This window comes from Lissotriton vulgaris, chromosome 2_1, assembly GCF_964263255.1.
Source record: "Lissotriton vulgaris chromosome 2_1, aLisVul1.2, whole genome shotgun sequence".
Classification (NCBI taxonomy): domain Eukaryota; kingdom Metazoa; phylum Chordata; class Amphibia; order Caudata; family Salamandridae; genus Lissotriton; species Lissotriton vulgaris.
In genome coordinates this window covers 1878557926-1878846283 of record NC_141687.1, presented here as the reverse complement: position 1 = coordinate 1878846283, position 288358 = coordinate 1878557926, and the positions used below count along the sequence as shown (strand labels likewise).

At 43.8% G+C, this 288358-nt stretch overlaps 1 protein-coding gene across 3 annotated transcripts; it reads left to right on the top strand.

Annotated features, from left to right (window-relative positions):
- Positions 1-67609: 67609 nt before the first annotated feature.
- On the top strand, positions 67610-268326 carry ARRDC4 (arrestin domain containing 4). 3 transcript variants are annotated; one of them, XM_086958080.1, is made up of 8 exons: positions 67610-68907; positions 123935-124001; positions 124460-124607; positions 166335-166437; positions 172947-173203; positions 236907-237069; positions 263851-264011; positions 264305-268326. In XM_086958080.1, exons 1-8 carry the CDS (start codon positions 68655-68657, stop codon positions 264362-264364), a joined length of 1212 nt encoding a protein of 403 aa, XP_086814206.1. In that variant the 5' UTR covers positions 67610-68654; the 3' UTR covers positions 264365-268326. The 3 variants fall into 3 exon arrangements, with proteins under 3 accessions (XP_086814206.1, XP_086814207.1, XP_086814208.1); XM_086958081.1 differs by having other exon boundaries at positions 67644-67898; XM_086958082.1 differs by lacking the exon at positions 67610-68907 and adding an exon at positions 123680-123728 and having other exon boundaries at positions 264305-265105.
- Positions 268327-288358: the final 20032 nt, after the last annotated feature.

Below are 288358 nucleotides of genomic sequence, written 5' to 3'. Positions count from 1 at the left end.
CCTTTCCTCCCACCAAAGGTGGGGCAGGAAAGGGGAGTTGGAACTGTCCACTAGCTGGAGAAGCTTGGGTTGTGTTTCTAAAGCAGCTTCACAGTTGAGGCTCTGCCTCGGAAGGCCATCCTGTCCTGGTGGAGGCATGTAACACCTACGCCTAGAGCAGACTTTCTTCTTGGCCTCTGAGAGTGCTGGCCCTTACCCCATGAGGTCATAAACATGTGTGGTGGTGGCAGATGGGCTAAGACTAGTCAGCGACCACACCAGTACTTGGTAGGTTTTTTCTAAAGGTCTCTCTTGAGTGCATTTACTAATAAATCCAACGCTGGCATCAGTGAGGATTTATTAAGACAAGATGTTTCGTACCAAACATCTTTGGGTACATTGAAGCCATCAATTAGCTAGGAAACTGGTAATGACAAGTATCCAGCCAATGTACTCTCTATGTCTTCCTTGTGCAGCTACAATATCCAAGAATGGACTTGATATTGTACGGTAATATCTGCTATTACAGATATGTCCATATATGGGGTATAGTGCACCCTGCCTTAGGGTTGTCAGGCTTGCAGTAGGGGTGACTAACCTAAATCTCATACAGAGTACAGGGGCATGCCACATAGGGCTGTGAGCCATGTTGACTCTTTGGTTTTCTCTGCAACAAGACACACAGCCTACAGTGGCAGTGTGCATTTCCTTAGTGAGGGGTCTTTGGGGTGGCACAATTTGTGCTGCAGCCCCAGTGAACTCTCTTCAGTACCTATGCCTAGGTATCAGGGGTATAATTTACTAGGGACTTACAGGGGTGGCTGAAGAGGTGGCAATCGTGGTACAGTTTGGGGAAAGAGATCTGGCACTGGGAACCTTGTTGGCACGGACCCAGTACACCTACAGTTCAAAATCAGATCAGGCATCAGGCAAAAAATGGGGGCAACCCTGTCCAAAAAGGCACTTTCCCACACCTAGTAAGTTGTGGTTGTAGATGTATTGTTTCAGTTGTGATGAGACAAATCTTTTCAGAATGTATGCTAGTAATGGGAGATGAGTCACTGGTCTGATATTTCTTAGGTCTTCTGAGTCTGCTCCGGGCTTTTATAAAAGTGGGGTAACCTGTTTCCAGACAATTCAGAACTTCACTTTGGGCAAGCGAGGAGTAGGCCAGTGGGGCAAAGTACAGTGAGATGCAACTGCTGATATCTGTAATTAAGGTGGCAGAAATCAGGTCTGCCAAGTCTGTCTTCTCGGAACTCACTCAATGAAGCATTTGTCTTGAGGGAAGGAATGAGGGTTTGGCTGCTACTGAATTTCTTGACAGCGAAAATGTTATCTTTTTAATCTTGTCAGCAAAGAAAACAGTTATCTTCTCACATCACTCTTGTGATGTGTTACTGACAGAATTGGTTGTATGAATGGTTTGCTGCTTGATGATATCAAATATGTTTCTAGGTTGGTTACTCGCCCTATTCTAACTGCGATCTGAAAAAAATTCTATATTTATATCTTCTACTTCCAATGCAAAATCTAGTCAGATTCAAGGTTGAGGGATGTTGTTCCCACTCTCATTCCACTGATCTAACTTGTCTCCTCCGTATTGTACAGTTGGAGGGACATTTCGTCTTTTTACCTCTTTTGTTTCATAGGAGACAAGTCTTCCATTATATTGCCCATGGTTTCATTGTATTGATTAGTCAAATTAGCTGCGGGCACGACTGATTCAAGTAAGAGCAGTGGGGAGGTGGGGCTGAGGCGGAGCAGTGGGGCAGAGGGGAAGTCGAAAGAATACGGAATAGGAAAAATTAAAAAATTCAAAAATAAAACCACTTACCTTGAGCTCGCTGCATCACTGAGTTGGCAATGTGGTGAGTCCAAGGTAAGTGGTTTTATTTAGTTTTTAATTTTATTTTCCCCATTCTGTCATCTGTTGACTCCCCACCCGCCCAATCCCACCCCACCGTTCTTACATGACCAACGCACCTGGTTAGTTGTTGTTTGCACCTAGTCTGGCAGAGGACGTGCTTAGGCCAGTCCACTGATATCAAGGATTCAGTTAAACTGACCCCTTTTTGTGCAATCAGGTCAGGAGTTGATCCTTTGATGTGGGTAGGACTCGTACATAATTGAGTAAGATGAGATCATTGTTAATCAGATAAGAGCTCAAATGGGAAACGGCCATTACAACGAAGCCTTTACAACGAAATCGTTAACCACGCAAGCAGTACAACGCATGCGTGGTTAACACGAAAGCCTTTACCTCGCATACCTGTACTACGAGGTTTGTAGTAAAGGTATATGTGGTAAAGGTAAAAAAAAAAGGGGGGGGTTTGGGGGGGTCTCCCCCCCCCCAAAAGAAACTCACCTGGAGTCACGGCGGGTATCAGCGTCGTTTAAGAGAAAACGGAAAATAAACTTCCGCTTTCTCTTAACGACTATGACGTCACCACGCTAGTAATTGTGGAAAATGTTATGCGTGGTGAACGAATTCCGTTGTAACGCATGCGTGGTAAAGGCATTCGTTGCAACGGAATTCGTTGTAACATCATATATTCGCTCAAATAAGCTGCCTGAAAGTTCATGAGGAAGTTCTATTGGTAGTTAATCTCCTAGATTGATGTTATTGGTAGATGTGAGGGATTGTTCAGTATTAAGATCCATCCATTCATTTTTCCATAATGACTTGATTGTCTCTCGATAGAGGATAAATGATGTGTATTTTTGAGGGATGAGTTTTTGTGACATGGAGTTTTACTTCCAAGCATTTAAACATAGAGTATTTCTCGATTCTGAAACATTTGTGTTGAACTGAGCATTTATGTATGACTGAAAGCCCCCTTCCTGATCTACATTCGTAGTCCAGTCGCTTAATCACAAAGTTGGGAAAACCCAGTATGTCAATCAGTGGAGAAGAAGAGTTACTGAAAATGCAAAAATCGTCTTTAAGTGATATATTTTAGCACAGAAAGATTCCTCGCATCAGAAAGATTCCTCGCATCACTTTTTCATGTAAGCATGCTTTTTTGCGCTAAAAGATAGTGCAGAAAAAATGATTGCAAACAGCCGCTCACGTTTCTCTGTTCCCGTGCATTCCCGTAAATTTGTACCACGAATGGTGCAGCATATTTTTGCCACGTAATTTTGTGAAGTGGCGTAATAGCATAATTTCAAGAATTTCTTGTAACAAGTGTCCTTCACTTATGTATATTATGCAAGCATAATTTAAATTTCGCCAAGGCACAAATATTTTAAGTTTGGTTAGACCCAGCAACGCTTTTACCAATGGCCTGCAGCAAGTATTTCAAGTTAGTTTTATCAGATGCGGTTTGAACGGGGGTGAGATTGGAACAGAAATTAGCTTTTTGGGATTATGTCTTTTCTCCTAATAGTGGGACATCGGTTTCCTGTTACCTTATAAGACTTCTATAGCTTACTTGTTCAGGGACAGGTGGGTCATGTTGGTTTTGTTGGACTTTACTAGCAGTGAGTTAAATACCTTTTCTGAGAAATAGTTTTGAGCTCTCTGTGGGCGGTGTTCTTTGTTGTGTCCGGGGAGGGATGGCTAGGGTTGGCTGGGTATTCTCTGTCTGGTAACAGAAGGGATGAAAGAGGTGAGGAGTTTTTTTATCTATACAGTTGTGACGTTCGCATTTTTTCCAGATTTGCAGACACTGGCGGTTCCTCCATTAAGGTGGAGGAGCGTTGCCCCACTGCTCAAAAATAAAAATAAAATAAAAATAACATATCATTATTATCATTTTTATTTTCCTATTGCATGCAGTCAGTGGCCTGTGTGCAGAGTGGGGCGGGGCTTGCCAGAGCAAGGGAGGAGTTGTTTAACACTCCCAAAGTGCGCATGAACTGTTTAGCCGGCCTTCTGGGGCCGACCAAACAGTTCATGCACACTTTGCATGTTCCCCTCCAGGCTGCTTTACACAGCCTGGTGAGGAACTAGCACAGGCTCCCCGTTCCAGTACACAGCTTTCAAACCAATCACAACACTGCATTGCAGCATCGTGATAGGCTCAGGGGAACCTGTGTGCTGGGTGCTTCCTACTGCCAGCCGGATTACAGAAAGGAAGAATGAAGAGGACGCAGGGGAGGCAGCGGCGAGCTGGCCATTCCAAGGTAAGTGTTTTTGTTCATTAACCCCCGTCCTCTCTTCCGTCTCACCACCCCTGTCCGGTAGCAGCTGCTATTGTTTGCTGATAAGGAGGAGCCAGTTTTACTGGCAATGCTGTCTAGTTTGGCCCGGGTGTTACAAATAGAGGAGTGCTTGTTTAAGAGATCCTGAGACTGAAAAATTGGTTGCTTTGTGAATCGGGGGAGGGTTGATGAAAAGTCTGAGTACTTTCCTTTGGCGGCAGCAGAGTTACAGTGGTTAGAGCAGAATGACAGTGTGCTTGTGTGCTAGCTTTTTTTACAGTTCTTAAGGCATGTGTGGAAGTGAGACTGGCCTGGGTGAGTATTCCTCTTCTCACTCTTAGAAGATTGATCCAGGAGAGAGAGACTGCTTGATATAGGCATGTATATGCCAAGGAGTGAGCGATCAATAGAAATTTGGGAACTAGCGATGAGGGTACTCTTCTCTATTTTAGGAGTTATAGTTAGGCTCCTGGTGGAGAATGTCCTTGGGATGGGAGGGGAGTCATTCTCACCTGCCAGGTTGATTGGATGGGTAAAGTGTTTGAGGACAGATTTCCTGGATGTATAACGTTCAGTGTGCAAGGCAAATTCGGACACCATGCAAAGAAGGGAGAGAAGGTCATAGTATTTTGGGGTGGTGCAGCGATAGTGGAAGGAGGAGGTTCACTTGTGGATATGGGACCAGATGATGAGTGCAGGATATGAAATTAGAGGCCTGTCTGAAGGATCCTTTCAGTGGAGAATTATGGGCTGAACGTTGGTATCTGATTCTCAAACAATGATTTGTAGAAGCAGTGCTTATTACCCGTGAGGGTATCCAGGTGCTGGAGGTGGGGCTGCTGCTGGGAGTTGTCAGTCGAATATCCAGGGTTTTTGATTCATGATGTTGCAGGGATTCTGCTCTGGAACATAACTATGCCTGGAACCATAGAACATCAGTATGTAGGGACTAAGTCACCATACGATCTCAGTGTTCATGAGCCCGAATCCGACTAGCTATAGTGCCTCAATTGCCCTCCTGCCCATACCTGAGAAACAAGTTAATTAGCATCCCCAGAACACAACACTCTTGACCCTCTCCTGTGGTCGTGGTAACAGGACACACCCTTTCGCTCTCTCACTTGTACCTGTCCACAATGAGATAGCATGAGACACAAAGAAAGTTTATAATATTTCTTCAAACTATCATGCTCTGAAATGCATTGTGCGTGCCATAATTAGGAAACAAATGCATAATAAAAAATACCGTTAACATGGTTAATAATCCACGTACCATGAAAAACACTGTCATTTTATAGGACAGGGTGCCTTGACCCTCCACTTGCTACTAGAGCAAAATGATTATATGACAAGATCTCTGGTATTACTGACAGACCCTGTGCCTTAGCATGCACAGATAGACGCTCTACATCTCAACGTACACAGTGCTCTTGTCTAAAAATGCTCGTTTCATGTGTCTGTTTGTGGATCATGTACTCATCTATGTAATAGAATGTGTATGCGCATAAACAACAGCTGCATTCTTGTGTTATTTCTAGGTGCTAGTCCCTGGCCAGAAAGAATAACAAGGGACATTGTTGTTTGACCTTGACTGTGGTGCTCAGACTAAATCCCAGGAAAAGAACAGAACACGAAAACATAGGCATGTTCTCTGTGAAAGTACAGTGTGGCACAAGGAAAGCGTGTTTTTTGTAGTAACATGTGCAAAGGAAAACAAGGCCTACAGTTAGGCTAACAGGGAAACTATAATGGGCCATGCAAGAAACACATGACAATCTCATAATTTTTTGGCAAATAATATTGGCTTTACTGTAATGGAGATCGATACTTCAGCTTTGAGGTAGGGGGATGGCGCTACCGAAGGTTTGTTGCCACATGAGATTTTGCTGGAGAAAGTCACACATACATGGTTGATGAAGAGGGTCTTTTCAACAGGTATTGTGAGACACAAAGATCAGATAGTATTCAAGCATTCTTTCCTTTTACAGAAATATTTGTCAGCATAAGTATTTCTGGGAATTATTTGAGCTGTCTGTATTTGTGGTTATTCTAGGAATATTTTGAGAGATTAGGGGGTATTACATTTTGATGGAATTAAGACCAGCTTTTGACTGACTATTTGGGAGGGTTTCATTAAATTTGTCTAGATGCGGGTTTATACATACATATATATATATATATATATATATATATATATATATATATATATATATATATATATATATATATATATATACAGCAACAGCAGCAGTATTTCAGGGCTCCGCATTTCATCGACCCAGAAAGACCACACGAATCCAAAACGTGAATGAAGGCACAGGGTTTATTAAAGTCTAGTCCAACAAAATCTGACGCGTTTCGGGCATCCGCCCTTGATCACAGACCTATATACATATATATATATTCCAAACAAATATCAGTCTATAGTACGCTCTCAGGAACCACACAACAATCCAGGAGTAAACTTAAGTCTGCTAGGTGTTCTATTGACACACCCGATGTGTACTTGCGGTTGCACTATTACCCTCGTGCTTGACTACTTACTGCGCATGAATTCAGGATATATGTGGAATGCGTATGCTAAATAATATGAATTATTTTCTACGATGATTTTATTGACATCGCTACTCTAATAGTGTTCACTGGATTTCATGACGGCTGAATATGTAATAACTGTACGATATTTACTTCATTGATGAATGCAATAATATACCAATTGTATTTATGAGTTTATACGGATCTGATCAGTCATATGTCTGTATGAGGATTTGTGTAACATTATTTTCATGTCGATAACACCGTTATAAGATGGCCAACACTATTCTCAACTTTTTTTTGTAGTCCTTCCTCAGTTTTGATTGTGTAACTTTACTCATAATGGCACACTCACTCACACACTTTTATCACACGTGATCAAGGAAAGTCGCCGAAACGCGTTGTGTGAATAAACTGAAGACTTAAGTTTACTCCTGGATTGTTGTGTGGTTCCTGAGAGCGTACTATAGACTGATATTTGTTTGGAATACGAAATTTCCGGTTGCTTCGCCGGAGTGTACGCCACTTTTCTATGGGTCACAGCGTTGCAGCAGAAGCAGCTTTGTTTGGATATATATATATAAATAGACAAATATATGTGTCATTACTGGTATTCCAACATGGCGCTACAATGCACCGGTCTTTGAATTAAGGCTCTGTTGTTTTAAATGTTTCACCATGTGACTCACGGTTGGAGGTGGGACCCGGATGGGTGTGTCCACACTGCAAAGAATATATAAAAAAGTTTCCACTTGTGCAATGTGGTGTGTGAACAAGACTACGTCAGTAGTCGAAACGTTGCATTTGGAAGGCACAAGAACGAAATAAAACATCTTGCCTGAAAAAAGCGTGGGGTCTGTCTCTTCTCTCGCCGCCGTGCAGTGGAGGTCTGAAGATTTGTGCTGATATATATATATATATGAAGCAGTTGTAGCCCAAATTGGTGTCGGCGCTCAATTTCTCGGCGTGGTGCAGTTTTCTACGGCTGGGCCAGTCGTTTGCATATGGCTGAAGAATACCCACAGAGGGCAATGAAAACGCACTCTCTCGTCTGTATACAGTGATAGCGGTTTAATTAGTGACCAGTACCCAAAGGGTGATGTCATTTGAGATGTCATCAGTGATGTCATCAGTGATGTCACTGACCATGTCATGAATGATGTAATATGTGACATCATCAGCAGTGGATTGCAACTAACTATATATGCGAATGTCAATGGTTTTGTGTGAGTAAAATAAGGTTTTGTAAATGCTAATCCCTAACTATATATGGTCTATAACCTATGGTTTTTTCAGTGAATTTTCAAGGTTTTGTAAATGTTAATTCCTAACTATATATGGTCTATAACCTATGTTTTTTTCAGTGAATTTCAATGTTTTTTTATAGCAAATATCAAAAGCTGTTAAATGTATTATTCTTTTAAATGAAAAATATATTTCATATGTTTTTAATATAATTTTTTTATGCATCTGCCAAACCCTAACCTCTTAATAGTGCACTGTGGTGGAATCGATTTTGGGACTATGACTGGGGTTGGTCTGGAAATGCTTTTAAAGGACACCTTTGATCAATTGATGACACTTTTTCCCCAAACTGCCTTGGTATATTCCAATATATGCCAATGACAGAAATGGAAGTGGTCCAACCAATTTTTTCCACAATTTGAGAAAGCACAGAAACATGTGAATAAATCTGTTTCTGCTTACATGAGAGAATTTACAATGGGTTTAATATACAACAATAACTTGCGTTACAACATGCAAGACATCTACAGAGGAGATGGTGTGCACTTCTCCGATGAGGGGAATAGAATATTCCTCCTGAATTTAAAACTGTGCATTGGAACCTACTTGTACGTACCTAAATTAGCCACAGAACCCAATAGCTCTTTTCATAGCTACCCTACCTCTGATCATTCAAAACGTTTATCTTTTTCTAACTTTTTTTTCTTTTTTTCTCCAAAGTACGCTCCCTGGTTCGCTTACCGGTGCGCGTACCGGGCGCTTCGCACGCGATTTATTTATTTATTTATTTTTTGCCTATATGAGCGTCCTAAGCCCCCCTCAGAAAACCTAGAGGGTCACAAAGTGTCTACCGTGCCCCCTTCTACCCATTCCGAACATTGTTTGTCCTCCATCTTGTGTCTCAATTCTACCGATACACAAAATGGAGGACTCCCGTAACGCTGCCGGTTCGCGTACCGGTGCGCGCACCGGTGAGCGCTCGCTAAAAAAAGGTGGGAAAGTAATTTACAGAAAAACCACTGGAGACACTTTCATCAAATATACAATAGGCCCTACTACATAGCAGTCCCTACCATTTACCCAAATTTGATGGAATTCCATTGAGAAAATTATGCTGTAGGCCTGACTAAATATCCTGAGGTAAATTACATAACAAAAACACTTATGAAGTGTTAGAATTGACAACCAATTAAAATGCTACTTTCATTATCTTCTATTATTTCATGATATTTGATTGGTTATGTACTTGAATATATATAAAGAAAGAGAGAGAAACACCGCCATTTTGACTACTACTTCCTGAAGTACATTTCAAGTGCATTTCCACTGACAACTTAAACTTCTTTTTGAAAGGTAAGATGTTTTTTTTAAAACTGAAGTATATTGTGCACTTTAAGTTAATTTGGAAAACATTTTCTGATAGTTATATACTATCCCTCTGTAATAGTTATAGAATAAGATAGACTTCTCTGTTATAGTTATGGATGGAGTTAGGCTTGTCTTGTATAATTATGAATTTACTTAGGCTTTATCACATACACTTTGTTATATTTTTACTTCCACTCTACACTGCCCAAAGATAAAATCACTGTTAAAAAAACCAAAGTACCTGTCTGAACTTAAACCCAACAGTGCCCTATCTCTACTGATATATTTTTTTTAAATGCAAATTACAGCACAAAAATGGAAGGAGAGCAAAAAAATTCCATTGAAATTGTTCTGGAAAGCAACAATGATAAAGATATTGAACCCAATGACTCAGAATTCATGGATGAATCACGGGACTATGAACTACTTCAATGTGTACAATCAGTAGATTTCCTGATTGAATATGAGAACATTTCTGACAATCAAATATTAGAAGTTCTGTTAAATTTTGAAAAAGAATCTGAAAAATAAATTTATATTTAATAATTCAAAAATTGTTTGAGACATTATTCATTTTTATATGTATTTTTTAAACTAGCACCAAATTGATTATAATGTAAAGTCAGGCTTTAAATATACTGTGCAACTTTTTTGTGTTACATAGTAAGTTTGCTCATAATTACTTCCTTTCTCCCACTATTTTATCTCCAATATGTATTTAACATCTCTTTATCATCTCCTGCCTCCATGTTCTTTCTGCTTTCCTCACAGACTATGCTATGAATTCCATATACCACAATAACTTCTGAAACAACATGCAAGATATCTACAAAGGAAACAGTGTATATTTATTTTTAGACTCTGCATTGGTACCTACATGTTAGTACTTAAATAAAAAAAAAATTTAAAAAAAAGAACAATCAATAAACATACATTATTTGACCATTCCTTCATTCTATTTTCCCTATATTACGCTCCCCGGACCGCTTCCCGGTGCGCATACCGCGCGCTCCCCCCGCAAAAAAAACGATAATACTTTTTTTTTTTCTGCCCCGCGGGGCCCTTTTAAAGCTCCCTCATCAAACCTAGGGAGTCAGGGTGGATGTACTCTGCCCCCTTATGCTCATTTCCCCCTTTGTTTTTGCCACCTCTTGTGTCTCGATCCTACCGAGACACAAGATGGCGGCCGCTCCGAACTGTTTAGAATGTTCACAGTCACCGGGGAGCCAATCCGCTTCTCCTCGCAAAGTTCCGTTACGCGTCAGGTACGCGAACCGGGGCGCTAACCGGGACGCTGTCACAGATATATCTGTTTTTAAAAACATTAATTTCTCAAAATCCACTGGAGCACATATATTAAGACATAGCAAAGGCACGTCGGGCAAACCATATCTACAATTTTGCCAAGTTTCGTGTAAAAGTGATTCCAACCGCCCTATGGAATAATGAATGGGAAAAACGCGTTTTGGGACCCCCCTTTTTTCTCGGCCCCCCTTGACGAAACCCCCACAAATTTTCAGGGGCTGCTCAGAAACAAAATGTGCCATTTTCCTGAAAATTTCAGCCAATTCCGTCCACAAACAGCAAAGTTATTCGACATAGAATTTTCAGAAATCCCATAGGAAAAAAATCCTAACTATAAATACCTACTGGCGATCGCCAGTAGGTAATACATATGTATATATATATATATATATATATACATATTCACTGAAACAACCATAGGTTTTAGAGGTGCTATAGTTAGCTGGACATTTCACTCGTACAAAACCATGGAAATTCCTCCGTTATAGTTAGTTGTACTAACTATAACTTGCACGCCAGCAATCCACCGCTGTTGATGTCACATATTATATCATTCATGACATGGTCAGTGACATCACTGATGACATCACTGATGTGTCTTGTTCTAGGAGTGTTCTGTGAAAACACGCACAGCATCACGTCTTTTCAATGCAAAATGGTATGTATGATGAGGTCGTATTTACATGGAAAAGTAAAGGTACACAGACTGCCCTTTGCTCTCTTTGTAAATATGAAAGAGTGTCTTGCGCTATAACTATGTTACAAAACCTGACATATTGTTGGTAGAGGATGCTTCTAAATTTGTCCCATAAGTGCTTAGGTATTGGCAGACTGCTACAATAAGAACATATTGCTAGTTGATTTCTAGAAAAATTGCATGAGAGTGAGGAGGTAAGCATAGATTTATGTCTCCAAAGATGCTCAAAGAAGAATGACTGAAATGATTGCGGTTTATCAATAGGTACGATGGGAAATATTATGAACCAATCAAATCTTTTTTTTCAGGTCACATGATATCCTATAACAGTGAGATTCAAACCTTCATAGGTATAAACTGGGCGCTTTAAAGACTGTATTAATACTTTGTAGCTTCTTGCAGATCTGCTTGCATAGTATATAAAGACATTAATTTGTACTAGGGTTAATGGCTAGGCCAATACTTAAGTATATGAGTAATAAGTACAGTAATTTCAGTACTGCAAACAGAGAACAAGATAAAAGTATAAGTACTTACGTTTGGCAAACTGATAGGACACGTTTATAGATTAATGAAAGGAAGGGATGGGGCCTGATGTGACATGTGCAAACACACTTTGTGATGTGTTTTAAGTTAAGGAATTTTGTCTCTTTTAATCCTGAAAGTCCTTGGGCCCTACTTGCCCACCATGTCTCTCTATTAAATACCATACAGTTGCGTTGCAGAGAGGTGCTCTGAAGGCATGTCCTATTTTATACCTCTCTGCAGTGCTACTCTCTGGCACTTTCTGCACATATCTAGTGGGTTGGTTGGCCCCTAGTGACACTCAGTATTTATGTTAACTTAATCCTGTAACTTAAACGGTGCACAGACATAATATCGACTCCAAAATATCGTTTGGACAGAATATCGAGTTTTAAATATCGTTTGGACAAAATATCGACTAGACAGAATATCGACAGCCAAAATATCGTTTTTAAGGTAAGTGAAGTAATATCGACTGTAAATAATATAGACAGTGAAAATATCCAAGTATATAATCTAGATAGTAAAAAATATAGTTTTTAAAATATTATTTAATTATTTATAGTGTTTTTATGTAATAATATGTGTGAAAAGTGTCATTTTATTTTATAATTATTTTTAATTAATGATTTTTTTAATTATTGTGTAATTTTATTATGTAGCGGGTTGTGGGTTTATAGGGGAATAGGGTGGGAAGTAATTTAATTATAATTAATTAAATATGTAAATTCATTAATTGGTAGTAATAATTAATTAATTGGTAATTAAATAATATATGTTAATTATTTAAAATTTAATTGGTAATTAATTTAATTTAATTGATTAATTTCTAAATATGTAAATTAAAATAATGTATTTTCTGTAGCGGGTTGTGGGTTTATAGGGGAATAGGGTGGGAAGTAATTTAATTATAAATAATTAAATATGTAAATTTATTAATTGGTAGTAATAATTAATTAATTGGTAATTAAATAATATATGGTATTTAATTAAAATGTAATTGGTAATTAATTTAATTTAATTGATTAATTGCTAATTATGTTAAATTAAAGGGGTATTTTTAGGGTTCAGGGTCAGTTTTTAGTTTTTGGGTAAAGGGGTATTTTTAGGGTTCAGGGTCAGTTTTCAGTTTTTGGGTAAAGGGGTATTTTTAGGGTTCAGGGTCAGTTTTTAGTTTTTGGGTAAAGGGGTATTTTTAGGGTTCAGGGTCAGTTTTTAGTTTTTGGGTAAAGGGGTATTTTTAGGGTTCAGGGTCAGTTTTTAGTTTTTGGGTAAAGGGGTATTTTTAGGGTTCAGGGTCAGTTTTTAGTTTTTGGGTAAAGGGGTATTTTTAGGGTTCAGGGTCAGTTTTTAGTTTTTGGGTAAAGGGGTATTTTTAGGGTTCAGGGTCAGTTTTTAGTTTTTGGGTAAAGGGGTATTTTTAGGGTTCAGGGTCAGTTTTTAGTTTTTGGGTAAAGGGGTATTTTTAGGGTTCAGGATCAGTTTTCAGTTTTTGGGTAAAGGGGTATTTTTAGGGTTCAGGGTCAGTTTTTAGTTTTTGGGTAAAGGGGTATTTTTAGGGTTCAGGGTCATTTTTGGGTTTTTGGGGTACATATACAATATTGCCTATTATTTAATTAAATTTTGTTACTATATATATATATATATGTTTTAAGAAATATGATTAAAAAAATATTATTTTTTTACTTTCATTAATTATTTAATTATTAAAAGTTATTTTAAGTATTGTTAATTATATTTTAGTAATTAATGTTTTATATTAATGTAATTAAACATTGTTTTTAGTAAAGTCGATATTTTTTACAACGATATTTTTGTAAACGATATTTTGTACTCGATATTTTTGTACTTACCTGTTTGTACATACAAACTCGATATTTTGGTTGTAGATATTTTTTCCTCGATATTTTGGGTAGTCGATATTTTGGTAGTCGATATTATTTCAGTGATCCAACTTAAACGCCCACAAAATACCTTTCCACACATATCTACTCCGTTCATCTCCCCTTTTTTCAACTGTGTGCAAACACAGGCCATTGTGCATTTTAATACTTAGTTAAACTTACCTTCACAGTAATAGAAATAAAAAATGCTACACATTTTTTTTCAGTTGTTTTTTATAATCTAAATTGCTGAAAATTTCAAACTTTAGAATTAGGATCTGTGAAAGAGAAGGAAAAAATACAGTTATAATATATAATATTATATTTTTTACAATACAGCATAATTGTAACATTTTACAAATTATTTTCTTTGCCTCGTTTGCTGTTCTTAGAATATATTGAATTTCACTTGAAACAGTGATTTCAATCATACTCGTCACATAACAGCGGGCAAAAAAAAAACAATCAATAAGATTGTTTAAAAAAAACACAAAACTACATCCTCAATAACATACCATATAATGCAAATCACACAAATATAAAATGCTTACTCCTTGGAAAATGTTCTAATGTAAATTTATATACACTGTAAATGTTGTTGTTTAAAAATATACGCTGAGAGAATGTGCAAGAAAAAGTCCGTAATTCCAACATACACCTTTCCTCTTGGCCAAATGGTATTCTTGAAATCCTTTATATTGAAATTGTCCAATAGTAATCGCATTATTACATGTTAATAAATTCCTCAGAGGCCGAATTATGTTCCTAAAAGTTTGGCTTTAAAAATATTAGGTAGGAATTTGGCAATTCTTTAGGCAAACGTTGTTTAAAAACCAACTGAGCATCATTACAATATGTCCAGACTTTGTCACATTTTAGATAGGCAGTATAATGTCCAGATGTTGTGGAAGGAATGGTAAATTATTGCTACTGCTACAAAAGTCCTTCCTGATATTTATAGTTGACTTGCTACAAAATGTTTTATTAAAGTGTCCAATTTTCTTCCATCAGCTGTTTTATCATTAAAATTATATATTGTCCATATCTTTGTATTAATAATGTTGATAACATTTCTGATTTGCATTGGCTTCACTCCATGTTTTGATTTGCTGCAATAAGTAGTTTATTGAAAGATACAGTCTGGTAATGTCAAATATATAAATCTTTCAGTGTCTTTATTAGCGCTATATGTATACATACAGTTTTCACAATAATGTTCCCATTTATAACAAAGGCCAAAAAGATTTTCAATTTCTATTCCTTCATTTTCCAATATGGTAAGCATATACATTAGAAATTCCCGAGCATCTTGTTGGATATTCTGCGTAAATTGTGTTGAACCAGAACATACATCCAAAAGATTACGAATATCACAAACGCTTTGTATTTTAGTTTTATCAGTTCTCAATTTTTCATGAATACAATGCAACAAGGAACAACATCTTTTTTCCTGATTCTCCATATTTTGCTGTTGCAAACTTTCAAGAAAAAAAACATTGACCACTACATTAGCGCAGCAGTTGACACCTGAACTTTTTTGAAAATGATAACCAACAATCTCTTCAACAGTGTCCTTTTTCTTTTTGCTTGCAATTACAACATTATCTTATTTTTTTCCTTCTCTATACCTTCATTACAGATATTCTCATATTTTCTTTTTCTACCTACCACACGCTTTTCAAATACAGGATATTTACCTAAATTGGGAGCACACTCTCTTCTTAACCTATTATACTCTTTTACACAGTTTGCATCTGCAGTAACCTTTGTGTCATCAAAATCAATCAAAAACAAACCAGATAAAGTTCTGACTCCCGACAAAGCAACATATGCCATACCCTCTTTAAACACGATACTACCAATGTTCACCAAAGCACAGTCTACATTTAAACCTTGAGATTTATAAATAGTCACTGCATATGCCAGAAAAAGTGGAAACTGTTTTCTACGGACATATAAATCTTTAACAAGCAAAAAAGAAACTGAACAAAGACCAATTTGTTTTAGTTCTTTAATCGGATCAAATTTAATTTAAAAAAATTTAATTCCATCTTTATTCTGATAATTAACAAAATCCACAACTCTACCCATTGCTCTATTAACTAAACCTTTTTCTACATCCAAATTTCACCTTAAAATTACCCGACAGTTTATATATGCATATACATTCTTTTCTAAACCAGCAGTTTTAGATATCGATTTTTCTAAAGAATCCAATTTTGTTTTCAGTTTTTCTGTCAAAATAATAGTGATTCCTTCATGCTGTATTTTATCAACGGCTTCCATTTTTATTATTTCTTCATTGTCCAGCTTCAAAAGTTGTTAATTGAATATAGAACAACTCGTGCAGTGTTGGCATTAAAGCAGATGATAGATTTATTTTCTGAAATTTTCATATATATTTTTTCTGGAACTATATTTTTATTTGGTAGCAAATTGGAAAGTAATCGACTCTGCAAAGCTTCTTTGCCATGTTCTGTCAGTATTCCAATTCTTATATCTTGAAGAATAGTTCCATAATCAACATCGTTTGCCTGTGGCATATTTGTACTGAGTTCCTTGTATTCAAAATATGACCAAATGTTAACGTTCCCAACGCTACCCAAAGACTTTTTGGTGTCTTCATGAGCAAGTGTTTTAAATACTGGTTGTCCTTTTACGGGAGTAAGTTGCAGTAGATCTCCAAAAACGATGACATCTTTTCCTCCAAATAACACGCCATTCTCTGTTTTAAGAATTTGCTGCATTCTTAAATGCACAAAAGCAAGCATTACGTTTGAGACCATGCTTACCTCATCAATAATCAGAAGTTTAATTTTCTTTAGCACTCTTGAAACTTCACAAGCTTCTCCAGATATCTTGTAATATTCAAATTTGTTTTCATGCTCCACAGGTAGCATAAGTAAACATTGCAATGTAATTCCTTTAATGTTGTGTGCTGCCAACCCATTGGAGCCGTTACAACACAAGACAAATGTGACTCAGTTGCTTTCTGTAGATAACTGGTGATTACTTTAATTAAGAAACTTTTTCCTGTTCCAGCTTGTCCACACACATACATTTGGATAGGTTGAAATGATGTGTATGTGCATTCTTTCTTTTCATGAAGAAATCCATGGTCAATCTGTTGTCTCACTTGCTGATATATTTCTTTCTGTTCAACATTTAGTTGTTCTTCCAAGTTTGCTAAGTTCATTATATCTTCTTGAGCTTGATGCATTGCTGTTTCCACCTCATTCATGGCGACTGCTGCTTCATTTTCAACAATTGTTTGTCCTAGTGGATCTTGACTAAGTGGAGCAGAACCTTGACTGTCTTGAGAACTGTCTCTAGAAATCTCAGCTGCAATAGTAGCTTCTTGATCAATTTCATCATTCAACATTTTCACATAATTTGGAAAAACAGTGCATTCTATGGTATCTTTACAAGCATTGAAGTAATCTTCATTGCTCTGAAAATCTCCAAGTAATTCCAATTCAGAATGCCAAGGTTTGAACAGTTGCAAAAGGGCTAAATAGTAAAATGTCCTTTTATCAGGAGTATCACAACTTAGTTTCCTGTGATTAATTAAATTTCCTTTCGTTTGTTTCACCAAACATCCTTCAGAACCAATCACTCCATATTTTCCATCATTGATGTTCTCTGTAGTATTCAGTTTAAAAGTGTAGTTTTGCAGCACTTCATAAAGACACATGTTCTCAAGATGATGACTTCTGTTTGGATAATATGTGTCCCACATATTTGTTTTCAAAATATCTGTACTTTCTGGATAATTTTCTGCTAAATATTCAATTTCTTTTACAGATTTAAGTACTCGATTGCGCATTGCAGCAAGACTTAGACTCACCCAAATGATTCTTTTAGATTTGGAGTATAGACTTGCAGATGATAACCGATCTGAGTATTCATATGCTCCGATTTCTCGGTGGGATAACATCTTCATACTAAAACTGTATAATTTCTCACTTAGACTCTTCTTGTGATTTTGTAATGTAGGACGTTACATATCGAGCAACAGCAATGGACTTGTCTGCAATGTACTGAATATCCATGTTAGCATTCCACATGGACAGAATAACCGGATTGTAATTATTTATGTATTTTGACTCATCGCTTCATCTTAAATTGTAGGTATTCTTTGGACACTTTCTTGTGATGGTATGTCGTATAGCAGACATAAAACTGTTTACTCTTCCTTTAGATATTACAGGACGTGGAAAACCAAAACGACATTTGGTATAAAACATTTCCTTAGACTTGTACTTTCGTCGACCGTATTTTCCACAACGATGGCTTTGGAATCATAAGACTTGTTGTCTTAAGTTGTTTTCTCCTGTGCTTTTAGGTATAGCACATGTGGCATATTCTTCAATAAAAGACAAAACAGTATCATTCGAATCTGTTCCGAATTTAGGGGCATCCTTGTTACATATCAGCATATGCATATGAGGAGCACCTCTTACTTGATACTCCTTTCTCCAAAAGAAATCCACAACTTTTCCAAGAGGAGGATTTTTTTTATTGCAGATAAAAGACATCATAGCTTCAAATCTATAATTGAAATACCTGCATACATTAACAGGATCTGAAGAGTACATATTTCCTGGTGTCTTGTATTCAATATTTTTTATATTGCAATTTGCCTCTCGAAGAAATTCAAGTAAATCATCCCAAGCGTACTCAGCACAGCTTAGGGTAAGGAACCATGTAGGAGTTCCTAAGTTCCTTAGCATACATGGGGGCGTGGCCAACCGGGCAGCGAGATGGCCGCTCTGTGAGCGAGCTCCGCCGGCTGCACAACAATAATCCTACAAAATCCTGAATCGCGACCTCGGAGGGACCTGCTTTGCGGATGACTGGGCTGCGGACATCCTGGGGCATACTCGACCAAATCCTCGCACGACACGGACATCTGGGGAGTGAGATCCGGCCTTCGATGTCTGGGCCGACCCGAACGCCTGCAGCCGCCAGTAGCTGTGGAGCCCAGAGCGGGGGAGGCCTCCCACCCAAGCCCGGGGATTGTCGGGCCTGAGCTGTCCAGGTGGAGTAGAGGGCGTCGAACTCCTCAACCCTTGTCGCGCAGGGCTGCGGTGCTAAAAGCAGCTGCAACACCGACGAGGGAGTTTTGGCACCAACGGAAGATGACAGAATAAGTGGCGAGGCGCGGAGATCACACATGTGGTGTTCGGAGACAGGCCCGGTGCGAGGCCGCCATTTTGTCTGGGCGGAGAGGTGCTGTGTGAGTCGCTAGCCTTCCCGGGGCTCACTGCTGGGTTCTACTGCTGCATATTCGGCTCGACGGTTCCCTGTGCCTCAACAACCCCTTCGACACGAGCTACCTCCCGCCGCTGCCTCGGAAGCTGGAGAACTTAGATGACAAATTACGTGGGTAGCTGCAGTGGCGGGCGGCGTGGGTGGATGCCGCGAGCCAGTACACCCTGACGCTAGCAGTGCCCTGCCACGAGCTGAGGACAGGTCGAGTCCCCGGTATACCCCTACGCTCGCCAAGGTCGGCCAGGACTGTTGTAATTGTTACGCCATGTTAAGTGGGTTGAACCGACACCTTGCTGCCATCTGACTCTCCTGATCACTTCGAACACGTGGCTACCTTGCGCCTGCCTGGTGTGTGGGGACTGCTCTATCGAGAAGTGCGGAGGGTGCCGCGACACGACCAACAGTGCTGCGCTTCCCCACATCCACGATGGGGGGAAAGAATGATGCGAGGCAGCCCAGGCTAACCTTTGAGCAGAAACAGAAGACCAAGCAGACCACGCCTGATCTGGAGACCGAGGCGCCCCCTTCGCAGGGCCCTGCTGCAGACATTGATTTCGGGGCGTTGATCATGGAGGTCAGATCAAGCCTTAAAAGTATAGACTCTAAGCTGGATGTCATGTCCTCGCAACTAGACGCTGTTAAGACCAAAGTGGATGCGCATGAAACAAGACTGGACTGCCTGGAGAATAGAAACACGGAATGCTGCAAGTTCCAGCAACAAACCAAACAGCATATTACTAACATTGAGCGGGACCTGGAATCTCTGCGCGCCAAGGCGGACGACTTGGAAGCACGTTCCCGGAGATCGAACTTTCAAATTACAGGCATTCCGGAAACGGACAATACTGGGAAAATGGAGGTGTTTGTGACGGATCTCTTGCACGAGCTCTTTGACCCAGAACTTTCCCAAGTCTTCACTGTCGAAAGGGCACACATAGCGCTTGGTAAGAAACCACCACCGGGCGCTACTCCTCGCCCTATACTTGTCAAACTGCTGAATTTTCAGGATAGAGACCACATCCTACGACTTGCCCGGGAGAAGGGTAAGATCACCCATAAAGGCAATCACATCTCCTTCTACCCTGACTTTACTCCCCTTGTTCAAGCGGCCAGGAAGGAAACTGCTGATGCAAGCCGGGGTCCAGTACTCCTTACTATATCCGGCAAAACTGAAAGTGCTGCATGAGCATACCGCACACTTTTTCACGGATGCACAATCGGCTATGAAATTTGCCAAGCACATCCGTGGCCCTGGAGCACGACGCAAGTCGCCGAGGCTGGAGGAAGACACTGGACAACTGAGTGACAATGATTGAGAGGCCTGTGACTGGCCGGGGCGTGCTTTTCCCTGGTCGAACCTGTTTCATTTGGACTAAGCGGTCTACCTCCGTTGTGTTTACAGGTGATCTGTTTATTATGACCTGAGCTACTTGAACACATTTGGATGGGTACCCTATTGTGAGTTATACCCCGGGTTTGTGATATTCTTTCTATGTACTGGACTAAAGGTGGTCATTCCATGGGGCGGGTCCCCCTTCGGGCTGCAACACTCTCCTTCCATGTGCAAGCACCCTGAGCAATCAGGGGTGTAAGCTTTGAGCACCACGCCCCCATGGGGTATCTCCCACTGTTACTATTTCTAGTTAGCCTGAGCGCTACTTAGAGCTCTCGCGGGGATCTATCACAACCTGATTGGGGGGTTGGTGAGGGTGGGGGGTGGAGGGGGTTGTTGGGTGATCTGTTTATGGTTATGGAATGGTGCACTACCGGGTGTCACATGTCTTATCTACTACATAGGGTTTCGATGTGCGTACTTCGAGCGGGGCTGATGTGGACTGCGGGGGTGGGCGCGGTGGGAGCCTTGATGTCTCAGCAAGTTTTCCGACATGGGGGGGTTAAACTATGGACCTGGAACATTCGGGGCCTCGGGGACTATAAAAAAGCTAGGTTAATGCATGGTATGCTTGCCAGACATAATGTAGACATATGTTTTTTGCAAGAGACACACATTAACACAACCCCTCGCCCAGATTGAAACACTCTAGATGGTCACATATATACTCCGCCATCTATTCTAACTACGCCAGGGGTGTGGCTATACTTGTACGTAGAGGGTTGGATTGGCGGGAGCACACTTGTGTGCTCGATAAGGAAGGGAGGTTTGTTATAGTACACGGCTTGTTGCAGGGGAGACCACTGATACTAGCTGCTATCTATGGCCCGAATGTGGATGATTCGGACTTCTTTCGGAGCGTCTGGGCACAGATTATGCTGCTGGATTGCCCACAGGTTGTTCTGGGGGGAGACTTTAATGTGGTGCTGGACGGTGAACTAGACCGGAGGGGCGTAGGGAGCCCGACGCATGCTAAAGCGCGTCAAGCAATTCTGGATGTGATGGATGAGGGCTTGCTGTCTGATGTGTGGAGAACTAGACACCCCGGAGAATGAATAGGGACTTGTATTGCATGCCATCATGCTGCTTGGTCCCGCCTGGACTTCTGGCTGGTGTCTCCTGTTGTAGCGACTTGGGTAGGGGAGGTTGACATTCAGGCTAGGTCACTCTCGGACCACGCCCCCTGCATGCTGGAACTGAGCATTCCCAACGCCACCACTAAGGCTTTTTCATGGCGCCTGCTCCCTCACGCTCCCACAGACTTAGTTTTTACTGATGAAATCAGGGCAGATATTGTTAAATATTTTGAAGAAAACAAGGGATCAGCTTCATCGGAAGCTATTGTGTGGGACGCTTTTAAAGCGGTGATTCGGGGCCAATGTATCGCGAGACAGGCAGGGGTACTGCGAACCATTCGTCACACTCTAGCCCAGTTGGAGCGTGAACTGAAAGACCTGGACCTGGCCTTCTGTCGGGACCCAACTTTGGAACTTGCTGGTCAAATTAAGTCCAAACTGCTTATATTTAATGAGGAAGCGCAGAGGGAGGTGAAGTTCCTGGGAAAACAGGCCGAAGCCCGCAGATATGGGGAAGGGGACAGACCAAGTAGAACTCTGGCTCGAATGATAGCCCCTCGTGCGCAAACACACTACATACATGCTATTCACAATAGTGAGGGATCTCTGGTTGTTGGCCAAGAAGCTGTGTTTGATGCATTCACCGAGTTTTACACATCCCTATACACAACTAGACAACCCACAACCCCAGCTTCCCTAGACAGCTTCCTGGATTCCATTGCCCTTGTCTGGTTCAACGACCTCCATCGTCAATACATGGATATCCCCGTGACCGTTCAGGACATAACTCAGGTAATCAAAAGCATGCCCGCAAACAAAGCCCCCGGTCCTGACGGTCTGACGACAGCCTTTTATAAGACGTATGCAGAGGAGTTGGCACTAAAACTACACTCTGTATTCGCTGAGGCTCTGGAACTGAACCCCCGTCCCAGATTTGATGCGTGAAGCCTTAATTATAACCCTGTTAAAGCCAGACAAAGACTGCCAGTTTCTTGACTCATATCGTCCCCTTTCTCTCATTAATGTAGATGTCAAAATTTATGCTAAGATCATTGCAGACAAACTGCAACCTTTATTGCCGAATGTCGCACTCCCTGACCAATCAGGATTTATTCCTGGCCGAGCCACCTCACACAACCTCAGAACTATCTTTTCTATTCTGCATTATCTACATCCCTCCATTCAAGCCGCGATGGTGTTCCTAGACGCCACTAAAGCATTCGATTCCTTGGAATGGCCGTACGTGTTCAGGATTCTAGGTAGGATGGGGTTTAGCCGCAACTTCATAACTCTCATTAAACTACTCTACGATACACCCAGGGCTCGAGTGAGTGTGAACGGGCTCATATCCAAACCCTTTGCCATCTCTAGGGGGACTAGACAGGGCTGCCCATTGTCCCCTCTACTTTTTGCCATTGCTATGGAGCCTCTAGCGGCCAGGGTTCGTCAGCACCACACGGCGAGGGGGATAGGATTCAGTTCTCGTAGCCTGCTCATTTCCCTGTATGGAGATGACGTCACTCTGTACGTCATTAATCCCGCTGAAAACATGAACCCATTACTCCGCGAATTCGTACGTTTTGAGGGCTTAGCCGGTGTGTCTATAAACTGGTCCAAATCTGTTGCATTTCCCCTAACTGACGCCACCACCGAGTCACCTTTGGACTATCCACTGCGTTGGGAAACTGACGCTGTCAAATACCTGGGAATTTGGGTCAGTCGTGACATACAGGAGCTGTGGTCCCTAAATTTTGGCAGGGCACTTGACTGGCTGGAGGGGAAGGTGGAAATCTGGAACAAGCTTCCTTTGTCCCTGGTTGCAAGGATAGCGCTGGCAAAGATGGTAGTTCTCCCCAAATTTTTATATTTGTTTGTAAATGTTCCATTGCCCATGACAGCGCACTTTCACGCGCGTGTTAGGTCACTACTGCTAAGTCTTGTGTGGGCTGGAGGCCAGGCGAGAACATCTTGGGCTCTGCTCACGCTCCCACTGCGACAAGGAGGCCTAGGAGCACCCGACCTGAAATTGTACTCGCTGTGTGCGCAGGTGCAATTTTTGCACTTCTGGGTCTTTCCCACCCCCTACCAACCACATATGGTGGTGGAGTTGGCAGCTGGGGCCCCATCGCCACTACGCTTAGCGTTGTATGGTAAAGTTTCACGCCCTTCGAGAGATGTGGACACAGTTGAAATGATTCGCTGGTCTTGGCGCGAACTGCGAAATAGAGCAAAGCTACCCCTGCTCTATGCGCCGGCAATCCCACTGAGGGGTAACCCAATGTTGCCCTGCTTGTGTGCTAGGGGCGAAATTCTCACACTCCGAGGGCAAAATATGACCCCCTTTGCGGACTTGTATCCCAACGGCACCTTCAGAGATTTGGGTGCTTGCGCAGAAGGCCAATCTGAATCCTTTTCCGACTTGCTTCTGTATCACTCCCTCAGGGAATCTTGTAGGGCGCTCTGGCCCCAGTTCCCCGAGGAACCGCCACAACTCGCTGCCCTCCAGAACTTACTCTCGAGGCCCTCCCCCAAAAAACTGGTGTCTCGGTTATACAACTGCATGCAAGAGCAATCTCCGATAACTGTGCCCTCCGCTATGCAGGCTTGGAGTGCTGACCTGGAGACGCCCCTGACAGATGACGTATGGGAATACTGCTGTAAACAACTCACAGCGTTATCACCAAATTACAGATTACGGTTGGTACATTTTAAGTTCATGCACCGATACTACCGCACGCCGATATTGTTACACCGCATGGGCATCCGAGACGATGCCACATGCTGGAAATGTAGTGGAGCTGATGCATCCTTCCTCCATGTGGCGTGGAGCTGCCCTAAACTAGAAGAGTATTGGTCAGACATTTTCACTGCCATTAACCAAATCCTGCACAGGACTGATGCTCCATCCCCACTTCTGGGCCTATTGGGCTATGTTCAGGACACAGAACCCGGAGATAGGAAGCTACATGCACTGCTGCTCCTCTACGCCAAAAGACAAGTGGCGATACATTGGGGTTGCAAGGCCTTGCCTACATTCACCGCGTGGGTGAGAGATGTAACGTATGATCATACACAACTTACACACTACTGGGAATCGATGCCCACCGCTTCCAGGCCTAAAGACATTTGGGAGCCATTTATGCAGTGGACAAGGGAGCGGGAGGATTCCACCGTTTCTGGGAACTCACCTGCTGTGGGAATTTCTGATGATATGGGGTAACGTTTTAGAAATTACACGGGGACCTCATGTCCGGGTGGTTCCTAAGTGGGTTGGCGCTCCATAGCTGTGGGGCGGGCCTACAAATGCCCTGCTCGAGAGTTTGTGTGGCCGACCTCCTTCGCACTGCAACCCCCCTCCCTGGCTGGGCGACCCACTGTGCAAGTCTGCTCCTCCCCCCCTCTCCCCCCGTGTAGTGATCGGCTGTCTTCCCGCCATAACCCCTGATGACGCTGGACATAATTGCAATGATGCCTTGCTTAAGTGCGTACGACCCTGCATACAAATGACAATATGTGAGTTTGATACTTCCTCTTTGCACCTAAGTTAGTTGTTTCTTTTTGAGGTTGTTGTTGGGTGGAGGGAGAAAATGGAGCCTGTAGACGTGTTTTATCCACACTGTTGTTTAATTGTACTACGTACTGTTACACGTATGCGGATGATGAATCAACACAGACCATTCGAAGATGCTCTACACGTCTACTGAGCCCTAAAAAATGTGAGACCAAGTACTTGGCTATTGTTACACACATTTACTAAATGCCTCCCACTGTATTACATGCTAATCTTAAATGGCACATCAAATGGTGGGCCGAATGTTTCTCCTTTTTTTATTTTTATCTTTATGGCATTTACCTATATAGCGGCCTGCCTCCGGGTTGTTGGCGCGACGCTGTGTAACTTACATTCTATACAATAAACGTCTTACACCAAAAAAAAAAAGTTCCTTAGCATACATTTAAGTTCTCCATGACAACAGTACCAATACTCATTAGTCCCACGCTGACATTCCATCAGATTAATCAGCAGAGATTCTAAATGATCATCGCTCTGGTGCACTTTATCCATAAAATCCTTTGCAGAAACATTTTGCAGATGTACTCCTGTCTTCAATATGTGATTGACTGTATATGAAAGTCCAGACAAGCCACTTTCAAACAAAATATGAAATATATATGGGATACATTGTCGAAATCTTGGATCTTCTGCATACAATCTTGTCCGATATTCAGATGCAGGAATCTGCACAGGTCGTTCATCATATCGTCCTCTTTTTCCTGTTGGGAACAACTGCGGAAAACAACGAGCTTCCAAGCTTTCTTCCCATACACTCATGAGACTTCCCTTCGCTTTTTTCATTTGGAATAACTCAATAGTATTCCCCATCACTTCTTTTGAATGAAGTGGATGTACACTGTAATGTTCATAGATTTCTTCTCTTCTGGACATGTTCACTTTTTCAATTTGTCCACTTGACATTTCAGTATCTTCTGCTAAAAGTATTTCTTCTTCTCCCATATACACATTTTTATAGTACTCATTGTTTTTTATCACTTTCCTAACATCCACTAACTCCTGCCAGATTTTCTTACTCTTAGGGGTCGATTCCGATTCAGGAAAATCCGCTCCGAATAGCCGTTCAGAGCGTTTTTCCCATACGTTTCGTATCCTGTCACGTCCCCCGCATGTACGACGAAGTACGATTCGTACCGGGAGCAGGACTCCGTATGAATCGTACAAAGACCGCACGATTCAAATCTCCACACGGTTCTCCCTCGGAACCCGCTATACGCGATATCCATACGGTTCGCCGCTGGTTTTTCCAACCCAGCAAGTACGATTCATGTTGGGTACGCACCGTACGACCCTTTTCCTACGACAGCCGAAAACAGCCATAAAAGCAGAGTTTGCCTCGAAAAAGGTACGGAACGGTCCCCCCCGGGTACGGTGCCTACCCCCCATGATCGCAGGGGTACAGTCCGTACCCCTGCGATCATGGGGGGTACACACCGTACCCCACGATCATGGGGAGTACACCCCATGATCTCAGGGGTACACACCGTACCCCACAATCATGGGGCGTACGGACCGTACAGTGTGTATGTGATTGTGTGCTTTTCCGTACGAATCGCCCTTACCTGACGTGGACTGTACGAATCGCGTCCTCATACCCCGTTCCAGATCGTACTCGTCGGGTCGTACGGCATGTGTACGAGTCGTACGGTTCACGGTTTCAGTCTTGCAATACGTACGGATCGCGATGATTCGGATGGATTCACGAAATACGGATCGTACTACGCGACTCGAACGGACGGGTACGATTCGTACGGAGAGGGCTCCGGATGTGAATCGTACGGACGTTTTTTCTCCCGAATCGGAATCGACCCCTTAGTAGGCACGCCATTAACTAGAATGACTAGTGGTTAATTTTCTACACACTCTACACCAATAGTTTCAACATTTTTCTTTAAATCTAGAGGTAAATATACAACTCTTCCTTTTAATCCTCTCAGCAAATCTGAAGGAGGCAATTTACCTGTTTTAGGCTCCATACGAACAATAACGTAATAGCGTACACCCATTTCATTACCTGAAATGGGTGTACACATTAATTGAGAATAGAGTCATAGGTATTTAAATCTATCAATTCTGGAGGAATAGTTACCAACTCTGGATTATTATGGACAGCATTCTATTCTCATCTAATTTATTGTAACAATATTTACAAATACGCTGATCAGAACCCAAATCAAAACAATTCTCTACCAACAAATAAGTTGCAAATTCCTTCCACATATCATTATTTTCTCTTTCACTTTTTCAATACAGATCAACACTCCTAGTCTGATTTTTATAGTGAGTTCGCCGGTAACAAATACAAGAATAATTTGGCCTTTCACCTGAAATCACCTTAAACTTTGTAATTTTACCTTCAAAATTATTTGTACTACTATGTTCAACATTCTCTTCAATATTTTCTTCTATTAATGTATCAATATCTGCACTCTCTTGTTCAGGACCAAAGTAACAAAACTCAATTTCATCACAAACCTTCTTCACATGTAATACTGATCCACGCAAAAGAGCACTGTTCAACTCATCTAACATTAGTGCTGGACTTTTTGCATAATACAATCTTCTAACTAATTTCCGCATTTGAGTATGATGTACTGCTAATCTCCTGAAATGGTGAAAAAACTTTTACATGCTTTTCTAGAAAGACAAGCCAGAGAATGTCCTTGCAAACCAGTATTTTTTCGCGCTCTGCAAGGGTCTAGTCCTTGCAACATATTAATCTTTTTTTAACACTTTTTTTACTGTATTCTCGTAAGAAATTGCGTAAAATATCAATAGATTCTTGTCGTACACTACAAATACTACTGCAATCCCAAGTGTACACTGGGGCTATAGGGCGTCTGCCTAGAACTTCATCAGCTATCACTTCTTCTGCATTTCGGGGCACCATTTTTTCTTTGTCAATTGGAAAACCATTTCTAACCCCATAAGCTCGACCACTGGTGTCAACTGCATGCAACAAATCATTGGTCTGAAAATAACTCTCTTCATTAAAGAAAGGCTCTAAACTTGAACTGTGTTTCCATTCCCCCCCAAAAAATCACAAAAATTAGTTCTGTTAATTACTCTTTTCCTCTTACTTATGGCCTTCATTAAATGGATTGGTTTATCTAGTGATCAAATTCTGTTTAAAACTAAAATAAATAGTTTCTTTTTTTCTTCAAAAGCCTGTTCAACAATGGATTCAATATGCTTCTTTTTTTATAAAATAGTGCTCTTTTCCTATATTTCTCCATATCGTTGAGCAAATTATGTACTACTCTATCATAAAAAATATTTGCTTATTTCTTTATACTGATTTTGTCTTCTTTTACCATATGTTTTGATTGCAAATTTACTTTTTTTACTTGCCTGTTATTTTGATTATTTTTTTGGGCTGAATCATTGTCAGTAGTTTCCACATTCTGAACATTCTTTTTCGGCCTAGAAAGATTTTTAATAAATTCTTTAAGTGTCTTACCAGAAGTTTTTTCTTGTTACCCACATGATGTTGGTCATCCAATACTAGTTGTTGAGTTTTCTTCAAGTAACTGTCCTCTCTTTTTCTCTTTCTTGATTTTTCAGGCATGATAACTTTATTTTAATGAAGATAAACAATATCTGTAAATAATAAACATATATAAATGTATAATAATAACTTTATAAATTATACTTTTCTATTACTATACGAACACATTCTATATAAAAATGATTTAACCACTTTCTTTTCTCATCACTAATTGAAATTGTAATTCAAGGTGTATACATAACTGTATAGGAATGCAAGGAGAGTCGGAGTTTCACCATTTGAATTGTTAAAAGGCAGGAAACCATGGTCTAAATTCAGACCAGCATGGATGTCCAAATGGTTTAAGCAAAGAGTTTCTGTACAGGAATTAGATGTAATAGTAAAAAACAAGGTCGAATCTACTCAAGCCAAACAAAAATGTTAATTTGACAAAAGGAAAAATCTTTTGACAAAAATCTTTCAACAAAAATCTTTCAACAAAAATCTTTGCTGTGGGTGATTTTGTCAAGATAAAAAAGTCTGTCTTGTTAAAGAAAGGTGAATGCAAGTTCAGTGAACCTGTCTGCATTGATAAAATCTGTGGCAGTGCTGTTCGCATCAATGGATTCAACTGGTGGGATATGAACAAAATTCTAAAAGTTGATTCTCATTTGCAGGACAACTATCCACATTGTACAGGTACTGATATAATTGAGGCTGCAAGCGGAAATCATAGCAACTCCGGTCTAGACAACATTCCTCATGTTCCTTCCAGGAGAAGTGGAAGGGAAGTTAGACTGCCTGCTAGATTCAGGTAGCCCCCTTGCTTTCTTTCTGCGAACTCTGTTTTGGAATTTGTCTCTTCTGGTTTCCGTCTGCCTTTGGCCTATCATGTTGTATGTAATTTTCCATGTATATAGTTCCCTTTTGCTCTTTACTTTTTCTTGCCCTTTTCTCCTCTTTGTCCCCTCCCCTATCGCTTATGGTTTTTCTTTATAAGGAAAAGAAATATGTAGTATTTTGTCCATGCTGTCGTTTGCATATGGACACTCTGTGATATCACAGCTCGCGTTGATCCTTGGCTCACGCTGTGAAACACACGTAGAAAAGACGGTTGAGGTTGATGGAGCAGAAAAGAGACAAACAATTTTGTTTACCCCTTGTAAAGTCATTCTCTCATAAACTGTAACATTTATTATTTGTGTGAAGCATGAAAACTAATCAACCAAGTGCACATCGAATAGGCACCAGACATGGAAAAACTAATTGCTGATATGCTAAAATTAACTTGCTAATAAATCGAAGAGTGATATTAATATAGAGCTGTGGTATTGTAAATATCATCAAATAAAACATGTGTATTTGTGCTTATGTTAGAAGTTTTGTGGCAAAACAAGAATACAAATGGTAAGTAAATGGCACATATGTATGTGCGTATGGCTAGGTATCTACTAATAGGGAAAATTAGAATGGTGGGAGGTAAACAGAAGGGCTAAAATTCTATATCTAACGTCTGTTGTGTTTGTTTTCATATTAGTTCCCATTGAGGCCCGTGAGGCCTAGTCTGAAAATGGCTGTTGAAACTAAACAATGACAGCGACTCTGGGAAAGATGGCCCGTAAGCATGCGCGAATATGCTGGAGATGGTTGAATGGCCTGTGCTCGGAGCGAGAGATGTCAAGGTCAGCTTGGCCTATGACTGGGACATATGCCAAAGGATGATTGCATTTAAAAGCCTGGGACACGTGAATGCTGTAACTTTATTATGAATAAAAGATACAAAGACTGAATGACAATTGCAACGTGGACAATTTGGTCCTGAGAAAGCGTTTGGAAAATTACTTTGCAAATTATGAACTGGTTTGGACAAGGAGGACATGAGGTGATCATCACCACCCCTCTAATGGACCAATGAGAAATGAGTGCGATCCCTAAAAGTTTCAATTTTGAGTTAGATAGTTAGGGAAAAAGGGTATAAAAGATCTTGTGCGAAAGAAGAAAGAGGTTGTGGGTTCCGTGGATTTTTCACACCACGACATTCTGCAAAGACTTTGAAATATTTTGGAATTTAACTTTGATGGGGCAAAGAAATTGGATGCAAAAATTCTATGTCGGGAGGATGACATTGAGGAGGCTAGAAAGACAGTCATCTTGGGAACCTGTTCTATGCAGTTCTGTCATCTCCCTATGGCAGATTGGTAATATGCTTTCTAATTTTTCATTTATGAATGTATTGAATAAATGCTTAAAATGTTGGTACTCTATAGAAAATGCTATTTTCTTTTCCTAATGAATTTATATAAACTTTTAAAATCTAATTTTGATTCTGTTTTATTTTAGATTAAAAGTCATGACAATTTAAATAATAAAGATATGGGAATATTTTGATTGAGCTGGTCTTAATCACCATCAACAGACTTCTACTAGTTGGTCCATCGACCAAATAGCGGAGTACCTTGATGCTTAGTTCCTTATGTTTGAGGGGAAAAATTGAAATGTACATAGATGTATATAATGTATAAAATTTGGATCACTGACATAATATCGATGTCATAAATATCGATGTAGCAAAATATCGATTAAAAAATATAGAATACCAAAATATCGACTTCCTATCTCCAAACAGGTAAGTACAAAAATATCGAATCAAAAATATCGATGTAAGAAATATAGTTAGTCAAAATATCAAATTTTTAAAGTATCTTAAAAGTAATGTAAAAGTAATGAAATAATAAATATAATTAACTTAAACATACTTAAAATACTTAAATAACCTTAAAATTAATAAATAATTAATTTAAGTAAAAAATAAATAAACATACAATTACATTTTTTAAAACATATATACATATATAAACATACCATTAATAAAAAAATATATAATATTTTTACCATAGGATAGTAGGAGGGTAACATTTACTATTACCACTCCAGTTAATGCAACAGTAGAGAAAGCGTTGGATAGCGGGAGGGTAAAAATTACTATTCCCACTCCAGAGAGTGCAACAGTAGGGAAAGTGTTGGATAGCGTAGGGGTAAAAATTACTATTCCCACTCCAGTGAGTGCAACAGTAGGGAAAGCGTTGGATAGCGTAGGGGTAAAAATTACTATTCCCACTCCAAAGAGTTCAACAGTAGGGAAAGTGTTGGAAAGCGTAGGGGTAAGAATTACTATTCCCACTCCCAAAGAGTGCAAAAGTAGGGAAATCATTGGATAGCGTAGGGGTAAAAATACCTATTCCCACTCCAGAAAGTGCAACAGTAGGGAAAGCATTTGATAGCGGGAGGGTTAAAATTGCTAATCCCACTCCAGAGAGTGCAACAGTAAGGAAAGTGTTGATAGCGTAGGAGTAGAAATTACTATTCTCAATTCAGTGAGTGCAACAGTAAGGAAAGCGTTAGATAGCGTAGGGGTAAAAATTACTAATCACACTCCAGTGAGTGCAACAGTAGGGAAAGCGTTGGATAGCGTAGGGGTAAAAATTACTATTTCCACTCCAGAGAGTGCAACAGTAGGTTAAGCGGTGGATAGCGTAGGCATAAAATGTACTATTCCCACTCAGGTGAGTGCAACAGTAGGGAAAGCATTGGATAGCGGGAGGGTAAAAATTACTATTCCCACTCCAGAGAGTGCAACAGTAGGGAAAGCATTGGATAGCGGGAGGGCTAAATTACTATTCCCGCTCCAGTGAGTGCAACAGTAGGGAAAGCGTTAGATAGCGTAGGGGTAAAAATTACTATTCCCACTCCAAAGAGTGGAACAGTAGGGAAAGTGTTGGATAGCATAGGAGTAAAAATGACTAGTCCCACTCCAGTGAGTGCAACAGTAGAGAAAGCGTTGGATAGCGTAGGGGTAAAAATTACTATTCCCACTCCAGTGAGTGCAACAGTAGAGAAAGCGTTGGATAGCGTAGGGGTAAAAATTACTATTCCCACTCCAGAGAGTGCAACAGTAGGGAAAGCGTTGGATAGCGTAGGGGTAAAAATTACTAAAACCACTCCAGTGAGTGCAACAGTAGGGAAAGCGTTGGATAGCGTAGGGGTAAAAATTACTATTTAAATCCCAGAGAGTGCAACAGTAGGGAAAGCGGTGGATAGCGTAGGTATAAAATGTACTATTCCCACTCCAGTGAGTGCAACAGTAGGGAAAGCATTGGCTAGCGGGAGGGTAAAAATTACTATTACCACTCCAGAGAGTGCAACAGTAGGGAAAGCATTGGATAGCGGGAGGGCTAAATTACTATTCCCGCTCCAGTGAGTGCAACAGTAGGGAAAGCGTTAAATAGCGTAGGGGTAAAAATTACTATTCCCACTCCAAAGAGTGGAACAGTAGGGAAAGTGTTGGATAGCATAGGAGTAAAAATGACTAGTCCCACTCCAGTGAGTGCAACAGTAGAGAAAGCGTTGGATAGCGTAGGGGTAAAAATTACTATTCCCACTCCAGAGAGTGCAACAGTAGGGAAAGCGTTGGATAGCGTAGGGGTAAAAATTACTATTCCCACTCCAAAGAGTGCAACAGTAGGGAAAGTGTTGGATAGCATAGGGGTAAAAATTACCATTCCCACTCCAAAGAGTGCAACAGTAAGAAAAGCATTGTATAGCGTAGGGGTAAAAATTGCTATTCCCACTCCAGCGAGTGCAACAGTAGGGAAAGCATTGGATAGCGGGAGAGTTAAAATTACTATTCCTACTCCAAAGAGTGCAACAGTAGGGAAAGCGTTGGATAGCATAGGGGTAAAAATTACTATTCCCAATACAGAAAGTGCAACAGTAGGGAAAGCATTGGCTAGCGGGAGGGTTAAAATTACTATTCCCACTCGAGAGAGTGCAACAGTAGGGAAAGTGTTTGATAGCGTAGGGGTAAAAATTACTATTCCCACTCCAGTGAGTGCAACAGTAGGGAAAGCGTTGGATAGCGTAGGGGGGAAATTACTATTCCCCCTCCAAAGAGTTTAACAGTATGGAAAGTGTTAGAAAGCGTAGGGGTAAAAATTACTATTCCCACTCCAGAGAGTGCAACAGTAGGGAAAGCATTGGATAGCGGGAGAGTTAAAATTAATATTCCTACTCCAAAGAGTGCAACAGTAGGGAAAGCGTTGGATAGCGTAGGGGTAAAAATTACTATTCCCAATCCAGAAAGTGCAACAGTAGGGAAAGCATTGGATAGCGGGAGGGTTAAAATTACTATTCCCACTCGAGAGAGTGCAACAGTAGGGAAAGTGTTGGATAGCGTCGGGGTAAAAATTACTATTCCCACTCCAGTGAGTGCAACAGTAGGGAAAGCATTGGATAGCGGGAGAGTTAAAATTAATATTCCTACTCCAAAGAGTGCAACAGTAGGGAAAGCGTTGGATAGCGTAGGGGTAAAAATTACTATTCCCAATCAAGAAAGTGCAACAGTAGGGAAAGCATTGGATAGCGGGAGGGTTAAAATTACTATTCCCACTCGAGAGAGTGCAACAGTAGGGAAAGTGTTGGATAGCGTTGGGGTAAAAATTACTATTCCCACTCCAGTGAGTGCAACAGTAGGGAAAGCGTTGGATAGCGTAGGGGAAAAATTACTATTCCCCCTCCAAAGAGTTCAACAGTATGAAAAGTGTTGGAAAGCGTAGGGGTAAGAATTACTATTTCCACTCCCAAAGAGTGCAAACGTCGGGAAATCATTGGATAGCATAGGGGTAAAAATAACCATTCCCACTCCAGAATGTGCAACAGTAGGGAAAGCGTTGGATAGCGGGAGGGTTAAAATTGCTATTCCCACTCCAGAGAGTGCAGCAGTAAGGAAAGTGTTGATAGCGTAGGAGTAGAAATTACTATTCTCAATTCAGTGAGTGCAACAGTAAGGAAAGCGTTAAATAGCGTAGGGGTAAAAATTACTAAAACCACTCCAGTGAGTGCAACAGTAGGGAAAGCGTTGGATAGCGTAGGGGTAAAAATTACTATTTAAATCCCAGAGAGTGCAACAGTAGGGAAAGCGGTGGATAGCGTAGGTATAAAATGTACTATTCCCACTCCAGTGAGTGCAACAGTAGGGAAAGCATTGGCTAGCGGGAGGGTAAAAATTTCTATTACCACTCCAGAGAGTGCAACAGTAGGGAAAGCATTGGATAGCGGGAGGGCTAAATTACTATTCCCACTCCAGTGAGTGCAACAGTAGGGAAAGCGTTAGATAGCGTAGGGGTAAAAATTACTATTCCCACTCCAAAGAGTGGAACAGTAGGGAAAGTGTTGGATAGCATAGGAGTAAAGATTACTAGTCCCACTCCAGTGAGTGCAACAGCAGAGAAAGCGTTGGATAGCGTAGGAGTAAAAATTACTATTCCCACTCCAGAGAGTGCAACAGTAGGGAAAGCGTTGGATAACGTAGGGGTAAAAATTACTATTCCCACTCCAGTGAGTGCAACAGTAGGGAAAGCGTTGGATAGCGTAGGGGTAAAAATTACTATTCACACTCCAGAGAGTGCAACAGTAGGGAAAGTAAATACTTCATATATGAATACAAATAAATTAAATATTAATACTAAATACAAATTAATTAAAAGTAATTAACAATTTTATATAATATAATAATTATTCAATTAAAAATACAAAATAAAATATTACAAATAATTACCTAATAATACAAATTATTTACCAATTAACAATTAATTAACAATTAAAAAATAATTAAAAATTACAACAAAACAAAACCAATAAATAAATTAAAATATTTCATTAATTACAATTAAATTACTTCCCACCCTATTTCCCTATAAATCCACAACCCGCTACAGAAAATAAATTAATAACATTAACATAATTATCATTTAAACTATGAATTAAAATTAATTACCAATTATATTTTAATTAATTACCAATTAAAAATGTAAATATCAAAAAATTCAAAATAAATACCAATAAATAAATTAAAAAAATTAACTAATTATAATTCAATTACTTCCCACCTTATTCCCCTATAAACCCACAATCCGCTACAGAAAATGCATTAATAACATTTACATGATTATCAATTAATCAATTAATTTAAATTAATTACCAATTATATTTTAATTAATTACCAATTAAAAATGTAAATATCAATTAATTCAAAATAAATACCAATAAATAAATTAGAAAATGTAATTAATTATAATTAAATTACTTCCCACCCTATTCCCCTATAAACCCACAACCTACTACAGAAAATATTAATATAATTATCATAATTTTCAATTATTCAAATATTAAAATAATTACCAATTATATTGTAATTGATTACCAATCAATTATTAATTAACAATTAATCCAAAATAAATACCAATAAATAAATAAACATATTTAATTAATTATAATTAAATTACTTCCCACCCTATTCCCCTATAAACCCACAACCCGCTACAGAATTATATTACACAAAAATTAAATACCATAAAATTAATTAATTAAAATAAATTATAAAATAAATATACACTTTTCGCACATACTAACATAAATAATACTTTAAAAAATTGAATAATATTAAAAAATTAATATTAACTTACTTACCTCAAATTCGATATTTTTGTTGGCTATATTCTGTCCATTCTATATTTTTGTTGTCTATATTCTGTCCATTCGATATTTTGTCCATTCTATATTTTTGATTCGATATCAATGCTATTCTATTCGATATTTTTGTAGTCTATATTCTGCCCATTCGATATTGTGTCCATTCTATATTTTTAACTCAATATTAATGTAACTCGATATTAAAAACTCGATATTTTGAGTGTATACCATAACATTTTGAAACTAGGTTGATGAGGTATCCCGCTATCCAGCAGCTCGCCTTCTTTTCCACTGATTCAGGAGTAGTGTTATGTGTGAATGTGTGACGCGTGGTGCTATGAGTAGAGTAAGTAGCTCCTGGGTTGAGTGGGATGAGATTTGAGGGTTGTTTGGGAGCCGCGCTGGATCAGATTTCTTGGTAGCAGAGGTCTGGTTACTGTAGGTTAGTTTGGCGATTAGTAATGTTTTTTTTTTACTAAGTTGAGTAGATATAAAACCCCTATATTCAAGGGTTTATGTCTAAAACTTTATGTTGAGTTTGTATTACGTTATATGTAGTCAGAATTTTGAAGCATCCGGAAAGTAGGAAGTTGGTTGGTCTGTATGCAGGCAGGGAAAACATGTAACACGGCAGTTACATGGAATGGTACATTGTCTAATTTCAAAGTTGATAACACAGGAGGTGTTATGGTAGGGAATTCTTGTGTGAGTCATGATTAATAGATTGCATTAGGTATTCTTGTGAAACTCTCGCCTTAATTCTCAGGATCTGTAGTCTCTACATGTGTTTTATCCCCAGAGAAAAGGGTTTGCCTTCTGCATGATAGAAGGGTAAGGTAGAGGGAAGTTCTACTTTATTGACAAAACGAAATTCTGTAGTAGGAAAGAGGTAAGTGCTGCCTACTGGAAATACAGAACAATTGTGAATTTGGACAAACTGTCACTTTGGTTTTAGTGAAATAGACAATGGAAATGTTTTTGTGGGGCCACTAACAAATTTAAGTTGTATAAAATATATAGATAACGTGCCAATAAATGTTGTAAAGGAGGGGTAAGCAGAAGCAGGAATAGAGCTGACATCAGCAAGAGTCGCGCTGGAATAGGTCCACGTGAATATGACGTTTTCAATTCTGATTGGTGCATTAGCAAGAACTGCACTGGAATAGGTTAGTGTGATTGTGACGTGTACTGTTCTGATTAGTGCATTAGTGTGAAATGCTCTGGGATAGGACAGGATAACAGAACAGGCTGGAAAGGAGCGTACGATTGTTTGAAAGAAAATTCTGTGGAAAATGGGTTATTATTATGAGCGAGATAGGGAAAATTAAGAACTTATTCAAAAAGGACAAGGAAATAGTTAGCAGAGAGAGAAAAGTACTTCCTCCACCGAAAACGCCAGCATCATACATGATGACGAAATATGGCTATTATACTTGCATTTGGCTAGAAAATTGGGCAAAGTATACTAAAAATGATGGTGTATTAGCATTTCCGTAAATAGGTTAATTTAACGTAGCAGTGTTACGAAACTTCAGAGAAAAACGGTAAGACTTGAACCGAGACCAAGGCCAACACAATTTGGAGCATTGATGGAATGGGAAGATGAGATGCATGAAAGAGAAAGAAAGAGATTCAGAGAAGTAAAAGAAAGCTGATGTAATATAGGAGGATTATGGGGAACGACTCATGAGAGTAGAATGAGAAGGTGGAGAAATGCTGAGATGTGGGATAGAATGTATCCAATGCGAACAGTTGATGAGACTGTAGGGAGAAAATTTACAGAGAAAAAGAAAAATATATTTCCAGAAAAGGGTGGTTGTGAAATTAGTGCCACGGAAGACGAAGTGCTGGAGGATATTCTAAATAGAAGACCCCTCCATACCAACCAACTTCTGCAGTGGTGACACCAGATGCATCGACAATGGAGACTGGATTGACAGAAACCCCATAACGATATTCTGTAGTAAGAAGTACCACTGAAAAACAAGAGATAATACAAATTGAAAATCCTAGTACTTCTGAATTAGCGAGAACAACAAATGAATTAGCCAAGAAAATCCAAGAATTAACCAGGCATATAGAAGCTGTAACCGTACCTGTAATACCAGTTTTTGAAAATCAGAGAATAAATGAGCCTTCGTTAACCATTCCAAATCCAAGTTTGCAAAAAGCAAAGGAGAAGATTTATCCTGATTTAAATTAAACAAAGAACACGGTTAGAACTTCTCTACCTGATTTAACTATGAATCAAAGTCCAATATATAGAATTCCCATGGGAGCAGAATCAGCAACTGAAATCCCAGAGAAAAGTATGGAAAGAGTAGATTTGACAAAAACTCTGATAGGACAAACAGCAGAAGAATTAAATGATTGGGTTAAAACCTTACAAAAAAATATTTGGAACCTAAACTTTTCGATATGGTTAGATTAAAAATAGATATGGAAGAACTAATTATTGGAACTATTGGAACTGAAAGGCTAAAAACGTATCAGAATGATGAACTGATGTTCATGTGTGAAAGTATAACTTAGAGAGCTAAAAATCTACATGATAAACTAGAGGAAACAGCGAACGAATTAGAAGTAGAATTTGCAAAAATAAAATTATTACGGAAACCCTACAGAGTAGATTTCACTGAAAAGGATACAGATAATTTGAATACATCAGGAAGATTGACCCAAATAAAAGAATTGATTGTATTATTGAAAAAATGGGTAGAAGTAGACCGATGGAGAAGCACATGGTTAAAGAAAGAGGAAGAGGCCAATGATAAAACATCCTTAGCATTCCCTGTTAAAGAAAAGGAAACAGTAGTGACCGAATTTCCCATGAGAGAAATACCAGGAGGAGGTTATGTACATGTACCATGGACAATACAGGATATATTGTCATTTACAAATGATTTCCCAAGATTATTAGAAAAACCTGTAGAATGGTATTGACAAGTGGATAGGTTTGTAAAAGTTTTGATGGTGTTGTGAGAAGATCTAGATGGATTAATTGATATAGTTGTACCTGCAGATTTATGGACAGAATGTAAAATTATGATTGATTGGCCAAAAGAAGAATATCCAAAAGATGCTAAAACAGGTACTCTAGGTCCGGAGGTAATGAGGAAAAATGATCAAGTTATAACATTTTTGAAAAATAAAATTCCTCCTAAAGAAACAGATTGGGTGAAAATTGATAGAACTCTTAAAGAACCTAAAGAATCTGTATATGCTTATTATAAAAGATTGCTTCTAGTTTTTAAACAATATAATGGATAGGAAACCTTGAGTGAGAAGGATATGAGTCATTTTGTATATAGGTTTGTGTTTGTTTTGAGACCTGAAATAGGTGATATGATAAAGCATCACATGATGTGTTGGCAGTCCAGTTCAGTGGACGATGTGTTGAGATATGCAAAGTATTGTAGTGAAAACGTAAAGAAAAGGCTATGTGGGTACAAGTGAAAGTTGCAGAACAACATGAACCGCAGTTAAATAATCAAAATAATGAAGTGAGTCAATCAAAAATGAAGGGTAATATGAATAACGGAAAAGGACAAATGAATATGGATGAAGCTACAAAGAAATGGCCATGTCATAATTGTGGCAAGATAGGGCATTGATAGGAATGAGTGTAAGTTACCCCCAAAGGTTAACACTGAAAATAAATCATTGAATCCACAGGTGCAGAATGAGGTAAATCAACAATCACCGCCACAGCACCAGGTAGTTACTCAACAGAGTCAGGTGCCATTACCACCTCTCCCACAGGGTGTTGATCTTCAGAAATACAGTGCAGAGACAGGATTCAACGGAGGAGAGCAGTTGAAAAGATCGCCACGTGCAGCTGCTGTTCTGTAGTTTTGGCTGAGATCAGATGGAAATGAGCCTGATAAGAGTTATTGACGGTGCCTAGGAGAGGAAGTGGAGTGCGTGCTTGGCGCAACTCTGGAGGTAAATCAGTCTGGTCCTTTTGTGAATGGAAAAGTCAATGGTATAAATATTAGTTTCCTAGTGGACACAGGTGCTACCCTTTCTACAGTTAGATCAGTAGAAATTCAAAACCTTCCTCTCTCAGGTGAGCATATCCGAGCTATAGGTGTGACGAACAGGCAGATCAAAACCCCTCTCACGAAACCAGTGGAGGTGGAAATTGGAAATTTTAAAGAAATGCATCGCTTTGTCGTATGCGACAGCAGTCCTGTTAATTTGCTTGGATGCAACATACTTTGCAAAATGAACTGTGCCATTTATTATTCATCAGATGGCATTGCTTTTCGAACAGCAGGTGATGATATTCTGTATAAAAAGACAATGTCAATAATCAATTCAGAAAGGAGTGAAACATTTTCAGTGTTTGACAAGGAGAAGATTCCAATTGAATTAAAAGAAACAGTCAAAGAAGAAGTGTGAGATTTTACAGGAGAAGAGATAGGTCTAATGAAAGGAGTAAGCCCTGTAAAAATTACTGTAAAAGAAGGAGCTATTTACCCGAATACCCCACAGTATAAATTAACGCCAGAAATAATTGAAGGAGTAACACCAGTAATTAATAAGATGATTGAGCAAGGAATCCTGAAAGAAATAATGAGTAGTCTGTGTCATTCAATATTAATGGGACTGAAAAAACCCAAATGGAACTTTTAGGATAGTACAGGATTTAGGAAAGGTAACTATAATTGGTGTCCCATGTTGTCCAATTGTACCAAATCCGGCTGTGATATTGTATCAAATTCCACATGATGCCAAATGGTACACAGTCATTGATTTGTGTAATTCATTCTTCAGGGTTCCATTACATCTTGAAAGTCAGCCAATTTTTGTGTTCAGGTTTGGCAAGCTTAATTTGGCATGGTGCCGAATTCCTCAAGGGTATACTGAAAGTCCTTCCATTTTTAATCAGATATTGAAGAAATCATTGGAAAGTCTAAAAATGCCTGAAAAATCTGTTTTGGTTCAGTAAATTGATGATCTACTAGTGGCATCAAGGACCAAAGAAGCTTGCATTTCTGATACTGTAGCATTGTTGAATCGTTTGGCAGAAGGAGGACATAAAGTGTCTCCAGCAAAATTACAGTTCTGTCACCATGAAGTACAATTTCTAGGCCATGAGAATCGAAAACGGACAAGAAAAGGGACATCAGAAATAATCAAAATGATCAGAGGAATGAACCCCCCGAGGCACAGAAGCAAGTGAGAATGTTTCTGGGAATGGTTGGTTATTGCCGACAGTGGATTAGTGGATTTTCATTGATTGCAAAACCCTTACAGTGCTTAACAAAAGGAGATGGGAAAAATCCAATAGTACTGAACGAAGAGATGGAATCATTTGAGCAATTGAAAACTAGCTTGTGTGAAGCACCAGCGTTAGGCATGCCTGATTATGTAAAATAATTTGAATTGTATTGCAGCAAAAGAGATGGATGTTCATTATCAGTTTTGATTCAGAGGCATGGAAGAATGAGGAGACCAATTGCATATTTCTCAGCTGTTTTGGATCCAGTAGCCAGAGCGTTGCCTCGATGCCTGAAAGCTGTTGCTGCAACGAGTGTGAGTCTGGAACAGAGTGAAGGTATAGTGATGGGGTAACAGGTTAAGGTGTATGTGCCACATTCAGTTGAAATACTCCTCACTAGAACCAAGACACAGTACATGACAAACAGTCGTTTGACCAGATATGAGAAAGTGATTCTGGGTGCAAACAATGTGACGGTTGAAGATGTGTAAATGTGAATGCATCAACTTTGCTACCTGATACATTGGATGTGGAAGTCAAAAATGACATTGATCATAAATGTCTAGATGTGCTTGAGTATTGTACCAAACCAAGACCTGACATTAAGGATGAACCGTTGTAAGAATCAGACTATGTGCTGTTTGTGGATGGTTCATGTCTGAGAACAAATTAAGGTGTTTTGAGTGCTGCATATGCTGTATGTACAACGGCAGATGTCATGGAAGCATCTTGTTTGAAAGGAATACGTTCGGCCCAAGTGGCTGAGCTGATTGCATTGATTAGAGCATGCAAATTGGAAAGAGATGTCGAATTACCATAGTGACTGATAGTCAACATGGATTCGGGGTTGTCCATGATTATGGGCAACTGTAGTCTCAAAGAGGATATATGACTTCTGCGGGATCACCCATCAGAAATGGTGAATTTGTGAGAATGTTGCTTGAGGTGATACAGCTGCCAAAGAAAATTGCTGTTGTGAAGTGTGCTGCTCACAAAAATGGAGATGACTATGTCACCGAAGGAAACAAATATGCAGATGCAATAGTTCAATATTGTGCAAAGAACTCAGCATCTATCAATTGGGAAAGAGAAAAAGAACATGTTTAAAGTTCTTTGATGCTTCCTAACATAGTTGAAACTTGGCAGGAAGTGAGACAATTGCAAGAAGAGGCAAGTGAAGAAGAAAAAGATAAGTGGATAAAAGCAGGTTGTAGACAAAGAGAGGAGGATGAAATTTGGGTATATAAGGATGAAAGACCAGTTATGCCTGAAAGCATGATCTCTAACATGGCCCGAATGTACCATGGTCAAGCACACATTAGTAGGGATGCAATGATAAGACTTTTTAGACAGACTTGATATAATCCGAAATTTCAGGTGATCAGCGAAAGCTTGTGTCAAAGATGTTTGGTATGTCTACAATTGAATCAAGGACGAAAAACTGTTGTAAGTCTGAGAACCATAGGACGGGAGGGAGGTCCTTTCACCAGAATACAGTTAGACTTTATAGAGATGCCACCATGCAATCGTTTGAGATATGTGCTTGTGATCATTTGCTTGTTTTCACGATGGGTAGAGGCCTATCCAACCAGGAGGAACAATTGAGTTACTGTAGCAAAGCTCCTATTAAGGGAAGCGATTCCTAGATTTGGTTTTCCAGTGACGATTGAAACAGACAGAGGAAGTCACTTTCAGAATGAACTCATACAATTGATATGTAAAGCACTAGACATTCATAAAAAATTGCATTGTGCTTACAGACCAGAGGCTTCTGGGTTAGTCAAACAAGTAAATGAAACAATCAAAGCCAGACTGGAAAAAATGTGTTTGGCCACAGGACTGAAATGGCCTGATGCTTTCCCACTTGTTCTAATGACATTAAGAAGCATACCAGACAAAAACACAGGTTTGAGTCCTCATGAGATACTGATGGGACGAGTAATGAGACAAGCATATGTACCGGTCGACAAACTGCTAACTATAAATGATGATATCATACTGGATTACTACAAGAGTTTGTCTGACATGGTGACTTCTGTGTTTCACCAGGTTGGGATTGATGCGAGTACTAAGGAAAAGCATCCAGCTCACGACCTGAGTCCTGGAGACTGGGTTCGAATAAAGGTGCACAAAAAGGAAAACTGTCTAGTTCCACGCTGAGATAAACCACAGCAGGTAATTCTGGTCCGCAACACTGCAGTGAAGTGTGCAGGTGTGAAAAGGTGGCTTCATGCGAGCCACACTATTCGAGTACTAGAACCTGAAAATCAACATCTGGAAGAGGCAAATACTAGTTCAGACTCTGACACTGAATGGCAAACAGACCAAACTCCAGATCCGGAACCTCGACCTGTAAGTCGACATCTGGAGGTATCAGATACAAGTTCAGCATCTGAAGCAGAGAATAAGATAATTGAAATCCCAGATCTTGAAGATCGACCTGTAAGTCGACATCTGGAGGTACCGAATACCAGTTTGGACACAGAAAAAGAGCAAAATAAAACTGGCAAAAGTGAGAACTCTGAAGATCAAACAGAGAATTCTGAGAACAAGAACGTAAATCTTGAAACTGGTGAAATGGAAAAAACTCACAATGAGAATGAGATTGCAAGTACCAGCCATGGAGAAGTTCCTTGTAAATGAACTGAATTAACAAAAGAAACATCAGATTCAGTTGATGAACCGGAAATCATAAAGTTTAAAATAAGACAGTGAAGGAGAGACAACTCAACGAAAAAGTTCCAGAGAAAGAGCTTGCAGAATTGAACATGGAATTATAGAGCATGAAATAAAACAGCCCAGAAAAGGAGATAATTGTCCTATAGAAATTAAAGGACTGAAGTTCAAATTGATAACCATAAATTGAAATCAAGAGGAACAAGTGCATGAAATAACGAGTCAAAAGGATTAAATAAATAAAGAAATTGTGCAAAGGCCAAAACGAGTGAGGAGACCAAACCTGAAATACAAATCACCTGAATGGACCTACATCGCTTTGCCTGATATAGAGGAAGTTGAAAATACTCAAGAGAACCAAGACAATTTTGGTGAGTGAAAAAGGTGACTGGAGACAAATTGTGTTTAAACTGGCAGTTGAAGGATGACAAATCAAAGAAAGTTGGAAAAATAGAAAGAAAAGTGACAATACCGAAAATAATTTTTATTTTTTTGAGGACACATATTTTTCATGTGTAAGAGCTAAGGAGACATTAGAAATTAAAGGATTAAAGGACATTTGTTATAGTGTGGAAAGTGCTTTGAAAAAAAAAGTCCAAAAATTATATTAGAAGATCAAAATGTGCTATTTCTTGCAAATGGTGTAGAATGTGGTTGATCTGTACAGGTTTATGAATGCTTACGAGGCTTATTTTAGCAATAGTGATTCCCTTTAGTCTGAGTTTTGAACATGGAGAATAAAATAGCAGTAAAAGTGAAAAGATACATGATTTAAAGAATGATGCAAAACTTGTGGATAACACTGATTTACATAGAGATAGATCAATTAATGAATTTTCAAAGAAAGCTTTTACTAGATTGTTATATGAGTATAGATGCGCCACAACAAGGTAAACTGTGTATTCGTAGAGACAATACTATGTATGACAACTATTTTGTAGGTGCAAGTGAATGTAAAGAGACACATACATAATCACAGGGGGATGGGGATTTAAAGGTGGAAATGATTCTGCTTTTCCTGGAATTTACTTTATATTTTGTAACAAAGCTTATTATAGGTTACCGGACCACTGGTTTGGGACATGTTATGTAAGGTCTGGTCTTTCCAAAAATATTTCATGTAGATAGAGGAACTAACGGAATTCATGAAATAGGTAAGCCATTAACACGTAAAAGAAGAGAACGTTTTTCAGAAATAATAGGTGACATTTTTGGAGCATTGATACCAGCAGTGGGTATATCATTTAATCTAAATAAAATTCAAAAATTATCAACAAAAGCACTTGTATTTGTATTTGTATAGCGCTAATCACTGGCAGGTCTCTAAGCGCTTTTGGCGACGAAGTCAGAGGTCGTGGGCAGATCAAAAAGTGGCTCCACAGTAATGAAGCGGATAGGCGTAATCAGTGCTTCTCTGAACAGGAGCGTTTTGAGTTGTTTCCTGAATAAGAGAAACACCGGTTCTTTGCGCAGATGGTCTGGTAGCTGATTCCAGAGTTGTGGGAGTACTACGGAGGAGGCTCCACCCCCTTTAGATGCAGTGTTCCATCTAGGGGTGGCCAGGTTACAGGCCTCCAATGACTGCAGTGTGTGCCCTGAAACGTAGATCTTCAGGCGTTCCTTAATGTAGGCCGGAGTTTTGCCATAGATCGCTTTAGGTGCAATACAAAGGCCTTTGAACGTCACTCTTTGCCTGATGGGAAGCCAGTGGAGTTTGCGGAGCAAGGGGGAGGTAGGGGCTCGTCTGGGCAGCCTAAAGATCAACCTAGCTGCATCGTTAAGCACTACTTGGAGTTTGTTGATGAGTTTTTGATGAAGGCTTAGATATAGCACGTTTCCATAAGCCAGTCTAGAAACAATTGTGGCTTGCACAATCATTTGTAGGGTAGTAGTGGAGAGAAGGGGGGCAAGTTTCCGTAGTTGTTTTAGATGCCCTATACAGGTGCCTACCACCGTGGTGATTTGGTTAGTCATGGAGAGCTCTTGGTCCAGTTTAATGCCTAGACTTTTTACGGCGGCGGGCGGAGTGGGGGTAGCGCCTTGCTCCTGAGGCCAAAAACAGTCACTCCATGGGTTGCTTTTTTTGGGGATCACAAGAACTTCAGTTTTCTCAGGGTTCATTTTTAATGAATTTGCGGTCATCCAATTTATGGTGAATCTGAGAATATTTTGTTCGTCTTCCTAAGCGGGGGCGGTGTTGTCAATCAGGAAAATGAGCTGGGTGTCATCTGCATAGTTAAAGACACGGCAGTCCATGTGGGCCAGGGCTGTTACCAGGGGTTGTAGGTAGATGTTAAAGAGGAGCGGGGATAGGGCAGAGCCCTGTGGGATGCCACAAGTGAGGGCACCCCTGTTCGATACCCGTTCCCCCAGCTGAATCCTCTGGGATCGCCCTGTGAGAAAGGATTCCAGCCACCGATATGCCAATCCTTGAAGACCTAAGGGTGTTACGCTGTCCAGGAGCTGGGTGTGATTGACAGTATTGAACGCCGCTGATAGATCTAATAAGATCAGGGCGCTCGGTTGTTTTTAGCAGCCATAGCTCTTAGGTCATCGAGAACAAAGAGCATCGCCAGTTCGGTACTGTGGTGTGCTCTAAGGCCCACTTGTTGCAATTGGAGTAGTTGGTGTTCCTCCAGGAAAAGTGAAAGAGTTTTTAGGATGTGTTGTTTTATCACTTTAGCTAGGAAGGGAATCTGGGAAAATGGTCTATAGTTCTTGAGGCTGGCGGCGTCAGCTCCCGGTTTCTTTTGGAGGGGAGTTAGGGAGTTACTCTTGCTTCCTTTAGGTTGGAAGGCAGGTAGCCAGTCCCCAAAGAGCTGTTTAGTAGTGCAAGAAACTGGTTTTCTAAGCCAGGAGCAGCCATACGGTAGATCCTCGGGGGGCAGGGGTCTGCAGGGGAACCTGATTTAGTACTATTCATTAATTGTGTTAGTGATGTGTGGTCCAATGGAGGGAAAGCAGTAAGTTGATGGCCAGAAGGTCGAGGTGCCTGAAAGTGGACTGTCACGTTTTGATTGATTGGGATACTATCGATTTCGATGATGATGTCCTTAACTTTTTGCAGGAATTAGGACTGGAAGGTATTACAGTCTAAAGAGACATCAGCAGTTTTCACCTCCGCTCTTTCAGTATTTTGAAAGTCTCTTTCTGCCTATTAGAAGTAGCTGTAATCCTTGCCTCATAATATTCAGCCTTCCTGTCAGTGATAGATTTTTTGTATAGGGTGACTTGGGTTTTAAACATTGCCAGCTGATCTGATTCATAGGCTTTCCGCCATTGCCTCTCGGCATGGCGGAAGCTTTGCTTTTGAACTCTTACGGATTTGTTATACCAGGGCGCTCCCTTCCCTTTATTTCTAGCCCTAATTGTTCTCTCTGGGGATGCCTTATCTATGGCTTGGTGCAAGGTGTTAGTCAGGATTTTGCTCTCTTGATCTAGATTTCCTGATTTAAGTGTTGGTACCTGGGAGGAGCTGAGTAGAGCTTCTACCAGGTTGTCAGCATCAATTTTCTTCCAGTTGCGCACCCTGTTCCATTCTGGGGGTGGTTGTGGTATTAAGCTGTCCATTGGGGCCCAGCACCATGGGAGTGCATGATCCGACCAGGCACAGGGGCTAATCTCCGTAAGCCTGGCGCGGGCTGTGAAGTCCAGATGAGGTTGAAGGTTTGCCCTTTCTGGTGGGTGGGGGCATCTACAATTTGATGGAGCCCCATTGCGCACATTCCTGTTTCAAACTGACTAGCGTGTGACTCTTTCGGGACAGCGTCCCAGTGATAATTAAAGTCCCCTGTGATAAAGAGCCATTTGAACCGGGAGCAGAGGCCGGTGACAATTTCCAGGAATAATTTGTTAAAGCTAGGGGTTAACCTTGGAGGGCGGTAAGCGACTAACATTAAGAAGCAGGATGATTTAAGTGAGATTTTAACCCTAGAATGTCTGCCAGGTCAATACTTTCTGCTACTATTTTGGTGGCCTGTAGCCCTATTGTTACAGAAAATGGCTACTCCCCCTCCCCGAGTAGTTCCTTGTCTATCTAGCCAGAGAACATCGTAGTTCCCCGGGAGTGAGGCGATAACATCTGGGACTGAAGAGTCCTCAAGACAGGTTTCAGTGAGGGCTAAAATGTCTACCTCATCATCTTGGAGGAGTGAAAATATTTCTAGGTGGTGTTTCTGTAAGGATCGGGTATTTAGGACTGCTAATTTCAGGCCCCGAGGTTTACTGGGAGTGAGGTTAACATTGGGGGGTGGGTCCGGAGTTTTAGTGTGGGTGACCCTCAACAGGTTCTCAGCGCACAGTTTGTCTGCCACTCTTTTATTTTCAATGCAAGAGCATTCAGGTCTGCTTTGGAATAAGTCCGAGTTTGATCAGGGGATCTGGCCCCCGGCCCCGATCGCCCGCTGACGGGCGTGGACGGGTGCGGACGGGCTTGCTTTTGGCGCATAAGCGGTGCGCCCGCTGCACGCGTCCACTGCGCCTTAATCCAGGCATCATCTTTTTATGGGGGAGGCATCCCCTTAGAACACTGACCTCTGCTGTGTTCTTGCCGGAAGTTACCCCCAGGTACTTCCTGTATGCGCAACATTCCCTCCACACAAACGGTAGCAACCGCGGTGGACCGGGGAAAAACGCATGCAAGTCCCAGGTAAGATGTATGCAGTTTAGAAACAGTGATTTAAAAAGGACAACCGCCCAAGTGAAAGAAAGCTATTTTAAAGAATCAAATTCGTGATTTTAAAAGAACAACAGCTGAAATCCAAAAGCTCGGAAGCCCTTGACCAGGCGCTTCTGAGGCTCGCAGCACTAACCGCACTGAATGTCTCTGGTTAAACGGCTCTATCGCATGCGCTGCGCGTTAAGGCAGGCATCATCTTTTTATGGGAGAGGCGTCCTGCTAGAGCGCTGACCTTTGCCATATTCTTGCCGGAAGTTACCCCCAGGTACTTCCTGTGTGTGCAACGTTCCCTCCACACAAACGGTAGCAACCGCGGTGGACCAGGGAAACACGCATGCAATTCCCAGGTAAGATTTATGCAGTTTAGAGACAGTGATTTAAAAACGACAACCGTCCAAGTGAAAGAAAGTTATTTTAAAGAATGAAATTTGTGATTTTAAAAGCACAACAGCTGAAATCCAAAAGCTCGGAAGCCCTTCACCAGGCGCTTTTGAGGTTCGCAGCACTAACCGCACTGGATGTCTCTGGTTAAATTCCTGTAGCATGTGGGCTACGCGTTAAGGCAGGCATCATCTTTTTATGGGAGAGGAGTCCTGCTAGAACGCTGACCTCTGCTGTGTTCTTGCCGGACGTTACCCCCAGGTACTTCCTGTAAGCGCAACGTTTTTTCCACACAAACGGTGGCAACCGCGGTGGACCGGGGAAACACGCATGCACGTCCCAGGTAAGATTTATGCAGTTTAGAGACAGTGATTTAAAAATGACAACCGTCCAAGTGAAAGAAAGTTATTTTAAAGAACTGACATTCACCACCTCTTACATTCCATTCATGCAACATTCCACATCACATGCATTCTAACTGAGCAGCAGCAAGACGTAAGATACAACATATCTCCCTTTGTTATGGGAACAATTGCATTGTGAAATATAATAGATGAATCAATTAAGATAATGGCCACATGTGAAGTGCCCTCACCCAACTGACATTCACCAACCTCTAACATTCCATTCATGCAACATTCCACATCACATGCATTCTAACTGAGCAGCAGGAAGACCTGAGATACAACATATCTCCCTTCGTTATGGGAACAATTGCATTGTGAAATATAATAGATGAATCAATTAAGATAATGACCACATGTAAAGTACACATAGTCACAAAATTAAAACAATGCACTCAATAGATTTTGAACAATGCACAAATAATAAATACTCAAAATAATGAATAAGTGATGAATAAATGCATCCTATCACACACCATACCACAAATCACCAAACTAACAAAGAAGATACACCCTGAAGTGCTATACCACAACTCACCCAACTAACAATAAGGGAAAATCCCAAGACGCTATATAAGATCTCATCTCGCACACTACAGTCTGAGCAGAACGCCACATATCTTCCTGAAATAAAGCACTATCCTTCATCATACACCATCAAACCCAAATGCCACAAATCATACCAATTGGCGAGACCAGAACAATAAGCAGCACCCATAGGAACAAACCATAACACTAAATATATCAGGAAACAAAGTGTACACCTCAGACAAATGAACAAGCCCTTACATAACTCATTCATACACCAGAATAAGCCCTTACATAACTCATTCATGCGCCAGAACAAGCCCTTACATAACTCATTCATACACCAGAACAAGCCCTTACATAACTCATTAATGCGCCAGAACAAGCCCTTACATAACTCATTCATACACCAAAACAAGCCCTTGCATAACTCATTCATGCGACAGAACAAGCCCTTACTTAACTCATTCATGCACCAATCAACACTACACAATACCTAATAATGAGCGACCACATACAACATAGCCACCTCATACACACAAGCTAATGAGTGGCCTAACAACTTGACACCAACTCACACACAACACCTGTTGTGGAACAAGTTACTTGAAATTGGACTCCAAACTTGAGCTCTTGGCGACCTATTCACCTGCTACCAAACTACACCAATACTGAGAGACTATACTGCAGTCATCTCATACACACACAAACCAATGAGTGGCCATACAACCTGGCCCCACTCATACACAACTGTTGTGGTCAAATTCTGTGACCTGTGTCCCCAACGTGGGCTCTTTGACCCCGTCTTTGGGCTTTCCGTTTCAAATTCTCGAACATTTCCCCCAACATGGTCTCTCAGACCCACTACCATTACTGGAACCATTGTCTTGTTACAGCTTCTGCTGGACTCACAGACCCACTTCCATGTGGTCGCTCATTATTAGGTATTGTGTAGTGTTGATTGGTGCATGAATGAGTTATGTAAGGGCTTGTTCTGGCGCATGATTGAGTTATGTAAGGGCTTGTTCTGGCGCATGAATGAGTTATGTAAGAGCTTGTTCTGGTGTATGAATAAGTTATGTAAGGACTTGTTATGTTATGTTATGTTATGTTATTTTTATACTTCTATAGCGCACGGCCACTCCATGGAGTATCCAGGCGCTTTATCGAAGGAAACCCAACCGAAGAAGGGAGAACATAACACTGAGATGACGTGAAGACACAGGAAGCAGCATCAAATTAAGGGAAAAGCCATGTCTTAAGGGCCTTTCGGAAGGACAGAAGGCTAGAGGTCTGTCTCAAAGAGATTGGGAGGTCGTTCCAAGCATGAGGAGCTAAGTAGCGAAAAGACCGTCCTCCTGCTCTAGCACGCTTGATAATGGGAACACTCATTTTAGATAGGGACGAAGATCTGAGAGATCTGGGGGGGTTATACCAGGACAATCATTTGGAAATATATTTGGGGCCTATGCCATGTAGGGCCTTGAAAGTCGTGGTCAAAGTTTTAAACAGAATCCTTTTAGCAATAGGAAGCCAGTGTAGTGTTGAGAGAAGATCAGTGGCTCTGGCTTTTCTTGGAAGACCAAAGATGGCTCGGGCTGCAGAATTCTGGGCGATTTGCAGACGCCTAACCAAATATTTGGGAAGTCCCAGGAACAAAACATTAGCATAATCAAGCCTGGAGCCAATCAGTGCCTGGACAATGATTTTTCTGTGCTGGATGGAGACTAGAGGGAGGAATTTACGAAGCATCCGAAGGATGCCGAAACATTTCCCAGTAAGAGATGAGATATGCGGTCCGAAAGATAGCTCATTGTCAATCAAAACTCCCAAGTTTTTGGCTTTCAAAGACGAACTAGTGGGAGGAAACATATCTTGCGGCCACCAGGGTTTCCAATCAGGCTCAGAGGTACAACCAAAGAAGAGCAACTCCGACTTGTCGGAGTTGCACTTCAGCCCATGACGTCCAAACCACTCAAAAACAGCGCGCAAACAGCCCCTGACCTGGGCATCGTCAAACAGGCCATCCTTGTTGCTTACAAAGAGGAGCTGGGTGTCGTCAGCGTAAGTGACAATCCGGGCGCGGAAAGACTCCGCCGTCACCGCCAGGGGGGCCATAAAGATGTTAAAGAGGAGGGGGCTCAGTATGGAACCTTGGGGAACCCCCACTTCTAGCGGTGACATTTCGGCGGAGTAGGGAGGCGCCCAGATTGTCTGCCGGCGGTCGGCTAAGAAGGATTTAAGCCAATTCCACACCGTTCCCCGCAGACCAAATTCCCAGAGTCTGGAAAGAAGAAGTGCGTGGGGAACGGTGTCGAAAGCCGCCGACAGGTCTAGCATAATCAGTAACACTTTTTTTCCAACATCCAAGTGTATGAATGAGTTATGTAAGGGCTTGTTCTGCCTCATGAATGAGTTATGTAAGGGCTTGTTCTGGTGTATGAATGAGTTATGTAGGGCTTGTTCTGGCGCATGAATGAGTTATGTAAGGGCTTGTTCTGGTGCATGAATGAGTTATGTAAGGGCTTGTTCTGGCGCATGAATGAGGTGAGGGCTTGTTCTGGTGTATGAATGAGTTATGTAAGGGCTTGTTCTGGCGCATGAATGAGGTATGTAAGGGCTTGTTCTGGCGCATGAATGAGTTATGTAAGTGCTTGTTCTGGTAAATGAATGAGTTATGTAAGGGCTTGTTCATTTGTCTGAGGTGTACATTTTGTTTCCTGATATATTTGGTGTTATGGTTTGTTCCTGTGGGTGCTGCTTGTTGTTCTGGTCTGGCCAACTGGTATGATTTGTGTCATTTGGGTTTGATGGTGTGTGATGAAGGATAGTGCTTTATTTCAGGAAGATATGTGGCGTTCTGCTCAGACTGTAGTGTGCGAGATGAGATCTTATATAGCGTCTTGGGATGTTCCCTTACTGATAGTTGGGTGAGTTGTGGTATAGCACTTCAGGACGTATCTTCTTTGTTAGTTTGGTGAATTGTCGTATGGTGTGTGATAGGAAGCATTTATTAAACACGTATTCATTATTTTGAGTATTTATTTTTGTGTATTGTTCAAAATGTATTGAGTGCCTTGTTTTAATTTTGTGACTATGTGTACTTTACATGTGGTCATTATCTTAATTGATTCATCTATTATATTTCACAATGCAATTGTTCCCATAACGAAGGGAGATATGTTGTATCTCAGGACTTCCTGCTGCTCAGTTAGAATGCATGTGATGTGGAATGTTGCATGAATGGAATGTTAGAGGTTGGTGAATGTCAGTTGGGTGAAGGCACTTTACATGTGGTCATTATCTTAATTGATTCATCTATTATATTTCACAATGCAATTGTTCCCATAACGAAGGGAGATATGTTGTATCTTAGGTCTTCCTGCTGATCAGTTAGAATGCATGTGATGTGGAATGTTGCATGAATGGAATGTTAGAGGTTGGTGAATGTCAGTTGGGTGAGGGCTGAGCAGCAGGACAGCTGCTCCTGATGGGGTTATCGCTTTATCTTATTAGCTAACATCTCAACTTAAATAAAGTAACTTACTTAATCTACATGGAAGTACCGGCTTCTTTCTGATCACATCATTACATTACTGAATTACATAAAGAAATTACTCCACTGGAGGTTGATGGTGTTCCAGAGAAACTTGGTAAGAGTTTTTCTGCTGTAAAGAAATGGGTTGTAGAAAATGTTAGTTCAATAATAGGGAAAGTGTTAATACCCTTAACAATAGTAATATTTATAGCATTAATACTAAGATTTGAGTGTAAATGTGTTAGAAAAAGGAAAACGGAAAAACTTATAAAGGAGAAAATTGGAAAAAGCAAGGAAAGAGAACGTAAAATGGGAGAAATAGAGTTGTAAGAATTTAAAGAGAAAATGTATAAAAGATACTAAAGTCTAAACTAAAACAAATGAAGAGAACCTGAAACATGTTTTAAGATATTTCGTTGGGCTGATTGGTGGTGATAAAATCACCAAAGGGGAGAATTGATGGAGCAGGGGAGAGACAAAAATTTTTGTGTACCCCTTGTAAAGTCATTCTCTCATAAACTGTAACATTTAATAATCGTGTGAAGCATGGAAACTAATCAACCAAGTGCACACAGAAAAGGCACCACGCGTGGGAAAACTAATTGGTGATATGCTAAAATTAACTTGCTAATAAATCGAAGAGTCATATTAACATAGAGCTGTGGTATTGTAGATATAAGCAAATAAAACATGTGTGTTTGTGCTTATGTTAGATGTTTTGTGGCAAAACAAGAATACAAATGGTAAGTAAATTATGCATATTTATGTACTTTTGGGTAGGTAACTAGTAATAGGGAAAGTTAGAATGGTGGGAGGTAAACAGAAGGGCTAAAATTCTATATCTATTGTCTGTTGTGTTTGTTTTCATATTAGTTCCCATTGAGGCCCGTGAGGCCTAGTCTGAAAATGGCTGCTTAAACGAAACAATGACAGCGACTCTGGGAAAGATGACCCCTAAGCATGCGCGAATATGCTAGAGATGGTTGAATGGCATGTGCTCGGAGCGAGAGATGCCAAGGTCGGCTTGGCCTATGACAGCGACATATGCCAAAGGATGATTGCATTTAAAAGCCTGGGAAACGACAATGCTGTAACCTTATTATGAATAAAAGATACAAAGACTGAATGACAATTGCAACGTGGACAATTTGGTCCTGAGAAAGCGTTTGGAAAATTGCGATTCTCCTATTAACATGACCAGAGAATCTGGATTTCATTAAAGACACGGAGGCTAACATTATGCTTACAACTTTTAATGCAGACCCAAGCAGCCGCATATGTCACAAAGTAAAAGTTCTATACTAGAACACAACAGACCAAACAATAGCAGTAATCACTAGGCAATCAGCCTCTTTTAAATGTGGAGCAAAGGAAGTCCAAGGAGCATCCACGAAGTACAGCTTGAATGAAGATAGAAGAACTTGAAAATCCGAAAAACAGGAAGCAAATCCAAAGGATGTAGAACAGGAGCCATAAAGTAAACTCATGAGAGGTTATCTGAAAAGAAGAAAGGTATAAATGAATTCAGAAATATGAACAATTAAATGCAGTAAGTCATAGAGCAATTGAAGGTAAAACCTGTAAAAGGGATAAAGCAAGCATGTGAGTATAACATAAGAATGAAATACAAATGCAATAGAAAATGAATTAAATACAACCATGAAATTAAACACAACCACCCAAGGGATGGGTGGGAGGGATAATGTTAGCCTCCGTGTCTTTAATGAAATCCAGATTCTCTGGTCATGTTAATAGGAGAATCGCAATTTCATTACAAGACCGGAGGCTACCATTATGCTTGTTGGTAGTCATGTAAAACAGCATCAGACATATGAGTAATACGTTTGCAATAATGATGAGCAAAGGTCCTAGAATTTGACCAATCAGCAGATTTAAGAATGTCTTCTAACTTACCACCACACCAGAAAGACTTACTTGCCATAGCACCTCTAATGGAATGTGGTTTAAAAAGATCCAGATTGACGCCAGCAAGTCCCATAACAATTTTAACCCATCTTGCTATAGAACTGGAAGAAATACCTTTATGAGGTTTAACAAAGGAGATAAGTAATTGATCAACACCCAGAGGACGAAGAGAATTCATCCTTAAATCATATTCTTTCATGCAGTGAACAACGCAAAGTTTATTACACATGTCAAAACGTGGATAAAAGATACTATCAGACATAGTGTTGGTTCTCCTATGTAGTTCAAATTTGACCCCAAACATATCATAGCACCTATATGAAATGTCAAGAGCCCTAACATCAGAAACTCTTCTACATGAAATTAAACAAAGAAGAGTTGCCAATTTCAAAGAGAGATTCTTTCTACTTAAAAGAGAGTTCTCAGGCCAGGAGCAGAAAAGGTCAAGGACTAATTTAACATCCCAAAGAGATTGATATCTTGGTTTGGGAGGTCTTCTGATTCTTACACTTTTAAGAATTCTACAAATAATAGGATTCTTACCTACCGTCTTATTGTTGACAAGGGAATGACCAGCAGAAATTGCAGACCTATAGCAGTTGATAGATCTGTAACTCAGACCTCTATCAAATTGTTCTCCCAGAAAATTAACTATATCAACGATAGGTGCCTCCACGGGATCCAGGTGCCTTTCCAAGCACCAACGTAACCATATCTTCCAGATGTTGTTGTACCGGTAATGTGTACCGGGAGCCCAAGATTCTCCGAGGAGAGTAGAAGCTGTTGACGAAAGTCCTGCGAGATGGTTAGATCTCCTGACACCTTCCAGGCAAGAAGGTTCAAACTCCCTGTCTGAACGAGAGGGTGAATACGACCGTCTACGTCTGTAAGGAGGTCTAAGAGTGAGGGAATCAGGAACGGTAGATCGTAAGTTAGTTCCAGAGTAGAGGGAAACCATGCCTGGGACGGCCAAAACGGAGTTATCAGAATTATTGAGGAGCGTTGTTGTCTCACTTTTTGAAGTACTCTCTGGATCATTGCAAAAGGAGGGAAAGCATAACCGATGATCCCTTCCCAGGATTGGAGAAAGGCGTTCACCGCTAGAGCACCCGGATCGGGCATCCAGCTGTAATAATTTTCCAGTTGGAAAGTTAGTCTGCTGGCAAAAAGGTCTATTTGGAAAGGACCCCAGAAGTGATTGAGGGAATTGAAGACAGAAGTGTTGAGTTTCCAATCGCTGTAATCTATGAGGAACCTCGAGTTCCAATCTGCACAGAGGTTGGATTTCCCTGGAAGGTATTCTGCTCTGAGAGAGATCTTGTGTTCCAGACAGAATATCCAAAGTTTCTTGGCTAGGTTTGACAGATCTTCCGATTTGGTGCCACCTAAGCGGTTTATGTAGGCAACTGCGGACATGTTGTCCATTTTCAGAATGACTGATCTGCCTTGAAGATAGTGTTTGAAACTCATTAGAGCATATAGCCCTGCAGTCAATTCCAGATAATTGATGTGTTGAAAGGATTCTTCTTGAGACCAGATTCCACCAGTGTTTTGATCTTGGAGACAGGCACCCCAGCCATGAAGGCTCGCGTCTGATTCCAAAATAAAGTCTGGAGCTGAACCAAAGATGGCTCTGCCATTCCATGCGTCCAAATTGTCTAACCACCAATTCAGTTCTAAGACCGCTTCTTGGTTCAAAGAAACCCGGTCGCCGTACCAGAGACCTGATCTGAGAGCTTTGGTCTTTATTCTTTGAAGGGCTCGATAATTCAAGGGGCCCGGAAAGATAGCCTGAATGGAAGAAGAGAGAAGGCCCAAGAGTCTGGCTAGTTCTCTCAAGGAGAGATACTGTTGTTTCAGGACATGTTTTATCTCTTTCCTTATTTTTGAGATTTTCTTTTGAGGAAGGAGAAGAAGACAATTCTCTGTGTCTACTGTGAAACCGAGGAATTCCATCGTATTGGAGGGGGAAAGAATGGATTTCTCCTTGTTTATGATAAAACCCAAACTTTCTAGAAGGTCTACAACAGTTTTGAGATCTTGAATGATCTGATCGTAATCTTGAGAAAGAATAAGGATGTCGTCTAGATAAATGATGAGACGAATACCTTTTTCTCTTAAGGAGGAGGTCACTGCCCTCATCACCTTGGTGAAACACCAAGGGGCTGAGGAGAGGCCGAAAGGAAGGGCCTGGAATTGGTAAAGATGGTTTTTCCAAATGAATTGAAGAAAAGGTTGATGAACCTTGGCCATGGGGATTGTAAAGTAGGCATCTTTCAGATCCAGCTTGACTAACCAGTCTCCTTCTAATAAGAGGTCCCTGAGAAGATGGATTCCCTCCATCTTGAAATGTCTGTAAACAAGGTATTTGTTGAGTTCCCTGAGATTTATAACGGGTCTCCAACCTTTGTCCTTCTTTTCTACAAGAAAAAGAGTGCTTACAAACCTCAGAAATTCCATAGGGACTTCTATGATAGCACCTTTTCGAAGCATTGAGGAAATTTCTTCCTCTATTATTTTTTCTTGGTCCAGAGTAAGTGGAATTGCTTTCGGAATTGAATTCTGAACTGGGGTTTGAAAGAAATCTACATGGAAACCAACTACGGTATCTAGAACCCAAGGATCCTGTGTGATAAGTTTCCAGTTGTGGTAAAAGAACTTCAGCCTGCCTCCCACTTTTGGATTCGAAGAAAGGGGAAGAGAAGGAGTACTCACTTTGAGGGTTGGTGTCGGCAGGAGCTCCTCTTGCTCTGAAACCTCTGGAACGAAAGCCTCTTCCTCTGGGGGGATAGAAGGGAGGTTGGCTGGGGGGTTGGTATCCTTTTCCGCCATAACCCCTGGATCTAGAAAAGGGCCGTCGGTTGAAGCGGTTGAGTCCTGCGTTAGCATTGCCCAACAAGACTAGAGCTCTTTGACTCCAACCACGGATTGAAAGAGTGTCAAGAGGGGAGTCGGTGAGGTAGCTTTCCTCTGCTGCGTTAATTATTTTAGTCAAGGGACCCAGGATATCTAAAACTTTATCTTGGCATATTTTTAGGGATCTTTCCAGTCCTTTACGAGGGTCCCTGCCGAGCTTGAACAGATAAGTGATTAGCTCGGGGTCGAGATTTGGGGTTTGGCAAACCTTACCCTCTATAGAGGGTCTGGAGCATTCGGCTCTCAAAAGGTTTCGAGTCTCCCTCTCCAAAGGATTCCTGATCCACTTAGTAATAAACTTACAAATGTGGTCATGGGGGGTCCATTCAGAACTTCTAGGGTGCTTAATATTAAGAGGGGAAAACATTTCTTCTCCCAAGGGGTCTAAAATACTATCCTTAGAAGATGACGGAAGGTCATCAAAGAGAAGTGAGTCAAAATCTTCATCATTTTCATCTAAGTCAAGGATATATTCATCTTGGACATCTGAGGCATCATCATTGAGATCATCGTTGGTATCATTCTGAGCACTTTGGTAATATGTGTCGCGGGGGACACCCAAAACTTTTGTGCCGCTAAGGACACCTCTTGATTTTGTGCCGCTAGGGACACCTGAGGCAAGTGAGGTGAGATTACCTCCTGTAAAATTTGAGGTGCTAAGACCTTCCGTGCTCTCTGGGGTAAAATTAATATTGTTAGATTTTTTATGCCTCTTACCCCTTATTTCAGTGTTCTCATTTTCAAGGTCATCGCTATTAAAGTCATCTCCTCCGGGAGGGAAAGATCTTTTGGAAGACATGACCTGAGAGAGAGTAGAGAACATGCAAGATCTCATTTCTTTATGTATAAGATTTCTGATGGACTCATCATTAAAATTAGATTCAGCTGCGTTAGCTTGATCTGAGTCGGAATCAGACATGAGTAAAATTATAATAGAATATATGATGCCTTGATGCCTTAAAGGATAATATTTTTTTTTTTTTTTAAATATAGTGCTAAAGGTTTATAAATCACTACTCCCTCTTTTTTTTTTTTTTTTTTTTATATTTCAATATATCAGGGTGGGGAGGGTCCAGTAGGACGAAGAGACTCTCAGATATAATCGGTATGTAAAGGGAGGATTTTTTAGAGTGTTAAAATATGAAGATAGGGTCGTTTAATCGATCGTTTTAAATTAATTATAGGTAAAAGGTTAAATCTGTGAACAGCGCTATCAAGAAACGGTAGTTGTGCTCAAAAACAGCTGATCGCGTCGGAAAATTGTCTGTCTTCTCGAGCGCGATCAGCTGGTTGCTTAGAGACAGCCACCGTGAACATGGGGGCCGAGGAAAGTACCTTAGGAAGCAAAACACGCAGCGCGTGTGTAGCTAACGGTCTTTCCTCGGGTCCAGACATGGGCGTCGATGAGAGTGGAAGTCCGAGAAAAGCTTCACGAAGAGGCACAGTAAGAGCCAAAATCGGCAAAAATAAAAGGCATGCGCGCGAAGCGAAGAGAGCGCGATTACCAGTGAAAATAAAACAGACAAGGACACGACATAAATGGAAGCCGACCTCCGTAAATTGGAGGACGGGTGCCCGAATCAGGGAGGGGGGAGGGAACAACAGTCCTACAATCGAGCTAAACTTTACTTTGAAAAGGTTAGATAAATGTCAAAACAAGTGTAGGGTATACAATCGACCAATATAGGCTATACAATCAACCAATATAATTAACATAGGCTATAATAAGTAAATAAATAATCGAATAATGATAGACAAAACTAGTAATGTTAAGGAGGATAAGAAAACAGGACTTATCTGCTTGGAGCCGCATTTAAAAGAGGCTGATTGCCTAGTGATTACTGCTATTGTTTGGTCTGTTGTGTTCTAGTATAGAACTTTTACTTTGTGACATATGCGGCTGCTTGGGTCTGCATTAAAAGTTGTAAGCATAATGTTAGCCTCCGTGTCTTTAATGAAATTACTTTGCAAATTATGAACTGGTTTGGACAAGGAGGACATGAGGTGATCATCACCACCCCTCTAATGGACCAATGAGAAATGAGTGCGGTCCCTAAAAGCTTCAATTTGAGTTAGATAGTTAGGGAAAAAGGGTATAAAAGATCTTGTGCGAAAGAGGTTTTGGGTTCCGTTGATTTTTCGCACCACGACATGCTGTCGGTCTGAACAATTTTATGGTGCGAAGACTTTGAAATATTTTGGGCTTTAACTTTGATGGGGCAAAGAAATTGATTGCGGAGATTCTATGTCGGGAGGGTGACATCGAGGAGGCTAGAAAGACAGTCCGCTTTGGAACCTGTTCTATGCAGATCAGTCATCTTCCTATGACAGATTGGTAATATGCTTTCTAATTTTTCATTTCTTGAATGTCTTAAATGAATGCTTAAAATTTCGGTAACCTAGAGATAATGCTATTTTCTTTTCCTAATGAATTTATATAAACTTTTAAAATCTAATTTCGAGCCTGTTTTATTTTAGATTAAAAAGTCATGACAATTTAAATAATAAAGAGATGGGAATTTTGTGATTGAGCTGGTCTTAATCACCATCAACTGACATCTACTAGTTGGTCCATCGACCAAATAGTGGAGTACCTTGATGCTTAATAGGCCTGGGTGGTAAATTCCGTTCCGTTCTCGGAATTTGGGTCATTTTGCATTCCGCGGAGATCGCGAAATTGCCCAAAATTCTGCGTTCCCCGACTTCGCAAAATTTTTTGCTTGTTTGCGTTCTCAAATGCTTGTTCACAAGATATTTTCCCCCGAGCACGCACACAGCAATTGCGAACAGTAAAAAAGCATCGCGAACAAGCAATTCCGTGTATTTGCGGAATTTCTGCATGTTCGCGGAGATTTTTTACCGTTTCGCGGAGATTTGCTTAACGCCATTACGCAAATTTCGCCCACCCCTATGCTTATTTCCTTATGTATGAGGGGAAAGATTTAAATGTACATAGATGTATATAATGTATAAAATGTAGAAACTAGGTTGATGAGGTACCCTGCTATCCAGCAGCTCGCCTTCTTTTCCACTGATTCAAGAGTAGTGTGATGTGTGGATGCGTGACTCACAGTGCTATGGGCCCCACCGATGAGTAGAGAAAGTAGCTCCTGGGTTGAGTGGGATGAGATTTGAGGGTTGTTTGGGAGCCGTGCTGGATCAAGGTTTGGTGGTTGGGAAAGATCTGTGGTGCTGTGCGTGCGCGTATTCCCTGTCTGTGGGATCAGCACTGTTTCTCTACAATAAATCATTACTAGACTTTCACGTTCCTGAGTCCTGTCGTTCTGACTCATCTCTAGAACCGGGAGTGCTCCACATTCATCCTAGGATTATTATGTTGTTTAACACGCAATCAATCAATCAATCAGTGAATTTGTAAAGCGCGCTACTTACCCGTGAGGGCCTCAAGGCGTTGAGGGGGGGCTGCTACTGCTCAAATAGCAAGGTCTTGAGGGGATTTCTGAAGGTAAGCAGGTATTGGGTGTGCCATGGATGGGTGGGGAGGGTGTTCCAGGTATTGGCGGTGAGGTAGGAGAAGGATCTGCCGCCGGAGGTTGTTCGTTGGATGCGGGACACAGTGGCGAGGGCGAGGCTGGTGGAGCGGAGCTGGCAGGTGTGGGTGTAGAAGTTGAATCTGTTGTTCAGGTAGGCTGCTCCGGTGTTGTGGAGTGCTTTGTGTGTGTGGGTGAGGAGCTTGAAGGTGATTCTCTTGCTGACGGGGAGCCAGTGCAGGTCTCTAAGGTGGGAGGTGATGTGGAGGCGGCGGGGGACGTTGAGGATCTGTTGGGAGGAGGCATTTAGGATGCTTTGTAGGCGTTATTTATATGTATTTTATAGCACTTGTAAGGCGCACAGCTACCCACAAAGGGTTTCCCGGCGCCGGATCAGCAAAACACAAAACACATCTGGAGAGAGAACAGTCCAAGCACTTATTTGTCGAACAACCAGGTTTTTACGCTTTTTCTAAATTTCATATAGCTTTCCTCCTTGCGTATATGAATGGGCAATGTGTTCCACAAAGTTGGGCCCAGATAGGAAAAAGATCTCCCACCCATTCTGGCCCGTTTAAACCTCGGAACCGCAAAGTTCGCAGCTGTGCACGAACGAAGGCTGCGATTGGGGAGGTAGGGCTTAGCAAGGTCCTGTAGGTATTTGGGGGCAGTGCCAGCTTTGATTTTAAATAGATAGTTCAGGGTTTTAAAACGAATCCGGTTTTCAACCCTGAGCCAGTGCAGGTCCCTAAGATGTTTAGTGATCCTAGCGGATCTCGGGATTCTGCAAAGCAGTCTGGCAGCAGCGTTTTGCACCAGTTGCAGACGTTTTATTACTGCTTTGTTTGAGCCCAGGTACAAGATGTTACCGTAATCAAGCCGAGATGTCACTAAGGCATTGACTACGGTCTTCTGGGCAGATGATGGTAACATCCAGAAAATTTTGCGTAGCCATTTAAGAATGGTAAAACATATGCCTGCCACTTTATTGGCTTGCTGAGTAATAGATAAACTGTCGTATATGATGACCCCAAGGTTTCTAACCTGAGAGGCTGGAGGTGGAAGTTTACCTATTGATGATGGCCAGTGGGGATCACTCCAGAGGTCTTTACTGTTCCCTAAAAGGAGGACCTCTGTTTTCTCCCCCATTTAATTTAAGTTGGTTAGCTGACATCCAACTAAATATTTCCTGAAGGCCTATTTTTAATGCAGATGGAGCAGATGATTCAGATTTGGAAAGTGAAAACAGAATTTGCGAATCATCTGCATAGGTCATCAAAATGAGACCAAAATTTTCTGCCAGATTGGCCAATGGTCGCAGGTACAAATTAAAAAACAAAGGGCTCAGGATCGATCCCTGTGGCACACCATGAGGAGAATAGAATACCTCAGAGCATGCCTCCGAAGAGAAGATCTGGAAAGTGCGGAGGGATAAGTATGATCTAATCCACTCCAGTGCTTTGCCTTCGACACCATTCTCCCCCAGCCTGTCAAGCAGTATGGAGTGAGAAATGGTGTCGAAGGCCGCACTTAGATCCAACAAGACCAATGCAACTGTTTGACCATCGTCCATAAGCTCCCTGATCTTTTCTGTGACCCCGAGCAGGGCCGTCTCGGTGGAATAACCGCTCCTAAACCCAGATTGGGACGAATGAAGAAGCTCGTTTTTTTCCACATAAGCTGAGAGTGCCTTATGAATATGCCTTTCTAAAATTTTAGAAAAGGCAGGCAGTAATGAAATTGGACGATAGTTGGCCAATATCATAGGGTCTGCGGCCGGCTTTTTAAGTAAAGGAGTGACCATAGCATGTTTCCATAGAGTAGGAACTGTGGCCTGCTCTATGGAGGCATTCAGTATATCTGCTATGGAAATCATGGCGGAGTCCTCTAAATTACTTATAATACTGATAGTATTGCAGTTGTTTGGCCAAGATTCCTGCGTAAAGTGCGTTGCCGTAGTCCAGCTTGCTGCTGACGAGGGCTTGGTTCACCGTTCTTCTGGGTTCAGTCAGGATCCATTTGTAGATCTTACGAAGCATGCGGAGGGTGTCGTAGCAGGAGGAGGAGATGGCGTTGACCTGCTTTGACATGGAGAGGGAGGAGTCGAAGATGAATCCTAGGTTGCGTGCGTGGTCCGTGGGATTTGGAGCTGTTCCTAGTGCAGTCGGCCACCAGGAGTCGTCCCACACAGAGTGGGTGGTGCCTAGGATGAAGACCTCCATCTTGTCTGAGTTCAGTTTCAGACGGCTGCTCCACATCCACTCGGCGACGGCTTTCATTCCCTCGTAGAGGTTGGTTTTGGCAGTGTGCGGGTCCTTGGTGAGGGAGAGGATGAGCTGGGTGTTGTTGGCGTAGGAGATGATGTTCAGGTCATGCTGGCGGGCCATTTGTGTGAGGGGGGCCATGTAGACGTTGAACAGGCTCGGGCTAAGGGATAAGCCCTGGGGTACACTGCAGCTGATGTCGGTGGCTTCCGATCAGAAGGGTGGGAGGCGGACTCTCTGAGTTCTGCCAGAGAAGAAGGACGTGGTCCAGTCCAGGGCCTTCTTCTGTATTCTGGCTTCTTGGAGGCGTGTTCTTAGTGTGCGGTGGCAGACTGTGTCGAAGGCGGCTGACGGGTCCAGGAGGATGAGGGCTGAAGTTTCGCTGTTGTCTAGTTGGTGCCTGATGTCGTCTGTGGCAGCGATGAGGGCTGTCTCGGTGCTGTTGTTTCGTCTGAATCCAAACCGGGATTGGTTGAGGATGTTGCTGTCCTCGAGGTGGCGGGTCAGCTGTGTGTTGGCGATCTCTCGATGACCTTCACCCGGGAACGGGAGCAGGGAGATGGGCCGGAAGTTCTTGAGGTCTTTGGGGTCCGCCTTGGGCTTCTTGAGGAGGGCTTTGATTTCGGCGTGCTTCCAGCTTTCTGGGAATGTCGCTGTGTCGAAGGAGATGTTGATGACCTTCCATAGTTGGGGTGCGATGGTTGCATCAGCTTTGTTGAAGACGTGGTGTGGGCCGGGGTCTGATAGAGATCCTGAGTGGATGGTGTTCATGACCTTGCGTGTCTCGTCGACGTTGACGTTGGACCAGGTGGTCAGCTGGTTGGTGCAGGTGACGTTCGGGGTGGGGTCTGCTGCGGTCGAGGTGGATGAGGTGTTGAAGCTTTCGTGAATGTCGGCGATCTTGCGATGGAAGAATGTGGCCAGTGAGTCGCACAGATCTTGCGAGGGCTGGATGTCGTTGGTGCTGGCGCTGGGGTTGGAGAATTCCTTCACGATGTTGAAAAGTTCTGTGCTGTCGTGTGCGTTATTATCCAGTCGGGTTTTGAAGGATGATCTCTTGGCTGTTCTGATGAGGTGATGATGTCTGCGGGTGGCGTCCTTGTGGGCTGCATGGCTGTCTAGTGTGCAGTCGTGGAGCCATTTCTTCTCCAGCTTCCGGCATGGACATTTGGAGTTCTGGAGTTCTTCGGTGAACCACGCGGCTTTCTTGCTGGGGTGGTTGATGGAGGGTTTCTTGAGAGGGGCAAGGGTGTTGGCGCAGTCGTCGATCCACTGTCTGAGGTTTTGGGCCGCGGCATCTGTGTCGGTGGGGTCGGAGGGTGGGTTCTGGGCAAGGGTGGAGGTCAGCTGGTCTTCGGTGACTTTGCTCCAGCAGGCAGTTGTTGTGTGCGGTTGTGCGTGGTTAGTTTCTTGAAGGTGAAGTGGATGCATCGGTGGTCGGTCCAGTGGTGTGGTTGAAGGCGATGTGGGTGCTTGTGGAGAACACGGGGTCGAGTGTGTGGCCGGCGGCGTGGGTGGGTTCTGTGACAAGTTGTCCGAAGCTTAGGTTGGCGAGGTTGTCGATCAGGGTGGCGGAGTTTGCGTCGCTGTTGTTCTCGAGGTGGAGGTTCAAGTCTCCGAGGAGGATGTAGTCCGTGGAGGCGAGTGAGTGGGTGCTGGCGAAGTCGGCGATGAAGTCGCTGAATAGGGCCCTGGGTCCAGGAGGTCTGTAGATGAGTGTTCCTCTGAGGGTGGTGTTGAGGTCAGTGTGGATCTGGAAGTGAAGGTGTTTAGCGGGGTTGGGGGAGTCGTCAGCGAGGGTGTGGACCTGGAGGGTGGACTGGTGGACGATGGCTATTCCTCCTCCAATTCCGTTGGTGCGGTCTCTGCGAGAGATCTTGTAGCAATCCGGGATGGCTATGGCGCTGTCAGGTGCCGAGGAGTCGTTCCACTAGGTCTCGGTCAGGAAGGCAACGTCTGGGGCGGAAGTGTCGAGCAGGTCCCAGAGCTCATTGGCGTGTTTACGTGCAGAGCGGGTGTTGAGGAGTATGCACCGGAGGTGGTTGGGTTTGGTACTTGTAGGTTTGGTGGTTCTGTCGCATGTGAAGTTGCAGGTGTGGCAGGAGAAGGGTCCGTGGGTGCATTTTGGAGCTGCCTGGAAGCAGAGGTGGTTTCGGCTGGTGTTGAGGGTGTGGAGGGTGGTGGCGTCATATTGGAGTCTGGCTTTGTGGCAAGGTCCAGGGGTTCTGGCGATGGGCGCGTTCAGGCGCAGACGGATGCAGACGAGCTTGCTTTTGGCCGCCATTTAAGGCGAGGAGGGAGGAGCAGCTGGGAGGCGGGAGCCGGGTGGCGAGGGGGCGTGGCCGCAGGGGTCAGCGGCTGGAGAGCGAGGGTACAGAACACAAGAAGAGGGTAGGGGGAGCGACTGGGATGAAAATGGAGGGAAAATAAACACTACTACTGGCCACAGAATACAAGCATGCAGGAGGAAAAAACAACACAAGAATGAACACACCAAATACTTAGCGGTGAGAGTGGGTAACTAAATGCGCGAACTCGCGCTCGGGAACAGCAGTGGGTGATCAGCAGGTGGAGCTGTTCGGCAGCAGGGGGTGACCATAAGGCTCAAATGTGACATGTTTACTGTATATCTCTAATCCCACTTCGGACTAATTCGACGATCTCGTTTGGATTAAATTGATGTTCTAAAATAACATGTACACTAAAGCGCTCCATCTTACTAGAGTTTATTCGCGTTGCACAGAAATGAAAAAAAATACATTGAAAAATTACATAACACATGTATCCTGTTCTAACAAGGCTTTCTCAGCAAGTTCGCATATTTGTGTGAATGGTGTTACATACGAAAAATCTTATATAAACGAAGCACAATTTATTTTCTCCGCTATTGCACATCAGCAACAGTTTAGAAGATCTACCCTTCGGTTTTTTGGCTTGACAATCTTGTTTTGATCACCACGTAACCACATGGCCAGCGGTGCCTTCCGATTGGATAGCTGTCAAAGGAAGGTGTTTCTCGGAGGCTCTGCACGTGAACGCACGGTCATTTCATTGGTCTGAGATGCCCGAACACGCCGGGATACGCAAGGCCAAGTTTATCTCTTGAGTCAAGTTCAATAATGAGCAAAACAGAAAAAGGACACGTGTAAGCCAGACTTTGTCGTCTAATTCGGTAGCCATTTTGAAAAGGTTAATTTTCGTTTACAAACAGAAAGAGAATAATATTTTCCTTCCTTTGACAAACCAAATAATGATCATACTTTAATTTTGCTAGTATGTGTTGAAATACCGGCGAAAAAAGACATATAAATGTTCAATTTTCAGTTCAAAAGCTGTTGGTAATTGTTCTTTTTTAATAAGTGAATGCGCTCTAAATCTGAAGTGTAACCTTAAAGGTATTACGATAAAGCAAAGACTTGCAGGATGACTGATCAGTTAACTGACGAATCCTTTATGGCTATTGAGAACAGTCTTGAAGAGGAGCGTGCCCGACGTTTCATAACATTTCCTTTCTATGAGCTGGTTCTAAAGGGAATTTGTTGCGCCATATTGTTTATCCACGAATCTGATTGGCTATGTATTTTGAAGCGAGGGTACTTTGGTGTAGCCCGGGACTTCATTCTCGGGGTTACGCCAGTGTCCGACAGGCGGCGCCTCAGTGGACCTCTGTTTAGCCTGGTGCTCCAGCCAAACAAATGAGGCCCCACGTACCTCCGCATGATAAACCGAGCCGTCAGCAGCGCTGCAAGAGGTCACACAGCCGCCTGAGGAGCAGCCACAGGACTTCCACTGACCCAGGACGTTCAAATTGGTCGCGCTCCTGTCAAAAGGGGATCCTCGATTGGGAGCGCAGTAGGTCCCCTTGATGTCCCTTTATAGTGGGCCGGCACCCGACGTACTGCGCCTGCCTATTTTCTGTGGCCTCAGCGAGGTTTTCTATTTCTATCCTAACTTTTCTATTTACGTGCCTAACCTTTCCATTTTCTAGTTCTTTTTTTTTTTTCGCCCACTTCATATTTGTATTTTAAACGCCCCAGCATATTTCTAGTTACATTTTCAGATTCAAATTGCTTAATTATTTTCCTTGTGGTAGCCTATTTGTCCTTTTTATGTTCGAGTCCCTGTACCCCTTCATGATTCGGAACCTTTTGCTGCGGTTGACCTTATTGCTCGTTTGGAGCACTTCGTCTATTCATTGCCCCTTTTCTATTAATAGCATTGTAATAATTCCAGGCTCTTTTTTCTAACTCCAGTACTTTTTGCATTTCTGCCTTTATATTTGTAGATTGTCACTTTTTCTAAACTCATTTATAGTTTTTGGCTGCACTGATATTTTTTGCATTTCCTAATCTTTCTTCTATATTTTCAGTGCTCCTTTTTTGTTACTTTTTTATGTTTCTTTCCAATGTGGCCTTTATGTTTTAATGATCACTCCGTGCCTTATTTCTAGTTCCCTAATTTTTATTCATAGAGTTCTAAATTTCAGGTCTTTTTGTTTTTCTGATTATTATTCTTAGCGTCATTGCACTTTTATATCTGTTGCTCTTCACTTATTTGTTGGCTGCTTGTCTCCAACCTTTCTCTCATTCACCTTAGTTCCCACTATCCATGGTGCTCCCAGGCCATTTAAAGACCTTCACGGTCCTTTTGCTGGAGGATGAGGGGAGGTCAGGGTACACAGAAGGCGAGTCTGTACGGGGACAGGTGATATTAGAGCTAGGGTCTGAACTCTCTTTCTTGGCCCTTCGTATACAAGCTTCTGGTGGGGCCAGGGTGAGTTTGACAAAATTCAGGCACAACAACACTGTCAACGAAGAAGAGGCAAAGTATTTGGATTTGACCCACACCCTGAAGGAAGCAGGTGAGAAAGGAAGTTATTTCACCTCTCAATTTGTGATGATTTATAGTGTACTCTATTACACTCTGAAACTGTTAAAGTCTTCACCTATTGGGAGGTTTGTAACTGATCTGGTTAGTCGTGCCTTGCGCTTCCACAAGAAGGACGGGAGGTCCTTTGATTTTGGTACCTATAATTTTTTAGCCACAACTAACACAAGGCTTTTAAGCGGCTTAATGTAATTGAGATGTTTCGGTCCAACTTCCTTTACCTCCTTTTAAACCCATGATAGCCGTTGTGCACATATACCCTTCTGTACATCAGTGCTTATTTTCAGACAGTGTAGTTAAAACAGCCAACTAGACTAGTTTGAGTAACCTTTTATGTTAATTATAACCTGTGCTTTAATAACGTGAATCACTGAACTTTTGATTATTACTGAAAGCAAGGTAAACACCTTTTACTTTGCCACTCACTTGTAATTAACATCTCTTCCAATGCTCTTTCTTAGATGGTTTCTTGTATATCTTAGCAAAATGATATAAACTGAAGTTTGGTTTCAGAATGGGATCTGGCATTTCCATCTATCATTTGTAGACCTCTGAACGAAGTAACATGATTTGTTTGTGGCTTTATAAGCATTACATCTTTTAACACACATTTGCTTTTATGAAGGTTTTAAAGTGGTTGCGAGCAAAGCGAACCCCTGAGATTAAATCTGTGTGCGTTATTTTGTAACTAAGCAACCTGTAAGCTGAAGTTTAACTATTGGGGCTTTGTTTTTAACTGAACATGGCAAGTTGAAGCATCATAGATGCTGATTTACAATTCTGTCTTTTAGTTTCAAATGTGTTTTATTCATTTTTCCAACAAAAGCATCATTAGGCATCATGACACCGTATAGAGGCAATGGGCATATACAGCTAGCGGGACAGACAAGCATGTCTTCCCTAAAAGTGTTAGGCGAAGTGAGGTACATATGCCAAGACAAGAAAACGATGCCTAGGAAGCAAATGTTAACCAGTGCGATAAGGCAGGACAATAAAGACAAAAACCAAACCCCCCCCACCCAACCCCAACTCAACCCCCACCCTCCCCCACCCCAACCAGTGTGCCATGTGTCGGAAATAAATCTACGAGAAGGCCAGTAATGAGCGGTGCAAGCAGACCAGGGTTCACCGGGAGTCATGCATAGCGTCAGTGAGGCGTAGAACACGGAGATATCTAGGACACGTGACCTCATTGAATTCCTTAGACAGGAGGGATAGCAAGGGAAGCCATGCTTTCTGAAATGCGGTGGTGGAGTTTGTGAGTGTGGCCCGTATGCGTTCCATCCCCAAAGTGAACCAGAGCTTGTGTAACCAACCTGTGTGCGTTGGCTTAGTTGTCGTACCCCACAGTGATAAGATGTGTTGTGTGGCTGCCTGTATGGCGATCCCCATTTGGCGACCCCGTGTCGTTTTCAGGGGAAAGGTGAGCGCATTAGGGAGGCCCAGTACAGCATAGGCCGGAAACCCTGGGATTTCGGTATCGAAGGTAGAGTTAATGTCGTCCAGTACCGTTTGCCAATAATTCCGAATCTCCTGGCAGTCCCAGAGGAGATGGGTCAAGGTGCCCCGCTCCCCACAGCCCCTCCAGCACAATGCACTGTGCGTCGGGTTCCCTTTGTGAAGGCGGACTGGGGTGAGGTGCCAATACATTGCCAGCTTCACTGCGGCCTCCCTGGCCGCTGTATTGCGTGTGGTGTGTGAGGCCCTGTAGTATATGTAGCTCCATTCCTTAGATGTTAATGTCCTACCCAATTCGGTTTCCCAACGCCTTTGACCCGGTGTCCTACCTGGAGTGGGCGGTGGTGTGAGCATCTTGTAAATGTCTATGTCTATGAGGTGTTTGTCTGTATCTTTAGTCAGTAACCATTTCTCAAAAGTTGTCATTGGACGCCCTACCATGGGAGCGGTGGTCGGGTTGGCAAACCAGTGTCGGAGCTGGAAATATTGGAAAAGGTGGGGGCTCTCTATCGCGTATCCTTGCTTGATTTCTGAGAGGGGAAGAAAGCCCCGTAAGTCGAAAAGGTCGCCGGCAGAACGACAAGCGGTACCGCGCCGTTGCGAAAATGCCTGTGGGCCGTTGCCATGGGGGAATTCCGGATTGTCCAAGATGGGGGTGAATGGGGAGGGGAAAGTCGTTAAGCCCCTCTTGACAGCGACTCTATCCCAGACCTGCATAATAGTGATTTCAAAAGATAACGCGGCCGGTGCTGCCGGGCAAGGAATGGGATTCTCCAAAGAGGCGTCTGGGCCATGGCCCTATCTTGGAAGAGCCATCTCTTCTCGGACTCTGGCCTATACCACTCCACTAGATAGCGGAGTTGGGAGGCTTGGAAGTATTGCAGCAGATTGGGGATGTCAAGGCCTCTTTCATCCATTCCCCTGTACGCCAGCTGTTTATGGATACGCGCGCGTTTCCCCTCCCAAATGAAGTGGTGGAGGGCGGCCTGCAGATCTGTTAAGGTGCCCGCGGGGGGCGTGGCTGGGAGGGTCTGGAAGAGATAGAGGACCCTAGGCAGAACCGACATTTTCACCGCAGCAACCCTCCCTAGTAGAGAGAGAGGTTGCTTCGACCAACGCGCGAGGTCCGTCCGGATCTGGGTTTCGAGGGACTTGTAATTAGTTGTGATCGTCAACTCTGTTGAGGAGGCGAGGGTGATTCCCAGGTACGGGATTTGTGTGGTAAGCTGAAGACCACTCCCCCGTCCAATGGCAGGATCGTTAGAATGTGCATTTTTGCCCAGTGGTAATATCAGAGATTTCCCCCTGTTAATGCGGAATCCCGAGATAAAACCGAATAATTTCGGGGTTATCCCGGACCTTCTGCGCCAGGGGTTCTATGTACAGGGCGAACAGGAGGGGGGAAAGGGGACACCCCTGTCTTGTACCCCGCTGGAATTCAAATGGGTTCGAGCGAAGGCCACCCAACCGGACCCGAGCTAGGGGGTGGTGATAGCAGCAGGCAATCCAAGATCGAAAGCGGTCACCCAGCCCAAAACGCCTCAGGACTCATTGTAAATAGGTCCAGTCTACGCGATCAAACGCCTTCTCAGCATCGATGGCGAGCAGTGCGGATTCCGAGGCCTGAAAGTGAGCTTTGTCTATCAAATGGAGTACCCGCTTGGTGTTATCACTGCGCTGTCGGTTGGGCACAAAGCCGGATTGGTCTGGCTCCAGAATCCCGGGTAAGCATGGACCAAGACGTGCGGCTAGAATGCCAGTAAAGAGCTTCCGGTCGAGATTCAGTTGTGAAATAGGGCGGAACGCAGAGCAATGCATGGGTTTTTTACACGGTTTCGGCAGTACCACTACTTCGGCAGCCAACATATCTGGGGGGATGGAGCCAGGGTCTTCAAAAGAGTTGAAGAGCCGGGTTAATCAATCAATCAGGAGTTTGTTAAATCGCAACTACTCACCCGTAAGGGTCTCAAGGCGCTAGGGGTGGGGGGGGTGCATGTGCCATTCCATCAAGGAGGGGGTCTGTCGAAGAGCCAGGTTTTGAGGTTTCTTGCGAAGATGGGGAGCGATGTTGTCTGTCTGAGGTGGAGCGGAAGGGCGTTCCATGCTTTGGCCGCGAGGAAGGAGAAGGAGCGGCCTCCCGATCTGGTCTTTCTGGTGCGGGGGACCTCGGCGTAGGAGAGCTGGGCTGATCGTAGGGTCCTTTGGGGTGCGTGGAATTTGAGCCGGCTGTTCAGGTATGCTGGTCCGGTGCCGTGGAGGGCCTTGTGTGCATGGGTGAGCATCTTAAAGGTGATTCTCGCCTCAACGGGGAGCCAGTGGAGTGTGTGCAGGTGCTGGGAGATGTGGCAGCGTTTTGGCAGGTTGAGGACCAGTCTTGCAGTGGCGTTCTGGATGTTCTGTAGCTTGCGGAAGAGGTTTTTATTTATTCCGGCGTAGAGTGCGTTGCCGTAGTCGAGTCTGCTGGTGACCAGGGCGTGAGTGACTGTCTTTCGGTGTTCGAGGGGGATCCATTTGAAGGTCTTACGAAGGAGGCGGAGGGTGTGGAAGCAGGAAGATGAGACAGAGTTGATCTGGCGGTCCATTTTGAGCTCGGAGTCCAGGATGATTCCCAGGTTGCGTGCGTGGTCTGTGGGGGTTGGCGGGTTTCCGAGGGCGGTGGGCCACCAGGTGTCGCTCCAGGCATCAGGGTTTGGGCCCATGATGAGTACTTCTGATTTGTTGGTGTTTAGTTGTAGGCAGCTGTTTTTCATCCATTTGGCGACGGCTTCCATGCCTTCTCGAAAGTTGCGTCTGGCGTTGTTGGGCTTGTTGGATAGGGAGAGGATGAGCTGGGTGTCGTCTGCGTATGACACGATGTTGAGTCCGTAGGTTCTGACGATGGGGGCAAGTGGAGCCATGTAGACGTTGAAGAGCGTCGGGCTGAGGGAGAAGCCCTGGGGGACTCTGCAGGTGGTAGGTGTGGGGTCTGAGAGGAAAGGGGGGAGTCTGACCCGTTGCGTCCTGCCAGAGAGGAAGGAGCAGATCCAGTCGAGGGCCTTGTCCTGGATTCCTGCGTCGTAAGTAAGCACCGGAGCTATCAGCTGGCTAAAGGTTTTATAGAAACCTGCTAAGAAGCCGTCCGGCCCAGGGGACTTAAGCGGGCGTAAACGGGATATAGCTGCTAACACCTCATCCTGGTGAATGGGAGCATCCAAGGCGTCAGCATTAGCCTGGGAGAACTCGGTGATCACTGTTGTATTCAAGTAAGCATCGATCTCCTCGGGGGATGTCGCCTCGGCTCCATATAGCGAGGCATAGTTAGATCGGAATGCTTCGGCAACCTTAGTGTCTTCCGTGAGAGCAACGCCGGTATCGTCTGTGAGGCCGGTTATCTTGGAGCGTTGGGTCTTAGCCTTCAAAGCGCTAGCTAATAAGCGGCCAGTTCTGTTACCCCCGACATAATAGGTATGTCGAAGGCGGAGTGTGGCGAATTCCGCCCTATCATTATCTAGACTGGCTAGTTGGGCCCTGGCAGCCTTCAGTTGTCTCCAAACACGTGGAGCGCAGGTGCGACTATGGACCCTCTCAAGTTCTGAGGCACGCGCGGTGAGGTCATCTCTTTTAGCTTTGCGGTCCTTGGCCTCAGCGGCGGCTTTAGCAATGAGTTCCCCACGGGCGACCGATTTCAGAGCCTCCCAAAGAGCTGTCATAGATATCCCCGGCGTGTCGTTGGTGGCTAGGTAATTAACAATGCATTCGCGGATTCTTTTAGTGACTTCTGGTCACTGCAACAGGGTTTCGCGTAGGCGCCACGAGCCTCGGGGGCGAGGGGGTGTAAAGACCTTGAGCGACAGTTCCACCGCGTCGTGATCCGAGATGGCCGCGGGTACTATGTCAACCTCCTCGAGGGTCGCAAGCAACTCCGAGGAGCCTAAGAAATTATCGAGCCTGGCATACGTACGGTGCACGTGTGAATAAAAGGTGAACTGTGACGCAGTCGGGTGTCTGGCTCTCCAGAGGTCCACAAGACCCCTCTCTCGTAGCCACTCTTGTCCAGTCGCCGAGACCGCGCCCGCTTCACCATAGCGGTGTCCTGACCTATCTGCATGTGTGTCCATAACAATGTTGAGATCCCCACCCAGGAGCAAAAGTGAATTAGAAGATTGCAATGACTCCGAGATAGCGCCTTTCAGGAATGTCTCTTGTCCCATATTCGGGGCATAGATGGAACCAACCATAAGGTGTGTGTCACCGAGCTGAAGTGTGTATGCCAACAGGCGACCTTTAATCTCCCCTACCTTGTTCCCCACCCGTCCCCGGAAATGTCTAGATATGAGAACCGCCACTCCGGTAGTCTTTGTGGGGAGAGAGGAAAAGAATTGCTGTGGGAAGGCACGGGAACGCATTCTATGCCAGTCTTTAGGCAGGAGATGGGTCTCTTGCAGAAAACAAATATCCGCTCCTGAATTTTCCAGGTATGAGATGACCGCTCTCCTCTTGGTGGGGTTATTCAACCCTTTCACATTAAGGGTCAGAACTTTTAACGTGGTGTCAGCCATGATAAGGAGGACCTGTGGTACAGCGCAGAGTCAGAGTTGCATGTGTATGGTGCACAGGGATATTAGTGTCAAGCCAGCCCATTTACACTCCCGGAAATCTCGGCCGCTGGAGGAAACATACTTGTAGCGTCACAAATAACGGGGATTGCTCGCTAACCAGGCGAAAAAGAGACGTTGATGGGGAGAGGCGAACAGAGCAGTGAATTGCAACACATGCGTCCCAGAAACTCTCCCGGCAGCACATCAGATCTCCCCCGGCCTCCCCGTGGGTTGCAATCAGCATTACTTGAGACTGGTAATTGAGGAACATAGCTAACCTGTCGTCGACAGAGCCCCCTGACACACTGGTTCCCGCCCACAATCCCCACCGCAATCCTCAAACAGTTCCAACTGAGCCCTTGTCCCACCCCCCCATCCCCGTCCCAACCCCAGGAGCACAAAACGTGAGCCCCTGTGCTCAACCCCAAGCACCCAATCCTCCCCGCCCACCACCCACTCCCCAACACCCAAACTCCAAGAACATATAGTCCCAGTCCTGTTAGTCCATACAGGGCCATGGAAAAGTTACGTAGTGGGGTCATGTCCAGCGGCGCCCATCGTGGCCCCTCACCCAAAACCCCCAGCCCGTGTGCATGTCTTGTGTCATAAGGAACTCCCCCGCAAGGTCAAGAATCACTTGGAGGGCGAAGTTTCACTGGCCACCTCAGCCACCGCGCTCGCCATTTCTTGTGTGATGATGTGGGCCTCGGTTTTCGAGCGCCATGAGGGGGTCCTTCTGAGGTTCACGGTCTGCCATCCATCTCTTGAGGGCACTTGAGAGAGTCTCACTGGCGGCTCGTCTTCTTCCCAGTCTAGGTCCAACAAAGCACAGGTATCCTTAAGAGAACGCATTTGATGTAAGGACCCGTTCCATTTAAAGATCAACCGGAACGGATGACCCCAGGAGTACGTAATCCCTTTTTGCCGCAAGTAATCTGTTGCCACTCTAAATGCTTTCCTTTTTTGTAACTCGATGGCCGAGAGGTCCTGGTATAGGGCGATGGAGGACCCTTTGAGTTGGAGCGGCTGTGCTGTTCTGGCCTCTCGAAGGATCCTCTCTTTAAGTGGAAAGTCGGGAAGGAAGGCCAGGATGTCCGGCGGCGGGGCAGCAGCGCGCCTGGGCAGCCCCACCCTGTGTGCTCTGTCGATCCGGATGGGAAAATCTGCGGGCTCCCCCAAGATGTGCCGGAAGAGGTCTTATAAATAGCCAGTGACGTCCGCCCCCTCTGCTTTTTGAGGTACTCCCCGGACCCGTATGTTATTGCGACGGGAGCGGTTTTCAAGATCCTCCGCGTGGGCTTGAAGATCCAGTTGCTGATCCGTAAGTCGCAGAACCTCTTGCTGTCGCTGTTCAATTTCGCTGCTCCTGGCTTGGTCATTCTCCTCAATAGCGACTACCCGCTCCCCCAGACCCACAACGTCCCTCCGGAGCTCCCTCACTTCTCCGGCCACATCTTGTTTTAGGGATTTGAAGTCCTCCCTGAGAGAGTTTAATAGAGTTTCCAGAAATGTCCTGGTGATGGGCGCCTGGTCATCAGTTGGCTCCAGCGACATTTTTGCGTTGTCTGGAGAGGGCGGTTCCTTGCCGGGTTTGCGCTGTGGCCTCGCTAGCAGTTCCGGCAAGGTCTGGGTTGCTCTTTTCCCCTTAGAGTTAGCCATGGCAGGTCCAATCGGTGATCCAATCAGGGGCAAAGACCAAGCTTAGGCAGCAGTTGGGGGTAGATCGCCACACACCGGTGCCGGAGCGCAGCCCCCCGTCAGGCGGTCGTTCACTGCGTTCACCGAGCTCCAAGTAGTCGACCTCCCCAGGGGCACACCATCTCCCCACCGCTCCAATAGGGTAGTGTTGTCGTCAGGTTCAGCTGTAGGCCCAGCCGCGATCCCCGGGAGCTCGCTCCTGCCCCCCGAAACAACCCCCGCCAGGTACCCTCTTTCGTGCTTTTCCCCTCTGCGTGCTAGTCGGTCAGGGCTGTCAGGGCTCTGGATCCCCAGAGCGCGCAGGCCGCGCCGCCGTTCTCAGGTTCAGCTATATGTCCAGCCAGGACCCCGGGAGCTCAATCCTGCCCCCCGATAACCCAACCAGGGGCCCTTCTTTGTGCTCCTCACCTCTGTGTGCTGGTTGGTCAGGGCTGCGCACCTCCAAGCTTGCAAGCCGCCTTTCTCCCCGACTCCGATACTCCGTCCCCCACCGCCACTACCACCGGCCCTCTATACTGCTGTCGGGGCCACCTGTCAGGCTCTGGACCGGCGTTGTATGCAGGATGGTTTCCACCGGTGTTGAGGGCCAGAGTCAGCCGACTTTATCTTCTTCCTGGGGGCAGCGCGGTAAAGTTGGCGCCCTGCTGAGGTGCTACCGTGCTCCAGGGTCTCGGCCAGGCTCACTGGATGGTCGGCGGCAGCACCTCTCCCCTAAGCCCTGGACCGAGGCCCGGAGCCCTCTGTATCAGGCACAGACCTCAAGGTGCAACAAGTTGTATGCGGTTTGGCTCCCAGGACTAACACACTCCGCTGTCCCAGAGAGAGGATGCCTCCAGCCCTTCGAATCCCACCCGGCATGTCACTGGCTGTCGTAAGCTTGTTTGAATTCCTCACCGGCGTGGCCACTGAAGACCGGCCAGCCGCAGCAGGCCCGGACGCCAGGGACTTGATTTCCGCGCACCCCCAGCGCTGCGCCTCTCGCCGTTGACCTGCCGCCCCTCAGTGCTCTCCAGAGCCAGATCCCGCAGCAGCTCGTCGTCCCCCGCCGGAGTGGGCCCCCACCGACTCGCCGCACTGGGTCCCGCTCTGGCAGTCTCCGCCCCAGCAGGCGAGCCGCCGGGCGTATGCCTCAAATCCTAGGGCTCTATTTTGAAGCCCCCAGGCTGGCGCCGCCGTGGTCTCAATGCGAGCGCTCCGCTGCCTCAGCCATCGCCATTCGCCGAGATCGCTGTCTTCTTTTGGCGCCCGCTAGCAGTACTAGCTGTCGGTTCCTCGGCAGAGGACCTTCCGATGCACCGCCTCAGCAGGGAATCATCACAGGATGCCTCGCGATCTCGGCCGCCATTATGCCGCCGCCGTCTGTTTTCTGTGCTGCGGAGTAAGGGTCTCCCGGATGGGCTGCACCGCCCACAGTCTCCGCCACCCGGGTGAGCACCACTCGCCTTCCTGTCACCGGGCACTGATCACCGCAACCGGGGGGTTTAGATGCTATTCATGGGCAGAACGGGGCCTCGGGTCGGGGAGCCACTCGAATCCACGTCCACTCAGGCCGCCATCTTGGCCACGCCCCTCTACAATTCTGTCTTTTAAAAGCGTGGTAGCATCACAGTTGTCTTTAAAACCACATTAACGATGCATTAAAAATCCCAAGACTTAACCATGTTTTGAAGAAACATATTGTAAACGATGTAAAAACAAACTTCCCACTATCCATAAAGATCCCACGGTATATTGCATTAATTATTTAGCCTGCAAGTTTTCTTTTAAACTAACACTGATAACATTTGTATTTGTGGCAGATTTTAAAGTCTGAGCCACTAACCAAACAGATTCGATAACGCCAGCTTTTCATTTTGTATAACCTAGTGAGCCGGAGATGGTACCAGACTTATTTCTTAAAAAACACTCTTTGGATTGCTTTTTAATTGTTCGATTAATCTGAACAGCTGTACAGAAATTGCAATTAGCATAATTTACAATACAAATGCAGGATCAACGAATCAAAGTGATGAAGTCTTGGAACCTAAGGGAATAATTATTTTTACCAGTGTTCTCCAACCAGTAGCTCGTGAGCTATATAGCTTTCTAGCTACCTCTGAGTAGCTCACCAGGTACATAAAAAAATAGATTAGACAAAACTAATAATATTAGTAACTCTCAATGCATTTCATTGAAGATAAGTAGCTCTCTGTACAGAAAAGGTTGGAGACCCCTTATTTATACCAAGGCCTACAAATTACTTCCTAAAACAACTTTAAGAACATTTTTATGGCTGGCACAATTTCTAGAAGGTACACTTGAATATATTGCCCTGTTACTGTCACAAATAACATTGTTCCTTTCACCGTAGAAAAACATCAACCATTACGATTGCAAGCATGCTAATCCTTGCAAATAAGAAGGATTGAAAAACGTCCATGAAAACAACAAAATAAAGGGCAAAATCAAGGTCCATTTAAAATGACCGAAATTCATTATAGTAGCTTCACGCTATTCTGACTTAACAAACGTATCATAGAAATAAAATTGGTGAATTCGCCCAAGCAATAACTAAAACCATTAAGTGCAATTTGCACTGTAACAGGCAGCCTACCGTCCCATCAGGTAGACGGAGACTGTGGTCTCTGTTCACATGATCAAGGATTGCTTGTTAAAAGTAGAGATCCTCTCCTAGCTGGCAGGGATTCCTCAAGTCTTTCTGATATCTTAGGCACTGTTTCTTGTCTATTAGCAGATGGATTAGAAATTTGAGCGTGAAACCAGGACACAGAAAAAGTTATCGAACTAGCAGTTTATAGGTTTTATTAAGTATTGTATGCATTCAAAAATGTTGATGGATCAATTATAGTCTGTGGTACTGGTTCCTCATTATGTTCTGTTTGATAGTTGAATTAATTACCCTATTGCATGTTGTCTGGATTAAAAAACATTGCACTCGGGGATTGTACACCAAGACAAAAGTAACAAGCCCCTTGTTCTGAAAACGTTGTTGATGGAGGACAGTCAAACTTACTTTTCTTATTTATTTGATGGAACACTAATGAAGTTTTGAACAGCAATGGGCAAAAGTATGGATGAATTGTGTTTGAAAGAATCTAAAAACTGAACAAGTGAGTTTCCTCTCACTTTACCTGATGTGTGGGCACAGGTGGATGCATTTATTTCTTTACATTAGTCAAAACATTAGCTAGATGTGATCAAGCACGGCCAAGTTTAAGCCAGTATGTATATGACCTGAGGTTGCCAGGCAGCAGCTGAGTTCTTAAAGGACTCGTGGGTGCTGCAAATCATAGTAAATAGGTCTGACAGAGTGCCATAATTTACCATGCATACTGTGTGAGCATCGTCTTTGTGTGTACACTCTCCCTTACCAACCCCCACACTCGGTTCAGTGATACTACATCAGTAATTCCTCAATCAAAAAGTATTGATGCTAAGAGGGTCTCTTTGGAAAATTATTGGAAATTGTGGTGGACTGTACCACTCACGAGGTCTCCAGAGGCACCCATGTTGACAGACTCTAAAAGCTGAACTGCTGCATATTGTGGACTCCACAGAAGAGATCCTATAGTAAGGCACTGACTCCACAGACCAAACAGATGGAGTGTTGACAGTGGTGATGTGATTGTAGCGATTCACAGGTAGAAAAAGCAGTTACAAATGCAGTAGGATTTACGCCTCTCTGTGTGCCCGAGATGGTGTTTACAATTGAGCCTCGAGCACTGACATTTGCCCCATGTCAGATATGCATAGTTTGTCCACGTCTGTTTTTCTCGATGTCTCCTGGTACTTTTAGTTTTATGTCTCCTGCAGCTTAAATTTCCCAGAAGTTGTTATACATTTGTAGTATATGACTACATTCTTGAACAGAGATTTCATTTACAGAAAGTCCGACTTGTGTTATCTTGACGATTGTGGCTCAAGGAGAAGGCCCTTCTAATAATGCCATCCCACTTCAGCAATGGTTAAATCGGTGGTGTTTGGAAAAGAGCTAAAAATCAGTATACATGCTTTAGAAATGACTGGCCATTACATGGAGTCACTTGGGAGCTATTTGTGCAACATCTGCAAGAATTCTCAGCTTTTTAGTCAACATCTCTCTGCATGCATGGGGGCGTGGCTTGGAAGCCGTTGCGAGCAGCTGAGTGAGCGCTGATCTCCGCCATCGGAACCCATACTTATTCTGATTCTACACTGTTCCGGGCCCCCTGCCTGTGCACCAAGCTGTGGGAAAGGGGGGGTCCTGCCCTGAAGCCGCCCTGGAGCCGGCAAGCACGGCAATCGAGGAGATACGGGCTGAGGCAGCCGAGGTCAGAATTATCAAAATGGCGGCTGTTTCGACAAACAAAGACCGGAGGTCGAAGAGGACGGCGTTGGCGCTGATTGCCTGAGGAGGTGACCGATTAGCCTGCCCGGGAGCTCGAGGACGGCGGAGGACCCCCCTGGCGGGCTGACCCGAGGCCGACGAGCAGGGCTGGGGGGAAGGGCCTGATTGGGGCTTGAAAGACCGTCCGAGCCCGGGACTGGCGCGGGGAGGGGCGGCTGTCCCGCCCAGCAGAGGCCGGAGGCCGCCCGGGACAGCGCTGGTGCCGATTAGCTGGAGAGGCGACCGCCTGGCTTGCCCGGGAGTTCAGGAGAGGAGTGCGACCCCCTGGTGAGCTACCCCGGAGCTGACGAGCAAATGAGTGTGGAAGGGCCCGACCAGAGCTGAGAGGCCTGCCTGAGCACACAATTGACGGCGCAAAGGGGCGGCTGCGGCGCTGGAGAGTACGGAGGACCCGGTACCCACTAGACCCATCGAGAAGCGGAGACACCTAGTCCGGCGCTGGTGAGTGGGGTGTGGCGTGCGCTGGGGCCGCGGGCTGCGGAGGTGGATACAGGGCCCCGGGGGTGCTGCGGCCTGCGAGCTGGGGCGAGTCGGAGGGTGATTACAGGCGGTCAAAGGTGGGAGCCTGCAGGATTGACCTTATGCCCGCTTGGGCCTCTCAGCGGCGACGGGGCACTCTTCTTAGTGGCGCCCCTGGCTGAGCTGCGGCCGCTCTGACCTGGGGGGAAGGGCGGGGAGGGGGGGTGGGGCTGATTGAGGGCCCCGGCTGCTGTGGCCCGCTCGGAGCTTGCGTGAATTCTGCAGCAGGAACGGCGGGCCCATTGGCGACTTGGTGAGAGGTGGGCCTTGAAGAACCAGGCGGAGTGCTGGGGGACGTTTATCTACCTCCCTGGACCTAGGGATTGAACCTTGGGATAGTGCTGAGCGCGTCAAGGGACCCGCAGGTGCTCCGACGGCGGCGGCCATGGGCAAGCCCCGGGCGAGGAAGGAGGAGGACCCGTCGCCCTCTGATGTCGAGTCCCCGCCTCAGGAGGATGGGGATACGCAGGGTTTGCCACACGCTCCGGGGCTTCAACTCCAGCTGGATTAAATCCTGGCCACCATTGCGGACTCTCGCACCGCCTTCCCGCAGGACATTGCGCAGGTGGCAACTGGACTGGGCCTGCTGCGAGCTGATCACTCGAAACTGTCTGATCGGGTGAAACAAGTGGAAACCAAGATCCAGGAGATTGACCCTGCGCAGACCGCGCTGACCGCGACAATGGCGAATGCTCTGGACCGACTAACGGTGCTGGAACGGCGGCCGGAAGACACGGAAGGCAGAAATAGGCGGAATAACGGCCGAGTGGTGGGCCTGCCGGAAAAGATCGAAGGGTCAGACATGGTGAGTTACCTAGAAACTTGGCTTAAATCGGTGGTGGCCCCTGAGGGACTGTCGGCATTCTATACCTTGGAGTGGGCGCATCGCGTCCCTGCTAGACCCCCGCCGCAAGGACGCCCACCACGGCCGGTGGTGGCGCGGCTGTTACATTTTAGGGACCGTGACTTTCTCCTTCAGAAGGCTTGTCAGAATGGCCTTTTCCAGGTTGACAATAGCAATGTCACTCTTTTCTCTGATTATTCACTCGACACTCAGCGGCGCCGCATGTCCTTCCAGGCTGTTAAGAAGGAATTGCGTGCAGAGGGGATTCAGTATTCTTTGTTCTTCCCGGCCAAGCTGCGCATCGTGTTGGATGGGAAGACTTATTTTCATGATACACCGGAGGACGCATGAGTCTGGCTGGAGTCTTACAGGGCTGGCAAGGACGATCGGGAAGTGGAAGCGCAGGAGTTGGCTAGAGACTCCCAGCCTAGCAGATCGCAACGAATACGGCACCGACGGCGGGACCTACGGAAGCCATCGACCTCGCAGACGGCAGTGGAGCGCAGGGGAGTACTGGATGCAGTGACGGCGATCTCTGGGCCCACTCCTTTCCAGCGCCACGCTTTCTGCCTCCCAGCTGTCCAGCCCTCCCCCTCACACTACCTAATGGCGGTCACTGCATGGCTGTTCCACCGGCACGCCAAAGGCAAGCTTGTCTGCGCCCGGACCGCGCTCAACGCCATGGATCCTGGTTCTCGGACCTTCCATCGGTATGACCCAAGCACCTTTCTCGCCCTCAACACCGGACAACTCACCGCCTGCCACCGCGCTACGACAAAGGAAACCCAAGAAGACCTTTCTCCTGCCGCGGCTGCACCCTTGCCCACCTCTGCACTCCATCTCCGCCTGCGACCCAGCCAACCCGCGATGCACCCAACCGGATCAGCTGCAGCCTCCTCAAAACACGCTCCCTCCACAAACACGCCACAGAAATCTGGGACCTCTTTGACTACGTCCCCCCCGACATCGCCTTCCTCACGAAAACCTGGACAAACCCCAGCTCGGGCCTGGACATAGCCATCGCTATCCACGACGACGTCTACAACATTATCTGCAAGGATCGCACCAACCAATCAGGAGGAGGAATCGCCATCGTCCACAAGAAATCCCTCCTCCTGACTGCCCACTCAGATGACATCACCACGGCAACCATGAAATATCTCCACTTCAAGGTCAAGACCAACCTGTAGGAAAGTGGAATCTGACTACAAGGTAGCCCCCACTTTTTACTGGTGATTTGATGGTTTTTGACTGACTTAGTTTGGCTGGGATCCTGCTTTTCAGGGCACCAACCTAGCTGCTTCCTCTCTAAATTGATTGCCTGTAAATTAGGTACACTTCAGATTGGTTACTGGGTTACCCTTGTGAGTCCCTAGTATATGGTACCTTAGGTGCTAAGGGCATTAGGTACCCAAGATGCCTAACAGGGGCTGCAGCATGTATTATGCCACCCCTGGGAAGCCTTCCAGAATGGCACCACAGGACTGCTACTGCAGCCTGGGTAAGGTGGTGCATGCACCCCTTCCTAAGATATAGGTTACCTATATCTACCTTTAATCACTGACACATATAAACTTATCAGTCACTCCTATGCCAGGCCTTATCAATCCTGAAGTAATTTCAACAGTGGTTCTTTCGGGTATCTGAACAATTGCTTTGAATCATATGCATGCCTTCAGCAATAATCAAAATATAGTTTAAAAAATATGCTACATTAGTCATCTTTAAAGTGCAAAACCAAACACAAGAAGAAGGGTCAGAGTGATTTTTAATTAAACAGTTATTTTTTCTTTTCTTTTTAGTTTTCAACTGACACCTTCCGTAAGAACATAAAAAGCAATTTTTTTTACTTTTTCACAAAATACAAAATGCGGCGCAACAATTCAAATCAGTGTCAGAAGTGACTGAGTGTGAAATATTGTGACATTGTGACATATATACGTGAAGGTCTATATACAAGTGAATAAGTGATTATGAAGAAAGGGGGAGAGATTATAAAAGGCCAATTCCTATCTCATTAATACTCGGGACCAACACGCTATTTCAATTAGCTATGATGTGTTGGACTCGGTAAGTTGGTCCTTTGATGGTTCTGTCGACGTTTCGACCCTGTGGACACCTTATTTGTGGGTCACTGGCGGGTCTTCTTCAGGATGGGGACTGGGAAAGGATTATTGCGCCTGTTGGTTTAAAAGGGATAAAACCATCAGGTTTGGGTTTTGCACGAGAAATTATTATTGGAAGACGTTGTTACAATTTATTACCAGGTCTTCACCGAGCAGACATCCTTATATTCTACTTTGTGCGGGTGTCTTCAGCAATCTTGAATCTGAATAATCAAACAATGAGTATTAATGGACTGATTACTCAATATTAGCCATATTGGGAATTGGATCAGACCTCACGGGTGTGTTACACTCACCTATTCTGTGTATCGTGTGGCCATATTCCAAGATATTTCTAATTGTGGGATGACTGTTCTCTCTAATCACCACGATCGTTGTGCATTACTTTCAACAATCTGCAAATTAATATCATTTGCAAAGTATTAGTGTTTTTAAAAGAAAGTTCATTAGGAGTGTCTAATCATAGTTAATCACCCCGCTAAACTAACTTGGCAGCACTCACCATTTGCATATGTGGGTATCCATATTGCTGTCTGCCATCAATTATGCCCTCTCGCATTCAATGTGGGAATTCTGTAATATTGAAACGGAAAAGTCCGTCAGATAACCTGACCACACAGACGGAATTAAAATCTGTGTAGGTCTATGGTTTTGCAGCGCTTACTTTTAATATGTGGTTTCCTTCGTCAGATCTGGATTCTGGACTCGTCCGCTCGGCTGAGCAGTGCCGATTAGTTGAATGCGAGTCCCAGACGGCGGTAGTTATCAACTTCCGCGTTCGCCTCGAGGACGTCGGCGTTGACGTTGCCTAGCAACAACGCGCGAGACACGGCACGCATCAGAATGACGTCAGCCCGTCTATGATAGAAATATACAGAGTCAGTTACACGAAGCCTCTCGTTGCTAGGTGATCAGTACGAGAAGGCTAAACAGACCTTGGGGATATTGAACAGCGGTGTTAGGACTACTACATTTATTCATGAATCGGTTCTTGGCAGATTAAAAGAAAAGAGACACAGAGGAATATAAACATATCTCAATGGCAAAGTCAAAACACTTCCATAGCCACAATTAACGTTAACATGATCCATGCACATTATATTTGAAAAACATACGACGTTAACGTGATCCATGCACATTGTATTTGAACGTTAGATTTTTTCTGCTAGCGAAAACAGTGTGATATTCTTAAGCTAGAAAGTTTGGAGATGTTTTGGTCAAAAATAAGGCAACAGATATATTCATAGCCAAACATTCACAGCTGTCCGATTTGTCTTGCTGTTTCTTCTCTCTCTCATTAAGCCCCTGTGAGACACTGTTCAAAGAATGTATCCATCTACACTCCTTATAGCTCATTGCCTTCGCTGTGGATCCACCCCTTGGGCCTACGGTTACCTTTTCCACAACTCTCCACTTGATCTCATCAGGCTTATGTTTATAGGTGTTATAATGCTCAACTAGTGGGGCCCCAATAGTGTTGCATCTAATTCGGCTCATATGCTGCAAAATTCTTATTTTGACTTTTTGTGTAGTTTGTCCTACGTAAAACAACCCACATGGACAAGTGATGGTGTATATCACATGCGCACTGTTGCAATTCGTAAACTGTGCCAATTTGTATGTTCTGGAGTTGTGCGTGAAGCTGGATCCTTCCTGGCAAAGATCGCACACCTTGCAACTACCACATTTGTGTTTGCCAACCAACGGAGGCAAATTCAACATACTTCTTAAGTCTTGTTGCTTGGGTGGATTGAGAAAGGCATTAACCACTACGTCCTTGATGTTCCGTTCCCGTTTGAATGCAAATAGTGGCTGCTCCTCCGTCTGTAGGTCACTCGCCACCAGGTTCCAGTACTTCTTTATAGTTTTTTTAATATCCGCACTTTTAGTGTTATATGTGGTTACACATACCAGGTTCTTCATGCCGTCTGTCTTCTCCTTTGGTTCCAGCAATTGTTCACATGGTTGATACCATGCGCGTTTTCTCGCTTTTTTTAGCAAGCTCGATGGATATCCACGTCTCCTCAGTCGCGATGTCAGGTCTTCCGCAGCCTGGAAGAAGTCCTGGCGTCTATAGCAGTTTCTTCTTACCCTCAGATACTGTCCATAGGGTAAATTGTCTCTTAGGTTCCTGGGATGATGTGATCTATACATCAGGAGTGTATTTCTTCCCATTGGTTTGCGGAACAAATCAGTGTACAGTTGACCATTTTCAACCTTAAATGTAAGGTCCAAGAAGTCAATAGATTCTGAGTTGCTAGTCATCGTAAATTGGATATCATTATTCCTGGTATTTATCCATGTATAGAAGTCTTTCAGTTCCATTTCAGTTCCAGACCAAATCATAAGCACATCATCAATGTATTGTTTCCATACATCAATGTTGTGCAGGTAGGGGTTGCTGAGGTCATACAGATGCTCCTCCTCGTAGTGGTCCATAAAGATGTTAGCCAGACTAGGAGCATAAGTAGCCCCCATGGCTACTCCTTTACATTGATAGTAGAATTGATTCCTAAACACAAAGAAATTCTTCTTCATCGCAATCTCAAGGAGGTTCATCAAGAATTCAGTCGGTATCCAGTGGGGTCTCTCTCTTCTGTCTAGCGTTTTCGTAATGACTTCTATTGCAGTGGTCTGGGGAGTAGAGGTGTACAAAGATGACACATCTAGCGTCACCATCATCTGTTTCTTGTTGTCAAATGGTTACTTATGCTCCTAGTCTGGCTAACATCTTTATGGACCACTACGAGGAGGAGCATCTGTATGACCTCAGCAACCCCTACCTGCACAACATTGATGTATGGAAACGATACATTGATGATGTGCTTATGATTTGGTCTGGAACTGAAATGGAACTGAAAGACTTCTATACATGGATAAATACCAGGAATAATGATATCCAATTTACGATGACTAGCAACTCAGAATCTATTGACTTCTTGGACCTTACATTTAAGGTTGAAAATGGTCAACTGTACACTGATTTGTTCCGCAAACCAATGGGAAGAAATACACTCCTGATGTATAGATCACATCATCCCAGGAACCTAAGAGACAATTTACCCTATGGACAGTATCTGAGGGTAAGAAGAAACTGCTATAGACGCCAGGACTTCTTCCAGGCTGCGGAAGACCTGACATCGCGACTGAGGAGACGTGGATATCCATCGAGCTTGCTAAAAAAAGCGAGAAAACGCGCATGGTATCAACCACGTGAACAATTGCTGGAACCAAAGGAGAAGACAGACGGCATGAAGAACCTGGTATGTGTAACCACATATAACACTAAAAGTGCGGATATTAAAAAAACTATAAAGAAGTACTGGAACCTGGTGGCGAGTGACCTACAGACGGAGGAGCAGCCACTATTTGCATTCAAACGGGGACGGAACATCAAGGACGTAGTGGTTAATGCCTTTCTCAATCCACCCAAGCAACAAGACTTAAGAAGTATGTTGAATTTGCCTCCGTTGGTTGGCAACCACAAATGTGGTAGTTGCAAGGTGTGCGATCTTTGCCAGGAAGGATCCAGCTTCACGCACAACTCCAGAACATACAAATTGGCACAGTTTACGAATTGCAACAGTGCGCATGTGATATACACCATCACTTGTCCATGTGGGTTGCTTTACGTAGGACAAACTACACAAAAAGTCAAAATAAGAATTTTGCAGCATATGAGCCGAATTAGATGCAACACTATTGGGGCCCCACTAGTTGAACATTATAACACCTATAAACATAAGCGTGATGAGATCAAGTTGAGAGTTGTGGAAAAGGTAACCGTAGGCCCAAGGGGTGGATCCACAGCGAAGGCAATGAGCTATAAGGAGTGTAGATGGATACATTCTTTGAACAGTGTCTCACAGGGGCTTAATGAGAGAGAAGAAACAGCGAGACAAATGGGACAGCTGTGAATGTTTGGCTATGAATATATCTGTTGCCTTATTTTTGACCAAAACATCTCCAAACTTTCTAGCTTAAGAATATCACACTGTTTTCGCTAGCAGAAAAAATCTAACGTTCAAATACAATGTGCATGGATCACGTTAACGTCGTATGTTTTTCAAATATAATGTGCATGGATCATGTTAACGTTAATTGTGGCTATGGAAGTGTTTTGACTTTGCCATTGAGATATGTTTATATTCCTCTGTGTCTCTTTTCTTTTAATCTGCCAAGAACCGATTCATGAATAAATGTAGTAGTCCTAACACCGCTGTTCAATATCCCCAAGGTCTGTTTAGCCTTCTCGTACTGATCACCTAGCAACGAGAGGCTTCGTGTAACTGACTCGGTATATTTCTATCATAGACGGGCTGACGTCGTTCTGACGCGTGCCGTGTCTCGCGCGTTGTTGCTAGGCAACGTCAACGCCGACGTCCTCGAGGCGAACGCGGAAGTTGATAACTACCGCCGTCTGGGACTCGCATTCAACTAATCGGCACTGCTCAGCCGAGCGGACGAGTCCAGAATCCAGATCTGACGAAGGAAACCACATATTAAAAGTAAGCGCTGCAAAACCATAGACCTACACAGATTTTAATTCCGTCTGTGTGGTCAGGTTATCTGACGGACTTTTCCGTTTCAATATTACAGAATTCCCACATTGAATGCGAGAGGGCATAATTGATGGCAGACAGCAATATGGATACCCACATATGCAAATGGTGAGTGCTGCCAAGTTAGTTTAGCGGGGTGATTAACTATGATTAGACACTCCTAATGAACTTTCTTTTAAAAACACTAATACTTTGCAAATGATATTAATTTGCAGATTGTTGAAAGTAATGCACAACGATCGTGGTGATTAGAGAGAACAGTCATCCCACAATTAGAAATATCTTGGAATATGGCCACACGATACACAGAATAGGTGAGTGTAACACACCCGTGAGGTCTGATCCAATTCCCAATATGGCTAATATTGAGTAATCAGTCCATTAATACTCATTGTTTGATTATTCAGATTCAAGATTGCTGAAGACACCCGCACAAAGTAGAATATAAGGATGTCTGCTCGGTGAAGACCTGGTAATAAATTGTAATAACGTCTTCCAATAATAATTTCTCGTGCAAAACCCAAACCTGATGGTTTTATCCCTTTTAAACCAACAGGCGCAATAATCCTTTCCCAGTCCCCGTCCTGAAGAAGACCCGCCAGTGACCCACAAATAAGGTGTCCACAGGGTCGAAACGTCGACAGAACCATCAAAGGACCAACTTACCGAGTCCAACACATCATAGCTAATTGAAATAGCGTGTTGGTCCCGAGTATTAATGAGATAGGAATTGGCCTTTTATAATCTCTCCCCCTTTCTTCATAATCACTTATTCACTTGTATATAGACCTTCACGTATATATGTCACAATGTCACAATATTTCACACTCAGTCACTTCTTACACTGATTTGAATTGTTGCGCCGCATTTTGTATTTTGTGAAAAAGTAAAAAAAATTGCTTTTTATGTTCTTACGGAAGGTGTCAGTTGAAAACTAAAAAGAAAAGAAAAAATAACTGTTTATTAAAAATCACTCTGACCCTTCTTCTTGTGTTTGGTTTTGCACTTTAAAGATGACTAATGTAGCATATTTTTGAAACTATATTTTGATTATTGCTGAAGGCATGCATATGATTCAAAGCAATTGTTCAGATACCCGAAAGAACCACTGTTGAAATTACTACTGTATTGCCCAGGTTCTCAGGGATACTGGGTTACCCCATAAGAATTATTCTTATCAATCCTGAAGGCAGAGTGCTTGGTTTTTGTGTGAGAGGGTGCCCATGCATGAGCAGGATCCCTCTGCAGCTTTCGGAATCTATTCTCTGAAGCTGTTCTGTGATGCAGCCAGACCATATTCTCTAAAATGCATTATAACCTCACGGTAAATGCTAACTTTGGAATGGCTGCATGGAAACTTAGGCCCAGATACATGAAGCTAAAAACCGCTCGCAAAGGGGCAGATTCTCAGAATCTGCCCCTTTGCGACCAGTATTTTTGCATTTGGGATGCATCATCCCAAATGAAAAAATCGCAAATTAAGAATTCGCGAAATTGCGATTACTTGCATTTAAGGAATCTCAAATTGAGATTTCTTAAATGCAATGCATTAAAGTTTAAAAAATAGCGATTTCGCTAATAGGGCTCGCAAATTATCGCAATAATCGCTATTTTTAAAGTGATTTCTTCTTGCATAGCATTTTGCTATTCATTATTAGCGATTCCTTATTTTTCGCTAATAAGGAATCGCAAAATGGATGCTTGATGCATCTGGGGGATGTTGTGTTTGGTGGCAAACACTTTGGAATCCTACCCCTCCCCCCCACCTGCCAGTCCTGGCGGCGGGGGTAGATTTCCAACCTTCTAAAGGGAGAAGACATGTACACAATTGTCTGCCCGGTAATAGTTTTGAAGAGCCCTGGCATCACAAAATGGATGCTGCAGCCACAGACACGGGTCTGGCCTCCTGCTGCTGACCGAAACTCTGGCAGCGGAGGCCTGGACAATAGGTTTCCTGTCACAGGGAGGTGTAACCAGCTCCCAGACAGGCTTTAGTATATTAGACTGGGTGGGTGCACTGCAGGAGTGCTTTGCACTGGGGGCACACTTGGTGTCCCTGTGCATACCTCAGTTCAAACCGGTTGCAGGTGATATCAGCCCCTGCTCTGATGCAAAACTGGACAAAGGGAAATGGGTGTAACCACCCCTCTTCCCAGACCCTCCCATAGGTGGGTCCCCAGAGTATGTCCAACTCCTATCTTCAATATAAGTAAGGGACCCATGACAACAGGACTTTAGAATACACCTGGACCAAACTCTGACACTGAATCCTGGATCTCTACTCAAGATTAGAGAACAGAAGAATCTCCCTTGGGGCCAAGGAGTGACTCCCCTGCTCAAGCAGGCACCAACGAAACATCTTGCCGGTCTGCATTTCCGAAGCTCCCGCCGAGCTCCGAAGTATTTGCGACACAGGACACTGACTTCCAGACTTCTTAGAGGTAGTCACGAGATTCCATCAAAGCTGAGACCCGCAGCCCTCACGAGTGACGTGGGACCGGAACTCCTTGACACCGTGCACATTTGCTAGTGCATCGCCTCCCCCAGCTTTCCTGAAATTGTACATTGGGTTACTTGTAGCCCAAGCCCCGAGCACCGTCTGCACCGAAGATTGTGGGCCTACACTCCACGAGTGTTCAGTGAGCCCGCTTCTTGCATTTCAGCTTGAGGCCCCTTCGCGATCCCTGGTCCGTCGACTGGTGGGTCCCCTCGAAGGTAACTCTACTTTTCCTTGGGCTTCCCTGGTTGCTCCAGACGTGCCCTGACTCCCCACCACGTGATGAGTCCCTCAGACCTTGCTGGTCTGCACCAAAGCCAATCTCTGCTTTCTGCGTGGGTTGCTGTTGGCAAGGCTTGTTGGGTCCAATTCGGAAACCGACACCGCAGCACTCGACATCCTTCGTGAGATAGCTCGAATCCAGAACCTGGTCGCAATCAATGCCTCTTGGTCCTCGTGGCTGAAGAGTCAAGCTTCACCTTCTTCACCTGAAATCACCCGACATCGGTGGGCATCTGCCTATCGCCTTCCTGGTCACTGGCAAGTGACCCAGACTCTGTCCCCTTTGCTTTCAGGTTATTCTCATCCTTGATTCAGGCTTGGATCACTCTGGACACTTTCCACTTGGACGCCAGCAGCACTTTGCAGCCGATCGCCATTGAAAACGATCACGAAACCCGTCACAAAAAGACACCTATGCACCCCACTGTAGGAGAGTAGGGTCTGCAATCCTATGATCACCCAGATTTTTTGCTTTTGTTTCACTGGTTTACGACTTTCTCTGGCTGTGGGCCTGCTAATCAGACCCACAGCCTGGCTGTTCTCTTTCTAAATTACGATATGTACCCTAGGTGCATTTACCAATTGGTACTGGGCCACCTTATCAGACCCTGTAACTCAGGGCATAGGTGTACCCAGGGCCGCCAGGGGCTGCAGAATGTATTATGCCACCCCTGGCTGGCCTCCTAAATTTGACACAACTGGCTGCATGACAGCTGGGGCGAAGTTGTGTAATCACACTTTGCTTTAGATATAGTAGCCCTATATCTAACCATACAATGGACACTCGAGTTCCTATCAGTCACTCCTATGGCAGGCCTTGACAATCCTGAAGGCAGAGTGCATGGGCTCGTGTGAGCTAGGCTCTGGCCCGAGCCGAGCCCGGTTGCAGCTTGCGGAATCAAGGCCCAATGGCTGTTCCATGATAACGCGTACCACATCGGTAACTTCGGTGTCGCGTTATCAAGACATGTCGAGTAAGGTGTCATACGAATCGGGATGCTGCCCTCTCACCAACTCTGGCGACGAGGTTGGCATTCCGCCCTTCTAGAGGGACACGACATGTACGTAACTGTGAACCCCGGTTAAAGTTAACTAAAGCCTCAGCTCCACAAAATGGATGCTGCCACCACAGACACGAGTCTGACCTCCTGCTGCTGGGAGTCCTTCCAGCGAGGAGAGCTTGGACAAAGGGTTTCCTGTCGAGGGCGGTGTTCGCACCGTCCCAGACAGGGTTTGTGTATTCTGGGTAGGTAGGGCTTTTGCGAGAAGGTGACTGCGGAGTGGCACCCCGGTGCTCACTACGCATCTGCCGGTCAGAACCAGTTCCAGGGGCACCAACCCTGGCCTGGGGAAAGTCCGGCAGGGGAGAGGGGTGTAACTACCTCCCTTCCTGGTCCCACCCTTAGGGCAGGACCTAGTCATGTACCCACCCCTTTCTTTAGAATAAAGGCCGGAGCGGGGACCCTTCCAAATTAGATCATCTTTGAATCAAGAACTACTTTCTACGAAAGGACACTCAAGACTCTTCTCAAGATTTCTCCCTTGTGACTAAGGAGTAGTCACCCTGCATCAGCGGGCACCATCTAAGAACTCTGCGGTTTGCTGTAAGTCCTTCCTCAAGGAATCCGACGGCCCAGCTCGACGAGAACCGGCTTCCCTGGCACCTCTGACCTCTACCCACGTCATCAGCTCAGCTGTGATCTGTGGGTGCGACGAGGCCTCGAGGGACCGGCCATCATCAGAACCTGCACGCTCTTAACCAGCACGACCATCGAAGCGATTCCCTGGTGAGTGCTCTGGGGTCCGAGAAGCCCCGACCCTGAGCCGCTCCAGCACCGAAGTGCAGTCCCCCAGCATCTCCACGATCTGCGTGGGGCCCTTCTGCTCACTGCTCAGCACGTTGTCTGGTCACTAGCCGCTGGCTTGTGCCCTTCTGTGACGACATCCGACAATCAACACTGCTGGTCTGGTTGCTCCAGACTGGCCCTTGCTTCCATCTTTGAGAGAAGCACCCCGGACCCTCCTGGTCCACTCAAGACGCCATCTTAGGCCCACCACGTGGCCCTGAGATCTGCCAAGGCTTGTTGCCCCATCCTGGGCCCAGCGACGCCGACAGCATCATCCTTCGTGGGACAGCTCGCACCTCCACCGTGGTCGCCGACAACGCCTCCTGGTCCGTGAGACTGCAGAGCCTAGCGTCGCCCACTCACCTGGTCGAGGTGACGGCCAACCGGTGCCCTCCTGGTACCCTCTGACTACTGGCTAGTAGTACGAACTTGGTCCCCTCTGCTTTCAGGTATCAACGATCTCTGATCCAGGCTTGGATCTCTACGAACTATTCATCACTGGTCGCCGGCCAGCAACTCTTTTTCTTCCGGCTCCTGGCTCGTCAGCGAAGACCCCGACGCCTGTAAGACTTGTGCAGCCGCAGCCCTCGTGGCTAGGTAACTCGGCATTTCGGTGCCTGCATAGCCTCTTTACTCTAGGGTCCTGAGTCCCTCGCTTCCGACTTGCCTTATCGGGTCCGCCCGAGACCTTAAACTTTCCGTGTCCTCGGACACTTGTTTTAATTGTGCACTTGAAGTATTTTCCTAAGAGATTTGGTTTGTGCTTAGTACCCTGTCCTCATAAAGAGTACAGGGCTGTTGTGATTCTTAATAAATATCCTGTTTATTTTCATAACACTTGTGTGGTGTCCTTTCACTTGGTGTTCAAGGGGTACATGTGTGGTAAACAGCTGGCTTAACACGCCCTCTCGAGTCTTTAGCCTTAGACTGCTCGTATCCACGCTACTAGGATAGCTGGTCTATAGGTTGACTTACAACCAAACACCATAAGGGTCGTTGGAACGATACATAGCGGTCGCTAGAATAGCGAACGTTGCATATCGGGCCAACTTCTCACATTGGTGAGCAGCGGTTGGGATTTGAGCTTGCTGTTGTTTTACCACACGTATCCTAAGAATATCTTGTTGAAAGATCGCATAAGTACTGTTAGTACATATAACTAAAGCTTAGAATACTCTGAGTTCTACTGAACCAGCTGTTGCAGCTCCTCAAGGCTTAGCACACCTTGGCTGCAACTCTTAGCAAGGGAACAGTAGGTAAACACGTAGTGTAGGTAGGTGCATCACTTACACCACACTAGAAACAGTATGTCGGACAAAGGAGGAAACTCTGAGTCTCCCCTTGTGTCAGTTGACCCTCCACAGGTCATCCCTTCAAGATATACTGTGCTGAGCTTCAAGGAGTTAAGACAGGTGTGTCACTCCCGGAAGATCAAGCAGGGGTCTAACCCCACCACGTCCTTTCTGATTGGTCTCTTGGAGACTTATGATGCCAGAAAAGCTGAGACCCGTCTTAGCTCTTCTAATCCAGAAGGAGACATGCCTCCCCTCGAGGGAACCAGAGACAATCCTGACCTCATCCACCTCGCAACTGAGAACGAAGATGTGGAGGTTGATGAGGATGAGGATCCCTCTGGGGATGAGGCAGATAAGGGACAGGTAGAAGTCGTTAGACTAAGCAGGTCCAACTTAAGCAAACATGATAGTGGTACTGGGGGACCCCCAGCGCTACTGTCAGGTCCGCTTAACATTGGGAATGGACGAGCCCGATCTCTGTCGAGAGACTCTGGCAGATCCCTTCAAACCAATAGCTCTCGCAACTCTTCGCAAAGAGGGATGACGTCCCCTCAGCGGAGAGTGTACGAAGCTAAGGAAAGGGCAGCTAATCTGAGGATCGAAAGGGAAGAACTTGCCCTGGCCAAAGAAAGGCTTGCCTTTGCGAGAGAGCAACAGTTAAGTGGGGTAGTCCCCACTGGTGGCAGCAATGTACCTAGCAATAGGGAAAAGAGTTTCGATACGAAACACCTTGGTAAGATAGTGCCCCCCTTTAAACAAGGGGACGACATCCACAAATGGATTACTGCTTTGGAGAGGGCCTGCACGGTGCAAGGTGTTCCCCAGAGTCAGTGGGCAGCTATCTTGTGGCTCTCCTTTGAAGGTAAAGGAAGAGACAAGCTCCTCACCACAAGGGTGGAGGATGCGAACGATTACCAAGTCTTGAAAAATACACTTGTTGAAGGGTTCGGCCTAACCACTGAGCAGTACAGGGTGCTGTTCAGGGATACCCAGAAAACGCAGTCTCAAGATTGGTCTGACTTTGTCGATTGTGCCACTAAGGCTTTTGAGGGCTGGTTGCTGGGCAGTAAGGTTACTGATTACAAAGGATTGTATAATTTGATGATGAGAGAACAAATTTTAAACAATTGTCAGAACCAGTTGTTGCATCAGCATCTTGTCGACTCGGATCTGACCTCTCCCCAAGAATTGGGAAAGAAGGCAGACAGATGGGTTCGTACGAGAGTTAAACAGAACCAGGGCCAGAATCAAGGTGGTCAGAAGAAAGCAGACCAGAAGGGTAAAGATTCTAAGGGGGAACAAAATTACCAGAAGTCTTCGACAGCTCCCCAACAACCCAAAGAGGGTGGGGGTCAGGCTCCCCAAAAGAAGAAAGAAGGCCAATCCAAAAGATGGTGCCAGTACTGTAAAAGTAAATCTCACTGGTTTAGTGAGTGCACCAAGAAAGGAGGAGGGCAGACTCCTGCCACTGCAGCCCCTAAGGCACCTGTGCCCCCTAGTACAGTCAGCAGTGGTAGTGCGCCTCCCAAGGGTTTAGTAGGGTTAACCCTGGGTTCTGAGGGGCGTGACAACTTAGTTGGCACACTCACTCAGGCTGTCCTTGTCAGTACAGGGGACGCGGACGTGTCCCCTGACATAAGTCCCAATACCGTGGGCAAATACAGACAGAGGCCTTTCATAAATGGAAAGATGGCTCAGGCCTATAGGGACACGTGTGCCAGCGTCACCATGGTGACGCCTAACTTTGTGGACCCTGGACAGATCATGCCAGGTACAGAATTCCTGGTGACCAATGCAAGCAATGTCACTACCAATCACAGTATGGCAATTGTAGCTTTCTCCTGGGGAGGGGTAACTGGCCAAAAGAAGGTTGTAGTTAGTCCAGACCTCCCAGTGGATTGTTTGTTGGGCAATGATTTGGAGTCATCACAATGGTCAGAAGTGGAGCACCGGACTCACATGGAAATGTTAGGTTTGCCAGCACATGTGTTCGCTGTGACCAGGTCACAGGTCAGGAAATGCCCCACTGAACAGGTGCTGGATCCTGGAACAACGGACCAGACACCCCCTAAGAAAAGGAGCAGTAGGGTTAAGGCTGCGCCTTCCCCCTTGCCCCAGGTCGTGGATCAAGTCTCAGAGGAGGCTGACCTACAGGAATTGAGGGAAACTGAGCCTAGGGAGTTCGAACTTGATCAAGTTGAATTCTTGGGTTCAGGGGGACCCTCAAGGGAAGACCTGGGGAAGGACCAGTTAGACTGCCCTTCTCTTGAACCCCTCAGACAGCAGGCTGCTGCTGAGGCTGCTGGGAACGCCACAGGTACCCACAAGGTATACTGGGAAGATGGACTCCTGTACACTGAGTCAAGAGACCCCAAGCCTGGCATGACCAGGAGGCTGGTTGTACCCTTGTCTCAGCGTGGTTTCCTACTTACCTTGGCCCACGAGATTCCCTTAGCAGGTCACTTAGGCCAGACGAAAACGTGGGACAGGCTTGTCTCACACTTTCACTGGCCTCATATGAACGAAGATACCAAGGATTTTTGCCGCTCCTGTGTCACTTGCCAAGCCAGTGGTAAGTCAGGTGGCACGACAAAGGCCCCCCTTATACCAATGCCTGTGGTGGGGGTGCCCTTTGAACGGGTGGGGATCGACATCGTCGGTCCCATGGAACCACCAACAGCATCAGGGCACAAGTTTATACTGGTGGTAGTGGATCATGCCACCAGGTATCCTGAAGCTATTCCCCTTAGGACCACTACAGCACCTGTTGTGGCAAGAGCCCTAGTTGGAGTATTCTCCAGAGTGGGCTTCCCTAAGGAGGTCGTCTCCGACAGAGGTGCAAACTTTATGTCGAGCTACTTAACTGCTATGTGGAAGGAATGTGGTGTCAACTACAAGTTCACTACACCCTATCATCCACAATGCAATGGGCTTGTTGAGAGATTCAACAGGACCCTAAAAGGGATGATTCATGGACTACCTGAAAAGCTTCGGCGTAGATGGGACGTCCTGATCCCCTGCCTCTTGTTCGCCTACAGAGAAGTCCCACAGAAGGGGGTTGGCTACAGCCCTTTTGAACTTTTGTACGGGCATCCTGTAAGAGGACCCCTGTGTTTGGTGAAGGAAGGATGGGAGAGACCTCTCAAAAAGCCTGCAGCCAACATAGTGGACTATGTGCTTGGCCTCCGCTCGCGGATGGCTGAATACATGGAGAAGGCATCTGAAAACCTTAAGGCCAGCCAAGAACTCCAGAAAGCTTGGCATGACCAAAAGGCTGTCTTGACTGTTTACCAGCCCGGACAGAAGGTGTGGGTGTTGGAGCCGGTGGCCCCAGCAGCACTCAAGGACAAATGGTCCGGGCCCTACACCATCCTGGAGAAAAAGGGAGAGGTCACCTACCTGGTCGACCTGGGAACTCCCCGGAGCCCCCACAGGGTGCTTCATGTCAACAGGCTCAAGGCATATGTCGACAGGAAGGACATGAGTTTGCTCATGGCCCTAGATGAGGGACAGGAAGAAGAGAGTGACCCTCTCCCCGACCTGCTCACTCAGAATCCTGACGATGGATCGGTAGATGGTGTTGTCTTTTGTGGCAGCCTCTCCGAACATCAACAGAGCGACTGTAAACAGGTTCTTCAGTCGTTCAGACATATGTTTTCTCTAACACCCAGTCAGACCGATTGGTGCACCCATGAGGTTGACACTGGTGACAGCTTGCCCGTTAAGAGTAAAATCTACCGGCAGCCTGATCACGTTAGAGACTGCATCAAGAGTGAAGTGCAGAAAATGTTGGAGCTGGGAGTCATTGAACCCTCGGATAGCCCTTGGGCTAGTCCCGTAGTTCTAGTGCCGAAACCTCACACCCAGGGTGGTAAGAGAGAGATGAGGTTTTGCGTAGACTACAGGGGTCTCAATGCAGTCACTAAGACTGACGCCCACCCAATACCGAGGGCAGACGAGCTTATCGATAGATTGGCCTCGGCCAACTACTTAAGTACGTTTGACCTGACAGCTGGGTATTGGCAAATCAGGTTAGCTGAGGACGCCAAGCCTAAAACCGCATTTTCAACCCCTGGTGGGCATTATCAGTTCGTGGTGATGCCCTTTGGTCTGAAAAATGCACCTGCCACCTTCCAAAGGTTGGTGAATCAAGTCCTTACTGGGCTGGATGACTTCTGTGCGGCGTATCTTGACGATATTGCTGTCTTTAGCTCCACCTGGGAGGATCACCTGGTCCACCTGCGGAAAGCGTTAGAGGCTCTGCAAGCAGCAGGCCTCACTATCAAGGCCACCAAGTGCCAGATAGGGCAGACACAGGTTGTATACCTGGGCCACCTTGTAGGTGGAGGCCAGGTTCAGCCACTGGAGAGCAAGATACAGTCAATCAGGGACTGGGCTCCTCAACCACCCAGACTCAGGTTCGAGCTTTCTTGGGCCTGACTGGATACTACCGGAAGTTTGTCAGGAACTATGGTTCCATCGTGACACCATTAAACGAACTGACAAGCAAAAAAATGCCGAAAAAGGTTCAGTGGACAGCGAGCTGTCAAAAAGCATTCGATGACCTAAAGCAGGCCATGTGCACGGCGCCTATCCTCAAGAGTCCGGACTACTCCAAACCATTCATTGTCCAAACAGATGCTTCTGAGTTGGGTGTGGGAGCTGTTCTTTCTCAACTGAATTTTGATGGTCAAGACCAGCCCATTGCTTTTATAAGCAGAAGGCTGACCCCTAGAGAGAAGAATTGGTCAGCTATTGAGAGGGAGGCCTTTGCTGTGGTTTGGGCCCTGAAGAAGCTGAGGCCATACTTGTTTGGCACTCACTTCAAGATTCAGACCGACCATAAGCCCCTCTTGTGGCTAAATCAGATGAAGGGTGAAAACCCCAAACTGCTAAGGTGGTCCATTTCCCTACAGGGGATGGACTTTACAGTGGAACATAGACCTGGTACTGATCATGGCAATGCCGATGGGCTCTCCAGATATTTCCACTTAGAACAAGAAGACTCACCTGGTCAAGGTTAGCTTATTGTTCCGACGTTTGGGGGGGGTCATGTAGGAGAGTAGGGTCTGCAATCCTATGATCACCCAGATTTTTTGCTTTTGTTTCACTGGTTTACGACTTTCTCTGGCTGTGGGCCTGCTAATCAGACCCACAGCCTGGCTGTTCTCTTTCTAAATTACGATATGTACCCTAGGTGCATTTACCAATTGGTACTGGGCCACCTTATCAGACCCTGTAACTCAGGGCATAGGTGTACCCAGGGCCGCCAGGGGCTGCAGCATGTATTATGCCACCCCTGGCTGGCCTCCTAAATTTGACACAACTGGCTGCATGACAGCTGGGGCGAAGTCGTGTAATCACACTTTGCTTTAGATATAGTAGCCCTATATCTAACCATACAATGGACACTCGAGTTCCTATCAGTCACTCCTATGGCAGGCCTTGACAATCCTGAAGGCAGAGTGCATGGGCTCGTGTGAGCTAGGCTCTGGCCCGAGCCGAGCCCGGTTGCAGCTTGCGGAATCAAGGCCCAATGGCTGTTCCATGATAACGCGTACCACATCGGTAACTTCGGTGTCGCGTTATCAAGACATGTCGAGTAAAGTGTCATACGAATCGGGATGCTGCCCTCTCACCAACTCTGGCGACGAGGTTGGCATTCCGCCCTTCTAGAGGGACACGACATGTACGTAACTGTGAACCCCGGTTAAAGTTAACTAAAGCCTCAGCTCCACAAAATGGATGCTGCCACCACAGACACGAGTCTGACCTCCTGCTGCTGGGAGTCCTTCCAGCGAGGAGAGCTTGGACAAAGGGTTTCCTGTCGAGGGCGGTGTTCGCACCGTCCCAGACAGGGTTTGTGTATTCTGGGTAGGTAGGGCTTTTGCGAGAAGGTGACTGCGGAGTGGCACCCCGGTGCTCACTACGCATCTGCCGGTCAGAACCAGTTCCAGGGGCACCAACCCTGGCCTGGGGAAAGTCCGGCAGGGGAGAGGGGTGTAACTACCTCCCTTCCTGGTCCCACCCTTAGGGCAGGACCTAGTCATGTACCCACCCCTTTCTTTAGAATAAAGGCCGGAGCGGGGACCCTTCCAAATTAGATCATCTTTGAATCAAGAACTACTTTCTACGAAAGGACACTCAAGACTCTTCTCAAGATTTCTCCCTTGTGACTAAGGAGTAGTCACCCTGCATCAGCGGGCACCATCTAAGAACTCTGCGGTTTGCTGTAAGTCCTTCCTCAAGGAATCCGACGGCCCAGCTCGACGAGAACCGGCTTCCCTGGCACCTCTGACCTCTACCCACGTCATCAGCTCAGCTGTGATCTGTGGGTGCGACGAGGCCTCGAGGGACCGGCCATCATCAGAACCTGCACGCTCTTAACCAGCACGACCATCGAAGCGATTCCCTGGTGAGTGCTCTGGGGTCCGAGAAGCCCCGACCCTGAGCCGCTCCAGCACCGAAGTGCAGTCCCCCAGCATCTCCACGATCTGCGTGGGGCCCTTCTGCTCACTGCTCAGCACGTTGTCTGGTCACTAGCCGCTGGCTTGTGCCCTTCTGTGACGACATCCGACAATCAACACTGCTGGTCTGGTTGCTCCAGACTGGCCCTTGCTTCCATCTTTGAGAGAAGCACCCCGGACCCTCCTGGTCCACTCAAGACGCCATCTTAGGCCCACCACGTGGCCCTGAGATCTGCCAAGGCTTGTTGCCCCATCCTGGGCCCAGCGACGCCGACAGCATCATCCTTCGTGGGACAGCTCGCACCTCCACCGTGGTCGCCGACAACGCCTCCTGGTCCGTGAGACTGCAGAGCCTAGCGTCGCCCACTCACCTGGTCGAGGTGACGGCCAACCGGTGCCCTCCTGGTACCCTCTGACTACTGGCTAGTAGTACGAACTTGGTCCCCTCTGCTTTCAGGTATCAACGATCTCTGATCCAGGCTTGGATCTCTACGAACTATTCATCACTGGTCGCCGGCCAGCAACTCTTTTTCTTCCGGCTCCTGGCTCGTCAGCGAAGACCCCGACGCCTGTAAGACTTGTGCAGCCGCAGCCCTCGTGGCTAGGTAACTCGGCATTTCGGTGTCTGCATAGCCTCTTTACTCTAGGGTCCTGAGTCCCTCGCTTCCGACTTGCCTTATCGGGTCCGCCCGAGACCTTAAACTTTCCGTGTCCTCGGACACTTGTTTTAATTGTGCACTTGAAGTATTTTCCTAAGAGATTTGGTTTGTGCTTAGTACCCTGTCCTCATAAAGAGTACAGGGCTGTTGTGATTCTTAATAAATATCCTGTTTATTTTCATAACACTTGTGTGGTGTCCTTTCACTTGGTGTTCAAGGGGTACATGTGTGGTAAACAGCTGGCTTAACACGCCCTCTCGAGTCTTTAGCCTTAGACTGCTCGTATCCACGCTACTAGGATAGCTGTCTATAGGTTGACTTACAACCAAACACCATAAGGGTCGTTGGAACGATACATAGCGGTCGCTAGAATAGCGAACGTTGCATATCGGGCCAACTTCTCACACCGACTTCCCTGGGTGAGGTAACTCGAGTACTCTGGTGCTCGCGTGGGTGTTGACTCTAGAACCTCCTAGTTCTAAAGGGGTTTGCGCCAAGTCCTCTTTTAAGTGTCCTTAATCTTTAAAATTCCAACTGCGACTTTCCCCATAGAGGTAAATGGTAATTCGCGGCTGTGTTTAGACACTTCACACATCCCCCTTGGGTCCCCTGTGTCACTACCTTGGGTGGTTCCTGTTGGCCCCAGTGGTTCTACAGGCTCTAGGCCTTGTCTTCTATTCGAGTCATGGTTCTTATACCACTTTCTTAATATATGGTTTGGTATGCCCCTAGGGCTCCATGTATATTTTGCTAATTTACTGTGTGCTAATTAAGTTTACTGATGTACTTTTGCATCTTGCCTCATAAAGAGACTAGAGGGATGTGTTTATAATAATGTAATATATTTTATATATATATACCTGGTGTGGTCCTCCTTTCATTTGAGCATTCACAAGATTATAGATTGGTAAAACAAGCTGTTTTACATTTCTTCAAGACTTAGCTTGAAGGCTACTCTCCACAGCTACCACTAGGATAGCTTTCTATAAGTTTGTCTTTAAACCTACCATCAGTAAGGGTCATTTTGACGGGTGCAAGGTACCCCCTAGAATAGTGGACAGCATATGCCAGGCCAACTTCTCACACAACCCCAGAAGATAACCCACCCTCGGAGGCAAGGGAGGAAGTTGTCACCTGCCAAAAGATACCGATAGGACGTAACTACGTCTCTAATTGATAAGGGAAAAGAGTACATTCATTCTGGGGAGGACAGGGTCCACTAAAAATTCCAAACATCAATTGATACACAGAGAAAAAAAATAACAGTAGATTTGAAAATAGAAACGTAATTCAAAGATGTGGAATGCAAAAGATTATTATTTTTTTATACTTATTAATCCTTATAACTTATTATTAAGCACGAAGCGAAGAAAATGACATACAAAATATGCAATAAACATATAGATCAATTGAACATTGAATAATCAAGTGCATAGACATAAATGAAAAATCTCACACCCCACAAAGTTAGAGCTCTATTATAATAGAAGAAACAAAAACATGAACATATATTTCCAATAGTCAAACCATTTCATACATTCCCATTCTCATATATCTGATAAAACAGATTACACACAAAAATAATAAATATACCTCAGAAATCAAACCGGTTTATAAGGTAATAGCAGTACGTTGACAGTAGTGCACCCAATTGGTGTTTTCAGGTATATGCCACCCTGTGGTTTCTGTCTTGCACAGTGCTGACATGCGTTTCGGTGCTAGGCTAGCTAGTAGCCATCACCTTCCTCAGGGCACTGGTGGATCAGTAATCTGGGAGGAGCACTTAGGCGGGGAGGAGAAATTGATACAGATACAAAAATGGGCCGAGTGCCAAATGAGCACTTCTCAAATCAGAAGCTCTGTATCAGTAAGAGTCGAGTCACACGGATTCTCAAGTATTTCTATGAGGGCGAACGTGGCAGAACTGGATACTGGGCACAGGTATTTCTAACGTTGCAGAAAATCAAGAAGGCCCACGGTATAGATGCTTATGCCAGAAAAATCTTAATGGAAGTGAAATTCCAAGTGGGAAAGTCTCTACGCGGACTTCCCAAGAGGCTGGGACTGACCGAGGAATAATGGCTGAAGGATCGTCAAAGATAATGAGCCGTCAACAAATGGCGTCTGAACTACGTGGAAACTCAAGAGATAAAAAGTCTATGTCAATCGGAACGGTCCTAGGGCGGACTTCGGCGGAACTTGGCTAAACGACAGTAGGGAAGTCGCGGGCCGACAAGAAGACGACGTCCTCCAAAGTTTACCGATGCAGGATTTCGGCGTCCTGGGATTCCGAATCGAAGTGTGGACCCGCCTTCTGAGGGGTCAGCATACCTGACCCACTGCCTCACATTCCATGTATCCACCAAACACCTCCATTCGGCCCAACTGGCCCTCGCCACTGTGCCTTGGATCAGCAAGACCAGAGCCAGAGTGAGATCCTTCTCATACCTCACTGCAAAAACCTGGAACACCATGCCTCTCCACCTCAGGCTATCCATGTCGCTGAAACAATTCTGGAAGGATCTCAAGACCTGGCTCTTCGAATGAACCTTGGAACCAAGTCGGACCTTCAATCCACCCCTCTGAGCGCCTTGAGACCCTCATGGGTGAGTAGCTGCGTTTAACAAGTATTGGTTAATTAATTGCTCCAACACAGTAATTGCCATTTATCATCCCATACAGTAACAAGCAATGAGGGCCTCATATTAATGTCCCATACACATAGGCTGCAGGGACTGTATCTCTAACAGGTGCTGGTGGTCTGTGTGGCAGCCTAAGCCTGTAATCATAGAACAACACCCTGGACTCTAATGGATTGTCACCGGCCAATGGAGTTGCCTGCCTAGGGGCATAAAGCAGCATACTCTGGCAAGGCTTTCTGCCACTGGCCACAGTTTGTTTGTCCCTACACCCCCCAGCCTTACTCAGAAGGTCATGGTGCACTGTGATGGCACTGCACCAAGTGCTCAGCCATCTTAATGGTCGCAGTCACTGTGCTCTGACTGCTGGAGTAAGAGATCGAGTCAAATCCCCTGCACTTCAAGGCCTTGTCTTAGACTCTGTTCGGTGAGACTGCCTCTGCAGGCCGTCCAAGTTCTGGAACCATTTATTTTATTTATTTATTTATTTATGCGATTTTATATAGCGCGGACTTTACCCGAAGGTGTCAGAGCGCTTCACAATAGGAACAGTAATGATACATGAGGAGAAAATTACAAGTGAACAAATTACAAAAGCAAACGTTAAGTTACATGAATCAAAAGTGACAATAGTGAGCAACCAAAATACATAAGGTAGGAATCGGTATATTACAGGAGGAAAAAGTGATATGTGTGCAGGTTACAAAAGCGTACAAAGTACAAGTAGAGGTATAATACTGCAATAAATGGCAGACACTCCAGCACAAGAACAAACGTTACGTAGGCAATGGTGGCACTTGTGCACGTATCTAAAGCAAACAAAATGTGAGAGGTAGCATACAGTGTGTTACAAGAGAAAAGTGACGTGTGCAAGTTACAAAAGGGTACCATACACAGGTATAAGGATAATACTGCAATAAATGGTAAATACTCAAACTGCCAGAACACACTGGGAAGGCACTTCCATAGAATTTTCAATAATGGGAGGTCTTCCTTCAGATGATAGAGAGGGCGTGAATTAGATTTGGAGGAGGAGAACTTTGAGGTCCATTTTCAAGGCCTGGGAGGAGGAGGTGGTCCGGAGCTGAGGCGGAAGTGAGTTCCAGATTCTCACTGCGTTGCCTGAAAAGGATTGGGCCATCGATCTTTCCTTCTTGAAAGTGGGGGGTTCAAGCAGTAGATTTTCCGCATTACGAGATGGTCTAGAGCCTCCAGAAAGTTTCAGTTTATTCGACAGGTAGCGAGGAGAGGAGGAGTGCAAGGCTTTGTGGGTGATATAGGCAGACTTGTAGATAGCTCTAGCCTCAATTGGAAGCCAGCGAAGGGTGGATAACAAAGGTGTGATGTGGTCGCTTCTTTTGGCCCCACAAATGAAACGGGCTGCTGAGTGGAGGACAGATTTAAGGGGGGATAGGTGGGATTTGGGGAGGCCAGTGAGAAGAGAATTGCAGTAGTCTGGAGAGGACCAGCGATTGCACCAGTGTTTTAAGGTCTTGCTCAGGGAAAAAGTGACAAATTCCCCAAAGAAGGCGCAGTTGGTATCGTGCAGACTTTGCAATGGAGTTGATGTGGGGGATTAGATTGAGTTTGTTGTCCAGTATGACACCAAGGGCTTTTGCGCTGTCGACAATGATGGGTTTATTGTTAAGTAGATTCATCTGATCCATCCATGATTGAACCGGGGGAGGAGAAAGTGAAGAAGAGAGTAGGAGGAATTCCGTTTTGGAGGGATTCAGAATCAGTTGATGAGTTGACATCCAGTTTTGAATGGAGTCGACAGTCGAGCTGAGGATGGGGAGATCGTGAGTGGAGACAACCTTGAGGTAGATTTGAGTGTCATCTGCGTAGAGATGATAGTGGATCCCGGATTTACTTAGGAGATTTCCCAGTGGTTCTAGGTAGAGCTTGAACAATGCGGGTGCAAGTATAGAGCCTTGAGGAACACCTTGACCTACGGCCAAAGGAGATGAAAGACTGTTCGCTATTTTGATCATTTGGGATCTATCAGAGAGTAAGGAAGCAAACCATATAAGCACAGTGCCCTCCATGCCCATTTTCTGTTGCAGAGTGTTGAGGAGAGTGTCATGATTGACAGTGTCAAAGGCTGCAGAAAGGTCAAGGAGAATTAGAAGACCAGACCCCCCCGAGTCGAGTATCCTCAGCGCGTCATCAACCACTTGCAATAGGGCTGTTTCAATGCTGCAGTTTTGGATGAAGCCGGACTGACAATTGTCAAGAAGATCATTGTCCTTGATATGACGAGAGAGTTGTTTCGCTACACATTTTTCTGTGATCTTCGCAAGAAAGGGTAGGTTAGTGATGGGGCGGAAGTTGTTGAGGTCATTTGCATCAGCTGTGGGTTTTTTAAGCAGAGGGGTGACCTGCCCAGTTTTGAAGGAGACAGGAAGGAAGCCTTGACAGAGGGAGAGGTTGACCAGAGTGGTCCAATAGGAAAGAGAATGGGAATAGAAGTCAATGGCAATGGCACTGGGGATGGGGTCAAGAGAATGGTTGGAGGGCTTTGTTTCGAGGATGCACTTGAGGAGGGCATCTTCAGAGATGGGGTCAAAGTTCTGCCAAATGGCTAAGGATTTGCGCTCCTCTGGAGGGGTAGGATAAGCGACCTGAGCCACAAGGGATTTCACTTTTTCGTCAAAGGATATAGCAAAATCCGCTGCTTTCTTTGTAGAATCCTCCAGCTTGGAGGTTGGGGGGACAGCTGTTAGGAATCTTGATGAGATCGAATAGTTTTTTGGGTCTATTTTTGGCAGAGCCAAGGAGGGTTCTGAAGTGCGACGCTTTCCCAAGGAAGATGCTCTTGTGGTACTTGGATCTTGCTGAACGAAGCGTGGCCAAATTATCGGTGGAGGGCGCTTGCCTCCATTGTTTCTCCAGGAATCTTAGTTGCTTCCTTTCTTCATAGAGGGATTTATTGAACCAGGGTGCGGAGGGAGTGGGCCTTATCTTTTTACTTTGGAGAGGAGCGACGTTATTGATTTCGACTGCAAGGACTGTGAGGCATTGGGAGGTGAGTTTGTCAACATCTAGGTTCAGGTCTAGCCTTGGAAGTGATAACAAAGCTTATTCACCAGAAAGTAACCCTCTTAGGTTGGCCAAGAGTTATAGAATGTGATAGGTGAAGAGAGAATGGGATGTGGAGGTGGTCAGAACAGTCTACATGAATAGGGGTAGAGATAGAAAGCATGTCTGCTTTAGAAATGACAAGGTCCAGGATTGAGCCCTTAGAGTGTGTTGACTCTGTGCAGTGTTGGATAAGATCGTTAGCAGAGAGGAAGGTGGCCAGCGAGTTTGCAGAAGAGTCTTGCGGCGAGCCCCAGCAGAGATTTAAGTCACCCACAAAGGTCTGATTGTCACTTTTCGAGTATTGGTCGCTGATGAAGTCAGTGAGCTCCTCCATAAACGAAGGGCCGCTGCCGGGCGGGCGGTAAATGACATGGAATCTGATGGGTGAGCGGTGGTGCAATTGTAGCTCAAGAGAAAGATATTCAAAAGTGTGGAAGTAGCTGAAAGGAAAAGCCTTCAGTTGAAGGGAGTTCCTAAAGATGACTGTAACACCTCCACCAACGCTGTCAGTTCTGTCATTCCTAAGTAAAGAATAGCCTGTGGGTAATAGGAGATCAAAGATAGAGTGAGAGGTATCGTTGAACCAGGTCTCTGTGAGGAAGAGCATGTATATATTGTGAAAGGTGATGGTATCGGAGATTTCAAGTTTGTGTTTTACTGCAGATCTGCAGTTGTGGAGCAGACAGCGCAGCTCTGTCAAGACTGTTTTGGTGACGGGGGCACTTGGGCTCTGAAGGGTGATCGGGATATTGTATTTATACGGGGGTGCTCGGGAGTGTTTAGGTGGTTGCTTGGTTCTGACAGAGGAGATGGTCGGAATAGAGTAGGTAATAGGGTTACTGGGAGGTGCAGGTTGAAGAAGGGAGGCATTCAAAGGCTTGTGTGAGTTAACGAAGTTTGCAGACGACAGGTTGAGCTTGGCTATAGTGAGGTGAGGGGGTGAGGTGCATCTCGTGGGATGGTGAGGGTTTTCCAAAGGAGTAGAGGTGTATGAAAGGGTGGAAATCTTGGAGCTTAAAAGTGAAATGGCAGTTACAAGCTGGGAGATGGAGGTGATCAGAGAGTCTAGCTTATTTTCCAGAGAGAGTAAGGCAGAGCACGGATGGTTGTGTGGCTGGATGGAAACAGGAGGGGGTGGAATTCGTGGTGGAAGGCAGGGAGAGGTGGGGTACAGGAGGGGAGTTGGGTTTAGGGTTCAAAAGTGGGGAAAGGTGGAGGTTGAGAGCAGGAGTTGGTGAATCAGAGGCTAAGGGAGAGTTGTCTTTGTTGGAGTTGCAAGAAGGGAAGGAATTAAGGAAAAACTTAGGGGGAGATGGGTTCGGATCAGGGCGGTATGGTAGAAGGAGAGGGGAGGCCTGTGTGGAGTCATGGGAATGTAAGAGGTTAGGGAGGAAAAGAGGGGAGGTGGTTGAAGAGGTCCTGTCATCGAGAAGAGGTTGCTGTGAGGGAACGGGCATCTGGCAGAGTGAGGGGGGTTGGACGAAAGGGAAGTTGAAGAAAGGAAGTGGTTCTGCTGTGCCCGAGGGAGGGAAATGGAAAGGGTTACCAAGGGGGGAGAGGGGGTAGCACAGCATAGCTGGAGGAGTGTGGACAAGGAGAGAGATGCAATGGGTTTGTGGAGAAATCGGGGTGAATAACGAGGGAGGAGGGGGTAGAGGAGGGGGGGGTGGAGGAATAAGGGGAGCGGAGGAATAAGGGGAGCGTAGGGAAGGTTAACCGGGGGAGAGGGTTGGAGGAGAAGTGGAGGAGAGGTGGACTCAAAAGGGGGGTGGCAGGTAGGAATATGGGTGAGGTGAAAGGATTGGGGAACCAGGATGGTGCAGATTGGACGAGGAGCGTATTAGTTAGAGGTAAGGCTGAAGTGATGAATGGGGGGGCAAACTGTGAGGGGGTAGGCATAGGAGAGGAGGGCACAGGGGAGGGAAGAGGGCCTACCTGTGCTTCTCGAGGGTGCACCCTAATGGTATGTAGGGGGGTCAGGGGAGGAGAAAGTGAGTAGTGGGTGGAGCTAGATGAAGAGTCAGGGGATAACCCAGTCGCAGAGGAGGGGAGTAGGGAGGGGAAGAGGTGGTCAAAGAGCGAGAGACAGGTGTCTTTGCCTTGGATCATGACAGTACTGTTGTTATAGAGTGAGATAGTGAGGTAGCCGTTGAAACACGCAGAGGGGCACATTTTTAGCTGTTTGCCATGGGGGATAGAGGAGGAGGAGGTGACATTAAGGGAATTATATAAGCTGGTGGACCAAGAGGGGGTGTCGTGAGTGAAGAAGATGAAATCGTTTTTGAGCCTCCCAAACGACCATTGTAAAATTGATCAACAAAAAGGGAATCAGGGAAACTTTCAGTAGTGTTATGCTTCAGTCGTTTTACTGAAGCATTCGTCTGGTTGGGAGGATACACGATTTTGTAGCAATTAATTCCAGCCTTAACTCGAGTGGTGGCCATGTTGGGAAAATGAGACGGAGGAGGGTGGGGGGGATATGAGAAGGGCGTTACTAGGAAAGCGGTGGTGATGAGAAGTAAAAGGACAAGGAGGGGGCACATATTCCAGATGTTGGGTGAAGAAATCAGAATTAATGTGCCGTCCGGGAAGTGGGGTGCGTATTTGTTGGGCCCTTCATCTAGGTATGCATGATGTCACCTGGCACTAGATAAACAAAGAAATTGTTTACATATGATAGGACCAACTGGACCACTTTCAGAACCATCACAAAGCAAATTTGGTCAAAGTAAAACAGATTATGAACGAACACCCAGTGACCACTGGTGATCACTGAATTTAGCATCAGCCTGTAACAGAAGCACATTCAGCACCAAACGTGTTGTACGCCCATAATCTCAACAGACTACAATTGGACCCTAATCTCCTGAGAATCACTGACTTTAGGGGCAAAGAGCATGGGGTGGAACAAAATCTGACTAACAAGGTCTAAATATGCAAAATCTGACTAACCAGGTCTAAATATGCACGACAACCTCGTCATCATAAGACCACCTTTAGCGGTACTCAAAACAGGGTGCGTAACTCATACTACAAGGAAAACATTTCCTCGCACCACATGTCCGTATAAGGGCCTGGCGCCCTACATACCTCGCAGTCTTCCAGGCCAACTGGCCATCTCAGCAGGGGGCACAAATGCCCTGAATCCATAATGTCAAGGCTGGAGTCCTAACTCAATCAGAACTGTCTCCACTGATAAAGTGGTCTAAACGATGCAGCTGGCACTACTTGCTGCACAGCTGTTAAAGGCCTGAACGGTGCAGCTGCACTACTTGCTGCGCAGCTGTAAAAGGCCTAAACGGTGCAGCTGGCACTACTTGCTGCGCAGCTGTAAAATGCTTAAACAATGCAGCTGGCACTACTTGCTGCACAGCTGTTGATGACCTGAATGGTGCAGCTGGCACTACTTGCTGCGCAGCTGTAAAAGGCCTATACGGTACTGCTGGCGCTACTTGCTGCGCAGCTGTAAAAGGCCTAAACGGTGCAACAGGCACTACTTGCTGCGCAGCTGTAAAAGGCCTAAACGGTGCAGCTGGCACTACTTGCTGCACAGCTGTAGATGAGGCAACAGCATCCTCCTGATGGCCTTGTAGTCCTCCTTCACTGCCAGCCTGACGGTCTGCGCTGTGCGGCAAGTCTTAAGACAGCGGGAACACAAGCAAAGGTTGTTTAACAAATGCCCATATCCAGGGGTGGAGTTTTACTAGGATTCTGAAGTGGAATAGATTGAGATGGCTATAAACTCTATGCCCAACCCAAGATGGCCGCTATAGAAAACTTCTTTCTTTGCATGTGGTGAGCTTCTGGCTCAGTCCTCTTTCTGTTTTAGTGAAGACAAAAGTTCAGTCCTCTTTCCCATTCTGCGATTAGGGCATGTGAGGACAGCCTCCACTCTGCCCTGCAGTGCCTTCAAAATGGATGGGCCAGAAAAGTTAAGATGGCCGTCCAATTCTTTAGGCGGAGGATGAAAAAAGGCTGTGCTGGTCAGCAGGCATGCCTTGATCAGGGTGAGGAGGAATGTGCCAGCTGTTAATCATAACCCTTCCCCCCTCGGTGCCTCCTTTACTCTCCCTCCCCCTCGGACATGAAAGCTATTTCAAATCTAGCCCAGAGACCGAGGGTGGGATTCGACTCGCTTAACCACAGCCCCAATCCACACAAGACTGCTTCAGAAAAGGAAAATAAAACTTTGTGCTCGGGGGTGCCTGTCTATCACATGGGTTGCCGGAGCTGGGCTTTGTCCCGGATCTCTCCGCTCATACCAATCGCATAAATAAAGATGGAAAACAAAAAGTAGTGTCTGCAGATTATAGGGCAGTTGGAGAATGAATCATCTTTAGAGGGAAGCAACCCAAGAAAACACTACCACCCACACTGTTGATCAGGGTGGGAACAGTGGCGGTTTCTCGTTGAGGGCGTCGGGGCTCCGCCCCCTTTACTTTAGCTGGCACTGCCAATATGAAGGCAAAGAGTTTTGTCTTAAGAAAATCCACAATCATAACACACATCAATCGGTTTTTTTTTCGGGGCCGGGACTGCTGCACACTGCTGCCTCCCATTCACTGTGCGATGACACTGCAGTCTGCAGTGACGCTGACGCTCAGAGGGCAAAGTCTTCAGTATTTGCCGGCTGACGAGCTCACAGCCCTGAGGTCTGTGAGGTCATCAGCTCGGCAAATACATGGAGTTGCAGAGCAGTCTCCACCCCCTGATGCCGTTGGAATCAAATTAACCCTGGGCGTTTTGCAGTAAAGCCCTGTAATCCCAGGGCTTCATGTCAATCAGGGAGTTGAGAATATGATGACCCCGCCCTTTCTCAACTCGTCACTGTGACGAGTGAGAAAGGGCGGGGTAGAGGCTGAGAAATCGAGCCTGCGCAGACTTGAGGTGGCTGCTCCCCATGTTAAACTTTGTGGGTGACGCTTCTAAACTGCAGCACTTCACCATGTTCCAATTCAGCCAGAAACCGACTTGTGGACCCAGCCTCGATCATGGGCTGCCACGAGCACCGGAGTTTTCACATGTTGTTTCAGGCCGTAGGTTAGTGTTATTTTTTTTATTACAGATCTTTTCTTCATTTCGGCTCGCCTCCTATAAAAAAAAAGATAGATACTGTGGCCTTGCCTCACATCTACCTTCCCACATTCTCTTTTTCCTCTGGCAATCCGAGATTACAACTCCCCCTCCCTCCCTCCCGTCCGGCCGGCCGGCAGCAGATCTCTAGAACCGGCTCCGGCTGGAGGAAAACCCAAGTAGCATATTTAACTGCAAAAGGCTTGGACGTGAGGCAGAGCTGATTTTCTCCCATTACATTGAATATATTGTCACACAAAAAGAGGCCATGAATGACCACATTCCGCAGTAAAATACCCTCCTTATTGTGAGAATGTTCTGTAAGGAATTATACACATTTGTGTAAACCTTTCCAAAATCAGCTGCACACACTGGCGCCACGTTTATGTCAGTTAATAGTTAAGTCTGTTTGCAGCAGCCCGGGCACTCACTGTATCGTACAATGGAATATTCTAGTAATGGCATGCAGTAAACTGTTTGTATCAGCATGTCTGCAGGTGTGTTTATTCACACTTTGATTGCGTGTTAATTCGTGACAGTTTAGTGTAGTTTGGTAACACTGACTGCTTGCAGCGCCATTAGGATCTTGAAGCAGAGCATGAAATACTTTCACTTTTTTATTCACAAGCAGAGGGACCCCCTTTCTCGTATTTCATGTCTGCATGACAGAAATTGAGTCGACAAAACACTGTTGAGCTTAGCGCGTGCCTAATCTATAAACCATGCACTCTTCTGTGTTGAATGTGTGACACTTTCCATCTCTTTAACTCCACTTTTAAAGAATTAAGTAAAGTCTGAAAAAGGCTGTCCCAGGTAGGCCCGCTTTGTCTGACATTAGAATACTGGTGGGATTTGCTTCAGGTGATTATCTGTGTGTAAATAGGGGTGGGCAGGAGCGATTTTCAAGGCCTTTATACAAGCTTGGTAACACCTTGCTGTTAAATGAAGCCCCTTTTGTCCTTCATAAATATTCACAAAGCCAGAGACTGTGTGCAATGTTAACTGTGAGATTGGCGCAAGCGTGTGCGTCAGTGTATGTCAACCAATTTTTTTATTTTTCATGCACGCACTTGCGGACTGCGATCATCCGATGCGCCTCAGAATTTCAGTTCTTGCCTAAACTACACATGAATCCATGAAATAAACAGCAAACAGAAAAATCACGTTGCTTTTGCACCACAGCAATGACCTGCAGTAATTGCCTTTTGTGTGTTCATGTTTTAAACAATAGTTGCAGCAATATTTAAAGCCCTAGTCTTTAAATATTGCAATAACACATGGTGCCACTTGTGTTTATTCCTGTGCTGGTAACAATGAATATTCTATGACCAACCACTGAGCACTGGCTTTAGCCCCCGGGCAGAGAGCACTGAAGGTTTTATTCTGATGGATGCATAGTGTGTGCAAAGCACCTGAAACCAGGCAGACAGACCTGTTAATAGCACCTAAGGTTAGGAGGAGCCAACATGGCAATGCTGTCAATAGAGCCACTGAGCAGGATAGTAGCCAGTGAACAGCATGAGGGCGTTTATATTGAGTCCTTTACTGTACCCACCAGTCTTGGGGTCAGAAACCACAAAGGCACCAAAACCAGCCCCTGCCTGCTTCACATACTCATCACCTTAAACACCTCTCTCTTGTTCCATAGTTAACACCTGAAACATATCTAGCTACTTCCGACCCTGTGATTGATTTCTCCTTCAGTCAGTTGAACTCTCACCTCTGCTATTTGTGTTACTTATCTAACTTCTCTCCCTTCACTAAGCTTTCAATCACCTTTTTCTTCAATTGCTTCCTGCGTAACATTTGCTCCGTGTGTAACCTTCAGGCTGTCCGTGACATCCAGTTTAACGCCTAATGTGATATGAACCCATGGTCCATTATTAACCCCCTTTTGTAAATCCGGGGCCACTACAGAATACCTGTGTCCAAGATGTCCCTGTCTCCTTGTATACCTGTGTCATGACTACCTCCTGTACAAACTATCAGCCATCACATGATCTCTGTACAACCCCTCACCCATCTCAAGATTCCACCAAAACCACCTTCCTTCCCTAACTTTCCTGTGAATGTCTCCAAGTGTCTTCATTCTGCAATACGTTTCAGGGCTGGAGTGCCCTATGTTAATGTGAGGACTTGCTGGGTTCATGTGAAGTACTGGGAGAAACACTTCATTTATCCTCTGTTATTAGTTCACCAGCTCATCTCTCGTCTCTGTGGCTTTGTACTTGTTAGGTCTAGCCTAGGCAGCGCTTGCGCTGTTTCTTTGAGACATGCTGTATTCGAGTATGGACTTGAAGCTCCGCCCAATTTCTGCCTAGCTTTTCAATTGGCTCCTGTGATTGTCCTTTCTAAATGGTTGCTTTCGATATGTGAATAGGCTTAGTAGTCCCTCCTTAGTACCGCCTTTTCTCTTTTTGTAATCTCCTATGAGGACTTGCCCTCTTACGTGTGTTGTTACTAGGTATGTTTTATCTGTGAGCACTATTTTCTTAAATGACTTCATCCTGCCTGCTGTTGCAGGCAGTACACACTCTCCTGCAACCCCTCGCAGCTTGTTTTTTTGTTTGCCTCAGCTTGTTTTTAATGGTTTCCTGCTCATGTCTTGCTTTGGCGAAATCTCCACTTAATCTCCCCCTGCGGTGCCCTCCCCACAATACCACCTCCCACCCGTTGGTGCATGTCACAATAACCCCACCCCCTTCACCCCTCCCCCGCCTCCTGCTTTAACCATTGTGTCAGTAAGCTCACGTCTTTTTTCAAAACCTTGGCGATTTCCGGACGTCCAGGCTGCTCAAATGCATTTTGCTTTCTGCGTTTGCTGTTCATTTCTTTTCTTAATCAGAAAATGATAAATTGAGCGAAGTTGTGTCTTGTGTGTGTTCTTGGGCTACCTGCAGTTAAGAGGGCTTTAAAGCAGACTGTTTAATGCAGCTTGCACGTAAACACAAAAGCGCAATATGGCTGACTTCTTAATATCGACAGCAGAGACTTTCAAATTATTTATTTTCAGAGTGGCGAGAATTCACCTGAGATGGCCACAAACTTTTGTCATCACGCTGCCGATGTCAAATTGGTGAAGGTGAAACTTATACTGTCACAGCTCGTGAACTATCGGCTGCATGGCCAGGCCAAGGGGGATGTGTGCGCTCATCTAAACTGGCAATAAAACTAGTTCTATCAGCGCGGCCAAAATATATTGGTAAATAATCACTGAATTGCTGCATAATCTTATTTAGTTAGTGTTAAAGTTCCTCCATAAAAACGCCAACAAAAGAACGTTGCATAGATCACATTTAAAATGCTGATTGTCAGGAGTGCAGTAGACGGCAGACTGTAGACTTTTGATTACAAAAAAAGACCACATTTATAACAGAATCAGTAAGCTTGCCTTTTACCACAAGCTCACTTTTAGCATTCCATAATCCTGGACTTGTGCTAGGCTTTCCACATAGCGAAACGGCATCAAAAATTCAATAACGTTCTTCCTCCCAGTTAAATTACTTTCATTAGAGAGGAAAGTCGAACTAATCACATTAGAGGAGAGACACAGCCAAGCCTGGTGGCTTAGTGGACTAATGCGTCCACTATAGGTGCTCTGTTTGACCACAGGTTCATATCCCGATGGGTCCACCTCCTTCTGAGGTCGATAAAATGAGTACCAAGGAGTTGGATAACAATAAGCATCTGTTATTCAGCACCAAAATACCCTTCATTGTAAACGTGTGCTTTACAAATACACGAAATGTCTGATGAGCCTCACAAGTGTAGTCTGTGTAACAAAACAGAAAGTGAAGCAATGCTTCAACCAATGACGACCTCTGTGTGACTCGATGACTGCAGAGGTTGTGTTGCATGGAATCATACATTGACTAGCTGTTCTTTCTGCAGGGACTGCTTGGATAGTTTTTAGGGTTTGCATTTTGTGCATTGACTAATAATGATTTCTATGAAATGTATATGGATTTGCAAATATAGAGAGATATTAACATAATCGCAAATTAAAAAACTTTCTATGATGCATAAAAGTGTTTTTATTAATGTGCTTGAATTAAGCCGCATTTCTATGCAAATTGCCTTCGTTGTGATGGTTGTGAGTAAAATGGCAAGTGCCCCATCTGTGATTGCAATAACTGGGATTGTTGAGTACCAGCAGAGATACAGGTATGCAGGTGTTGTTCAAGTTCAAACTGATTCTCCTGTTAAGGCAGTTGTGGTTGAAGAGCCCCCAGAAGAGAGAACTATTGATGTGGGGTTATCAAACGCTGACCTTTCAGACCAGCCCTTCGGGCACAGCTTGATTGCCCAGCAGGCCTGTCGACCCTTTTAGTTACTGTGAGTCACCAAGTCTGGGGGAAAAGAAATCAGATGAAGTACAGGCACGGAACAACTGGGCTCCAAGTAATCCTGGGCCGAGAGGAAGAGCTGCAGATAAAGTGGAACCAAGCCCAAGAGAAACAAGTCCATCTGAGTTGAAATGTACTTATGGGTTTATTTTTATTACTTACAGAGTGGACACAACAGACATCAGTCTCAAGGCGCACATGTTTGCTTTTTCAATGGATGTACATTTTTCATTATTATTATGAAATCTAATAATCGAGTATCACTTCTTTCTTTTTTGTATTTTATTGTCTAGAACCTCTGATAGTCTGCCACTGTTATGGGCCAATGATGTGCCCGCTCGCAGTGAAATCGTTTTGGGGCAAATGTATACAGTATTTTCTCAGTAGATAACAGGTTCCAGTGCCACCTACCTTGCCCACGCATGGCAGGACACTTGGTGTGAACTATCAGGAGAGGCCTAGAATTACCGGCTACCTCACCGCAGTTGAACAAACTGTGTGATGCTAGATAATTATTTTATTTTACTGTGACAATTTTTCTTTCATCAGCACATTTAACAGCACCTTGAGCTACATCCGTTCAGGATATGCTCTGTATAAAATCTTTGCTTGCAAGTGAGCTACATATAGGAGGCAATGGCCTTCTGAATGGCCACTTGGTTCTATACTGACATCGTTAGTGCAAGGCAGGAGGTAGCATTCATGTTTCTAAGCTCATCTTAAGCAATTACCACTACTAGCAAATGACTATCAGTTCATCTGTATAAAAAAATAACGTACTTGATTGAAACACTCCTACCTTACAAAGAAAACTTTTTGGAAATGTGAAACTTTTTTTCTGTGCTTACAAGATGATTGTTGCACGATTTACTTAACAAATGTTTTGCTGGTTTTGCTTGTGCTTTGTCTCTTTGAGCCCAGACTGACCCCTGGTTCGACTCTAGGTTGGCTCTTCCTGTTAATTTGTTGGTTCACCGACCTCTATTAAAAATAGTCACATATGGAAACCACAAAAAAACACTAGGCATGTATTTGTAAAATACCCCAAAGGCCTCACCAAGACCCACCTCAAATCTCGAGCACTCCACGACTCCACCACTTTGGTGTGTCCGATTTCGATCTTGCAGATCAGTAAACCAGGGTGGATTCAGGGGATTTCTCATCTTTCGGGTAAGCCAGAGGTTGTGTAACTGCAAGTTAGCCAAGGTTCTGTCATTTTTGAGGATAAAAGTCATGTGTACGTAGAAAAGGAGGGTCCACGGAACAGGATGATGGCTGCTGGTGTCCCGCTTGCGTCTCTTGTGGAGTTCCTGGGACCTATGTGCCTTCTGCTGGTATTCACTTTTGATGCACACGCCAGGGAGTCCAGCTCTTGACTTCTGCCACATTTGCACCTTCCTTTATTAATCCAGTCACACCCAGGCACTTATACCTATTTAGCCATCCATGTACGATCCCACTCTAAGGCATCCATTGACGCATCGTTTAAGACACTGGTGCATTAAAACATTCAGCAGTGTGTGTCCTTGCACCGTTCGTGGCCCCATTGTGTTGTGGCCATACTTTCCTCAATGGACCAGACTTACACTCGAAACAAAATTGCATAATGTTATGGGACTTGAAATTTGGCTTACCCTGATCCCAGCATAGCCATGACAATGCAACCTCTCCCCAGATTTCTCTGTTTCATGGAGCTGGGGAAGCATTTGTTTTCTCTGCCTTCAAAATGGGGAGATAACGGCAATCAGCCATCTTTTCACACATTCATCTTTTCATCCATGCACACATGCTTTCATCTTTCCAGCTATGCACACGCTCACACTCATGCATTTGCACCCTCTCCTTTCAGCCGGTCAAACCCTTAGTAGCCCAATAGTCCCATTCCTCAATGCAAGGACCAAGGCATTTGCATTTAACCTGCTATTTTTAGATCTTACCTACTACAGATGCCTTTTAGGTGTATGTGCATAAAAGACATTCTGTGAACCATATCAAAAACCTCCAGTGGGCTTTGTGCCAGCCCATTGCTAATCATTGGTTGCCTGTCTAGTCGCTTGTTTGCTTGCTTCTTACTTAATGTCTTTTTTTCCTCTTGTGTTTGTCATTCCCCTGGAAAATAGCTTCTTTACAATCCCTTTGACTGGATGACATCTATCCTTCCACTGCTCACACTCATATAACTACTTTTTTTACGTCTCAGCCTACCAAACCCTGTAGCTGTCTGGTTTGCTAAAGACATTGTAGACATTCAGAAAGTTGACCCAGGAATGCATTCCACCCATTGCTTACCATTAGTTGTGTGGTTTGTAACTCACATTTTCTGTTTGCTGGCTTTGTTTTAGCTGTCTGGGTCGGCCCTTCCATTACCAAAATCTTGTATACTGTGTTTTTCCACAAACTCGCTTTCTGTAAACAAGCTTTTAAATATTGTTCTTATCTTGTCACATTTGCTGTGCAATCAAAGACAGAGGTCAAATGTTAGGCTGTGTCTTCCAGGGAGCTTGGTGTTTTTTTTTATTTTTATGATTTATGTGTGAGTAACCTGTGCGTCCCAGTTTCCCAGGGCTCTCGCGAAAAGCGTAAGCAAAGTATGTGTGCAGCGCTTTAAGTGGGATGAAAAACTGGGGGGGGGGTCTCTCGTAGGGGCAGCCCATGTAATTATGAGCGTGGCTTAAAACTGTTAAGCAAAAAATCTGTACGTAGTGTGCTGTTCCACTGGTATTGTGCTTCTTCTGTCATTGCCTCCAGATATATAATACGAGTGACACTAAACCTACAACCAATAGGCTTTGTCAATGGTTGTAAGTTGCATAAGATAAATAAGAACAAACTGGAGCATTTTCATTATTATATACTATGAAAACATAGGTGGTTCACAGATGTGTTACAGGTGGGAAACACTTAGAGGGCCTGTTTACTTTGGTTGTATGTGCTTGGCTTGGGGGTCATTTTGCAAGCAGATCAGTTTGAGGATTGGGTTGATTTGATTCTAATGTTTTCTTCACACTTGTGCTTCAAGATGCTATTTTTGGACCCCCTTTTTTTCAACAATTTGCAGTAAATATGTGGTGTAAAACCCACCATTTTAATCAATTTTTTTCAAAATTTTCTTGCGGGGGGAGAACCCCCCCGCACCCTCCTGTTGCTGTTCGGGCTCGCTCGCTTCGCTCGCTCGCTTATTACGTTGGGGTACAACTTTTTCCGCCCCACCACTTTAAAAATCCACCAGCCGCCACTGGGTGGGAACGGTACCCAGAGTCAGTCACGCGCTCCCACTTACCCTGGCAGTAGATGGTGTATCTGTCTGGGGTGGAAGTCGATCAAGAGCGGTATAAACAGCGCCGCGGAAGATGTTATCCATGTGCCCACGTAATAAAGAGAGAGCAACTGGGTGAAACTTGCCCCTTCCCTCCTCGGGCCACAGAGGCCGCGGGGCGTCCCCGGGGGCCCCAAACTCACCTCACTCTGCCTCGGTGCGCGGCCTCCAAGCGCTGCGGACTCAGAGAGTTTCTAGGTGCTGGAGTGATCCGGGCGCTTCTTGGCGCTGCAGACTGGGGCGCTTCTAACCCCGGCTCCGGTCCCTCTCTTCCCCGGACTCTCTCGGGCCTGCCATGCCGAGCTCCGCTGCTCCCGATGGCTTCACTCCAGGCGCTGCGGACTGGGAGGGTTTCTAGGCGCTGTAGTGATCCGGGCACTTCTTGGCGCTGGCAGACTGGGGCGCTTCTAACCCCGACCATGACCATAGGTATTGTGGCTGAGCCTGACCTGCAGTTTCAAGGCCAAGCCTGCCTTTTTCTTACAAACCACAATTGGTCCCAACGTAAATATTTTAAGTTAAATATTCTATAGTGCCCAAAAATTAATAACACACCCTTAAAATAAATAAATCCACAATTTTATGTTGAATTTGGATAATAAGTAAATTTGTACAATACACTTTTATAATATAGTTGCTCAATGGTGAGTGAAAAGAAGGTGCTTGGGAGAGTGCTCATGAGTAGATAAGGAAAAGTCGGGAATTAAAGTGCCAATATACATGATATTTACAAACAATTAAATAAATGCCTGGCTGGAACTTATTTCCTTATTTATAATTCACAATTATAAGATACACCATATGTTTTCATGTTATCTAGACTTGGACAATATTCCCAGTATAGGTGGATATGGTTGAAAATGTCGACTTTGGTTGCAAGAAGCCGCTCCTCCTGCTGTCCCGGAGGAGAAGCCCCACCGCTACGTAAAAAGTGACTACTGGAATTGTGACATTGGATACTCCAAACCCCAGGATACTTTGCTGCCGATGAGGAAGGAGGCAGGCCTACACAGCCACCTGGCACTATATAGCGCTTTCAGCTGTTCCACTGCATGAGAAAGAGACTGTGACGTTGGAGACTCTAAGCCCCAGAATAATTTGGTGTTTGCTACCTGAGGGGGGAAGGCGGGCCCAAAACCACCTTGCACTCTGTAGCACTTTCAGCTGTCCGGCTGCAAAGGAGAAAGACTGTGACATTGTGGATTCCAACCCCACTTAACCTATTGCTTGTAGGGCTACTGTCACTTCCACAGAACAGCCTGTCCATTATGGAAATGTCAGTCCTCCACAGCCTAGTTAGGTACTCTTACTCCTTGAACCAATAGTCGTTTGTAAAAAAAGATTCTCTCCTTTAGCCGACCTTGATCCTCCAACATGGTCCGCAGCTAGCTCAAATGTAGCTAAAGATGTTGAGAGTAATCTAGGTAAAAACATTTCTAGATAATAAAGTATTACTAGAAATGATATGTTATCTCAAAACTGAAATACTATAGCTTAAAGATATGGTCAGGTCACTAACAGCAATGACCCATAGGACATCTACACATGGTACTGATAATCATACTGTTAAAGGACAGGGAGCTTATGCACAAAACCAGCTCTGAGGGCTGAGTGAGAGCCAAACTCTGGCTGTGTTTAATGCTACTAATAGTGGCATTGAGGCAGATGTTTTGGCACCAATGTCTTGCCTGCCCCAGCCCAATCAGGGATTAAATAAACCCCAATTTCATTTGAGTAGTACTGCTCATATGAGTGTTACCCTGTGTAAGAGAGCTCCATTCCTCGCCCAGATTGCCTGTCCAATCATTTACCCTCTGCCACCCATTCAAGAGCCCCCATATGGTGACCCTCCATCCCAAAAATGGAAAGGATTCATTGCCTTGCGAACATACTGATAGATTTTATGACTAATATCCCAAAACTTTCTCTTGGCTCAAGAGGGATTGAGGACTCAATGGTAAATTTGGTAATCCACTAGATAAGGGGTTCGCAAATGTTACAATGTTATTTGCTCAGACATGCTAAAAGACACTTGTCCCTCTACCCTAACTGAGGATTAAGACAATATAAAATTGCAATATGATTTAGCCAAGGTTGATTGACTACCACACTCTGGTGTTCAGAACAGATGAAGGATTAAAAGAAGAGAGAACTGCGAGAGACGCACCAACAAGGAAGCCTTCTCACTATGCCAGTCATGAACATGAAATCCTCACTATCACAAGGCGGTTATCTCACATGTAGTGGTCCAATGTGTCACTGGCCGCCAATAGATCAAGAAGGAAAAGAGTGCTGACATTTCCATTGGCCTTCTCCATTCTGAGATACTCCAAGGTGGCAAGGAAAGCCGACTTGATACTTTAAACAGGCCTTAACCCCTGCCTGCTATGTGTCAAGCCTCACCATAAATTTGAGATATAAAATTGTATCATACCTTTTCACATTTTTGTCAGTGTGTTTCTTCCACCGTAAAGTAGGATAGCTGTTTAAATAAAACTCTAAATCTTAGATATAGGCAAAGTGATCCTTTATTTACATGAGTGATTTTGCTCGATTTATCCTTTGACAACCTTAATGCCATATTTCATATTGCTTTGAAAGTCTGATGCAAGTAGTTTGATGTGCTTCTTTTTAAGGAATTAAATAACAGCTCGAATTTAAAACTTTTGTTATCATTGCTGTAAAGCCTGTCTCATGTTTTAAATTTGGTTACAATGACCTTAAAACTTAGAGATTTTTTGTTGTTTTTGATGTGCAAAGAACTTGAATTTTCCATATCTGGTGGTATTGCTTTATTGTTTTTTGCTTTCACGAGGTAGGCCTTTTATCTTCTTTCTTTATAAAATTCTACCATGACAAAATCTGGGCATTAAACTGTAGAACATGGAGTGTAATCCGAATGTTTTCGTTTATGTTATCACTTACTGTCTTTGTAATTGATCAAAACACCTTAGGCTCATGAATACTTGTTCTGGTAACTTGCTAATGTGTACATTATGAACCTCAGTCTATTGTATAATATCAATTTAGCATCCTTAAAATAATGTTCCTTTAGTGTTTTAGTGGTATGTGGATTAGAGCTTCTATGTGCCCATGCAAGTCAATGGCCTATCTTCGAGGTACTGTAATTGTAATTGTTATGTTCTATTGACTTTCATTAATAACGTTTCTAGTATTCTAATGTTAGATAATGTAGTTACTAATAGCTGTAAATCCAGTATCTTTAATAAATACTAGAAGTTTGATTTTCTTGGAGATGTTGCCCCATTTCTTGTTACTGAAAAATGTACAAAGGAAATCGATATGATTGTCTTGTCGTCTACAGGTGCAGGAGGTGTTGTGTTATGTGCCGGAAAACATGAGTTCCCATTTAGGTTTCAACTCCCACATGTGTAAGTATGAATAGATACACCTTAATGTAGTCGGAAGAAACATATGGTTTTCTGATTTTCTGATGCACTCGCTGAACATTAATTGAAATGTAAAATGTTTCTTTGTGGGTTAACACCAGAATAGAAAAATGAAAACATAGGGGTACACAAAAAGTATGATTGGCAACTTAAAAAAAAAGAATTGTAGATTCCTCCAACCATTGGCTTCAAATGAGCTGGAAGTGGTGCGGGTGACGCATGCTCTCTGTGGAAAAACAGATGTGAACACACTCCTGCAGCATTGCGGGTCCTGGCTGCTTCAGCAGCTACCAGTTTGCCTTCTTTGAGTTGGTTTGAATTGTACAGGCACGTTATACAATGAAACATGTTTGCTGTTTCAATTCACAAATCAGAATGTGCAAAAGTAAGATGTATCTACGACTGTGTCATACATCTTGTGCTACGGTTCTTTGTTTCAGACCTTTGGTTACTTCTTATTCTGGAAAATATGGTGGCATTGCATATTATGTGGTGGCCATCCTGGAACAGCCGTCTGCATCTGTTCAGAGTGCAAGAAGAGAATTTCAAGTTATCCAACATATAGATGTAAATTTGCCATCGTTATTGGTAAGAGTAATATGAATTTAATATATATTTCAATTGTTTTATTAACTTTTCAGAACTTCGGTCTGTTTCTGGAACTATTTCAAACTCTAGTTGTTGTAACCTTTTCTTCTGTTAACATTAGGAACACTATTTTGGATTTTGGGGCTTGTATGTATAGCGCTGCCTTTGCTTTTGACGAAAGATAGGTACCCTCTGCCATATTATTTATAAGTCTAGGGACCAATGAGATAAGAAGGTTGTCATACCAGACCTGTATTGCTTCTACCAGGGCTAAAAATAGCTCATGGCTGGTCTAATGAAAAACGTAATCTCTGTAGGATTTTCATGTTATTTATTCTTAGTTTATTATTTTCATTTAAATGTTCATTTCTTTAATTCATTATTTTGTTTGTACATAATATTTCTCATAATCAAAATAAAGGTACAACAATAAATCCATACATTCCTTATATAAAGTGCTGTCCAATGTATTCCTTTGATTATTCAATAAAACAAAACATAAATATGCAAAATGCACATATACACTTACACAATTTAATCCAATAACTGACAGTTGCTATTTTGTCTTTTCCTATTTGAAAGTGAACCTGTGAGTAAAAATACTTCTAAAAACCACAAGGCAACTGATGTTGAACAGTAGATACACTGACAAATACGTCCAATTTATTTTCATAACCCTCATGCATAGAGCTCCACTCTCTCTTCATACACTCATAATTATCACTCATACCTTACCCAACCTAGAATTACAAACACTATCTGCAAAAATCGAGAAAAGAACTATCTTTTTCATCCGTTGCTGTGTTGTAGGGTTGAGTACTGTAGTTCCGCTCTTCATACGTTTCGGTGGAAAGTATGTTAAAAGTCCACCTTCCTCCGGACCACCAAGAATGACCATTTGGAATTGGTGGAACAACAAGGGCGTTTCTGGAGGGCTGTGAATATTTGTGCTGGGCCTCGCATTGAGATCTTGTATCAGTATACAGGTTACGTTTTTTTCCTTTTTTGATTTGAAAAAACTGAGCTATACTATAGCATCTATTTTTTTCTCCTCCAAGTCCAATATTTCTATGTGGTAAATTGTTACAGTTTTGCTCTACAGGGTAGCTCTGCTTTTTCAAGGGTCCACTAAGGCCCTAAATGAGGTCTCTCAAGGTTCCTCAACGTACGGAACTCGCAAGCGTCTAAATATGTAGACGTACCCCTCATGCAAGGATGATGTTTTACCATTAGACCAGTAGTGAGCTATTTTTAGGGCTCGGCCTACGTTCCACGAAGTGGGGGTTGCTTAAGAGTCCTTTTCTGAGGGGTACGAAAATGTTACCCTGCAAATTCCATAAAGCTTGTGAATTTTGCAATCTTTTTGTGGCAGCTGCATGGCAATTGGCCTTCGCATGGCTGTCTTTTTAGAAGACAGCACGCAATAGGCCATAGGTTGTAGAGTTGCTCTGCTTCCTGCATATTCCGTGAGGACACGCGCAGCAGAAGGCCATATTTCTTCAATATGCGCGGTAATTAAAGACTGATGCTGGGCGCGCGTGTACCACTCTGCAGTTAGTTTTTTTTCAGCTGTGTGTGTGTGCGCGCATGCCGCCTCCTGGCTAAACCTTGACTTCAGTCTTTTTGTATGAAATAGTTCAGTTTACTTTCTTGACCCACTGCCTCCTCGTAAGGCGCATTTGTGTGCCAGTCCCTAACATGGCACTTACTGATGTATCGTTGGACCAGAACTAGTTCTCTCTTTTTCGCTATTCTTGTCTGTTCCCTTTCGCTTTCTTGCTCAACCACACACGTTTGTCACTGAAGGAATAAGGCTGGTACTTATTATAATATCATCATACCTGGCCAATGCTCGTTTCTCTCATTGGTACCTCCTGCTTAGTTCGCCATAGAAAACTCAAATTGAATTTTTCATGCCGGATTGTGATATTTTTCCTTGCAGCCAAAGGTATTTCAAAATGTGTTTGTTTTCATCGAGTTTGCATGCCTAACAAGGAAATGGATGAATGGATTTGAACGGGCACCTGCCCGTGCCAGCTGGTTGAATGTGCACGTGTTTAATATCTCAAATTAAAGCATCGCAACCCTTTCGGCACGGGGTTGGGAGGGGAAAGAGGGAGTTATGGCTCAGTGACTTAAAACACATACAGAAAGCATCTGTGTTTGACACATCATGAGATCGAACGCAAGCAAATGAACTCGGTCGTCTATCCTTGCAAGGTCGATAACAATAAACATCCGCGGTTTCTGCGGCACGAAACCCTTGGGGTCGATCATGGCTCTTAACAAATACACCAAAAGCGCCACCCCCTGCACGCCTCCTAGTTGGCGCTATGCGGACCTTGGCAGCTTCCATTCCAGGGCGCACTGTCTTCCGGGGCTTTGAGGCAGGGGGCAGCTGATGGTGTAATCTCTCTTCGAGGAGCGGGGGAGGCGCTCTCCCCGTCGCAGAATTAATGGCCGAGACCAGCAGCCTCCCATTACCAGGCGCAGAAGATGAGCCGAGCTAGCGGGGGACCCTCGGAGAACAGATGTTCGAGGGGAGCATAATTATTTAATTCCATATTAGCTTGATTATGCCAAACAGAAATTTGGCTCCGAGATTTTAAGCAAATTTACCACTATTTCCTCATATTTGCACTGGTATGAATTACTTTGTGAAAAACGGACAGGGGCATAAATATTTAGCAAAAAATGGTAGAAACTGATCCTGCGTCAAACATAGTCGCACCATTTACATATTATGACGTAAACACATTATAAACGCGGTAATAGTTTGTGCCATGTTTTTACCCTTGTGCAAAAACTGCTTGCTTTAGTCCTTATTACATTAGCAGCACGAAGTGTAAATTAATTTGCCCTGCTTTATAGCAACAGTGCAAAGCTTTGAGGTTATAGGCTACAAGTGTCAAACAAAGAGAGATACCAGGCATGCATTAATTCTATTAGACTCTGAGCAGACGGACTCAGTTCTGAATAGCTGATTTCCAAACGTCTGCGTTATTGGTAGTGTAAGACGCATACTGATTGAAACGCCATTTTGTCCAGCGCAGCCAATCAGCACAAATCATTTAGAGCCATATAAGGGAAAACACAGGCCTGTGTCTGGAGAAGTTGCTTTCTGCACTCCGAGGAAAGCCTGTAAACCCAGAGCTCACTTCAAGGCCTGCACGCGCATGGAAGTGGGAAAAGGCAATTCATCCAACAATCTTTCAGTCCTACGAAATATGAAACGACAAATTTCTGTTTCCAAATAACAGAATCGCATGCTCATGTAAGCGCTCTGACACCTTCGGGTAAAGTTTGCGCTATATAAAATCGCAATATTTAAAAGAAAAAAATGAAGTTGTCTTTAAATATAATCACTAGGATTGGTGAGTATTATGAGGAGAAATATAGCTTAAGTGTTTCGGGGAAAAAAATCTCTGGAAACACTCTGCTATTTTACATCCACAGGTTTAAAGATGAACGTTGCGAGTTAGCTGTATCAGTTCACCTTAAAAAGGTGCCTGAAAAACTGTTGCATGCTGTATGTACCACTCCAATATCAAAAGTACATGAGGGGGTTACTTTGGTGCACAATTCCCAAATGAGACACTTTAGCCATAACGTATTACAAGAGACGAAGACGAAAAAGAATAAGGGTATTTTCGTTTTATTTGTAGTTTGTCAAAGGATGATGGGCGCACATTAATTAGTGTGTCTGTTATGTTAATTAGTGCCGATCCTTTGTCTCGCTCTTAATGGGTACAATGCAGACAGAGAGGTCTTTTACAGTCTACTTGTCATTGGGGGTGGGTAGGCCTCCTAGTGTCTTGTCGTATTGTTGGCCCATCCACTCCCTACCACGTTTGCAGAATCATTAGCCTGTTTGTGGGGGCTGTTAATGATTTTACTTGGGCTCGGTGTGTGTTTTTTCCCCTCGGTGTATGCCTGCGGCGGTGCCTAAATCTTGCATGAAGTCAAAAGATATGTGGCCTAGCGGTGCAGTTTACTAAGATGGCTGCTTCCCCTCCAGCAAATGTCATACAGTGATATGTAATGTTCTCATTTTGGAGTAGTGCAGCGTTCACTGACTAGTCACTTGTTTAGGGCTCGTACAGAGTGAGTGCGAGAGAGACAGTGAGTGCAGAGTGAGTGCGAGAGCAGCAGTGAGTGCAGAGTAGAGGGAGTGCGAGTGACAGTGATTGCAGAGTGAGTGCGAGAGCGACAGTGAGTGCAGAGTAGAGTGAGTGCGAGTGACAGTGAGTGCTGAGTGACAGTGAGTTCAGAGTCACAGTGAGTGCAGAGTGAGTGCAGAGTGACAGTGAGTGCAGAGTTAGTGCGAGAGCGACAGTGAGTGCAGAGTGAGTGTGAGTGCAGAGTGAGTGCGAGAGTGACAGTGAGTGCGAGAGTGACAGTGAGTGCAGAGTGAGTGCGAGAGTGACAGTGAGTGCGAGAGTGACAGTGAGTGCAGAGTGACTGCAAGAGTGACAGTGAGTGCAAGAGTGCAGAGTGAGTGCAAGAGTGACTGTGAGTACAGAGTGAGAGTGAGTGCAGAGTGAGAGTGAGTGCAGAGAGAGCAGGGTATGCTTGTGCGCTTACACGGTGCACTGACACACAGGAGCTAAAACAACAGCTGAACACGTGTCTTGGGAGCTTCATGGAGGCAGCCGGCCCTCTGTGAGGGGAGCAGAAAGGAGGGGACGCACCAACCAATCAAGTGCAACTACTCACAACCTACTGTACGATTACAACACAGGCCAAAGGGCAGAGCTAGGTCTTTTCGCATTACGTCGGGTGAGCAGTGTGTGAGCGTGCAGGGTGAACAGTGTGTGAGCGTGCAGGCTGAACAGTGTGTGAGCATGCAGGCTGAACAGTGTGTGAGCATGCAGGGTGAACAGTGTGTGAGCGTGCAGGGTTAAAAGTGTGTGAGTGTGTAGGGTGAGCATTGTGAGTGTGTAGGGTGAGCATTGTGAGTGTGTAGGGTGAGCATTGTGAGTGTGTAGAGTGAGCAGTGTGTGAGTGTGCAGGGTGAGCAGTGTGTGAGTGTGCAGGGTGAGCAGTGTGTGCAGGGTGAGCAGTGTGAGAGTGTGCGGTGAACAGTGTGAGTGTGTAGGGTGAACAGTGTGTGAGTGTGCAGGGTGAACATTGGGTGAGTACGAAAACTCGAAGTAAGACCACCACACACACACACATAAGACCCCAAACATAAGACCCCAAACATAAGACCCCACACATAAGACCCCACACACTCTCCACCACACACTCACCACCACACACTCAGTGCAAACTTACACACACTCACCACCACACATTCACAACCACACACGCAAGCACACACACACACAACCACACCGTCAGTGCAAACTTTGACCAGACACAGACACCATAGGTCGTCTGTGCAGGCTTCCACCAGGCACACACCACCAGACGTCAGTGCACGCTTTCACCAGGCACACACACCACCAGCCGTCAGTGCACGCTTTCACCAGGCACACACACCACCAGCCGTCAGTGCACACTTTCACCAGGCACACACACCACCAGCCGTCAGTGCACGCTTTTACCAGGTACACACACACCACCAGCCGTCAGTGCACGCTTCCACCAGGCACACACACCTCCAGCCGGCAGTGCACGCTTCCACCAGGCACACACACCACCAGCGATCAGTGCACACATCAATTGTTAACGCATCCACAATTAACTATTGTAGCAATCTCAGTATGGTTCACTTTACTTTTAAACATATTCATCTAAAGCGCAGCATACCACTATTGCTACAATTCCAATTCAACCCACATAATTCCACTGCACACCACATGCATACACTCCATAACACATGGCTAAAAGACATTGCCATTTACAATGCCATTAGCTCAAACTCAAATAAATCCGAGACCTATTGCATTTCCAATGCTTGTTAGCCTTGGTAGAAGCAATACAGGTCTGATAGCACACCCTTCTTCTCTCATTAGTGTTGCCTTTGCCAAGATTTAAACAGACTGGTAATGCGTTTTGCCAATGATGATATATTTGCTATTGTTCTTGCACTCCCAAGTTTTCCAAAGTTGTTCAAAAGCATCTGAGGAGACTTCAGTTATTGTAGATTATGTTTAAATTATTCCTGGCCTCTTTTCTAATCCCTTATCATTATGTGTCGCGTATCCTTCTATTTTTAAGGCCATTTTCCTGCATTGAATAAGCGCCTGCAGCTGCTTTGGTGATCCTTTTAGATAGCATGTCTTAATGGCGCCTTGGATCATATTAGTTCATTGATCTTCAATAATCACTAGAATGCTGCGTTAAGAAGGGTCTGGCATTGTAACATTAAGACAGAACCAATGGAAAGCTATTAAGAAACACTTTTATGAGCCCCCATATTACTAAAATAGCAGTGCATTTATTATATATTTATCTAGATTCTCCCTCCTTCAAGGATCTGTCTACATTTGAATTGGAATCAACTACTATTAATAATACTTCATTTGAAAAACATTTTTACTGCTTACATTGTTCTATTAAACTTTTAGACTTGTTTTTGAAGACAAGAAAGTCAAATTACTGCCTTCTATAATGCATTATTTATGTACCTTCATTTTTATTGGCTTGTAAATGTAATGCTAACTAATTATGTTAAATATTTAAAATTACATTGTCAAATGTTATGCAGATTTGTAGAGCATACTTGTATCCAGGAGGGTATCCTGGAGTTAAGCAGGTGTGAGTTTCGGCACACCTTGTGCCTAGTGAGACTACTAGGAAAGCCTGATCTTCAGCATCTTGTGGAATTCAAGAAGTGAGGAGGAGACTCTTAAGTATAGCGCTAGGTCGTTCCATGCTTTACGAGCGATTTAGCGGAAGACTCGACTGCCAGATCTGATATTCTCTATGCTTGGGATTTGCGTAAGTAGGAGTCTGGAGGAGCATAGGCTTCTGGAAGATTTGTGAAAGCAGATGCAATTGTTGAGGTATGCTGGGACATTGTTCTGTAATGCCTTGAAAATGTGAGTGAGGTGTTTGAATTGTGTTCCTTTGGGAATGTGGAGCCAGTGGAGTTCCTTCAGGTGTGGTGTAATGTGAGTGCGGCATGTGAGGTTGAGAGTGAGGTTGCCAAGTTCTGAATGGTATGCAGCCTTCTGGTGAGATTTTGTTGATCCGGGCATAGAGGGCGTTCCATTTGAAAATCTTCCTCCGCATCTTCAGGGTCTGGACACGACGTGCGGTAGTGACTGCATTCACTTGGGCCATCATGTCGAATTTGCTGTTGAGGATACTACTGAGGTTCTTGGTGTGGGTGGCCAGGCTGGGTATCGGTCCTAGCTCTCTTGGCCACCAGGTGGAGTCCCAAGATGGTGTACTCTTTCCAAAGATCACAATTTTGGTCTTGCTGGTGTTCAGCTTTGGACAGTTGCTCTTCATCCAGTGGGTAATTTCAATCATGCAGACATTGAAATTGATCCCAGTACTGGGTGTCTTGTCTGTGTCTTGTCTTGTGTTGTTGGTGTAAGAGAGGACATTGATATTATGAGCGAGGATGATGCTGGCTATAGGGATCATGTAAGCGCTGAAGAGGGTTGAGCTCAGGGAAGATCCTTTCAGAACTCCACAGGTCAGGTTGTGGGCATCTGAAGTGTACGGTGCCGGACTAGGCCCTTCCAGTCAAAGAAGCAGATCCATCAGAGTGTGTGCCCTAGGATTCCGATGTTGTGTAGGCATTGGATAAGGATGGAGTGGGAGACTGTGTCAAATGCTGTGGTGAGATCCAGGAGGAAGAGGGACGGATGTGTCTCTTCTGTCCGGAGTCATACAGATGCAACCATAGCAGCAATGAGGGCAGTTTCCGTGCTGTGGTTATGTCTGAAACAAGACTGAATGGTTACCAGTAGGTGGTGGTCATTGAGGTTTGTGGTGGGGTGTCTGTAAGACCTTGGCTGGGAAAGGTAGGAGGGGGTTCGCTCTCTAGTTGGTGAGCGTTGAAGGATCTGCAGAGGGTTCCTTTAGGAATGGGAACACAGCTGCTTGTTTCAAAGCATCTTGGAAGGTCGCAAAAGAGGTAAAGGCATTCTACATGGGTGTTAGCATGATGCTGGTGGTTTGCAGTCCTCTGGAGTAAGCGTTTTGTGGTCAGGGGTCTGATGAGGCCCCTGACTGGATGAACTTCATTGTGGCAGCGGTTTCTTCTGGGTTGATGTGGTTAGTTTTGGTTCTTTGGATAAGATCAAGAGACATTTTGCGAAGTCTGTTTGGTTCAGTTGTGGGCTGAAGTTGCTGTAAATGGTGGAGATTTTGTTGCTTAAGATTTGAGAGAGATTGTTCCAGGGGTCATGCTAGGGGTTGATCAAGTTGGAGGAGACTGATGGTGAGGTCAAAGTTTTCTTTGCTTATGTTAGTGCGGGCATTGATGCGGTCTGCGAGAACAGCAAGTTTGGTGGTCCGGATCATTTGGTGTATAAGTGGACTTGAATAGATTTATGGATTCAGAATCTAAGTAGAGTTCAATACATGCAAGTTAAACTTACTTAAATGCAAATCTGCAACATATTGTATGGTGCAAAAAACCACAACTGCTTCGTTTGTATTAAAGGGACAATGGATTTTGTAAATATTATTATCTGGAAAGGATGTATGAAGCTTGCAACTAGCATAGATCTCCCATCTTGTTTTGACCATGCAGATGATGACACATTTTATCTGTGGAATTAGGTTTAAATTAACCACTACTCATCTGTTGACATTCTCACAGTTAAAGTGAAAAAATGGCATTACAGGTTCTAGCTTTTAGAACGTATTCAAGCAAACCATTATCAGACTAACTTTCTCCACTTCCAGAAGCGCCTAAAGATTAAACTATTTAAAGAAGCCTTGGAAGATATGGGATCTTAGCAGCAGTAACTGCGTAAATAGGACTGGCCAGACTGTGTGCCCTGCAGCATCCAATTTTTTAAACATCTCTTCAGGACACTCACATCACCATAAAACCTTCCCCTAAAGCACAAGCAGACCCACATTTTCGGGGTGGGACTAACATTTCAAATTCTGGAGGTGGAGCCAAATTCAGCCCCACATTGCTCTGACTTTAGGGGGATGTGGGAGGGGGAGGGGTGCTGTGTTCAGAAATAAGGTATGGTTTTAAAAACATTTGCGGCACAGTTTTTAGGAAACAGTAAAAATGTCAAGATATCTCTTGTGGTTAATGTTCTTGCTGGAGAGAGATCAGAGTTCTGTCTAGTGGCAGTTTGACTCCATAGTACTGAGGGTTAACGTACCATGCAGATTTACAGAACTGTATTTTATGTGGATAGCTCAGTGGGTTACTGCCTTTGTTACAGAGATCCTTTTGTTACAGCAGTCAAAAAGTTACAATCCTAATATAGAACAGTGACTTATGAACTGTCATCAAAGGACCGAAGACTAAAGCTCGGGAGGCAGAGAGTTTCAGTGCTTTGATTCCAGAAAAAAGGGATCCGCGTCCAATAAGTGCCTGCCTAATGTTAGGAAGATGTAGGAAGTTGTCTACTGCAAAACACAGGGTTCTGAAAAGAATATTAAGAGTGATACAATGGTGAAGAAGGAGAGGACCTATTTTATGGAGAGCACCAAGATCAAGGCACAACAATGTGAAGTTACACTGTTTGGCAATCGGGAGGCAATGGACAGTTGAACAGTGAGATGAGAAGGTGAAACAAAGGGGCATTCCTCAGATGAGGCATGCAAGAGGGGTTTGAACAATTTGAAGGCTGGAAGCCCAAAGTAGACTTTCCATTGTGTAGCTGTGAGAAGACAATTGCATTTACAACAGTCTTATTTATGATTGTGAGGGGGAGAAAAGGGAAGATTTTGCATAGCATGAGGATGTTTTGTTTTATTTTATTTTATTTAATGCGATTTTCTATAGCGCGAACATTACCGAAGGTGTCGGCACTTTACAAAAGAACCAGTTGCGATACATAAGGGTTTAGGATTACATGAGTTACATAAAAGATACAAACAGGAGAAAAAATTGCAAATGTACAAGTTGTAAAGTCACACACGGAAGATACAAATAGAACAAATTGCAATTGTTAAAATAAGGGGAAATATGCCAAATCTGTTGACAGAATGAGAAAAAGGAGTATAAAATGAATCAAGGATGTTTTGCTGACTCAACCCATTGTGAGTGATCTACAAGTCTTGTCCACCACCAGAGCGAAACCATAAGCTTTGAGGTTCCCTAAAGATAAGTTAAAAGTTAAAAAATTAAAGGAGGACCCCACACAGGCTAAATAGGGGACTGGGGGGATAGTGGTTTACAAAAAGGACAAGGGCGTCCCCACCAGAAGGACGGTATGAAGGTGTGTCCACTCCTATTGAGTGCACATTATAGTGAGCTTATTATTCAATGCGCATGCCATCAATAAGGCGGGAAAGGTAAAGTTACAAAGGGTCAATCACCAATACTAACAGTATATTTCAGCTAAAAAAGTCAATTCTGTGTACCAATGATAATGTGTTTTAACAGATGCCACGTGTTTAAAAAAGGACCTAATTTTTGACTATATATTCAACTCTATTTATGTCATCAAAATCTGCTATATTTAATGAATAACACAATTAAAACAATTAAAAAGAGATGTTTTCCACACCGTAAGTTTGGTAAACCTCTGTTTTACATTTATTACAATTCAAAAAACAATTAATCATTGTACATTATTGCAATCTTAAAAAACACATGTTATACATTTTTATAAAAAATGACATAAAAACACAAAGAATCACAGGTCGACGCGGCGTTTCGGTATTCTGTTTGTCTACCTTCTTCAGGACTGATTCTTATGTCAGATGGAGTGAATCTCCCCACCGGACATTTATTTGCTTCTTATCGGAACCATGTAGGCTTCAAATGCATGGGCCTGTTTTCGGATTCTGCCTTTGATATGTGATGTCACTGATTTTCAGCATAAATGTGCTTGATATTGGACTACCAGGAGGAGCCACCGTATTTTCAATTGTGGGTATCGTCAATCACTCATTAATATCAGGTTGACTGGTGCAATTCCAATCATATTTGCTACCAAGCCGCGAAGAGCACTCGGAACATACCGGCTGAAGGACACATCGAAAGACTGCCAGGATATAGGAGCAGGGAGGCCGATTACCGAACTAAAGTACGGACCCTCTCTCTAAAACGGAGTGACTTGGAAGCAAATATCATTGGAATTGCACCAGTCAACCTGATATTAATGGGTGATTGACGATACCCACAATTGAAAATACGGTGGCTCCTCCTGGTAGTCCAATATCAAGCACATTTATGCTGAAAATCAGTGACATCACATATCAAAGGCAGAATCCGAAAACAGGCCCATGCATTTGAAGCCTACAGGGTTCTGATAAGAAGCAAATAAATGTCCGGTGGGGAGATTCACTCCATCTGACATAAGAATCAGTCCTGAAGAAGGTAGACAAACAGAATACCGTAACGCCGCGTCGACCTGTGATTCTTTGTGTTTTTAAGTCATTTTTTATAAAAATGTATAACATGTGTTTTTTAAGATTGCAATAATGTATAATGATTAATTGTTTTTTGAATTGTAATAAATGTAAAACAGAGGTTTACCAAACTTACGGTGTGGAAAACATCTCTTTTTAATTGTTTTAATTGTGTTATTCATTAAATATAGCAGATTTTGATGACATAAATAGAGTTGAATATATAGTCATAAATTAGGTCCTTTTTTAAACACGTGGCATCTGTTAAAACACATTATCATTGGTACACAGAATTGACTTTTTTAGCTGAAATATACTGTTAGTATTGGTGATTGACCCTTTGTAACTTTACCTTTCCCGCCTTATTGATGGCATGCACATTGAATAATAAGCTCACTATAATGTGCACTCAATAGGAGTGGACACACCTTCATACCGTCCTTCTGGTGGGGACGCCCTTGTCCCTAAAGATAAGGCCCTTTGTGTTCTCACAATAAGACTTGAGGCAGGAGGCAACTACTAAGAAGCAAGATCGTAATTTCTCTTTGGCAAACCCCAGATCATTGCTGAAGAAACTGATCCTTAGGATATCATCTGCATAGGACATCACACAGAATAAGGTAAATAGCAAATAATGTAGAACTCTGAGAAAGGCCTTGAGGGATTTCGCAAGTGAGAGGTTTCAAACATGGATGTGGACTGTTTATACCATCTCAAATAAAAAAAATAAGTCACACCATGGCAGTAACTTCAATGCTACACTGTTCGAATGATTTTTTAAATAAATATTTTTATACCGTTTCATGGTAACCACCTTTTATTACAGTAATATGAATTTGACTTTAAAGCACATACATTTATATTTTAAAGTTTACTCTTCATATGGGATAGACTATCATTTTATAGGTGTAGGCAATAGATGTATACCTCATTAAACAATGCAGTGTGTTGGGGATCTGCTTTAACCTGTTTTTAGTGGGTGGTCACAGCTACGCAATACCATAAGATACTAATTTGGACCCCAAGTAAACTGGATATCTCACAGGTGATTAGTCTACTACACTCTGTCTAATTAGAAGTTTTCTGAAGTTCCTACCCATGTGTAAACCCCTGTTTATGCACAGGTTACAATTATGAGTTGGTTTGTATTTAATGCATCCGATAACTATTGGATGCATTAAATACCTCAACCTTCGTTAATTTTAGGCAGGTCAAACCTGCCAAAATGTAACAGGGGAAAAGCATACGTATTTATCATCTCATGTGGATTTTGGTGTGTTGAACACTAAAAATCGGCACATTATTCCCCATGAACATATAATAGGAGTTATTTATTGCAGCTGAAAATAACGTGCCCCATGTTATCGTTATTTATCAGGTGCGATAAATTGCACCTAAACTCGTAATCAGGGCATCAAAGTTGTTTCTGCCCATCCGGTGAGAGTTGTATGTTCAATCCCTTGATTCTCTTCTGCCTCTTATACAGTCTGTGCATAATTGTTATTCGCACACAAGTACAGTGTGTTATGTAATTGGCAGGGCCTAGCAGTCAGGGTGGCCAATAATCAGAAAGCCTCTCAGTATCTAGTGTTATTGGTTCCTCTATCTGGTCCATGTTTGTATATTTCTGAGTTTCTCACTGTTGTACATTCAGCCTCCAGCCATTTCTTTATCTTCCTCAGACTGTGATATTTGTCAGGCGCTTTTATTGATCTTAATGATATGTCTTGGTACCACTATGGGCAAATCTGCACACCTGCATTTATTCTTCCTTCATTTGACTCTAGGCATCAAGCCCAGCATGCTCAACCCCAAGAATACAGTTTATGCTTCCATCCACCACTTTTGCTATTGTTTCAGTCATATGTTTCGCGTAGTCTTAATAGTTTTAAGCAGGCATACACTGTATGATCAAATTTGGCTTCAGACCCTTCACGTCTGGAACATTAATCTTTAGACTCCATGTCTTATTGAACTTCCTTGTTGGGGTGAGATAGTTTAAATGAAGAAAATCAATTGTGTTAATTTGAACAGGGCAGTATAATACCACTGCAAGTAAGTGGTCACCATCTTAGGGGGAGCTGTCATCTAGTGGTCCAACCTCTAAAGTCGAAGGAGTTCACCTAAGCAAAATGAAGCTATTTTGATCATTAGCTAAGACAGAGTAAGGACAGGAATCTATTTGCTAGCACTTTCCCCAGACTTATGCTCCCTGATGTGCATTCATTTTCATTAAAATAGTCCACATTGGCATCCCTCACAGTCCCCCAACAAGCTGAATCTCACAGCCCAGCCACATGAATGCTAATGGGCAATATACTCCAGTCCAGGTTAACTAAGAGCAGCGAGTTGCCAGTGGGAAGTTTCTGGGCTATCTTTATTGCCACTAAACCATGTGATGTCTCCTAAGTCACCGGTGACAGTCAAGAGAACGATTCATGGAGTGCCTCCACTTGGGCTGCAGCCTTTTCAGCATGTGTAGAGTAGCGGATGGTCTATCAACCTTTTGCGTTTTTGTTCTTCGTTCCGGTCTAGATATCAGTCTGTTCTGGGATGACGAGTAGAGATTGCTCTCAGAGTTTGTCAGTGCTTCAGCCCATTTCCATGATGATAATGTATGAGTGAAGATGTGTGATTTCCCATTGTGTAAAACTCTCAGGTCTGATTGTACTTGAGGTGTAATTCAGGTGCTTGTTTCTTAACTTACAGATATGTTATCCTCTGATGTTGATTGGTTGGTGTATAATCTGTAAAAATCTGTACTTTTGTATCATCAACTGTGTATGGACCATCCAGGCCAGGCTGAAGCTTTTGTGGTGCTCTGACGCAAAGAACCTGGTTACCTAGAATGACTAAACTGTGTGACCTTGGGCAATTGCTTCATTATGGCTCAGTTTCCATGATCATTATATTTGCGAGCCCCTTGAAGTAATTCTTTGGGTTGCAAACTGTACAAAAACCTCTCTTGAATATCTTTTAATTAACCATAATGTTGCTCAATCTATAACAGTAAGGGCTTTATATAAGAGGCCCAAACACCTGCCTAAACACAACTGCCTACCACAACAAGTTTTTGTCACAGTTGGTTTCATAGCTCGACTATAATTACAGTTAACGTTCACACTGTAAAACATGCTGTGCATTATACTGGCAGTCTCACCCATAGAGCATCCCAGGTCCTCTTCAAGTAACAGAACTTGAAGAAAGTTGCCCTGCCTGCCCACTTTTTGACAGTGCTTGGCCCATCTCACCTAGCACACTGCAGGAGGATGTCTCTGGGCTGTAGTTTAACAGTTTATAAATTACACATCTGACTGGTCGTCCGCACTACTGTAGTGGTACTATGGTCCTGTGTGCTTGTTCAAATGAGCCGTACTTGTTCAGGCAATTGGTTTAAAGTTTCGTTCTTAGTAATACTTCAAAAATAAGTTCAGTGCTCAGACTCTTAGTTTATTTGGTGAGACCACCAATCTGAATATTGGTCCTCATAGTTTTTTCCACTGCATCTTTGGCATAGTATTCAAGGAATTCGTTTCTGTCTTGCAGGTCCTTAAAGTGCTTCCTGAGGTCTCGGATCTTGTCAGTTTTGCTTTGCCTTCTGAAACTAAAACTAGAAATTTCCTCTGATCCTCTCCAAGTTAACTCTACACCGGCCACTAGAGTGTCAATCTTTGCTACCAGTGCTGCATGAGAATCCCGTATAGATAACAGTATAGGTTAAGTATGCCAGCAGTGTCTGCAGTTGCTGTTCAACTCTCCCTTAAATGCCCTAATCTTCAACTGTCAGCTCTGCCTAGCCTTTTACCTTCTCTCGCTGATTCTGTCAATCTTACACATGTCTCTTCTTCCTGTTTCCCGCTGCCCATTACTATCCCCCACTAGTTCTTTAACTTATACACTTCCCTTTCCCACGCCCCTTCCCTCACTCTTATAGCCTATTACTTTCTCTCAGTGGTTCTGCCCCACTTCAGTCCGTTTTTACCTCAATGCTGTATCTTGGGTACAATGGGTATAATGGGTAGCCACCTGGGCAGTATACTATCAAAATGGTGGATATTTTTTTAGGTTAAGGCTTGTTAAAAAAAAACCTTGGAACTCAAGAAAAGCTTGTATTTTTATTTCTTTGAAATACAAGGTTTATACTGTTAATGCAGGCATATATCCAGGGCCACCTGTATTATGCGATTGTGCGGCTGCAGCGTTTTCGCATGGTTATAGATTTGCCACATGTGCCGCATAATCCATCATCTGATACATAATCTGCAGATTTTAACAGAAAAAACATTTATTTTTAGCTCAAACGGTTCAGAAGTACTAACAATGCAGCAACAAGTGCTGCAGTGCAGCGGAAGGCACTTTGTAAAGGGTGACGTCACCTTTCTGGTGCCTATTTCTATGTTCGGGTGTTAAACTGATACTAATGAGGTGCAATCAATGCTGAGACAGTGTTAACAAGTTTAACAAGCATTGGCACATAGCCAATAGGTTTCGCATTTGGGAGCTTATAAGAGTTTAGCTATGCAACTGTTGGTGTTGTTGCACCAAGGATATTCTGCTGCATAACTAAATACTTATAGGGTCAAAAAAGCGAGACATATTGGCTATGCCAATGCTTGTTCCTTTTTGTGTGTGAAATTTCAGTAATACAAGATAATATTGAGCATTTTAAAGAAACCGATTTTCAGATCGGTTTATGAAGCAAACACATTGATCAAGCCATACTGTCTGCTGCGGTAATAAGGCACATTGCCCTTTGTTATTGGCCTCATTATGATGGGCATCTTGATACCTGTTAGAGTGGAAACAGGAGTTTATATCCAAATCGGTATTACAAGACCCAGAGTACTCACAAGTGGTATTCCACATTGAGTTCTGGGGACGAATCCTTGAAGTGAAATCTGGAGAAATTTGTTGTAGGAAATCAGTGTGGTTGACCATTACGGGGGATAACCTGTCAACCCTTGGTAATGACCACTACTAATACTACCCACTGTGTTATTAACATGCTGCAGTTACTGCCTTAGTTGTGTTTCAGCATTGGGAGCTCTGTTAACCGTGCTAAGATTCTGAACTGTAATGGAAATGTGGCAGGCTTTCATTGTGGAACGCAGAGGCAAGATGGCGGCTGCGTGAGCGTTGTGGGCAGATGCCTCCCCTACCACGGCCACAGAATGGCTGCCTAACACTGCAGGAATTATCAACAGGATTTAAAAAACTTACCTAGTTTAAGACGGCAGACTGGGTTGAAGCGGATGAGGTTCTTTACGGAGGCGGTGATCCTGGCGACGTTGGCACTGAGAGCCTTTCCTTCTGTGGCAGCCGCAGCCAGACGCGTGGGGCAGCTAGAAAGGAGAGGAAGTCGCAGATACATTGTTGCAGGAAGCTCAACTTGACTCCGTAAAAAGGTGCAGAGTTGATTCATACATTTCTGAAATGCCTCCAAAAGGAAAGCCTCTGGGGAAAGATCTTAGCGCGACCGGGGGTGCCAAGACTGCACCAGTAAATCGACGCGCTGTGGAAGGAAAAATCCTGGATATCAGCACGGATGTTCCACAGTCTGGCCTGGGCAGGGAAGGTTCACCAAGAGAGAAAACATTGGTGAACGGAGCGGCGAACAAAAGATATAAAAAGGTGCACATTCTAAAGGGCCAATTGTGCCCGTAATGTTTGCCAGGAGAGGGTCTTCTACATCGCAAGCTGAAAAGAAACTATCCCAAAGCAAAAGCGCAAGTAATTTAAACATAAAAATGCTTAAAGACAATTCTAAAAAAAAGTCTATTGTGCATAAATGGTTTCAAAACCAGACTGATAAAAGTCCTGCGAGTTCAGGTCTAACTGGCCCAGGGGCAGATGAGATAAATGGGCTAGCGGCGGAGTTAGCCAGAATTTTCTGCAGGGGGCCAGAAAATGCACAAAAGGGGCGCGACAAGGAGGCGCTACCAGAGGGTGGCATGTCACAAAAGGGTTTGGACAGCAACAGCCTGGATCCTCCATGCACACCGGTAAAGGAAAAGGTTGGTTTGCCGGGTCAGGCTGAAGGCATCCCTGCAGTGACTCCAGATTGTGAGAATCTTTATTCAATGACAGATGAATCAGAATTATCGGAGGGCAACTGGAAAGATAGCATTGATGGAAACTCTTCGGAGGACAGTGGCAGCCCTTTCACGAAACCTGACACCCAGAAGCGCATCCCGTTTCGCAGCAAGAAAAGGAGCACTAGGTGTTCGGAAAAAGAAAAAGGCTTTACGACTGATGGTAGCCAGTCTAGTCAGCTGAAGTGGGGCTATTCTGCCTCGCATCTTGAAGGCGCACTAGAGAATGAACCCAGAATTCAAGCCACAGGGTCATGGTGGTACAAACAGCGCTACAGGTGCTCAAATGCTACAACCCTCAATGGAACCACTCTACGCTACACTAAAACAAATACAGACAGAGGCCCGTCAGGAGCACAAGAGGGCCCATGCGGCAACCAGGAAACTTCAGGGTGCGGTCTGGAAAGTTAACAAAGCCTGCAAGGAGATTAATGAACGTACCACGGCACTAGAAGAACGCATAGTACAACTAGAGGCAAGTGTGGAAAACTCTGATAAACACTGCACCTCTAATGAGAGCAGAATGTCTGACGTCCTCTGGAAGCTGGAGGATTTTGAAAATAGACAGCGACGGAATAACCTGCGTCTATTGGGAATTGCAGAAGAAGATGATATCCGTGGTTTTGTTTTAAAACTCTTGCAGGAGGCCTTTCCGGAGCTGGCTCACCGGAACTGGGATATTGAAGTACAAAGGGTGCATAGATTCCCCTTGATGCTTAAAAGAAAGCAGGTCAAGAAGAAAAACCCAGAGCTATTTTAATATTTTTCCGCAACTTTCTCCTCCGCCAAGCTATTTTTGAGAAGGCCAGGCCGGACGCAAGAAGATCTGCAGCGGGACATTCCTTTTTTGTCCGTCCTGACTTTTGTAATACAACGGTGGAGAGGAGATGGAGACTCCGCTCTCTAATTACTCCCTTTCAGCAACAGGGGTGTAAAGTATTTTTAATGAACCCGGCTAGGCTTAAAGTTATTTGTAAAGGCACAACCAGAGTGTTCACTTCTGAGATTCAAGCCCAGTAGTATTTACAAGAGCTCACTAACAGATAGGTTAGGAGATGAGTTACAAGGTGAAATCACTAATAAAAGAGAGAGGGACCCCAAGACCAAAGGGATAGGGTTCCACAATTGACGCAAGTCAAAAATTAATTCCCTTTGGGCGAATTAACGTTAATACATAAGTACTTACAGACATACAATAAACTTACCAATGCCAAACAGATAACAAGGAAGCAATGAAAATAAGTGATAAATTCAATACACGTGAAAACACTATGGAAAAATTAAGTATTCGAACAATTTATTAGCATACATTACATTTGTTAAAAATTGGGAAACACATATAGGACGGAACAATAATCAATAAAATCAACATTCCAATAAAAAGGAGCTACAGGGAGAAAGGACTAAACTCAAACAAAAAACAGTAATTTTGAATTTTCCTTAGATTCTATTCCCAGATTTACTCCTTGAGCATCGACGCGTTTTGGCGGTATAATCAATCTAAAACCGCCTTCATCAGGGCAATTTATACAAATGTTTCCCAATACTTCTCAAAATTAAATAAGATCGGTCTTAGTCATAGATTATAAACACAACAGATCATATTTAACAAAAGCAGGTTAAAAAGACATCCTTAAAAAACAATATGTATATATTCTACTCAATTTATGAACACACATAAACGTTGCTTCCAGTGTACAAAACATACAACAAATATCAGTTACATATAGGGTTGACCATTTAGTAGCCAAAAACATTAAAATTCATTTCGTCACATAGATAATATTCCTCATGTTTAACTATATTATAAGAGACCTTCACTATATTAGCCTAGCTAAAGGCCAGGACCATATGACCAAGCATCACAACATGATTCAAGTGTAAGGTTATCAGATAAACCAGTTCTAAAAACGAGGTGGCAATACGGAGAGTCCTGATATGTCACCTACCTCAGGTAAGCAAAGGGTCTTTCAATGTATCATAAGGGGTATACTGCCTCCTTATCGTTTGTTGGAGATATTCGTCCAGCGAATTATCTTCTTGATATACACAGTATTCCTAATTGTGACATGAATGAACATCACATTTATATTTGTCAAGGCTAATGTATTATTTCAAACCAACGTCCTTAGCTCGTGATCTGCCTAGGTAACATGTGTCTTATATGCCAAAATGGTGTAAAGATCTATTCATACAGAGTATAAATACTCTCGCTTAGGTGTTAGCAGCGAGCCTAGCCCTACTGATAACATATCCTTACACTGTCTTACAGATTTATCAGCAGTATCATGTTGTATTAAAGCGTTTATGTCAAAGATTCTCCACGACATAAAGTACGTGATCGTACATCTATATCTACTCTCGACGTACCAATATAAATGTGAACAGAAAAAACAAATAGAAGAAGGAGCCTTATTCGGTCAAAACAAAGATAGTCATACACATAAGAAAGAGTGCGACTCTCCACCTTTTACTTACTAAATTAAAAAGATGACAGAATCTTTCTCATAATTCCACTTCTTATGACGCATCCAGCATAATGGCTGGGAACTGTAAATAGAAAACAAGCCAATAATGGCTTAATTAAAACAAGACATAGCCCACTAATACTGATACAGATCTCTAGGTATACTCACAAAAGAGTTAAAATCAATACGTCCAAAACACGCGGTAGTGCTGAACTGGATACCGACTCCCACCTATAGACAGAGCGGTATGCGACGTTTGTAGGGTTCAGGGTTCCAGAAAGATACCCGAGACACGAGGTGATTTCCTCCGTGTTTACCCTGTATTTAGAAAAACAAACAGACACAAACTGTGTCAGAAGCGTGCCTCGCTCGTAGCAACGCGTTTAAGCATAATGCAACCCGTATCGTTCCTTTACCTCTTTAATTCACTCACGAACGTCCCGCGTGGATGTCTGCTCCTCCTACCGGCTAGCAGCGACTGAGAGGTCCGCGCTGATATATATACACTGAACTAATTTGTCAGCGGACGTCTAAATGACGAATGCGGAAGTAATAGATACCGAAGAAAGACTACCCGAGGTGCTGCCGTGTTTACGAAACCCGTGACAACACGAAGGAAATTATATAGGCAGTATATTGTCATAATGTCACTGAGATTGAGATATAAAAAACACGCTATATTGGGGAAATAGTGCTCTACGACAATAGGTTTTATGTGTAGCAGTATAAATATAGGGGACAGATATGACCGCCCAGCCATATATATCTTTCAATCTACACACTCGATATATATAGCTACAAAGCTAGTGGTCATTAAAGAATTCAGCATAATGAATCTATGTTCGGTATCCAGTTCAGCACTACCTCGTGTTTTGGACGTATTGATTTTAACTCTTTTGTGAGTATACCTAGAGATCTGTATCAGTATTAGTGGGCTATGTCTTGTTTCAATTAAGCCATTAATGGCTTGTTTTCTATTTACAGTTCCCAGCATTATGCTGGATGCGTCATAAGAAGTGGAATTATGAGAAAGATTCCGTCATCTTTTTAATTTATGAAGTAAAAGGTGGAGAGTCGCACTCTTTCTTATGTGTATGACTATCTTTGTTTTGACCGAATAAGGCTCCTTCTTCTATTTGTTTTTTCTGTTCACATTTATATTGGTACGTCGAGAGTAGATATAGATGTACGATCACGTACTTTATGTCGTGGAGAATCTATGACATAAACGCTTTAATACAACATGATACTGCTGATAAATCTGTAAGACAGTGTAAGGATATGCTATCAGTAGGGCTAGGCTCGCTGCTAACACCTAAGCGGGAGTATTTATACTCTGTATGAATAGATCTTTACACCATTTTGGCATATAAGACACATGTTACCTAGGCAGATCACGAGCTAAGGACGTTGGTTTGAAATAATACATTAGCCTTGACAAATACTAAATGTGATGTTCATTCATGTCACAATTAGGAATACTGTGTATATCAAGAAGATAATTCGCTGGACGAATATCTCCAACAAACGATAAGGAGGCAGTATACCCCTTATGATACATTGAAAGACCCTTTGCTTACCTGAGGTAGGTGACATATCATGACTCTCCGTATTGCCACCTCGTTTTTAGAACTGGTTTATCTGATAACCTTACACTTGAATCATGTTGTGATGCTTGGTCATATGTTCCTGGCCTTTAGCTAGGCTGATATAGTGAAGGTCTCTTATAATATAGTTAAACATGAGGAATATTATCTATGTGACGAAATGAATTTTAATGTTTTTGGCTACTAAATGGTCAACCCTATATGTAACTGATATTTGTTGTATGTTTTGTACACTGGAAGCAATGTTTATGTGTGTTCATAAATTGAGTAGAATATATACATTATGTTTTTTAAGGATGTCTTTTTAACCTGCTTTTGTTAAATAGGATCTGTTGTGTTTATAATCTATGACTAAGACCGATCTTATTTAATTTTCAGAAGTATTGGGAAACATTTGTATAAATTGCCCTGATGAAGGCGGTTTTAGATTGATTATACCGCCGAAACGCGTCGATGCTCAAGGAGTAAATCTGGGAATAGAATCTAAGGAAAATTCAAAATTACTGTTTTTTGTTTGAGTTTAGTCCTTTCTCCCTGTAGCTCCTTTTTATTGGAATGTTGATTTTATTGATTATTGTTCCGTCCTATATGTGTTTCCCAATTTTTAACAAATGTAATATATGCTAATAAATTGTTCGAATACTTAATTTTTCCATAGTGTTTTCACGTGTATTGAATTTATCACTTATTTTCATTGCTTCCTTGTTATCTGTTTGGCATTGGTAAGTTTATTGTATGTCTGTAAGTACTTATGTATTAACGTTAATTCGCCCAAAGGGAATTAATTTTTGACTTGCGACAAGGTGAAATCAGGCAGCATTTCTTAAAATGGTTTTCCTCTCAGTTTTTTGTTTTGGTCTTGGTAGGGTGCAGCTATGGGCGCAAACACACGCAGGAGGCATCACAAGGGTCCAGGGACCTGTTTTGCCTTTTTGATGGGATGGGGGGGAAGGGTTGTGGGGTGGGGAGGGGGCCCAAAACCATGGGAATAAGGGGAGAAGAAGAAGTTATCCAGAAAAATGTTCTTCGCAATCTTTGATTTAGTTGTTTTGTATGTTTTTGTCTTTTTTTATCTTTTGTAAATGAGAAAAATAAGAATAGCATCAGTTAATAAATGTGGTTTAAATGACCCCCAAAAAAGGAGACGGGTCAGTGTGGATGTTCAATTTTTAAGGGCTGATATTCTATGCCTCCAGGAAACTCATATTGAGGGAGGTAGGAAATGGCCTTTGGAGAAGTCGGGGTATCAAATTATTGCAAATACGACACAAGAAACTCGCACTAAGGGGGTGGCTATATTGGTACGGAAGGGGTTGGGTAGTATTCTTAGTTTTTCTCGCTACCTGGTTGACAAAATGGGCAGATGGGTGATTGTTCAAGGTTGCATTGAAAATAAAATGTTCACTCTCTGCTCAGTATATGGATCAGTGTTGGATGATCCAGCTTTGTTTGACTGGTTAAAAACTGAACTTGTAGGATTAACTTTACCTTTGATCTTTTGTGGAGATGTGAATATTAATTTAAGTTGCCACTAAGAAGGCTCCGTATCAGGGCAGGAAACCCAAAGTGTATAACTCACTGTCACAACTCAATGCACTGCATGGGTTAGAGGATGTATGGGCTGTGAAAAGGGGAACTGACTTCAGCTTTATCGTACTTTTCTGCTCTACATTGATAAGCGTGGCTCAAATCCACCCGAGTGACTTACCGCACTCACCTATAATTACCTTATAGGAAGTCAGCCGGACAGTGGAGAAGAATAAACAAAAGTCTTTATTAGGCCAAACAACACTCATATGAGAGGGCCCTGTCCGACCTCACTCCTAGGAGTGCGAACGAGAGGACTGACTCTCTGCATCACAGCAATACATTATAATGCAATACAGTAACGAGGGGTACGCCCCTTGTGGAAAATCACCGAGCCTCAGACCAGTGGACAATGCTCTCATACAGCAGGCATCTGCACCTGCAAGGGATACATTATTATCTCTACTCAAGGCCATGGAGCGAGGCTTCGGCGTCTCTGGGCATGAGAACATTACTGATAAAGAGACTTGTTAGTTTCGGCCACAGTAAGCTGAGAAACGAAAACTGCTGTCTTAGTACATTTCTGTATTCCTGCGGGAGGGGCATATGAGCGAGCAGGGCCGGCAGGCACAGAGGGTTACACAAAATGGTGGCACACAGGCTAAGCTAAGAAACTAATATGGTCACATATACATTTGAGCATAAGCAAGGAGCAAGAAAAGTAACTGAGCATAGATGCATATATGAACTTCATTAGTTAGTCATATGATGCTAACTCGCATATCATCATAGGGCAACTAAGGTAACGAAAAGTGAACTCTATCAGACCCTCCTTTTAGCATCATTGGCTAACTATAGCCTCATTTATTTGCAAAAGGTAGTGCCGATATCCATTCTAGGGGCAGGACTGTTTTTTCTTTAATCCAGAACATCTTCTGCAATAAACATTAACCAACTTGCATCAGCAGGAATTTCAGTAATCATTGAAGTGGTATATTGACCAGGTAACTTCTTTTTAGGACGCATATTTGCAGCACACATTGAACAACATGGAGGGAGACAATATATGCAAAGGCAGCAAGTCAGAATTACACTCACCACACCAACCAAACCCATCAATATTTTCCAACCCCAGGAAGAGAAGGCACCCCAGAGCCACCCTTGTAGGGACCATGTCCCATTATCCTGATGTAGTTCAGTCGCCAATCTATGTAATTTCTGTACTGCCAAGTTAACAGTCGGGGCGGAGTCAGGTATGTAAACACAGCAAGACGTCCCGATGACACGACAGGCCCCACCCCTATCAGCCAGTATGACGTCAAGCACCATCCTGTTCTGGATCGTAAATAATCTCATAGCCTGAATTTCAACAGATATATTAGTCGTAATGTCGGCTTCAGTTAGAACCACCTTTTCCATTACCCTAGACAGTCGTCTAATAGCCCTGCTGTTAAATATCGGACCCCAGAAAGGAAGCAAACCCTTAGAAAAATCAGTCCATTGTTGGTACGAAGTGTCTGTCTGATCGACATCATCTACCTGAAGTTCCCTCCTTTTACGCTGCTCTTGTGGCTGCTCCTGAGGACTGGGAAATCGACGATGAGTTTTGTGGTAGTCGGAGGGAGCCACATACACAGGGGGAATCATATAGGCCAGGTAACACACCCCACCCCAACCCTCGGGCAACCATAAGTATCCACTATCACCGCAAACGAAATAGATACTGGGTGGGGCAATCAAAGAGGGACTAACGGGCAAGCGTATCGAAGCAGTCACATTACAGGAGCTATTACCAACTTTTATGGGACCCCTTCCCTCTATACAGAAAAATGGAGAAGGACCCACCACAGCCAGGGGTATCAGAGACTTGGAACTGTCGTTACTCTTCGGGGGGTGTCTGTAGGACAAAGTGGCGTTCAATTTCAGGAAACTATCCCTTAGTCTGTCAGTATCATTTGGTGTCAGGAATCGACCCAGCTTTTTCTCACATGTCTCTATAAAAGTTTGATCAAAACGTCCATCAGTATATATTCGTCCAAGGGAAGATGGAGGCAGAGGGCGTACTCGCATTTTCATTGTCCACCCCCTATTCTGCAGGCGGGGAGTCAGGGAATCTGGTTGCTGGAAATATTTAACAAGACCTATAAGAGTATACCACCCCACACAACTATTCACCGGCGTCAAAGGGAGAGCAAGGAATCTATCTTTCTTATAGGCAGCAGAAGGTAAAAGCCCGCAAACCCAACAATCTGTCAAGTTGGTAGTGGCGTGTGCATGGTGCAAAGTCTTAATAAAAACATTGTCCTTGTAATTTTTCCGCATCATTCTTTCACCATAATCAACAGTAATCATATTATGTTCTGGAACAGCGGTGGGTGTGGGTGCGAATACATGAACGGGATAAGCTTTATCTAGGAAAAACAATATTCCAAGAGTCACTAGAAAGGCAATCAGAATGATAATTATAACCACTATCTTTCCCTTTCGGGGAAGGGCCAACCAGGGGGAATCAGGCTCAGGTCTCGGGGGAGCTGCAAAGGGCTGCTCCTCATCAGGAATGGGCCGCCCAAAGGGATACATTCTGAATAATCTCAGTACCAAAAATCAAAAATAAAAAGAATCACACTACTACTAAAAAAAAAATAGTCCCAGACAATCCTCAACCGGCCAGAGGGGTTCTTCAACCCTTAAAAAAGGGATCTTCTCCCTGTGTCCTTCAAAGCCTCACAGGCAGGCTTTTACCGTCCATACCTTATTCCACCGATGCTGTTCAGCAATTTTGAAACAAGGGAAGCACTTAATTCGGGCCCCGCACCACTCTATAGTCTCAAAGAACACAATCTTCGACTAAACACCAGGGCTCTTATAAGTCCATCCCTACCACTAAATCTTCTTATTTAGGAAATCCACTAAGCCCTTCTTCCGATGTCTAGTCCATCATTTTCAGCACTGTTACTTGTTATTTCTTGTTCGGGGCCTCAAATTATAGCGAGTGCTCCCTGGCACTTCAGGATCCGTGAACAAAGCAGGTGTATCTGTGGCAGACGCTGGACTTTCTGATGTCTCTTCACTAGTAGCAAGGGGAGTAGTAGAGCTCACTGAATTCTCTATTCCGCTACGCTCTTCTCCAATCAGTGAAGCATCCGAGAAAGGAGCATACCTCGGTATAGACTCGTGCTCTTGATCAGCGATGCCATCCTGTACCCATTTGTCATAGGGCAACGGGAGCGGGACTCGCTTTACATGTGAGGCGTGAGTCCACGCTTTCCTGCCGTCGATCCGAAGCGCCGTGCGCGTGGTGAGGAGCACCTGGCGCGGCTCTGACCACCTTGGCTCCAGGCAAGACTTCCGCTGGTATCGTCGCACCACAACCCAGTCCCCTGGGTGGATGGTGTGTCCAGGCCCCTCCGGCAACGGCTTCAGAGTGTCTGCTACCTGCTGATGAATAGAACGAAGATCTTTAGTCAAAGCATACAGATAATCTGTCAACAGAGGGTATGGCACTTCAGAGAAGCATTTAGGTCTGGGGACTCCCCAGATATTGGCCGGACGGCCGAATACCACCTCATGAGGGGAGACGCCCATTTTTGCATTTACAGTGACTCTCGTTGAAAGCAAAGCTAAGGGAAGTGCGTCTGGTCACATATTTTGGCCATCTTTAGCTTGAGCGTGCCGTTAAACTGTTCCACCAGTCCTGCCGCCTGAGGATGCAAGGCTGAGTGGAACTTCTGGGAAATGTGCAAACCTTTGCATATTTGTTTCACTAATTCAGCATTAAAGGACGTACCATTATCACTCCAGATCACCCTAGGCAATCCGAAGCGGGAGAAATACTCTTTTATCAACATTTTAGCAGTAGAAATGGCTGTACAATCCTTTGCAGCGTACGCCTCCACCCACCTACTAAAAGCACATACGACTACCAGGACGTACTTCAAGTTATTGACCCTTTCCATTTCGATGTAATCCATCTGGATCACCTCGAAAGGGAAAGAAGGGGGTGCGAAATTTCCAGTTGGGACAGGAGTACCTTTTCCAGGATTATGTCTCAAACACACCATGCACTGACGAACCAAATTAGTGGCCATTTTAGAGATATTTTTATTACTCCACACCGGGTCTAACAGCTTACAAATGCCCTTGGCGCTCACATGGGCAGGCCCATGTGCCATCGTCACTACTGGAAGAACATACGCATTCGGTAGCAACCATCGTCTCTTGTCTGTCGCGTCTGTCCAACATTCATCCGCATCCAGTCGTCCCTGCCCATCCTTCCATGCTCTCAATTCCTCGTCTGTCGCTTTTCCTTGTATGTTCTTGACACTCTGTACAGTGTCTGCAAACATATGAACGTCTGGGACCCATCTAGCTGGCCCTGCCACAAACATCCGTGGTAATTTTTCTCTAGCAGTTTCCTTTGCTGTCTCATCAGCAAAGGCATTGCCTCTTCCCACATCATCCACTATCGTCTTGTGTGCGCTACATTTTATCACAGCCAGTCTTTTAGGTAGTGTCAGTGCCGTTAGTAGTCGTAATATCAGTGGACCATGTTGTATTCGTTGGCCATGGGAAGTCAAAAATCCCCGTTCTGCCCAAAGTCGCCCATAATTATGAGCCACGCCAAAGGCGTATTGGCTATCAGTATAAATGTTCACATCCAACCCCTTACTCAACTCACATGCTCTCAGTAAGGCAATAATCTCAGCAGCCTGGGCAGAATTGTAAGGTATTCTAGAAGTCTCCACCACCGTCTGTAATGTTGTTATTGCATATGCTGCTGTCGATGTACCGTCTGGTAATTTAAAACAGGATCCATCAACATACAATTCCCCATCTGGTTCCTCCAAGGGCCTGTCTGTCAGATCCACCCTCCCCTTTGTCTCCTCCTCAGTCCTGTACAGACAGTCATGTATGTCATCGTCTTTTGTATCTGTGTCTGTAGGGATAGGTAACAAGGTGGCGGGGTTCAATGTAGCACACCTTTTAATCGTTACATGGGGTGCAAAAAGAGTCATCTCGTAACCCGTCAGACGAGCGCTTGTTAAATGCTGCGTCTGTGTCCTGTTTAGCAAAATGTCCACAGCATGCGGTACCATTACTGTGAGGTCTGATCCCAGCACGAGCCCTGCCGATTGTCTTATAGAGACCGCAGCAGCCGCCGTGGCTCTCAGACAGCTCGGCAGCGCTCTTGCCACATTATCGAGCATTGCAGAGAAGTACGCACACGGTCTCTGCTTCCCCCCAAAACACTGATTTAAGACAGACAACGCGCAACCTTCCGCCTCGTGCACGTAAAGAACAAAAGGCTTCTGGTAATCAGGTGTTCCAAGAACTGGCGCAGAACACAAAGACGTTTTTAGTGACTCAAACGCTTCTTGACATGCAGGGGTCCAGGGTAGGGGCTCACGCACTTCTTTGGTAGTCAGATACAATAGGGGTTTTGTTAGTAACGCATAGTTAGGTATCCACTGACGACAATACGATGTTATGCCTAAGAACGCGCGCACCTCTCGCTGCGTGTTAGGGACCTGCATGTTAGTGATCGCCTTTATGCGCTCTGGCGTCAATCTCCTCCCCACTTTCGAAAGGAGGTGACCGAGATAGGTGACCTCCGTTCGACAGTATTGAAATTTTGGAAGGGACACTTTATGTCCCCTCGCAGCCAAATGATGGAGTAGTTTCACAGTAGCATCCCGACAACCCTTTTCGTCATCCGATGCTATTAGGATATCATCCACATACTGCAACATGACGTTGCCAGGTGGAAGTTCCAGCTCATCCAATTGTGCCTTCAGTGCTTGACTATAGATACTCGGACTCTCAGTGTACCCCTGAGGAATTCTTTTAAAGCGGAAACTTCGGCCAGCCAATGAGAATCCGAAGAGGTATCTGCTCTCTTCATGTACTGGTATACTGAAGAAAGCATTTTTCAAATCTAGGACAGAGAAATATTTAGCCGACGGGGGTATCATTGTCAATATTGTTGTAATGTCCGAGACCACCGGGTACTGTGGCTCTACTACCCTATTTACATGTCGCAAATCAATCACAAATCGATAAACATCAGGAGTATTATCAGTAGCTTCAGGTGACCGTCTTTTGAGGATAGGTAAAATAGGGCTGTTGCATATGTTCGAATCAGTCTCTTCCACTACACCAGACCGTATCAAATCTTGTATTATTTGTAACAGGGCCTTCTCCCCCTCCCTAGGAATCCTGTCATGTGGAACTCGGGGCAATTTCGCTCCCACCTTCACTCTTATTGTCACCGGAGCAATGTCCATTTTACCTACATCCGTATCATTGACAGCCCACAAGCTGTCTGGTATGTCTTGGAATTCAGGTGGCAATGAATCATCCTTCGAAAAACACTGCAATGGGCGGGCAACATTCGGGCCCAAAGTAAGGTACACACCGTCTGGAGAACAATAGATGGTGGCGTGTAACCTTTTTAATAAATCTAGGCCCAACAAGTTTTCTCCACAATTGGATGTCAATAGAAACGGTGAATCAACAGTAAAAGGGCCAATCGTCAACGTGAGAGGTTTAGAAATGGGGCTAATCACCGGAGTTCCTGCGAAACCCACGGAGATGTTATTCTTGCCAGACAGAGCCGCCCCTGGGACCCGAGAACGAGCCACTGAACTTTTCATTGCACCCGTATCCACTAGAAATTTCTGTTGAGACCCCATTAAGTCAGCTTCGACATAAGGTCCCCTCTGATCAACTTCCATAAGTACTGGTCCCATGCTCTGTCCTACGCTGTCCTAGTTGTGGGAGAACCCTGTCAAATCGTCCACTGAGTAATCATCGTTGTAGTACTGACCACCGCCCCTCTGCGACTGTTGTCTGTCTGCCCCGTTGTCAAAGTAATTGCCTCCCGTTCTCCCGCCTCCTTCTGATCGCGCAGCCTGTCTCCCAAAATCACCACTACCTCGTCCTCGTCCGGGGCCGGCACCTGACTGGAGCAGTGGGCAATCTCGCCACCAATGCCCTTCCTGCTTACACTTGGCGCACTGATTCGGTCCCAGCCTTTCCCTACTCTCACCTCTCCCAAAACCGCCCCCCCGACTCGGCGCTGCACCTCTTCCCCTCCCTCTAGCCACTTGCTGTAACAAAACTCTCGTCTTCAAATCCTTAGCCTTCTTTTCCTGTTTGTCCTTACTTTCATTTTCCCTGTGTTCATAATACTGTGCCATACTGAGGATACCCGAAGGAGAGGACGTTGTCCATGTACTCTCCGACGCTTGCAGTCTAGCGGATATTTCAGGCAATAAGTTTGTAACAAACCTATTAACAAAAAGCCGCAATCCGCCATCTTGTGACACATCCTGTCCACTGTAATCCATAAACGTCTCCTCAAACCTCGTAAAGAAATCTGAGACCGCTTCATCCTTTTTCTGCTTACAAGCCGTCAACTTGTCCCAATCTACCTTTTTCGGGGGAATGAGGGAGTGCATATACTTTATTATGCGCCCTGGCAAAGCTAATATTTCAGCCTTCGGCTTCTCTCCTGGCTTACGCTCCTTATCCCAATCCTGCAACTCCTGCCATGTACCTCCCAGCTCCTCCGTATGATCCGTACCTTTCACTTGCCGCCACACATCAACCGGGACCAACAGCCCGAAAAACAATTCAACATCAGCCAACGTCATCACAGTAGAAGACGCCGCTTCCGTAAGCTCTTTGTAATAGGCGGTCGGATTCTTTCTAGAATCCGGTAGCTGGGCCTTCAATGACAACACCTCACTTCTCTTCCATGGCGTATACACCCATTGCTCCTGAAAATGTGCATCAATTCTGTTCCTGGTAACAGCCTTCGTTACCGGGTCTAACAACTCGGGGACCTCGGGGTGAAAAATAGGGTGCACCTCGCGCATTGGGTGGAGACCTGGGAAGTGGGGTGTGCCGGCAGAGGGTAATTCATTCCTGTATTGCAATAGCGTACGCAGACTACTCATCACTTCTTTCACCCCTGTGTTCGTTCTATATGCTCCAGCCTGTATATCTCGTAAAACCGCCGGAGCCACACCTCCATATCCCTGCTCCCATAGCGGTATCAATACATTGGACATGTGCCACAAAGCGTGCTGCTGCATCAAGGGCTCAAAATCTTTCATAGTGGACCAAATATCTTCAAACGAATAAATATTATTCCTGGCCCACTGACATGCCTGATTAGCCACCATACTCTTTTCATCTAAACCAACCGTAGAACGCGTAAGCAACTTCCGTACCTGCGAGAGTAATCCGCTACCTGCGCCTCGACTCGGCGTTAGCATCTCCTGACTGGGGGTGGTACTAGCTGAAACAGTAGGGAGTGCTAAAGAAAATGGCGAGGGTGCAGGTGAAGTGGTCTGGAGTAGAGAAACGAGGGGTGTCGAGGGCGAGGACAGTTGGGGGGCACTTGCTGAAGGACCCGGAACGTCACTACTAGGGGCCGAAAGTGGCAAGGAGGGGTACAAGGGCTGTGGGGCATAAGGGGAAGGGGGTCGGGTATTCAAAATGTCCTCCATCTCATCTGGGTCGTCCTCTCGCATTACATAACTTTTGTTTTCTTTCAACCTACAAAGTCTATCTGCGCGCTCCATTCGTAGCGCATTCTCATTTCCCACCTGCTCTCTCGCCTTCTGCGCCATAGTCTGGGTGGATTTTTTATAAGCCTCTTTCTCATCTCTCAGCTTGCGCTTCCTGGCCTCTTTCTGCCACACTCGCAAAGAATCAAACATACTCTGACGGCTACGCCTAGCAAACAGTTTGTCTTGCAAATAATCCAACTTAGCTTCATCAAAAGAACCCGTCAAAGGCCATTGTAAATCCACATTATCAGCAGTGTACCGATGCCACAAAGTACCAAACAAAATCGGGACCAGTCCATGTTTGACATACATATCAAAACTCGGTGTCCCTTCAGGGGGTGCAGGTTGGCTCTCGGCCAGTCTAGTATCTGAGGGTCGACAACAGCATCCAAAACATCGTAACTTGCTAAAACACGGCATCTTTACTTTGATGTAAAAGTAGCACTTCTCCACAAATTACGTTACCTTGAATCACAAAACTCGAGCTCGTTCACACACACATCTAGACATACATCGGAAAAACCCACGCATACACAAATACAATATCTCCAAACACGTGTTACCAAATGGGACAAGGCCCGTCGACCAAGTCCTGGGGAACCTGGACTCTACCGCAGACCGAACAGTACACTAACTGTTCTGAGGACGGGGAACAGATCCGCCACCCGTGCGGCACTATGGATCACTGCGCACTTTACCGCGGGAAACCCAGATCTCACCTCCACTGAACCACCACACTAGGAGTTCAGGGTAAGTACCGGAGTCTACCCACAATGAGCCACGCCTTCACCACAGTACCATTCGGTCGGATCGCTACAAACAATTACCTCTAAATGCATCCCCAACCTCGCCAAGTCTGTCAGAGCACCAACTCGTACTCTGAGTTCCCCGGAGCACACTAGCCCCAGGAGCACACCGGCTCCTCAAACCATTGGAGACACTCTAGTCTCCCGGAACACTCCCGTTCCTGCAACAATCACAGGTGGACCACTCACCTTCCGTAGGCGGCACCAACCTCTACCGTTCTCCACCTCCGGCTGCCAAGACCAACACGGTCAGCTTCAAGTTCCGCCTTCTGGACCCCGGCGTAAGATCCGAACCGGGACCTCTCCCGATCAGCAGGGTGGGGCAGCGCTGCGAGAACCAAGCTCGGCATCAGATGGGTACCCGGGCCCACCGTGCCGACCAGCGGGTCCCCGGTCTTCTGCTACCCACTTACGGGTGAGAAAGATCCTTATCGCGGGGTCCCTATTCGGGCGCCATCTGATAAGCGTGGCTCAAATCCACCCGAGTGACTTACCGCACTCACCTATAATTACCTTATAGGAAGTCAGCCGGACAGTGGAGAAGAATAAACAAAAGTCTTTATTAGGCCAAACAACACTCATATGAGAGGGCCCTGTCCGACCTCACTCCTAGGAGTGCGAACGAGAGGACTGACTCTCTGCATCACAGCAATACATTATAATGCAATACTGTAACGAGGGGTACGCCCCTTGTGGAAAATCACCGAGCCTCAGACCAGTGGACAATGCTCTCATACAGCAGGCATCTGCACCTGCAAGGGATACATTATTATCTCTACTCAAGGCCATGGAGCTAGGCTTCGGCGTCTCTGGGCATGAGAACATTACTGATAAAGAGACTTGTTAGTTTCGGGCACAGTAAGCTGAGAAACGAAAACTGCTGTCTTAGTACATTTCTGTATTCCTGCGGGAGGGGCATATGAGCGAGCAGGGCCCGCAGGCACAGAGGGTTACACAAAATGGTGGCACACAGGCTAAGCTAAGAAACTAATATGGTCACATATACATTTGAGCATAAGCAAGGAGCAAGAAAAGTAACTGAGCATAGATGCATATATGAACTTCATTAGTTAGTCATATGATGCTAACTCGCATATCATCATAGGGCAACTAAGGTAACGAAAAGTGAACTCTATCAACATAAAGTACATGTTAGTTTGGATTATTTCTTAGTATCGCAAGAACTTGTCTTGAAGAGTGTTATTAATAAATATCCTAAGGTCATGTCGGACCATAACCCCTTGGTGATTGAGCTGGATATTGAGCTCCCATCCCTGCAGTCACGGCGGTCATTTAATAGGGCATTATTAAGTGAAGTAGAGTATACACGGCAGATAGGGAATTGGACTCCTAGGTTTATCGAAGAGAATTGCGGGAGTCACAGAGACAAAAGAAAACCCTGTGGCGTTTATTATATGAGGATCTGGGTATGGTGGAGGCTCAACTGATAGAGATATTATCAGCTGGAGCAGACTCAGAGGCAAGTCAGTTAAAAGTTGCTATTGCCAGATCCGCAATTACGCAAATCTCATCAAAGAAAGCAGCCGGTAAATATCTGGCGTGTAAAAGTCGGTCTTATGAGAGCAGTGAGAGAGTAGGGCATCTATTAGCAGCACGTACAAGGGAGAAAACGGTGCAATCTTGGATCAGAGAAATCAGGGATCCGGGTGTTGGCATAGTGAGCGAGACCGATGCTATCCTTACCGCTTTTCAGAAATTTTATCAAAATCTTTATACCGAAGACACCCAGGCTGGGAGCCGGGAAATTCAGGATTACTTATTGGGGGTGGTCCTGGGTCAGCTTTCAGTAGAGGAAAGAGGCAGGCTAGATGAGCCAATCACTATGGATGAATTGTCAACAGCCATAGATCATCTCCCATCGGGTAAAGTCTCAGGCCCGGACCTAATTCCCAGGGAGTTTTATAAAATGTTTAAAAAACATCTTTGGGCATTGATGCTGGAAGTTTTCTGAAGGTCACAACTCGATCAGTCCACGCCGGATTCTTGGAAAAGTGCTAATATTATAGTGTTCCCAAAAAAAAGGTAAACCAGTTAAGGAACTGGGATCATACCGGGCGATTACTTTGCTTAATAGTGATGTGAAGATATATTCTAAAATTCTGGCGAACAGGCTGACTGCAGTCGGAAATCTAGTCTCCGTTCCAGCATGGATTTGTCCCTGGCAGGGGCACAACAGAGCATATCAGACGCATTATTACACTGTTTGACCTTGAAAGGGTTTCAGGGGACCCTATGGCGGCCATATTTCTTGATGCAGAGAAGGCCTTCGATAGGGTCTCCTTGTCCTTTCTATGGGCAATCATGGAAAGGCAGGGATTGGGTAAGGGTTTTATCAGCGCTATTGGTTGTATGTACCAGAATACTGTGGCTAGGATCACTGCAATGGGCGCCTCTTCTGATATAATTTAAATTACTTGCGGCTCACGGGAAGGGTGTCCTTGCTCTCCACTTTTATTTGCACTGTATATAGACCCTTCAATTAGGAAGATTGTGGAGAACAACAGGATTCAGGCAGTTCAAACCATGGGGGGCGAGTCAAAGATTTTAGCATATACAGATGACCTTGCCATAACAACAACTAACCCTACGGATACAATAAGGGAGGTTGAAAGGAGGCCAAAAGATTCAGCAAAGTTTCAGGCTATTTCTTGAATAAAGAGAAGACAATGATTGTTAAAAATTCCCGGGCAGACCTGGTTGACACTAGGGTAGTAGATATTTAGGCGTTGAGATTCCTGCCAACGTGGATGAAATTGTGCAAATTAACTTGGGGCCCTTGCTACACAAGACTAAAACTGATTTCAATAGGATGAATGGCCTACATCTGACATTGCTGGGAAGATGCAATATTATTAAAATGCTTTTTTTACCCAGAATTTTATATTTCTTTAGAGCCATCCCACTAGAGGTTAATAAAACTTGTTTTTCTGCCCTCAATCAAGTTATCTCTAAATTTCTATTGGCTGGGAAGCGCCCGCGTAGAGCAGTGAAATATATATCCCCTACCTAAGGTCTGTCCCTGATATCCAGATTTATTACTGGGCTGCAAACCTTCAACAGATGACTGATCTTTTGGAAAAAGGGCTGACCAATGTTGTGGACGTAGCCTACCCCTCTATATATGATTCAGAAAAGGGGGTGGTGATGAACAGAGTGTCTGAATTAAGCAGATCACTCTTACCCAGTCCAAAGATCAGGGCTTGATCCATCACCGTTTTTTAGCTCACTGCACCATCCCAGCTCAGAACCTGGCTACATGCAAATTAGTCTGTTCCTGTCCCAGTGCATGATGGGAACAGGGCAAACCAAACTACCAAGCCAAACCAAGAGACCTACACTGGCTCCCCGCTGACAAGAGGATCACCTTCAAGCTCCTCACCCATGCACGCAAAGCACTCCACAACGCCGGACCAGCCTACCTGAGCAGCAGACTCAGCTTCTACACCCCCACCCACCAGCTCCGCTCCGCCAGCCTCACCCTCTCCGCTGTCCCCCGCATCCAACGAACGACCTCCGGCGGCAGATCCTTCTCCTACCTTGCCGCCAAGACCTGGAACACCCTCCCTACCCAAATACGGCAGACCCAAGACCTACTCGCCTTCAGAAGACTCCTCAAGACCTGGCTCTTCGAGCAGTAGCAGCACCCTCCCCCCCCCCCCCTCCCCATAGCCCCTTGAGACCCTCACGGGTAAGTAGCACGCTTTACAAGTACTCTGATTGATTGATTGATTGGTGCAATGGATATCTGAACCATACTGACAGAGTTACATTTCTTTATTTGCTCTATAAATGTCTCCTACTTGTCATTTTAACTCAACTCAACTAGGAATAAATGCAGGCGCATTCAAGCATCACCTTTTAAAAACTGACTTCTCAAATGGGAGAACCACAAGTTGATCGATGCCCAGGTTAGACAATTTTTTCGATAAGCGTGCACTGAAATCGAACGAGCAGGTCAGCAGTACTTTTGGAATTGTGGACATGAAATGGCAGCGAGAGTAAAGTGTACTCTTTTCTTGTACCCACCTAGCTAAATATTGTCCCACTTTTTGCTGCAGTGATGCCAGCCCAATATTTTGTTTAACGCCATGAGTTATGTGGTTTGGGATGTTTCTGATGCCCCTGCTGGTGATATCATTGAAAGTCATGGATGACTTCATCTTTGTTATGGGCTGTTGGTGTATTAATAGAATTTAGGGTTGTTTAGCTTAGGGCAGAGTGAATATTGGTATGTATTTGATATAGCACAAACCTTGGCAGCTAACAAAGCAATATACAACCTGAAATAACATAGTAAAATACAATAGGTGGGTTCAACGTCTAGGCTGCACGATTATAGAAAATCTTATAATAGCAAGCCATTAATTTTTAAACAAAATTTAGCCACAATCCTACTAAAACTAAAGGGTCCGTATAAAGTAAAAGAGAAGTGACTAGCCTGAGTGAGGATGGTATAGCGTTCACAGCCTTATCGTGGCTGCGGATAAAGCCTGGCCCAGGGTTTGATGTATTTTTATGCAAGGAACACAGTTCTAGCCAGGTGCTTGCTCCTAGTTGTGCAACAGCTCTCTACTTTAGGTAGCATTGAAGCCGAGTAAGTAGGTTGGTTAACCACCAATGTCTCATAAAGAAGGCGAGTCAACTTGAATGTTACATCTTCCTCCACTGAACACATTTCGTGTTGATAACTGTCTGCTGTCCTTTGCTTCTCTAGTCTGGGCAGTGCCTCTCCTTGGTAATGGCCTCGCAGTGATAACTGTTGGGACTTGAGCCCATTGATGGGAGATGTGGGCTTTTGACTGTTTGCTTTCTGAGCTCTCAGATAGTTGTAGTTTTACATCCTCTCCACAGTGCCTGGTGCTGATGCCACATCTCAGACAGTGAGTGGTGTGTCTAGAATCTGCGGCCATCTGAGAAGAGCCTGGGCATCTTTGCAAAACATTAGAAATCCCACAAGTTCATTACTTTCGAAAGGTAGCTGTTTGACTCAAAATGGTCTGAAAAAAATGTAGCTGAAATCCTTGCCATACCGTGGCCGATGATTTTACAAAGGGTTTGAGCCCAGGGCAGTTCGGTAGTCTGATGGGGAGCGAAGGGGAAAGTTGGAGATGTGGCCCCTCATTTATTTCCCCTCTCAACTTTAAACGAGTAAACCTGAGATCTGCGTGGGTGCCATGCAGTGTACATCTTTACAATGAGAAAACATATGGATTGAAAGGTCTTCTTTTTTTGATCTCCGGTATTAAAGTAGGCCATCTACACTTGGTGTCAGAGTGTTAAGTGGGATGAATTAAGCAGGGCTCTCTAAAAGGGGTGTGTAATTAAAGGCATGGATTAAACATCAAATCTCAATTCTTTGTCTTTCCGATAGTGTCTCAGCCCACCAATGTGCACTTCCTCGCATCTCCTCACCACCTGAAACACACAAAACACTCACTCATCTGTAAGCACTACTTTTTTGTTTTGTTTAGTTTCACCTTGTAAATATTTTGACAGCTGTTTTCTTCCTACTTTATACACATTTGCACAAAATACAATTAAAATTGTAATACTGGACCGTGCTATCTGGACTCTACAGAGAGGCCAATGACTGGATGAGGCTGTATTCTGAATATCTTTTTGACCAAAGGACAGGCACTGTGAGAAACGCCCTCCTGCCTTCTGCCTCGACCCCGGAGTTCTCAATTGTGGCCACTAAAAACACTGTGAGAAATGTAACACAGTTGTTCATTCGATGCCTGCCTTTGGGGGGTTTCCTGTGCTCGATGGGGTGCTGCTGTCAGGGCACAGGAGCGTTGCAGGTTTAGAGAGGTGCCAGCAACGGCCCCCTCGCCTCCTTCTTTAGCTGCAGGTTGGCATCTGCAGGGTTGTGAGTGACAAGCGTCTCTGCGGGGCTCATCCCAGGCAGAGGCAGTAGGTGCTCTCTCTCGCAGCCGCACCTCCTTTTAACATTCATCCTTGGACCAGTGGCGGGGTCGCACCTTCATGTGGGTGGCTACTGCTTGCGTGGTAAACGAAATGCTGCAGGTAATTGGCCTGGAGTTGTGAGAACTGTGGCAAGCAGCGTCTCACGTTGCACTGCAGCTGCCATTGGGCTTAATTAATCTGACCCTCTGAAGCGCTGTGCTTTCGGAACAAAACGCAACTCGGGCCAAGCCGAGGAAGCGACGCCATGTTTTGGTTTTCTTCGCGGCCGCCTGCTTGAAGGCTACATGATAGTATTGTGTGTTCTTTTTTACCGAGCACTTATCAGCAGAGACTTCAAAACGTGGGAGGGGATGTGGTCTAGAGGCAGCAGCTACTGACTCCGGTAATGGAGAATCATTATGAGTCCCGGCGTCGCCTCAACCTGAGATTCTGTGCAAATCTCTTAATCTCCTCGTCCCTCAAAAATGAACCTGCCCCTGTGTAATTTAAGATGGTGATCAAATGCCCTTGGGCCAAGTTCGCCCCGTACAAACGAGCAAAAATGGAAAAGCCTTTCTTCTAAGTGCTTAATACGTGCGGTGTCAACATGGGACTTTTTGGTCGGGCGAATGCCTGTGGCTTGTATGCAGTTGGCACTTGCCAAGGTTGCTAAGGTTGTAGATTCACGTCCTGTCCTCACCCAGAACCCCCCGACTGCTTAGAATATTTGAGCTCTGCGGAAGCAGGCAATGGCGCCGTAGTTTAGGGCCCTGGCTTTCATCATTTAGGAACTGTAGACGCAGCACGGTGTGGTGACTTAAGTTCACTAGAGTCTGAAGAACTGTTTTTACCCACTTACTGGGTCTCGGCGGTGGGGTAACCGCCCAAGTCTTCCATACCATCCTTATATAGAAAAAGGAGACACAGGGGCCTTCGTCTGCAGAAGGAACCAAGTTTTATTCGAATAGCCCGGGCTATGGAACAGAGTCCAAAGCTCGTCCGAGGAGGCTGCTGCTTCACTCCGCAGCTTACATGCCTTATATACACATTTGCCACCTTAAGAAACCAGTTTGGGTGGGGGCCTGGCGCCCCGGAGTCAAAATGCAGTTACAATATTCTTTGTTCAGGCAGGACGGGGGCTGCAACAGATGGTTCAAAAGATTACGGACAGGTCTTGCAAAACAGGATATGTATGTGAGAGAACAGACAGATCTTGAACAACAGGATATGTGAAAGAAACAAGTTCTGGGATGGTGTCTTGACCAAGTCTTGCAAAACAGGATGGATGCACGCAGGAGTTCAGTCCGAGGGTGGTGAGGCCAATTCTTTGTTCCCTTTTTCGAAATTGGCTCAACCACAAGGAGCAGGAAGGGCAGGGTGGTCGTGACAGTTGGAATTTCATCAGACATCAGCAGAAACGACCAGGAGGGCCGTGCAGAGGTGTTTGACACGAAATGGCAATGCAAAAAGAATGGAGTTCTGACACAAAATAAATGCAGACAAGAAGGACACTTTTCCTCAAGTCTAACCGCTTGCGGTAAACCTTTAGGTGTGTGAACACTTTGGAACTACTGGGGCAAAAACAGCGTTTTAACTGAAAGCGCAATCGTGCAAGCAACCGTTAACCGTACCCCATACCGACGCATCCCTATTCAACAAGCACAAGCAAGTGCGCGCACACGTGCCTCGTGCGGCGGGAGGGGGGAGAGAAGAGGGGGCCAGCGTGATTCCCTTGCGGGAGCGAGGGGCAAGGCGCGTTAATTGCCACCATATGGCGCCAGCTGCTCGCTCCCGCAAGTGAATAGTCAGACGTGCATGCGATGCCATTGGAAGCAATGCAACTCATGCACGTTTTTGCAGGGACAGCTGTGCCGATGGCTAAAGGTCTCTTTCCTATTCAGTGCATGCGCGCTGAATAGGCGAGACCTAAAAATGACAAATAAAAAAAAATTGCCTCATTAAGCTGCATAATTTGCCTTTTCATGCTGCGTTATTTACTAAACCCTTCCATATAATTTGGCTCTCACCTGCCGCATAATTCCAGTGACTCTGCATATATTGCATCAAAATGATTTCCAAGCAATACACTTAATTGCAACATGTTTATTAAACCCAACAGAGTCGTGAGTGAAATTTAGAAAAAAGGCCTACAGTGGATTTTTCCATAAATTGCTATTCACGAACCAGTTGTATCCGCATTTGTTTCACTTTAAATTCACCTCTCCCCTCCTTTCTCTGCAAAAGGAGCAATTCCTGTGATTAGGGGTGGACAGAAAATTAAAACTCTGAGAGTCCGTGAACAGGCAGAATTTGGCATGTTGTGCTGATTTTTAGCACTGGGCGCTCGTTCCACGCTGAAAAATCAGCGGGAACAGCACTATACAGCGCATCAGTGGGGCTGCTTCTCAAGTTGATTATGCTGCCACTCGAGAAGATATTCTACTCAAGTGGCAGCTTTTTGACTCTGAATGGTCGTGACCGCCCACGTTTGGGATATCTCACTGGGTGCCCTCCTAGCGACCTAAAATCCCACCAGGGGAAGCCAAATCTCGCTTGTAATGGCGAGCCGCATTTGAGAGAATCTCTGCCATGTGGCGGGTGGCAGAATTTGGTCAGAACTCTGCATTCCATGCATAACCCAGAGTAGCCAAAAGTACGCCTGCACCACTCAAGGGAAGAGGTGGGGAGTTTGAAGCTCTTTCAGCCCAATGGTTGTTGTACGCCTGACCTTCCTTATGCTTTTATGCTTATCTTCGAGACTAAATTGAATGTGCAGATGTATTATCGTAACTAAATACTGCATATCTTAGCATAGTCTGCTACAGTCTTGTCGAGGTTTTTTTAAGATGCTTTTAAGGTGACATGTTTATCACTAGATGAGACTCTGAAAATGCACAGATCAATTACATTGAAATGAATTGTACACTAAAACTAATTGAAAGCTGAAGAAATGCTCAATGATTTAAATATAATCAACTTACTCAAAGCGTTTTATAATCTTCTGCAGACAGTTTTTTCAGAAAATGTTCATACAAAAGGAGGTGAAAGTTTTAGTTTCTTAAAACAAACATTTGAAACTGTCTTAAATTCTTTAACGTTTTTCTTGGCAAGTAAGACTGACAAGCGTTTCTTGTTTTACATAGTGTAAATGCTGTATAGGACCCTTGAATTTGGTTTATCAAAACTTAATTCCTGTTATTTGTGGACAATAGCACATTAAACCTGAATTCAGGCTATTTTCTTTTTGTTCTTACCCACTTCTGTAGGCTCCGATATCAAAATGCAAGGAAAAGATGGTTGGATGTTTATTTTTTGCATCTGGTCCCATTTCTCTGAATGCCAAAATAGAGCGAAAAGGATACTGCAATGGTGAGTTCTCAGTTATCACTGTCCATATTTTTTATTTTCTCTTATATATCTTATAGTGCTTTATTATTATGCATGTTATGCTTTAGGTGCGTCACACAGTAGTGAAAAAATATATTTCATGTCACAAGTGGTTTACAAATAAAATGTTACTAGCATGTCTTTTTGTGTACGAACTTGCTAGATTTCCAACATTGTAGGTCTTAATAACTACAGATTTAGTTGTCTGACAGGAGCCCTTGTTAAATCAGTGCACCCATAAAATGGTTAAACACCACATACAGCACACAACATGCACATGTGCTTACAGAAAGGGGCTTTTGGTTAGCCCTATTCAGCTATTTGCTGAGAGCACCCGTCATTCAGTGGTGGAGGTGGGCTGTCCATTCAATATTAGATCAGGGCACAGCATATTCTAGAAATCAACATTTGTCACAATTAGTTTGCATTAATTTGGTGACTCGCCCGCCGAAGTAGTTCTTTATCAGTCAGCGTCAAAGGGTTTGTATGCCAACCTACTCAACTAGTTCTGCTTTATTTCTGTAATGAGAAATCATGAGAGAGGAAAAGCCCCAAGGAGCGCCTACAGTTTGCCATTCTCTCAAGTCATACAACATCGAACAACCCATTCTAGGGAATTAAAGGAGCAACGCCTGTGACTCCATTCGCTGCCTCATGCCATTAGCCTGTCCCGCCATTAGGCGGCATGACCATGTGCATATTGCTAAAACTGCAAGGCTCTCATGTCTGGTGTTGATCTGCTTGCCCCTTTTCACAATTGCCACCTTTGTCAGGTTGCTCATTAATTCCTAGCGCCAAATTATATTGGTATTGGTATATTGATATTTGCATGGCACTTCTGCATCGGCCGGCACATGCTGCAGAAAATGCTCTCTGTCCCTTTGCTCTGCGTCGTCTCCTGGGTCAGCAGCAAACCATGCTGGGCAGAGTGAGAGCAGCAAACGTGCTCCGTTGAGGCACGAGCTGCAGGAACCTCCTGGGTGCTTTCTGCCCTGCTTAATGTTTATATACCTCTGTCACCTTGAATACTTAGGCCGATATTTTCCTTGGTCCCCAAAATGAGCGGGTGCTGTTAAAAATAAAACACAACACTTCTGGAAGGCCAAGGTCTAACAGTTGGAGCCTAATGTTACAAACAATAACATTTAGAACAGTTTTTGTCTTATCCCAGTGCAGTCTTTGGAACCTAGTCACTTGATAAAAACGTGTTACTTTCAGCCAAAACATATCTAATGAGCAGGTGGCAGCATCTTCTTTTGGAGAAAGTGCAATATGCCCTATAGTAGAAGATATCATCATGAATGCAATACTGTGCTCCTTATTCTCCCAAACCCCCGCTTCAAGTTGCCAATACTGGAATAGAGGTACAGCACCATTAAATACGACCTGGGACGCATTTAAGGCCACTCTGCGGGGGTTAATTACGTCTAAAGAAATACCAAAGCAGAAGGCAAGAAGGGAGGAGAAAACCAAGCTACAAATTGAACTTACGCAGGCAACCCAAGAACACTACAGGGTTAGATCAACGCTCTCTGGCAAAAGCTCTCTGAGGCAAAGTGCAGAATGAAGGATTTTTAATATGACTTAAGTGAGACTAATAGCAAGCTCTATGCCCAAAAGATATATGAGGAGAGGGAATACACAGGGAAGCTCTTGGCCTGGCAAGCCAAAGAAAAGCAGGCCCGAAATAGGATAGACCAACTAACTGACCCCATCACTAAATTACATGCGAAGACCACTGCCTCCATTGGTGAGTTGTTTTGGAAACACTACGAGGGAGTCTATCAAGCAACTGAAGGAGCTACATCCGATTCCATTGGGGAATTTGTAGAGCCACTCTCAATACCTAAATTAGATGCTGAGGGCAAGAAATGCCTCATACAGGACTTCTCATTGTTAGAACTAGATGAGGTGATAGGCTCCTTCCCCAATGGTAAGGCCAATGGTGATGATGGTCTTCCTATTGAATTTTTAAAAAAATTTGGAGGAACCCTGCGTAAAGAACTTCTGCTACTAGTCAACTACCTACTTCAAGGAGGACCTCCACCGGACTCTTTCCATTCAGCGGTGGTGGTTAGTATTTTAAAAAAACGAAAGGACAAGGAAAATATAAATTCGTACAGACCAATAAGCCTTAGACTATAACATTTTTACAAAACTTTTAGCAAACCAATTAAACAAAATAGTAGGGTCTCTGGTAGCTCATGATCAGTGTGGTTTTATTGCAGGCAGGCATCTCCATTCAAATACAACATTTTTATTGGAGGCACTAGATTATTTTAAGACTAACAAGGTGAAGGCTCAAATCTGGCTTTTAGCCGCGGAGAAAGCCTTCGATCTAGTGTCTTGGGACTGCCTTTTTGCTATTTTGCACAGTTTTAATTTCCCGATTGTTTTTATCTCTCTTTTACAACAACTTTACATGAATTCTAGGGCACAGATTAGCATTAATAATACAAATATTGGGACATGTCAGGTCACTAGAGGCACGCGACAAGGATGCCCCCTGTCGCCAATTTTATTCACGTTATTTATTGAACCTTTGGCGATTGCAATTAGGGATATAAGGACCGAGACTGCCCCAGTAGTTGGAATGACAAATATAAAATTATACGCGGATGATATTGCCCTTTTTTTAGAGTCCAAACCCTCAAGTCAATTGAAGATTTAAAAAATTTTCTCTGACTTCCAAAAATTAGGGGGCTACAAGATTATAGTCAACAAAACGGAAATTATCTTAGCCAACTGCACTGTAGACACTTTAGTACCGGAATTCAGGCAGATATACAATACATGCCCAAAGAGATATCTGGGAATATTTATATCGGATAATTTGGATGATCTGTACTCGCTTAACTTTCTACCTCTATTAAAAAAGGTGGGGTCGCTTTTAGATCGTTGGAATTTATTACCCTTGTCTCTAATGGGACGGGCAGCGTTAGTACGCATGTCAGTTTTACCTCTTTTTAATTTCCTCTTTAGTGCCGTACCCAGTGCAATCCAGGTCTCCTATTTTAGAAAAAGTAGATGCATTGATTTCCTCTTTTCACTGGGCAAAAAAATCTCCCAGGCTTGCACTCAGCACTTTATATCTACCATCCGCACAAGGAGGGCTGTCCCTTCCAAATATTAGAGAATATTACTTTGCGTCTTTTGCACACCATAGATTTAGGTTTTTTTTTTTAGAAACTTACCAGGCAGACAATTTTTTTATGAAGAAAATGTTGTTAGAATCAAAAATCACTGACCCGGTTAGAATTACGAAAGATCCAAAGAAAGTCCGCTATAAGTCCCTACAGTGGATTTTTAAACTGAAAACTCAGTTTTTGAAATTCTATTGTATCCCTAAAATAAGTAATACAACAAATGTAATCAATCTCAGTTTAGGAGAAGAGGGCTGCATGGACAATAATATAATAAATCTTTGGAAGGAGAATGGCTTCGAGAAAATTGAAGACTTCCTGATGGGTAATAGGTGGAAATCCTGGGATGTAATTTCTAGACAGATACATCACTCTTATACAATTTTGAACTGGTCTTTTCTTATGCTTAATCCAAAACTCAAAGAGCTTGATATAGGAAATTTATTTCAAAAAGAAAATATTTCTACAGCTTTGAATAATCAAATACTAAAAAAGATGAGTATTTGGAGTAAAATACTAAAAGAAAATAAAGGGCAGGAATCCTCCAAGAAGATTATTGAGAGGTGGAAAAAGAGGGACGATATTGTAATTAGCCAGCAGGTATGGGATAAGATAAATAAATTTAATAAAACCATATTCCGGGGGGCTAATTTTAAACGCATGCCATTTTATAATAAATGGTTAATTTACAGACCCCCTCTTTTCTTCACAGTATCTTCCCCCAAGTCGCCGACAAATGCTTCCGGTGTGAAGAAAAAGGCACCTGGAAGCATATTGTCTGGGAGTGCTCAAAAATTCAGTTATTCTGGAAGGAAATAGAAAAATATCTTTCTATCGAGCTCAAAACCACTATAATACTCGATGACTTAATTCCTGTCCTAGGCTGCTCCCCGAGCCACACTCCATAAGATGAGTCCCTTTTTATAGCTTCTTTAATAGCTAAATCCCTTATATTGCAGTCCTGGAAAACAGTTCTTGTACCAACCTTTCAGGCATGAAAGGCAAAATGATTACGAACCCAGGGCAGGGAAAGAAAATATGCACTGATTTCAGGGGCCCTTAAGAAATATGAGAAATGTTGGAGCTTGTTTGAATCCTAGTTTGTTCTCTGATGTTATCTAATTTTAACCACATCTTCTTAATATTAGTCTGCTAGACTGTCTTTATCCACACACATTGCACTTTATAATTAAGCTTTGAACTGATGAAATTTGAACGCGTTTTTGTATTTATATGTCCTGTACTGTAATAATTCTACTACAAATGTGTCTTGTAATGTTTATTCGTCTTTTATGAACTCTCAATAAAAAATAAAAAAAAGTTGTCCACTCTAAATGTTGTTTCTTTAACGCCACCTTGGTGTGCTACTATCCTCCAACTTTGCATCGCTATGACAGAAGCAGCGGCACACTTAGATGCACTGCCTGCCATTGGAGCTTAATTTACCCTACAAAACTGAGATTTGGAGAGCTTGATGTCCCATTCTGTTCTGGGCTAAGTTCGTTTGTTAATACAGAGACTGGGAAAGGACCTGGAGACTACAATTACAGCTGTTGTATTATTTACAGAAACATTAGTTCTGTTCTCGTTCTGAGACTGGTATTAATTATAGGGACTGTGATAACGAGAGCAATGCTCAGGCTCCAGCATGCTTGGATTGTAGTAGAATGTTTGTGTGGCACAAGCAGGATTTCGTTCGTACACTCACAATAGATATTGGTTTCATATTCCTTAAACAAATATTTAAACTGTCAATTGCAGCTGCTGTGCTTTGTGATAGGCAAAAGTCTTTTGTGGGATCTTTCAAATGTCTTATACCTTGGTTCAAGGAAAAGGTGGAACCTGCAAAAAATATGCTTGCTATCATATAATATACAAATATAACTATAGAGTTTTGGTCGTTACTGTTTTCATAGTGGCTATTTTGTTGTATGCATCTGTGGTGTGCAGGCTGTTGACTTCTGAGATGCTAACAGCACAAATATGACGCTAGGATAGCTACCTCTTAATATGGGAAAAATTACTGCAGTTGACAAGCTCACTGAGCAAGAGGCCCACTGTTCTATCCAGAAGTTAGGTCAAACAGTCTTGCAGGGTTTTAATTAAGCTATTCAGATTATTGTAGCCACGTGCCCCCCATAAGGCTCTACCCTCAAAGGGACCTAAATTGGTTGCATTTTAATTGAAAGGACTTCAACCAAACGTCTAATCCTGGCTGGCTTGTTATGCATTGGCATGAAACTAGAGGGTGATGGTGTGATGAGCAGTCTCAGCATTCTCTGCATTCTATGATGATAGATGGTATATGCAGGAGGTAAGCGTAAAGGGCTGAATGAAATTCATGCCCTTGGTACCAACTGGTTCTTCTGAGCACAAAACACCAGAGTGCTTTGGCGCATTAGCAAGGTTGGACTTCTGTTTAGCTGTTAAAGTTTTTAAAGCGATCTTGCCGGGTTCAGGTTCATAATTAAAATGCTTAGATAAAAAGCAGATAAGGATAATTTTGGTCTTCATCTTACATGAAGATTTGCCTTTATCACTCAAATATAGTAGAACCGTATATGTTTCTTGTGTTTGGTGGGAGTTCCTAGATTCTGCTGCCTTATACGGAGAAGCAGGTTCCACTGGTGCATCTGTTAATGCTTGAAAAGTTGTTCAGCTTCTGACAGCTGGAAGCTATTGATAGTGTCTGGGGGCTGGATGTAAATGTACTATTTGACCTTTTGCAGCATTTTGAATTATTATCGCAGTCTTTGGGGCATTAAGTGTTGGGCTCCCTGGTAAAGTCAGTTTGCATAGTCAAGAGGAGACATGATTAGGTGATGGCAGAGTAGAACTTATGGGAGAAATAAAGATGAGGGATTTGTTAGTGGGTGAGTGGTGCGGTGTAGTATGCTTGTCTAGTGAATTGATTCACTTGAGAAATAGGAGAGAGACTGGACTCAATAATGTCCTATGATTCGTTCACCTCAGATAGTCAGGAGCTCAGAGAGGTGTAGGTCCCTATAGGTTTCCTGTTATACTCGGAGCATCTTCAGCGCAGTTGTAGATCTTGGGTTGAAGGACTATATAATGTCTGGTAACCGGCTGAGGTATGCACTGAAAACGAGTAGTGAAATTAACACGCTTCAATGTATTGCCAGTCTAAAAGGAGATTGTGAAAGGGAGTCGACAAGGTAATACTCCTGAGGTAGATATCCATCTGTTCAGCAAGCGCAGCCCATTACCTATTACATTGCAAATGTTGTTTGTGTATGATTGTATTATTTACATCTTTCATTTTCATGAATATTTTTAAATGTTATTCACAATCGGCAATACTGACAGCGACCTTTTTTTTGTGCACAGGTGAAGCAATTCGAATTTATGCAGAAATTGAAAATTGCTCTTCTCGTCTTATTGTGCCAAAAGCAGCTATTTTCCAGATACAGACTTACGTGTCAAATGGAACAACCAAGACCTTTCGACAAATTCTTGCTAATGTGCGCGGAAATCACATTGCTTCTGGAAGTACTGACAGTTGGAATGGAAAACCCCTGAAAATTCCTCCAGTAACACCATCCATCTTAAACTGTGGCCATATCAGAGTGGAGTACTCTCTGGCAGTGAGTACATTGCTTAACTTGCCAATATCTTTAACCGGAATCATACCTTGTGTACAGGCCACAAAAAATATATATTGAATGAAAAGGTACACCGTTTTAATGTGTTTACTGTCGTACTTTTAACACAATGTTTTGCCATGTTCTCCGGCATAATATTTAGATCACAGAATTATTACAATATCAGACAACTACCATGGAAAGGGTTCCATGACACACTTTTAAGGCATTTCAGTTTGACAGTAGTAGGACTTCTGTAGTAGGGGATCTCTGTGTATAGTCATAATCTAGTGAATAGTACCGCCCATGTGCGTGGACCCTGGAGCAATCAAAAATAATCTCTTAAGCTGTCCTCAGTGCAGACCTGCATAGACACTTAAGAGAAAATTAAAGACAATAATGCAGCCTATACCTAAAAGGCTACACTGTCCAGTACTTCAACTAGAAATGCAAAGGATATTCCACCAACATCACATTTAACACAGTCTGTTAAGTTTCACCCATAGAGAAACTTCCCCTTCACAAAATCCTTGGAATGATAGAGAGGAAGGGATGGACAGACAAGCCCCCATAGGCTGCCATTATATGTCTGGAAAAGGGATATTGTGCCTTTAAGGAACTCTCGAGAGACCCTCGGTATCCCATGATGCACAGCAAACTCCTTTTACTTTCAGTTCTTTTTTCCGGCTCCTGCTAGCAGGACCCTGGAGCATTAGCTCTTCATTTTTGAGCTTTTTTGATTCAATATTTGTGATTATTTTTGAATTTTTGCAGCTTCACTCGACGTCTTTGGCCTTTATCTACATTCTGCTGTGTTTTTTTGGCAGAATTTCTGCAGTCTTCTTGTCTTTATACTATTTCTATCTGACAAGTGCTTTGTCTGCAGTTGAATTAAAGACCAAAGTTGAAGCTCACAGGGTTTGTATTCTGTGCTTGCCTGTGTCTTTTGACACCTGTCTTCTCTGTAACTTCTTTTCCAGGAAACTTTGGCTCCCAGGTTTGGAGCAGGGGAGTTTGAAGGCATCTTCAGCCTCTGGTTAAGGAGAGGGTAGGTCCTCTACTGAGTCCCATACTGTGACCTCTGGGGTTCTCCCCAGTATGAGCGCGTCTGAACTATGACTCGGTTCCGGTCAGCGTTGAGGACGGCGACGTCGAGAGCAGGGATACTCTCCGTCAACCCAGGACTCTGGTCGACGTGACATTGAAGGTCGACGTCTAGGAGTAGACTTGGAGGACCTCGACGTTGTGAGGATGATCGACATCGTCGTGAGGTTCAACATCGACATCATGGAGTGCTCGACATCATGGAGTGCCTCGATGTCATGGAGTGCCTCGACGTCATGGAGTGCCTCGACGTCATGGAGTGCCTCGACGTCATGGGGTGCCTCGACGTCATGGGGTGCCTCGACGTCATGGAGTGCCTCGACGTCATGGAGTGCCCGACGTCATGGAGTGCCTCGACGTCATGGAGTGCCTCGACGTCATGGAGTGCCTCGACGTCATGGAGTGCCTCGACGTCATGGAGTGCCTCGACGTCATGGAGTGCCTCGACGTCATGGAGTGCCTTGACGTCGAAGTACAGTCATGCTCGACGTCGAAGAGGCAGTGGTGCTCGACGTCGAGGAGCAGTGATGCTCCGCATCTCGGTACAGTGCTGCTTGATGTCGCAGTGAAGAGAGTTTGACACTGTAGTGACGTTTTGACATCGGGGTGCTGGTCAATGTCGTAGAGACAGTCAATGTCTTAGTGATGGTGACGTCGTAGTGAGGTCGACGTCATGGGTTACCGCCGCGGAGTCATTGCCGGCACTTGACTCCTGGGTCTTGTTCCAGGCCTCGCTCCGTGGTGAGCCTCTCATCGTAGGAGGGGACTTTTATGTTCCCGGCAATGTCCACTCTCGACGCTGAGCAGTTGATCAGCGTCATGGAACCCTTCTGATGGGGAGTCTGTGGCTACTTACCACTGGTAAGCGAGGGACGTTGGTCCTTTTGCTTAGTTTTGAGCATTCGCATACCTCCTCATCGTCTAGGTCGTCTCCTGCTCTGCCACCACTGGTGAGACCACCGGGGATGTTCCCTCTCCCATCCACCACCTCAGGGGCCTTTGGCCCCCCCAGTCTGCGAACCCCCGTGGAACCTTGATGACCTAGAACGAGATCTCATTTTAGGGCATTGGTCGCATGGGCTCCGCTGTCTTCCGTTAGGTCCAGACGTCACTGTTATGGATGCCCGGGATGCATCTTCCATGAGTATGGGGAGGTGCTCTCCTACTCTTACAAATCCCTCCTAGCGGGTTGGTCACTGGTTGGCGGTACTTAACTTTCGTCCACTCCCACAGGCCAGGAGGTTCTGGCTTCGAACATACTCCTGACTTGGTCACAGGGGTGACGGCATGCAGACAGCATGCTGTGAGCCGCTGTTGCAGGGCCGTTGTGGTAAGATCCCTGTGTGTGGGTGTTTCTTCACCGATTTGTGGTTCCCCTGCCGAGAGACAGGAGGGAAGCCTTACAAGAGGTAGTCTAAAGGGCCTGATAGTTTCAGATCTAATCATCGGTGTTGGAGCGGAGTTTTCTCTCCTGGCGACCCCCAGGTATTGCCATGGGTTTGTCCTACGTTGCCATACTCTTATTCGTCGAACATCTCTGCAGCCTGCGGCATAGCAGTGTGCGTCTACTCTCCCGTTCATTGGGCAACCCTTGGGCTGCCATGCGGGAAGGGAGTGGTCCGCATGAAGTCTGAATCTGATACTTTTGAAGGCTGTAGGTTTGGGGAAGCGTGGAGAACGGCTTAAGGCCTTCCGCCTTTTCTAGCGGCGTTTTTTCTCCCAGAATTTGTCTGTGGTCCCGGGCCGCCATTTAATAATTCAAAAGTATATTGTGCGCAGTGGATACGCGGGAGAGCTTTATGCTCCTCGGCGAACAAAGGCCGGCCGGTTCTAAGACAGTCTTCGTTTGTCAGCCCTCCTCCCTCCTCCAGCAATTCCACTGGTTCGCTCGCAGTTCCAGTTGCGCGTGTTCCGAGCGGAGGCCGTTACCCTGTTAAGAAGAAGCGAGATAAGACGTCCCTCGGTCTCTAAGAGAGGGTCTTCCCTCACGGTGCTTTCGGGTGCGAGAGAAGGACCAGAACGAGTTCAAGCCCATTCTGGTTTTGCGATAAGCAAACAGATGGTTGCTGTTTTTGCGCCCGATTTATCCTAAGCTGCAAAGAGGAGACTGGCTTTGCGCAATAGATCTGCAAGATGCGTACTTCCATGTGCCCATTGCACGGAAACACCGGAAGTTCCTGCGCTTCCTAGTTGGCACTAATCACTAACAGTACACTGTACTACGGTTTGGACTAAAGTCTGCACCCAGGACCTTTTCGAAATGCATGGCTGTGGTGGCAGCGCACCTGAGGAAGAACAAGGTGTTTGTCTACCTGTACCTAGACGACAGGTTGATCAAAACCTCCACCTTCCAGGAAGCGCAATTGCATTTCAACAGGATGGCCGTTCTGTTGAACCAGCTGAGTTTGCACATAAACATGTCCAAGTCTGTCCCGATTCCTGTCCAGTGCCTACAGTACTTTGGAGCCTCCATCAATACGCTGTCAGCAAGCGTGTCTCCTTCGGAGGAGCGACGCTTATCGATCCTTCGGAAGGCTCAGGCTCTCATTCCTGTTCCATCTCTGACAGTGAGGACGGTGTCGTCTCTACTGGGGTCGATGGCCTCTTGCATCTTCCTCACGCCACATCCACGGCTCCACATGACGCTGCTGCAGGAATGTCTGGAGGACCAGTGGGATCAGAGGCGAGGGAGCGGGGACGACAGGATCAGGCTGTCCCTTCACGCCCTACAGTCCCTGATATGGTGGTGTTCAGCAGAGAACATCCTCAAGGGGGTTCCATTCCACAAGGACATTCCGAGTCAGACTTATTGTCACGGATGCGTCTCTCCTCGGCTGAGGAGCGCATTCAGACCAGCTACAGATTCAGGGAACGTGGTCCCCTGCGGAATCCACGTACCACATCAATTTCCTGGAACTCAGAGTGGTTCACTTGGCCCTGAAGGCTTTTCATCCGTCCTTCCAGACCAACTCCTTGCTTGTGCAGACGGACAATACGACCACAATGTATCATCTCAACAAGCAGGGGGGCTCGAGATCGCGCACTCTGTCACTGGAAGCGCAGGCGATCTGGCACTGGCTGCTAGCCAGAGGACTGACCATAATGGTCACTCATCGGCCAGGTGTGCAGAATGCTCAGGCGGACGCCCTCAGCAGGCTCGTGCAAGAAAACCACGAAGGGGTTCTGAACAACGAGGTTCTAGTAGGCATCTTCGGGAGGAGGGGCACTCCAGACGTAGATCTGTTCGCCACCGCCGAAAACAGAAAATGCCGAGACTTCGCCTCCAGGTATTACCAACTGGGGACTCTGGGGAATGCGCTATGGATCAGCTGGTCAAACAGCTTGTTGTATGCTTTTCAACCCATTCCCCTGATTCCGATGGTGCTCGTCAAGCTGTCCCGGTCCAGAGCGCGGATGATCCTCATTGCTCTGGAGTGGCCTCGACAGTGGTGGTTCAAGGATCTGCTCCACCGGTCTCTTCAGCCTCACATGCGACTGCCGTGTCGGCCGGACCTTCTCACAAAGTTCGGGGGCAGATGGTGCACCCCAACCTCTCATCGTTGAGTTTGGCAGCATGGCTCCTGAAATAGTGCAATATGGAAACCTTAATCTGCCTGAGGATATTATGAACATTCTCATGGAGGCTAAGCAGCCTTCCACTAGGACGTCTTATGCCTACAAGTGGAAGAGGTTCTGTATCTGGTGTGCGTCCAAGAACCATGATCCGACGACCTGCAAGGAAGATGTGGTCCTTCCATACCTCTTGCATTTTGGCTCAGTCTGGCCTTAATGTTTAATCTATTAAGGTTCACCTCGAAGCGTTAACTGCGTACAGGAAATGTCCTTCACAGACTTCCAGGTCCCTGTCATTAAGGATGTTTTGTAAGGATTGAAGAAAGTGTTTCCTCCTGTTCGGAGTCCTTCGCCTTCCTGGGAATTGAATGTGGTGCTGTCCAGATTGATGAAGGATCCTTTTGAACCCATTCATAAGGCCTCACTGCAGCACTTATCGTGGAAGGCGGCTTTCCTTGTGGCCATTACATCGGCCCGAAGGGTGAGTGAGATTCAGGCATTATGTTGTCAAGAACCTTGTACTGATTTTCATACTGCTAAGGTTGTGATGCGTACTCACCCCAAGTTCCTTCCTAAGGTGATCTCTGATTTTCATGTTAATCAGACTATAACTTTACCTATCTTTTTCCAGAATCCTTCCACTCCAGCGGAAAGATCTCTTCATTACCTGGATGTGAGAAGGGGTTTGAAATTCTATCTGGATAAGACCAAGGACATTCGTAGGTCAGACCAACTGTTTGTTAGCTATGGGTCGGTCAGGACTGGTCTTGCTACCGCGAAACAGTCCATCTCTAGGTGGATTGTGTCCTGTGTCCAGTTATGTTACCAGAAGGCTAATAAGACCTTAGGAGGTAAGCCTAAGGCTCATTCCACCAGGGGCAAAGCGGCTACAACGGCTTTGCTACGTAATGTTCCCATTGCAGAGATCTGCAAGGCTGCCACATGGAAGTCGGTCCATACCTTGCCTAAGCATTACTGTCTGGACTCTGATGCCAGAGCAGATGCTAAGGTTGGGCAGTCTTCGTTAAGAAATCTGTTTGCACAGTAATGGTGTTGTCTTTTTCTCCACCGCCAGTTAGATTGTTGGGATGGGCTTTCCATTCTATTCACTAGATTATGACTATACACAGAGATCCCCTACTACAGAAGGAGTAGTTTCTTACCTGTAACTCCAGTTGTGTAGTAGGGGTATCTCTGTTGTAGTCATAAGCGCCCGCCCTCCTCCCCGGTGGAGAAAATGGTACTGTAATGTATGCTACAGGCCTTACTTTATACACCTTCAAAAGGAACTGAAAGTAAAAGGAGTTTGTTGTGCATCATGGGATACCAAGAGTCTCTGGAGAGTTCCTTAAAGGCACGGTATCCCTTTTCCAGACATAAAATGGCAGCCTACGGGGGCTTGTCTGTCCATCCCTTCCTCTCTATCATTCCTAGGATTTTGTGAAGGGGAAGTTTCTCTATGGGTGAAACGTAACAGACTGTGTTAAATGTGATGTTGGTGGAATATCTTTTGCATTTCTAGTTGAAGTACTGGACAGTGTAGCCTTTTAGGTATAGGCTGCATTATTGTCTTTAATTTTCTCTTAAGTGTCTATGCAGGTCTGCACTGAGCACAGTTTAAGAGATTATTTTTGATTGCTCCGGGGTCCACGCACTTGGGCGGGAATATTCACTAGATTATGACTATAACAGAGATACCCCTACTACAGAACTGGAGTTACAGGTAAGAAACTACTCCTTTTCACTGCAGTATGCTCAGTGAAACAAAGCAGTGGTTTCCATGCAACAGAATGCCAGACTTAAAGCCCTGGCTCCACCAGTTACGCCGTTATCCATCAGTGTTTTGTTTTCACTCTTCTACTTCGGCATAACTTTCTGTTTTCGACTACCACTCTTTCCCTAATTTTCTTCTGTTGCTTCAGGGAGGAGCAGAAAGTGCATAGAGGATTATTGGTGTCTTGTAGATGCACTCCAAACTAAAAAAAACACGTCCTACATGGTGCTTCAGGACCTTCTTCATAATGCAGCCATCACCCTTTTCCACTGTCTCATTTATTAAGTCTCGTCCTCGAGACCTATTGTCGTTGAAATGCCTCTCAAGAGAAACAGACCGGGGCACGCGCGGCGATTGGGGTCTCAGGACGCGCACGTCCAGCCCGGCGCCATGCACATCTCCTAAACACATTCACAACAAGTCAGCTTCTCGCAATCGCGTGCGCACTCATACAGCCACACTCATGCATGCACACACACAGACACACACATGCACACACATACACACACACAGACCCCTACAACTAAATAGTCGCACTGGCGGCTGCCGAGTGAGGAGCTCCCGGGTTGGGGATATCCCCCTATTTACCCCAACATCCACCCCCAAACCGCTAAAGTCTATTTCCTTGTGTCTTACCGGCCGGAATCAAACTCCTGAGTTCCGACGTCCATTACCTCGACTGCCTCTACGTTCTTCAGCAGGCAAGAGCCCTCCGACTCTGCCTCTCTGCTCTTCAGCAGCACCGAGCCCTCCGACTCTGATGTTCTGCGAATCCACCACCTCCAGTCGGATCGAAACTACGGCTCCCTCCTCTACAACAAAGACACCATTTGTTCCTGGAAGTGAGGACACTCGAGCTGCCGGTACTGAATAATGAACAGGATTGATCTCCTTGTTTAAGAATAGTGCACAGCTTCACGCAATGCATGCCGGGATCAAGTCGGGCCATTGATAGCGAGGACGCCACGCCTATGAAAACTCGTGTTTTTAGTTTCACTTTCTTTGACTAGCGTTGCTCTCTCGCCTATTCGCTGCGAAGCTGTGCACTGTTCTTAGAGTCCTCACCTCTCTAGCTTGCGAGGCTGGGATGTAAACGCGCCCTGACACTGTGACTAGTCATCAGCTGCCCCTGTCTTTTCGTGGCCCGCATGAGCCTGGATTGCCCTGCGTGGTACGTTGGCTGAGTCAGGAGAATGGCCACCGGCTTCTCGTTCGGGGCCGGTACCGCCACTGCCACCCTGGGGGCGACCACAGGAGGCACCTCCACAGGAGGAGGGGGCTTCTCATTCGGAGCGGTGGCGCCAAGGTAAGGAGATTTGGTGAGTCTGCCCTATTTGTCTGTCTTTCGAAGTTAGATAACCCGAGGCTATTCAACACCAGTGCTGAAGTTCTCGCTCCTTTTTATATGTAACCCACCCTTGTTGTAGCCCCCATCTTCGAAAATTGCAGAGGATGGCTAGTTGTGTTTTATTAAGCTGTAACCTGAAACTTGTTTCTCTTTGTTGCACAGTCTGTGCTCCTAGTTTAACTCTTGTTGCAGTCTGCCTGGCCAGTGTGTATTTATCATTTGCACTACGTTCTGCCTGATGAGTGTTGCCCAATGTGCCCGGCGAGTGTATTTTTACCACTACCTGCTTATTTTGCTTGACTACTGTATTTTTTCTCTATGCTTCACTGTCTACACACCTATTGTATTATTAACCTTTCTACACAGTCTTCCTGGCTAGTGTGTTTTTACCTCCTGCTGCACATTCTGCCTGGCTAATGTATATGTATTATTTGCTGTGCATTCTTCCTGGTTAGTATATATTGCCATTTACTGCCTATTCCGCCTGGCTAGTGTAATTGTACACCTTGCTGCGCATCCTGCCTGGTTCGTGCATAGCTTCCATTTTCTGAACATTCAGCCTGGTCAGTGTATGTTTACCTCCTGCTGCACATCCTGTCTATCTAGTGTATATCTATAATTTGCTGCACATTCTGCTTGGCTAGTGTTATTATACCTCTTGCTGCACAGTCTGTCTCACTAGTGTATTTTTACTTCCTGGTGCACATTCTGCCTGGCTAGTGTATTTTTACTTTCCGCTGCACATTCTGCCTGGCTAGTGTATATCTACCTTGTGCTGCACGTTCTTCCTGGCTAGTATATATTTGACATTTGCTGTATACATGGCCTACGTATTTTCTTGCCTATGTTCCCTGGTTGTGATTGTTTTTCTTGCCTATGTTCCCTGGTTGTGCTTGCTTTTCTTGCCTCTCTTCCCTGGTTGTGATCGTTTTTTCTTGCCTCTCTTCCCTGGTTGTGATCGTTTTTTTTCTTGCCTCTCTTCCCTGGTTGTGATCGTTTTTTTTCTTGCCTCTTTTCCATGGTTGTTATCGTTTTTTCTTGCCTCTGTTCCCTGGGGCATTACTGGGCAGAGGTGGGCGTGTGGTGAGGGGGAGTGGGTGCCGAGGGCACGGACGCCAGCGCACCAGCTGACCTGTGGCTCTGTGTGTGTGTGTGGCTCTGTGTGTGTGTGTGTCTGTGGCCCTGTGTGTGTGTGTGTGTGTGTGGCTGTCTGTGTGTGTGGCTGTCTGTGTGTGTGGCTGTCTGTGTGTGTGTGTGTGTGCGTGTGGCTGTGTGTGTGTGTGGCTGTGTGTGTGTGTGTGGTTCTGTGTGTGTGTGTGTGTGTGTGTGTGGCTCTGTGTGTGTGTGTGGCTCTGTGTGTGTGTGTGGCTCTGTGTGTTTGTGGCTCTGTGTGTGTGTGGATCTGTGTGTGTGTGGCTCTGTGTGTGTGTGGGGCTCTGTGTGTGTGGGGCTCTTTGTCTGCTAATACACTTGACTACTCTCTAATGCTCACCTATTGCCATTGTAAATGACAATACAATTTATTTATGTTTAAAAAAAATGAAAAGAATGCCATTTGCAATGCCAATAGCTCTAACTTTAACAAAGACGAGACCATTGCATTGTAAATGCTTGCTTATTTACGGTAAGCACCCAGAAGTGAGAATACTCATAATTTCTTTTTCCTAATTGTGTGTGGCTCTGTGTGTGTGTGGGGGGTGGGGGGGGGGCTCTGTTTGTGTGTGTGTGTGTGGGCTCTGTGTGTGGGCTCTGTGTGTGTGGGCTCTGTGTGTGTGGGCTCTGTGTGTGTGGGCTCTGTGTGTGTGGGGCTCTGTGTCTGCTAATACACTCGACCACTCTAATGCTCCCCTATTGCCATTGTAAATAACAATACCATTTATTCATGTTTTAAAAAAAATTGAAAACCATGCCATTTGCAATGCCAATAGCTCTAACTTTAACAAAGACTAGACCATTGCATTGTAAATGCTTGTTTATTTACGGTAAGCACCCAGAAGTGAGAATACTCATAATTTCTTTTTCCTAATTCTACCACTCTGTTTTTTTTTCTTTTTTTTTCTTGCATTGGAGAGAACGTAGTGAATAGCCAGCAGTGGGATCCCCAGTAATGATGTGCCAACAGGGAGATCATTGTATATTCTTTCACTCCACGAGTAACACCCCCACCCCCACCTTAAACTAGAACTTCAACTATCATGTGATTCTAAATCGAAGATTTCTCCGCCACTAAAAACAAAACAATTGTGGTTTATTAAAATGTGACAAATGTTGTAGTGTGGTGTACTACTTAGTTCCACCATAATTCAAATAAGTGCTTTATTATGTTGGTTTTGATGTCTTTAGTCACTTTCTAATATGGCTTCCTTGATCCATGGCATGCTTCTTTTAATAGTGTCTCATTTTTTTACCTTGAGCTTTTAACTAACATCTGCTTCTACCAGATGGCAGTGGATCTTGCAAGAATATTATTGGAAAATAGTGTAAATTCCGGATTTACACACCATGGGACAGAGTAAGGAGTTAAGGATGCATGGTCACAATTACTTTCTTATAGCAAGGAACTAGTATGAAGAGACTCATGACTGAGAATATCTGGTCTAAGTCTAGAAATACAGGAAACGTTATTTCATGCGTTGTGGTGACAGGGACATATTTACTCAGTGGACTCCTAAAGGCATTCCTATTTTGATGCATTGTCTTTTGGTAGGAATCTCTTCCATCTCGAGAGGACCTTTTAATAGATGTCTATATTAGCAGTTACCAGAGGGCTCCTCTGTGTAGGGTACCTTCGAGGGCTGCACTTGGAGCTCAGGTTTCTTTGTTTATTATACATGGTTTTTTTCAGTGCAGACAAAACAGCAGCATTGATAACCAGACTTCCACCTTTGTCCTGTGGGAGAATTAATCTACTGCTCATCAGAAGTGGAAAGACATTACTCCTGAACTGTTAAAGACATAAATAATAGGAAATTACTGTCACGTCCACTTTTTAACAAACTCATTGAATACCTGAGTTTTTCTCATAAAGGAAGAACTTTTTACAACTGCATGTTTTCAAAAGCAGTGCAGTTGATGTTAGGACATAATTTAAACCAACCAAACTATTGTTAGGTCTCAAAAAAGAGTTGGAAAATGGATAAAAGAAAGACAATCTTCAACTCTAATCAGATCTTCCTACTCCTCAAAAACCCTACATCAGACTCAGATTACTTTGCTAACTGCCAGCCTATCACTCATCTACCATTCATCAGCTAGATTATAGTGAAAGCAGTACATGTTCAACTCCAAGATCACATTCACTTGAACCAACTCTTACATGACTATTAATCTGGCTTCAGAACATGCTACAGCACAGAGACTTTCTCATTGAACATTGTAGATGATGCCTTCTTGACTACAGATTAAGTTGACCCTGCCTCGTGACATTGCTGGATCTCTCAACTGCCTTGGACACTGTCGGGCATCCCATATTAATACACACACTGGTCTCTTTGGTGGAATACACTGGCAATATTCTTGTTTGGTTCTTCTCCTACCTTTGCAACTAATGCCAATCTGGTCATATGAGAACCTTCAAGTTCCAAACAATTCCAATCTGAGTTCCATACTGTCTCCTGTTATCTTCAACCTCTACATAGAGCTCCTTGGGACTCTGTTTGCATATAGCAGCATGAAGATTGACCAATATGCCAATGATACACTGCTCTATTTGAAAGACTCATATACTTTAGACATCCAGCTCCTCAAACACGATCCAGATCTAAGTGGATATGATGTTCAACCTAACCAAGACAGAATTCCTATTATTTGCCAGGCACAACACACTAGAAATCTTAGAAATAAGGGTCAGTGTCATGAAACTTGATGGCTTCGTACCCCAACTTTCATTTAATGCCAAGTCATATTCACCCTGGACACCAGCCTCACCATCAAGAAACACAGCCAAAAAAAGATTACCTAGTACCAGCTCTCTCTTCTAAAAAAACCTGAAAGCTTTTCTTTCAGAAAGCAACTTCAGAACTGCTGTTGAAGTCCTTATACTTTCACATCTGGATTGTGAAATACCCTGCTCATTGACCTCCTAGACTCCACACTGGCACTCCTTAAAGCCACCCTACACACCATAGCACATCTCATCCAGGGCCTGAAGAAATATGATCACATCATCCAATCATTATGGAACTCCTTTTAGTTCCCCTTGCCAGCTCGTACCATCTACAAAACCAACTGCATCAGTTGCGAAGCCATCACAACCAGCACCCTCTTTTATCTTGCAGACAAGCTCACCATCTCTATCACCATCAGACTGCAGGTTAAGTATATTAAAAAAGAAAAAACAAGGCAGCAGGACTTTTCCATCTATTCACCCAGGATATTGAACTAGCACTTCTCTAATTTAGGAAAGAGTTGAAGGTTCACATCTTTAAAAAACACTACCTCACATTGAATCGACGTCCCACAAACCACCTTTCTCTGCTAACATGTCTTGACTTTATGCTTGTCTTTGACCCTCTACTGCGTCCTTCTTGCCAGGTTTGTGCTAAAGAAACACCACATATATACTTGCATTCATACATACACGCTATGCAATCGCACAAATGGTAAGCCGTTTTGTGATAAAATCCAAACATTTGTACAAAAATCTTTCATATGCACCTGGACCTAAACTGTACCACAGCTGCAACTTATCTACCTCCCCTTTTGTGTCACATATCCTTCTACTAATTGGCCTGTTCCTTAAACAAGGTATCAAACCTTTACTGTCTGATTGAAAAATACAAAAAATATTTATCAATCCACAACTCGTGTGCTTAACTTTGCTTTATGGGAAGTGCAGACAATATGGTTCACATAAAAATTAATTCAATCAAATCCACACCACAGAAGAAACTTGGCTTTTACTTTGAAAAAAGTAAACCACAAAGAAATAAGTACAAATTATGCACTCCTACCACACAGAATGCAACTGTATTCCAGCATAAATTGAACACATTTCTTTTAAACCAAATGCTGATTTACCCCTCCCCATTGCTAAATCTCTTCGTTTACACTTTGAAATTATGGAATACCTCAACTGGTAGCTCACAAGTGACTTAAAGTCATGAGTAAATATAAGTAGAGCAGTGTAGTGCACTCAGGGGGAAACATGGTGGCAGGCTGACGCCTGTCGCGGGAGCTCCCGGACCAAAAGAGGAGAAGACTGAAATTACAGAGCAAGTAGCCTGAGTTAACCAACTGAACGAGCGGACTGAGTAAATGTATTAAATGTAGTAAGTGTACATTTAAGGAAAAGAGAACTCCGGCTTTAATAGATATCAAGTAAGACGGACTTACCTAAGTTTGGCGTCCATGGGTTTGGATGTAGAGATACAGCGCAGGATTTGGCAGCGAGCAGCAGTTCTTTTGTGTAGGACCCGAGCGGCGATAGCGGCAGCCGCTTTGGGGTCGACAGAGGCAGAGATAGAACTGGACGCTGGCTACTGAAGGAGAGAGACGCCAGGATCAGCGTTGTAAGTAACGGTGGCAAAGTGGAGTGGTCCATGCGCCGGAACACGCAAGTTGAGGTGCAAGTGCGGGATGTGGTTGAAAGAGGAAGGAGTGTGAAGCGCAAAGGATTACAGGTACAGGGGTGCACATTGGAGGCACCGAGGTTGATGGTTTTACGCCTAGCCCAAGGAAGAGGGGAAGTGAGAGGAGATAGTGCTATAGAGGGCACTGGTGCAGGAATTAACCTCCAAAGCGAGCTAGATACTCCGGAGAAGGGAGAGAGTGCTGATGTAAATATACCCTCGAATAATGAAACGCGAGTGAGGAGCAGTTATCAGCTACGGCAGCTCCCGGAGGGAAAAGGATAAGGTAAAGGAGATAAAGGAGGGGGCACCAGGGAGCTGACAGTAAGGGAGGCTGTAGCAGTTTCCCCTTAGAGGAAGGTGACGAAGTCTGGAGGGAGACCCAACCGCTGTGGTCCTAAGGAAGTGCGTGGGCCTGTCAAGCCCTCACCTTCCCTTAGGTCATATTTCAAATTAATGGAGCAGGTTGCAACCCCACAGTGAAAGGGGAATAAGGCCACTAAATAGATGCAAATAGCTCCACTGCCGTTGGTAAATCGTTCCTCCCCACTTGCAGGGTGCTTACATGGTGAAGAGGAGCAATCTGTAATTTCAAGTTTGGAGGTAAGCCCCAGTCCCAGTCTTGCTCCAACTATAACCATGGAGTCACCTTAAGGTAGTAGTATGATAGGGGAAATGGAGAGTTAAAAGAAAAGTGACGACAGCTCACATGGCACTGGAGGAGTTGAAAATTCTATGGAAATGATCTTTCTTAACCTGAGGTGGGATATTCTTACGAAATTTGAGATATCCGAGACCACTTGACCCCAACTAACATCAGGATAAAACTTAACCCTCCAGAGCCCCACATAAATCAAACGACTAGTAATTAAGCCGAAAGAGTTAATGACTGCCTTACAGAATAAAGATTGCTGTCTAAGGAACACTACCCCTTCATTATGTCGAGTGGAAGTAGTGCAGTCCGGGAGAGTAGATAAAAGCAACATAGGCACATCTATCGATTGTAGTAGTACTGGTGGGTTTAACACTGTTGATGGGCCTTTAATACCCAAAGTTCCAGTTCAGGAAGACCTAATGTGCATTCCCGAACAGCCGGCAGCTGTACCGTTGCCCCAGGCTATGGAACAAGGTACTGAGGTAGACTTTTGTAGTATTTCCCACATACAGGATGCCCCACAGCTGGCCTTTGCCTCTTGGAACATAGCAGGCCTGTCCTCTAAGACTATGTCACTGGATTGGACTGCTTTTATAGAGAACTAAGATATAATAGTTTTTCAGGAAACATGGTCGCTTAATCTAGTTTATCATTATGGTTACTTAAACTATTCAAAGCCAGCGACAGATGGTCAAAAAGGCAGGCCCTCAGGAGGGCTTACCATTTGGGTTAGGCAAAGTTCTAGTTACACAATTGAGGAAATCTTTATTGATAATCCAGACATTATGGTATTACTACTTTGGCCCAAATACCACCCGAATCTATTAGTGGTTAATGTGTATGCTAGAGGCTTGGTGGGAGGCAGGACTTCTCCAATAATCTCCTCACTTGATAATTTCCTAGAGACAAAAAAGAGACACAGATAGTTTGATCTTATCGGAAGATTTTAGCACTACCTTAGGACTGCTTGACTATGAGGATAGCAACCTGAGTGCCGAAGAAGATGCCCAATGGGGATTTCTTTTATTGGACCTGCCCCCAATAAGGAAATTAATGGAGGCCGCTTTACAACTAAAAGCTATAAGCTTGGGGAGAGGAGTTAGAGCGGTGAACGGGAGAACACTTTCAGATCGATCAGGTTTCCACATGTACTGCAATGGGTTGAGAAGTAGTCCTATTGACTATATTTTTATTAATCTTGAGTGTTGGTCTTCAATAATTGATATGGAGGTACGTGTGAGAAATGAAAGTGATCATAATCCACTCCGGCTCAAGATGTTGGTATCTAGCCACACAATAGACCAGCCCCAAGTTGTCGAGCGTGTGACTGCAGGTGTTATATGTAACAACATGAGGCGGGTCAAATGGTCCAGGATTATAGAAAACGAAAGTTCTCTTACCAAAATGAAGGAAGCAGTAGAGAGTACATTAGTGGACCTTCAAAAGTTTGCTAGCCAGGATGAATTAAATTCTAACACAACTAAAATCCATGAGTCTATGTTTAACACAATTAAGAACTTTTTTGCAAAAACCTCACAAAGTAAGTAGTAGGCTTCCCTCAAAGCATGACCACTGGTATAACAAGGCATGCAGAGAGGCATATAAGCATCTATCCCAAGTAATAAAGCTGAAAGACATGGCTAACATTAAAATAGCTCGCAAAAGGTATAAAACCACACAAATTGCAGCAAAAAAAGAGTGGGATGAATTAAGGTGGCTAGAACTCTTGCAGGCCAGCAAAGAGAAAAGTATGCAAACATTCTGGCAACTGGTAAAGTGGGGCAAAGGAGGGCCAGGTCATACACCACAAAACTATGTATCCCCGGATCAGTGGGTCATCTTGTTTGAGGCACAATTTGGGGCTAAGGATAATGATGGAGGTGAAATCTTGTTGCAATTACCCACGCAAGAGTCAACAGTGCTTTTTTACTAAAAGTGAGGTAGAATCCACCCTGAATGTGCAACCAAGGGGTAGGGCTCCAGGCATTGATTGTATTCCGGTAGATTTGTTTATACATGGCAAAGATAACTGGCTCAAGTATATATTTTTGTTTGTCTTTGCCTTGGAGTGACCTGCCCAGAGATTGGCCCCCTGAGAGGGTCGGGGGCTGACCATTAACCCACCTCCCCCACTGCTGAAATATTCTCCCTAGTGTCTAGTGGGCCCTGATCATGGATTGTGGTGTATTCCTGAGCAGGGATCAATTTAAAAAAGAATCCATCGAAAGGGGAGAGTCTCCCCCTTCCAGTGATGCCTTTATACCTTTTGTGCTGCCTGGGAAAGCTATAATGGCCCCAGGCAACACAGAACTAAAAACCCCGGTTGGGCCCTTACCTGGAAGTCCGATTGCACCTCCCTTTTGAGACCAGTTGTCCCCCCAGGATGGGGAAACCATAAATATATAATATATGCCCAGGGGGGTTCAACCATGGCCCGCACTTCTAACATAATATTCCTGGTGTCTAGTGGTCCCCGACCATTGATTGAGGGGCATTTGTGATCCACAAGCAGGTCAATTTGGGAAAGGCATCACTTGAAAGGGGTGACTCTCCCCATTCCAGCAATGCCTCTTTCAAATTGAGAAAGGCAGCATGGAAGAGCAAATACACACCGGACATGCAGGGAGCTTCCTTATCTCCTCTTCTTCTCACTGTCCGGTGGGATGAGTGATGTCAGCAGGTCATGCGGTGCGCTGATGTCACTGATGAGTGGTAGAAGAGGTGGGGTCTGATGCGGAAGCAAGAATGCATCAGCTGAAGCCACCATGCAGCAATTTTCTCCCTAAGTGCTCTAGGAGGATGAAGTGTTGACGTCCTCTGCATTGTGGAGGTAGTGCGAAGGACGTCAACGGGTCGGCCTCCACAATTAAGGGGTTAAACAGGTCATCCCCAGTACATGACAATCTGGTAGTGTTTGGCCCTGACAGATCTTCTCGTAACCACCCACCAGGGCTGGTTTAGGGCAGTGCGACTGGTCAGACACACTTGGCGATGAGCCTAGGTGAGGGTGTGGTGGGGATTGGAGGGGTTGTGAGGGTGGCGCTCTGTTTGGTATAACTTAACGAGTTTAAAAGCAACCGCTGCACAGTGCCTTGTATGTCCAGTAGTTTTAGAACAACAATAAAATGTCAACATAATTCTTGTGATTAATGCCCCCGGTAGAGCGAGATTTGGAGTGTTGGCTTGTGGCAGTTTTTACTCTTCATAAAGTAGCACAGTGGTTTAATATGCCTGCTGCAAAGAACGCGTATCACACAGATAAAAGAACTGTATTTTTTGTGGATAGCTTAGTGGGTTAATTATTTTTTTCACAAATCGTTTTGTTACTTGCAGTTCCTACCTTACAAACCTAATATGGCACAGTGACCTTTGAACTGCCATCAAAGAGATGCATGCAAACTGCATTGTGTAAGTTAGAATGTAATGCTTATTTCCCAGTCTTTCATTAGCCTAATGTTGCTAAAAAGGGTTTTTTATGTACAAATTCCTTCTAATTGGTAATGTCAACCACTGTAGTACATTTTAAATCCTGAGTTTGTGCTTTTCCAGACCACACACTCTTAATATATACTGTCTACTATTTTAAATAACATGTGATTCCCACACCTTGTAAACCTCAATGTCTTATGTAACATTTCCTATAGACTGATTTACACACATATGATTCATTGTCTCTGTATAATGTGTGTGTGATGTAAAGTGTTCTGTAGTAACAATCACAACGGAGAGTGATGAACTAGGGTAGCTAGGTTCACTTACCCAGGGAATGTATGTAGTAATCAATAGGAGCTAGCTACACTGATAATGCTCATGTTGTGTGTGTCTCAGGAAAACCTATTAGTTTTTAAGAAGTCCCTCACCCACCAACCTAGTTGGTGGCATGCTTCATCATCGGGCCACACCCGGGGCACCGAGTGTGCCTCAGGTGTGCTGCGACGCCTGTTTACAGCGGAGCGGGTTATGTTAAGTGAGTGTGCAGTGGTGGTGTCAAGAGTAAGGTTTAAAAACTGTCCTAAGGGTCCCAATGAATTACTTTATTACTGGGCCCTAGGCAGAGTTAAAAATAAGGCCTTTGGACGTGGTAGGAGAGACACATGATCAGTGGTTGCGATATAAGGTGCCTAAGTAGTGAGCGGAAAAACTGGCAGTGTTATGCGGTTTGGATTTTTCTGGCTGATTACCTCTGCAATTCGGTAATAGTGCTATCGCTGTAGGCGGTAAACATCATGTTGTGGTGACCAAGGAAAACAATATGAAGGTAATAGAAGCTTACTTCCTAAGTTCAGAAAACAAACTCCATGAGTCTCTGGCAGGGATCCGAGACAATGATGCACTCTATTGGAAAAATAAAATAAAATAAAAGGGGGGGGAGAGGTTTAAGAAGGGGAGAGAGAGGTCTCGTCATGCGGGATCAAGCGCTCACTCTGGAATGACGAGGGCTATGTCCAAGTGGCGGGTCATGCGTTAAGGTTGCCTCCCAGACTACCACTTACTTGGCTTGATCTCAGGATCTGCTGTTACACCTCTTGTGGCTGGCCAGGAACTCCGTCCATAGAAAAGCTGAGTTCCGTGTGTGGTTTAAATAGGGATTTCACTCCGCAGTAGGAGCCCGTTAAGGTGAGGCGTAACTCTGTTGCGAGTAGTGTCTGTTGGAGGAGTGAGAAAAACAAACAACACAAAGAACAGACTCGTGCTGTGTGGCTTCGTTTGGATGCTAAAGGAAAAATGGGGGAATGTAATTTTTAAAAATGCCGTATTTCTGAAAAAGTTATTACAAGAATAACTGCATTGTGAAATAAACTGTCAAGTAAACTGTCACAAGTTCTGTGATGTGCACGGCGTCAGTAGAGGAAACAAACAAGGGGTCAATGTTAGTGTGTTTGAAGCTCCGTGATGTGCATGGCATCTGTGGTGGGAACAGATGAGGGGCTTGACGTAAATGCCGCTGCGCGGCAAAGTGATCCAGTGTAATAATGTCTACCTGCCATGAGTCTATAATGTTCGGCAAAGTATAGTATTATGGCTGGCGAATAACCTCTTGGGCCGTGTGCGTGGTGTCAATATTGATGCCTCTATTAAGCACAATAGTCCAGTATCAAGTTTGCCTGTCAGGCGCCTGTGAAATACTCAACGGTATTAAAAAAGGACGGTTGGGTGACCACTAGGTCCATGTGCGCGGTGTCCAGTTAAGTGGTGCAGACATGGTCACGAGAAGGGGATGACCAAGTTAATGAGCAGTATTGGTATTGCCCTGATGGGTGTCAGTGTCTTTGGTGGCTCAAACTAAGCCAGCTAGAGGTGCAGGTATTGGTTATAGCCGGCAAGGAGGTGTGTGGGCGGTTCAGATACTCTAGTGCGGCGGACCCTCAATGTGAGTGGATTGGGTCAGCGACTGAGGCTATTCCAAGGTATACTGTTGTTTAATCCATGGATATGCGTTGAGAGACTGTAAATCCAGTGCTGCTCTTTAGTCAGGAGAGTTTTTTCATTGTTATTGGGATGGTGGGGTATTTGTTCAATGACTGTCCAGAGCATGTCATTGGGGGTGTGACCTTCCTGTAGGTAGTGGTCCACCAGTTTGCTGTTCGCTTTTTACAGCGAATTGTGCTTCTATGTTCCACAATTCTTGTCCTCACTTTCCGAGTAGTCATCCCTACATATCTGAGTTTTCAGGGGCACTCAATGAGGTATATGAGATTGGTTGAGTTACAGTTTGTGTGTTTGAGTTGCTGCAACGTTTTACCAGATTCCAGGTTTAATGTCTTGCTGGGTTGCGTTAGGTGGCAAACACTGCAGTCACCACATGGGTAGTGGCCGACCACACTGGGAAGGCCCCATGCATTGTGTAATGTGTTGGTCAAAGGTGTGGTGTTAGTTTTGGGACGAGTGGACACTAATCGGTCTTTCAAGCTGCTTGTTTTCTTGTAGGCGAAAAGTGGTTGTGTCCAGTTTCTGTTGCCTGTGTTAAGGATCCTCCACTTTTTGCGTATTATTTTTGCTACGTGATTGGATATACCATTGTATGTGGTGACACAGGTTAAAGGTGTGGATACTTCTGGTCGTACAGTTTCCTCCAGAAGTGCCTCTCGGTTCTGGTTCCAGGCGCATTTCTTGGTGTGCGTGATGATTTTTTCTGGGTAACCTCATTTGTGTAGTTTTTGCACCATTTCGGCTGACTGGGTATGGTAGTCTGTGGGAGTGCTACAATTGCGTCTGATTCGAAAAATTGTCCAAATGGGAGGTTCTCCCTGAGCGGTTGTGGGTGACAGCTCTCAAATTTGAGCCGGGAGTTTCTAGCCGTTGGTTTGTAGTAGGTAGAAGTCTTGAGGGTGCCGGCCTCAGCTTCCATCATCAGGTCTAGAAAAGGTATTCCGTGGTTGCTGGCTGTGCTGGTGAACCGCAAGTACGGGTCACGTTCATTGAGCCAGTTAAGAAAAAGGGTCAAGGACTCTTCTGTGCCTGTCCATATCACCAATATTTTGTCGATATATCGACGCCAAAACCCTATGTTGTCTTTGTAAGTGTTAGTGGATGGGAGGATATGTAGTAGTTCGAAGTGGTATACATAAAGTCCTGCCACGCTGGGGGCGAAAACACTGCCCATCGAGGTGCCATTGGTTTGTAGGTAAAAGCTACCCTCAAACTCAAAGTAGTTTTCTTTTAGGGCAAGTGTGGCACATTATAGGATGAATTCTCTTGGGGTTGAGTGTTCCCACGGGGACCTAGTGAGCATATAATCGAGGACTTTTAGGGTGCCATCTTGGGGAAGGCTCGTGTAAAGACTCTAGATGTCTAGTCCTACTAGGAGTTTCGTTGATGGATCAAAATTCATATCTTAGATTAAAGATAGTAGGTGTTTAGTGTATTTGATGTAGGTTGAAGCTTTTTGAACCAGAGGGTTGAGGAAAAAGTCACAAAACCTAGAGAGTGGTTCTAAGAGTGAATTGATGCCAGACACGATAGGGCGCCCCGGCGGAGGTCTGGCTTCCATGTGAATTTTAGGAACTGTGTAGAAGTAGGGGACTTTAGGGTTTTTCATGCATAAGTAGTCCGCCTCCTGTATGGAAATGTAGTGGCGATTCTCAGCTGACTCAACCAGCGTGGTGATTGAAGTCTGTAGGTTGTTGATTGGGTCATCTTTGAGGCGTTTGTAATTACATTCATCGCTGAGTAATCTGTAGCATTCTGCAGTGTAATCTTGTTTGTTCTGGATCACTATGCCGCCTCCTTTGTCTGCAGGCTTGATGGTTATATTGGGATTTTCTTGTAGTTTCCGTAAGGCTTCCCTTTCTTTTCGTGAGAAGTTGTTGAATATCCCTGGTTGTCCAAGTTTCTCAACATCATTGTAAACTGATTGTTCAAAGGTAGAAACTTCTACTGGGACGCTAGATGGTGGAGGAGTGAAAGTAGATTTTTGTCTGAGACCGGTTTCGTTCATATCTGTCATATTATCTGATGGTTGTTGTTTTCCGAAAAAAGCTTTGAGCTTTAGTTTTCGTGGAGATGGAATTTGTCCACTTGTCTCGTGGGGACGAAAGAGAATCCTTTGTTCAAGACCATTTCTTCTGTTGTCGTCATGGGGGAAGAAGACCTGTTGAATACAAGGGATGTTGGCTGTTGAGGTTACGCTAGCGGTCCCGGTTGCGGTTCCTTCATCTTGTTCCTTGTGTTGGCGCTCACCGGTCCGTCTTCTTTTGACCAGTGCACTTGTTGCTGGTTCCTTCTGCGACCCCTGGATCATCTGCCCCGGCCTAAAAAAGGCGGTCTGTGGTTCTGTCCGAAGTAGGTTTGGGGTACTTGGTGGTATAAAGGGGGCCATTCAAAATAAGGGTTCTAGTGGGGGGGTGCAAATGCTGGTGGTCTATAGTTCTGGCCTAGCTGGGGTTGGGCGCCCCATGGTTGTTGCATCGTGGTACGCGTCCGCTGTTTTTCTGTCGAGAGGAGCCTGTGCTGGAGTCACTCGAAATGAAGGTATTATCTCCTGATGTATCCAATGACCTGTCCTGCCTCTGTGGAGCTGTATAGTTGTCGTCGGAGTATGGGTATATTTTTGTGTAACAGAATTTCTTCAGGTCCTTCTGGAACTTTGTGATCTTAGCCTGTGTTAGGTACTCCTTATATTCCGTTAGTTCCTTATTTGACTCTTCCAATTTTTTTTCGTACGAGGTAATGGTAGTTTTAAAGTGTGTCTCGGTAGCCTGGATGTCGATGATCATCGCATCTGAGAGACGTTTGGCAGTCTTAATTATGAGCACTAGCCAGTCTCTTGTGCAATTCCACGCTATTTGTGCCCAGTCTTTCCTGATGGTGGCATCTTCGAGGAAGATCCTAGGGACATTGGTCACAAGCAGGCCTCTGGGGGCTGTGTTGGCACATAAATATTCCGTTAGGATGACACCATGTAGGATGGTGCAAATACTGTTACGTTTTTTTTCGGTCAATGCTTCCCGGGCTGTTGTTTGGGCTATTGTCTGGGAGATATTGATGTCCACCAGGAAGGAAGGGTCAGCAAGCAACTCGCTGATCTCGTTTTCAGTGAATGTCAGGCATTGATTTTCTGCCACTGTGTATGGTTTTCTCACAGCTGTGCGCTGCAATTAGTAGTATCAATCATAAAGGAGAGGCATCAATATTGACACCACGCACACGGCCCAAGAGGTTATTCGCCTGCCATAATACTATACTTTGGCGAACATTATAGACGCATGGCAGGTAGACATTATTACACTGGACAACTTTGCCGAGCAGCGGCATTTACGCTGAGCCCCTCGTCTGTTTCCACCACAGACGCCGTCCACATCAAGGAGCTTCAAACACACTAACATTGAGCCCCTCGTTTGTTTCCTCTACTGACGCCGTGCACATCACGGAACTTGTGACAGTTTCCTTGACAGTTTATTTCACAATACGGTTATTCTTGTAATAACTTTTTCAGAAATACAGCATTTTTAAAAATTACATTCCCCCGTTTTTGACCTAGCATCCAAACGAAGCCACACACAGTACGAGTCTGTTCTTTGTGTTGTTTGTTTTTCTCACTCCTCCCTTCAGACACTACTCGCAACAGAGTTACGCCTCACCTGAACGAGCTCCTGCTGCGGCATGAAATCCCTATTTAAACCACACACGGAACTCAGCTTTTCTATCGACTGAGTTCCTGGCCGGCCACAAGAGGTGTAACAGCGGATCCTGAGATCACGCCAAGTAAATGGGAGTCTGGGAGGCAACTTTAACCCACAGCCCTGCCACTGGGAAATAGCCCTCGGCATTTCCGAGTGAGCGCTTGATCCCTCATGACGAGATCTCTCTCCCCCTCCTTACCCTGCCCCATTTTATTTTATTTTATTTTTCCAATAGAGTGCATCATTGTCTCGGATCCCCGCCAGAGACTCATGGAGTTTGCTTTCTGAACTTAGGAAGTGAGCTTCTATTACCTTCATATTGTTTTCCTTGGCCACCACAACATGATGTTTACCGCCTACAGCTATAGCACTATTACCGAATGGCAGCGCTAATCGAGCAGCATATTCACTTGCCGACACAAACCGCGTAACACTGCAGGTTTTTCTGCTCACTACTTAGGCACCTTATATCGCAACCACTGATCATGTGCCTGAGTTGACTGTTTTTACATATGTGTGTCTACCTGTTTGTCCCGTCTATCTTCCATTACAGGTACAAACTTATAGAAAACCCTCCTCTTACAGTTAGAGCACCTTAGCGAGTGCTTCACATAGGACGCTTATATCATTAAGTTCCTTGTCTCACCCCTCACACATAGGTCCTGAATAAAGCCAGTTTTTTAAAACAAGGCCTGGCTGAAACTAGTTGACCACACCGGACGTGGAAGACCATAAGTCTCTCCTACCATGTCCAAAAGCCTTGTTGTTAACTCTGCCTAGGGCCCAGCAATAAAGTAATTAATTGGGACCCTAAGGACAGTTTTTAAACCTCACTCTTGACACTACCATTGCACACTCACTTAACATAACCCGCTCCGCTGTAACCAGGCGTCGCACACCTGAGGCATACTCGGTGCCTCGTGTGGGGCCCGATGATGAAGCATGCCACCAACTAGGTTGATGGGTGAGGGCCATCTCAAAAACTAATATGTTTTCCTGAGACACACACAACATGAGCATTGTAGCTAGCTCCTAATGATTACTACATGTAAAGTGCTCTGACGCCCTACACTGGCATGAGAAGCCCTATAAAACAAATGAAATGCATGTGAAAGAGGGGCTGTGGAGTATTCTTCAACGATCACCATTAGGTGATGTCAATTGCCAAGAGGACCGAAGAAGTCTATGGCAATTCTTTCCCATGCTTACGTTGGCAATTCTGACATGTTTAAGGGATGTTGAGTAGTTTTCGATGACAGGCAGTTGCATAGATGACAGGCCTTTAATTCTTTTAACTCTCTAGTTGAGATGGGGAAACCAGACCCAGGCTTGGAGAGCCTGTTTAATGGCAACAATTAAACAGTGTCCTCATGGGCCACTTCAGTTATGTATTGTTGCAGACTCTTCGAAATGACAATTCTCTAACATCTTCAAATAATACCTTCCTGAGTATCAGACAGTTCATCTTTGACAATTTTAAAACTTCTGATATTGACTGTTACTGGTTATAGGTCGATGGTGCTGGTACCAAGACTAATGTGTAATAATGTGTTTCAGTTTCAAGATGTCACTATCTTGACTCGTGGCAGAGACATTTACAATTCATGTAAAATGGGTGCTACGGCACTGCTCTTGGGGGAGTAGTCTGCAGGGTTCTAATCTTTCCCTGGATGATGCACAATTGTGTAGTTGTATCTTGCAAGCGTAGACCCCAATTTTAAATGCGAGTGGGCATTTTTACCTTTGGATTACCAAAGATAGTCAACAATGCTTGATGATCTGTTACAAGCATGAAGGGCTTCTCATAAAGGAATATGTGGAAATAGTCACAAGCCCACCCCTCTGCTAAGCTTTCTTTCTCAAGTCGTGAATAAGCACATTCAGACTGGGACAAACTTCACCTGACATATGCTTCAATATCTATTTGAGCTTTTGGGTCTCCTCTGTACTGTGCAAAGATAGTGCCTAACCCTATAGGGCAAGCATCAGCAATAAACTCCGTAAGAAGCATTATTTATTTTCAAGTCTCTCTCAATGGCTCAATGACAGTGACAAAGTCTTGTATATATCTATAGCCATGCCAAGGAATGAATGTGACATGGAAACATCTTGTGCATGACTGGCAGTTGACAGCACTTTAGCTGGATGGGGTGTCATGCCCCCATCAGAAAAAATAAGGCCAGAGAATTTGAACTTTGCTTGCAATTGACACACTTGCGTGAGAGCTTTGTTGTGTTCCTTCTGCATAGCTCCGAAAACCAATATGTCATCACTATATTTGAAATCAATCATGTCAGGGTGTATGATACACTAAATGACCTATTGGAACAACTCCACAGCAGATGACACATCAAAATGTAGTATTTTGCAACAGAACAGACCAACATGTGTAGAAAAGGTTGTAATGTACCTGCAATTCTACACGAGTTCCAACTGATGATATCCTTTCTTCAGATCAAGGTGAGAGAATACCTTTGCACCATTCAATTTTGTTATCATGTCGGCAGTGTGCAGACCTGGATGTCATTCTCTTTTAGTTGCCTTGTTCGCTTGACGCTTTATCACGCAGATGCGTACAGGTCCTGCAGTGTACTTTTTGAGTACTACCACTGTGGGAGAAACCCATAGAGTTGGACCAGTGGAACGTTCAATAATATTGTGTTTGCGTAAGGATTCAAGTTCTTTTTCAATAGCTTCCTGTAAGTGAAAGACAATTTGTCTGTGTCTTTGAGCAATAGGACAGATGCGCTCATTATTATGTAACTGGATTTTCATAGTCTTGAGTTTCCCCAACCCATGAAACAATGAAGGGAATTGACTTACTGTTTTGTGATGAGCATTCATATTATAGTTCATAGATATCAGTCCCATATCAGCTGCTGTGCTGGAGCTGAGTTAACAGGAACTTGACGCCATACCTTGAAGTACATGAATGGATGTTTGTACTTTTGTTTTCTTATGCTTTAACACTGTTACAAATGAACCTTGACTTTTAATTAGCATTGAAGCAGCCCACATGTGCACTTTCGTTTTTGATGGCCTAAGTCGGGGCATTGGAGATAGTTCAATATATTTATCCTCCGGCATAAAATGTATTGCCGCACCACTATCGATAATGAAAGGCATTGAACAACCTTTGACTTTTAGTGTGATTTTCAGACAATGTTTGAAGTACTTCTGTTGGGTCGGTATTGTTCCTCATGTGCGGCCAGTCCACCATGTGCATGTTTCTTTAAGATTAGCGTCGACATGGCACAGCAATCTTCTTCACTTTCATTTGACATTGATACGGAAGAACTGTTTGACAAGATTTTGAAAGCAATCAGCTAAGTTTAGTGCCGATTTGCCTCAGCTGAGGTGGTCGCTTGGCCTTATGGGCATGCATAGAACATCACTTCTGATAGATACATCTGCCGTGTGGATTCCTCACCTTGTGAATATCCCCCTTGCGTCAGCAACATTCGGAAATTCTTTTTGTAGCCTCGCGCCGACGTGGATAGGACGTCACAGAGACACGGCTCCGCTCGCGACTCCGCTGACGTCACCAACGCCTATAATAGGCCCACGCCGGCGTGATGACATCAGTTCCACCCTTTTTTCCGTGCCATCGAGGCACACGGACGGACCAATGACAGTAGCAATATACACAGTATACACAATAAACAATTGCCAAGGAGAAAAACACACATAGTGTGGAGCAAATGCAAGAAAGCAAATAAGACAACCCCTTAACAATACAATATATTAACAATATAATACAGTAACTCTGGTAAAGAAGAGTGGACAACAGGGAGGCGGGTGGGTCAGTGAGGAATCCACAGGCAGATATAGTATCTACCAGAAAAAGCGTTACCGAAGGTAAGTAACTTGTTCTTTTGGAACGTTCTGGGAGTCATTTTGTCATTGTTCAGTGATGCACTTACTTTTTCCTTCACCTTGCAAACTGTTACAAAATGGATCTCCTCTCCACAGCCTTTGCAGATTTGCCCATCGCTGGACATATACCTTTGTTTGGAAAACAAAAATCTAGAATGAAGCACAACTTCTTTTTTTGTGGAGCATTTACTCTGCATCCCTTGGCCTTGTGCTTTGGCTCACTTTTCACATTCATGACTAACTCATTCTGGGCACCTCCTACCTCCATGTTATCAGATTTTTGATCAGTGCACTTTTCAGCTCTGGCAGCCGTGAGAACTCGCTCCAGACTTAGGGGGTGGTTAGGATGGTGGGCGGTGGCGATCAGCCCACCATCGCAACCTGATTTAAACCCCCCTCACACCATATTATAATGGCGGGGGTGACGCGGCGGATGAAAAGTGTGTCTGCCGCTTTTCCGACGGACAGCAATCGTTAGGATTGCCGGCCAGGCGGACCTGGGCCACAATAGGGTGGTGGTGCCTAGCAGGCACCGCCATCCATATTGTGATGTGTGGCTTTTAAGGCCTTTCGCCGCCATGGAAAGGCTGGCGGGGAATTGCTCTGGGGGCCCGTTGCTGTCCCCCGGGGTGGGGGGTGGAAGGCTGCACTTGAGGGGTACCATACATTGCCATGCACAAGGTGGCAGGCACCCCCGCATTGTCAAAAATGCGGAATGCGACCGCCAGGGTGGCGGCTGCATCCTAATTAACGGTGTGGAGACCCAGCACCACAAGGCTGGCGGGCAGACAAAAGTCTGCCCGCCATCCTATTAACCCCTAAGAGTTTCTCTCAGCATTTGTCGTGTGAACGAACCTTATAGGCATCCTTTAATCAGTCTGAGACTTATAGCTTCCTCATCATTAAATGTATTTAACTTAGATGAGCATATTCAGTCTCTTAACAAATTTGACGATGGTCTCACCGGTTTTACTTCGTTCTTGACTGAAGATGTACCTTTTGTAATCTACATTTGGCATTGGATTGAACTTGAAATTCAAGGCTACTTTGATTTGACTGTATGCAATGTTGCCAGCTCACAGCATTTTCTTTACGACTTATTTTACACCTTCACTAGGAAGATTCTTAAGATACTTGATATTTATTTATTTTATTTTGTCAATTTGTAGGGCGCAACAGCTACCCAAAAAGGGTTTCCCGGCGCCTAGACACAGCTAGTTTGAGGGCAGAAAGAGGGAGGTGGCTGTTGAGTGTTTATTGTTCAAACAGCCAGGTCTTAACAAGCTTTCTGAACCTAAGATAATTTCCTTCCTTTCGGATATAGGGGGGGAGCGTGTTCCAAAGGGAGGGTCCCAGATAGGCAAAGGATCTGCCACCTGTTCTTGCTCGTTTGAACCTTGGTATGCAGAAACAGGCTGCCGTCTGCGACCGGAGATTTCTCTTGGGCGTATAGAGGTAGGCAAGAGTTTGGAGATATTTTGGTGCTGTACCTGCTTTAATTCTGAACATATAGTTCAGAGCTTTAAAGCGGATTCTGCTTTCGATCCTAAGCCAATGAAGATTCCTACGATGGTTCGAAACTCCGGAGTTTTTCGGAATATTGCAGAGTAGCCTGACCGCTGCATTTTGCACTACCTGTAGTCGTCCGATCACAGATTTGTTTGCGCCCAGGTACAGAATGTTGCCGTAGTCAAGCCTAGATGTGATAAGGGCATTGACTACGGTCTTTTGCGTTGACACAGGCAGCATCCAGAGGATCTTCCTCAACCATTTAACTATGATGAGACATAGGCTGGTTACTTTACTGGCCTGTTTGTTCATGATTAGGGAATTGTCCAGTATAAAGCCCAAGTTTCGGGCGTGGGTCACCGGGGTAGGAAAGGCGCCCATCTGATCAGGCCAATGTACGGGATTCCAGAGATCTTGATCTTTTCCCAAAATCAGTATTTCCGTCTTGTCGCCGTTTAGTTTTAACTGGTTTTTTGTCATCCAGTTCAAGATTTTTAATAGTCCTTCCTTAAGTAACGAAGGGGAGTGAGGACAAGATTCAGATAGGGAAAAGATGATTTGGGAGTCGTCAGCGTAGTTCATAAGTGTTAAACCTGATTTTTCAACAAGGTCGGCCAGAGGTTTTAGATACATATTGAAAAATAACGGGCTTAGGATGGACCCCTGAGGCACTCCATGCGATGCAGGTAGGGTGTCTGAGACGGCTTGTGTAGATGCGATCTGGAAAGTTCGATTAGCCAGGAAGGATCTGATCCAATCCAGAGCCTTTCCTCGTACACCATTTGTATATAGCTCTTTAATAAGAGTTTCATGGGAGATGGTGTCGAACGCCGCACTTAGGTCTAATAACACGAGCGCGACCGTCTGACCTTGGTCGAGAAGCTTTCTGATGTGTTCAGTGACACCAAGCAGGGCGGTTTCTGTGGAGAAGCCAGCCCTGAAGCCAGATTGCGAAGAGTGGGGTAGAGAATTTTCTTCTGCAAAAGTGGCTAAAGCAGAGTGTACGTGTCTCTCTAGACATTTAGAAAAAGCTGGGAGCAGAGATATAGGTCTATAATTGGCCAGTATTTCTGGGTTTGCAGTTGGCTTTTTCAGAAGGGGTGTCACCATGGCATGCTTCCATAAGGCTGGGACAGTAGCTAGGTCGAGGGATGAGTTGAGGGGATTAGCAATGATCTCCAGTGAGTGGTCATCCAGTTTTTTAATGATTTTGATAGGGATAAGGGTCCCTGGGGGAGCCGGATGTAATAGTTTTAAGGATTCCTTTCAGTTTATCTATTGAAAGAGCAGGCCAGGATAATCTTCTTGTCATCTGCTTCTTCAATCACATCAGTGAAATCCTCAAATGTCTCTATCGAGGCCGACCACCTCTCGCTAATATTCAGCTTTTTGGCAGTATCCAATGGCATTTTCAAGAAGATGGCGGCATTGCAACCATATTGCGAAACTTACTGATGTGGAGAATAGCATTCTTTCTGATGCTGCTTGGTGGTCTTGTTTATGCTAACCATCTCTGACCCAAACTTTTACTATTCCGATCACCATTCTCGGCTTTCTGAACCTCTGAGACCTTTGGAGTTGTTCTAAGCCTCGCTCTGCAGCTTTTGTGGGGTACCTCTTTGGGTATGGACAGTTCTGCAAGCACAACGATGTGTGCTTCCTCTAAGGTCACTTCCTCTAGCGCTGTGGCATAATGACTCTCTTTAATCCGCACTGGTAAGCACATGACTTTGCATTTAGATGTCTGTTTGTACTGTCTAACACTTGGTTGATCTCTGCCTCGCAGCACTTCTGTTTGCAGACCACAAGCACTTTGCTGCTTTTTAGGTTTCGCCTGGGGCACGGAGCTTTAGCTTGGCCCCCAGAGAAATCTTTCGTTTTCAGTATGGGTGCCTTGAATACGCCCTCTGTTCCATTGGCTAGCTCCATAAATGGAGGCTAGCCATTGGAACAGAGATCTGTCCGTCAAGGCCGGACCAGATTCGGGGGCGTTCCCGCGATTGTTTCCTGGGCGTAGTTATCTTATATGGGATTGACTTTGTTGCACGTCATTCTGGCCAAACACGCCCGAATCGCCTCGCCTTCCTGCTTCCTGCTAATCCATTAACACTAGTGCTGTCCAAAGAGGTGCTGCATTTTCCTACGAACGCTTGCTAATCATTGCTTCTTTTCAATTATAAAAAAAAAATTCACTCGATTTCCCGCTGTAACGTTTTCCTTGGCACGTACGATGGATGCTGTAGGCTTTCGTTGTTTTTCGTGAAACCACCATGGGTTTTTAGTTGAACCACCCAGTGCGCTGTGATTGGTTCTTCCGGCGACGCGTCATAGCGAGGACGCGCTGTGGTTGGCTGCCGTCGGGAAGACCCCACTGACGTCACTGGGGGCTCGCCGAGAGAGCCGCGACCTGATTGGTCCTCGTCACCCGGGTCGTTTCTCAGAAGCTGCCGGAGCCTCGTCCAAAGAAGATTGCGGGGAGAGGAGACCGAGTCATCGATGACCCGACCCCGCCGAGGGATCTCCAAGTGAGTTGCGCACCCCTGGCCTGCCGTCCCAAGTGCAGAGAAGCGCACCAGCTTCCCGGCGCTCGCTGGGGTGCTTGGCGCTTCTGTGCCTCAAGTGGTGCATTGAAGGCTGGTGCATGGAGTTGTCGTGCTGCTTCGACACAGCACCCTGTCCGATCCTGTTGAGATGCTGTTCCCTCCATCTTACGTTGCTTTCATACATATTGCATAGATCTGGTCGCCTTGTACGCTCTCCGTACCAGATGCCATGTAGCGTATGCAAGGCGTAGAGATCTGTTTTGATTATTGTAAATACACCAGGCAAAATTAGACCCACCCCTCACAGACTCCGACGAGCCAGATGTCCACATGTGGCTGAGAGCGGCCGGCGCGGCTACCAAAGGGAGTTCAATTGGATTTTGGCTAAAACAATGTTGACTTTGCTGGGTAACCATAATAAAGAGTTCCCAGCCCTGTGGACAGGCTAGACTGCTTTACTGGCAGCGCGGTAATATGCAAATTAAGCGCTGGGTGCGAGGCTCCTTTTCGGAGAGCACTGTGATTAACAAAGATGTCAGAGAGCTCTGCATGTGTGACTAAGTACTTTAATGCGGTGATCCTGGGCAAATCACTCCTTTCCCCTCTTTTCTTATTGACAAAAGCCGACAGTGCTTAGAAATCTGGCAGGCTGTATGAAGAACTATGTAAAACATACGGGAGAGATCACTCCGTTCAGGCTGGAGGAGCTGGAGGTAGCTGCAGTGTGTTATGATTATCTGATAGTGCCTTCTATCGCTAGTAAGGCTTCGAAAAGCTTTCTTAGCGTGATCGCCGTTTTCATGCTATTAACGGATTCAATGAAAACTATGCTGCACCGGCCTATCTATAAAGCTGCAGGGTGTTGTTTAAGGGAATGGCGGGGTGTAAAAGCAGAAAACGCATTATTTTAGTGATTTCATTTAGAGTTGTGCTATGGTGCAAAGTACTCACTCACTCACACTCTCACTCACTCATTCACTCGCATACTCACTCACTCACACACACACACACTCACTCACTCACTCTCTCTCTCTCTCACTTACTCACTCACTCACACACACAATCACTCACTCCTGCCAGCCCTCCAATCGTAAGGTAATAAGGCGCCAGGGTGCTTGGAGTAGTCCAACAGTGTTAATGGGATCAGGGAAAGTGACAATTCCCCCAAAGAGTGGGTCACTCTGGGGAGTGGGCTCAGGAGAGACCCCCATGCCGTGGGCTTCCAGTTTGTCAAGCTTCGCGCCCGGGCTGTGTGGGTGTGTGTGGGAGGCTCTGTGTGGGGGAGGCTCTGTGTGTGTGTGGGTGGGGCTCTGTGGGGGGGGCTCTCTGTGGGTGTGTGTGTTTAGCATTTGCGAGAGATTATGCTATTGGTATTGTAAATAACAATGCCATTTATTTATCTGTTTTCAAAACCAACACATAATTAAAAATATTGTCATTTACAATGCCAATAGCTCTAACTTTTGTAAAGGCGAAACCGTTGCATTGTAAATGCTTGTTGAAAACCTGGTTGCATCTGCCTATTGCGTTATCACTCGCTATGATTTACGGTTTTGAGTTGTGTAGTGCATCTCTTTTCAGCCTTCCCAGCATGTTTATGGTCAATAATGTATAAACGTCTTAGTGATGCTTTTGTTATCTTCAAATGCTTTACATGGACTAGTGCTGCGCTTTAACTTCACATACAGCAACGTCAATTCCAAATTTCACTGGGGGCATACTTGTGGCACGCATGAATAGTTTACTGAAACACAGCAAACTCTGGGAGAGCACTGTCGATCTTCGGGTTACATATCCCATCCTCGTCATCAGTTGTAGTGTCCTCCCCAGCTCGGGTACTCACCAATGACTACACCACACACAGAGCTTAGTAAAACATATCTCTATTGTCTGCTTGTAACCACATACTCAACATTTTAAACCTACATTCACTTCACCAAGATCTGATGCTCACGTCGCAGTTCTACAGAGTCTATCAGGAGCTATAAGGATTCCGTCATTACAAACTCACACAACACTACAATGTGCTAATGTTTCACTACAATTTTCTTAATCTAAATATGTAGTTTTTTCAGAATGATTGATGTTTTGGATGGGGGCTTTCAGATACAGGAATAGGTTTGTTGCTCTAGGTCTTTGTTTTCCAATTTGTTCTTCTGCTTCTATATGACTTTATCTAGTAATGGTTCCCCCTTAACTAGCTCATTAGCATCACTTTAACACTTTTGCAATTCATATTTACTGGTTACTCTATTAGTTCATGTTAATGGTCTTGCCTTTTTAAGCAGAACATTAGCATGTAACATCCCCAGTAAATTATGCTGTGAACCGCTGTTACAGGTACCAAAGGTTATAAGTCTCCTTAACATGCTAAGGATGAAGCTGATAGAAGCGCCTCATACAGCCCACCTCATGTGCAGTCTTCCAAATGGTCCACCTCCAGCGACCACGTCACCCTTCCCCTTTCCTTCCTGTGGAATGCAAGGCAAACGCCATTCTCACAAACTTGGCACCCCTATGTAGTCCTGTAAAAGGACATGTGATGTCTCCATATCCTACTATCTGTCTCTCATGGACTTCAGAGCTCTCAAATTGTTGACTCTATTTTTATTGTTGCTTTACCCTTCCTTATTTCTTTACATAGTTGAGGCCGCTCAGTAAATCCTGTAACTTTTATCACGAGCTCGCAACGATGCATACTAAACTAATGCAGTACACTTAAACTTGTTATATTGCATACATGCATCATATGGTTTAAGCTTTACAGACATTTGCTGTACCATGAAAACTGGTTTGTCAGTAAAAACATTAAAAAAATTAAACAATCTGATAGGAGCGATGCACTTACAAGGTCACCCATTTCTCTTTAAACACAAACCTAGCTCTGATGGTGACCTCTACAGATTAAATGGTGGCCCATGTTGGATGGGTCACCACAAGAAATACAGTTTTCCACTGTGTGATACTCACTCATATTGCTAAGAACAGGCTCAACCGCACTATAAATTTAGCTTTACTCTGTCACAGAAGTGGAAGAGATGTGTTTGGATTCTCACTTCAGCTAGAGACTCACTTGGCCATTGCAGTTTTGAGTAGCTACACGTCTCCATAGTGGCCATGACGGTTCCTTGTCACAAAAAGAAGGGTGGTGTGGTATCTTCCTTACTAGAGGAAACCCCTCTCCCTTACCCCCACTTTCACCTCCCCACGATAAATGGTTTCACCTCCACACCCTTGTACTCACACCTTCTGATGCAGCTAAAATGTTTGTGTTTGCAGAGTTTTATGCATGCCTCCTGCGTGAGTCTGACTTGAGAGACAAGCGGAGGTGACAGCTGTGGCTGAGGCCTATGCAGTTGTACTTACAATAAAGTCTCTTCACATCTACGTATGTCTCCTGTGGTTAAGAACTAGATACAACAATGGCAATAGAAGATGGAATCGTTGAGCCTCACCTTTGATAGCGTTCGGAAGGAGACAATGCCTCAACACGCGTGTCAGAACGCCAGGAATCCTGTTGAAGAGGACTTCTCTCACTGTGGGTTGCCGTGATAGAAATTGTCTTCAAGAGAGGCTTGAAGTTGGTTTCTCAGCATAAACTTGGGTATGATGTCATAAGCATCATGTCCCAGAAATTTACTGTTTCTGGCCTCTCTGCCCGCATAACCAACCTGAAAAAAAAATCTATATATATTTGTGGCCACACGGGGAAAACATATTGTCTTTGGAGTAAACTAGGTACCGGTTCGTAAGACCTCTTTCTAGAGAAGTTCTGACTAAGCCTTACCAGATTCATGTAACATTGGCCGTGTGTTTGAATTACCACCCAATTTCATCTTAGAAAGCTCAGTGAATTTGAGGGTGATTAATGCTCCGAGCCAGTGAAAAAGATCTGCTCGGTAAACAGGAAAAGTAGATCCTGATTATCGGCAAAGTTCGTCAGCTGTGTCTGTGTCCATAAACTGTTAATAGAAGGAGCTGTAAACGGGGGGCAGTTGACGTGCTGGCAATTTCTTCAGCCCTATCACGCTGACAACCACAGCTTGTGAATCGCCACCATTTCTCACGCGATTGATGTGGACTCCTCGGAGCAACATGAATAAATTAACAAAGAAGAAGGAAAGATTAACCCCCAGGCCGGTCACGCTGACAGGCACAGCATTTTGGAAATATTTGCCTTTCGTCTGGAAGCCTGGTTGGAGCAGCTCCTGCATGGAGTGCCTCTTTACAAGGGTTGCTGCACAAAATAACAACAGATACAGTTTAAAATACGTATGTCTAGCCCCATTATATTGGACATTAAACATTGAACTCTCACGTTCTCACCAGAGTCAGTCAACTCGGCAGTAGGCAATTTGCCTTAGAGTTTTTGCAGAACTTTCTTGTGCTGCAGTTTCTTCTTCTCTCCTCAGGGAAATTTCATTGAAGGGAGGAACAGGAAGACAAGGAACTGACAAGTTAGAAGGAAAACCCTTCTCTGCTTGCCATTGGCTCAAGTGAAGACCGTGCAACCTTGAGGAAAGAATTTATACTTTACACACTTTAGTACAGCTAGTTGTCATTTCAAAATTTATTTGCAGGTTCCCAAAAGCAAGAAGGTTATCCTAAGATATAATAATAGCTCTTTACATTAGTATTTGCATGTGGATGTTAAATGTGAATTGCCTTCACAGGTAATTTAATATATTGTCAAGGGAGAGAGAGCTATGCAGAACGTAACCCCTCAACCATTTTTTTGGCTACTCTGGGTGAGTCAATTTAAAAATGGAACAAATGGAAGAAAGTGTTCCAGAACTATGCAGTAGTGTGTGGTCCCAATTTGGGTTTAGAGATGAAGGTAGCGTTGCTACGACATTACCCAGGAGCAGAGGGGCAAGAGATTTTGGAGCATTTGCCTGATTTGAGTGCAAATGAAATAAGAGGACTCAATGAATATGAAATAAAAATAAAGAAACTTGACAATAATTTCTTGGCAAAGATAAGCACTATAATGGAGCACTATCACTTTGGGGAGAGATGTCAGGAAGAAGGAGAAACAGTAGAAGAATTTGTATCGGACTCAAGGACACTGGCTGCAAGCTGCAAATATGGGGGGGGGGGCGCGCGAAGAGCGTACAAGGACTCAGTTCTAGCTAACGTGAAATCGAAAGGAGTTGTGGATGAGGGACAATCCACCAATGGGGGAAGTGTTAATTGTAGCCAAAGAAGTTGAACACATGATGCAGTGTGTGAGTGAGATGAAACAAGACTGTGAGGGGAAAAACAAAAGTGAATGAGATACAGGATGATCTAAGTGGTTAAAGCATCTAAGAAAGAGCTCAAGGAGAATAAAGTTGGTGGAGCTTTAGAGGAAACTGCTACAGATGTGGGAAGGTGGGGCATTTGGCTAACAATAAAGGTTGCCCACCATTGAAAATAACATGCAACAGATGTTGGAAGACGGGCCACTTCTGGATCTGTTGCAAGAGTAACATGAATTACAGGAAGAATCCAAGGGGTGATGCGACACAAGACTGTGATGAAATTGCTCAACTGATGAAAGGCGGAGGTATGTGTGTAACCCTAAGGACATCATAAGGATTGAGGAACGAACGATAGAAGCAATGTTTGTATCATGTTCAAAGTTGACAATAATTTCTGTGAAGGTGTATGACAAGGTGTTCAATGGAAGGAAAAAGTTGCAAAAAATTCATTTCAACCTGGTAGGATGTGGGGGACAACCCATACACATGAGTGGGTATTTTTGGGGAACTGTAGCATACAAGGACAGATACACAGTCACAAAAGTATACAAATCTCACAAGGGGGACACTATTCTTGGATGGAAAACACAAAGGATCTAGGAATTTATCCTAACCCCAACAAAAACCCTCGAATATTAGTCCAGAGCATGGACAAAACACAAGCGGGTTTAGAAGAAAAATTACCTGAAGTTTTTTCTGAACAGTTGGGGTGTCTAAAGCACTATGTTTACAGAATAAAGCTAAAGGAAAATCGACTCCCAATGTCAGCCAAAGTAAGAAACCTGCTGATATCCATGCAGGAGGCACTTAGGGAGGAATTGGAGAAGCTATGCAGTTTGGAGGTGATAGAGTCAGAAGAAGACACTGAATGGATTGTCCCGATAGTTGTGGCCAAGAAAGGTGATGGGGCTGTACGTTTATGCATAGACCTCCAAGCACTCAACAAAGAGATAGTAGTGGATAAGTATCCCCTGCCTAACATCACACAAATGGTGATTAAGTAGGAGCCAAGGTTATTTCCACACTAGACCTGACATCTGCATATTATCAGATCAAACTGCACCATGAGTCCCAAGAACTTGCTGCGTTCCTCACTCCCTTGGGGGCATACAAGTTTAAACGCATGCCGTTTGGACTTGTGTCACCAGCCGCAGTTTTCCAGAGAATTATGACCAATATTCTCTAAGGGATCACAGGTGTACTCTGCTATCAGGATGATGTATCAATATTTCGGGGGAACGTGACACAACATGACCAAAGGCTCAAACAAGTGTTGAGGAAGTTCCAGGAGCATGGACTTACAGTAAAAACGGTAAAGTGCAAAATAGACTGATCACAAATAGAATTCCTAGCACACAGAGTGACGGCAGATGACATACTATCCAAAACAGAGTTGCAGTATTCTATAGTATACCTAATGCCCCCAAGAAACAAAGAGGAACTCAAATCTTTTATAGGAATGCTTGAAATCTACAGTAAATTCGTTCATAATTTTGCTAGACAAACACAACATATGTGTTGTCTGTTACAAAATAGAATAGTATTCAATTGGAGTGAGGAGTGTCAAAAAGAATTTGAGAACACCAAGACAGCCTTAGCAACGCCACCCCTAACCTGAAAGCTTTCATACCAGGCAGAAAAACTGTAATAACAGATGCCAGCTCCAAAGGCCAAGGAGCTATCATGACTCAAGAGGGTGAGAAGGGGGAAGAGACAATAGCATTTGCCTCTCAATCTTAGCGTCAAGCAGACTAAATACTCAGTGCTAGAGAAGGAGGCTCTAGCAGCACACTGGGAAATCAACAAGTTTAGAATTTTATATGGGGTACTAAGTTCAACTTTAGGATGGACCACAAGCCACTCGTTGAAGAATGTACAAAAAAGGTCTAGACTTCATCTCGAGTAGAATCAGAAGGTGAGTAGTGAATCTTCAGGAGTACACGTTTGGGGTGCAATATGTACCAGGAGTGATAAACTATGCTGCAAATTGCCCCTCACGCCTCATAGAGTGCCTTCAAAAAAAAGGAAGTCGGTGTCCCCTTACAGGAGCATGAGGATTTTGCTTTGTAAAACGCAAAAGCACAGTAGAAGGAAGGGTTGAAGGCTAACTCACTCTTACAGAGGGTATTTGAGAAGACGCGGGAGGGAGGGACAGTCCAGGACAAATGTGATGAGCTACTCAAAGCATTCTGGATGGTTAGAAAGGAATTATCCATAGTGGATGAGTGTCTCTTCCAGGGCACAAAGTTAATTCCACCCATATCCATAAAAGACAAGCTCATCAACTTGGCCTAGGAGGGACATCTTTGTATTACAAAGACAAAACAGAGGCTAAGCTTTTATTTTTGGTGGCCAAACTTGGATTTGGACATAGAGAGGAAGATACGGGAGTGTACACCATTCTCCTATAGTAACAAAATACTCCAGCTGCATACAGTATACAGTCAAAATAGCGAGTTAAAAATATAGAATTGCAGTAATATCGAATTAAAAATATAGACTGGACAAAATATCGAATGGACAGAATATAGTCAAAAAAAATATCGGATAGAATTGCAGTAATATCTAATTAAAAATATAGAATGGACAAAATATCAAATGGACAGAATATAGTCAACAAAAATATCGAATTTGAGGTAAGTTAATATCGATTTTTTTTAGTGTTTTTTATGTTAGTATATGTGTGAAAAGTGTATATTTATTTTATCATTTATTTTAAGTAATTAATTTTATGGTATTTAATTTTTGCGTAGTATAATTCTGTAGCGGGTTGTGGGTTTATAGGAGAATAGGGTGGGAAGTGATTTAATTATAATTAATTAAATATTTTAATCTATTTATTGGTATTTATTTTGAATTAATTGTTAATAAATTTTTAACTGGTAATTAATTAAAATATAATTGGTAATTCATTTTTATTAATTGATAATTATGTTAATTTTATTAATTTATTTTTTGTAGCGGGTTGTGGGTTTATAGGGGAATAGGGTGGGAAGTAATTTAATTCTAAGTAATTAAATGTTTCATTTATTAGTATTTATCTTGAATTATTTGTTAATTAATTTTTAATTGGTAATTAATTCAATTATAATTGGTAATTAATTTTTATTAATTGATTAATTGATAATTATGTTATTTTTATTAATTTATTTTCTGTTGTGGGTTTATAGGGGAATAGGGTGGGAAGTAATTTAATTGTAATCAATTACATTTTTTTATTTCTTTATTGGTATTTATTTTAATTAATTTTTTTAATTGATTAATTATTATATTATATTAAATTGGTAATTACTTTTAATTAATTTGTAATTGGTATTAATATTTAATTTATTTTTATGCATATATGAAGTATCCGTACTGTTGCACTCACTGGAGTGGGAATAGAAATTTTTACTCCTACGCTATCCAACACTTTCCCTATTGTTGCACTCTCTGGAGTGGGAATTGTAATTTTTACTCCTAAGCTATCCAACGCTTTCCCTACTGTTGCACTCACGGGAGTGGGAATAGTAATTTTTACCCCTACGCTATCCAACGCTTTCCCTACTGTTGCACTCTCTGGAGTGGGAATAGTCATTTTTACCCCTACGGTATCCAACCCTTTCTCTACTGTTACACTCACTGGAGTGGGAATAGTAATTTTTACTCCTACGCTATCCAACGCTTTCCCTATTGTTGCATTCACTGGAGTGGGAATAGTAATTTTTACCCCTACGCTATCCAACACTTTCCCTACTGTTGCACTCACTGGAGTGGGAATAGTAATTTTTACCTCTACGCTATCTAACGCTTTCCCTACTGTTGCACTCACTGGAGTGGGAATAGTAATTTTACCCTCCGCTATCCTACGGTAAAAATATTGTATACTTTTTATTAATATTATGTTCATATATATATATATATATATATATATATATATATATATATATATATATATATATATATATATATATATATATATATTATGTATTAAAAAATGAAATTGTATGTTTTTTTTCTTACTTACATTAATTATTTATTAATTTTAAGTTTATTTAAGTATTTTAAGCATGTTTAAGTTAATTATATTTATTATTTTATTAATTTTCAATTACTTTTAAGACATTAAAAAAATCGATATTTTGACTAACTACATGCGTTGTCCACCTCCATACAAACGGACAATGGGGTCCATTTCTGCTCTCAGGAAATGAAAGAGTTCTTACATTGCAATGGGTTGAGATTCAAGCTTTGTGCACTATATCACTTGGAGGATAATGGGATGGTAGAAAGATTGAATAGGACCATCAAGGAGAGCATTCAGTTAGCCAGAGTCAGTGGGTTGTGTTAGAGGGAGGAAGTTATGAAACATTTTAAAGCATTGAGGTTGACCCCACACCAAACTACCAACGAGACACCTTTCAATCAATGATGGCTAGAAGACCCAACTCTAGGTTAGTACCGGGGTGAATGAAGTGTCCCAAAGGGTTGTCAGACTTCACTCCCCAGAAGGAAAGAGAACAGCGATTTATGGCTGAGAGAAAAGCAAGGTATGGCAGATCACATGGAGTCAGAGACATAAGTGTTAAAGTGTTTAATCTGGTTAAGGTCAAGGCCACCACGGGCAGAATAGGTTCTGTGGTCCGAATTCACAGAACCTATGAGAATTGTAAAATTATTCAGAAATGCTGTAAAAACACAAGATGGAAGAATTTGGAACACAGGAAGTCGTGAAGTACTCTATCTCTTTAACAAACAATACCACACCAGATGGTCTACTGGAATAGCAAATGCACCCACTGGATTTGACACAGAGAAGGTCAAAGTTCCCATCAGGTCAAGTGGGAGAAGGACATGCCATCCAAGCTTTCTCAAGGATTATGTAGTCAACTAAAATTTGTATCACACTGTTTTGAATTTTATCACTATGTTCCTCACTGTTTCACATGATTTTGTGTTTTGTTGTTTTTCTTTAACAAACTGGCACTTTTCCCCTGTCTTTTGCCCTTTCCCCACCTGTCCATGGTTCTGCTCACTGGGAGTACTTTGTAGAGAAGTGGGATGTGTGGTATCTTCCTTACGAGGGGAACCCCTCTCTTATCACCACTTTACCCTCCCCACCGCAAATGGTTTCACCTCCCCATCCTTGTCCTCACAACTTCTGATGTAGATAGAATGTTGATGTTTCTGTGCGAGAATCCTGCGTGAGTCTGACTGAGAGACAAGATGTGGTGAGAGGTGTGGCTGAGGCGTATGCTGTTTTACTTACAATAAAGTCTCTTCACATCAACTTACGTCTCCTGTGGTTGACAGCTATTTGCAACAGGCAGGTTCAAGGTTTTAAAGAGGAGCAGCCTCTCACTGCGGATTTCCAATTCTGGAGAGTAGGGAGCTGAATTGAACTACCCATTAGCCGATCCCAGAATTTCTTTTTGAAAGGGAGAGCAGACTAGAAGATACCTCCGCATATGTGCTGGGACCCAGAACTGTGGTCTGATACCTCCCTCTTGTTTCAGGCAAGTAAGGCGAAAGGGGATTGAGAAAGGTGGAGTAAGGTCTGGCAGGAGATGGGCCTCAATCCTAACCTGCGATCCATTAACTTTTTTTGGTTTTTATAGAGGATAACTTCATGTAAACAACTCTTTACTGGAACACCAAGTTGAAAAAAGGAAAGTATGTGACACCTTCACATATGACCAGAAGTCAACCCTATAACTGTACATTGAGTCTGGGACTGGTTCTATAGATATACTGCAAATAATCCATGACGAGAAGCAGAGACTAAGCAAAGGGCTTTAACAAAAAAGGTTACTTGTGAGCCCTGCTAATTCTTCATTTCATAGCCTTTACTAGGAAATAAATTACTAAGATGTTGATTGCAAAGGATCATGTTTTCTTCAGATTGTGATATCAAATAGAATGAAATTCTGTGACTTTGAACACATCACTGGTGCGGCTGTGTTGTGTACAAACAATAGAACATCAATACAAGTACACAAGTCTATTGTCTGAAGGCCCACAGTCCATAAAGTCTACACAGTGACTAAATTCCAGTGCTGGAATGTAGCCCTCGTACCATTACCTAGCAACCCGGCAACAAGGAAAAACATGATAGTCTGCCTGTCATTTTCTCACAGATGTTCTCTGTGTACTCTTTACAATGCTTATTCTAAATCTAATTTCTAGTACCTTGGGTCTTAAACAGGATTGCCTCTTATAGTTCCAATTTTAGCCGTCAAGGAAGTACTCAAGAATGCAGCAACCGCATGTTGTTTAATCAAAAGAAGATATGAATTAGACAGATTAAACTTCTTCAAGATCATATTATTGGTGGCCAGTCAGTGCGGCCAGTCTAGTTTGTGATGCATTTTAGATTGTTCCATCAAAGTGGCAAATGCAGGTGTAGAGGCTACCTGCGTCTAAAGAAGCTGGAATAAAATTCTCTTTAGTCTCTGTTGTGAAACCATTTTTCACACTTTGTAATAAGATTATATGTGCCCCATTAAAACAATCATCATGCAACTGTGGTCAACATCATTGGCCAGTTCAGGTTGGCCATTAGTTTAGGGAAATTGCTCGAAATGTGAACCCTTCTGAGAATTTGAGTGTCCCCTATTGATCGCTCACCCTCAGATGCCAAACAGAAGCCAGGTAGCAGGAAACTGGCAGGGACAGCTTTACATTGAGCCCACACAACTCAGGAGTGCCCCACAGCATGGCCACGTGTATACCAATTATTCCTATATGAGAGACCGATCACTAACATCACAGTTCAGAGATTCCACAGTGTTTGATACGGAGTGAACAGAAGAGGATCCTTGATCACTGATCTCTCTTGGAGGTCCTGTGCTGTGGTATATAGCAGAGTCCTAATAGGCTGTTAGCATTGGGTCTCATGGGGAAAGGGGTATTAACAGACTCTCCCATCTGCCCTCTCTCCCCTTTGGCTTAGTCTCCACCATCCAGCAGAACGGTACTCAGTGGCTGATGACTTCATGAAGATTCTCCCAAAGTAAAACTACGATTACGAGCAAATACCTCGGCATTCTCTATCATGGGTATTTTCATTAGGTTTATTTATAATCCGTTACTATTCCTCGGAGAGCCAGTAGAACGGAAGCCTAGGCAGTGAGTCAGATCCTTCCTCGCATTTCAATGTTTTCTTTACTTTGTGTCTTCTGCTTACCTTTTCCCATTTATTTTTCTTAAAGAAGGAATTCGGAATTTGGCCCTTCTACTTTTAAAGCTAGGTTTTATTTCAAGTTTGTCATATACTAAAATAAGAACGTTGTATCAGATATACTTACCATGTTCAAAGAAATTACTCTGAATAACATGTATTGAAAAAGTCAACGTTTGGCATCTGTACAGTGCTTGTACACAGGTGAACACCGTTCAGCTCACACACACACGTCAGGCACAGCGGTGCTGTTACAGGCTTTCATGTACATCAAGCAACACTCGTACATGCAACATACAACACACATAACGGCATCCTTGTAAAGACAAAACAAAAAGGTTTAAAGACCGATAGTCATAACTTACTTACAGGTACATTTAAATGTTTGCCAAGTGGATCCACGTCACTTGCATTCAGTTTTGTATTCTTGGCCAACATTATTTTGCATGCTGAACTTTTCAAACTTCATTTTTATGCTGATAGAATCAAAATGACAAGTCAAAATCAAAATTCAAAGTAATGTTACTTAAAAAGCCAGAAGTGGCTAGATTCTACATGCATTTTCTAAACGCAAGTGTAAATGCACAATTCAATAACTAAAAACAATTTCAGGTACTAAAAGAGGACCGAGGTGCTGTGGTAATTAGGAGAATTGTGACACACTGATTTGCCAGCAGGATTACAAGCATCACTATCATTTTCATTGGAACTCTTTTAGCAGTGGTACTCTTTCAGCATCATGGGCACAGTGCCACCTTTTGCCAGCAGCTTCAAAAGTCCTTCACACCGCTATAACTATAATATGCTTGAGTCCTTATTCATTTTTTTAGTTTTTAAAAAAAAATCTTTTTATTAACATTTTTTACATAATAAATGCATTCCCTCCCACCCCTCCCCCGGCACCCTGACCAAGACCATGTCATAAAGAAACAACTTATTACATTCATAAATCTGAAATTAATCCATTACGATTCGCATTTCCTAAGCATAGAAAGAGAAAAAGAAATGAACAAACAGAATACAATCATAAATGTCTCTGAATCCACAGCAAGAGAGGTGCCCAGATCTGCATGCCCTTTAATCTTTTTTCAGCTCCTCTGTTCCTATAGATTGCCATTTCCAGACTGCAGGTCGCTAATAGTCTAGCCCTCCATTGTTGGAATGCCGGTGGGTTAGGATCTCGCCATGCGGAGGCGATACTAAGTCGGAATATTGCCATAGCCACAAATATCAACCACTGTATGTTTAACTGCTGTTCACCATTCGCAACCCCCAGCATGATTTCCTCTGTTGAAACTTCTACTCTTGTTTGGCATACTTCAGAAAGAAATTCTGACATATCTTTAATCAAGCCGGAGAGCATGTTACAAGTGGCAAACATATGAACAATATCAGCCCCATAGAGTGCACAGCGAGGACACGTAGTTCCCTTCCCTGTTCCCCATTTGGCGATTTTCTTAGGTGTGTAATACAGGAAAAAAATGTTTTATAAAATTGTGCTTGTAGCTTTATCGACATTAACGAGTTTTGGGCTAAATCATCAGCCATGCGGGGGATTGTAGTATGGACTCCCAGCAGAGATTGCCAAGCAGTGCATTGTTTATCCATATCATCTGGGGAGGCTAGATTCAATATTTCATAAATTTCCCCGATCCTGGGGGTAATTTTTTTACATAAATTATCAATCAATTGATTATTCTGAAAATTCTCCCGCCCGCCAGTTTTCTTTAATAAGAAATCCCTGACCTGCAGAAACTTAAAGAAGTCCCTATGGCTAATATTATATTCCTCATGTATGTCTTCAAACATCTTGAGACAGCCTTGTTTATAAAAACAGCCCAGCTGCACCACCCCTACCGAGGCCCATCTGTTCATACAGCTATCGTGAAATATAGGGGGTTGATCGTTATTGCTGTTCACTGGCGTATGAAATGAAAATCGCCTCAACCCCAAAATCTTACGGACATTACACCATACTTTATAAACCCCTACAATAGTTTTAAACTTGACTTTCTTAAAGTAGCTATCTAAACAACCAGCGCAATCTTCTCCTAGTATAAGTTCTTGAGGTGATGGGATCTCTAGGTTAATACCATCAAGTGAAATCAGTTTAACGCAATATTTCAGGACGGTATACCAGCCGTTTAAGGGCCCTTCGGGGTTTCTTATATCCTCAAATAAAGCTTGAAAACATATCCACAATATTTTGAATTTTTGCACTTATTGTATAACCTAGGTAAACGGCCTCCTCCGTCACTCTTGAATCTACCATCACAATCTTATTATGGAGTACAATCTGGGTTTTGTTGGAGTTCAATTTATATCCAGATACTAATCCGTATAGGTGTGCCTCTTCTTCAATCACTGGCATGGCTAAATTAGGATCTCTAGTGACAAGCGCAATATCATCGGCGTATGCCAACATTTTAGTGTTATAATTACGTATTTGAATCGGTGGTATAGATACACAATTGTCTAACCACCGAATAAAAGGATCAATATAGATCGCGAACAACAGAGGTGAGCATGAGCAACCCTGTCTGGTTCCTCTTGTGATCGCAAAATTCTCTGACAGGAGCCCATTAACCAATACTTTAGCACTTGGCTTATTATATAGCCCTTGGGTAGCCATGATGAATCTGTTATTGATTCCACAATGAGACATTGCCGCCCATAAAAATCTCCAGGAGACCCTATCAAACGCTTTCTCCGCGTCAAGGAGGATAAGCGACATAGGGTCTCCTGTTGACTCTGTATAATCAAATAGCGAGATCACCCATTGAACGTGGTCAGTTGTTGACCGTCCTGGTATAAACCCATGTTGATATTTGTAGACTATTTTTTTAATTATTGGGGCCAGTCTAGCTGCTAGAAGTTTCAAATAAATTTTTGAATCTCCATTAATCAGGGTAATTGGACGATATGAACCTAAATCAAGTGGATTTTTGTATTTTTTTAGGAAGACCACAATCTTAGCTTCAGACCATGAGGAGGGGGGGGGGGGGGGGTCCCTCCCTGAAATATATGAGCAAATAAGGCCATCATTATTGTTTTTAATTGATCGGCAAATTTCAGATAGAACTGATGGAATCCCGTCCAGTCCTGCCGCTTTCCCACTGTTTAGCGCATTTAAAGAGAGCAGGATCTCATCCCAATTAGGTAACTCATCCAGCATTTCCTGATCTTCTTTCTTGAGCATGGGCCCCGGATTTACATCCAAATATAAATCTGGGTCCCCAAGCCCCACAATGGGTTCTGTATAGAGTTCTTGAAAGAATCTCTGAAATGCGGCCCTTACTTCGTTTGGTTCAGTCTTTAAGCCTAATCTGGGGTCCTGAATTTCTTTGATAGTGCTTGCTGATGCCACTTCTCTAGTGCGCACCGCCAGCTGATGCCCAACCAGTTCCCTCAGCTCGTACACTTTCTCCTTATTAACTGATGCTTTGATGATCGCCTTTTCTACTATTATTTCTGTGATAAAATTTCTCGCGATGGCTACCTGAGCCAATGCATTGTCCAGCACTTGGCCCTGCTGGGCTGCAGCGATCAGATCCTCCTCGGCTTTACCCAGGTTATGTTGTAGTACAGCTAAGCGGAGTTTCCCTTCCTTATTAGACCTAAGCGAGAATTGCAGTGGCTCGCCTCTTATGCCCGCTTTTAGAGCATCCCAAACTATAGCTACGGGAGCACTTCCAAAATTATCTGCTATAAAACCCGGGATCCACCCCCTCATGTGTTGACAATAATTTACATTCTTTAGCAGAGCCCGTTCAAACGTCCAGGTAGTAATTAGACGTTTATTCAAAGTATAAAATAAGTTCAGAATTAGAGGGTTATGGTCCGATAATAAACTCGAAGTTTATCTACCGTACATGCAGCTTTCAATGAATTTGACATATGCGTAATCTAATCTAGCATGTCGCAAATGTGGATATGAATAGAACGTAAAGCCAGGATCTCCACTGTGATTATGTTGCCACCCATCTATTAGGCCATGTACCATACACAGATCTTTAAGTGCCCGAAAAACTCTAGGTTTCCTACCGTGATATTTAAATTCCGGCCCCATTGTCCAGTCACCGGGGAGATGTAAGTTAAGATCCCCGCAAACTATGAAAGGTAGGGGCCAGTGAGTTAACTCATTAGAAACATATGTAAGCGTCTCAGGTTCATCACAAACACTCCCATAAATGGTACAGATTGTCATTTTATTCAGTCCATTATTATACTTGCATTCGGCGATTCCCCTTCTACCAAATTTATTAGAAAGTACTCTGTCAAATTGGAGCCCCACACCTTTTGCTACAATTGCCACCCCCTTAGTTCGGACTGCCTGTGTCGAGGCGGTGATAAGGTTATACCCCAATGATTTAAATAAGAAATGCTGAGAACATTCAATATGAGTCTCTTGTAAGCAAACAATATTAGCTTCCATTAATTGCTGCCCTGCTGCTACCTTCTGCCTTTTTTAAATATCATTGAGGCCACATATATTTAGTAAAGCAATTTTCAACTTAGCCATAATATCATGAATATTATTATCATTTGTCTTGCATCATATCCATGTCCTATTTTCTTGGTCATTACAGAATTATCTGGCACCATTGTGACAAAGTCTTTTCCATCCTTCATATGCTTCGAATTTCTTGGTCCTATACTTCCCCCCCCCTTACCATCCTATGAGGCATCCTAGGTCCCGGGTCCTAGTTGTGGGCGTCCGTATGATCAGATCGCCACAGAGGACCCCGTGGCCTGAGCAGGTTGATGGAATATAGTGTTTCTCGGAGTCTTTATACTTGTTCAGATAACCTTACAAAATTTTGCTTTATAAGCTTGTATTCTTCTCCACCCCTTTATACCCTTCTAGTGATTCCCCTTACTTCCAAACCTTAACTCTTTCTAAGGCTGTTTAGGACAGCTAAGTTCAATGACCATCTCTTTCCACAGTTCCTTTAAGTGTGTTTTTTTTATTTATTTATTTTTTAAATTATTTTCCTGAATTTTGTGTCCCAGTTTCTGAAATTTCTCTTAAGTAGTCCTCGGCCTGTACTTCGCTAGTAAAGCTTCTTGTTGAGCCCTTGAATATGATTTTCAGCCGTGCCGGGTTTTGTAAAAAAACTGTCGCTCCAAGTTTTTTCAAAAGGCGCAAAAAGTTGGCGCATTTTCCATCTTCGCTCAACGGTGGTGTGGGCGAAATCTGGTCTTACAAAAAACTTAAACCCTTTGTATTCCCTTTGGCTTGTAGGTCTGGCAAGATTATAGATTGCTTCACGAAGAAGGAAGTTTCCAAAATGGGCCAGCATGGCCCTGGGATATTGGCGTTGCTAATGGGCGTGTTTTGGTAGCATCAAAGGAAAGCGATGGGCACACTGTGTCTCTCTGTCCATATCCCAGGCCTCCAATTCTGTGAACGCTGTTTTGAGTATATTGATCATTGTCCCTCTAGCGTCATTTCCTTCAAAATTTTCTGGGATACCAAGAAACCTTAGATTATTCCGTCTGGATCTGTTCTTGTGATCTTCGACTTTTGCCATGAGGTCTTTTATTATTCCATCCTGCTCCTTTTCTGTTTTTTGCAGTTTGGCGACGTCCGTTTCCAAATTTTCCGTGCGAGTTTCTACTGCGGCCATTCTCTCTGAGATCTCAGTACATATGTTGCCGACTTTTTTAACCGCGCCTTGCAATTTTTCAATGGCAGCCCGGTTCCTTTGGCTATCTTTTTTGACATCCATATGAAAATTCTTTATTGAGCTCAACACTTCACTCAATGAGGGCTCTGCTGTTATTCCAAGGCTGCCTCTGTTTCCCGTTGTTTTTTGGCTTCCCACTTCTATCTCATCCAAGCTGTGGTTTTGACGTGGTGTTTCTCCCAATGATTTTGAAATCTGGCTTCTTCGTGTGGAATTCGTTCTGGCTTTGGCGTGATCCGTATTAGTGCCTGGATCTGTTGTCTCTTCATTAGGAGGAATACATTCTCTCTTGCGTCTCGTCCTCTTTTCCCCCGTTTTTTCCTGGAATTTGTTTTGCTGGGTTTTCTCGATTCGTGAGAGCCGGAGACCTCCGAGGATAAGGTCCCGATTTGTAGGCCTGGACTTGCTTCACTTGTGTCACTTAATTCGCTTGACTCACTTGAAATGGACATCCCTGTTTCGTAGATGTCCGAATCAGAATCTTCCTCGGAGAATGATTTATTTCCTAAATGTAGATCTCTCCCTCGTGGAAGCATTTGGGAACTAAGAGAAGAAGAGGGATGTTCGATATTTAGAACGCCCATAGGGTACATCTTGCTTTGGTCTGATTGCTCTCCTTGCTTAGTTTTCACCGGTTTTACCTCTATCGGAGCCCTAATCCCTTCCATGTCCACACTAGGATCTGCGATTTGATTTGCTAGGTCTGGATCTAAAGTGTTATTTTCCTCTACATCGAGGTTCTCTAGGGGCATACCTTGGACATCCATGCTCAAATTGCTTGGATGTTTGATCTGTAATTTTTCATTTTTTAAAGCATTGGTCGGACCATCCTTGGGTAGGGGACTAAAAATATTAGAGATTCTGGGCTGAGAGGTAGCCTGGGAGCCTGTTGTTTTTGCAGCAGCCTTTAAATTTTTTATTGTTTGAAGCCTCTGTGCTTTCTTGGCCATTAACTCCAATTTTGCGTTATCCTCTATATCTCTCCCCTTCTCATTCTCATTCTCACGCTCTTTCTCTTTGGCTTTCCGTCTTGCTTTTTCTTTCTCCTCTAGTTTTTTTTCCGCATTTTTATTTTTATTTCTTCCACTCTCATGCGGTTCTTGCCGTTCCAAATCTTTTTCCTTTTCCTTTGCTTTGGATCCTCTTTTTTCAGGGCCTCTCTGTCTTTCATTAGTTATTTGCGAAGCCTATACCGTTTCCATTTCAGCGTTTTGTGGGGGTTGATTGTTTTCCAGAATCTGTGAGTTTCTCAAGTCCTCTAGGGTTCGTTTCTGGACCTCACTTGTGCTCTTCAAAGCCGCTGCGTCCTCTTCCCCATTATCTCCGGTAAATGCTGTAGTATGCTTCACAACTGTTTGTGCCTCCGCTGCCGATCCGACATCTCCGGCAGCAGCATCGCCTTTCTCCCTTCTCTCCATGTCCTGTGTAGTTTTCAAAAACAAAGCCTCTTCCTTTGTCTGGTACTGTGCCCGTAACTGCCACCAGTTTTGAGGTTGCTTTGGTAGTTTTCTACCTTCTCTGCCCCTTTGGGTACACCAATAAATCGGCTTTCTGGGCACTTTTGGCGCCGCTTTAACGGTTTTGCAAGCACCTCCTTTAAATGTGCTATACTGCTTGCTCAGGGCACCTGCAATATGCCAGTCTGTGTTGAAAACATGTATTTTCGCTATTATTGTAACATTGACTTTATTTGCTGTTTCAAAATGTTTTTTAGTTTCTCCAAAGTAATCTCGAGGCCTTTTAAATTGCATGCTCTCACGGTTTCCACGGCACCGAGATGCACAGGATAAGCGCTGCGCGTGAGATTTACGGCGCCTGTCGACGTGTGAGCAGATGACGCCAAACAGTACTGAGTCCTTATTCTTGGGAGATTATTATTTATGGGTAGATGACTGCTCAGCTCAATCATACTGCAAGCCTTGGTGCTGCATGGAAGGTTTTCGGCATTTCTGGAACTCGTCAATGAAGATCTGTTTCATTTAAATGGTTCACTGTTTTTATGGTTCGCAGTTTGGCTGCTTTAACTATTACGTCACCGTTTCAACCACGTTATTAAATACCTGGGACACGAGTGCAGTATTTTTACGATAGCCCCAGCCAAGAATGTTTAGCCCATCTTTAATTAGTTTTGCTTAGTCCTGATGGATAGTGGTCGGGCTGTTTCTCTTCCTCTTTTAGAAACGAACTTCCATTGTATTACCCGCCGGAACCCCACAGGGTTTCTCCCACTCCATCCCAAATCGACTCAGTATATATCTTACTGTTTACTCATCTCATCAAGTCCAGGATGAGTGATGGCTGGTCAAACTGAATATGGTAAAACCGAGATTATGGTCCTATATGAAGATGACATCCTTTGGGTGCCCTAGCTCTCATATATGGGTTCTTACTGAAGTCCATTTATCTCTGTAAAGAGCCTGTGTTTTCAGATACAAAGGAGACTCTGTACACATAGATCACTGCTATGGCACGCTCCTGTTTTTGTGCTACACAAACAAATGATGGACGGAATGCTGAATAAATCATACATTTCCCCCCCCCCAGTCAAGAGATCTGGGTTAAATCCATCGTTCTTTTGCTTACCATGCCACTCCAGTTTAGACCCAGCCATATGCAAATCAATCTTGACCCTGTGCCTCATGGGAACAGTCCAGACCAAACTGCCAAGCCAGGTACTCCCTGGACCGGAAACAAGCATCCTGGTACCGGTTTCTTGTTATTACCCTTCATCAGCAAGGTTAGCTTGAATCCAGAGGCACAGTAAGCAAGGGACCCACGTCTGGGCATACCCATCCCTCTTAGGGTGAAAAGTGCTACGCAAACAAATGATGGACGGAATGCTGAACATTCTGTCCCAGTCAAGAGATCTGGGTTAAATCAATCGCTCTTTTGCTCACCATGCCACCCCAGTTTAGACCCAGCCATGTGCAAATCAGTCTTGACCCTGTGCCTCATGGGAACAGTCCTGACTGAACTGCCAAGCCAGGTCCAGTTTGCCATGTGAGTAGTTTGGCACATCCTCCCTAGTTTGTCTGTAGAAGAATAGGAAAATGATGTAGATGGTGTCTGTGGTCAAAGCCTAGACTAGACAATGCTCTTATTTGAAATGATGCAAGCATTTACTAGAGAAGCTTCAGATTATTCTGAATGTAGCAACCCAGTTCACAAGAGTGCTTGCAAGTGGTCCAGATGCTCCTTAAATGATTACATTGGTTCCCGAGGATCAGTTCCGAGCCCTCTGTTTGCCCCATAATGCCGTTCAGTTTTTTGTTAGGCTTAATTTTTCAAAGCAGAAATTACATATCTATGAGTCTTTTGCAATCGTCTGACTGAATTCACCCTCCGTATACATGTTCCTTAGAGCCTCAGAGAAAGGCTTTGAGTGGGCTGCTCAACACATTGTGGAACAGTGTCACTGCATTCTAATGACAACGTGTTATCCTTTCTAAAAAAAGCACTAAGAATGCCATTTTTAAGCACTGGTACACTCCAGCCTTTGGCTTAGAAGTCTTTTGCAAGTCACTGTCAGAAAAACATTTAGAGTTTGTGCACTCAATGAACATCTCACAACTAAGGCTCCCACACATAAATGCAGAGAGAAAAAAAGCAATTGTCCTGCCTCTAATAATTTTTGAAGAGGGAAAATACAAGCATTTCTTTCTTTGTTTAGTAGCTTTGAATGCTGTCAGAATAAAAGGGATGCAATTTCGATTAAATAATTTGGGATGAATAGATGTGTGTATTGTAATACTGATATTTGCACACGAGTATATTGAACTGCATTTTGCTGCTTATTGGGCTTCCAAAATTTGTCTGAGAGTGAGAGCTCATTTATTGGTTAAATAAACGTGGAACTATATTATTTAAAAGTTCATTTTTGCACGGTACACAACATCAGTTTGGCTAAATGCTGAAAAGATCTGCAAAATTGATATGGATAAACACAAATTGAACAGGAGCCCTAACATAATCCGCATTCGGTCTCTAGGATGTAGAAAGTTTGCCTTTTTTTGATGTGATGTCTGGTACAATTTATGTGGCAAAATAGCATTAAAGTGATCTTTTTTAATTAGTACCCTACTTGTGAACAACAAATAAGGCTTCCCACTTTGAAAATATACATTTTCTACGCAAAACATAGTTTGTGTTTACGGAGGCTGTTTCGAGTATGTTAGTGTTCCTGCTTTTAAAGTACTTTATTTAATGCGTTTTGACTTTTCAAAAAAAAAAATAGCAGAAAGCAGCTGCTAAATTTGCAACTTTGCAAGGCACTTTTTTAAAAAGAAAAATGTATTCACTCTCCTGGGCTATCGCACTATCTAATTACCCCATGTTTATATTTCACTGCTGAATACATGGTCTGAATCAGTAGTGTTGTGCAGCAATATTGAAAATCATTCAGACGTATTACAACAAAAGTCGGGCCCAGCCCCAGTAGCCTCTATGGTAAGATTATGAAAAGATTAATATCACTGTTTTCAAATTAGCGCGAGATTATAATCATTGTTATCCCAGTGGAAACAACGAAATACGAAAATGTCAAAATCAAACTGTCAAAACATGACTAAAACCTAATTCACTTATTTAAAAGTGTTATATAGAAAAATAATAACAACGCAGCCCTTACCAGGCGGCAAGGGCGGTTGACCAAGAAGCAGGGAGGAGTATAGGGTTAAAGGCATTCTGGAAATAAAAGCAAAGGCAGTGAAAGGTGAAATTCAAATACTAATATAATTGTAATGTAAAACGAGGATACTGAATTTCAGGATTGTAAGGGTTTGTTTTTCTGAGAGAGAATTGTCAGTTTGTATTCCAGGTGACTTTTGTTGATAGTCTTATGTACTGAGCTGTATCTCCGATATGCCGGTTCGAGGGGCACTTTAAAAAAAATATATAGATGACACTTTTCTCCTTGAAAAATGTATTTCTAAATTCAAAATAACGTTTTTTGACAGCCAATTGCAAGCTATATTTGCTAATTTTCACTTTGTCCAGAACGATGCTGAAGAAGGTTTCAAGGTGTTGAGAAAACTTCTTTGGAAGTATGGCTGGTGGCAACGATCTGAACTTCCGAGAATAGCCATTTTGTACAATAATCCGCACTCGTCTATCTCTTGTGATATCCAGAGGATTGCTGATGCTTACCCCCACCAGAGTGGTGATTGGAGGAAGAGTAAGGTGGAAGGCATGGTTTGGCACCATAAGTCTTGATGTGCGCCCCTGCCTTTCACTGACTGCCAAGGCTGATTGGGCTGTCTTTGTTGCTGATAGTACTGCTGAGGCCATTGAGTGGCCTGAATCCTCTGCTGAGAAAGCAGTGATTTGCAAGGCAGTATACCCTTTTCCCAATGTGAGCTCCTTAAGTCTCCATCTCTGAGTTAATTTGTTGCATTTCCTCATCCACATCATTGGACCAAACAATGATGATCCATAGAAATGTAGAATCAAAATTCTCTGCGGAGATTCTGAGTTTTAGCCTGTGAGGTGTAGCCAGGAAAAATACTACATGCTCAAGTCTTGACCCCCATCCCGCTTCTAGTCAATGCTACATGTGACACGATGAAGGTAGTATACTTATTGAAGTGCCCCTGCGGGCTGCCTTACGTCGGTAAAACTGAACGCAAGATCAAAACTAGACTCATTGAACATCGCAGCAACATAAGAAACAAAAACCTGAAATCCTGCGTCGCAGCTCATTTCGTACAACATAATCACAACATCAGTCAAATCCGCTTTTTAATACTAGAGGTGGTCAACAAACCAGAATGTATATAGACCCAAAGAAATTTCTTCTCCAAAGAGAACTGTACTGGATTTACAAACTTGACTCTGTCCACCCTAAAGGACTCAATGAAAGACTGGAGTATAGCAGCTTTCTGTGATACGTCTTGTCACCATGTTAACGTACATTTTGGCTCTCTCTCTTGACAGCATCTTATTTTCTTTCCACACTCGTCATTCTTGTATTTTGCTACCTTGACTCCCTTTTTTTCCTTTGCAGTCTTTCCACTTTTTTTCCTTTTTCTTTTTTCTTTTTTACTCTCTACAACCTCTTTTTCTAGTCCGCACTTCCACTTTTCCACATTCCTCCCCACCTTTTCGGTCGCACCCAGTCCCTCCTGATATTAGATCATTTGTCATATTCTTCCTACACACCCAGCTTTACTCACATATGAGCATTCCGGTTCACCGTCCTACACTCATTTTCTTCTCTTATTTTCCACACTCATCTCTTCACAGTTCCTCACTCATTCTCACCTTCCCTCCCCAACTGTTCTTCTTCATCTTTGTTCCGGTCAGCAGTCTCCCACTTGCTCTTTTCCACTCTTCTAGTCCCCGACACACATGCATTTGTGTCCATTTTCACCATTATACCCTACTTTTTCCCAACAGTCTTTGACCTCCTCACCCATTCCCAACTAGTACATTTCTTAATCCCTATTTTCATCGTTCTACCCTTTTGTCATATCCCTTGTTTTTTTTTTTTTTTTTTTTTGCAGTGATCGTCAGACACAGAGCATCGCACCCTATCCGTTCCATTTTATTGTATTGTGTTTACTTTTACTGGACATGTACCGTATTTAACCTTTCAATCATGTTGTACTTATTCATGCCTACTTTTGTTGATGTAGAGTATCTATCTCGTATCTTGCCACATTTCGGCACCAGCCCTCTTTCTATCTCTCAAATATGCTACTTATCACGCATGCGCACCTTTTTCACCATTTCCGTATTGCAAAGCCGGCGTCCCGTCGCTTTGATTCACCGTGTTTTCCTGAATATGATAGTCAGACTCTTCACTACCGGTAAGCGCCTCATTATACTCCACTTAATTGGGTGACGGCTATTGCACCTCCGGACTCAGTTATTTCACCAGCACCACAATTTTGGCACAATGGCACACCTATTCTCTAACCACTGCTTCACCCGATCCACTAGGGGAACGCTTCGGCGTTGTTCAGGTGTAAACATAATCATTCTCCCCCGTGTTATTCATTTCACTTTACCCTGGCACACGATCGGTCACCCCGCACCCGCCTCTTGTAACCCTTCAGTGACCAGCATGTTTCGCTCACGTTTGTATTTTCACCTTGCACTTACCTGTTTCCATGACATTTCCATGCACGTTCTTAAGGGCACATTAACATTTATTTTCTTATACCTCGGGCCCTGTCTTGTTAAACATAGCATTTCTACATTATTTCCTTAGATTAACATGGACCCCTGAGGAAGAGCTACGCTCGAAATGCATCGATACTTTTGTGACTTGTTTGCCAGAAAACATAGCCATGTTACTTTGAACTTTGTTTTGGGAAAATTTCAATGACTACATGTATTCAGCCACTTGCTTATGCCAAAAATTGAACATTTAATCTTGCGGCATTTAAAACCCAAGACAATGCAAAGTGAATACAACTTTGAACCAATTGAATACTCATGTTTAATCTCTAGCAACTGTCTAGCTCATAGGAGTGCTCTGGTGCCTCACCTTACACCCGTAAGGTTTTCTTCACTCAAGTCTTGACAGTATCAGTTCATAATCAGCTGTGATGAATCTGATTCCACATGAATTATTTAGTTTCACAGTATCACAAACTCTTGAATGACTTCTTTAAAGTCATCTCGTCTTCTTGAGGTTTCCCCATGGCACTGGAGATTTTTCATTGTGAAGAAAAGTCAGTAAAGGTGGTGGTGGCTTCAGTAACAAGAATAGGAGAGGCACTGGTGAATTGTGATGCTAAGGAGAAACTATGTACATTTACAAACTCTCCACAGGTGAAGTTGGTCTTGAGAATACTCCCTTAGAGTACTCCTAGTTCTCTAAGATCTTTTCTCCTCTTCAGTTTACACACCCACTCTTCCAAAAGTTGCTGAGATGTACTTCCTGTTGACCTTTACAAATTCAGTTACTTCATCATTCATTTACTCAGACTCCAATATTGAAGGGCATCTTGAAGGGTTCCTGCTCTAGACAGTGAGAGTGTTGTAGCCCTGCCTATCCTCTAAGTCATAGAGGTCGAATGGGAGCATCAGCCTTTCTCTCAAGTTCTCTCAAGAACTTTCTCTAGATCTTCCTCTCTGCAAGTCTTTTCAAGCGCTGCATCAGCTGCATCAGCTTTGATAGGGGGGGGGTCCCATCTCCATGTTCCTCAGACTCTTGACGTCTTTGTTGGTTTTTCTGAAAGCAAAGCAGCCTGATATTTGCCATATCTTTAAGTCCTCCTGAATATTTCTTTTTTTACAGAAATGATTTGATTTGTGCAAGTGTCATTGACTCTTGTGCCTTTTTCCTTCCATATTAGAGAATAATTGAGAGACCCAAAGTAACCCTTTTTGCCTCCAGGACTTCCAATAAAAGGGTTTATTGTTAATTGTTAAATGCGAGTTGTGCCAAATGGTAGAGCTAGGAAAATCAGCAATTGAAAGGAGAGGAGGAGGTGGAGAGGAGAGGAGAGAAGTAAGGTAGTGGTGAACTTATGTAGGGGAGAAGAAAGAGAGGGTGGTTTTCGAGGGAAAGATAGATATTCAGAAAAAGAGAAGGGAAATAATGCAAGACGTTCAATCGTGACCCATAAAGGACAAGGCTCTGCAGGATCTTGTAGCCAAAAAGAAGCCTGTCTTAAGAGAAAGGCTCTCTGATAGGCTGGAAAGTCTGGAAGGTTGACTCCACCCTCCAATTTAGGTCGTATTAATCTAGCAAGAGACATCTGAGGTTTCTTACCATATCAAAGGAAGGAAGATAAAATTGAATTAATTTTCTTAAGGAACTTGAAGGGAATAGCCACTGGAATATAAGATATTGTGTAGAGAATTATGGGAGAAAGCATCATCTTAATCGTGTCGAGGCGGCCCCACCATGACAAATAAAGGGGATGCCATCTGGGTGTTAAATCCGATAGTTTCTGAATGCATTTATTTAAACAGAGAAACTGTGTCTGAAATGGAAGGGGTAACATGCAGGCCTAAATATTTAATATGAGAGGGACTTCCGGTAAAGTTCGAAGGGTTAAAGTCAGGCTTGAAGGTGTACTTTGTTAAAGACAAAATCTCACATTTGTCGTTATTGAGTTTATAGCCCGAGATAAGAGAATATTTGCGTACTACATCTAGAAAAGCAGGTATAGAATCAGTGGGGTTAGAAATGAAAAGCAGAATGTCATCAGCATATGCAGCCAATTTGATGTGAGAATGTGATGTTTGGAAGCCATGAATGTTAGGGTGCTGACGAAGTTTAGAAAGAAAAGGTTCCAAAGCTAAATTAAAAAGAAAAGGGGACAGAGGACACCCTTGGCAAACCCCTCTACCTAGGTCGAAAAAGGAAGAAACAAGACCACTAGCACATATGGCTGCACAAGGGTTAGAGTAAAGAAGGGAAACTAAAGAAATGAATTTGGGGCCGAACCCAAACCATTTGAGGGTTGAGAAGAGATAGGTCCATTCAACCCTATCAAATGCCTTCTCGGCATCCAATGCAATCGATGCCAGAGGGTGTTGTGAATGGGAGCACTTCAACAGGACATTAAATAAAAGTCTAGTGTTAGCAGTGATATACCGGCCCTTAACGAAACCTGACTGTTCGGCTCCTAATAAATCGGGTAATCAGCGAGATCTAATCTAGCTGCAAGCGATTTGGCAAAGATCTTGTAATCGATATTAAGTAAAGAAATCGGTCTGTAATTTTTGCAGTGCTGGGTATCCTTCCCTTCATTGGGAATAAGGCAAATGTGAGCGCCAGAAAAAGAACCTGAGGAATTACCTAGAGTAAGGAAAGTGTGAAGAAGGGAGTGCAACTTTGGAATGAGTAATTTTGAAAAGTGGAGGTAGAACTCAACTGTAAAACCGTCTGGTCCAGGAGCCTTGTCTTTTTAAGGTGTTGGAGACCAGAGAGTAATTCTTGCTGGGATAAGTCTGATTCTAAAGAGGAGAGGTCAAGAGGAAAGTGTAGAGGTTGCTGAATGCTGGAAAAGAAATGTGAGAGAGATTGGTGAGAGGGTTGGGTTTCGGAGGAGTAGAGGTTTGTGTAAAAGAGTGAACATTCAGTTAAAATATCTGCATCCTTGTGTTTAAGGTTCAAGTTACTATCATAAATAGATTCAATATTCAACTTCTTATGTTTAACTTTCAAATAATTGACCAAAATCCTTCCGGCCTTGTTCCGACCCCCATAAAACTTCGCACTCGATTTCAGTAAATATAAGGATGCATCTTCCGTGGATTTTTTGTTAAATTGTATTTTGGCCTCAACAAGAGTTGTCAAACTATCTTGAGAATGTGAGGTAAAATAGGAGTGTCCCAAACTCTTAATTTTCTGGAGAAGATCTCCAGTGGATTGGCGTGCAGCTTTCCTCTTCTTAGCACCATATCCAATGACCAAATCTCTTGCGGAAGCCTTAAAGGCATCCCAAATAGTATGCTTAGCGATGGAGGGAGTATCGTTAATCTAAAAAAACTCAGTAAAGAAATCTGTAAAAGAAATAGTAAACTTGGGGTCTAGGAGAAGAGAATTGTTAAAACACCATCTCCTAGGTCCAGTAATTTTGGGAATGATATCGATATTTATTGAAATAGGGCATGATCTGAGAGTAAAATAGGGCCAATTTTAGCATGCGTAAGAGTTTGGACAATGTTATGAGAAACGAAGATGTAATCAATCTGTGACTGAGAATGGTGTGAGGGGGAATAGAAGGTAAACTCTTTCGTCATCGGATTGCAAAGGCACCAGGCATCAATTAATTTGTGTTGCGAGATTGCTTGAGTAAAGATTTTGTTGGATTTATTGGGAACAAAGGTAACCTTAGAGTTCCTGTCAAGGAAGGGGTCAAAAGGCTGGGTAAAATCCACTGCTAGTATAAAATTATCATCCACGAATCTGGTAACATGCGCAGAGAGGTCACGCCAAAAAGTAGGGTCACCACCCGTGGGGGCATAGAAGTTAAGGAGAGAGATTGGAACACCCCTTAAAGATAGCTTGACATGAACCCATCTGCCTGCAGTGTCAGAGTCTTGTATTAATGGAGAGTGAGAGAGAGATTTTCGACATAAAATAATGACCCCCATTACGTTTGGCATCACCAGGAGAGTAATACACCTCACCCACCCAACCCCGCTTAAGTTTGGCAGATTCAACTTCTGAGAGATGAGTTTCTGGCAGAAATGCTAAATCAACATGTAACTTGGCGAGATGAGATAAAATTCTTTGTCTCTTGATCGGAGAATTAATACCCCTAACATTCCATGTGACAATTTTTAACGACATATAATAAGAAACTGAATACGACAAACAACTTGAAAAACTGCAAAAGAAAGCCCCAAAGAAAATTATTGTGTTCATTAGAAAAGGAAAAACTGAGTGAAGAAGAGAAAGAAGAAGCAAGTGACTATAGTAAGAAGAACAAAAGATACAACAAATAAGTGAAATAGAGTAACAGAGAGAAATTACCCGATAAGATAAGCTCAGAAGGAGAGGGAATGCATAATTGGAAGAGAGTGAGAAGAGACAAAGAAGTGCAAGACAGGAAAGTACATTTCTGAAAAAAATTTATGGAATCAAATAAGAAGACAAAGAAGAGTTAAAGGATGATAGACGTATGCTGAGGAAGAACGGCAACATCAGTGGTGAAGTTACACAAAGAAAGGAGAAGAGAGAGAGAGAAAACGGAGAGAAAAAACCTGAAGAGACACCTATGAAAGACATGAAGCAAAGGAAGAAGAGGGAGGGAAAAGAGGTAAACCAAACAAATGACATGTGTAAAGAACAGAGGAAAAACATACCTACAGAAAGGGAAAATGAGGGATCACAACCAGGATCAAACCAGAATCGAGGGGAGGGGAGGTGGAACCACAAAGAGCAGGCAAGACATCCAGGGCCAGCGGGGGGCACAACCGGGAAGAAAACATAGGAAGATGATCTGACCTATGAGGAACATAAGGAAAATGGTAAGCGGAGGGTAAAGAAGGGTACAGGAGAAACATTAATTTTATCAAAACAGCAAAAAGGAATACAAGCAATTAACATAACATAGGGAATTTAACACCACTTCAAAAACATTGCAACAGTAGTCAACGAATATGGAAACAGCAAAAAGAAATGAATCAAGAGAGGTTTATGAAATACAACAGGAGAACTAGGGAGCAAGCGAACAGTAGCAAAGTGGAAGAGACCCACAAAAGAGAGACATGGCATTCAGGGAGGAGAGGAAGAAGAAGCATTAGAAATGTCCATATCGGTTGTTCTGCATGAATTCAGGAAGCTTCGGAGACGAACAGGATCTTCGTACGCTGTAGTCTTGTTGTTGTAGGTGACCTTAAAGAGGCAATGATGGAATAAACCATATCTAGCTCCTATGGCTCTTAGATCAGCACGCATGTCCAGAAAAGCCTTTCGTCGGTTCGCTGTAGCTTTAGCATAGTCCTGCGCGAAGAACAAAGAAGATCCGGACCAAGTAAGTCGAGGAGAAGCTCTGGCTGCTGACAAGACTTTCAAGAGATCAGTATATTCAAGAAAGTACATGATAACTCCTCTTGGTCGTGTTGAAGTGGTGATGGTAGAAGGAAGCCGGCCCAACCTGTGAGCACATTGGATGTTGGAATCCGTACCCTCTGGTAAATGTAAAAGCTTAGGGAGAAAAGACTTAAAGAAAGAAATGGGATCAGTTCCCACACAGCCCTCCACCAGGCCGTAAATACGCAAATTATTGCGTCTGTTGCGGTTTTCAAGCTCCTCCACCTGCTTCTGGAGAGAAGAAATCTGCAGATTTGAGTGAGAAACTTTAGTGGGCGTTTCTTTCAAAGAGGAAATGCTTTGCTCCATAGAAGAGACTCTTGCATCCATTTGCGACCAATTGTCTGTCAGGACTTGTAATTTGGCGTTGGTGTCCTCCATGAAGGGGCGGAGAGCCCTTATTTCCTCTAAGAGGAGCTCCAAAAAATTGGTCACAGCGACTTAGGTGGAGAGGGGGGGTCCTTTTTAAGTCTTTTGGAGTTTGGAAGATTCCATTGTAGACTGTGTAGCCGGAATTAAGGGTGACTGAAGAGCTTCAAACTTGGCAAAGAGAGTAAATAATTTAGAGTTCTTAATTAAAGAATGTCTTGAGGAGATGAGAGTAGAACGTGGCATAAATTGGCTCATAAAGGGTAAAAGTCAAAAAATGCAAACACAGTGTAATGAAGACCAACAGCAAGAATAGACCAGGAAGATGCCGTCCGTCGTGCGTCAGAGAAAACAAACTGAGCAGCAAAGAAGGCTAGTTCCTAGGAAGGGCATCTGTGAATAAACCATTAGCAGTGGTACTTGACAAATAAGAAACGCTGTATCAAGGGCATGAAACAGCGAAAAAATTAATCTTAGGCAGGAAACTGCGTAAAATGGCCGCCACATCTGAGGAAAAACAGAGTAGCACACAGTGACTGGAAAAAGCAGCCTGAGAAGAGTCAAGTAGCCCGGGTGAAGAAGCTCAGGTCATAGGGGAAGCCTGTAAGGCATTGAGGCATAATAAATCACCAAACGGTGTTGCAGGAGGCATGGAAGGTAGTGCAGGCTTTTGCGAGGGTGCCGAGAGAAAGCAAAACAAAATGGCGTCCGTGACTCGCAAAATCGCGGCCGAACTTACTCCGGCGAAATTCGGTGTAAATGCGCCTCAGCAGAAGTCAAGAAAAGTCTCCAAGCATGCTCGTTCCTTCCCGCGAGCAGAACCCGTCGTAGGCAACTGTAGAGGAGTCCTCTGAGCACGTCGTGTCTTCCCGGCCGGCGGAGCGTTCACTTCGGCGCCGCCATGCTGCTCGGGCGCCAAGCCAAGCCCCCGCAATGTATATATTTAAACTAAAAACAGAAGTGGTTTTGATCCCGAATGTAGGTTGAACAGTTCAGTGCATTTACTTTAATGGAGATTCCTTTGGAGAACTAGGAATGGCAGATGCGTAACTATTCCTTCATTATTACCGTAAAATAATGCAATACATCAGTAATGCTGTTTTCATGTTGCAACGTTTTTCAATGAAAAATTTAAAAACATAATTATATGCCACTTAAGAATGACTGCACGCCTCTTATTCTTAACCAATCACAAAGCCAGCAATTAAACTTGCTGATGAAAACACTTTAATTATATTCATATATATATATATATATATATATATATATATATATATATATATATATATATATATATATATATATAACATTCTCAAAGCAAAACATATTGCGATATATCCCTCGCAGAAAGAGATTTTCTAATATTTTTGAATTTATTGAAGATCCTCATTTTGATGTACTATGATTACACATAACTTTTTCTATACTAAGCAACATTTAATTCATTTCAGGTTCTCATTCTTACATAGAGCTTTATCGAAAACTGGAGGATAGAGTATTTCAAAATATAACAGGAGCCAGTCACATTGCGCAACTTGAAAACCATTTGTCTTAAACCTTCCATGTGAGGTGTTTTAAAATGACTTTATTTTGATCTTATCAGTATGTCTAGTTCCTGCTATGCTTTTTGCTTACTATTTTTAATTCGGTAATTTTTCCATGCAAACAGGTGTATATCCATGTTCCAGGTGCTAAAAAGTTGATGATTGAGCTACCGTTGGTGATTGGCACAATACCGTTTAATGGATTTGCCAGCAGGAATGTGAGTGCAACTAGCCACTTCAGCATGGATATGAGTTGGCTTGCGTTGGCATTACCAGAAATACCTGAAGGTAAGGTTATTTTCACCACAGTTTTGTTAGCAAACATTATTATTATTTTTTTTAACTTTTTATTAGGCAACATAACAAGGGAGCACAGCAATGCAGTTCATCAATGACATACAATCAGAAGAAATATATACTGTTACAAGAAAGATCCTTCATTCCAGTATCTCGCCCTCTATATTTAATGGACCATGCAACCTTACTTCACTGTCGCAGACAGGCAAATTTCACCCCTGTATATTTTCCATGCAGCCCACTTACGATCTCATTTTTTGGGGCATCCTCTATGTTTAAAAACATCCTTCTACGCAATCATGGCTCTATTGATGTCAGCAACCCAGTCTATGACAGTTGGCATTTCACCCACACCTCATATTTGTGCGATATTTCGTTTTGCAGGGGCCCATCCCAGGGAAACCCATGATTTCTCGGTCTGGGTGAGGTCTGTGGCCTCGTATACGTTTAGTAGGCATAGTTCCGGAGTGACCGTCGATTTATTTTTTTCCCCCAGCTCCCTCCATTTGATCCGCAACTACTTTCCAGTATGTTTGGGCGCCTGGACACTACCAGATAGTGTGAAAGAAACTTCAATCCTGTTAACATTGTCTGAGGCAATAAGTATCGGCCCTACTGCCCATCTTGACCAAAACTCCAGCTTTAAGATAAACGCTGTGTAGAATTTTGAGTTGGACAAGCCACAGTCTCGTAGGAATGGCTACCTCTCTTGGGGTGGCCAGAGCTTCTCGCCAATCATCTACTTCTAGTGCACCCAGCTCCGTCTCCCAGTTCTGCCGCAAGTGCGTTAAGAGATCCAGGCGGCTGTTAATCAATTTTTTATATGTTAGAGATATGGCCTTCTTGACAATGGGGTCGAGTATCAGCCTCTCTTCTAGTGGGCAAGCCTCAGGAAGTGGGCCACCCCCTGTATTGCTGTTTTAAGTGCGTTGCTGATCTGCAGATATTTGAATGTTTCAGTTTGTGCAAGATCATAATCTTTCTGCAAATTTGCAAATGTTGCCAACCCATTGGAATTCCACATATCCTCCACCGTTGAAATACCATTCCGGTCCAACTTATCGAAACTGGGGCAAGCACTCAGAGAGCCCAATTGCTCGAGTTCCCAGAGTGGAGTCGCACGTGTAATTTTGTTATGCCTGCCCAATTTTTTATTGACTGCATGCCAGATTTCAATTGTGCGTGCCGTCGGTCCGGTAAGGCCCAATTTCCTGGGGTTTGTGTATTGTGCTTTGTGGTGCCTACCTTGTCCCATAAGCCACCAGTCTGTGCATAAACTCAGGTCCCCCCGATCTCCATGAGTCCAACTATTGAGCACCACGAGTTGAGATGCTCAGTATTGTGACCTACGGTCAGGTAACGCAATTACCCCATCATACCATCCCGCCGATAATTTCTGCATCGCTATACGCGGTGCCCGTCCATCTCATAGCAGGGTGTGCACGGCGCTATCAATGCTGGAAGAGTAGGAGTCGGGGACCTTGTATGGAGTGTTTTGCAAAACCTAGAGGAAGCGAGGCAAAGCCAACATTTTAAAAAGGGCTGCGTGTCCCAGGAGAGTCAGAGGAAGGGAACGCCATTGTTTAATGTTAGTTCGAAAGCACGTCAAGGGCCCTTGCAAGTTTGTTTCATAAAAGCGGGTTGCATCAAACGTTATATAGATTCCTAAGTAGCGTAAAAGGCTCTGGTGCTACAGGGATTTCATACTCCCTTGGTATGCGTGGCTGCCAGCCCTGCAGCGGGTATAGCTGCGACTTAGACAAATTTATCGTGTAGCCTGAGTGGTTGCCAAATATACGGAAAATATGAAGGATATGGGCCTCCCACTGTTATGTTCCATATAGGCACCCCAAAATAGACTCAGTTAGGAACCTAATTTCTCACCTATATTTCCCCCTCCATTACACTATATACTGTTATAACTTAGTTACGGTACTGCCTACAGGACGTGTGGTTTTCCCTGAAAACTAGCCTCATTCATTATGCATGAGGATTCTTGGAAACTCGGCAGGACTACCATCTTCTGCATAATAACTATTTATAAGGTCATTCCTTCGGTCATCCTAAGTCCAACATGACACAGCAAGGTAGATCCCATATCTTAGCTGAGGGAGGGAAAGGAGAAAAGAACTTCCATGCTGACACACTGACACAAGAAGCTGAGGTTCCTGCTCGCAGACACTACAGCTCGCAGTGGTCTGACAAACCATGCTGGGTGTCCATCTCGGGACTAAGAATGGGTCCCACGAGGGATTCTTGGCTTTACACCTACATACATGCTAGGTAGACTTAGGTTCATCTAGTTAGGGTCGCATCGTAGGAGTACGCATTTTATTGTCATGTATTTTTATACCTGCCTGTATTCATTGTTTTAGCACTACTGTAGAAATCAACCATGCTTTTACTCTGTTGTTGCTTATAAACATTTATATCTGTATCTGTCTTAGGGTTGTTTCAGCACACCTGTTTTGTACTAAAATGATGCTGGTTCAATAAATGCTTATTGAAAACTTTCCCACTGTTTATTCTGTGTATCTCTCTGAGACAAAGGGAGCAGGAGTGACTGAGCGAAAAATACTGCACTGTTTATACGATCCCTGATGGGACAGAGTTGTCATGTTCGATAGTAGGGGTTTTAGTGGCACTGTGAGCTAGCTGGTATACAGGCAAACATACCCAGTGGGGGTGTCTGGAATCAGTCTGGACACCAATTCCACAAGTTGTCTGAACAAGCAGATCCTATATGGGATTATAGGATCTACACGACATGGCGCACAACGTTGGTTTGGTACTTATTTAATGGTCAAATCTCAGTGGTTCAATCGTGCTATTCTCGTAGACCGGTACTCACATTTGCCCAGAGACGTCTGGAGTGGGAACGGAACTATCCACCACAGCTGAGTAGGCATATCCTATGTATTAGCTGTAGGTTTATCAAGCTTGAAGGACAAAAAGTTCCTATTGTACATAAAACCTTATCTCAGATTCCGTGAAACTTTTTCCTTCTTCGAAATAATGGCTGACGAAGAAGCCGCTGTGTCGGCACAACATGCGGTTCCAGTAAAAGAAGAAGGTGAAAATATCATGTCAGAAAATGTTAGAAGTGCCCTTACTCTCAAACTAGCATATTATGGAGTCACAGCTAGGGGTGGGACTGTCGCATTCGTGATTGAGGCACACGAATCATATAGAACAAAGGTATTCTATTCATGGGTTAAATTCCCACAAGCAGATGCACATTCAAATACATTTCACTCTTACACTGAAGATGAAACACCAGACGAATACTGTCCGTATGAAGACATTGAAATTCCGCTCACCTACCTGGAGCACATAAACTGGTTTAAAGGCACCCTCCCATACACAAAAGAAAAAGTGAAACTTGATCCGCTCGGAGGAGATGGAGCAACTAGGCCAGTCCTAGCGGTCTATGCACCACATCCAGACATTGACACAATGTCGGTAGCAGACTTGCGTCCATTTCATAAAGAAATAATACAACTTTACAGAAACCTGACAATGTTCGTGATGAGAATATTTCCACTTCAGCAAGGGCTACATCTACAGGACAAATTCACAGATCGACAACTAAAATAACTCCACAAACGCTACACGCTGTTATTGGTAAAATGCCCACTAGGCGTGAGCAAATGCCATTCTGGATAGCTCAGAAAATAGCACAGCTAGAGGCTTTATTTCCACACATAATCCCTTAAGAAGAACATAGAATGCTAACAATCTGCTTGCCAATGGGGATAGCTCCCCAGATAGAGGATTGTACCTCTTGGGGTACAGTTTTCGCTGCTATATATACCAGAACTCATGGTATCCCTTCATTATCAGTAATTCCAGATGTATTAAGACAAATACAAGAATGAGTATGGATCAGAACCTGCTCTGAACTTAAGGTTGAAATTGTTAGGACATTTTGCTCAGGTGTCAGCTATTATATTAGCAAACATAAAAGGGGAGGCAGCAGCAGTGATAATATGCCAACGCCTGAGGGATCTCACTCCTTTACAACAGGAGAGTGAATTGCCTAAACTTATCGAAGACACCTATGCTGAATTAGGTAGAGATAGTTTGGGAGCTAGAGCAACAAAACCTCAACTCACGGGTGGTCTTGAGAAAGAGAACACGAAGCAAGCACCTGATTCTACCAGGAAGAAATGGGATAACAATAAAAAAGAAAAGATTAGAGAAAATAGATCACAATCTAGGGGTGGGTCTCCTCAACAGGAGCCCTCCGAAAGGAGGTACAACCTTGGGAATCGTGATAACATTAAAAAACCTGTCAGGGGACTGATACACGTTCCTCCTGCTCCTTTCAGGGTTCATCAAAAAACTCTGAGAGGGAAGGACGGTCAGAACACAGACAAGAAGAGCGTACGAAGTCCAGAGACATGCAACGTGCTTCAGACTAAATCAAAACCTCTATTTAAAAAGAAGAAAGTAGACATGCCCAGAATTCTGATGACTCAATTCCTGAACGGGGAATTGGCTCTGACGATGCTAGACAGCGCGGCAGAAGTAACAATAGCTCACCAGAACCTGATGGAATTTCTGGTGACAGCAGAGTTTAATGAACATATCACGGTGGAGACTCCTGATATGAGGGTAAGTGTCCCACATAGGTAACATGAAATAACACTCCAATGGAGGGGGACAAACCCAGAAAAATTAAAGGTCTCTTTTGGGAGAACCTGACTTGTGGATATGACATCCTTTTAGCTGAGAGCCCACAGGGAGAAACAGTAATTTTACTGAGCTCATTCCAATATATGTAAACACCACAAATTTGACGTTCCGTGTTATGGTGGGTCAATCTGGGTACACTCACCTAAACTTCAATGAAGGCATATACTGTAGTTGTTTAATTTTTGATGTATGTTTGGTTTGTATTATATGAAATGTAAATAGTGGTTTGTGATTTATGTTTTTTGACTTATGTTTTTTGTAAATGTTGTATAAAATGTACAGTACTTTCCTTTCCATATATAAATGTGATATAAAGTGAACTACCGGGGAAAAAACTTTAAAATATACGGTAAAATAAAAATACTGGTGCAAACTAAAGGAAGTTGTGTTTGCCCTTGCAAAGTAATTGTTTTTTAAATTAAAATTGGGACATGCACTTTTGTGTGTTGTTGTGAGAGAAAGAGCACAGGCTCAGGGGAAATAAATTATTGTTGTAACTCCAGTACCATCCTTGTGTTAAAGCTTTACATCCAAGATGGATACAATGGACTAATTCTCTCACTGCAACAGGTGTAGATTACAAATTTGACTTTACACTAAAAACACAAAAATTCTTGCAATATCCTCTCCCTAATGAAGTAATGCCTCTAGATCTGTATGAATACATTATTTACACTGACGGTTCTGCTCAGCCGGCCATAGGAAGTAAACAACAATACAGAGCTGCATGCGTGATTGTGAAGGGTCGTATGCAGTTCCATCCCAGCAGTACAAAAACACAGTCTCTAGGAGACTGCACGGCACAGCTGGCAGAATTATTAGCCCTGTTATTGGCACTAATAAATACAGATGGAGAATACCCCACACTGATTGTGTGCGATTCTTTTTACTGTGTCCTGTCATACAATGAATATCTACACTACTGGGGTCAAAATGGGTTTAAAGTGTAAAAAGGTGGCACAATTAAGCATAAAATGCAATAGGAACAGGTAGCGGAGTTGAAAAATTAACTACTGAGAGCTCATGTGATACACACGCTGAATCATCAACGTGATGGCGTTCACATTGAAGGGAATTCATTTGCTGATGAAGCTGCAATGGAAGCAGTACGACCTGCTGCCATAGCTGCAATCATCTTTCAAAAACGAAACTAGATGGACATTTAACCTCTTCGCCGCTAATGACAAGGGTAACTCGTCATGGACTTTCCATTGATTTCAATGGAAATTACAGCAAAAGTGCAATTGTACCTTAGCGCTAAAGGGGTTAATGGTAGCTGTCATTGCTTCACGCAAAAACAGCACAGCCTTACCAAAAGGCACTCCACTCAAGTACTCCTACAAGTTAGATGCAAATAACATTCCGTATGCTCAAATTCCGGGAGAGGGGGATAGAGTAAAACCAAACATGGATTGCAGATTAGGCTTAATAATGGCTGCGCACAATGGTCTAAGTTCTGCACAGGCAGGGATTACCTCAACGGTTTCTTTACTGAATGAACGCTATTGGTGGCCAGAATTAACGAAACAGACAAAGAATTTTGTCCTGAAGTGCGACATCTGTCAGCAGATGGAGGGTTCCACCGTAGCACTTCCAGTGAAGGCACTACTATTGATATCAGACAGACCACTCACTTGTGTCTATTTGGACCACTGGGGCCCCCTACAATCAGATGCGGCTCACAAGTATATCTTGGTGGCAGTGGATTCATGCTCTAGATTCCTGTGGGTTTATCCTCAGCGCTCGGCTGACGCCCGAATTGTTATAAAAGATTTGCGAGTCTTCATAGGGACATGCACAGTGACACATTACATTCTGACTGTGGCCCCACGTTTAGCTCTAGGGCTTACAAGGAAGCCATGGGAACTTTGGGTGTTGCATTGCGGTTCTCCTCTCCGTACCATCCCGAGGGAAATTTGGTCAATGAGAGGAAAAACCGAGACTTAAAGCAGTCTTTAACAGCAAGAGTGTTAGGTTTGGGTGACAGTTGGGCAATCACTTATACAGGGTCCAAAGAGCCCTTAACAATATGGCAAGAAGTTCCCTAGGAGGTGTCATCCCTTACGAATTCCTATTTGGGATTAGAATGTGCTACCTGATCTCAAATATGAAAGCACAGTGGCTGATGAAAACCATTTGACAGCAATAAACGTTTGGCTGTTTTACAGGATCTCAATGAATTCCGGGCACTACAAAACGACATGCAAGTAAAACGCACTACCACTGGGGACGTCAAATCAGTCACGGCAAGACCTGCCTGGATCCCTAAAGTCGGGGATTTGTTCAGAGAAAATATTGTGGACAAGAAAAAATTTGGACCATCATACAGAAAGCCTGTGCCTGTCCTGGCTGTTGAAGGCACAAGAACAGTATTTCTTCCGCCCCTTACCGGCAACAAAAAAAAAGAGATTTGTCTCCATCAATCTGATCAAACCACACGATGTGCCGATACTGAATAGTAGGCCTCGTGGGCTCGTGGGTAGCCGACACTCTCCTCTCGCTACCATACAGGAAGTTCAGACAGAAAGACTCATAACATTTGAAGAGTCACCAATAGAAAGTAATGGAGTTTCCAACAATGAAATGGAGCTTGTTCCTCTTGAAACAGAGCAGCAAAACACAAATGAAAAACAAATATCAATTCGGCCTACCACCGACATCTACATAAATATGCCTCTACAAGAGCCGTCTGCCAGTTCAAGAAAACCTGCTGAGCTACCAAAAATAGATCGAACTTCATCTAGCTATGTCATCGATTTTGATACCTTCTCTCTGGATCCCAGTGAACCTGAAACAACGCCAGCTCCAGATTCCCGTAAGCAACACATGTGTGACTTCTACTTTTTTCAGAAAAAGACTTACCTGGTATCACTTTGGCTCCAGCTCTGGATAATAACAGGAATACTGTTTTTATCTGTTATGGGTTGGCCTAGTGACTGTCTTTTGCTTACTCATGAATTGAAACTATCTCCCAGAACAGTTTCAAACGTGAACTTGGTCCTGAAACCTCATACGCCATCTCATTGTGAACAAAGAGACCTGTCCTTCGTGAACATTACAGCTATTCCAATTCCTAATGGTATAGCTTGGGACAAGGTTGATTATAATGTATTTGGTCCCACAGAACTTTTGACAATACCATATGTATTTAAGATTTCTCTAAATGATATATTTACCTCCAGTACATTTTCTGACGATTAGGATTTTGAAACTGTAAATAATATGTTGTCTGATTTAGAACAATCCACTGCATTTTCAAGCACTGAAATGTTAGAGGACACATCTGATTTTGACACTATGTACTGTTATCAACATTATGGTAATCACTTTTTACATAAATCCAGTATCCATAAAAGCAAGTAAATGACAGCATACAGTACAATTCATCAGGCCCCATTTGGAAGGGATGGTTAGTTTGGCCCAAGGACACAAATAGGTGTAAAAAAAAGATTATGGGGTACCACCAAAAGGTTTAGTATCCATAGGCCCGACCAACTCTATGTACAACCAGAACATCCGAGGCTGGTGACATCTTACAGTGTTGGGAAGTTATTCCTTTAATTGGCTCAAAACCTAAACACTGTCCTAGGTGAAACAACACTTATCTTTACTATCAGAAGACATGGATCAAAGGGACTTTGTATTAGGCCCCCGAAAGCCACGCCAGAAACGGTTCTTATACACGTCTATAATGAAATCTGGAAATCTCTCAACAAGGAGCCGCAGAGAGATTCCGTGAAATTGATGGAATTTACCTAGAATTAGCATTCGCTGTAGTCGATAATGGTATGACTACATTAACATCCAGGATTTATTCACTAGGCAACATTGTATCTTCTGCTATAGATATACTAGAACAGGATTTGTCCATATTACAGCACGGACAGTCTCAGTTACGTTCTATTATGTTGTTAAGCTTAACAGTACAATCATTGTAGTCTGGTTATGTGCCTTGGCAATTTATTAACAGTACATCTTTGTTCTCTGCTTACAATCTAACTAAAAAACAGATAACTATGGCACAAATGGGAGCACAAATATACAATGCTGCGTATTGAAAAACTGGACCAGTTACCTTTCACTGTGGCAGAGTCACCCTCCACAGAATAGTTAAACCATGGCCATATAAAATTACCGGTCACAACTTTCCAGTTTCAGTATTGCCTAGAACAACAACAGGCAGGCAGATATACAGCGATGGGTAGGGAATTCATCAAGGAATCTTGGGAATTACCAAACAGAATTCGATGCAGAAGTGGGGACATGGAAGTGTTTCTAAGCTGTACAAACTGCGAGAACTCTTTAAGTGGATCTCTCATATGCAAGGATATCATGCTTCACGGGGCCTGTAACGGTTCAGTTGCAAACTTATTCTGTCATTTGAAAGGGTCCCCAGCTGCCATGATTAATCCAGTGTTCAAGTTGCTTTCAAATGAGTTAATTATGCTGAATGATCAAGGTTGTTGTGTGTCACTGTAGACTCCAGGGTTACTTGTTCTAGGCAAGTATTGATACCGCAGGTGCACTGCCCCTGTGTTTAGCTCCCGGGCCCAGAACCACAGCACATGCCACCCCTGTGAGCCCACTGCAGAGGGAACGATAGTGGCTGAGCAGAGGGTGCTGAAAGAGACTTAAGTAGACGACACTCGGAGGGTCACTGGCTGCCTGACAACTACCCACAACACCCATTGCCTGCCAATGAGGGGTACCCACCAGGGAGCAGCTGCTGTATACAAACACAGAGGTCCTTCCATGCAACCTCTGGGGAGAGAACTGCTCGTAAATCCAGACACACTGCATCACCCCGCTAGAGCAATCACTGGTCTGGGCCCATGTAAACTGCACCGAAACAACTGCTCACATCTCCCTCAGTCTCTGCCGTGACACAGAGACTGGTGCCGCTACTCCTGGCCCTTTTGTCATACCACAGACATCCCTGCCCCTCACCCCCCCTCCTCAACAGACTGATGGCTACATAAATCTGGAGTAGAAGTGACTGGCCTCCATGAGGGGACCTTCCAAGTGAGGATAATTGGTGATACTGACACCTGGACGCCCCCACGGGCACAACTCCATGGCAGCCATGGCATCACAGCAGTCTGGGAAAGACTCAACCATGTAGGACATGCTTGCTAAGGCTGCTTCTAAAAAAATTCAATAAAAAATCCGGACCTGATCATCGAGGAGCGCCATTCACGGCAGACACACACCCCAGAATCAGACGATGTTGATGCCCCTATCACCCGCACATTTATGGAATCCTTGTTTAGTAAAATAAGAAGTGATATCATTGTCTTGTGCACGAGGCCGCTCCAGAAATTAAGGATGTCAAACGGGATACGGCAGAGGTAGGGCACAGAGTGGCCACATCAGAAAGCTGCAGCAACGCCAGGTAAGAGGAACTGGACACCTACTGATGCAAGCTTCTGAAACTTACGGATCAAAACACTGAGCTACAGGTACAATCTCAAAGATTTGGACTCACATTGTCCAGTATCCAAATCTGAGGTATCCCCCTCCTGGCTGATTCAGGGGACCTGGAAGGCTATGTTACCTGACTCTTTCGTCATATCCTCCCAGATCTGTAGGGAAAGATATAGTTGTAGACCCACAGAGCAGGGAGATGGCTCGCTGCCTCTGATTCCATATAGGATATCCTCACTTGTGTCCACCACTGCAGGCAGAAGGAGGCGATCTTCGCAGTGGCTTGCGACCACTCTCCAACCTTCTTTGAATGAACCAAGATCTGGTTGTACCAAGACTTGTTGCCACTCATGCTACAGCTCCGCCACTTGCTCAGACACGCCACCACATTTCTCCATGACAAGGCATCAAATACAAATTAGACCCCTGTTCCGCCTCATCCTTATATAGGATAAAGAAACACGCTGAATCCAATCTATGGCTGAAGCCTCGGATTCCCCTGGGGTACTTATCTTCCCCGTTCCGCGAGCTACAGTTGAGGCTTAGGATAGGGGTCATGATCCCTAGTGGCCCCTCAACACCCATCTTCCTGCTCACTCCCCTGCTAAGCAATCTCGAATTGCCACCGGCTAAGTCCGGTTCCGTTCTCCAGGCCTGGCAAGATGCACAGTGTAAAAGCATAGAAGACTGTTTTCGACCTCACTGGCCTCATGGACTTCCAGGAAATACAGGCTTCCTAAGGGCCTCCTGCCAAGGAGATCTGGTGCTACATAGCTGTCAAACACTGGATACCTCAACCCTACATCCACACCGCAGCTAGCAAACTCCTCACCACATTCAAGAAGTGTCTCATTATGTAGACTGGGGACAAAAGCCTGCTTTTGGATAAATCTACAAGTTCGTAAATCAACCACTTGGTACCACCAAATCGCCTGCATAGAGAAGGTGGGATTAGGATTTGGAACACTCCTTTACTTCCAAAGAATGGTCTGAGGGTCTACTCAGGGCATGGATCTCCTCACTCAGCACAGCAGATTTGGAAGCACAGCTCAAAGTAATGCATTATTGGTACTGTACCCAGCGTGGGTGGCAAAATGGAGGTCCGATAGTAAAGACACATGCTGGCTTGACTACAGCCACACAGGCACCCTAACCCACCTCCTCTAGCACTGTTCTAAACTTAAGCGAGGCTGGGATGAGTTCCTGAGAGATGTCAACGAGATATTTTTGCCACTGATGTCCCCTTTCCCAGCTACATCCTCCTAGGTCTCCCAAATGTGCTAATCTACCCGCTCTCTACTTTACCAAAGGCAGAGATGTCACATTGACAGTGTGTGCAGCCAATCAAGACATGACTTCTGTGTGAGGCACTGTCTCTCTACTTATTCACACAGACTTGCTACATCGACTTTAGGATATAATAGGCATGGAAAAACTTACTACATTAATTGAGAGCAAACTGCTGCAGTTTAATAAAATGTGAGAATCTTGCCTCTGCTTTCTCTCACAAGACTTCAAGGAACTGTCCTGCCCAACCTCCCTGCAGGTCCTCAGGCTTATGCAGCAGGAGCCTGACACCGCCCAATAGGATGGAGAAGGACAAGCCTGATTCCGACGGTCTACACTGCCCACTCATCTGACCCCTATGCCTGATGACCCACTGACTTTTCAGTCAGTCACACACTCTTCCCCAGTTCTTATCCCATTCCAGTCCCCACCTCAACCCCCTCCCTAGTTGCAGAGTCCAACCCTACTTTTTTGCCCCCCCCTGCTCTCCCTACCCACCCCCTCCCTGTAGATGAGTTTATGTTGTACCTGTTTGTGGCAAATAATAAAATGTAAACCATACAGAGAGTTTACTCCTCTTTGACTCAATCTCTGATTAATCACAAAAATATGTCAAAATGTTATCCCTAAATTTAAAAAAATACTTGTTTCAAGAAACCCAAGAAGCTTGTTCTCTGATTAGGTTGTGCAAATACTACTTGCCAGACATTTCAGAACAATATGTCCTCCCTTTCTAAGTAATATGTAACAACATTAGCTCCTGAAAAAGTTCCCACAGATACATCCGCTTTTCTCTTATAATGCACTGGCTACGGCCGCACCAGCTATTATGATCAGCAGGACTCCTAGCCCACATACATGTTCTTTCCTTACTGATAATCCCTTAATGCACTGGTGTCACACTGTATGCTGACTTTGCTACAGCGATACAAAAGGGGGTGGTGATGGACGGAGCATCTGAATCAATCAAACACTCGCACCCAGTCAAAAGATCTGGGTTTAATCCATCACCATTCTTTAGCCCACTCTGCCACCCCAGTTCAGAATGGCTATATGCAAATCAGTCTGACCCTGTGCCTCATGGGAACAGTCCAGCCTGAACTGCCAAGCATGTCTTCCCTGGACCGGAAACAAGCTTCCGAGGACCGGTTTCTGGCATTCCAGCTGTCTTTAGCCCGGCTTGCTTGAATCCAGTGGCAAAGTGAGCAAGGGACTCACGTCTGAGTATACCCTGCCACACTTATGGCGGCCAAAAGTGGTACAAAAGGGGGTGGTGATGGACGGAGCATCTGAATCCATCAAACACTCGCACCCAGTCAAAAGATCTGGGATTAATCCATCACCGTTCTTTAGCCCACTCTGCCACCCCAGTTCAGACATGGCCTGTGCCTCATGGGAACAGTCCAGCCCGAACTGCCAAGCCATGTCTTCCCTGGACCGGAAACAAGCTTCCGAGGACCGGTTTCTGGCATTCTCTTCCAGGGGATACTCATCAATAGTCATAAGCACTGAATAGTCCCGCCCTCGTGCGGGGACCCCGGAGCAATAGCCAATAATATGCATATATCTACATATATTTATATATACATACATATAAATACGCATAAAATAACGATATAAATATAGATAATATGCATATACATATACATATGCAGCCCAAAATAACCATACTAGGCTCAAAAGACTGACTTCGAATCCGTAGACTTTGTCAAAGATCTCCTATCACGTCTCCTGGATGAACGGTGATGTGAAGACCTCGGAGAAGGTGAAGTCCGCCTTCTCGCTGATGGAGATTTCCTCTGTGGAGTACGCTCACGCCTCACAGGAGACTGGATCACTCATAAAAGAGGTGACCTTGATCTTGACGCGGGCCTTTCAGACACCAGCTACCTGGACCTAGACCTTGGAAGGTTGATTCTCCTTATCTTCCAGTCTCTTAGTTCTCCCAACCATCGTGGAGAGATATTAGCCCCTGTAGGTGAAGGCGCTCTCGAGGGCTCTGGGGAGATTTGTACAATCTTCAGCCCAGGGGAGGAAGAAGAACTCCCAGAAGAAGCCACAGAAACCTGAGAACGTTCTTTAGAAACCGTTCTAGACCTCTTAGCTGCAGGAGACCTGGAGCGCGGTCTCCTTGACGTCGATCTCTCCAAAGGCGATCTTCTCGAAGGTGTCCTTCTCGACTGCGACCTCCTCGGCGGCGACCTCCTCGGCGACGATTTCCTCAACGGAGACACCCTCGGCGTCGACTTTCTCGACGGCGACCTCCTTGACGTCGAGTGCCTTTTAGGTGATGGCGTCATGTGCCTTGACGACGGCGCTTTTCTCGGCATCATGTGCCTCAACGCCATCTGACCTGGGCTCTTCGACGTTGAAACCTACAATGCCCGGTTCGACGTCGATGTCATTGCGCCTCTCGACGGCGACCTTGATTGACCTTTCGAGCCTCTCGACGGTGAACGTCGACGAGACGACGTCGAGTCCCGTCCTCTCGTAGCCGTAGGGGAGCCAGACTCGGATCGCCTACGCTCATGGCGTTTCTCACCTCTCATCGACGGCGAATTCTTCTTCGACGGCGACTACGACGTCGACGGAAGACGTGATGCTGATTTCGACGATTTTTAACATACCGGAACTTTAGAAGAAGATCTGTCCCTCGAAGTCGACTGGGAACGATGTTTTCTCTTCTCCCCTCTTTCCTTACGTTCTTTTTGCTGAGAAGGTTTCCTGGAGTAAAAGTCTTCTCTTCCACTCACGGTTTCTCCTCTGTCATGCAGGAACTGAAGCCTGCTCTTCTCTCTCTCTCTTAAAGTTCTGTTTGACAACTTGCTGCAATGGTAGCAAAGTTCTGGCTTGTGTGTAGATGGAAGACAAGCCACACAGACCGAATGTGGGTCTGTCTTGGACATTTTTCTACCACAGGCCGGACACTTAATAAATAAGGCCGGCATTGTGACTGGAAAAAAAAACCAAAAACCACAAAACATTGTTGATTTAGTCAGATAATGACTAAAGACGTCGAGTAAAGACAAAAAATTGAAAGAACTACCAGAAGAAAGTGAAATAATATCACCAACTGGCGAGCTCAATGCTCCAGGATCCTCATAAGCACACCCACCCTCCTCCCCGGACGAATACCAGAACTGGCTATTTTACATGTTACCCATTACACTGTTATACGCCGTCCAAAAGAACTGACCTAACTGTCACCTGTGGGGCATGATGGGAGCCTGGAGGCTCATAGAGGTCTTAAAGGCACGGCACCAGTTTTTTTCCAATTGTTACAATGCAGCCTATCTAGGCTAAAGCTGCCTCTATGATCCTGCCTGTTTTACCTTTGAAAATAAAGGTTGTGTGTTTCAAAGTCAACAAAGGCAGTGCTTTCTTCTTTGCATTTTCATATAATGTAATTTATGTCTTTATTTAACAAATGTAAAGATTTTTTAGGCATTTGGGGGCAGTCTTTTGAGCCTAGTATGGTTATTTTGGGCTGCATATGTATATGTATATGCATATTATCTATATTTATATAGTTATTTTATGCGTATTTATATGTATGTATATATAAATATATGTAGATTTATGCATATTATTGGCTATTGCTCCGGGGTCCCCGCACGAGGGCGGGACTATTCAGTGCTTATGACTATTGATGAGTATCCCCTGGAAGAGAACTAGGATTACAGGTAAGTAACTAATCCTTCCAGCCGTCTTCAGCCTGGCTTGCTTGAATCCAGTAGCAAAGTGAGCAAGGGACTCACGTCTGAGTATACCCTGCCACACTTATGGCGGCCAAAAGCGGTACAAAAGGGGGTGGTGATGGACGGAGCATCTGGATTAAACCCAGATCTTTTGACTGGGTGCGAGTGTTTGATTGATTCAGATGCTCCGTCCATCTGACTGACATCGTAATCGGCCCCTAAATGAGGGCAGTCTCCAATGTTATGTCATTCTAGAAAAGGTCCCCTCCCGGTGTGCTCTCTCTGCATAAAACGATTGCTCCCAGTGTAATGAAACTGCAAGTTGTAGTGTGATGTCTCTGCAGTACATCATAGATGTGTGACACTGCATTGGCAGCATTATTAACAGCCATCTACAATGAAATCTCTTTAGCTTCGCCATTATGTTGTCTCACTGGTTTTACTGTTTGAAACTACTCCCTTCATAGTAAATCATTTCCTGTTGCATGCTAATTTCTTGTTTCTGGGTTTAACTATGTGCATTTTTCCACGTTTGATCTGTAAACTTGTTTCTTTCACACAAACATTCTGTACATTTTACGATCTTATTTGACCCTAGCAGGCCTTTTTATTCATCAATCAGGTCTCCTTTGCCAGCCAGACTATTATGGCAATCTAGATCAGGACTCCTGACTGTGAGATGCCCACTTGAGGTTGTGCAAGTTGAGCAACATGTATAATTCAGCCAGACTTCAGACAACATCTTTGGACCAACCTGTCCTCGCTCCCCGCCCCCTGCCCCACTCCCCACTCCCCCCGTCATCTGATCCATCCGATTCTTATGCCCATGTTTCTGTACGATTGTCTTACCCTCTCTCCATCTCCTCTATTTTCCCTGTGTCGCTGCTCTAATTCTGCTACAATGCCTACTCTCAGTGTGCTGTACAGCCACCTTGCCATCTCTTAATTTGTTCTGTGGTCCACAGGCTCATTTCTGCCATATCCTTTCATTCCTTCTCCCCTCTTTGGGGCCACTCACTTCATCTCCTTTCTGGGTCCACTCCACTCTACACTTGCCAGCAGCGGCTCCTTCCAGGCTATGCAGTGTCACAACAACTCAGGGGATGTGTCATTGCTACAATGTTAATGTAGGGGATTTGTAGAGCGCACTGTTTCCAAATGGTGTCCTGGCGCTAACCTAAAAACAAACCGGAAAACAGGAATCATTACCAATAGTCTGATCTACCAAACAACCAAGTTTTCAACTCTTGTCTACAATTAAGAAAGTAGGTGGCTGAACGGATGGTTAATGGGAGTTTATTCCAGATGATAATGGTGCCCAGGTAAAAACTTCTGCCACCCCAACTTAAATCTTGGTGCCATCAGAGTTCTAGAATTGGAAGATCTAAGTGCTCTACTAGGCAAGTACCATCTACATTTCTGAGCTAGGTCCTGAGTTCCTATATTGTGCAAAGCTTTGTACACAAAGCTTTGAATTGGATCGTCTCTTTCACTGGCAACCAGTGTAGCTGTTTGATTTTATGCCTAACTGAAACATTTTTAGGAGTGTGAGTAAGGACTCTCGCAGCTGTATTCTTTAATACTTGGAGTTTGCTCAGATGCTGGGCTTGCATATTAAGATATAGGCCATTACAGTAATCTAATCTGGCCAATAGCAAAGCTGTTATGGCCAGTTTTTGATAATTTACTGGGATAAAAGGTAGGATCTTTCTAATATTTCTTAAAATGAAAAAGGTGGAAGAAGTAAGAGCGTTGAACTGTTTGGTGAACGCAAGCCTATTGTCCACAATTATCCTAAGAATTTTGGCCTTTTCGACTGGTTTCAGTAAATCTCCTAAAATCTCTGGCCATCATTCCGGAGACCAAAAAGAGGGGTCATTTCCACTTCGGTTTTATTAGAATTCAACTTTAAGTTATTCGAGCTCATCCGTAAACCTACAGCTGACATGCAATCACTAAACTGCTTACTGATGGCGATGGTTGTTTCGTAACTGCTACGACAATTTGTGTATCATCAGCATAAGAAGTTATGGCAAAGCCACAGGATTTTATGATTGGGGCTTGGGCTGCAATGTAAAGATTAAAAAGAGTAGGGCTAATTGAAGAGCCCTATGGCACTCCACAAGGGAGCTGAAAAGAGTTGGATTCAAACAGGTCCAGAGCAACCAATTGCATCCTATCTTTTAAAAAATATTTAAGCAGGTGAAGTGCTGATCCCTGCACACCAATCCTGGTTAGCCTGTCCACCAAAATAGAATGGTGAACAGTGTCGAAGGCCACCAATAAGTCTAATAAAATAAGGGAGACCCTTCCACCATTATCTAGAGCTGCCCTGATTTCCTCTACTGATTTGATCAAGGCTGACTCTGTGCTGTGCCCTGTCCTAAATCTATGTTGTGTTTCATCTAGGCAGCTATGTAAGTTAATATACTCCATCAGCTGTTTATTCATATCCCTCTCTAGGAGTTTAGCAGGAACAGGTAGATTTGATATAGGGCTTTAATTGTTAACATCTGCTGAATCTAAATTGTTTTTTTTAGGATAGGCAAGATTGATGCCCTTTTCCATAGCTTAGGAAACACTCCTGTCATAATAGTTGAATTAAACATTTTTACCAGGTTGTTTGCTAAGATATCTACCAATTTTACTGCCGTCACAGGACAGGAGCCGATTGGTAAATCTGATTTGGAGTTAGCAATAAGGTCCATCACTTGCACCTTATTTTGGTCAGCAAATTTGTCAAGTTTGACAAATACTACACGGACACGTACCCGCCCCAGAGCTGCATGAGTGGATCTAGTATTGAAAGACTGTGCTACGTTTTGAGTAATTAGGTTTCCAGTGGCATATCTTTGATGATAACACAATCAGCTCCGGACACATCTTGTGGGTTGCTACCATTGTTGTTCAGTCCTGATGAAGACCCCATGACCATTGAGATAAGGGGTTGACAAATCCCACTGTTGCTTGTTATTGAGTTGTTCTCTTGTACAGTAAAATGCATGTATATGAGTTATGTGCTTGTAGAAGTGTATCAATTGTCGACAGTGACTAATCCATTGTAAATAATTCTCACCCACCTATATTTGACTTTTTGTCACAAATCACTTGAACCGCAAGAATTTCTTTGTAGCACCATTACCAATGGTTACGTTCAGTAAAAACTATGGATTAAACATATAACAAATGGTTGTATATAATCTCTCCTTGTAAAGAAATTGTCGAAGGAGATTAGGCTCTAAGTTCTCCCCGAAGGAGCCTTGTCATGTTTTTCCACTTTTTCTGTATTGTCCAGATTCCCAGGCTTTTATGGGGTGGCCCTTTTTCGGTTCAGAGAAACTACAGAGAAGGCAAAAGCTCTTTGCCTGGATTGCTGCTGTCTTGTGTCCCTCTGCTGCTTGACATTACCACCGTCTATAGGTGTGGCTTGCATTCAGTTATAGGCTAGTCCTATTAACTTTGTTATTGCTTGTTAAAAATTGCCAATAATTTAGAGCAGCACAATTCAATTGGTGAAATCCAGAAACAGTGACATACAGTGGAAAGAGTACTACTTCCTTTAGGTGAGAGCTTGAAGCAAGGTATAACTAGATGAACAAGGGTATTTATTTATTTTATGCGTGTTTATATAGCGCTTACTTTACCCAAAGGTGTCAGAGCGCTTTACAATAGAACAAGTTACATTACATAAGCACATGAATTACATTCAAAATACGAAAGCACAAAAAAATGTTACAATGGTGTGTATAAGATGTGCATTTTAAACTAACAGTGTAGATATAATCTGCCAATATAGACAGTAAGTGAGCCTTTGAGTGTGGAAGCCCAACGCCTACATGAATGCAGGACCAAGTAGTTGTAGGGAAAGCATTTCTATTTGCACATAAAAAAATCATTGCACTGTTCTATTATTAATATGCATAGGGACATAATGGAGTGCAAAAGGAACCATTCCTGTACAGAAATGTCACTGTGAAGCATTTTGTTACATTCAGCCATGGGCCCCACTCTTAATGTTAATTTTATAGTTTTCACTACTCCAAAATGAGGCATACAGAGCAACAGAACCACACTCTTTTGTTCACATTATTTGGCATTTGCTGTATATTGCATTACCTACACTTTTTATTTTTGTCAATCAAATCAATGTCATTTTCATTTTCAATCTTTATTTCGATCTTTTAGATCATAAAAGATATACAAGCAGTAAAATCATTTAAACAAATCAATAAAACATTGATTATTCTAAACATTTTCAATCTTTATTTCGATCTTTTAGATCATAAAAGATATACAAACAGTAAAATCATTTAAACAAATCAATAAAACATTGATTATAAAATTAGACTGCTGACCGTCAGTCAATTCATCATCAAAGTAAGTTTAAAATCAGTAATGAACTTGCGTTATTTTTTTTAAAAAACAGCTCCGCCTTCAAGAGGCGTTTGCGGATAAACCACATAGCTGTGAGATACTTTGCCACTGCGAACACAATTGGGGGTGACACATCAGTTTTTAGGATTCTGTTCGCAGGGAGGAACGTGCCGGAAGCCCAGATTTTTAAGAAAGGGGACTAGCCATTGTTTCCTGATTCCTTGGTAAGCTTTGCAAAAGAAAATCACATGTAGGTCATTTTCTTTGGAGTGCGCACATGCCGGGCAGTGCTCAATGGTCGGGGGAGAGGACCAGGAACTAGTGAATGTTCTGAGGGGAAGTGTGCCATATCTCCATTGCAGAAATAACTTTCTGGTAAGCACAGGGGTCATACCATCCAGAACACATTCCAGTAAGTAGAAGTCTTTACTTTGAATGAATAAGTTTGTTAAGGATCCCTCACGCATGGTGTCCATGATATTGGCCAGCTTTCGATCATAGTAAACTTTTGACAATACTTTGCGTGGAATCCTAGTGCTTTCGTTTGCCGGATCAATCCAGAGTTCTGGTAGGTCCAGGCTCTCACGAGAACTTTTTATGTATCTAAGCCATGGGATGTTTATGGCTTTTGGTAAAGTCAAAAACTCCTGGAGCTCCGTCCTGTAGTTGATAAGTTCTTGGCTACTCCATAAACGTCGCCAGAAAGTTAATGGTTTGAGTCCTAGTTCTTCTGCAATTGGCCTAATTCCCAAATCTAATCTCAGAGGGAGTAACAGAGTACTTGGTGGGAGTGCTACCAGCTGCCTGATGAATTTATTTTCCGTGCTAGTTAGGTTTTTGGCAGAAGTATGACCCCACAATTCGCCCCCATATGTGACTGCCCCCCGTGCCTGGGATTTGTAGATTTGAATGACGGGGCCAAGTGGACGATATGTTGATTTGTTCGCCATCCTGGAAATACCACCCGCTATCTGCACCAGTTTCATATTTGCCCTAGTCTGTTGTGTCCCCCATGTCATGTTCTCATTAAGGGTTACACCCAGGTACTCAAATGTGGATACCCTCTCTAGCCGCGCTGCACCTAGCAATGGATTAGGACGTGTTGAAGGGGTAGGGTTTAGGATCATATATTTTGTTTTAGAGACATTAATCTCAAGACCCCTCTCGGTGCAAAATTTGAGAAACCCATCCAGTACACGTTGTATTCCCATGGGGGATTTCGACAACAGCAGGGTATCATCCGCAAACATGATTGTGGGTTCCCTGCTGCCGTTCAATTTGGGTGCGTCAATGTCATCAATCCTGGTCAGATGGGTGATTACCCCGTTCACAAAGAGGCAGAACAGGGTCGGTGCGAGCACACAACCCTGTCTCACCCCTCTGTCAACGGGGAATCTTTCCGTTAAGTTACCATTTCTGCCACATCTGACACTGGCAAAGTTTTTCTGTTGCAGTTTCATCAAAATGGAAAGAATGTCTAGCGGAACACCTAAATCAGCCAGAACACTCCATAGCTTGGATCTTGGCACCAAATCGAAGGCGGCGCGTACGTCCACGAAGACCGTGTACAAGCTGCCCCCCTCGATTAGTGCGGTCCTCCAATAAATAAGGTTACGGCGGAATATCTGGTCAGTTGTGGACACCCCCCTCCTGAATCCCGCCTGATAAGGGCTCAAAGTGGCAGTTTCCTCAAGCCAATTCTGGAGACGATCCAGGATAAGCCTACCAAAGAGCTTCTGGGGGACATCTATTAGGCTGATGGGCCTATAGTTGGCTGGGAGCAGAGGCGAACCCTTCTTGAATATAGGAACAACCTCTGCACCCAGCCAAGTATTCGGCACCTCCATGCCTTTTAGGATGGCATTGAATATTGTCAATAGATAGGAGGCCCATACGTCAGGCTCTTGTTTAAAGAGGTCACCAGGGAGGCCATCCAGCCCAGGAGCCTTGCCTGACAACAGACGTGTAATAGCAACTCGTACCTCCTCTTCTGTAAAGGGGTCCACCTCAGGATAGGTAGTTTTGTTTGGGGGTGGATAGCATATAGCTCCAGATTCCTCTGTATAGAGGGACTGAAAGTGCTCTCGCCATACCCTAGGTGCAATGTTCGGTTCTATTACCGATGCTAGGTGCTCGGATCCCGTATTGACAATTCGCCAGAACTTGTGGTAGTCCCTGATAGCTAAAGAGTTTGAGAGATCCTCACATTTATCTTGGTCCCATTCAATCTTGGCCTGGGTAACCAGTTTCTTATATTTCCTTCTTTTGGCCTGTATCTCCTGTCTTCCTTTACCCTCCTTGATGCAGGTCAAGAGATCCCCCTTCGCCTTACGGCATGAGGCATTGTACCATGTATTACGGCGAGATCCACCACCTCTGATATGTCCCTTAGAAAAGAGATCTGTCGCTAAGGTCCTAATAAGTTCCTCGTGTGCCAAACACAATAATTTATGGGTTTCCAGGGTGCTGGGATCCTCACTTAGAATACCCACTTTTTCCAATATCGGAATAAGTCTAGTATAAAGTTTAGGAAGATTCTCTCTGCCTGAAACTAATTTTTCCCACCTTATTCTCCTTCTGTTGTTTTCAAGTAAAAGCCCTGTGTTTGTCGCCCTCGTAGTTTGGTCCCTACCCTCCTGGCCAGGGAGGGCGTAGTCCAATTCAAGGGCGTTATGATCGCTGTCAATTCTATCTATTACTTAAAGTCGATGATGTGTGACCACGAGGACAATTGTACTAGAATATAGTCCAGTCTTGACTCCCTGCCTGCTCTGTTAAAAGTGTGTTTACTGGGTATATCGGATTTAATGCGCCCGTTACACGCTCTGACACTGTGTTTAGGGTCAGAGCGGTAATCTGTAGGGCGAGGGGGGTCCAAGCTCTAGGCGAGGGAGCCACCGTAGGGGGTACTGACCACCTTGCGTCCTCTTCCAAGGAGGACCCATCCAAGAGGCCTGCAAGGGGCTCAAAATGTGAATTTAGGTCCCCACCCACCACATATGCAGTCCCTTTAGTGATTTCACTAAGGAAGTTTGACAATTCCTCAATGGTGAGTGAGTCTCGTGATGTGTTTACCGGCCTAGAGTATACATTTATTACGGCTAGTCTACAGGAGTTTGGCCATTCCAACAACACCGCTAATTTATCCTCAGACACCAAGGGGAGGCGAGTAGCCTGACATCCCAGGTGGGTAGCCACCCAGGTTGAGAGGCCTCCAGAGGGGCGGCCCCTACCCCCCCATTTCGCAGGAATGGAGAATGCCGCGAAGCCTTGGCAAGAGTACTCATCCCTTGCCAGGTTTCTTGGAACAGGCATATATCTTTGGAATTAATAAAAGCAATCCATTCCTGTTGTTCGAGCTTGTTGCCCAGGCCAGCCACATTCCATGATATTATTTTCAGAGGTGGTGGCCTTGGGTTAGAAGCTGGGGCAGGGGATGGAACGTTGTCTTTTTCGCTACCCTGGGACCTTATTTTTATGTCCAAGTCTCCTAATGCTTCCCCTAGTTCCGTAGCAATAGGAAGAGGCAGGTCGGGATTAATCTGGTTATCCTCCAAACTATGCGGTGGAACTTCAGGCTGCCCGATCTCTGCCATCGAAACAGTAGTAGATCTAGGTGGTGTGATGTTGGTTCCTTTCCCTCCCTTGGGTAACAGTACTGCTTACTACTATTGCGCATAAACAGTCAATCCACAATATCTAAGTGGCAGTACCTATTTGATGTCGGGAAGTATATGGGGTGGTGGGCTCTAGGGGGACGACAATCTCCTCTCTCACTCTACCTCTCCAATCACCCCCCTCCCATAATAAGTTTCCCAACCCTCCTCCTCGGTCTTTGATGTGAAATACGCTTGATGTTGATTTCTAGGGTAGTGGAAGTCTCCTCTCGCCCTTGCATCCCACCTACCCGCCCTCTCCTGGGGGCCACCCCATCTCTCTTCCTCCCATACATGTGTCAGTGGAGGGTAGAAGAAAGAAAGGGGTAGGGGCTGGATGTTACTCTCCTGGTCATCAGGAGACCAACCACAAATGTGGGTGATGGTCCTGGGATCTCTAAAACTAATCAGGACACAGTCTCCGTTGATGGATTTTCTTGTACTACCCACCCATGGGACCCTTCTTACCATGAGGACCTCGCTTGGGCTGTACATAGATAACCAGCTTACCACCTTGTTCTTTAGAGAGGCGGTGGATTCTTTAAAGGTGGTTTTTAGCTCCCGGACCCATGCTAAGATTACTGTGTACGGACTCGCCTCGGGCGGCAAATTCACTACCCTTGCCTTGTTAGCTTTGCCTGGTGCCTCATCTAATGGTACTACTACTTTCTGAGGCTGGTTGGGGGAAGAAGTATTATCCTTTAGCTGCTTGGACTAAGTTTGTGGAGGGGATGTGTGTGGAGGTCGGGCTGAGGGCTGATTGGGGATAGCAGCATTAGCCTTAGACTGCATGGTAGTATTTTTGGAGGGGGTTAATTTGGCGTGTCGGACCAGGGGTGCTGCACTATTGTGCGCCTTAGTGGTAGCTGGGACACCCCTCTTGTTCTTTGTCTCTGCCCCCCTCTATCACCCTTGCTATCTCCTTTATTGTCTACTTTTAAGGTGTCGGCTAGTTGCACCATAGATTTCTCTAAGATCTCAAAGGGGTTCTTATTAGCGTGTTCTGTAGTCTCTGCAAATGGGATCTCAACAGGTAAAGCCTCGACTCTATCGATAGGCAAAATCCCCATTATGCTCAATCTGGGGCTATCAACCTCCAGGGTAGGATTGAGCTTCTGAGTTTTTGCCTTCCTTCCCCCTTTGTTTTGGGCCCCTTTTTTCCTTTTGGGGATAGCTCCTTCCCTCCCCCAATGTAGAAGAGCTGTATGAGTCCTATCTTGTAATATCATGTCTCTCATACCGTGCAGTACGAGTCAAGGGCCAAAAATATGAAGTAGGAAATGTATGTGGCATTTCAATTGTAAAAACAGTTATGAATGAAGCAGACCATCAGGGGTGTGGAATTTAATAAAATATCTACTTGTCCATGGGCAGGTTGTTTCATAAATCTACTTGTCCTGTAACAAAATCCACTTGTCCCTTTTGTGCCATGTAATGCGGACACAAATTATGGCAGCAATCTCATTATATAAGAGCTCTGAAATAGCCTTTCTGATTATGCCAGGGCTCCTTCCATAGTAGGGTTTGAATACTAGCAATTCCCTTATGTTGCCACATTTCCGCAGATCTACATGCTGGGGCTGAAGGTAATGGTAAGCAATAGTTCCAGGGTTGCAATGCCCTTTTGAGTCTGTGCAAACATACTTACTTGCATTTTTTAAGGGTTTTTCCTCAACGCTTCTCTAATCTTTTCCCATACTGAAAAAGGTTGGAAATTTACTTTTGGCAATGACAGACATACAACTTCTTCCAGGGTTGGGGAAAAAAGTGGTTGGATGGAAAATGAACTTGTGAACACTCAGATTTTCGCATGAGCAAATCTACACTTGCATATTTGTGCATGCTAAATGCAGTTCACAAATATTTTCCAGGAGTACTATTTCTTGGCCTACTTCTGTAAAGTCTTGTGAATTTACGAAAGCCGTATATCTGCACTTAATGCAAGAACATGTCTGGACTTTTGAGACTTTATTTAATAATTGGGCTCCTAATTAGGTCTGGCGTTAACCTTGTCGTTTTGTGTTTATTAAAATTCCGTCTCTATCGGCTAGCTTCACTCTGAGTGACAGCATTCGGTTCTTTCACAAGGCGTATATCGACACACAGTTGTTTTATTCAGTGCCAGGAACTACTGTGGCAATGTGTGCTTTTTGAGACCAAAAGCATTTTACGCTTTTGCAAATGTTTGTTATTATGTTGAGGCCCGACCGCTCCCACACCAATATGGTTTTACCAAAAACCATGCCAAAACAAGTCAAGCGTTGACAAAACCAAAAGACTAGCCAACAATTTCAGAGCTACTGGCTTTACCAATGCTTGTTTATTTTTATGTTTCCCATAATCTTATGAAAACTGGTTACACTGATTTCTCATTATGAATATTTTTGGGAAATGCTGGCATACCTCAACACCTTTGCTGCAAGGAAACAATACCTAAATGTTACATTAGTTAAGCTAAATGTTTTTGCATTTTTTGTGAACATTTGATTTTGAAAATAAAAGAATCATCAGTCTTACTGTCAAGCTTCTGCAAATATTTGCATCTAATCCGAGAGCATTCTGGGTGCATTATACATAGCCTCATATTGCTAAACATTGAATACGTATGTACACATTTTTATACTGGAACCACTGTAAGTGGTGAAGTCTGAGCTTACAACATTTACTTAGAGTGCTCACCCTAACAAAAAAGGCTTTGCATTAATGAACCATGAATACAAGTTTGAACAGCATTAGCATGCAAGCACAAATATTACCTTAAATGCAGGCAATGCCTTTCCCTGATCCATAATGTGGTACTAGAAACTGGCAGCCAAAGAGGTTGTGCTGTAGGGGGTTGGGCCAACTTGTGCCAAGGACAAAAAAACATGAAAACATGTTGCCCTTGACCCCAAATAATATGTCCAGGGTGTTGCGCTATAGGAATTCCACATCCACTCCAACTGCTATAACTATGACCCTGTTTTAAATCTTCACAAATCCCGTCTTTAGTTAAGGTAAATATATTTGGATGGGCTCAGCTTGAATTTGTTCAGAGTTTCAATTGTGTATTTTTTAGCCATTCAACTAACTTTGCTTTATTGTTGGCATTTGAATTGGTGTTCCTTTTTCATTTGAAGCGAGCATTTCCGTTGCTGCACAAAAAATGCAACACATTATGTTCTGTTTTATATTTTGTCAGAATTCAAATTGGTTAATGATTAATAAAGTATTTTTGTCGCTTAATTTTTAAGTAGCATTTTATATTGTTTATGATGAGGAAGGTTATAGAAAGATATAGCTCAACTATACAGCATCACGGTTCTACTAGAACTTCTAAATCATATGACGTGAAAATATCCGAGCCTAACTTGTTTTGTAATCAATATCAACATCCGAGGTACCTCTAAATGAACTTTGTGTTTGCGGGATTTACTTATTTTTATGTATGTTTAATATATTATAATGTGATCTGGGTCCATACTGATCCACAGGGAGCATATGGGTAATTCTTTTATTTTCATTGTTAATATTCATATAGTTAGATTGTTTATTAACAGTTACAGTATTGCCTATTGATTTGAAATCGTTGTATACCTTATCACTTTCATGTTTTCAAGGTCTTTCAAATTATGTACCTACTTTTTGTTCCTCAGCACCACCGAATTATGCTGACGTTGTCTCAGAAGAAGAATTTTCTAGGCATATTCCTCCATATCCACAACCCAATGATGCTACTTCTCAGAGTGAATTTCCTTGTCCTATGTTTTCCTTGATCCAGGAGTTCCGTTATCAGCCTCCGCCACTCTATTTTGAGGTAAATAAAATATCAATCTTGGTTTTAATTAACTAGCTGCTTAGTTGCACTGGTGGTGCACTATTTTTAGGAGTTGTGGTGAGAAAGCTCATTTACATCAGTAGATACACTATTTAATCTGACCTTTGGTCATTAATTGTTATAGTTTATACATGGATCACATGGTGTTTTAGTGGCTGTTGTGTTTGTTGCTGGTGGAAGAGAGAAGAGTTGTGGCCATTGCAGAAGTGCACTTTGTAATCACGAATGGCACTTGTTGTTCTAATGTTATCATTCTGTGCTTTCTTTCACAGGTTGATCCACATCCTAGTGAAACAGAAGAACATCAGCAACGTGTTTCATTCATAATCTAAAGCAGATGCAAATAATTATCCTGTGCAATGTGTTTTATTTAAGCATTACTGTTTTGCATTTCCTTGGCTCCATTGATCTGTGGCAATGACCAGCACAGCAAATCGCGGCGCATTGTTCTGACTGTTGGTAAAAAATAAAGGCCTTTTGTGGAGGAATACGTCTAGCATCTCAAGACTGCTTCACAGGCAGCTGCAGTCTTCAGTTTGAGCTGGTGATTGCAAGTGAAGCCGACCAGCTCTCATTTGTTTTCGGGGACCAGCACTTATTGTTCCTCAACAAACTTTGATCCAGAGCAAGAGAGAGAAAGATAGAGGAAAAGAAAGATGGAAAAGTATTGACAAAGGGAGAAAAAAGGTGAGATAAAAAGGCTGGGAGTGTCTTGTGGTGGATTAAAGAGGTAAGAGGTGGAATCAAGACTGCGCAACCTTAGTATCCTGCACCTTAACCTTCGATAGTGCCGGTTGCAGGCTTCTGAGCAAAACCTTAGGCCCGCCGCTTATTCTTCTACAAATTAAGCAGTGGCTACAAATGTCATCTGATGCACCCCAGCAGTTTAGTCCAAGAGAAATGAAGAACAGCGAGGAAGGTCAAGCATGATGTATATACTTAATGCAAGGACAAGCGATGTGTGCATACGGTGCGCAGCTCCAGTTCTAAACTTTGAGGGAAATGGTTCTTCTAAGAGACCTTGACTCCTACCATTTATTTTCAACAGCTCAAAGAGAAGACTTAGCCAAAAATGAAATCAGGGATTAAATAATTTCAAATATTTGCACTATATGGTATAGGTCTTGGAGCAGAATTAAGCTCTAAAGTATACAGACAACCTAAAGCTCAGTTAAACATTTCAATAAAGTACATTTCTTTAATTGGATAGAAATGGGTAATGTATTTTCAATTTGAAAGTAAAGGTTATGCATCTGGAAAAAACAATGTCATTTATATTTCACATAAGTCAAACCAAGTGGCCTTTATTGCGTTATAGTTACGTCACATATCTGAAAAGGAAAAAAATCTGGTTTTATTCTGTTCTTAATTAGTCTCCTCTTCTTACTTGCGATTATTCATAGGTTTAGATATCTAGGGTACTTTTGTTCAGAAGGCTTAACATAAAATCTTTTGTTATTCTACCTCGCATACATTTTGGGATATAGTATCTAGATTTGTATGCACCTTTGAAAGAAACACGTCTGCCTTATCCGATGGATGTAGCAAGAGAAGCCTTTAATCGGATCTCTTTGGGCTTTTTGATAATGAAAGCCGCCACATTTCCCTTTTCTATGCTATTGGTTAAATGCCTTACCGTCTCTGAGCAAGAACTTATTTACATTGATTTTCGAATGTTTTCTTAAACATTAACATCTCCTTGTTTATCTGAAATGCACTGGATATTTTTAAATGCAATCTATTTTAACTTATTTCTTATGTCTTAATGAATTGCTTCTTACCACATTGTGATGTTTTATTGTTACTTCCCATGTGTAAAGTCGACTATAGTCTTCTGTTGAAGCAGCATCTGGTTTTAGATTGAGATGTTATCATTATACTGCCGATGCAAATCGAAATTTTTGTATGTTCTTTTCATAATAACTGGGAAACCATTGTGAACAGCTGGTCATGCAGGATATTTTTTGTAGCTATGCCATAATTAAGTTTTGTTGGATAACTTGTTGGAAATGTTTGTGAATTAAAATGTTTGTATGCAAAGCACCCAATGTAGTATTTGGGGGAGGGGTTTTTCTGTCACAGCATGCCAGATATCACTTTCGCCTTATTACAAGCACATTATATCCTGTGATGCATGGAAAAAGGCAGACAGGATATCAGTCTCATTTGTGACAGTGTACCCATCCCGAAACTCTAAAGCAGGCCCAAAGTATTATATTGATTCCCATGCATACCAATCAAATTGTGTCCCTTAATGTCTCAAAGATTTGTTAAAATAGTAGCACCAGTCCAAAGGAGCAAAGATTTTTCTTAAGACATACATTCAGCTGTGTCTATTGCTTCTTGCTTTTTGTCATGTATGCATTTGCACTGGTAAAGTCACAGTATTCAATGACATTCTGGTGGTATAGGTTGCTGGTGATACGATTCCTTTCTATGCATGTTCAAATATAACAAGCAATGTATTCACTCTGCAATTCAAATGCCAATGAGAAACCCTTTGAGTTCTATTCTTTTTTATGATCTTCAGTAGACTTACAGCTTTAACCAAAAAAATGAATGCGCCTTCCAAAAATATTGAGAACGGGAATGTATTGAGCACCTTATTGTCTGGAAAAAAGATTCTTTGTGTTGGTATTATGTAGCTTTTGTAATGTTGGGTGATTCAGGCCTAAACAAATATTGCCACTTAGGCATTACTTGCATAATTTTCAGTAAAATAACTTCTGTCAGCCTGACCCCTCTGATAGTTTGCATCAAAAACCCAATCCAGAAACCAATTGTTTTTAATTTTAACGAAAATAACTATCCTTTTGTTCTGTTTTATTGGGTTTTTAATTGTAAACTGTTCTTGTACAGCTAAAAGGTCAAAATAAATGTAGACAGTTCTTCTACCAAAAATGAAATGTCGTATTGCAAGACTACGACTGAGTACATGCATTTCGCCCACAAACTGGTGGATTTAGTTATAATGTCTAGTTTCAAACGTGAAACACCTCTGTTTTGTCAGTTGTGCCCCAAACCGGGTAATAATGAAGTATTTGATCGATTGGTACAATATAGTGGTTTGCAAATCTGAACCCGTAAAAAAAAAATCTCCTCCCGTTTCACTCTGTAGAATATCCTCCAATTTATAGAGTCCTGAAACTGATTCAGAAGTTATTTGGTAAAACTAAATAATAAATCACCTTCATATGTTTAACAGGGTGGTGTTTTCTGTTTTTTCTGGTTTGCTATCAATTGTAACATTCATCTATTCTTCTGTGTCCATGTTAGAAGAACAGGTTTTTCTCATATTCCATGCTGCAAACTTATTGAAACAAACCAGTGAACTTGGGTGGCTGCAAGTATAGAAACGTGCTTAAAGATACCAAAAATAAGGTTGTACACTGTAGTGAATAGATTCCTAAATGGATTTTAATGTGGCTATTTTTCATTTTATAGCAAGGCCCGGAGGCCAATATTATGCATCAGATGTAAATGGTGGATAAATTCACCTTTCATTCCATTAAACTTGTTTTCTTATCCATAAGCAACTGTCTGATTTAGCTTAAAAGCTCAATGTTTACTTTATTGTTTTATTATAATTATAGCTGCTGGATAAGACGGTCTCAAATATAAAGGCGGCATTAGCTTTGCTTTTAAAAATCCACTCATAAATCATAATATGAAACCTAAAGTTTAGACTTTACACTTTTTTCAACTCTAATAGATAATATTAGTATTTTATGACTGCTGAATTTTGCACAGTACGTGAAAAGGGAAAAATGAAAAGAAACTCCTCTTTATGAATTGGTTGAAATGAATAATATCACGTAGACACAATTTTTGATACCAGGTAGCGCTCCTTTGTGTCTAACATGTTTACAAAAATGACTGTGCAACCAAACGGAATTCTGTAAACTGGAATTTTAATTGTTAATTCGTTTTGTGTTTTATAAACTATTTACAGGTAAGCTGTGGCCTTACTTCTTTTTTTAGTGCGACTTGTTTGATGTTTGTAATCCTTTTGAAATTAAAATGGATGTTATAGCATGTTTATAAAGCAGGAAAGAAAGCTACAGATTGATCCTGTTTGCACAGTACGGAATGGAAGCATTTGGTGGTAACGCAGTACAACTGTGAAAGAAGCTAAACTAAATGTTTTGATGTACGGTCTTGTATTTAAATGCTCATATTTGTTTTGTGTCCAGTTTGAACCCTGTGGGTTCTTCCTTTGCTAATAAAAAAATCAGTTCAAATAAGAATACTGTTGTCATTCACAACATTAATAAACACAACTTTGATTTTCAAATTCTAGTGGTATACTATACATAATTTTTAAATTTGCGCTTCTTTCGTCTGTGTTCCAATTCAGTTTTGTTTTTGTAATTAATATCCATGTGTGCAATTGAACAGATTCTTATGATAGTGGTGGATGACTGGATTATTCAGATTAAAATGCTTTCTGTAGCATCTGGTCATTTATTCATAGCTCAATTTAGATTGGTTGATTACATTTACAACTATGTCAGTTTGATTAATGAGCTACTATGCCATTTGTGAGACTCAAGTTTGGTAGTAGGAGAGCATTTAGGATTTCAGGGCCATATTGAAAGCTATCAGGGTATAAGGGACCTGAGATCTGCTTGGATGTTGTTCCAGCACAAAAAGCCTAGTTGATAAAGTGAATGGAAGCCGTACGACTCATGTAGGTAAAGAGAATGAATGACGGATGACCCAAAGGGCCTTCGGAAAATCCAGGACGTTCAAGTTTACTGAGTGCAGTGTTCACATAAGAGAAAGCATATTTATATATGTATTTATTCAGCAATATGCCATCTAGAATAGAATGTTTTACAATAAAACCGTATCAGTACATAGTATCCTGAGCAAGTCGGTAGTTAACTGAAACCCGGGTTTAGAGTATATAGATAAATGCTATTTTTGTGTGTATATATAAGTAGCATAGAGACAGATAGATAAAAGAATATAAAACCACTGAAATATTCATATATGCATTGTTTATAAACAGGCAGACGTTTAAGTAAAAGTAAAATAATGGAACCTTTATCTTCTTCCATTTATTGACCAGTATCTGTAGAACAGTCTCATATTTATGTATGAGTGAATAGTGAGAGAGGGTATCTGGAAGATTCTGTTAACATTCAGGTTGTGATTTCATTTAATACCAAAGTTAGGAGTTTGAATGTGTCTCTGATGCTGGTAGATAGCTTGTTTGTCTTCAGTAATGCAAGGAGTGTAAGGGACTGTAAAATAGGTAGGAATTATTTGATGAGGACTTATCATTTGAAGAGTAGATACTTTGTCATTATGTATGTATGGTACGAGAATTCATAACAGCCAAATCCATGCAGCTTGGTGTAGAAGAGATCTGAGGATGTAAGTGAGACCAAATCTATATTAAATCCAGGTGTATATTTATACATCATGTCCAGGGTTAGGCTTTCAACCACAATTCCTTATTCTTTTGGGATCTTCACTGTTGGACATAAGCATTAGAATTATTCCAGCTCTATGCAGAGATTCTAGAACAATTTATATCTACCATCTCAAACAGGGTGAAGAGTCCAGGATGGCTGCTTAACATGTCCAAGTAATGAGTTAAAGAGCAGGCTGATCACTGTTTACTTTAAGTTTAATACATCAAAGTCAGTTCTTTTTTCCAAGTCATGTGAGTGTGATCCTGGGACACTCTTATGGACTGATTACAATGTTGTTCGGAAAGGCTCCAAATGGGATTTTGAATCTCAGAATCCGATTCAGAACCTATATTTCCGACCGAATCTTACACATTTCCAACTGACCAATTACGATACATGGAAACCGTTCGGACTATCTGAATCTGTTCTGAAAGGCATTCGGACAGCCCAAGTCTTTCGAAGCCGAATCCTACTGCTCTATGGACACGGTTTGAGAGCGAGCAATTCGGTCTGCCTGACACAAAACAGCTGTTGGAATCTGACTTTGGGTGCCCATAGCAGGCCCCCCCATGAGGTCTCCGGTTGGGGCCCATGGGTGTGCCGGCCACAGGGTGCAAGGTTTTCCCCAACCACCTCTTTTTTCCAATGGGAGCCTGTGTTCTCGTTCGGAACACAGACTCCCATTGAAGTCAATGCAAGTCCGACCGAACGATGTTGGGAAGCATCATAATCGGTCAGTCGGACTCGCAGAACCCGATACAGTCGGAAACTATTCCAAAACCGATTAATTCGAAAGAGTTTCTGAACAGCATCGTAATCGGCCCCTAAGTGTTAGTGTTTTTTCACTTTAGTGTGAGTTTTTTTTTCTCTCAGGGTTTTACGTTTTCACTTTCACTTGGCATCATTATCATCATAGTAGTTGAGGAATGTTCTTGCCTTTTTCTACAATTTTTTTCTGTCATCATGCCTTCATTTTTTGTTTAAGAGCCCATCATGTAGTAGGAAAAAAACTGCCAGGGACCCACATAGGTGTGTGTGTGGTCCGTCTCCCATCCTCGATGTAACATAGTTTGAGTTCTGCATCAAAGTGTCTTGAAGAACATTAAATGATAGAGACTATTGGGAAAGCTTGAGGACATGACTTCCAAAAAGTAGTAAAGAAGTGACAGGGCCTTCAGTGAACATTCTGTTTCCACTGTGACTGTGTTTTTAACTCCTAATGACTCTCACTGAGTGAGATCCATTGAGAAGTCGAGAAATGAAGAAAAAAGACATTACCCTAGACATTCCAATTGTTAGCCTTCTTGGTCAGCAAATGTTATGGCCCAGACGTTCATTGACAACCACTAGTTTGCTTTTGTGACCAATGTAGGAACAGTCAAAACCAACAGTCAAGTAAGTCTTTAATGTCGAAGTAGTCTCGCCTAACGTCTGTTTCACGCTCACTGTTGCTCAATTCAGCATCACTGTATCAATCAGTGTCATGGCTTCCAGTGTCAGGGCGTCACTAGTTGACATTGAGGTTTATAACATTGAGCCTATCACCAGCGATGGCCATGCACATAAGAGGCGGAGATTGCTACTGTCACCTTGCCATTTGTCACAACCTCTAGGACCTCCTCTTTTTGTACTTTTATTGGAGGTTTCAATGCAAATTTCTTTGCATACTCTTAATGTGCTTATACCTCCTAAAGCCAAATTTGTATTAGTCTCTAGACAGACCTCGATGTGTTGTGTTGGAAAGATCACTACCAAAATAGTCTCCTATAGCTGAGTCCACCAAGAGAGCTAGATGCTCATTGTACGCAAAGTAAGAGCAGATCTTCGTACTCAAATGATGAGCTCTCTTTTTCATCTTACAGACCGTCATCCTTGATGAGCTCTCCTTAGAGAGTCTCCCCTATGGATCACATTACCTCCTTTATGATGTCCTAGCCCAAGAATTTATTACATTGAATATCCCTCTGGAAATCCCTAAGATGTGAGCATCTGTAACAATGGAGACATTTTATCTCTGACCCTCTTGCAGGCTATTGCTATCACAACTGTTCGGGTTGCTTGAATTAGTGGAGGTAAACATCCTTACAACGGCTGTGTTCAAAGCTGCTACTCCAAGCCTGTTATGAAAACTATAAACTACCACAGCAAGACATTAATTTTCTAAGACTACACCCAGGCTTAACTCTGTAAGTGTCTCACGGTAAGAATAAGGCATGCTTTGGCCCCATAATCATTGGCACCTTCTGACAGGTAGAGTAAAAGGATGGTTGTAGCAGACATAAAAGATACAGTATGGCACCTACAGCTATAGTAGCAGATAATGCAACTAACCTCCTTGGTGCTATGACCGAGAAATATGGGATGCCCTGATTTTTTTTCTTCTGAAGATAGGCCTAGACATCACAGACAGTATTTTGAGGAGAAGTTTTGAGAAGGTCTTGTTTCAAGTGCAGTTTTCAATGCAATGGAGATGGCTGCTGCAACTAGTGTCCTGGAATTACTGTACACCATGCTACGTGATTGCACCTCACATCTCACAAGTTATACCACATCCGGAAATACATAAACCGCCTTCCTCTGGATCTTCTCTGTTCGACTAGGATACTGAGGAACAGATGGTAAAGGTAAAGAATGAGACTGAGCGCTAAAGGTTGTTTATAGAAATAGGTACCACTGTAATTATGCTCCACAGGACTATCATTTGTCCTATCCGTAGTAACATCAGCAGGCCCAGAGTAATTCTTACCAGCAAACTCTGGGATCCAGAAATGAATTGACTCAATCCCAGTCCACCAATCCATCAGAATAACTGCCATGTTAGCTGTCATAAATGGTAAGTCAATGCTGTCTGTTGTGAAAAATGGCTACACTTTAAGGCACCTACTCCATCTGTTCCACCAGAGCCAGCCTCCAAATTTGAACTAGCGGATCTGTACGAGAAGATGGTCGTACTACTGCAGATACAAGAAATAGAACGAGTTCACCTCTCCCAACAGGGTGAAAGGGCATTTCAGTCAGTCAAATAACTTTGTTTGGTTTGTTTGTACAAAACCATCAAAGTATACAAAGATAAAAACATTGTCAATTCACAAGTTAAAAAATATAAAATCAAGTACATTTTTGGATAGCTAATTAAAAGGGACGACAGAAATGGACAGTCAAACATACATCAAATTACATTAAGAGACAGATATGGGTACATAAGGTGCATATTCTACAAAACAGTTTATAATACAGTACAATCTATGATAAAAGCTTCTGTCGGATTATCCCAGAAGCAAATAAAAAGCGACTGACGGAAAAAACTACTGGTTCAGATACATCGGTTTTTAAAATTCTGTTCGCTATCTGATGCTGCCTAGCTCCTAAATTGAGGCAGATTGGTCTAATCCAACTCCTGCGTATCTGCTGGTATCTAGGACAGAAAAACAAAACATGTTCTTCTGGTTCTCTAACTGTAATGCAGGCAGGACATAAATCCGATACTAGGCCAACCGCCTCCTTGCCAGGAATTTTTAGGAGCAGATTGTCATATCTGAATCTCAAGTATAAGCTTTTTGCAAGAGGGGTGAGATTCGGTCCGGAAAGGGTTCAAATTGTATGCATGACTTTACAGCTAAGAATTTAGATGGTAACTGGCCGCTGGTTAGGTTATTTGTAAAGTTATTGCCCACCACCTCCCAATATCTGGCTTTTAATTTTAATAAATCATCTCTTGTGGTCCTGTCCAGATTTTCCAACAGGTCCCTCATACTTACTGTCTTGCACCAGTTTGCGATAGGTTTAAACCAAGGCAAGCTTTTTGAACCATTAATCATCATAAACTCCTCTAAAGAATGTTGATAATTAGTAAGTTGGGGGGTTATGCATAGGCGCAGCCAGTAGGTTAAGGGTTTCAGAGCAGCCAAGTCCCCAATTCTCTTCAACCCAAGATCACAGAAAAGGGGAATGAGAGGAGTTGTAATCGGTACTGAAGTGAGAGATCTAACAAAAGTTGCAAGTTGTTAACTTATTAACGGAGGTGTAGCCCCAAATCTCAGCTCCGTACAGGGCTCCACTTTGGGCTTTTTCACAGTAGATTTCTAGTGCTGGGGATAGGGGTTGAGTGTAAGATTGTTTATAAAAATCTTAGTGTAGATCTGGACCTTTGGCATTGGATTAAGTAGCTATTATTTAGTTGGCATTCCCAATTGAGTGACTCACTCAAGCCTATGCCTAGATAATCAAAGTTTTTAACCCGCTCCAGGGGCTTATGTGTGATCCTGATCTCCCGAAGGCCACCCCGTACTTTCCCAAACACAATATATTTTGTCTTGGAGGTGTTGAGTTCCAATCTCCGATCTGTACAACATTCAAAGAATAATGCTTGCAGGCCCATTGGTGTCTTAGATATTAATAAGGAGTTGTCTGCAAAGAGCAGGATAGGGACCTTTTCCCTGCTCAGGGAAGGAGCATCGTTCTTGCTAACCATTAAATAACTTGCCACATCATTGATGAACAGGGAAAACAGCGCGGGCGAGAACGCAACCTTGTCAGACCCCACACTGTATCGGTATCTTCTCAGTTAGTTCACTGTTTTTCCCCCATCTGACTTGGGCATAATTATCCATATGGAGTTGTGCTATCACTGTTACCAGATCTACAGTGGCACCTAGATCTAGCATAAACTTCCACAACAAGTCACGCAGTACTAAATCAAACGCAGCTCGCACATCCACGAAACCTACATAAAGCTTCTGTTTCCTCAGTAGCACATGTTTCCAGGTTAATAGAGTGAATCTGAAAGCTTGATCACATGTGCTTGTTTGAGAGTGAAAGCCCGCCTGGTATGTTGACAGTATTGTATGATCATCCATCCAGCATTGTAATTTATCCAGGACTTGCCTGGAAAAAAATATTTTGTAAATTGTCTCTCAGACTGATGGGTCTGTAGTTGGAGGGGATAGCAGCATCGCCCTTTTTACAGATGGTAATTATCTCGGCTCCCCTCCATGTTTCTGGAATATCCCAACCAGCCAATATACAATTGGACAAAAGATTTATATACGGGCCCATATCATTGGTTCCGATTTTTACAGGTCACCCGGGATCAGATCAGGATCAGGGTCATTTATTCAGAATGCTTTCTGGTTCAAAATAAAGGCCAAAAGAAGGAATTCAGACCTGTTTTAGATCTACGATTAGGGCACAAGTGGATCAGGAGAGAACCCTTATCATGCTAGTTCGCCTATAAAACCCTCATCACCTCAGCCAAGGGAACTATATGGGTGCTGTGGACCTCCAGGATGCCTATTTCCACGTACAAGTTGCAAAGCAGCACAGAAGGATCTTGTGTTTTACAGTAGGTCTATCCCACTTCTATTACGTTTACCTTGAGTCTGAAGTCCACTCTCAAATATTCTCCAAGGTTATAGCAGTATTATCAGCCCACCTCCATTTTCTCAATTCATTTTTTGCGGTGGATAACTCTACCTTCAGATTCCTCCTCTCTTGAAACTTCTCTAGGCATGAGATTGGATCCGGAAAAGTTGAATTAGTTCTCTTGCACTAATAGGTGGGGACACAGCTCTGATTCTACCCCGGGATCCTTCCCGGACAAGACGCCACAGAGCTGTATCTGGTGCAACCCTCAGCCCTCTAATTTTAGGTTCTTTTTATTTTTGATTAAAAAAAATGTTGTTTTGCAGAGTCATGTACCCCAAACATTTTAAAGATTAAACATTGTCATTTCTGCTACAAAAAAGGTAAACCCTTTGATCGTCATGATGGCTGTCTTTGGTGCTAAGGATCCAACTACCACTCCATGTCATATGAGATGAGCGGTCTCATGCACACCAAGGAAATTCGTTTTTTTTTTATATATATTTTTTTTTTATTGCATTTTCAAACAAACATTATAGTCTATTAAACACAATGGGGCTTGTGTGGGCTGCCTGCAAGGCAACCTAAAATATATATTCAATGTAGAGGAACTAGGTTGTAGGAAAGTGGCTCTTTTTACAAGGTTACCCCCACTTTCTGCTGCAACCTGCCCTGATGTGCCCTGGGTCCCTGCCAATCAGGTTTCCAGGGCCTGTATTCTTTCCCAAAACTGCACCTTTGTGCCCACAATTGACATATCTCTTGCCATCGGTAACTCCCTTGTAAAGGGTACCAAGGTTGTTAAGGGCACTGTGACCAGGCTATGCCTCTAAGGGATGCAGCAGCTGTTGCTCTACCCTTAGGGGCCCTGTACCTTCACTCCCACACACTGCCAGTGTTTTGGTGCAGAGAAAAGTGAAGTCGACATGGCACACATCCCTGTGTACCATGCCTGCAACCTACTGCCTGAGGCCTAGGTAATCTACCCCTATAGCAGAGTGCACTAGCCCTCAGGTGAGGGTACAGAGGCATGAGACCTGTACCCCTACATATAGCCATACAGAGTATATGGTCGGGAAGTTGGTCATTACGAACTCAACAGCTCCATAATGGCTTTAGTAAAACCTGGAAAGTTTGGAAGCAAGCTTCTCAGCATATTAAACCCACACTGATGCCAGTGTGGGATTTATTGTCAAATAAACTCAGAGGGCATCTTAGAGATGCCACCACCAGACGACCAGCCCTGCTGTGGTTCCTGAATGGCTGCCTGTCATTTGCCACCACCAGACAGGTTTCTGGACCACTGGTTATGGAGCCTCCGCTCTCTGGGTCCAGCAATAAACCCATCCTGGGCAGAGGTGTCATGCCTCCTCCCCTAGGTTAGGCTGGTTCCACGAAGGAGAAGCTTCAAAGGCCTGCCACTTTTGGAAGCTGTCCTTGCCTTTTGCTGCCCCCAGTAACTGGCTACCATCGGTTCTACCTCCCCCCCCTTTGAGTGGGCGAATCGGTGGGAAAACCAAGCAGGGTAGAGAGATGTTCCCACCATTGCCAACCCCACCCCTCAGGTGGGGTTGGTGAGGTAAAGCACACATCTCAGTCCCCCCCATCTTGAAGATGAGGGGACCCAGCCAATTAGGGAGAGGCTCCTGCCTCCCTCCCACTGGAGGGTGGCATAATAGGGGTTGTACCCACCCCAAGGAAAGGATCCATTGGTCCTCACTTGCACACCCCTTTTAATGCCCCTAGATTTTGTATTTAGCGGCAACCTTGAACCTTGCTCCTCAGATTCGAGGAATAAAGAAAAAGGATCAAAGAGCTGCGCTGACCCAGGAAGAAGAGGACACCTACTGCTTTGGCCCCAGCCCTACTGGCCTGTCCCGCCTTTAACCTGCCTACAGCAAGAACCCCCGCGAGTCCTGCAGCCGCATGCCCCAGAGCCTGGAGGGCCTGTCCAGCACTCATATAGCAGACTGCTTGCCGTGAGCACTGGATTTGCTCAAACCAAGACTCACCCACAGAATCTGGATCCAGGCGGCTCCACGAGTCTGTACCCGACGCCCACAACCCGAGTTCAAGTGGCCCATCACCACAAGGAGGTCTCCGCAGCGATCCTAATCTGGGATCTGGTGATCCCTGATCTCCCTCAAGTTTCAAGGCGATGCCTGCAGCCTCAACCTGAAGGGTACCCCTGGCCGGAGATGATAAGAAGACCGGACCCCACAAGACACCCATCACCGATGCCCCATGGCCTGGGTGGCCCAACCAATGGAGTCCAGGCATCCCCAAGAACCCAACTTACCTCTCCAGCTGGTGGTTGCTTTCAGGAAGCCACCCTGCCCGAGCCTGCAGCATCTTTACCGAACCAAAGGCCTCAGTTGGAATCCACAGGGTCCCCTACGTTTCTTGGCACCCTGTGCTGTGCTGATTGTTGTCCTCTGCAGTGCTGACGTTAACCGCAGGAGATTTGCTCCCACAGCCAAGTAGCCTGCTCACAAGCAGTCCCTAACGGAAGGCCCCTTTAGCCTCATTGGCTGACATTGGGGCCCTGCACTCTGCACCCGGCCGCCCCAGTACTGCTGGTGGTGCAACTTGAGTGCCTACCTAGACCTTGGGGAACCTTGGTCTTAACTTCCAAAACTCCCACTCTTGAGTAGAGGACTTACCTGTGAAACCGATAACCTTTTTTCTCCTGTGGGGACGAATGTTGTGTGTTATTTTCCCTAAAAATGTTTTGTGTTGAACTGATGTTTGTATGGAGAAAAAGTAACTGCACTGCAAATCATTAAAAGTCGTACTTACTGTGTAGTGTGAGATCCCAGCCATGGTATCCAGGCATAACACCTCAAGTAGTCAATGTAATCTAAATGTCATCCAGAAGTATTCCAAAAGCAATTACTGTCAGATTTAAAATGCTTTTTGAATGGATACCAACCTGTAACAAGTGTAAATTCAACCACAACTGTATTTCCTTGCATTTTGGAGTATATTTTGCTTACCTGTACCAAGTCCTGCTTGGTTCTAGAAATAAAATATAAATATACCTTTTTTACACTTACCCAATTGGTCTGGATTCAGTCTCTGAGAGTATGCCATCAGTCTTGATTGAGTGAATACAATAAATGCTTAACACGCCCTCTGGATAAGCCTAAATGCTCACCCACACTTCCACAAAGAGAGCTGTTAGTAATTACCCAATTTAACCTCTGCTATATCTTTGGATATCCATTGGCCTCTGTGCACACTATACCTTACTTTGGTATGGTATATAGAGAGCCAGCTTCCCATGATTGTGGATCAGCGGTAGGATGTAAAGCCTTGCATTTATTGAACTAACTTAGTTAACCTCGGGTCACATGACAAGAATCCAAAAATTGACTTTAGTACAGCACGTTTTTTTTTCATTTACAGCTTTCCAAATTTCTAAAAAAATCTTGATATGGCCTTGAAGCATCTTTAGAGGAAATAAAAGTCACTGAAGTTAGGGGAAAAGTACTTAGAATTTTTTTGTAGGTCTTCTAAAAAGAACCCCGCTTTAGAAAAAATATTGAGCAACACAGGGAATATGGCCGAGGAGCTCAACCTAACCCCTTACTTCAACCTAAGGGTTAGGGAGCTAAAGCTTCTCTGTAAGGCTAGAAAAATAATAACAGGGTCCAACCCTACCACAATATAACTCCTGGAGTTTCTGGCAGAGTATGAAAAGGACTACCCCTCTCCTGATGAGGAAGACTCACAGGAAGATGGGGAAGGTAGTGAGGGGGATAAGGTATTTTACCCTCCACCTCAACTACTTAGGGAGGAAGAGAATGTTGAGTTCCCCACATCCAAGCTAGGGAGTAGAGGGTCTAGACACTACAGAGGTGGGCTAGACTCTATACATGGCAGTGAGGACATCTTCACTAAAGAGGACAACCTTTTAGCAAGGTGGATCAAGAGACTAGAGCTAGAGACTAGGCTCCTAGCACTAGAAAAAGAGAGAACAGATATGGACATAGGACCCATCAATGGTGGCAGCAATAGTAAAAACCAAGAGAAAGGATCCTAAAATCACAAAAGGGAGTGTCCCTAAATTTGAGGATGGCTATGATATCGCCAAATGGCTCACAGCCTTTGAGAGATCTTGTGAGGCCAGAAAACTCAGGTAGTCTCACTGGGGGCATTCCTTTGGGAACTGTTCTCTGGAACAGACTCCTGATCCTTACTGGGGCAGAAGCAGGGTCCTATGACCACATGAAGGGCACCCACATTGAGGGACTTGGGCTCACTACTGAAGAGCACATAATTAAATTTGGGGTGCTCAGAAATCATGGGTGGAATTTGTAGAATACTCAGTAAAGACGCCAAGTGGCTTGTTGACTGGAAGTAAAGTGCAGAATTATGAAGGACTTTATAATTTGCATATGAAAGAACACATTTTAAGTAACTGCATCAATGAAAAGATGCATCAGCATCTGGAAGACCTAGGTCATCTTTCTCCCCTAGAATTGGGAAGGAAGGTGGGCCACTAGGTCAAGACAAGGGTAACTAAGACAACCACTGGGAGTGACCAAAAAAAAGGGTCACAAAGCCTCCCAAAGGGAAAGAGGCTGAGAAACCCACAGATAAAATACAAGAGTCTTCTGAAGGCCCCCAAAATCCTGGTGGCCCCGCCCCGCCCACTAGTGGAAAACATTTTGACCCTGCTGAGGCGTGGTGTTCCCATTGTAACAAGAAGGGACACCAAACTGGAGATCCTGCCTGTCCCAACAAACAATGCAGCCCCTATTACCCCACCAATTTCTACTGGTGTGGCAAATCTCCAGATGGCATCAATAGTGTGCCCAGAGCAAATCAGGGTCCACACTGAGCCTGTTTTGGTCTCTAAAGAGGAGGGAGGGTTATCCACGTTGGTTGTCTGGCCCCCTAAAAGAAATACCTGCAGTACCCCTTAGTGAATGGGACTAAGATAGAAGCTCCGAGGGATACAGGTGCCATGGTGATAGATACACTGATTTCCCTGGAGCAATATCGAATTGGAAACAGGTACTAATGCTGACAGTGTCACCACTAACCATGCCGTGGATGTGGTGATATTAGACTGGCGGGGTTGCTGGCCTGAAACAGGTAGAGGTCTCCAAAACTCACAGCTGACTGTCTGCTTTGAAGTGATCTAGAAACCTCAGCATGGTTGGAGGTAGAAAGAAAGACACACGCAGGCATGCTGCAAATCCCTGAGATAGTGATTATGAAAACAATGCACAGTGCATCGCACAGGGTGAAAAAGGAGAGTTGGAGCATGAAATAATGGCCCAACCTCCCAAGAGAAAAGTTAGGAAGACTGGTGTAGTAGCTTCCACAAAGCAAAAAGATCAGGACCCCTATCACCAGTGAGAGGACTAGTCAGCCCCAGAGGGAACTGAGCCCATGGAGCTTGAACCTTATGAAGTAGAGCTCTTGGGTCCACTGGGACCCTCCGGGGAACAGCTGTGCCTTGGGCAGCAGGTCTGCTCTGGAAGACCTGCGGCCTGCACAGGATCAAGGAGATGTCAGTGGCTCCCACAAGGACTCCTGTATACTGAGGCCAGAGACCCTAAACCTGGTGCCGCTAGGAGAGTGGTAGTGCATCAGCTGTAAAGGGAGTTTCTACACACTCTAGCCCATGACATCCCCCTCGCTTGACATCTGGACCATACCAAAACGTAGGAGAGATTGGTCACCCAAGACTATTGGCTCCAGATGTCCAAAAAAGTGAAGGAGTTTGTAAGCCTCTGTGTTACCTATCAAGCCAATGGCAAGGCAGGAATATACCCAAAGCCCCATTAAATCTACTACCAGTGGATGGGGTCCACTTTGAGAGGGTAGGTGTGGCTATAGTGGGGCCAATTGATCCTCCCACCGCCTCAGGGAACAAATTCATACTGGTGGTAGCGGATCATGCCATCAGGCATCCTGAAGTCATTCCCCTTAGGACTAATACAGCCAATGTGGTAGCCAAGACTCTCATTGATGTCTTCACCAGGGTAGGGTTTCCTAACAAGGTAGTATCAGGCAAAGGTTCCAACTTCATGTCTGCATAATTAAAACACATGTGGGATGAGTGTAGAGTGATATATAAGTTCACAACACCTTACCACCCCCAAACCAATGGCCTTGTTGAGAGATTCAACAAGACATTGAAAGACGTGATAATGGGACTCCCAAAATACTCAAAAGGAGATGGGATGTACTAATGCCCTGCCTGCTTTTTGCTAGGGAGGTGCCTTAGAAAGGAGTAGGGTTTTCACCCTTTGAACATCCGTTTGCCCACCTTGTAAGGGGATCACTGTGCTTTGTGAGGGAAGGATGGGAGAAACCCCAACATGTAGCAAAGCACGATGTGGTGGACTGTGTACCATGCCTTCGTTCCAGGATGGCAGAGTACATGCAGAAAGCATCCAAACACCTTGAGTCCAGCAAAGAGCTCCAGAAGCTCTGGTATGTTCAAAATGCTGTACTTGTAGAATTCCAACCAGGGCAACAGGTGTGGGTTTTGAGGCCAGTACAACCAAGGGCTACTACCGGACAAATGGAGTGGCCCGGACACTTTCCTAGAAAATAAGAGTGAGGTCACCTACTTGGAAGGCCTGGGCATTAGCAGGTCCCCCAAAAGGGTGATACATGTGAACTGCCTAAAACTGTATGATAGGGCTGATCTGACCATGTTGATGGTCACTGATGAGGACCAGGAGACCGAGATTGAACCTCTCCCTGACCTCCTCTCTTACATTCCCCAAGATGGGTCAGTAGATGGAGTTGTCTAATCAGACACCCTCTCTGCAAAACAGGAGGCTGATTGCAGACTGGTTCTGCAACAGTATGCACAACTCTTTTCCTTGGCCCCTGGTCAGACTCCCTGGTGTACCGATGATGTGGACACTAGAGACAGCTTACCTGTCCACACCAAAATCTATTGCCAGTCTGAAGTCAAGAAAAGCATCAAGGCTGAAATCAGCAAGCTGCTGGGGTTGGGGGGTTATTGAGCCTTCTAAGAATTCCTGGGTCTGCCCAGTGGTCCTAGTCCCCAAACCTCATCCACTGGCTGAAAAGAGAGAAATAAGGTTTTGTGTGGACTACAGAGGCCTCAATGCTGTCACTAAGACAGATGCATAACCCATCCCCAGAGCTGATGAACTGATGGATAAGTTAGGAGCTGCAAAATATCTAAGTACCTTTGACTTAACTACAGGGTACTGGCAGATTTGCATGGCCCCTGGAGCAAAAAAGAAGACAGCATTCTCCATACCTGATGGACACTTCCAATTCACTGGGATGCTCTTTGGTCTAAAGAATGCCCCTGCCACCTTTCACAGGTTGGTAATCAAGTCCTTGCTGGGTTGGAAGGCTTTAGTGCAGCTTATATTGATTATATTGCTGTGTTTTGCTCTTCCTGGCAGGATCACCTGGTCCACCTGGAGAAGGTGATATAGGCCCTGCAAGCTGCAGGCCTATCTATCAAGGCATCCAAGTGCCAGATAGAACAGGGAACTGTTGTGTACTTGGGCCACCTTGTAGGTAGAGGCCAAGTCCAACCACTACAACCCAAAATCCATACAATTCTGGATTGGGAAGTTCTCAAGTCAGGGCATTCCTTGGCTTAACTGGATATTACAGGAGGTGTGTGAAGGGGTATGGTTCCATTGTGACACAACCCTTACAGAACTCACCTCCAACAAGATGCCCAAGAAAGTGAACTGGAAAGTTGGCTGCCAAAAGGCTTTTAACACCCTAAAAAGGGAATGTGCTCAGCTCCTATTAATAATGATCCAGATTACTCCAAGCAGTTCTTTGTGCAGACTGATGCCACTGAGCTAGGGATAGGAGTGGGCCTATCCTAAACATATTATGATGGACAAGGCCAACCTGTTGCTTTCATAAGCAGAAGGATACTCCCCAGTGAACAGCATTGGAGTGCCATTGAGAGGGAGGCCTTTGCTGTGGTCTGGTGGTTGAAGAAGTTGGGACCGTACCTGTTTGGGACTCACTTCTTAGTTCAAACTGACCACATCTCAGATGGCTAATGCAAATGAAAGGAGAACATTCAAAAGCTTTTTGGTGGTCCATCTCCCTTCAGGAAATGGACTTTACAGTTGTAAGAAGCTGGCTCTGTATATAAGCAAGACGGAAGGTGACCGGTTGAGGACTGGAGGCCGCCAATGTCCTGGTACCTTTTGGGACCTTGAGAAGTCGGTCTATGTAACCGCAAGTGTGAGGAGTGAGTGGTGGAGATTGTTTAATCCCGCACACAACATGAAAAAGAACAGGACTATATCTAAGCCTTATATTGAGATCTCTATGTTGAAGGAAGTGTCAAAGAAACTCGTGGGTGGTATCTGAATCCGAGGAGCCAGCCCATAAGGAGCTACTTTTGAATAGGATCCATACCTTTATTGCTGATTTGAAGTTGTGGGAGACATCCTCTTTTCCTGAAGAATGTGGTTGGATCACTCAAACCCACCGAAACGCGTCTATGCTGATTCATTAAAGCACTAAATAGACTCAGCCTTGGTTAAACAAGAGACTTTTTCACAATAGTAGCTTGACCAATGTTTTTATGCTCGATTAGTGTGTCGAAATGACAAAAAATGAATGTCTATGATATTCTCCCATTGTAATTACATGCATTTTCACTGTTGGATTTTGTAATGATTTATTTGATTGTAGAATAATTCTGGTGTGTTTTTTTTTATTTGCATATAGAATAACTTGCTTTGCACATATTTATTGGTATATTGAATGTATTTTATATATGATATTTTTAACTGGTTTTTAAAAGAATGAAACTATACACTGGATTATGTAATTAATCAGTATTTCTAAGTGATATTGGTTGAATTTGGAATGAATGATGTATGATTTGCAATCAGGCTTCTTTTAACATATCCAAAGGGAAATTATTTAATTGTGTCTGTATATACTATATCAAAGTAAGGTATAGTGTGCACAGAGTCCAGGGAATCCCTAGAAGTATATCAGAGGCTAAATTCAGTAAGTACTAACAGCTCTCTTTGTGGTAGTGTGGGCGAGCAGTTAGGCTTATCCAGAGGGTGTGTTAAGCATTTATTGTATTCACACAATCAAGACTGATGGCACACACTCAGAGACTGAATCCAGACCAATTAGGTACGTTTAAAAAAGGTATACTAATGTTTTATTTTTAGAGCCAAGCAAACTAAAGTAACTATGTAAAAAGGGGCACTTTCCTACACAACGCCCCAAAACGAAATTGGATGAGACTAACCTTTCCCAAGAAAATCTTCTTTGTTTAAGTATAGAAATCTGGAAAGGCCATCTTCGTTGGCATGGGCAGTCCTAGCTCTATGTTCCACTGTTGTAGGACAGTGCCCCTTTTTGCATTGTTTCTCCTCACATTTTGCCTGACATCTGATGCAAACAGAGTTGATGTACCCTGAGTCCTAGTCACAGACCTATTCAGATACTGATACAGGCATTCACAGACCTTCTCAGACAGTGACACATCCATTGTAAAGCTGTCTCAGAGTCTGTTCCATCTATTTACAGATCTACTTAGAGACTGACATACCCTTTGGAAAATCCACTCAGATATTGATGTATTTTCTCATTTTCCTACTCTGATTTTGATGCATGTACTCACAGAGCTATTCACAAACTATTACAATCACTCACAGAGTCATTCAGACACTGACGCATCCTCTCACAAATCGTGTCATACATCCACCATCCTGCACAGACTTCCCAAGTTGTTCGTGGATGTGGTTCATTCCGACCTCAGAATGGTAGCCAGAAGTTGCCTGCCACCCAACCTCAGCAGCTGCAGCCTCCAGGCCCTCCTAGTTTGAGTTTACAGGACCATTTCTCTACAGGAGGAGGGAGAATTCAACATCATCTCCTCCGCTGGATCTCCATACAATTAGACAGATGGGTCTTGTAGAGCATTCAGGAGGGCTATTCTCTTCCTTTTTCTCCTCCTATTCTGCCAATTCAATAACGGCTGTCGGACGATCATCTAGCATTACTCCATGAGTAAGTTACAGCTCTCTTGGCCAGGGGAGCTATAGAAGGAATTTGGGTTTTAGAAGTAGGCAGTGGTTGCTACTCCTGCTACTTTCTGATTCGGAAAAAGAACAAAGGGTTGCAGCCCATTTAGACCCTCGGACCATCAATCTCTTCCTCATGAATGGGAAATTCAAGATGCTCACATTGGCTCAAGTCTTGTCTGCTTTAGACCGAGAATACTGGTTAGTAGCGTTGGACTTACAGGATGCGTATTTTTACATCGCCATCCTGCCGGCTCACAAGCGTTACCTGTGGTTCAAAGTAGGCCGTTAACACTTTCAGTTCACCGTACTCCCCTTTGGTCTCACCAGCGCCCCTCGGGTGTTTACCAAGTTGATTGCGGTGGTCGCAGCTAATCTGCGCAGGTTATGGTTATCAGTCTTCCTTACCTTGACGACTGGCTGTTGAAGGCGCCTTCGCCCCAGGATGTCATTCCCCACCTCCAAACTATGGCAGACCTCCTGCATTTGCTGGCGTTCTCTATAAACTTGCCATAGTCACACCTGACTCCTTCTCAGACACTCCCTTTCATCTAAGCTGTTGTGAACACCATGCAGTTTCAGTCTTATCCTCCTGAGCAGCACGTTCAGTAAATTCAGGCTATATGATGGACCATGGTATCCTAACAAATCGCCATCAGGAAACAGGGGTAGCATGCACAGCCCTGGCACTTCTCAGGTCTTTTCTGTCAAATCGGAAACAATTTGTTGAAGTAGTGGGACTCAAGTCACACTGCTTCAGCCTACCATGCCGGGTCCCACAGGGTTCATCCCTGAGTCCGACCCTATTTAATGCATATGTCACACCTCTGACCCGATTGATTAAAGCCCATGGCTTTGTGCTGGTGTCATACACAGATGATACTCAGATAATTTTCCTTAATTGTGATTATTAAGGAATCGCAATTAAGGAATTGCAAAAGCCTATGCATGTAGGAATCGCTATAAAATTAGCGATTCCCAAACATTCCTTAATTGTAACCCTGGGCAATGAACTCCTCTCCGCTAGACATATGAGTAGCTGGATGGCAGAGAATTGCCACAAATTAAATTTAAAAAAAACGAAGTCCTACTTTTTGGTAGAGATACATCTTTCTGGTCCACAGAATGGTGGCCGGCGGAGCTGGGCACTCTAGCCATACCAGCCACCAAGGCCAAAGATGGGGTCATTTTTTACATTACTCTATCTTTCTCCCATCATGTGAAGATGCTCACCTCATCTACCTTCTTCACTCAGAAAATTCTGTGGAAAATCTTTCCATTTATACCACCAGAATTACAGAAAACAGTGGTGGACGCACTGGTCCTGTCTAAGCTCGATTATTGTAACAGGCTTCTGGTTGGGGTAAACAAGGCAGTATTGGTGAAACTGCTGGTACTCCAAAACTCTGCAGCTCGGTTGCTCTTTGGCATATCCAAATATTCATCAGCCACACATGCCCTCAACACTCTTCACTGGTTACCTATGGAGAAGTGAATCAAGTTTAAGGCCCTCTGCATCGCCTTCAAAGCGCTCCATAATTTAGGCCCTGTCTATCTGACAGATCGCTTCCAAAGGTATATTTAATGGCGTACCATTCGGTCCGCCTGGTGAAAGTACCGAAATTCTGATTCCAGAGATGGGGCGGAGAAAGCTTTATAAGCATCACAATTAGATTGTGGAACAAGCTAACAATAAAGCTAAAACATTCACCTGACCTGCTCTCCTTCAGAAAAGTCCTAAAGACTTGGCTATATACTTTATAGCCTCACTTCCAGTCCCAGAGCCCTCAGCCAAACCTTGGTGTGTTCTTGTGTTTAGTTGCCAAGTGCCTAGATGCCCTAAGGTAGTAGTGCGCTATATAAATATATAAGTAAATAAATAGATGCTGATGTTTCAGCCTCTCCTAAATTTTGGTGAGAATGACTCTGAGGCTGCTGGAACTCAAGGCTTCCTGCATCCTGTTGGTAAATCACACCAGATTGCGTATGATGGCTCTGCAGTGGGACATAAAGTTCTTCTGGGCGCAGCATGAAGGAAATCTCTCCAACATGGTTCAGATCTCTGAGGGAATAGCGAAAGTCCTGCAGGGGTGGTTGACAAACTGGGATTGGGTAAATGGCAGACCCCTCTACCTTCCCCAACTAGATCTCACAGTGGTGACAGATGAGTGACTCCTAGGATGGGGTGGCCATCTGGGAGAGGTGGAGATAACTGGGCTTCGGCAAAATCGGGGCTCTATATCAACTTGCTGGAGCTTCAGGCAATCCAGCGAGCATGGAAAGCATTTCTTCCCTTTGCAAAGGAGAAGTTAGTGCAAGTGTTCACGGACAACACCACCGCCATGTGGTACTGCAACAAGCAGGGCGGAGTGGGGTCATGGAGTCTGGAATCCAGAGCTTCTTCAAATGAGCATCGATCCTCTGAGGGCTGCCCCTTTGGGGGGATTTTCTGTCGCAGCAGCAGGAGAGGGTTCTCCACCCAAACCTGTTAACTCTCTGCCTCCATGCGTGGGATTGAGCATCGACCGTTGATAGTTTTTTGCCTTCTTCCTGAAGTTTTTTATGTTATTTTGGCAGCATGGTGGCCCGCCACTAAGACAGTATACGCCTGCTGTTGACAACCATATGTTAAATATTGTACAGCAACATCTATTGACCCTCTTTCTGCTTCTCTATCTACTAATATTCTTTTTGTTCTTACACTTGCCCAGCAGGGCTCTGCCTTAGGTACTCTCAAGGGTTATCTGTCTACTTTCTTGCGGCTGCCAGACCAACCAACCCTCTTTATTTAAGTTCCCAATTGTAAATTGGCTCTTAAAAGGGTGTGTTCATATGTTTCCACCTACATCTTTTGTCATACTGAAGTGGGGCCTTAATTTGGTCCTCACATTTCTCATGTGTTCTTCTTTTGAGCCATTACATAATTGCTCCTTCTGGCAGCTTACCATCAAGACAGCCTTTCTAGTGGCAATAACATTTTCCTGGAGGTCGTGTAAGTTGCAGGCTTTGTCTAGTAAGCATCTCTACTTAATTGCTTTTATGGATAAGGTGGTGCTTCGCACCCATGCTTCATTCTTGCCTAAAGTGGTGACCCATTTCATCTGGGTCAATCGATCACATTGCCCACCTGCATCCCTATAAGGAAGAGGAGCGCCTCCATTGTCTGGACTCAAAAAAAGTGATGTCTTTCTACCTTGTATACACAAAAGATTCCGTATGAACGACCAACTCTTTGTGGATTATGTGGAAGCTAAAAAAGGTCAGGCAATGCAGAAACAAACCATTTATCACTGGGTCGTTCTCTGCATTAAGATGTGCTACACCATCGCTAAAATGCATCCCCCTGAGGGCTTATGAACTCAATCCACCAGGGGGAAGATTGCAGCCATGGTGTTGGCTTGGGGTGCCCCAGTCCTTAACATCTGCCAGGCAGCGACGTGGGCATTTCTGCACACGTTTACAAAGCACTACTGCCTGGACAGTCAGGCCCGCAAGGAAGGGCATTTCA

Bases quoted from the DNA above. Each gene is read 5' to 3' on its own strand.
- ARRDC4 (XM_086958080.1), top strand. From the start codon at position 68,655: ATGGTGCTCCCAGGCCATTTAAAGACCTTCACGGTCCTTTTGCTGGAG. The intron at 166,438-172,946 runs GTGAGTTCTCAG...TTTTGTGCACAG, and splicing joins GCGAAAAGGATACTGCAATG to GTGAAGCAATTCGAATTTAT. The intron at 237,070-263,850 runs GTAAGGTTATTT...TTTGTTCCTCAG, and splicing joins ATTACCAGAAATACCTGAAG to CACCACCGAATTATGCTGAC.